The 221106-nt window shown below is 45.7% G+C and overlaps 6 protein-coding genes, 2 non-coding genes and 2 pseudogenes across 32 annotated transcripts; 5 read left to right on the forward strand and 5 right to left on the reverse strand.

Annotated features, from left to right (window-relative positions):
- Positions 1-5038: 5038 nt before the first annotated feature.
- Positions 5039-10375, forward strand: LOC134734400 (protein misato homolog 1-like). Of its 7 annotated transcripts, none has more exons than XM_063626803.1 (14): positions 5039-5183; positions 5301-5624; positions 5696-5765; positions 5873-5948; positions 6205-6253; positions 6339-6481; positions 6629-6746; positions 6828-6962; positions 7064-7216; positions 7490-7621; positions 7695-7879; positions 8115-8219; positions 8310-8419; positions 8711-10375. In XM_063626803.1, the coding sequence occupies exons 5-14, from the start codon at positions 6221-6223 to the stop codon at positions 8923-8925; spliced, it is 1329 nt and encodes a 442-aa protein (XP_063482873.1). In that variant the 5' UTR covers positions 5039-5183; positions 5301-5624; positions 5696-5765; positions 5873-5948; positions 6205-6220; the 3' UTR covers positions 8926-10375. The 7 variants fall into 7 exon arrangements, with proteins under 7 accessions (XP_063482873.1, XP_063482874.1, XP_063482875.1 ...); XM_063626804.1 differs by having other exon boundaries at positions 5301-5426; XM_063626805.1 differs by having other exon boundaries at positions 5301-5765; positions 8714-10375.
- Positions 8506-123035, reverse strand: GON4L (gon-4 like). 14 transcript variants are annotated; one of them, XM_063626706.1, is made up of 33 exons: positions 116684-116831; positions 95942-96062; positions 94469-94587; positions 88280-88471; positions 84075-84265; positions 83267-83341; positions 82412-82462; positions 77748-77798; positions 77342-77437; positions 75889-76008; positions 75193-75363; positions 65317-65509; positions 55134-55235; positions 45679-45719; positions 44047-44150; positions 37067-37265; positions 35833-35919; positions 34434-34605; positions 32398-32542; positions 30407-30557; positions 26750-26866; positions 24011-25717; positions 22383-22638; positions 21261-21445; positions 19515-19712; positions 16648-16791; positions 15937-16080; positions 15715-15834; positions 13150-13263; positions 11980-12190; positions 10746-11376; positions 10553-10655; positions 8506-9522 (listed from the first exon to the last, which is right to left on the reverse strand). In XM_063626706.1, exons 4-33 carry the CDS (start codon positions 88458-88460, stop codon positions 9373-9375), a joined length of 6210 nt encoding a protein of 2069 aa, XP_063482776.1. In that variant the 5' UTR covers positions 88461-88471; positions 94469-94587; positions 95942-96062; positions 116684-116831; the 3' UTR covers positions 8506-9372. The 14 variants fall into 14 exon arrangements, 13 of the variants coding, with proteins under 13 accessions (XP_063482776.1, XP_063482770.1, XP_063482774.1 ...); XM_063626700.1 differs by lacking the exons at positions 94469-94587; positions 95942-96062 and adding an exon at positions 123015-123035 and having other exon boundaries at positions 116684-117214; XM_063626704.1 differs by lacking the exons at positions 94469-94587; positions 95942-96062 and adding an exon at positions 120532-120668 and having other exon boundaries at positions 10746-11373; positions 84075-84262; positions 116684-117214.
- LOC134734036 (26S proteasome non-ATPase regulatory subunit 7-like) lies at positions 106886-108797 on the forward strand (annotated as a pseudogene).
- Positions 123036-123186: 151 nt separating the features above from the next.
- On the forward strand, positions 123187-148884 carry SYT11 (synaptotagmin 11). Of its 2 annotated transcripts, none has more exons than XM_063626811.1 (4): positions 123187-123474; positions 131628-132454; positions 144188-144311; positions 144886-148884. In XM_063626811.1, exons 1-4 carry the CDS (start codon positions 123441-123443, stop codon positions 145194-145196), a joined length of 1296 nt encoding a protein of 431 aa, XP_063482881.1. In that variant the 5' UTR covers positions 123187-123440; the 3' UTR covers positions 145197-148884. The 2 variants fall into 2 exon arrangements, with proteins under 2 accessions (XP_063482881.1, XP_063482882.1); XM_063626812.1 differs by having other exon boundaries at positions 144188-144308.
- Positions 148885-162812: 13928 nt separating this feature from the next.
- LOC134734946 (uncharacterized) lies at positions 162813-162918 on the forward strand (annotated as a pseudogene).
- Positions 162919-166656: 3738 nt separating this feature from the next.
- RIT1 (Ras like without CAAX 1) lies at positions 166657-184462 on the reverse strand. Its single transcript, XM_063626836.1, has 6 exons — positions 182540-184462; positions 181979-182127; positions 181772-181828; positions 172843-172916; positions 172423-172614; positions 166657-169454 (listed from the first exon to the last, which is right to left on the reverse strand). Exons 2-6 carry the CDS (start codon positions 182082-182084, stop codon positions 169224-169226), a joined length of 660 nt encoding a protein of 219 aa, XP_063482906.1. The 5' UTR covers positions 182085-182127; positions 182540-184462; the 3' UTR covers positions 166657-169223.
- Positions 184463-184658: 196 nt separating this feature from the next.
- KHDC4 (KH domain containing 4, pre-mRNA splicing factor) lies at positions 184659-207960 on the reverse strand. 5 transcript variants are annotated; one of them, XM_063626780.1, is made up of 14 exons: positions 207746-207960; positions 207045-207261; positions 202532-202660; positions 202118-202197; positions 199665-199717; positions 199236-199399; positions 198188-198399; positions 195907-195967; positions 194422-194479; positions 193936-194189; positions 189240-189413; positions 188373-188485; positions 187622-187713; positions 184659-185940 (listed from the first exon to the last, which is right to left on the reverse strand). In XM_063626780.1, exons 1-14 carry the CDS (start codon positions 207781-207783, stop codon positions 185741-185743), a joined length of 1845 nt encoding a protein of 614 aa, XP_063482850.1. In that variant the 5' UTR covers positions 207784-207960; the 3' UTR covers positions 184659-185740. The 5 variants fall into 5 exon arrangements, with proteins under 5 accessions (XP_063482850.1, XP_063482851.1, XP_063482852.1 ...); XM_063626781.1 differs by having other exon boundaries at positions 184659-187713; positions 188373-188457; positions 207746-207859; XM_063626782.1 differs by lacking the exon at positions 207746-207960 and having other exon boundaries at positions 202532-202565; positions 207045-207200.
- LOC134735017 (small nucleolar RNA SNORA42/SNORA80 family) lies at positions 192154-192290 on the reverse strand. Its single transcript, XR_010117881.1, has one exon. It is a non-coding gene; the product is annotated as a small nucleolar RNA SNORA42/SNORA80 family (small nucleolar RNA).
- On the reverse strand, positions 198516-198644 carry LOC134735023 (small Cajal body-specific RNA 4). The gene has a single exon (XR_010117887.1). It is a non-coding gene; the product is annotated as a small Cajal body-specific RNA 4 (non-coding RNA).
- On the forward strand, positions 207877-219330 carry RXFP4 (relaxin family peptide/INSL5 receptor 4). Its single transcript, XM_063626832.1, has 2 exons — positions 207877-207960; positions 215008-219330. Exon 2 carries the CDS (start codon positions 217756-217758, stop codon positions 218878-218880), a length of 1125 nt encoding a protein of 374 aa, XP_063482902.1. The 5' UTR covers positions 207877-207960; positions 215008-217755; the 3' UTR covers positions 218881-219330.
- Positions 219331-221106: the final 1776 nt, after the last annotated feature.

The raw sequence follows: 221106 nt of genomic DNA on the forward strand, positions 1-221106 counted from the left end.
AGGGTTACCCAGGTTGGAGTGTAAGGCCACACTACAGCCTCGACCTTCTGGACTCAATCCTCCCACCTCAGCTCCATGAGTGGTTAGGACTACAGGCACACACCACCACACGTGACTAATTTTGATTGTTTTTTTTTTTTTTTTTTTTTAATAAAGATGGGATCTCACTATGTTGCCCAGGCTGGTCTCAAACTCCTGGACTCAAGTGATCCACCTGTCTCAGCCTCCCAAATTTCTGGGCGTATAGGCGTGAATGACTTTGGCCAGGCTATAACCCTATCGTCTGTTTCTGGGAAGACCTAATGCACCCAAACACAATGCTACCTTCAAGAGACAAATCTAAAATTGCAAGTAAAAATTCAAAAGAGGGCCGGGTGTGGTGGTGCACGCCAGCACTTGGGAGGCCGAGGCAGGTGGATCACCTGAGGTCAGGAGTTTGAGACCAGCCTGAGTAATATAGTGAAACCCCGTCTCTACTAAATACAAAAGCATCAGCCGGGCATAGTGGCGGGCACCTGTAATCCCAGCTACTTGGGAGGCTGAGGCTGCAGTGAGCCGAGATCGCACCACTGCACTCCAGCCCGGTGACAGTGTGAGACTCCGTCTCAAAAAAAAAAGTACGGATATAAAAGATTGAGTAGCATGATTAACACTTGTCCTAATGGAAGTATTTTTAAAAATTGAATCCCCAAACAACTTTTTTTGGTAGAAGTTCTTTTACATTCACATAATATACTTTATTTTTAATAGGCTAACTACAGTTATCCTTTTCTTTAACCCAGGAAGACAGAAAAGAGAGCAACTTAAGTTGCCTAAAGCTGAACTTGGACATCACCAAACCTCTAGAAAGGCAGAAGATTATGAAATAATGCTTTAATAAACATATTATTAATTTAATAAGCATCGGTTATTCTACAAAGTAGAAAATACATCAGGTCATTATTGTTGACCCTTAAACAATAACGTTTTTGGACTGCATGGGTCCACTTATTCACGTTTTTTTTTTTTTTTTGAGACAGAGTCTCGCTCTGTCGCCCAGGCTGGAGTGCAGTGGCGCAATCTCGGCTCACTGCAAGCTCCGCCTCCCGGGTTCACGCCATTCTTCTGCCTCAGCCTCTCCGAGTAGCTGGGACTACAGGCGCCCGCCACCACGCCCGGCTAATTTTTTGTATTTTTTAGTAGAGACAGGGTTTCACTGTGGTCTCGATCTCCTGACCTCGTGATCCGCCCGCCTCGGCCTCCCAAAGTGCTGGGATTACAAGCGTGAGCCACCGCGCCCAGCCCACGTTTTTTTTTTTTAAAGGGTCTCGCTCTGTTGCCCAGGCAGGAGTGCAGTGGCATGATCTCGGCTCACTGTAACCTCTGCAACCTCGGTTCAAGCTATCCTCCTGACTCAGCCTCCCTAGTAGCTGGGCTTAAACAGGTGCACACCACCACGCCCGGCTAATTTTTGAATTTATAGCAGAGACGGGGTGTCACCATACTGGCCAGGCTGTTCTCAAACTCCTGACCTCAGGTGATCTGCTCACTTTGGCCTTCCAAAGTGCTGGGATTACAGGTGTGAGCCACGGAGCCCGGCCTCGCAGATCTTTTTCAATAGAAGTTATACGGAGTGGGCCTGCCTTTCTGGCCTCACCTTCCACCTATCAAATCCCAAAACTTCTGAATGTACTTTCTTTTGAAGCATATAAAGAACCTGTTCAAAATTGACTGACAATGGACCATAAACCAACTCAATATATTTCAAAGAATTTAAATCATACAGCCATGTACTCTGATTCTAACGCAATTTAAACTAGAAAACAGTAACAAAAAGAGAAGTAGAAACTCCTCACATGTCTGGAAATTAAAACATACTTTTCTGATGTGCCCATTGGTCAGGAAAAAAAATCAGAATGGAAATGAGAAAGTAATTCAAATTGAATGATTGTGAAATTACTAAACACAAAATTAAAAATTTTGTATGTTGACAATACTGGCTGGCAGGGCACAGTGACTCAGGCCTGTAATCCCAGCACTTTGGGAGGCTGAGGCAGGAGGATTGCTTGAGCCCAGGACTTCAAGACCAGCCTGGGCACCATGGTGAAACCTCATCTCTACCAAAAATGCAAAAATTGACCAGGCGCGTGGCTCACATCTGTAATCCCAGCACTTTGGGAGGCCAAAGCGGGCAGATCACCTGAGGTCAGGAGTTCAAGACCAGCCTGACCAACATGGCAAAATCCTGTCTCTGCTAAAAAATACAAAAATTAGTCGGGTGTGGTGGCAGGCGCCTGTAATCCCAGCTACTCAGGAGGCTGAAGCAGGGAAATTGCTTGAACCCAGGAGGCAGAGGTTGCAGTGAGCTGAGATCACGCCACTGCACTCCAGCCTGGGTGACAGAGTGAGACTCAGTCTCAAAAAAAAAAAAAAAAAAACCCAAAATTAGCTGGATTCACGATGGCGCATGCCTGTAGTCCCAGCTACTTGTGGGAGCTGAGGTGGGAGGATGGCTTGAGCCCAAGTGGTCGAAGTTGCAGTGAGCTGTTTGTACCACTGCACTCCAGCTTGAGTAACAAAGTGAGATCTTATCTCAAAAAATATAAAACATTAAATGAAAAATTAAATATTTAAAAATATTAAAATTGGCCAGGTGCGGTGGCTCACGCCTGTAATCCCAGCACTTTGGGAGGCTGAGGCTGGCAGATCACGAGTTCAGGAATTCGAGACCAGCCTGGCCAACATAGTGAAACCCTGTCTCTACTAAGAATACAAAAATTAGCCGGGTGTGGTGGCGCATGCCTGGGCGACAGGATGAGACTCCGGCTAATTTTGTATTCTTAGTAGAGAGGGGGTTTTGTCATGTTGGCCAGGCTGGTCTCGAACTCCTGACCTCAGGTGATCCACCCACGTCAGCCTCCTAAAGTGCTGGGATTACAGGCATGAGCTACTATGCCAAACCCAGATCCAATATTTTAAAAGGATAATCAACATAAATGAGTTTGGGATAATTTTAGGAATGCAAGATAAATCAGAAGATGTAATGTATTCATTAGTGCAACAAAGGAATGATAAAATAATGTAATTATCTTAGCACGGAGAAAGCTGTAAAAAGCATTCAAATCTATTTATGACCAAAATTCTTAGCAAAACAGGAATACAGAACTTCCTTAAGATGTCAGAGTACCTACAGAAACTTTTCAGCCCACATCATACTTAGAAGTGAAATGGTAGCTGTGCACAGTGCTTCACACCTGTAATCCCAACACTTTCGGAGGCCAAGGTGGGCAGATCGCTTGAGCTTAGGAGCTCAGGAGTTTGAGACCAGCCTGGGCAAGACGGTGAAACCCCATATGTACAAAAAACACAAAAATTAGCCGGGTGTTGGTGGTCCATGCCTGTAATTGCAGCTATGCAGGAGGCTTAGGTGGGAGGATCGCTTCAGCCCAAGAGGTTGAGGCTGCGGTCAGCCGAGATTGCACCACTGCACACCAGCCTGGGCAAGAGAGTGAGACCCTGTCTCAAAATAAATAAGACTAAATAAATATGGAATTACAAAAAGCTCAGAATAGACAAGAGTCTAAGATTTTATTTTTTATTTTCAGACGGAGTCGATCTGTCGCCCAGTTTGGAGTGCAGTGGTGCTATCTCAGTTCACTGCAATCTCCACCTCCCGGGTTCAAGCGGTTCTCCTGCCTCAGCCTCCGGATTAGCTGGGATTACAGGCGCCCAACACCATGTTCAGCTAATTTTTGTATTTTTAGTAGAGACGGGTTTCACTATGTTGGCCAAGTTGGTCTAAACTCTTGACCTCAAGTGGTCCGCCGACCTTGGTCTCCCAGACTGCTGGGATTACAGGCTTGAGCCACCGCGACTCGCCACTTTATTATTTATTTATTTTTTTGAGACAGGGTCTCGCTGTGTCGCCCAGATAGGAGTGCAGTGGTGCGATCATAGGTCACTGTAGCCTCGAATTCTTGGGTCCAAGCTCCTCCCACCTCAGCCTCCAGTTGGGACTACAGATGTGAGTCGCCTGGCTAACTTTTTGAAAAATTATTTTATAGGGAGTTGGGGGGGGGGTGTCTCACTATGTTGCCCAGTCTGGAATTTCTGGACTCAAGCGATCCTCCTGCCTCAGCCTCCCAAAACCTGGGAATGCAGGCATGAGGCTTAGTGCCCTGCCAATATTTGCTTTATTTTTCTAAATATACACAAGGATGTTAATCATAGCACCTAATAGCCCTAAACAATCCCAAAAGCTATTATCAGCAGAATATATTCATTCTTTACATCAGTGGTGGTGTATTCATACAATGGACTATTCCGCAGCGATGAAAAATATATATGCAAAAATATAAATTGCATAAACCATATTGAGCAAAAGGCAGACGCCAATACTCTATTTACATAAGGTGTTACATACACAGACACAGATAAATATATGTAAATGATAGAGATGATAGCTAGGCCAGTCCACAAGGTATTAGTCGTGGTCCGCGTGACTTCTGAAGAGATGAGGGGGCATGGGAGGCTTTAGGGGAGCTTCCGCTTTTTCTGGCAAGCTCTTCTTTTTGCCCGGGAAGCTATCAGCCAGTGGAGAGATCTGTGAGAAGAGATAAGACCTCAAAGGAAGTAAGAGGCAGAGCCTTCCGCGGCCCGCGCCCTGGCGGCCCCAAGTCAGCGGCGGAGACGGCGCCCACCCCGCTCCAACACGGGGCGGGAGCAACGGCGTGGCCACTGGAGCCCCGCCCCTCGCAGGCATCCACAGAGAAACCGGACTGGGCCACGTCTAGGAAGAGGCAGGAAAGCATCGGCGCATCGTTTTTCCAATGGGAAAGGATGTGTTTGCGGACCAATAGGTCGCCGACAATGACACCCACCCACGCGCCTGCCAAGCCAATCGGCTAGGAGCAGCGAGCGGCGGGGCTGGGGCGCTGCGGCCCCGTAGAGCCGCGCAGTATGGCGGGCGGGGCCCGGAGGTGCTCACAGTGCAGTTGGGATATTTTGCCGGTTTCGTGGGCGCGCACTGGTGGAACCAGCAGGTGAGGTCGGCCGGCAACTGCCCCCGAGGAGCCTTTCGGGATCTACACTCGCGACGTTCAGCTGGCGCACCTGGTCCTCTCTGCTTCCCCAGGATGCTGCGCTGGGCTGAGCGACCAATGCCAAGGAGCCCCCGGGAGAGCTGTGCCCCGACGTCTTGCATCGTAAGGAGACCTACACACTGCGACTCATCTTTATGGATCTGAAGGGTGGAGTGGTGGCAGGGTCAGCCCGTGTTTCCCTTCTGCGTGCCTAGTCCTTGCGCTGCTGTTTTCTTCAAGATCCTCCCACCTTACCGAGCTCCAGGACCTGAGATGAGGAGCTGAGCACAACATGCCAACACTCGAGGGGCCCACGACAGTTGCTCAAGAGCCATCTCGGGAATAGGCTGCTAGGCCCTGGAGACAGTGAGGACTTGAACTACAGCACTCCTGTCGGACCCCTGGATGTGGTTTTTCCCCCCGGTCCCACAGCTAATGACTAAGGGGGGAACGGAAAGATGGAATCTAGATTCTCCTAGGCCAAGGTTTTCCCCCCAACTAGTGTATATCCCAGAAAGCTTGGAAGAGCCAAGTGCTGGAGAGATGGTGACAGCAGGTTGTCAGGTGATCAGAGGAAGGTTAGCTAGAGGGGGAGCGTGCCCAGGCTTTGACCTAACATTGTTATTTCTGTACAGGTAGTTTGAGCTCCCTATACGAGGAAGGTGGACTCTACAGGGACAAACAGTTGGATGCTGCAATAGCACGGTGTGTAATTGATGTATGGATAAGGGTGGGGATCGTGTATGTACGCAGAACGCTGGATAACTCTGATCAGAGTGCAGTTTCTTTGATCAATCTCCAATCTCTTTCAGGCAGGGGAAGCTCACCACACACAAAGAGGAACTCTATCCCAAGAACCCTTATCTCCAGGACTTTCTGAGTGCAGAGGTGAGGGACTCTGCCCTGAACTTTTTAACCCAGTGCTACAACCCGAGGGCCTCCATAGGGGCAGGTAAAAGGGGATTTTAATCATTTTAAATGTCTTAGAATGATATTTTGGGAAAAAGCACTCCTTTTCCTAAGGACTGCGACTCGGTGAACAGAAAGGAGGCTATGTGGTGTGGCCAGCCAACTCAAGGAGGATGAAGCAACCTTTGCCTCTAAACTGCCTGGAACTAAATGTAGATTTTTCTCACCCCCACAGGGAGTGCTGAGTAGTGATGGTGTTTGGAGGGTCAAATCCATGGGCAAAGGTGAGACTTCTCCAGTTACTGATGGACGGGGGTCTGGGTAGAACAGAAACGTGGAGAAAGGTACATTTCCTCTGCTTGTCTTCAGGTTCCCCATCACTCACCACTGCCACAACTCCAAAACCACTTATCCCTACAGAGGCCAGCCAGCATCAGGGTCTGGTCAGACTTCCTCAGAGTCCATCTCCATGCCCGGAGCATCTGTATGATTCAGAAGTACAACCATGATGGGTATGGGGACCCCAGAGGCTGTGAGGCAAGAAACCTGGGTCCCCACCAATGCAGGATGAGGCTCTCGAGGCCATCTTCCCTGCCCTTCCCCAGGACAAGAAGTTGAGGGAAGAGATGTAAGTCTTGGATCGTGTTTACTTGTGGCAGGGAAGCAGGTCAGCTGGAGGCTTTTGGCCAAGGGGAAAGTGTCCTAAAGGAACCCAAGTACCAGGAAGAGCTGGAGGACAGGCTGCACTTCTACGTGGAGGAATGTGACTACTTGCAGGTAGCGACATGGAAACGTGCACTCCAGGGTGGAAGCTCTTCTCATCTTGCTAACTATCTTTCATCACTCACCTCCGCCCAGGGCTTCCAGATCCTGTGTGACCTGCATGATGGCTTCTCTGGGGTAGGCGCGAAGGCGGCAGAGCTGCTACAAGATGAATATTCAGGGCGGGGAATAATAACGTGGGGCCTGCTACCTGGTCCCTACCATCGTGGGGTGAGTGGAACTTAGAGAAGTAAACAGTCACACGGTGGGGAGGGAGAAATGAGAATCCCAGTGGGAGACTTCCTTAATGCAAACTACTCTTTCTTCACCAGGAGGCCCAGAGAAACATCTATCGTCTATTAAACACAGCTTTTGGTCTCGTGCACCTGACTGCTCACAGCTCTCTCGTCTGCCCCTTGTCCTTGGGTGGGAGCCTGGGCCTGCGACCTGAGCCACCTGTCAACTTCCCTTACCTGCATTATGATGTAAGTCTCGGTGCTCTTGTTCTGACTGCAGCAGGCTACAGGGCCTCCTCATACTCCCAGTCAGCCACTGTCTGTTACTGGCTCTGTTCCTGAGGCCCGAGCTTGAACTCAGCTGTGATGTGGCCTCTCAGATCACACTGTCCTATGCTTGTCCAGCCTGGGGCCAAACATACCCCTGCTTCGTCCCCTGGATCTTTCTGGTGTTAATATTCTGCCTCCACACATTCTTTTCCAGGCCTGAAGCCAAGTGCCCCTCTTGGTGTCTTCTTACAGGCCACTCTGCCCTTCCACTGCAGTGCCATCCTGGCTACAGCCCTGGACACAGTCACTGTTCCTTATCGCCTTTGTTCCTCTCCAGTTTCCATGGTTCATCTGGCTGACATGCTGAGCTTCTGTGGGAAAAAGGTATGAAGCTTTGTGAGGGGTTAGGTCAGTGCTGAGAAAATGTCCTATAACGTGTTCTCTTCCTTCTCTTTAGGTGGTGACAGCAGGAGCAATCATCCCTTTCCCCTTGGCTCCAGGCCAGTCCCTTCCTGATTCCCTGATGCAGTTTGGAGGAGCCGCCCCATGGACCCCACTGTCTGCATGTGGGGAGCCTTCTGGAACACGTTGCTTTGCCCAGTCAGTGGTGCTGAGGGGTATAGACAGAGCATGCCACACGAGGTGAGAGCTGTTAGTCCTTAGGAGTCCTTGTCAGATTTTTGTTTCATATCCTTTTCCCCCTAATTTCTCTGGGGCATTCTAATGATGTTGTTCCCTCCCCACCCCTTAAAAAGGAAAAAAAAAAAAAAGGGGCTCTGAATACCTTGATCCAGCTGATGGCCTGATAACATAAGAATTCTTAGTTTCTTATTCATGCTGCCACAGACTAATAGTGGTTTGGGCTTTGTTCTGGCAGCCAGCTTACCCTGGGGACACCTCCACCCTCCGCCCTTCATGCATGTACCACTGGGGAAGAAGTCTTGGCTCAGTATTTACAACAGCAGCAGCCTGGAGTCATGAGGTCAGTGTAACGGTTGCTCCTGCCCTTCTTGCCAACCACAACCCTCCCTTGACTTCTTACGCACTTAGTGGCTGTTCTCTGCCCCCACAGTTCTTCCCATCTGCTGCTGACTCCCTGCAGGGTGGCTCCTCCTTACCCCCACCTCTTCTCAAGCTGCAGTCCACCGGGTATGGTTCTGGATGGTTCCCCCAAGGGAGCAGGTAGGTAGGAGGTGAAGAAAACTGAGATTTCAAGTATGGGAGAGTTTTTACTATCTCCATTCCTGGATTAAAAGTGTGAAAAAGTCCACAGTTAAACATTCCTTTATTCACCCTATGGCTCCCAAGAAAAGCGTTCTTCCTTTGGAGTACTGGTGTACTAAGGGGACAATACACCAAATTTGTTGAGTTTACAATCAAGTCTACTAAGGTTGGACTTCCTTATCAGTTTGGCAGAGTCCCAGGGCAGAATAATCATCCATCTACAGGTCTCTGTTTCCTCTCCCTCCACAGCAGTGGAGAGCGTCCCAGTGTTTGGGGCACTGTGTTCCTCTTCGTCCCTGCACCAGACCCTGGAAGCCTTGGCCAGAGACCTCACCAAACTCGACTTGCGGCGCTGGGCCAGCTTCATGGATGCTGGAGTGGAGCACGATGATGTAGCAGAGCTGCTGCAGGAGCTACAAAGTCTGGCCCAGTGCTACCAGGATGGTGACAGCCTCGTGGACTAAAGTTCCCAGTGTGGGAGAAAGGAGCTAGTTTGCAATAAAAACAGCTGGATGCAGGAGCCCAGTGTCTTCGTGCAGGGGAGCTCAATGTCGCGGGACTAGCTACACCAACATATGCACTTTTTACATTTAGAAACACTGCGATTAGACCACAGAACAATAAATATGTGCCATCAGACCAAAAAAAAGTAGAGAATGGAGCTGAACTCCGCTCTCGATGCTATTTACAGAGGAGATCTGTAAAGTCTTCATAAAAGACCTTGAATGATGCCTAGGATGGCAGAGCCCCTGGGTCCTACTCCATCCTCCAGCCTTTGTCCTGGTCCTGGGCTCCTGCTCTCCAGATCTGTAAACTGGGCTCAAGGACTGTACAAGCGGAGTACAACTACCCGCCTCCGCAGTGCCAGGGCGCCTGTTGGGTTTGGTCCTGTGTAGATGATTCCCAGAGTCTCATTCATCCAGCTCCTCTTCAGACAGAAGGTCCCCATGGTCAGACAGCTGGTCTGCATTGCTGGTACTGGTTGCATCGTCCTCATCCTCAGAGCTGGCTTCACAGGCAGTGTGGAAGAGCTGCATGAGTTCTCGAAAACGGTGGGAAACCTAAGAAAGGAGGAGGGCTGTATTCACTGATCTTTTTTTTGTTTTTGAAATGGAGTCTGTCTCTGTCGCCGAGGCTGGAGTGCAGTGACACTGTGTCGGCTCACTGCAACCTCCGTCTCCTGGGTTCAAGCAATTCTCCTGCCTCAGCCTCCAGAGTAGCTGGGATTACAGGCGCCCACCACCACGCCCGGCTAGTTTTTATATTTTTAGTAGAGATGAGGTTTCACCATGTTGGCTAGGCTGGTCTCAAACTCTTGACCTCAGGTGATCCACCCACCTTGGCCTCCCAAAGTGCTGGGATTACAGGAGTGAACCACTGCGCACAGCCTCACTGATGCTTTATAACAATGTTAACATTTATGAAGCACTATATACTGATTTGAAAAGTCTTTTGTTTATTCCGCACAGCAAGGTTGGTAGAGCTACGTCATTATAGATAAGGAAACTCAAGAGGCTAAATGTTTTGCCCAAAGTCACACACCTCCTAAAAACAAAACTGGAATGGAAACTGGGGCTTCCACTGTAAAATCCTGTCCAGGTGCAGTATCTCACCTGTAATCCCAGCACTTTGGGAGGCTGAGGCAGGTGGATAACCTGAGGTCAGGAGTTCAAGACTAGCCTTACCAACATGGTGAAACCTCGTGTCTACTAAAAATAAATAAATTAGCCTGGCATGGTGGTGGGCACCTGTAATCCCAGCTACTTTGGGAGAGGCTGAGGCAGGAGGATCACTTGAACCTGGGAGGTGGAGGTTGTAGTGAGCTGAGATCGTGCCACTGCACTCCAGCCTAGGCGACAAGAGTGAAACTGCGTCTAAAATAAATAAATAAAAAAAATTAAAAAATCCTCAAAATCTAGTGTCCTTTCTCTTCTAGAACCACTACCACCCTGATGAGTCAAGCCCTTCCTTAGATCAGACCTTTACAATAACCACTTAGTGTCTTGGATGTGAAAACTCCTTCTTTGGACTTTCTCTTAGTTGGCCACCTTGACCTCTTTTTGCCAGGTCTTCACCCCAACCCCCACCTACCTCAGCAGGGGTCTTATTTCCCAGCTGCTGGGAGATGATGCTGAAGGTCTGTGGCTGTGCCCCTTGCTCCTGGCACATGGTGAGAATCACACGGTCAGCTTCCCTGTAACCCAGGTATCATGATTAACCCTAGGGAGCCACACGGATGTGGTCTATGCTCTTTTCCAAACACACGTCATCCACCCTTACCTACCTTGTCCACAGGACAACCTTTTCCCCAGTGGAGCTGACCTTGCTGTTGTTGGCACACACTGTAGCTTCTGTGGACTTTGGCTGCTGCTCCCCCTCTGGACCCTTGCCCTGTGTTCCACTGTCTTTAGCCAAACCCCCTCTAGGGGCTTTGGGAGAAGTCTCTGAGGTGTCAATTCCTGATGGAGATTCATGGACAGGGCACATCCTGTCTCTTGTCTTCACCCTAGCTCTGCTTGAGGGCAGCCATCTCTCTTGAGTGTCTGGTTTCCCGGACACATGTCTTCTCCCTGCATCTCTAGTCTTTGAGGAAACAGGACTCAGGAAAGAAGCAGGGGGTTCCACGGTACCAGGCAATTTCTCAGTTTCTGATGCATCCCAGACCAGCATCAAAGCCTCTGACTCACTCACTGCCTTTTGGCCCTCCCTCACTTTCTGAAGTCTGGGGGATGCCTTGGGGCAGGAGAGAACCTCAGGCCCAACCTGGTTTCTCTTATCAGTGTACAGTACAGCTCCAGTTTTGGGGGGAAATTGAGGAGTCTCTGGTGAATGAGGTGGTGGGCCATCCAGGAGGAGCCGTTCTGTAAGAGTCACTTCTCGAGGGGATGGCAAAGTGCCCCCCACTGCCAATCCTGCTTAGGAGGAAAATAAGGATCTCAGGGTACTGTCAGGATCAAGATGCACCTAAGCACGAGAAATTACCTGTGGCCAGGTACTGTGCAAAAATTCTAATAAAAAAGAGGGCTGGGCATGGTGGCTCACACCTATAATGTCTGCACTTTGGGAAGGCAAAGTGGTGGGACTGCTAGGAGTTTGAGACTAGCCTGGGCAATATGGTGAGACCCCATCTCTACAAGAAAATATAAATAATAAAAGAGTTGGGTGGAGGTGGGGGGTATAATGTCACTTATGCAAAGATATAAAGTCCTACTGCCAAAGCTGAGAATGGCCCAGTCTTTAGGATGTAGATTATAGTAGATTTGGAGATAGGGGGAAGGGTTTTTGGAATAAAACACAAGACAATGTTGAATTGCGTGAAATTTGTGGCATTCTTAATTCTGCAAGAGGAGTGAGGCCATACGATAGAAAAAGTCTGAACAGCAGAAGGGCTTCCTATGGGAAAGAGGTGGTATATCCATCCCTGAAAAGGCTATTTATCCAGGCTCATGGAGGTTCCTGTCTGGAGTATAGGAGAACGAGACTGAGGAACAGAAGGGCTGGGTTGGCAGATCACTCACCTGAAACAGGCATCTCTCCCTTTCTGGTGGTCCTGACAGTCCTGCTCTGGGTGGCCTCAGTGCTCTCCCGCTCCTCTGGGGCTTCCTCTTCCATCATATCCTTGCCCTGCCCAGCTTCCTTAGCACCAGGCATAGGACTAGCCTCTCGGTGGGGGCTGCTGCCCACCACCTCATGGGGCTCCTTGCTCTTGTAGGATTTGCTGTCACAGACCTGCAGGGATGGTCTTCCGATTCAAAGGTGTTCTGCCTACGTCTTTGGTTGGGGCCCACCAAAGGAAGAAGCCCTGCCTGATGCTCACCAAGTCAACCCACATGCATGTCTGCTCCAACAATTTTGTTGACAGAGTTTCAACTGGGTGCAGTGGTACATGCCTATAAACCTAGTTACTTGGGAGGCTAAGGTGTGAGGATCACTTGAGATCAAGGGTTCAAGATCAGCCTGGGCAACATAGTGAGACTCCGTCTCAAATGACAAACAAAAAGAAAAGAGACAGGGTCTCAGATGACACAGATTATCTTGCCCAGGCTGGAGTGCAGTGGCTGTTTACACAGGCATGACCATGGCTGGTACACTATAGCCTCAGACTCCTGGGCTCAAGTGATCTTCCCCCCTGAGCCTCCTGAGTGCCGTGTTGCCCAGCTACTCCTCCAAGGATTTCATTTTTTTTTTTTTTTTTAAACACGGTCTCACTCTGTCACCCAGGCTGGAGCTCAATGGTATCATCATGGCTCACTGCAACCTCTGCCTCCCTGCTCCAAGGATTTTAAATGGCCCCGAGTAGAGTATTGGATTCCACAACTCCTTCTCTCACCAAGAACTGTGTTTTTCCTGCCAACCAACTCCATTCTAGAGAACCAGGATTACTTGTAGAGACTATTTTCATGACAGAGGTTTATTTCATTTTCTAATATCTGAGGGAAATATTTTAACTGGTATTTTATTTTTCCAATTCCAAAAGCTTTACTCGCAGAATTCTCTTTAAAAAACAAAATCTATCACGTATTTCTAGCAGATTCCATTTATTTTGCATATGTACACATATGTGTGTACTGAATGTTATTTATATATGTGCCTTTTTAGGAATTCAATAATGTACAATTCTTGGTAGCAAACAATGCCCCCAGCAGCTCTGACACCCTCGGGACCAGTACCCTTGATACTTTCCTCACCTTGCTGCTACAGTGGCTACAGCTCCGCCTTTTGCTCTTCTTCAGCTTGGAATCTGGACCTCCTTCATGGCAGGAGCAGGCACAGTCCTTGGCCCCATCTGGCCACTCAGTCTCCTAGGAGATACTTGGGCTTGATTAGCTGCCACGTTTTTTTTTTTTTGTTTTGTTTTTTTTTGAGACAGAGTCTCACTCTGTGGCCCAGGCTGGGTTGCAGTGGCACGATGTCAGCTCACCGCAACCTCTGCCTCCCGGGTTCAAGGGATTCTCCTGCCTCAGCCTCCTGAGTAATTGGGATTACAGGCATGCGCCACCACGCGTGGCTAATTTTTGTGTTTTTAGTAGAGACAGGGTTTCACCACGTTGGTCAGGTGGGTCTCGAACTCCTCACCTCTTGATCTGCCCTCCCTCAGCGTCCCAAAGTGCTAGGATTACAGGCATGAGCCACTGTGCCTGGCCATATTTTTGGTACCATGAGAGGAAGCTAAAGTTGTGAGCCATATGAACACAACACAGCCCACCCTCTCCCCATGCTTTGCTTTTTTTTCAGATAGGGTCTGGCTCTGTCACCCAGCCTGGAGTGCAGTGTCACATTCATGGCTCACTGCAACCTCTGCCTCCTGGGCTCAAGTGATTTTCCCACCTCAGCCTCCCAAGTAGCTGGGACTGCGCACTACCACGCCTAATTTTTTTTTTTTTTTGAGATGGAGTCTCGCTCTTTCTCCCAGGCTGGAGTGCGGTGGCGTGATCTCAGCTTAGTGCAACCTCCGCTCCCCGGGATCAAGTGATTCCCGTGTCGCGGCCTCTCGAGTAGCTGGGATTACAGGCGCATGCCACCAAGCCCGTCTAATTTTTTTTGTATTTTCAATGAGATGGGATTTCGCCATGTTGACCAGGCTGGTTTCGAACTCCTGACCTCAAGTAATCCGCCAGCCTTGGCCTTGCAAAGTGCTGGGATTAGACGTGTAAGCCACAGCACCTAGCCTATGGCTAATTTTTGTATTTTTAGTAGAGATAGGAATTCGCGATGTTACTCTGGCTGGTCTTGAACTCCTGTCCTCAAGCAATCCACCCACCTCGACCTCCCAAAATGTTGGGATTACAGGCGTGAGCCACCACGCCCAGACCCCTTCCTCTTTTATGTATCAACTCCTCACATTGCCTGGGGAAATCAATAGCCCAAACTAGATTAAGGCCTATTATGAATCCCTGAAACAATCCCTAAATGACCTAAAGACTGACATATCCCAATTGCCCCAGATGTTTCAAGAAATATTTAAGTCAGACATAATCTGAGGCAAAGTCACTGGAGAGCTCCATCATGAGATACAATGTCTTTGTTTCTGTCTCTCTGTGCCTTCAGCTCTCCCATCTCTTCCAGTCCCCTTGAGAGAGAACTTTGTACCCATGGAAAGCCCACTCAATGATACTGTTTAATAAACCCAAGACATAAGTATTATTATCATCCCAATTTATGATGAAGAAACTGAAACAAAGAGAGGTTAAATAAGTTTCCCAAGGTCATACAGCTACTAAGAAGCAGTTTCTCCCCAGAAAAGAGAAAAAATACTTGGTCAGGAAACATGAATTAAAAAAAAAAATGTATATACTGCTTGAAGAGCAGTGACAACCCGTAGACTCCACAGCTGGCTTACCTGAGGAGTTCATACCCTAGCACGGCCACTTACTAAATATGAGACCCTGACAACAGCCTCTCTGCACTTCATTTATGTCTTCTGTAAAATGCAAACAAGAGCAATCTCTCCATAGGATTACTGTGAGAATTAAATGTGTCAATAATCCATTAAAATACTTCCCAGAATGCCTGACACTTTGTAATGCAACTAAGTATTAGCTGCTATCATTATTATTAATATGGGGAATCTTGGTTCTACTTTCTTTTTTTAACAACAAGCTCATCCTCAATTGGCTCTATTTTCTCACATGAGCAAAAATGAAAAAGTTGAATTAAGGGTAATAACTCTGAGCTAGACAGAAAAGGGGAATAAATAAATCCTTCTAACTAGGGAATCCTGGGGCCCCTGCAACAACTGCAGTTTTCCCAAAGGCTCTGCATGTCTGTATCAGCCTCATCTTTGGTTTGTTCTCTGTGATTGTCTCAGATCCTAGAGCCTTTGAACTAGAAACCTTGGGCCATAGTAAGCCAGAGAAATGTTTAGTGGGAAGATGCAAGGCTTGATTCATGAAACATAGATACTTTTCAGTAACTTGGCATACCTTATCATGATTTTAGGCCAGGCGTAGTGGCTCACACTTGTAATCCCAGCACTTTGGGAGGCCGAGGCGGGTGGATCACTTGAGGTAAGAAGTTTGAGACCAGCCTGGCCAACATAGTGAAAACCCATCTCTACTAAAAATACAAAAATTTTCTGGGCGTGGTGGCTGGCACCTGTCTGTAATTCCAGCTACTTGAGAGGCTGAGGTGGGAGAACCGCTTGAATCTGGGAGGTGGAGGTTGCAGTGAGCCAAGATTATGCCACTGTACTCTAGTTTGGGTAACAGAGCAAGATTCTGTCTCAAAAACAAACAAACAAAAAAAGAAAATACCTTATCATGATTTTGGACCCCAATCTCTTTTTTTCTCTTGTTCTTTGAGGCTGTGGGTATCTTGGGAGGCTCCTCCTCTTCTTCCACATCAGGCAGGGCCACTTCTTCAAAGCCATCAAACTGAGAAGGAGTTGGTGCTGCTGAGCACAGACACCAGGCCAATATCCCTCCCACGTGTGGCCTTCCCCCTTCATAAGGCTACAGCAGCCTCAGGTCCTATACCTCATACTCCTTTTCCTCAGTCCAATTGATCTCTTCAAAGTCACCCATCCGGCTAGCTGCTGGGCGCAAGTGGTCGAAGAAGATAGAAAACTCATCCTGTAGGTGGTCGTGGCCCTTGAGGAGCTGCCACATCTGTGTCTTGAGCTGAGGAGAGTCACAGAGGGAAAGAGGAAGTCTCCAGAGCCTCTCTAGGCTGCCCTTCCCAATCAATCCCACATACTTCCATGTTCTGCTTTCCCAGTCAACTGGGAAACACACAGAGACTCTGCCTGGTAACAAAGAATACTAAAACTTTCTCTTCCTCCTTAGCTGCCTACAGGGGAAGGGTACTAATACTAGATTTGATTCCTAATGATTCCACTCTTCACTCCACCCTACTGATCTCCAGCTAGGGCACTATTCCAAGTAGAGCAAGGAAGTAAGGCCCCTCCCAGGTCCCAGAACCTCCTTCGCTGAACATCCCTTCCAGGACATCCATGGCATTCCTGAGCCTGTGAAGGTCAGACAGGCTCCGGTTTCAGGTAGCAATCCCTCCTTATCCCAGTGCTTTACGCTTCAGGTGAGCCTGAAAAGTCCTTGCCTTTTTCATCTCCTCCAGGAAGCCCATGAGACTCCAGAGGCAAAAAGGTATGGAGTAGGTTGGGGAAAGAGACAAGGGAAAGGCCTAAGGCCCAGAAGACAACAGGAAGAAAGCAGGACAGGAAAGAATACCTCGGTGATCTCCTGGGGAAGGCAGTCTGCACAGCCTTGGAGGACCTTGATAATCTTCTGGTGGTGTGAGGGGTTCTCTGCAAAGCAAATCTCCAGCTGCCGAAGGAACTTGCGGCTCTTCTCAAAAGCCTGCTGCTCCTCAAACTACCAGAGTGGAAAGTGGGCAAAAGAGGAGTCACGATACAGCTAGAGCAGGACTTGAGGGTTCTAAGGATAAGAACTAGTGGACTAGGACACGAGAGATGACAGAACCCTGGTTTAAAATTCTAGTTGACAACTATGAGATCTAATTAAAAACTCTAACCTCCATCTACCTTGGACCACTGGTGAGTAGCCACCCAAAGCAATTAAGATGGGAGCAATGGCTTCAGAGAGGTACATATTTCAAGTTGTTTGCTGTTTTATGGATTGTGAAATCAGACACCAAAATTCATATGATACTTTAGAGTTTATACTACAAAGAATTTTCAGGCTGCACAAGGTGGCTCACAGCTATAATCCCATGTGGGGAGGCCAAGGCAGGAGGATCGCTTAAGGCCAGGAGTTCAAGACCAGCAACATAGTGAGACTATGTCTCTACAAAAAAATTTAAAAATTAGGCAGGGGTCGTGGTGTACACCTGTAGCTCGAGCTACTTGGGAGGCTGAGGCAGGAGGATCCCAGGGGGCTGTGTTGTCCAGGCTCGTCTCAAACTCCTGTCTACAGGCCAGCTGCGGTGGCTGATGCCTGTAATCCCAGCACTTCGGGAGGCCGAGGTAGGCAAATCACCTGAGGTCAAGAGTTCGAGACCAGCCTGACCAACGTGGTGAAATCCCATCTCTACTAAAAATACAAAAATTAGACAGGTGTGGTTGTGCATGCCTGTAATCCCCACTACCTGGAAGGCTGAGGCAGGGAATCACTTGAACCTGGGAGGCAGAGGTTGCAGTGAGCAGAGATCACACCACTGCACTCCAGCCTGGGTGACAGAGTGAGACTTTGCCTCAAAAAACAACAACAATAAAACAACAACAACAAAACTCCTGGCTACAAGGGATCCTCCCACCTTAGCCTCCCAAAGTGCTGGGATTACAGGTGCCAGCCACTGTGCCTGGCCATTGTCTCTCTTTTCTTTCTTTGAGACAAGGTCTTGCTCTTGTCACCCAAACTGGAGTGTAGTGGAGCAATCATGGCTCAGTGAAGCCTCAACCTCTCAGGCTCAAGTGGTCCTCCCACCTCAGCCACCCAAATAGCTGGCACCAAAGGTGTGCACCACCACACCCAGTTAGTTAATTTTTTTTATTTTATGTAAAAATGGGGTCTTGCTATGCTGTCCAGGCTGGCCTCCCAAAGTGCTGGGATAACAGGTGTGAGCCACCATACGTGGCTGACATTATCTCTTTAAAAAATTTTTTTGGCTAAGCGTGGTGGCTCACACTTGTAATCCCAGCAATTTGGGAGGCTGAGGTGGGCAGATCACCTGAGGTCTGGAGTTCGAGACCAGCCTGACCAACATGGAGAAACCCCGTCTTTACTAAAAATACAAAATTAGCCGGGCGTGGTGGCACATGCCTGTAATCCCAGCTACTCGGGAGGCTGAGGCAGGAGAATTGCTTGAACCCAGGAGGCGGAGGTTGTGGTGAGCCGAGATCATGCCACTGCACTCCAGCCTGGGCAACAAGAGTGAAACTCCATCTCAAAAAAAAAAAAAAAAAAATTTTTTTTTTTGTTCACATATACACTGATTGGATCCTCATAATAATACCAGAAGAGAAAATGGGCATCACACATTATATGCAGAACTACCCCACTGTCATTTAACCCCAATAAAACTCTTAGAATAAGGCCAGGTGTGGTGGCTCACGCTTGTAATCCCAGCACTTTGGGAGGCCGAGGCGGGTGGATCACGAGGTCAGGAGATCGAGACCATCCTGGCTAACATGGTGAAACCCCGTCTCTACTAAAAATACAAAAAATTAGCCGGGCGTAGTGGTGGGCGCCTGTAGTCCCAGCTACTCGGAGAGGCTGAGGCAGGAGAATGGCGTGAACCCGGGAGGCGGAGCTTGCAGTGAGCCGACATTGTGCCACTGCACTCCAGCCTGGGCGACAGAGCGAGACTCCGTCTCAAAAAAATAAAAAAAAAAATAAAAAAAAAAATAAAACTCTTAGAATAATCCCATTCCTCCCTTTGTTCTTATTTTTATGACAAGAAGTCCAGGACTACTGGGATATCCCTCATGTTTAGCCTCCTATTCTGCAACATTTCACATGTTACCATACCACAGTGGCCTTCCCAGACCACTGTGTATAAAACCACCCCTCTAGTTTCCTTTCCTGCTTTATTTTTCTGTAAAACATGATCACTATAAAACATTGTATACTATATATTTTACTGTTTATATTTATTTTTATAATTTATATTTTATATATGCTATATATATAATGTTTTCTGGAGTATCATCTGAACTTCCTCATGATAACGTAAGCTCCATGAGGGCAGGGATTTTAGTCTTTTGTAATTGCTATATTCCTAGCAATTGAGGTCAGGAATTGCTAGGAATTCCTGACAGTTAGGAGGCACTTAACAAATATTTGTTAAATGAATGTCTGGCTTGATACCTGTGAGAAGCAGACAGTATATGACTCACCTAAGGTCTCCTTTGGCAACTACAAGTAGAACCCTCTCATTTATCATGTAAAGAAAATGGGAGAATGGGATTGGAAAGATAATCCCCTGAAAAGACAGAGGCTCTTATCACTCTGGGCTAGGGGACGGCTGTGTGTCTGGAAGGAGTTGGGAGACTGAAACAGTCTTATTCAACCCCATTCAATCCCAGTCTCACTCTGACCCAGAAGTCCTAGTGTACGTTTTTCCCCCATTCACTTACTAATCCACAGGCCAGAGCTTGCTCAGGTAACAGGAAAGCAGCAAAGTCTTTCAACAGCTGAGGCCAGTCTTGGAGCAGAATTTGCAGGCTTTTGTAGAGATCTACAGTCGTCTGTCTCTGGGTACTTGACTCAAATTCATAGATGACTTGAAGGAAGTCTTCATACTTGCCAGGGATATGTTGTAGGGCTTCTCGCACCTACACGGGAAGACTTTCAATCATCAACACCCTTTATTTGGGACACAACAAGCAATAAGGGTACAAGGGAGAAGGCAGGGTTATGGTTAGAGAGCTCCAAGAATTATCCATCAGAGGCTGCGCCACCAAGAGATCTTAACATCTGACTGTTAATGGAAGACACAGAGCAACAGGCAAGGTAAAAATCTTTTTCTGGGAGTGAGCAAGTGAAAAACCATTTTCCTAGTTCCACAGCTCTACCCACAAAACCAAGTAATGCTTTTCTCTAGGTCACAGCACTAACCTTTCCTTACTGATTACAGCCCCATAATGAAATAGGTAACATGTGTTTGTACATGTATTTCAGCATGGGCGTAATTTGAGAGTAAATAATACGTAAGTTAGGAATGTCAGTAAAATATTAGGAGATAAGAAAAAGCTATGACTATCATTGCCAGTATTCTGCTTTCCAGAGGGATAAAGGAACCAGGTGGTTACCAACAGAAGGACATAGTTCTCCAGGACACTACCAAGAAGAGGCTGGCTTATGTGTTTTTTTTTGTTTTGTTTTGTTTTGTTTTTGAGACAGGGTCTCATTCTGTTGCCCAGGCTGGAGTGCACTGCTGCAATCATGGCTCACTGCAGCCTAAACCACCCGGGCCCAAGTGATCCTCCCACCTCAGCCTCCCGAAGTACCTAGGACCACAGGCATGCACCACCATGCTTAGCTCATTTTTTAATTTTTGTAGAGATGGAGGTCTCCTATGTTGCCCAGGCTTGTCTTGTCTTGAACTCCTGGACTCAAGGGATCCTCCTACCCCAGCCTCCCAAAGTGCTGGCATTATATGCAAGGGCCACAACACCCAGCCTGGTTCATGTCTTTTTTTTTTTTTGAGACAGAGTCTCTCCCTGTCGCCAAGGCTGGAGTGCAGTGGTGCGATCTCGGCTCACTGCAACCTCCGTCTCCCAGGTTCAAGTGATTCTTGTGCCTCAGCCTCCCCCGTAGCTAGGATTACAGGCGCCCACCACCATACTCGGCTAATTTTTGTATTTTAGTAGAGACAGGGTTTCACCATGTTGGTCAAGCTGGTCTCTAACTCCTGACCTCAGGTGATCCACCTGCCTCGGCCTCCCAAAGCGCTGGGATTATAGGTGCGAGCCACCACGCCCAGCTGGTTCATGTCTTAAGAGCAATGTATTTCCCTGAAATCCACTTGCTGGCCAGTGTACCCACTATCTTTCTTCTCAAGCCAAAGGTTCTGTAAAGGTCCTTATCAGCGCACCCAGTAAAGTCACAACCTCCCACTGATGATGGTGGTATCATCTTTCTGCCAATTTCTGGTCAACAGAAGGATGATGGCAGGGTACTAACAATAAACATACTTATGATTGAATTATATGTCTCCTTGTGGTTCTGTCACAGAGATCTTTTGCCAGAAAAGCCAAGATAGAGGAATATGAAGCCTGTCGTATAGCCTGAAAAACAGACTTTATTTTGAAAAACATTGCCCTTGAAGAAGCAGCCACATTCACAGAGACTGGCAATAACAGGAAGCAGCATTTGCCTACCCTGGTCAGATAAGCTTGGGCAAAGGCCAAGTCCTTCTGCTCCCTGAGTGGATCTCGCTCGAGAATGTCCTCATCATACAGCAACAGCAGCTTGGAGGTGTCCTTGCTGGCCCGAGCCCGACTTCCCCGCTTGTTGCGAGCTCGATGATTGTTCCGGCCTTTTCCAGCAGCTTTGATGCTCTCTCCTTGTAGCACACATGAAAAAGATTGTTTCTCTGTCCCTGCAACCCCTGCTCTTCCCATTCCACCACATGCACCACCCCAGCCAAATCCTATTCAATATTATGGAGCAATTCAAGGAAAAGGTTGTCAGGAAAATGGTATGAGAAGTAAGTCCGTCAAGTCAGCTCTATGCAGAGTCTGCAGTGTAACTGCCTTAATTGGGATGACAACAAGATAATCAGCTACTTCATATTGAGAAAGGAAGTCTAAAGAGCAAGTGTGGCTTCTGTAGCACTTTTGAGAGACTATGTCTTGATGAGGAACAAGCAGTGTTTTCTGAAATAAACATAGGTCTTAGCCCCACACAACAGATAAGGTAACAATCAGTTTAACGAAGTGAACCGCCAGGCACGGTGGCTCATGCCTGTAATCCTAGCATTCTGGAGGGCCGAGGTGGGCGGATCATAAGGTTAGGAGTTCGAGACCAGCCTGACCAACATGGTAAAACCCTGTCTCTACTAAAAAAAATACAAAAATTAGCTGGGTGTGGGGGCGGATGCCTGTAATCCCAGCTACTCAGGAGGGTGAGGCAGGAGAATCGCTTGAACTTGGGAGGCAGAGGTTGCAGTGAGCCGAGATCGCGCCATTGCACTCCAGCCTGGGCGACAGAGCAAGACTCCGTCTCAAAAAAATTAAAAAAAGGAAAAAAAAAAGAAAGAAAGTGAACGAAGCTAATATAAATCTAGCAACGGATGAGAATCACATTGAAAATTTCTGAGTATCTATTCTCCACAGATACCACATTAAACATGTTTTGGGGGAGGGGTGTTGCAGAAGAGATCCAGAGGGTTTCCTCTGGAAATCCTCCACCTGGTTTATAGGCTACCCACTCTGCACACTGTCCTCTAGACAATGAGGTTAAGTGAGAATGGTCCTTCAGTATAGCTCTGCCTAGCTCACCTGGTGGAGTTCTGCTGGTCTCCACTTCTGGAGCAGTCTCAGGTGAGGCAAAAGTAGAAGGAGCCTTCTCAGCAGGGTCCCCAACTGCTTCATCCGTCATTTCATCCTCTTTCTGCAGGCTTTCCATTCCTTCTGCTTCTTCTTCCTCCTCTTCTTCTGGCTCAGAGTTCTCCTCCTGAGAATTCTCTTCTTCAGACTCACCCTCCTGACTCATGCGCCTTTCAGATGCCAGCCAAGTCAGTTTCTCCATTGTTTCCTGTAAAACCCTCCAAAGAGTACTTATAATGGCTCTTAGTGGCTCATGAATTGCAAACAACACAAAGCTGTATCAGGATAATCTGAAGTTAAATAATGGGGAGCCCACTACAGCTGTCTGAGGGGAATTCCCTGAGTTATGAAATCCCAGCAATGGGCCAGGTACAGTGGCTCATGCCTGTAATCCTGACACTTTGGGAGGCCGAGGTGGGTGGATCACTTGAGGCCAAGAGTTCAGGACCAGCCTCGCCAACATGATAAAACTGTGTCTCTACTAAAAATATAGAAATTAGTCAGGCATGGTGGCACATGCCTGTAATCCCAGCTACTTGGGAGGCTGAGGCATGAGAATTGCTTGAACCCAGGAGGTGGAGGTTGCAGTGAGCTGAAATTATGCCACTGCACTCCAATCTGGGAGACAGAGTAAGACTCCATCTCAAAAAAAACAAAAAAACAAAAAACCATCCCAGTGATCGCTGACATTCAGCCTGACAGCAGGAGAGGGGAAGAAGTTACCTTTTACAAACTTCTGTAACCTGAAGATAGTTTCCAGGCTGGAGTGCGATGGTGCAATCTTGGCTCACTGCAACCTCTGCCTCCCCGGTTCAAGTGATTCTCCTGCCTCAACTTCCTGAGTAGCTGGGATTACAGGCATGTGCCACTATGCCCAGGTAATTTTGTATTTTTAGTAGGGATGGAGTTTCTCCATGTTGGTCAGGCTGGTTTTGAACTCCCGACCTCAGGTGATCTGCCCGCTTTGGCCTCCCAAAGTGCTGGGATTTATAGGCATGAGCCACCGCGCCCGGCTATTTGCTATTTTTTTTTTTTTTTTGAGACAGAGCCTTGCTCTGTTGCCCAGGCTGGAGAGCAATGACGTGATCTCGGCTCACTGCAACCTCTGTCTCTCGGGCTCAAGAGATTCTCCTGCCTCTGCCTCCCAAGAAGCAGGGATTACAGGTGTCCGCCACCACGCCTGGCTAATTTTTGTATTTTCAGTATAGATGGGGTTTCACCACATTGGCCAGGCCAGTCTGAAACTCCTGGCCTTGTGATCCACCCACCTCAGCCTCCTAAAGTGCCGGGACTACGGGCGTGAGCCACCAAGCCCAGCCTATTACTATTTTTTAAGGCATTTAAAGTATGGTCAGGTGATTCAATTTAATGTGTAAACGAGTTTAATATAATAAGTAAAATTTCATCCTTTCCATCTCATTTCACCTCAACTCCACAATCATGTTCCATAATGCATTCACAAATAAAATAAAAATTATTTTAGGACTATCCATTGTGCAGCAAGCAAGCACGTGGCATATCAATAAGTTAAACATATTACTGAGTCCACAAAATATTTGAGAATATTCTCCAGCTCTCACCTGGAGTTCTGGGACAGAAAGCACAGATTCCTCAGAAGCTGATGACATTTCATCTTCCTCATCTTGGGTGAGGTCATCAAAGTCCTCTTCTTCCTCTTCTTCTGGCCCATTCTTCTCTCCTCCAGTTTCTGGCCCAACTGGAGTCCCCACTGACTGATCAACACTGGATGAATCTTCTGGCTTCCCTGGGGGGCTACTAAGCCTCACTTCAGGATCCATTGAGGACAAAGCATTCTTTGATGATCCTTTGTTCACATCTGTCCCTGAGGTTCCTTCATCAGGGGGCTCTTGAGAAGATGAAGGGGTTTTAGTTGGCTGACTCCTCTCCTCTTCCTTCTGTAAGACTGTCTGTTTCGTTACTTCTCTAGCACTGCTCAACTCCTCGCTTGGGGCGCCAGTGTCCAATTCCACAGCATGTTCCACTTTGATGTCATCACAAATATCACGCTCAGGGGATCCACTGATTTCCTCTGTAGCATCTTCAGGTTCCATCTTGACAATTTCCTCTAAATCCCCAGGGGTAGGGTTGTTTAGAGACTCTTGGATGCCCTGAGGGAGCGGCTCCAGAGTTTGCCTTCCCTCCTCTGTTTTCACAACAGTCCAGCGACAGGCACTGTTCTCTGACAATCCTTCTTGGCACTCTGCATCTGCTAGTGGAGGCCCTGGGCTATGTTCCACTTTGGGGAAAACAGTAGCAGAGAGAGGAGATAGTTCCTGGGGCTCTACTTTGGGTTCTAGGCCCTGAAAGGCATTTTCCCCATTAGCCACAGCACAAGCAATGTCCACATTCACGTGGGCCTTATCTTCAGGGGTGGATGGTATAGGAAGATTCACAGAATTGCCAGAAACAATTAAGGGCGAGACAGAGGAGGCCACAAGGGGCTGGTTCAATGGACAGGGGAAGGAAGTAGGGTTAACCAAGAGGGTGGTGATGGGAATAGTTTGGGGACTCTGGGCCACAGCTGCACTGACAGGCTGGATCATGTTACAGCCACCGCCAAGGCTCACAATCTTCACAGTGGTAGCGGGAACAGTGAAAATAACAGATGCAGGGTGGTGGATAACAGGGGCAGGTTTCATACAGGGAGAGGCCTTGACTCCCCTTCTTTTTGAGGGTCTGCGTCTCACATATGGCTTTCGAAACTTAGAAGGGGCAAGGGAGGGCAGCATTACCTTGGGCACAGGGGCAGAAGACAGCAAAGTCTGGGACTCAGACAGAGGGAAGCTTGTCCTGGCCTCAGGGGGCATAGCAGGCAGTGCTGCAGGAGACTCAAAACTCTCACCTCCACTGACCCCCAGTGGAGGGACACCTGGAACTGTCTGTAAAACAGTGGCTGGCTGTATCGGGTGAGGAATCCGGAGCACCATTTTGCTTGGAGGGGCTTCTGAATGAGTTGATCGGGCTGGTGTTTTCCCAGGGTTGAAGCTGGGCTGGAGAGAGGGGCTGGGTTGGATAAGGAGGGGCTTCAGGACTGATGAACGCTTCTGTCTCCAAGCCTTCCTGGGGAAACGGGTGGCAACTGGCTTCAGTTTCAGGACTACACCCTTAGGCAATAGCAGTGGGTACCGAGTTTCACTCTCCAATTCCAAATTGTCTTTTACTAGGCTTCGATCTGAGTTGATCTCAGTGGTTCCAGTCACATTTCCTACTTCTCTAGCACCATCAGCCATGTGCCGCATTTCTTCCTGGATGGATGGCAGACTGGCCTATTGGAAACAAGAACACTCTGATCGAGCATATGTCAGAATTTGGGAAAAAGAAGCTTGGCACAGTGGCTCACGCCTGTAATCCCAGTACTTTGGGAGGCTGAAGTGGGCAGATCACTTGAGGTCAGGAGTTCAGGATGAGCCTGACCAACATGGTGAAACCACGTCTCTACTAAAAATACAAAAATTAGCTGGGTGTGGTGGCGGGCGCCTGTAATCCCAGCTACTCAGGAGGCGGAAGCAGGAGAATCACTTGTACCTGTGAGGCAGAGGTTGCGAGGAGCCGAGATCTCACCTTAGCCTGGGTGGACAGAGCAAGACTCTGTCTCAAAAACAAAACAAAACAACAACAAAAAAAGAATTTGGAGGCCGGGCGTGGTGGCTCAAGCCTGTAATCCCAGCACTTTGGGAGGCCGAGGCGGGCGGATCACAAGGTCAGGAGATCAAGACCATCCTGGCTAACATGGTGAAACCTTGTCTCTACTAAAAATACAAAAAATTAGCTGGGCGTGGTGGCGGGCGCCTGTAGTCCCAGCTGCTCGGGAGGCTGAGGCAGGAGAATGGCATGAACCTGGGAGGCGGAGCTTGCAGTGAGCCAAGATCGTGCCACTGCACTCTAGCCTGGGCGACAGTGCAAGACTCCATCTCAAAAAAAAAAAAAAAAAAAAAAAAAAAAGATTTGGGAAAAACAATAGGGCTTTCTAGGTTTTAGAGACCTTAGACAGTCTCAAGGCATCCTTCCAAGAAGGGTCTCTCTGCATATCAAATCTACAAAGACCACATTCTAATTATACACTTTAGAAACTTTTGTGAATTTCCTTCAGCAAATTATTATTTTACCTATTATTTTGAAAATGCTGTAGAATTACCCAGAGAAGGGTAGAAAAGTAAGGGAAGAAAGGTGAATGAGGAAGATTTCTGAAGTCCTAGTTCTACAACTAAAGAACTAGATGATTAAGGAAGCCCTTGATATTCTCTCAGAACTTTCAGTGACCTTCTGCCTCCCATAGACTTTGAGGAAGAGGGCTGTACCTTTAACCAGAATGGGAGCCGGTGTTCTTCTCTCTCTATAGGTGGCTTCCACTGATGTGGCTGGATCTCTTCACAGCATTTTACTAGGACTGGCAGCTGTTTGGTCTTCTTATAAAACTTAACATGAAAAAAATGCGCATGAGTTACATTCCTTCCAGAAACACTGTCCTCTGTCAGGCTGGTGGTGAATGGGGTGGGTGGTGGATCGAGACACACACACACACATACACACACACAACCACATACACAAACATCCATGAACACACATATATAAATAGCATATGCTGAATACTTGTACATTTCAAATTAAACTATTCTCTATTTAAATATTTTACAATTATTCAATACTTTCTAACTGATGATCTCCATTCTGGTTGCCAGGAAGGGGAGAGTTTAGGTCACAGAGAGAAAAGGAAGCAGATGCTCAGAGCAATCTTATGTAAGATTTGTTCTTGATCAACAGCTGCAAAGACAAGATCGTAATCTATACCTTGGACACATGAAAGCTTCCTTTTAAGCAAATGATGGTGTGAAGGGCATTAGAAGAGAAGGGAAAAAAAAAAAGAGCCTGAAAAAGTTCAATTTTAAGAGTAAATGAAGGCTGGGCGCGGTGGTTCACGCCTGTAATCCCAGCACTTTTGGAGGTGGGCAGATTACCTAAGGTCAGGAGTTCAAGACCAGACTGGCCAACATGGCAAAACCCCTATCCCTACAAAAATACAAAAATTAGCCAGGTGGCACGCACCTGTAATCCCAGCTACTCAGGGGGCTGAGGCAGGAGAATTGCTTGAACCTGGGAGGTGGAGGTTGCAGTGAGCTGAGATCAGAGATCGTGCCACTGCACTCCAGCCTGGGTGACAGAGTGAGACTCCGTCTCAAAAAAAAAAAAAAAAAAAAAAGAATAGGCCAGGCACGGTGGCTCACGCCTGTAATCCCAGCACTTTCAGAGGTCAAGGTGGGCAGATCACGAGGTCAGGAGATCGAGACCATCCTGGCTAACATGGTGAAACCCTGTCTCTACTAAAAAATACAAAAAATTAGCCAGGCGTGGTGGCTGGTGCCTGTAGTCCCAGCTACTCAGGAGGCTGAAGCAGGAGAATGGCATGAACCCGGGAGGCGGAGCTTGCAGTGAGCCGAGATCACACCACTGCACTCCAGCCTGGATGACACAGCAAGACTCCATCTCAAAAAAAAAAAAAAAAAAAAAATTGAGACAGGTCTCACTTTTTTGCCCAGGCTGGTCCTGAACTCCTGGGCTCAAGTAATTCTCCTGCCTTGGCTTCCCAAAGTGCTAGGATTATAGGCGTGAGCCACGGCCCCATTTAACTCTTGAATCATGTAACACCTGTTTCTCCCAACCTCTGATAGCATGTAAGATTTTTCCTTTGGCTCCAATGTTTTGAAAATTCATGATAATATGGCTTAGAATTTGTCTAGTTTCATCCATGGTGCTAAGGCACTTGATAAACCATATTCTGCTGCAGAAAAATCTTTTTCCTTCACGTTTGAGTTGTGTGTCATTTTCTGTGCACATCTTTGTACTTTTTGTTTGTTTCTTTGCTTCTTAGTCTTTGAGACAGAGACTCCTCTGTTGTCCAGGCTGGAGTGCAGGGGAGTGATCCACGCTTACTGAACCTCTGTCTCCCGAGTTCAAGTGAGTTTTGTGCCTCAGCCTCCCGAGTGGCTGGGATTACAGGTGAGTGGCACCATACCCGGTCAATTTTTGTATTTTTAGTAGAGACGGGGTATCACCATGTTGCCCAGGCTGGTCTTGAACTCCTGGCCTCAAGTCATCTGCCGGCCTCAAGTCATCTGCCTGCCTCAGCCTCCCAAAGCCCTGGGATTACAGGCCTGAACCACTGTGTACGGCCTCAATTTTTAAAAATTTAGAAAAAAATTAAAAAAAATGCTACTAGAATGTGTTTCACTAAAGGAAGGAAGTAAAACAAAAACAGATGTAGAATTCAGGAAATAAGAAGATCCAACACAGTAAGAGGCAAAATGAATCCCCAGGATGATGGGGAAGAAAAAGCCCAAGACATCAGTGCAGCAAGCTCAGAGAGCAACACGCTTAGAGTGGAATCGTGTCAGAGGGCTCAGGGAGCAATTCCTTCAAGATGACAGTGACGGAATATCTAGAAGGCCAGACACACTGAAAGGAGATTAAGAAAATTAAGTAAAGTAACCTTTACTGTTGACCTGGGAATAATTACATAATAAAATCAAGTCCAGCCCCATCCCCCTAAAAATGTGATTATTTACTCCAAGAGAAACAAAATGTTCAGCAGGAAAGGCAAGGTATCACAATAACATAGCTGTGAAGAGCATTTATACAGTCCTTAAAATCTTACAGTGTAAACCCTGAATACAACCTAACCAAAATTGTGACATAATTACTAGCGAGGAGATTGGAGAGCAGAAAATGTGCATGTTTGTGGTGGGAGTAAGGGAGTGAGGAGACAGGTAAATCCTCAGCTTCCCTGGCTTATGGTTAATGGTTAATAAATAAGGCCTAAATCCAATATACCAGGAAGTAGCAGTTAGAGGCTGAGACAGGAGAACTGCCTAAGGCCAAAAGTTGGAGACCAGCCTGGGCAATATAGGGACACTCCATTTCTTAAAAAAAAAAAAAAAATTTAATAGGCAAGCATGGTGGCTCATGCATATAATCCCAGCTCCTTGGGAGGCTGAGGTGGGAGGAATGCTTGAGCCCAGGAGTTCGAGGTTACAGTGAGCTATGACTGTACCACTGTACTCCAGCCTGGGTAGCAGAGTAAGACCCTTTCTCAAGAAAAAAACAAAAACAAAACAAAACAAAAGGCTGGGCATAGTGGCTTATGCCTGTAATCCCAACACTTTGGGAGGCCAAGCTGAGGCAGGCGGACTGACAGATGTCAAAACTTCAAGACCAGTCTGGGCAACAAAGTGACACAGCATCTCCACACAAAATAAAATAACAAGCTAGGCTTGGTGGAACACGCCTGTAGTCCCCGATACTTGGAAGGCTGAAGTGGAAGGATCACTTGAACCCAGGAATTTGAGGCTACAGTGACCTATGACTGTGCCAATGCACTCCAGACAGGATGATAGAGCAAGAACCCGTCTCTAAAAACACAACATAAATAAATATCTAAATAAAAAAGAAGAAACCGGGTGCGGTGGCTCATGCCTGTAATCCCAGCACTTTGGGAGGCCAAGGCGGGTGGATCACTTGAGGTCAGAGGTTCAAGACCAGCCTGGCCAACATGGTGAAACCTCGTCTCTACTAAAAATACAAAAATTAGCCAGGTGTGGTGGTGCACGCCTGTAATCCAAGCTACTTGGGACGCTGAGGCAGGAGACACTGAAGCAGGAGAATCACTTGAACCTGGGAGGTGAAGACTGCAGTGAGCCAAGATTGCGCCACTGTACTCAAGCCTGAGTGACAGAGCAAGAGTCTGTCTGACAAAAAAAAAAAAAAAAAAAAAAAAAAGCATATAAGTAGAATACTGTCAGCGGAATATTGCCCAAAAGGCAATAGGGGAATTAATCTAGTATCTAAGTGGGAGAAATTAGCTTTAGATAAAAGAAGGTTCCTCTTTTCTTTGAAAATAACAAGAGAAAAGAATGGGTACATATTGGTGAGGTGCCCAAATGGCGCATGCAGGAAATACTCACTTTAATGATGTTGTCAGGAGCTCTGTTCATGTTGAGGTTCTTGATTCTCACTGTCAGTTGGTGGGCAGTTTTGCAGGTTAGAAGGTACTTGCTGATTAGAGGATTAGGAAACTCAGTTCCTTCAAAATGCTTCAGTCCTAAAGCTAACAAACTGAGAAAGGAGAATGACACTAAATCTCACTTCACAGTCCTTCCTTCTAAAGGGCCTCCCCAGACTAACATATTTTACAATCTACTCTTTCTTATTTTTTTCTTGAGACAAAGTCTCATGCTGTCACCCAGGCTGGAGTGCAGTGGTACCATCGCAGCTCACTGCAGCCTCTACTTCCTAGGCTGAAGCAATTCTCCACTCTCAGCCTCCCAAAGTGCTGGATTACAGGCATGAGCCATGGTGTGTGGCCCAATCTACCTTTTCATTTTTTTCAGACAGGGTCTTGCTCTGTTGCCCCGGCTGGAGAGCAGGTGGCATGATTACAGCACACTGCAGCCTTGAATGCCTGGGATCAAGTGATTCCCACACTTCAGCCTCCCAAGTATCTGTGACCACAGACGTTCACCACCATACCTGGCTAATTTTTTTCTTCCATTATTTGTAGAGACCAGTTCTCACTATGTTGCCTGGGCTGATCTTAAACTCCTGGCCTCAAGTGATCCTCCTGCCTCAGCCTCTCAAAGTGCTGGTATTACAGGTGTGAGCCCACCATGCCTGGTCAATCTACTTTTTCTAAATCTTATACAAGTTGGTGACTACTCAATAGAAAATTTCAGATACTTAGTGAATACTGATTAAGTATTACGAATAAGAAGCAGGCCAAGCGCAATGGCTCACTCCTGTAATCCCAGCATTTTGGGATGCCAAGGCAGGCAGATCACTTGAGTCAGGAGCTCGAGACCAGCCTGGCCAACGTGGTGAAACCTCGTCTCTACTAAAAATAAAAAAATAGCCAGGTGTAGTGGTAGGCGCCTGTAATCCCAGCTACTTGGGCAAGAGAATCACTTGAACCCGGGGGGCGAAGGTTGCAGTGAGCTGAGATTGCACCATTGCACTCCAGCCTGGGTGACAAGAGTGAAACTCCGTTTAAAAAAAAAAAAAATTAAATACTTCACAATTACGTGGGAACATAAGAAGCTAGGCATAAATCATTAATAAACGTGAGATCATGATGAGCTGTATCATGATGAGCTGTATACTAACAATACAAAGGAAGTTCAAAGAGAATACAAAGGAAGGAGAATAATTCTAATAAAACTAATACAAAATGAATAGGTACCCTGTCAGACAACTTAAACCGGCACCAATACTACCCTCTAACAACATATATAATTGTGGTTACATATATACATATGTGCTGATAACAGTGTGGCAATACACACAAAGGGCCATAAAAATGTTCATAATCTGGTGGGTGTGGTGGCTCATGCCTGTAATCCCAGCACTTTGGGAGGCCAAGGTGGGAGGATGCCTTGAGTCCAGGAGTTTGAGAGATGCCTGGATAACACAGAGAGACCCTCATCTATACAAAAAAAAAAAAAAAAATTTAGCCATGTATGGTGGCACACACCTGTGGTCCCAGCTGCTCCGTGGAGGCTGAGGTGCAAGGATTGCTTGATTTCAGGAGTTTAAGGCTGCAGTGAGCTGTGACTGCCTAGGTGACAGAGTAAGATTCTGCCCCTAAATAAATAAATAAATAACATAAAATAAAATAAAAGCGAACCTCCTGCCTTGGCCTTTCAAAGTGCTGGGATTACAGGTGTGAGCCACCATGGTCTAAAATGCTTTAAAAATGTGTGTGACATCTTCCAAAAAGCAGTATTTGGCACTGCTAGAACAAGCACGTCCTAGAGGGCTCTGCTCATCTATACTGCTTTTCCTTTTGTCTTTTGTGCCCGTGTCTTATTATCCAAGTTTTACTTCCCCTAAACTCCTCAAAGGAACTACGTCTTCTCCTTGGGATATTCTGCTGTTTTGATCCCCCAGGGTAAACACTTACTTGTCCTCAGCCTTGGTGAAGACGATCTTATCCTGGGGATTCTTTGCCTTCAGGGAACACACTGGAAGTAACTCTGGATACATGAAAACCTTGCTTGTGGCCAGAATCCAAGCCACTTGCTTTGGCAAACAGGGAAATTCATTGGCTACAAGAAAATAAATCTCGGATAAATCAACTTCTAGGACAAAAGAGGGCTTCATAAAAGCCTGTGAATGCATTTTTGCATTTAGGTCGGAGCTATCCTTATCTAACTTGATTCCCTCCCATCTGCCCACCATCCCCCCAAAAGTTTCCACAGTCTTTCTTAAGCTAACATTATATCTAAAGGGAGTCCCATTCAATGACAATAAAAGTTGACTCTTATTCTTTCTTACGTGGAACACTTTATTCACTAAGTAAAACAAACACTTAAAAAGCACCTAGTAAAAAAAAAACAAAAAACAAAAAAAAACAAAAAAAGCACCTAGTAATATAAGGTGCTGGCAATAGTGTATGCTCAAAAATGTTTTACCTCCTTCCCCCCTTAAATACTTGAAGGATAAGAGACCTTCAACAATGCTTTCTTTCTTCCAGAATAAGATTCCAACTTCTTTAATCTCCCTCACAAATCTGGTATTCCAAATTTTACTTTTATTTGATTCTTACTTAACTTTCATTAAGTTCTCCCAGATTCCTCCTGAGGCTGGGAACAAAAGAACCATAAAAGGAATGAGACAATTCAGTCTCATTCATTTCTCTCTCCCTCTCTCAGCCTCTCACTTTCAGGCACCTCTGCATTTATAGAGACAAAACTACTATATCCCTATTTCTCCTTCCATAAGTGTTATTTTTATATCCCCAGAAGAAAGCAACAGGTCAACAGATGTGTAAGATATTATTATAATTTGGTGTTAAATCAAGTTTTCATTACCATTTCATATCATTTAATATAGCTATTAAAGTAGTTTGGGATCCGTGTCTACGATATAATACACTTAAATACAACTATATTCAACTTAACGACAAGACTCAGGGATTTAAAATAGAATCCAAAGACAAACCCAAATCCAGAACAAACCACAACTAATTTGCTAAATCAGGAAACAAATCAGAAGCAAATATTTGGCTTAAGTAAATAGCAAGTATTTTCTAAAAAAATACTAAACTAATGCAAGGTAGAATCTAAACCTGCAAATTTCTTTAAAATACTGAACATGGCAAATGTATAATCTCTAACTTATGCCTAACTTGCAAGTCAGTATTTAATTCAGAATGGAGATATCACTTACACTGCAGTCAGTATGGTAAATAAAGTTAGTTGATTTTTTTTTTTTTTTTTTTTTTAGACTGAGTCTCACTCTGTCGCTCAGGCTGGAGTGCAATGATGTGATCTTGGCTCACTGCAAACTCTGTCTCCTGGGTTCAAGTGATTCTCCTGCCTCAGCCTCCCGAGTAGCTGGGACTACAGATGCATGCCCCCACGCCTGGCTAATTTCTGTATTTTTAGTAGAGACGGGGTTTCACTGTGTTCGCCAGGATGGTCTCCATCTCCTGACATTGTGTTCCCCCTGCCGCGGCCTCCCAAAGTGCTGGGATTACAGGCATGAGCCACCGCGCCTGGCCTTAGTTGATCTTAATGAAGACAGTAAAAAGCTAAACACGAACAAACTTTACCACCTGACTTTCATCTTTACCAGGCCCCAGTTTATCTTGATCTGACTCCTAATACTTACCCCTGATATTGCTGTAGTCCAATTCTTAGCACTGAGCCTCAGATCCCTACCTCCCATATTCCTATACTGTCTACTGCCTCCACGCCTTACCCAGGCCCAGAGATTATCATGTAATTCTAGAACTTGGATAATGAGTACAAAGGAAGGATAAAAGAGAGAAGGATGAAATTACAAATGTCAAAAAAAAAAAAAAAAAAAAAGAAATTACAAATGTCCTGTGTCCTCCATTCCTAGGCAAGTATCCTAGGAAGTTATCTATGGGATAAGATTCCCACCACCTCTCACCGCAAGTAAAAACTTAAAGCTGACACATCTGTCTCCTACCAGTCTTCTTGACAGTTTTATGAGGGCTGCAGTCAATGCTGACATGTGTGCTGAAGTCTTCAATAAGCTGCACAGCTCCCATCAAGTTACAGGGTTGGAACAGGGTCTGAAACTTGGGGTTGTACTGATGGTGAAGGGCGATGGAGCTTTGAGCAAAGGTTCCCAGCTCTTTCTGGGAAAACAGGACACAAGGAAGATCTAAGATAATTCCAGACAATTCATAACAGTAGCCTTTAGAATCTAAATGAGAAGCTGACCTTCCTACTACAGGATAAAAACAGGTAAAAATCATCATGAAGTCTTTCACAATAAACTACTCTGTTAAGATTATGCATGAGTTCCCAGATATTCAGGGATTGTATTCTTGTTTTACTTTTAGACTTAGTGAGAAACACTAAGGAATATATGGTCTAGCTCCTGAACTAGAAGTAAGATTATGAAGAATGAGGACTCATTTTTTTTTTTTTTTGAGACGGAGTTTCGCTCTATTGCCCAGGCTGGAGTGTAGTGGTGCAATCTTGACTCACTGAAGTCTCCACTTCCCGGGCTCAAGCAATTCTCCAACCACCTCCCGAGTAGCTGAGATTAATTACAGGAGCCCGCTACCACGCCCGGCTATTTTTTGTATTTTAAGTAGAGACCAGATTTCACCATGTTGGTTAAGCTGTTCTCGAACTCCTGACCTCAAGTGATTCAGCCACCTCAGCCTACCAAAGTGCTGAGATTACAGGCACAAGTCACTGCACCCAGCCAAGAATTAGGACTATTACTTTTATTTTATTTATTTATTTATTTATTTATTTTGAGACCAGGTCTCACTCTGCCACCCAGGCTTGAGTGCAGCGACGCGATCTCAGCTCACTGTAACCCTCACCTCCCAGGCTCAAGCTATCTTTTCACCTCTGCCTCCCAAGTAGCTGAGACTACAGGTACGCACCACCACATCTGGTTAATTTTTGTATTTTGTAGAGACGGGCTTTCGGCATGTTGCCCCAGCTGGTCTCGAACTACTGGGATCATGCAATCTGCTTGCTTTGGCCCTCAAAGTGCTGGGATTACAGGCATAGCCACTGTGCCCAATCTCAACATCTATAAAATGAACAACGGTACCAAAAACCTAAGAAGTCAGGTTGGATCTAAAGATGAGGAGGATTCAATAAAAATATCAGAAGGACAGTATTAAGAAAATTGAATACACTCCTTGTCCTTTCATGGGAATCAGTGGCTTATGTTCTCTCATCAAACACAGTAAGCCTTAACAGAAAGCAGGCAAAGCAATCAAAAATACCCAAGAGAAAAGAATAAATATAGATTATGATCAGTGAGTAACTGTGAGAAATAACCTGCCAAGCTAATTTCATACTCTAGTCTTTAGAGTTACGGATATTTGGAAACTTACAAGAAATATCCTGGTGGTACTGGCCTCCGGATTGAGATTGGGGTTGCAGGTGGCAAGAAGGTGGATTTGGGTCAAGAGCTGAACGTGCTGGGGATGGAAAGAAAATAATGAAGTGACATGTTACCACATTGTCATTTCAGGAATCCAGAGAGATCTTTTTTTTTTTTCTTCTTGGAGACAGGATCTCTGTCTGTCACTCAGGCTGATATACAGTGATGCAATCATAGCTCCACGCCCTCTCAACTTCCTGTGCTCAAGCAATCCTCCCACCTCAGCATCCTGAGTAGCTGGGACCACAGGTGCATGGCACCGCGCCTGGCTAATTTATTTTTATTTTTTGTAGAGACAGGGTCTCACTATGTTGCTCAGGTTGCTCTCGAACTCCCTGGCTCAAGCAATCCTCTTACCTCAGCCTCCCAAAGTGCTCGGATTACAGGTGTGAGCCACCGTAACCCAGCCCCCAGAGAGACAATAACCAAGATGTTTGCAACTTTATCACATATATTGTGCTTTCTGAAAGGAGTATGAGAACAACCTAGGATCTTGGCATAAATCTCTCCGACATGTTCCCTTGAACAAAATGACAGAACCAGAGGAAGCTTAACCTCAATCCAGAGGGACTGAGGTTAGAAAAAGGAAAAACAACCCTACTTCTCACAGTGAAGGTTGTTAATTTCAGAATAGATTACTAAGGACTCTTTGAAATCTATATTTCTGAATACCATTAGTGTCCTTGTGTGCTCTCTTCCTTGAGCCATAAGGCATGAATATGATGACTTCTTGAGCTCCTAATGAGGTGAAGATACTATGGTTTTAGGAGGTGGTAAGGTAACTATCTCTGACTTTTACAAAGCTGTTAATTTCTGGCCTCAGAGTTAGGCCTTGGTATAATCCAGTATTAACGGCCAGGCGCGGTGGCTCATGCCTGTAATCCCAGCACTTTGGGAGGCCGAGGCAGGCGGACCACAAGGTCAGGGGTTCGAGACCAGCCTGGCCAATATGGTGAAACCCCGTCTCTACTAAAAATACAAAAATTAGCTGGGCATGGTGGCAGACGTCTGTAGTCCCAGCTACTTGGGAGGCTGAGGCAGGAGAATAGCTTGAGCCTAGGAGGCAGAGGTTGAAGTGAGCTGAGATCGGGCCCCTGCACTCCAGCCTGGGAGACAGACCCAGACTCTGTCTCAATAAAAAAAAAAAAAAAATCCAATATTAACATGACCAAGAAAAATCTTACCTGCTGCATCTGCTGCTGGAGTCTCTTCCTCTGTGCTGGGTCCAGAATCAGAGTCTGATGAACTTTCTCACTCTGGGGTTTAACCTTCTCTACTTCCTGCAGCTGTTTGGCTGAAGATTTCTTCATCTTCAGCTGTTCAAATAGATCCTTCACTGTCCGATGTTGTTCATTTAACAGGTTGGCCAGTGGTTCCTCAAACCTATTCCCAACAGGGAGATGACTGAATTTGAGTGTTTCCGTAGGTCCACAACACATCCAGTTCATTCCAATGATGAGCAAAGAGCCTGAACAATTTTCATTCCCTACTAACCCCCATTTCACTTTAGCCAACAGTCAAACTCTCAGCCTTTTACAAATCTTTTCCCAAAGTAGTTAGCATGCATCAAATATGACGATTCTATATTACATTCCATCCCATTCCTCTATAATTCCTCTTCTAAATAATATACAAATATAGAAAAAATCAAAATGCTAGGAACAGACAAATATCTGGATAAGAAAGCAGCCAAGGAGCTGGTGGGAACTCATCATTCTCATTTCTTTTCTCATTTACTTGTTGCCCCCATCCCAGGTTCAGCTTGTCCCATTTCCCTATCCACTCAGGCTGCACTGCCTTGCATTTTTTTTTTCAAAATTTAAATTTTTTTTGAGACGCAGTCTCGCTCTGTCACCCATGCTGGAGTGCAGTGGCACAACCTCAGCTCACCGCAACCTCCGCCTCCCGGATTCAAGCGATTCTCCTGCCTCACCCTCTCAAGTAGCTGGGACTATAGGCACGTGCCACCACGCCCAGCTAATTTTTTGCATTTTTAGTAGAGATGGGATTTCACTGTGTTATCCAGGACGGTCTCCATCTCCTGACCTCATGATCCACCCATCTCAGCTTCCCAAAGTGCTGGGATTACAGGCGTAAGCCACCATGCCTGGCCCTCAAAATTTTAATTTTAAGTTTCGGAATACATGTGCAGGACGTGGAGGTTTGTTACACAGGTAAACGTGTATCTTGGTGGTCTGCTGCAGCTATCAACCCATCACCTTGGTATTAAGCCCAGCTGCATTAGCAGTTTATCCTGATCCTTTCCCTTCCCCTGCTCCCCCAACAGGCCCCAGTGTGTGTTGTTCCCCACCCTGTGCCCATGTGTTCTCATTGTTCAGCTCCTACTTATAAGTGAGAACATGTGGTGGTGGTGTTTTTCTGTTCTTTTTTTTTTTTTTTTTGAGACGGAGTCTCGCTCTGTCACCCAGGCTGGAGTGCAGTGGCGCGATCTCCGCTCACTGCAAGCTCCGCCTCCCGGGTTCACGCCATTCTCCTGCCTCAGCCTCTCCGAGTAGCTGGGACTACAGGCGCCCGCCACCACGCCCGGCTAATTTTTTGTATTTTTAGTAGAGACGGGGTTTCACCGTGGTCTCGATCTCCTGACCTCGTGATCCGCCCGCCTCGGCCTCCTAAAGTTCTGGGATTACAAGCGTGAGCCACCGCGCCCGGCCTGTTTTTCTGTTCTTATGTTAGTTTGCTGATGGCTTCACCTCCATCCATGTCCCTGAAAGGGACATGATATCATACCTTTTTATGGCTGTATAGTATTCCATGGTGGAATACTACATTTTCTTATTTATCTATTGCTGTAATATTGGGGAGTCCTTGAAATATGATAACCTGCATGTTGGCCGGGCGCGGTGGCTCACGCCTGTAATCCCAGCACTTTGGGAGGCAGAGGTGGGCGGATCACGAGGTCAGGAGATCAAGACCATGGTGAAACCCCATCTCTACAAAAAATACAAAAAATTAGCTGGGTGCAGTAGCGGGCGCCTGTAGTCCCAGCTACTCGGGAGGTTGAGGCAGGAGAATGGGGTGAACCCGGAAGGCAGAGCTTGCAGTGAGTCAAGATCCCCCCACTGCACTCCAGCCTGGGTGACGGAGCGAGACTCCGTCTCAAAAAAAAGAAAAAAAGAAAGAAAGAAAGATAACCTGCTTGTTGTAGCTACATAAACAGATTTTTTTTTTCTTTTGAGACGGAGTCTCGCTCTGACGCCAAGCTGGAATGCAGTGGCATGATCTCGGCTCACTGCAACCTCCGCCTCCCAGGTTCAAGTGATTCTCCTGCCTCAGCCTCCTGGGTAGCTGGGACTACAGACACGCACCATCACACTCAGCTAATTTTTGTATTTTTAGTAGAAACGGGGTTTCACCATGTTGGCCAGGATGGTCTCGATCTCTTGACCTCATGATCCACCTGCCTCAGCCCCCCAAAGTGCTGGGATTACAGGCATGAGCCACCGCGCCCGGCCAACAGATCTTATCCTGACTGCATAGGGTATCAGCATGTGCTTAATCACTTAGGTATCTTATTCTCCTTTTACTTCAAACTGACATGCTAGGTTTTTGAATTTTTGCTTCAGCCCTGGAAAAAGTCTCTCAGGAGCGTAGGGGTGGGAAGTTAGGGTTGGGAACCTTAGAAGAGGAATTTATTTATTTATTTATTTATTTATTTATTTATTTATTTATTTATTTTTTGAAATGGAGTCTTGCTCTGTCGCCCAGGCTGGACTGCAGTGGCACGATCTCGGCTCACTGCAACCTCTGTCTCCCGGGTTCAAGTGATTCTCCTGCCTCAGCCTCCAGAGTAGCTGGGATTACAGGCACGCATCGCCATGGCTAGCTAATTTTTGTATTTTTTGTAGCGACAAGGTTTCACCACGTTAGCCAGGCTAGTCTCGAATCACTGACCTAAAGTGATCCACCTGCCTTGGCCTCCCAAATTGCTGGGATTACAGGCGTGAGCCACTGCACCCAGCCAGGAAGAGGAATTTAAAGGGCTAAAAGAAAATACCTTCATGGAGAGCAGTAGGGTAATATTTGAACTAACTACTCAGTTCTGTTCATGTGAACTACCATTACTTTAGTTATTTTAGTATATCCTTTTCCTGCTTCATGCTACAAGATTTTTGACTTGTTAAGAAAGCAAGCCTTGCCAGTCAGAATGACAATTATTAAAAGGTCAAGAAATAGTTGGGCACGGTGGCTCACGTCTGTAATCCCAGCAATTTGGAAGGCCAAGGCAGGTGGATCACTTGAGGTCAGTGGTTCAAGACTAGCTTGGCTAATGTGGTGAAACCCTGTCTCTACGAAAAAATACAAAAATTAGCTGGCCGTGGTGATGCGTGCCTGTAATCCCAGCTACTTGGGAGGCTGAGGCAGGAGAATCACTTGAACCCGGGAGGCAGAGGCTGCAGTGAGCCGAGATTGCGCCACTGCACTCCAGCCTGGGCGACAGAGCAAGATTCCGTTTCAAAAAAATAAAATAAAATAAATAAATAAAATAAATTCCTCTTCTAAGGTTCCTAACCCTAACTTCCCACCCCTACCCTCCTGAGAGACTGTTTCCAGGGCTGAAGCAAAAAACTGAAAAACCCAGCATGACAGTTCTGAAGTAAAAGGAGAAAAAGATACTTAAGTGATTAAGCACGTACTGATACCCTATGCAATCAGGATAAGACCCGTTGATGTAGCTACAGGCAGGTTATCATATTTCAAGTAATCTCCAATATTACAGCAATAGATAAATAAGTGTTTTCAATAATTTTAAAAAGTTATTTATCTATTGGGGATAAAAATCATGCTTTCTTTTATAGTATTTACTGTGGGTTTGGGCAGCGCAGGATAAAAACCTAAAGCCTGTGGGACTGTCTTATACAATCTTCTGAGAACTGAAAACCTGATCACCTGCACTACTACCACTGAAGGAACAGAAGACCAGAAGCATAAAAAAGAAGGTAATGGAAACATAGCCTGCATGTAGTTGTATTTATTATTATTATTATTATTATTATTATTATTATTATTATTTTTGAGATGGAGTTTTGTTCCTGTTGCCCAGGCTGGAGTGCAATGGAGCGGTCTCGGCTCACTGCAACCTCTGCCTCCCAGGTTGAAGCGATTCTCCTGCCTCAGCCTCCCAAGTAGCAGGGATTACAGGCACCTGCCAACACGTCTGACTAATTTTTTTTGCATTTTTAGTAGAGACAAGGTTTCACCATGTTGGCCAAGCTAGTCTCGAACTCCTGACCTCAAGTGATATGCCTACTTCGGCGTCCCAAAGTGCTGGGATTAAAGGCGCCAGCCGGCCGGGCACGGTGGCTCATGCTTGTAATCCCAGCACTTTGGGAGGCCAAAGCGGGCGGATCACAAGGTCAGGAGATCGAGACCACAGTGAAACCCCGTCTCTACTAAAAATACAAAAAATTAGCCGGGCATGGTGGCGGGCACCTGTAGTCCCAGCTACTCAGAGAGGCTGAGGCAGGAGAATGGCGTGAACCCAGGAGGCGGAGCCTGCAGTGAGCCGAGATTGCGCCACTGCACTCCAGCCTGGGCAACAGAGCGAGACTCCATCTAAAAAAAAATAATAATAATAAAATAAAAATAAAGGCGCTAGCCACCACGCCCAACCTATAATAATAATAATAATTATTATTATTATTTTGAGATGGAGTCTCTTTCTCTCTCCCAGGATGGAGTGCAGTGGCATGATCTTGGCTCATTGCAACTCTGCCTCCTGGGTTCAAGCGATTCTCCTGCCTCAGCCTCCTGAGTAGCTGGGATTACAGGCGAGTGCTACCATGCCTGGCTAATTTTTTTATTTTTAGTAGAGACGGGGTTTCACCATGTTGGTCAGGCTGGTCTCAAACTCCTGATCTTGTGATCCGCCTGCCTTGGCCTCCCAAAATGCTGGGATTACTGGCGTGAGCCACCGCACCCAGCCTATTATTATTTTTTGAGAGACAGTTTCACTCTGTCACCCAGGCTGGAGTACAGTGGCACAATCTCAGCTCAGTGCAACCTCCGCCTCCCGGGTTCAAGCATTTCTCCTGCTTCAGCCTCCCAAGTAGCTGGGATTACAGGCGCATGCCACCACGCCCAGCTAATTTTTGTATTTTTAGTAGAGATGGGGTTTCACCATGTTGGCCAGGCTGGTCTGGAACTCCTGACCTAAGGTGATCTGCCCGCCTTGGCCTCCCAAAATGCTGGGATTGCAGGTGTGAGTCACCACACGCAGCCTTGCACCTAGTTTTAATAAGTATTACCTGGATAACTGACAAGGGAAGCACAGATAACTCGCTTTCCCAGGGTTTTTGTTTTGTTCTTTTTTTTGTCTCTCTTCTTTATTGTGTTTTAAGATGTTTTTACTATCTATGGACTTACAGAATCCAGGATGCTTTATTTAGTCAAAGATTATAACAGGTTTGCATTTGCAACTGAAAGAGAAGCAGCAGCTGCCCAAGTACAGTCATGTGCCACATAATGTTTCAGTCAATAATGAACCACATATTCAGAGGTGGCTCCATAAGATTACTGTACCTTTTCTATGTTTACATACACATGTACTTACCATTGTGTTACAACTGCCTACAGTATTCAGCAGAATAACATGCTATACAGGTTTGTGGCCTGGGAGCAATATGTTATACCGTATAGCCTAGGTATGCAGTAGGCTAAACCATCTAGGTTTATCCAAGTGCTTTCTACGTTTACACAATGATGAAATCGTTTAATGATAACATTTCACAGAATGTATCACCATGAGATGATATATGACTGTATTCTACTGAATACCAGAAGGTAACTGAATTCTAACAAGAGTTTTAAATTATTTCTATACTTTACAAATTTTATTTATTTTATTTTATTTTTTTTGAGACAGAGTCTCTCTCTGTCAAGCAGGCTGTCATCTCGGCTCACTGCAACCTCCACTTTCCAGGTTCAAGTGATTATCCTGCCTCAGCCTCCCGAGTAGCTGGGATTACAGACACCCGCCACCATGCCTGGCTAATTTTTGTATTTTTAGTAGAGATGGGGTTTCACCATGTTGGCCAGGCTGGTCTGGACTCCTGACCTGAGATGATCCCCCCGCCTCAGCCTCCCAAAGTGTAGGGATTACAGGCATGAGCCACCACGCCCAGCCTATACTTCCCAAATTTTCAGAAGTTACAAAGAGTCGATCAGCAGAACCAAAACACATTTATAGATCAAATCCCATTATATGTTTCCAGGATGAATGGTTCCATTCTGCTATAACAGAATTTTGTTCTATGAGCTGTAACTTAAAATAATGGGTCAAATACTGACTTAGCAATCTTGAGGTTTTTGATGTAGTTGTATTGTGATACTTGTTGTAATGGAGAATTACTGGTATTTCTAGTTTTTAGACATTGGTTGGCATATCTTATCTTTTTTCACTAAATTGGAAAATCCCTAAAGGTCTAGCTTTCAGATGGATCCCAAGCTCTATACTTAGTAATGTTCTTAGGTTCAAACCCAGGACTAATTACATGGTCTGTTCTCTTTGCTTTGTTCCACTTATGGCACAAAATGCATCCTGACATCTAGCCATCCATCTAATGACTATATGCTGCTATTCGCAATGGATAACAATAGAATAAAGTGCAGATGCAAATCCACCACAAAATGAGGAAAAAATTAAAGCCTCTACTTTCTGGATGCTGTAACACAAGTGCCAACTTCAGGCAAAAAGGTCAGCACATATGTTTCAGACTCCTTACTGCAGGTGCTTCAGGGTTTGCTCCACTAATGCCTAGATGACTAACAAATTTTCAGTCACATTTAGCAGATATTAATGGCACATAAAAAGAACAAAAGGGACAGAATGGATATTACAATATGGGGTAGTTTGTGTGGCTGTCCACATAAAGTCCTACATACCTCTCCAGCATCACTCACCTGGAGAAGTGGATATGGATGCCAGCTACTGATTTTTCTCCCTTCCCTTGGCCTTGGCCTACAGCTGCCCTGCCCCATAACAAGAAGACTTCACTTGACACCTAACTCCTGACAGGGCTCTGCATCCTTACATCAGTAACAGAAGCTGGTTTGGGATGAAAAATTATTAATTGCAACTTCTGAAAACCTTTTCAAAAATAAACTTTTCCTCTATTCCAAATCTCAAGGTCTTCAACTGGCCTACCGTAGAGCTTGAGGGGTGTTAAAGTTAGGACGAGGCTCAGCCACACGCTCCTCCTCTTCTGGGCCATCATCTTCCATGTTGGAGAATCCCATCTCATCTTGGAACTGTGGGCAAAGGAAAGGGAGGGTTTTCCTGGGGAATGGGCCTCTGAATGTTGCTCCAGTATTGGGAAGGAAGAGTGAAAACTATAGATTACAAGACTTTAATAATGCTGGCACCCAAAAGAGCCAATGTCAGAACTTTCTCACTTCAGGACTCCCACAAACCCACACTTGGGATGGCTATTATGCCAAGAAAGAAGTCGTTCAACCAGTCAACTTGTAACAGTAAGGACAGAGCGTGGATAACTCAAAATTATCAATCTCTCTCTCTCTCTTTTTTTTTTTTTTTTTGAGACAGAGTCTTGCAGTCTTGCTCTATTACCCAGGCTGGAGTGCAGTGGCACAATCTGGGCTTACTGCTACCTCCGCCTCCCAGGTTCAAGCGATTTTCTTGCCTCAGCCTCTGCAGTAACTGTGACTACAGGTGCCCGCCACCATGCCTAATTTTTGTATTTTTAGTAGAGACAGGGTTTCATCATGTTGGCCAGGCTGGTCTCAAACTCCTGACCTCAGATGATCCACCTGCCGTGGCCTCCCAAAGTGCTGGGATTACAAGCGTGAGCCACCGCACCCAGCCTCAAAATGATCAATCTCTTAAAATGAAAAATCTTTTGAAACAAATTTATGAAAAAGGTAATTATTTGTGCACAAAGTAGTTTAAAACTAATTGACAATCTTTGAGGACACACCAAATGACAGTAGGGGAAGTCATCAAAAGTTTTCCAGGGGCCAGGCATGCTGGCTCACACCTATAATTCCAGCACTTTGGGAGGCCCAAGGCAGGAAAATTACTTGAGCCCAGAAGTTCCAGAACAGCCTGGGCAATGTGGTAAGACCCTGTCTCTACAAATAAAATAATTAGCTGGGTGTGTTGGTGTGTCCCAGCTACTCAGGAGGCTTAGACGGAGGACTGCTTGAGCCTAGAAGGTCAAGGCTGCTGTGAGCTGTAATTTCGCCACTGCACTCTAGCTTGGGTGATGGAGCGAGACCTCCCTCAAAAAAAAAGAAGTTTCGGCCAGGCACGGTGGCTCACGCTTGTAATCCCAGCACTTTGGGAGGCCGAGGCGGGCGCATCACGAGGTCAGGAGATCGAGACCACGGTGAAACCCCGTCTCTACTAAAAATACAAAAAATTAGCCGGGCATGGTGGCGGGCGCCTGTAGTCCCAGCTACTCGGCGAGGCTGAGGCAGGAGAATGGCGTGAACCCGGGAGGCGGAGCTTGCAGTGAGCGGAGATCGCGCCACTGCACTCCAGCCTGGGTGACAGAGCAAGACTCCGTCTCATAAAAAAAAAAAAAAAAAAAAGAAGTTTCAAGGAAAATGTAAATAAGAACAACATACATGTATATAATCAAGAGTCTAGTAGTTAGCAAAATTCTCTTGTCATTATATTCTTTCCCAGGTAGACTAAAAGGAGAATTGGTTCAGTCAGACCCCCTCTCCTAGAGGGAGCATCACAGAGATGAAATGACGCATCTTGCTGGAGAACCGACTTACAATCCCATGTTCTCACTTGAGGATCATTACTCACAGTTTCAAACAGCTCTTCCATCAGCTCATTTACTTCCTTTTCTGCAAGAAAGCCAGAGAGTATGTTGTTAGTATAAATTAGATTTTACAATAAGGAGGAATTCCATGAAGACAATGTATAATGTTTTCAACAAGGCATGACACATTCTTCATATCTATCCTTCTTTTTTTTGAGATGGGTCTCACTATGTCACTCAGGCTGGAGCACAGTGGCGCGATCTCGGCTCACTGCAACCTCCGCATCCCCTCCCTCGTCCAATCGATCCTCCCACCTCAGCTCCCCAAGTAGCTGGGACCACAGACGCATGCCACCACGCCCAGCTAATTTTTGTATATTTTGTAGAGATGAGGTTTCACCAGGCTGGTCTCGAACTCCTGAGCTGAAGCAATCAGCCCAACTCGGCCTCCCAAAATGGTGGGATTACAGGTGTGAGCCACCATGACTGGCTATCCTTCATTCACTTATTCAAAAACATTTGAGGCCAGGCGTGGTGGCTCACACCTGTCATCTCAGCACTTTAGGAGGCCAAGGCAGACGGATCACGAGGTCAGGAGATGGAGACCATCTTGGCTAACACGGTGAAACCTGTCTCTACTAAAAATACAAAAAATTAGCCGGCCGTGGTGGTGGGTGCCTGTAGTCCCAACTACTCGGGAAGCTGAGGCAGGAGAATGGTGTGAACCCATTAGGCTGAGCCTGGAGTGAGCCAAGATCACCCCACTGCATTCCAGCCTGGGGGTCAGAGTAAGACTCCCTCTCAAAAAAACAAACAAACAAAAAAAACTAATCATTTAGGCCGGCATGGTGGCTCACGCCTGTAATCCCAGCACTTTGGGAGGCCGAGGCGGGCAGATCATGAGGTCAGGAGATTGAGATCATCCTGGCTAACACAGTGAAACCCCATCTCTACTAAAAATACAAAAAATTAGCCGGCCGTGGTGATGGGAGCCTGTAGTCCCAGCTACTCAGGAGGCTGAGGCAGGAGAATGCGCCACTGCACTCCAGCCTGGGCAACAGAGCGAGACTCTGTCTCAAAAAAAAAAAAAAAAAAACAAACACATTTATTGAGCACTATGCTTCAATCCATGTTTTAGATGCTTGGGATATATGAGAGAATGAGAGAGAAACAGAGAGAGAGAGTTCTAGTCTCACGAAGCTTAAATTCTAAAAGGAAGAAGACAGGAGAAAATGTGAGCTAGATGATTTTACAACTAGATGACCTATCCAAATCCACACAGTACTGAATGGAATCCAGAGATGAGTCTCCTAGCCTGGGCAAAATGTTGAAACCATATCTCTACAAAAAAATTTAGCTGGGCTTGGTGACGCACACCTGCAGTCCCAGCTACTCAAGAGGCTGAGGTGAGAGAAATATCTTGAGTCCAGGAGGCAGAGGCTGCAGTGTGCTGAGATCATGCCACTGCATTCCAGCCTGGTACAGAACAAGATACTGTCTAAAAAGAAAAAGAGAGAGAGAAAGACAAGTTTCCAACAGGGTTTTATAGGATGCTGTCTTTGGATCTGAACTATTCAAGAACTCCATCAGTGACTTAGAAGACCCAGAGAACATACTTAACAAATCTGTAGATGATGTAAAGCTGAAAGGGACTGCCAATCCAACAGACGGAAAATTCAAAATTATATTTTCTCAAATCAACTGGATGCAACATATAGGGATAAATTTAAAGTTCTACGTTTAAGAATTTTTTTTTTTTTTAATAGAGACAGCATGTTGCTATGTTGCCCAGGCTGGTCTCAAACTCCTGGGCTCCAGCGATCCTCCCACCTTGGCCTCCCTAAGTGTTGGGATTACAGGTGTGAGCCACGGTGCCCAGTCCTACAGTTAAGAGTTTTTTTTTTTTTTTTTTTTTTTTTGAGATGGAGTTTTGCTCTGTTGCTCAGGCTGGAGTGCAGTGGCGCGATCTCGGCTCACTGCAAGCTCCACCTCCCAGGTTCATGCCATTCTCCTGCCTCAGCCTCCTGAGTAGCTGGGACTACAGGCGCCTGCCACCGTGCCTGGCTAATTTTTTATATTTTTTAGTAGGGACAGGGTTTCACCGTGGTCTCCATCTCCTGACCTCGTGATCCGCCCGCCTCAGCCTCCCCAAGTGCTGGGATTACAGGCGTGAGCTACCGCGCCCAGCAAGAGTTTTAAAGATCAGTATATTAACTGCATGAAAAGGTGACGTGGCTTAAAAATAATGTGAAAAAGACCTGAAAGTTTTGGTTGTTACAAGAATCTGAGGGAAAAAAAAAAAGTTTTGGTTGATATCAAGTTCAATAAGACACAGTTGCTCCAAAATGGGGCTCATAACCAACAACGCAAACATATCACTGAACCAGAGCAGAGTCTAACACTATGTCTGGAAGACGGTGAACAATTCTATAAAGCCCCTTCTTAGGAGGACATTAAAAAAATTAAGATCCAGCCCAGGGGCAGTGGCTTACACTTGTAATTCTTGCACTTTAGGAGGCTGAGGCGGGCAGATCACCTGAGGTCAGGAGTTTGAGACCAGTCTGACCAACATGGTGAAACCCTGTCTCTACTAAAAATACAAAAATTAGCCAGGCATGGTGGCATGCACCTGGAATCCCAGCTACTCGGGAGGCTGAAGCAGGAGACTCACTTGAACCCAGGAGGTGGAGGTTGCACTGAGCCAATATAGCACCAATGCACTCCAGCCTGGGCAACAGGGAGAGACTCCATCTCATAAATAAATAAATAAATAAATAAATAAATAAATAAATAAATTAGCCGGGCATGGTAGCACATGCCTGTAATCCCAGCTACTTGGGAGGCTGAGGCACAAGAATCTCTTAAACCCGGGAGGCGGAGGCTACGCTGACCGGAGATAGTACCACTGCACTCCAGCCTGGGAGACAGAGTGAGACTCTGTCACAAACACAAAACAAAATCAATTAAGTAATTTAATTATTTTCTATTTTTATTTTTTGAAACTGAGTCTCACTCTGTTGCCTAGGCTGGAGTGCGGTGGCACAATCTCAGCTCACTGCAACCTCCACCTTCTGGCTTCAAGCAATTCTCATGCCTCAGCCTCATAAGTAGCTGGGATTACAGGCATGCGCCACCACGCCTGGCTAATTTTTTGTAGTTTTAGTAGCGACAGTGTTTCACCATGTTGCCCAGGCTGGTCTTGAACTCCTGACCTCAAATGATCTGCCTGCCTCAGTATCCCAAAGTGCTGGGATTACAGGTGTGCGCCACCATGCCCAGCCAACAAAAAAAAATTAAAATCCAAATATTGCTGAGGATGTAGAGCAACCAGAACTCTGATGAGAATGTGAAATGGAAAGCCACTTTGGAAAATGGTCTGGCGATTTCTTATAAAACTAAACCTACCCCGTGACCCAGTGATTTGTCTCCTATATAGCTGACCCAAGATTAATGAAATATGGCTTTTCTAACTCATAAGTGGGGACAAATGAAAGAGAGAGAGAAAGGAAGCATTTCCACAAAGACTTGCACAAAAAAGTTCAGAGCAGCTTTATTCATTACCCAACATTAAAAATAGCCCAGGTGATCAACACAAAAATAGATAATCTGTAGTATATATACACAATGAAATTCTACTCAACAATAAAAGAGAACAAACTAATGACACATGCAACACAAATGAATCTTAAAAATTTGCTGAGTGAAAGAAGCATAATATCTTAAGAATATTAAGAATATTATGCTGAGTGAAAGAAGCCTTACACACAAAGCACATCCTGTATGATTCCATTTATAATTCCATTTATGTGAGGTTCTAAATCTGGCAAACTTAACCTGTGATTAAGAAAAAAAAGCCGGGTGCGGTGGCTCACACCTGTAATCCCAGCACTTTGGGAGGCCAAGGCAGGTGGATCGCAAGGTCAGGAGATCGAGACCATCCTGGCTAACACGGTGAAATCCCGTCTCTACTAAAAATACAAAAAATTAGCAAGGCGTGATGGCAGGCGCCTGTAGTCCCAGCTACTCGGGAGGCTGAGGCAAGAGAATGGCGTGAACCCGGTAGGCGGAGCTTGCAGTGAGCCGAGATCGTACCACTGCACTCCAGCCTGGGTGACAGAGCGAGACTCCGTCTCATAAAAAAAAAAAAAAAAAAAATTCATTAAATGGTACACTTGAGATGTGCGTGATATACACTGTGTGTAAAATTACCTATAAAAAGAAATCATAAACAAATATTGAGCTCTAGTTCATTATATGGGTGCTGAAGTGGTTAAAAGTGAAGTATAGGCTCATGCCTGTAATCCCACCACTTTGGGAGGCAGAGGTGGGAGGATCACGAGGTCAGGAATTCGAGACCAGCCTGGCCAAGATGGTGAAACCCCATCTCTACTAAAAATACAAAAAAAAAAAGTGACGTATAGCCAGGTGCCATTGTGCATGCTTGTAATCTCAGCTGGTCAGAAGGCTGAGGTGGGAAGATCGCTTGACCGCAAGAGTTCAAGACCAACCCATGCAACATAGACCTTGTCTGAATTAAAAAAAAAAAAAAAAAAAAAGTGAAGTATAATTTACTCTGAAATGCATTTGAAAACTAAGATGCATCCACAGACAGACAGGGAGATGGACAGCTGCATGATAAGGCAAATAAAGTCATCCCTCAGTATCTGTGGAGATTGGTTCCAGGAGCCCATGGATACCAAAATCTGAGGATGCTCAAGTCCCTTATACAAAAATGGTGTAGTATTTGCATATAATCTACACACATCCTCCTGTATACCTTATCTCTAGATTACTTATCACCTAATACAATGTAAATGCTTGTTATACCTTATTATTTTTTATTTATTTATTTGAGACAAGCTCTCACTCTGTCACCCAGGCTGGAGTGCAGTGGCAGTGGTATGATCACAGCTCACTGCAACCTTGAACTTCTGGGCTCAAGGGATCCTCCTGACTCTGTCTCCAGAGTAGCTGGGACTACAAGCACACACCACTGCACCCAGATAATTTTTTTTTTGAAACAGCGTCTCACTCTGTTGCCCTGGCTAGAGTGCAGTGGCACGATCTCGGCTCACTGCAACCTCCACCTCCCAGGTTCAAGCGATTCTCCCACCTCAGCCTCCTAAGTAGCTGGGACTACAGGGCAACATATTGAGACCCCATCTCTACAAAAAACTTAAAAATTTTCTGGGTGCAGCCGGGCACGGTGGCTCACGCTTGTAATCCCAGCACTTTGGGAGGCCAAGGTGGGTGGATCACAAGGTCAGGAGATCGAGACCATCCTGGCCAACATGGTGAAACCCTGTCTCTACTAAAAATACAAAAATTAGCTGGGTATGGTGGCACGTGACTAAAATCCCAGCTACTCGGGAGGCTGAGACAGGAGATTCACTTGAACCAGGGAGTCAGAGGTTGCAGTGAGCCGAGATGGCGCCACGGCACTTCAGCCTGGAGACAGAGTGAGACTCTATCTCAAAAAAAAAAAAAAAAAAAACTATAGAAAGTAGGTGGTGAGGCTGGGCTCGGTGGCTCACGCTTGTAATCCCAGCACTTTGGGAGGCTGAGGCGGACAGATCACCTGAGGTCAGGAGTTTGAGACGAGCCTGGCCAACACAGTGAAACCCCTTCTCTACTAAAAATACAAAAGTAGCCGGGCATGGTGGCAGGCGCCTGTAATCCCAGCTACTCAGGAGGCTGAGGCAGGAGAACTGCTTGAACCTGGGAGGCAGAGGCTGCAGTGAGCCGAGATCACACCATTGCACTCTAGCCTGGGGAACAAGAGTGAGACTTCGTCTCACAAAAAAGTAGGTGGTGAGTATATGAATGTTAGCTGTATAATTTTTCAACTTTTCTATATATATTTTTAAATTTCATAATAAGATGTAACAGGGGAAAAGTTTAAAGAAAATAAATGCTAGAATCCAGAGAAGAGTAATGTGTGTGGTGAGAGGTCTGGACACCAAGGCTTTGGAGAAGAAGAAATGTGGCAGAAGAAACTTGAAACTTTCCTATGTTTTGCACAGGAAAAAAAAAAAAAAAGCTTAAGAAACATCTTTTAATATGTACACTTGGGGATAAATTGCTTTTTTTTTTTTTTTTAAAACAAAAGACAAATAGGAGGCTGGGCGCAGTGCGGCTCATGACTGTAATCGCAGCACTTTGGGAAGCCAAGGCGAGTGGATCACCTGAGGTCAGGAGTTCAAGACCAGCCTGGCCAACCTGGTGAAACCCCGTCTCTACTAAAAATACAAAAATTAGCTGGGCGTGGTGGCAGGCATCTGTAATCCCAGCTATTCCAGAGGCTGAGGCAGGAGAATTGCTTGAACCCAGGAGGTGGAGTTTGCAGTGAGCTTAGATCGCACCATTGCACTCCATCCTGGGCGACAACAGCGAAACTCCATCTCAAAAAATAAAATAAAAAAAAAAATAACATAACATAACATAACACAACATAAAATAAAGACAAATAGGAGGAATATAAAAGGATTGATCTTCTTGCTTTGCATTCAAATTTGGGTTCAATAAGGGAAGTATCTGAATTTGCATTCAGATTTGGGTTCAATAAGGAAAGTATTAATCGAGGTGTTCAAGTTTACAATACTCTATCTGCAGAATTGCTGAGCTCCCTGTCACTGAAGGTATATAAACAGTGACTAAAAAGGCCACCTCAGAGGAGGTGTAAACAAATTCTCAAGTGGGCAGAAAACATGACCACATGGAGCTTTTCAAACTCTGTGATTCTATGCTTTTTAATTTTTTTTATTTTAGTTATCCATATAAGGATAAGTCCTTTTAAAGAGATTATAATCAAATATGACAATGAGACACAAGAGGCAGAAAAAAAAATTAAAAATTCTACTCCAGCTTTCACTATCATCACAGAACTGTATGACTAGAAAGACCGCCCTTCATTTACCCATCTCTATTTGATTGGCAAATATTGCCACCAGCTTTACAGCAATAAACAACACAAAGCTCTTGAGAAGCTCACAATCTAGGGGAGAAGACAGACATTAAATAAGCAATTATGAGGTGATCAGTATATAAAAGGACAAAAAGAGTGGTGTGGGAATGCAAAGCAAGAACATCAATCCTAATGAAGGAGGATCTCCCTGAGAAATTATATGTAAACTGAAGAAAGTAACAATCAAAAAGGGAAGGCAAATATATTCCAGGATGATAGCTGAACTTAAGATCTGCTTTTGTGCTTTAAGCAGATGTTTCTTTACTTGCATATAACACTGTTGACCATTCTGTCCTTCTTGAAAGACTCTTTTTTTGAAACGGGGTCTTGCTCTGACCCAGGCTGGAGTACAGTGTCGTGATCTCTGCTCACTACAGCCTCCACCTCCTGGGCTCAAGTGATCCTCCCACCTCAGCTTCCCAAGTAGCTGGGACTACGGGCATGCACCACGACGACTGACTAATTTTTATTTTATTTTTAAAATGTTTTTGTAGATACAATGTCTCACTATCTTGCCCAGGCTGGTCTTGAACTCCTGGGCTCATGCAATCCTTCCGCCTCAGCCTCCCAAGTGCTGGGATTATAGCCATGAGCCACTGTGCCCCAGCCAAAAGACTCTTCCTTTGATTTCTACGACACTAGATTTTCTAGGTTTTTCTTGTACCTTCCTAGATTCTCCTTTGAGTTTTCTCAAAGCCTAAATCCTCATTCTACATTTTCTCTAATTCCTGGTGCTTTCCTTTCAATGCTTCCACTATCCTTGTCATAATACATCAAAATAAATGGAAGATCTTCACAAAGGAAATGGTATTCTAATCTTAAAAGCAAAGTGAAAGGCACAATAAAGCAATAAAATAAAATGTAAGTTCTAAAGGATTATATTTACATAATTCTCTTTACACAAAGAACTGCATTAATTAGGTATATCTTGGATGTTTATAAAGCTCTCTGCATAACCTGGTCAAGAGCCAGCATCTTACCTTCTCCATGTCGTGTATATTATTCCAGTACAGGGTCATGCATACATGCAATAAAAATCAATGGCATATGAAATATATTTTTTATTTTTCCTTCTCCCCATAGGTAGAATTTCTTCAGGATGAAATGTATGTTTTCTATGCTTGACACACTAGCCAATGATATTTTTTTTTGAATCAGGGTCTCCCTCTGCCACCAAGGCTGGAGTGCAGTGGCACCATCATAGTTTGCTGAATCCTTGATCTCCTGGGCTGAAGCAATCCTCCTGCCTCAGCCTTCTGAGTAGCTAGGACTACAGGTACGTGCCAACACATTTGGCTAATTTCTTAAATTTTTAGTAGAGACAAAGTTCCTCTATGTTGCCTATGCCGGTCTCGAACCCCTGAGCTCAAGCAATCTTCCAGCCCTAGCCTCCCAAAGTGCTGGGATTACAGGTGTAAATAACTCAAGCCAAGTTATCATAATTGTTTTCCATACCTCCAGTCTTGTTCACTTTACCTAAAAAATTAATACATTCAACTGGTATTAAATCAAAGTGATCTTTCTAAAATCCAAATCAGTTCCTACTGATTTACTGCTTAAACCTTGTTTTTGCTTTTTTTTTTTCAGGCGGAGTCTTGATCTGTCGCACAGGCTGGAGTGCATTGGTGTCATCTTGGCTCACTGCAACCTCTCCCGCCTGAGTTCAAGCAATTTTTCTGCCTCAGCCTCCGGAGTAGCTGGGATTACAGGTGCCTACTACCACGCCTGGCTAATTTTTGTATTTTTAGTAGAGACAGGGTTTCACCTTCTTGGCCAGGCTGGTCTTGAACTCCTGACCTCAGGTGATCTGTCTGCCTCCACCTCCCAAAATGCTGGGATCACAGGCGTGAGCCACCGTGCCCGCCCTTAAACCTCATTTTGAGAGCTTAAAGATCCTCCATGATGTAAACACTACCTAATCTTATCTACCACTTTCTATCTTTTCACTCATACACCACCACCAAAGTACTTAACTATTTTCCAAACATACTTTTTTGATGTTTTACAATTCTGTGGTTTGCAGATGCTCTTCTATTTGCAATATTCCTCTCTGTCCTTGTTCACCAAATGTCTTATTCCTCCTTCAAAACTAAGACAAAAAGCCATTTTATTCTGCAAATTCTTTCCTAAGTTCTCCTATCCTAGTCCGTATCATACACTAGGAGATGACACTCTCTTTTAGGTCATTATTATACCTTATGTAAAATCTGTTACAGCATTTATTACTTTGTATTGTAACTTTTTCTGTTTCTATCACCCTACTAGGCTGAACTCCTACAGCACAGATGCCATGTCTTATTCATCTTGCACAATCCCTGCCAAACAGTAAGGACTGAATACATGACTGTGGGATATACAAATGAACAACTGATGGGCTTTCTGAATATATACCTAAATTTAAAGAATCAGATGGGTAAAGAAAACCTAAATGTCTTAACATGGATGAGCTGCAAACTTCACCCCCAAAAATCTACAAAGTAAACAAAGGCAGCTGCAAAGAGTCAAGAGCAGGACTTATAATAAACACAGACTCACTGGTGATTCTCACTGCCCGGTCAGTCCGGAAATCCTCTGTGTCTGGTTCATCAAGGTCTTCCAGGAAATTATATTCTGGATCATCATCATCATCTGCTTCATCTAGGAAAAAAAGTGTTTTAGATGCTCATTAACTCTGTTCTCAAACTTCTAAGAATCTGTTCCAATAAAGCACATTTATTCTTTATTTTTTTGAGACAGGGTCTCACTCTGTCGCCCAGGCTGGAGTGCAGTGGTACAACCTCAGCTCACTGCAACCTCTGCCTCCCGGGCTCAAGTGATCCTCCCACCTCAGCCTCCTGAGTAGCTGGAACCACAGGCATATGCCACCACACCCAGCTAATTTTGTGTAGTATATTCCATGAAAATAATACTTTCTGTAAAAGCTACTTGTACAATGAAGCTGACAGTGAAAAAAGGAATGGCCCAAATTCCCAACAATTAGAGAATGACTATATAATTATAATTTCTTAGTATAAGATAGTATAGGTTGAGCATTCCAAATCCAAAACTCCAAAATCTGAAACTCTGTGAGTACAAACATGACTCTCAAGGGAAATAGCCATTGGAGCATTTCAGATTTCAAATTTTCTTTTTCCTTTTTTTTGAGACAGGGTCTCACTCTGTCACCCAGGCTGGAGTGCAGTGGCATGATCATGGCTCACTGCAGCCTTGACTGCCCAGGATCAGGCAATTGTCATACCTCAGCCTCCCAAGTAGCTGGGATTAGGCACATGCCACCATGCCCAACTAATTTTTGTATTTTTAGTGGAGACAGGGTTTTGCTATGTTGCCCAGACTGGTCTTGAACTCCTGGGCTCAAGCGATCTGAATGCCTCAGCCTCCCAAAGTGCTGAGATTACAGTGTGAGCCATTGCACCCTGCCCAGATTTCAAATTTTCAAATTTGGTATGCCTATCTGTTAAGTATAATAATACATATATTCTAATATCTGAAAAAAATCTGAAATCCAAAATATCTGGTCCTGAGCATTTTGGATGAAGGGGATACTCAAAATGTACACATATAAAATGTGAATATGTAACCATTCTACAAATGTTCAACACATATATGACAAAAGTACAATACATACATAATAATCATAAGCATGAAAAATTATATCCTTACAATAAGAATCATAACTAAAAATATACAAAAATAATAAACATTTGTTAGGTTAGAATAATAGAAATATGGGTGTTTTTCTCCCTTTTAATTTTTTTTTCTTTTTTTTTTTTGACATGGAGTCTCACTCTGTCACCCAGGTTGGAGTGCAGTGGCATGATCTTGGCTTGCTGCAAACTCTGCCTCCCAGGTTCAAGCAATTCTCCTGCCTCAGCCTACCAAGTAACTGGGATTACAGATGCCCACCACCACACCCGGCTAATTTTTCTATTTTTAGTACAGACAAGGTTTCACCACGTTGGCCAGGCTGGTCTCGAACTCCTGACCTCAGGTGATCCGCCTGCATTGGCCTCCGAAAGTGCTAGGATTACAGGCGTGAACCACAGGGCCCAGCCTAATTTTCTTTAATGTTAATGCTAAACTGTCTTTTCAATTACTAAGTAAAAATTATGAAGGAGTCATTAAATTATGGAATTGTTATATATTAAGGTAATATTTTTCCCCAGATAATTTTAGATCAGTGTTGTCTAACAGAACTTTCTGTGATGATGGAAATGATCTATACATGTATTGTATTGTATCATACAGTAGCCATTAGCCACATGTGACTTGAGAAATGCAGCTAGTGTGACTGAGGAACTGATTTAAAAAAAGAAAAAAGACCAAAAAGAGAATACCTAAATTTCTTACTATCATGTATCCATTAAATAGAAGAGGTGATCTCTATGTATTATAATGGAAAAATATATAAGTTATACTGCTAAGTGAAAGAAGCAAGTTGCAGATGCAGACCAATATGTATAGTATGATTCTTTTTGTGGAAAAAAATTCTTGTTTGAGATAAATACATGCTTGACCGAATACCCACAGAGTATCTAGAAAGAAACACATAAAACTATTAACCAAGATTTCTCTGTATACCCTCCCATAATGTTTTTTTTTTTTCTTTTTTTAAGATGGAATCTCACTCTGTCGCCCAGGCTGGAGTGCAGTGGCTCGATCTTGGCTCACTGCAACCTCCACCTGCTGGGTTCAAGCAATTCTCCTGCCTCAGCATCCTGAGTAGCTGGGACTACAGATGTGCGCCACCGTGCCCAGCTAATTTTTATATTTTTAGTAGAGACGGGGTTTCACCATGTTGGTCAGGCTGGTCTCAAACTCCTGACCTCAGGTGATCCACCTGCCTCGGCCCCCAAAAAGTGCTGGGATTATAGGCGTGAGCCATAGAGCCTGGCCCCCCTTCCATAATGTTTTAACTTTTCATAATAAATGAGCATCTTTTTTTTTTTTCGACAGGGAGTTTTGCTCTTGTTGCCCAGACTGGATACCGTGCCTGGCCATAAATAAGCATCTTTCGTTATAAACAGACATATACAGCCTGGGGCCAAGCATGGTGGCTCACGCCTGTAATCCCAGAACTTTGGGAGGCCGAGGCGGGAAGATCACTTGAGGTCAGGGGTTCGAGACCAGCCTGGCCAACATGGTGAGACCCACCCCCCCGTCTCTACCAAAAATACAAAAATTAGCCAAGAGTAGTGGTGCGTGCCTGTAATTCCAGCTACTTGGGAGGCTGAGGCAGGAGAATCACTTGAACCTGGGAGACAGAGGTTGCAGTGAGCTGGGATCGTGCCACTGCACTCCAGCCTGGGTGAGAGTGAGACTCTGTCTAAAAAGAAAAAAAAAAAACAAAACATATATATATATGTCCTGGGCAACACAGTGGGAACCAATCTCTACAAATGACTTTTTAAAAATTAGCCAAGTGTCGTGGCGTGTGCCTGTAGTACCAGCTACTCAGAAGGCTGAGCTGGAAGGACTGCTTAAGCCCAGGAGTTTGAGGCTGCAGTGAGCCATGATCATGCCACTGCACTCCAGTGAGGGTGACAGAGTGAGACCCTGTCTCAAAAACAAATATATATATTTTATATAAATATAAATATATAAATATATATATATACTTATACAGACACACATTTAAAATTCACAATCACTGAAAAATGTGCTGATTAAATCCTAAACTAACTTGATAATTCTTTACTCAACATTTCTACTCAGCTTATATTAATTTGCATTGTTTACATATAACTATTTAATTATCAAATCTTTTTCATCTATTTGTGGGTTTAACTTATCAATATAAATTCTTTATTTCTTTAGGAATAGAATACTGCCTTCATAATTCATAATCTCTACAGTACTTTCTATATAAGTCTCTTCACAGCAAGTTCTTTTTTTTTTTTTTTTTTTTGAGACAGAGTCTCACTCTGTCGCCCAGGCTGGAGTACAGAGGGGCGATCTCGGCTCGCTGCAAGATCCGCCTCCCGAGTTCACACCATTCTCCTGCCTCAGCCTCCCAAGTAGCTGGGACTACAGGCACCCGCCACCACACCCGGCTAATTTTTTTTTTTTTGTATTTTTAGTAGAGACAGGGTTTCACCATGTTAGCCAGGATGATCTCGATCTCCTGACCTCATGATCTGCCTGCCTCAGCCTCCCAAAGCGCTGGGATTACAGGTGTGAAACACTGCGCCTGGCCAGCAAGTTCTTAACAAACATTGCTGAATAATGGAAGAGCCCATAATAATGAGTAGTGTGCACAGGTTTGGACTCCATCTGTCTGGATGCAAGAACTGCAATAGATAGCTTTTGCCCACACCACACAAATGGGTCAGCCAATATTATTCTCAGAGCACTCATTTAACGAAGATGCTGAAAAATCATTTAGGGGGGATACTTCTGAGTTCTGCTTAGCTTTTAGTACCCTGATTGTGGAATATGTCCTCTGAGCTTAATCACTTTTTTGACTTATTAACAATGTCAGTATTTACCCAGCTGATATACTCCTCCAGTATTGTCTTTTAACTCAACTGGTAGATCTGGAGGCCACACCCATCCTAATCATTGGCTTTGTGTGCTCTTTTAAAAATCTGTCCAAATAGGCACATACAAAAATACTGAAGTTGCTGGGCGTGGTGGCTCACGCCTGTAATCCCAGCACTTTAGGAGGCCAAGGCGGGCGGATCACCTGAGGTTAGGAGTTCAAGACCAGCCTGACCAATATGGTGAAACCCCGTCTCTACTAAAAATACAAAATTAGCCGGGTATGGTGGCATGTGCCTGTAATCCCAGCTACTAGGGAGGCAGAGGCAGGAGAACTGCTTGAACCTGAGAGGTGGAGGTGGCAGTGAGCCAAGATCGCACCATTGTACTCCAGCCTGGGTGACAAGAGTGAGACTCTGTCTCAAACAAAACAAAACAAAACAAAAAAAACCTGAAGTTTTATTTTAAGAAAAGAGGATTTTCACACCCCCCCAACCATTAGTCCAATTCCCCAATCAACCTTTAATCATGCACTCTTACCTTTCCCAGACCAGTAGTTTCCAATCCTTTAGATATATCAGAATTAGATCCCCAGATCATACTCATTAGATTCCAATTCAGTAGGTAAGAGGTGAAGCCCTGAAATCTCTATCTTTAATAAACATCACCCTATATATCCATACACTCCTCAATTCTGATTCAAGTTCTCGGAACCAAATTATGAGAAACGAAATCCTGAAAGTCAGTTCTGCCTGGCCTTTCCTTCCCAATAGCTACCATCTCAGGCCTTTGAACCAAAGTGATGAAAATGAGCACCAAAGCTGCTGCTACCGATAAAGCTAGGAGAACCTGACTTTCTTACTGTAATTATTTTGTATTAGCCTGGGTCAAAGATAAAAAGCACAGCTTATTATGAAGGCCAGGAGCAGCGGCTCACGCCTGTAGTCCCAGAACTTTGGGAAGCCGAGGTGGGCAGATCACCTGAGGTTGGGAGTTCAAGACCAGCCTGACCAACATGGAGAAACCCCATCTCTACTAAAAATACAAAATTAGCCAGGTGTGGTGGCACATGCCTGTAATCCAGCTACTTAGGAGAATGAGGCAGGAAAATCGCTTGAACCCGGGAGGCAGAGGTTGCGGTGAGCCGAGATCATGCCATTGCACTCCAGCCTGGGCAACAAGGGCAAAACTCCGTCTCAAAACAAAACAAAACAAAACAAAAAACACAGCTCATTATGAAAAGTCATATCTTTTAAAAAAATTGTTTAGGCCGGGCATGGTGGCCCGGCATGGTGGCTCACACCTGTAATCCCAGCACTTTGGGAAGCCAAGGTGGGTGGACCACTTGAGATGAGGAGTTCGAGACCAGCCTGACCAACATGGTGAAACCCTGACTCTACTAAAAATACAAAATTAGCCAGGCATAAAAATACGCCACCATGCCTGTAATCCCAGCTACTTGGGAGGCTGAGACATGAGAATCGCTTGAACCTGAGAGGCAGAGGTTGCGATGAGCCGAGATCGCACCATTGCACTCCAGCCTGGGGGACAAGAGTGAAACTCTGTCTCAAAAAAAAAAATGGTTTAGGCCGGGTGCGGTGGCTCAAGCCTGTAATCCCAGCACTTTGGGAGGCTGAGGCGAGTGGAACACAAGGTCAGGAGTTCGAGACAAGCCTGGCCAACGTGGTGAAACCCCATCTCTACTAAAAACACAAAAATTAGCTGGGCATGGTAGCACATACCTGTAGTCCCAGCTACTCTGGAGGCTGAGGCAGAAGAGTCACTTGAACCCGGGCAGAGGTTGCAGTGAGCAGGGATTGTGCCACTGCACTCCAGCTTGGGCAACAGAGCCAGACTCCGTCTCAAAAAAAAAAAATAAAAGGTTGGCCGGGCGCGGTGGCTCACGCCTGTAATCCCAGCACTTTGGGAGGCTGAGGCGGGCGGATCACGAGGTCAGGAGATCGAGACCATCCTGGCTAACACAGTGAAACCCCGTCTCTACTAAAAAATACAAAAAAATTAGCCCGGCGAGGTGGTGGGCGCCTGTAGTCCCAGCTACGCGGGAGGCTGAGGCAGGAGAATGGCGTGAACCCCGGGGGATGGAGCCTGCAGTGAGCCAAGATCGCGCCACTGCACTCCAGCCTGGGTGAAAGAGCGAGACTCCTTCTCAAAAAATAAAAAATAAAAAATAAAAGGTTTAACTTACCGTGAAACGTCTCTGATTGAGACATGTTCCTAGAATATTAAACTGGGTTCTACTCCTAGGAGTATAACAAATTGATTCTGTAACTTTGAGCAAGACAATGAATTTCTCTGAGATTTCACTGTCTACAAAGTGGTTAGAACTATCTGTCCTTGGGCAACCCACTCGGGTCCCCTTCCACGCTGTAGAAGCTTTGTTCTTTAACTCTTCACAATAAATCTTGCTGCTGCTCAAAAAAAAAAAAAAGAACTATCTGTCCTGTCCATTCCTTTTTGTGGAGATTTCTGAACCTGGTAGAAACAGGAAGTGTCAATAAACTTTAAAAGATACGTATCTCCCAAAAATCATATAAAATTTTCATGTATTTGGATATGTACATTTCTTTCTGGGGGAAGGCTGCATAGTTTTCATCAGATTGTCAAAAGGGTGAGTAATGGAAAACTCAGAAGCTTAGACTCCTATCAGAATGACTAATGGGATAATATATCAGTTGCTAATTATTAAGGAACTGATTCTATACTTTGCATGTTAATGACTCAGCTTCAAACTCCATCTTTTTCTCCTTACACAATTTTTTTCATTTTGTGGCTTGTTAGCCCCTCTACTACAGAGGGTGGGTAAAAAAAAGAAATATGCTAAGATTTAAAACAATTTGCTTCTTGTTATTTTCTCTCTCTTTTTTAAAATTTTATTTTATTTTAAAAATAGAAATGCCGGGCGCGGTGGCTCACGCCTGTAATCCCAGCACTTTGGGAGGCCAAGGCGGGTGGATCACCTGAGGTCAGGATTTCGAGACCAGTCTGACCAATATGGTGAAACCCTGTCTCTACTAAAAATACAAAAATTAGCCAGGCGAGGTGGCAGGCGCATGTAATCCCAACTACTGGGGAGGCTGAGACAGGAGAATTGCTTGAACCCAGTAGGCAGAGGTTGCAGTGAGCCGAAGTCACACCATTGCACTCCAGTCCGGGCGACAGAGAGAGACTCTGTCTGAAGAAAAAAAAAAAAATAGAAATGAGGTCTCACTGTGTTTCCCAGGCTGGTCTTGACTTCCTGGCCTCAAGCAATCCTCATGCCTTGGCTTCCCATAGTACTGGGATTACAGGCATGAGGCACCACGCCTGGACTATCTTTTGTAAATGTTTGAGAAAAGTCTTAAATTTAAATTTAGGACTAAAATTTAATTATTCTTATCCCCACATTAATGTGGAAAACTAAAAAGTAACTACACATTGAAAACTCTCACAGATGCATATCAAACTATTATCAGTAGTCCCTCTGGGGAACCACACTTGAACCTTGGTGTCAAAGGCTTTGGAAAGGACTGGTAGGAAAATGAAGTGCCAATAAATAAACTCTAAGAGATACATAAACCCAAAAAAAAAATTAAAAATTTCATGTATGTAGATATGTACATTTTACTTGGGGGGGAAGGCTTTAATTGTTTTATTTCTGTAATATTTGATTTCTTTATACCAAGCATATATTACTCTTACAGTTTTACAGTGAAAAAAGAGAAAACTCTGGAAAGAATATATCCTACAGAACCCAGCATATAGAGTATATCATGTCACTTCTACTCAGACACCTCCTCTTCTCCCTGTCACTGTTTTCAAAAATCTTTCCAAGGTCCATTTCAACTACCAGCTCTTTCATGTAGCTGTCTCTGATCATCCTAAACAAAAGTTACCCTGTCCTCTTCTAAAACCTTACAACAGCATTTACGCCACTTTGATGGCATATCTGAGTTTATTCAACAACTTCATTCATTTACAATATACTGGCTGAGCGCGATGGCTCACTCCTCTAATCTCAGCACTTTGGGAGGCAGAGGCAGGAGGATCACTTGAGTGCAGGAGTTCGAGACCAGCCAAGGCAACATGGCAAAACCCCAACTCTACAAAAAATACAAAAATTGGCTGGGCATGATGGCACAAGCCTGTATTCCCAGCTATTCGGGAGGCTGAGGTGGGAGAATTACTTGCGCCAAGGAGGTCAAGGCTGCAGTGAGCTAAGATCTCACCACTGCACTCCAGCCTGGGTGACAGAGTGAGACCCTGTCTCACACACACACAAAAAAATACAATGTATTGTGAACCTACCAATGGGCCAGGCACCCTGTCATTCATAAAGCTTTTATTCCATGACCAAATGATTATGCTCCTTTATCCCTCACAGATTCTAGCATAATGCCTTGTATAAAGAAAGTACTCAAACATTTGCCAAATGATATACAATATAACTATTAATAGTATCATAAGGTACATTCAAGACCTGTTATTTTCTTTCATTCACTTATCCTGACTTACTCCTAGCATTACCTACCCAACCATTTACTCAGTCTATTTCTTTTTTTTTTTTTTTGAGATGGAGTCTCGCTCTGTTGCCAGGCGGGAGTGCAGTGGCGCGATCTCGGCTCGCTACAATCTCCGCCTGCCAGGTTGAAGTGATTCTCCTGCCTCAGCCTCCTGAGTAGCTGGGACTACAGGTGTGTACCACCATGCCCAGCAAATTTTTGTATTTTTAGTAGAGACGGGGTTTCACCCTGTTGGCCAGAATGGTCTCAATCTCTTGACCTTGTGATCCACCTGCCTCGGCCTCCCAAAGAGCTGGGATAATAGGCGTGAGCCACCACGCCCGGCCTACTTAGTCTGTTTCCATCCAAACTTTTATTTGATCAATATTTCTTCCCCATTTCTGATAATACCATTATTTCTTTAGGGTCACTACATACTTCAACCACACTGTTCTATGAGGTGCTAACAATCACCAGACTCCATGCTGAACAGTCTCCCTATCAATCCCATGAAGTACCAAGAGACTGGGCATGAGATCAAACCAAGTCGATCTGACTTGTTCCCCTGGATTTTATAACTGGAGCTTGCAGGGGAGAGTCTTGAAGTGTAGACAAAGCAAAAAGTAATCATGGAGTGCTTATGAACAGAGTTCTAACCTTGTAGAAAAATAAATGTGAGAATGGAGCTGAGTGACAAAAGGAAGTAAAATGGAGAGGAAAGGGGGATCCTAACAGTGCCTCAGTTCCACTGCTGATTTACTGCACTTCCCAAAGTCTGGTTTCATTTCACCCCAGCAAGATAGAGTTAGGATTCTTTCACTTGCATCATGAAGACCCTAACTAACACAGTGTTCTTTTGGTAAATCATTGAACCCTAATGAAATCATATATAAAATTTTGAGTGGGCCAGGCACAGTGGCTCATGCCTGTAATCCTAGCTCTTTGGGAGGCCGAGGTGGGAGGATCACTTGAGGCAGGAGTTTAAGACCAGCCTTAGCAACATTTCTCTATAGAAATTTTTTAAAAATTAGCCAGGCAAGGTGCTGCGTGCCTGTAATCTCAGCTACTTGGGAGGCTGAGACCTGAGGAGGATCTCTTGAGCCCAGGAGTTTAAGGCTACAGTGAGCTATGATCACCCCACTGTGATCCACCCTGTTTTGGGATGGTGTCTCAAAAACAAAAGACAACAACAGAACTACGTGTGCATGTATGTTTCCAGGGATTCAAATCTTAGCATTCAACAATCTTACGATTCAAAAGATTCCTTACCCAGAAAAAGAAATGTTAAGAATTGGCCCAGGCATGGTGGCTCATGCCTATAATTCTGGCATTCAGGAGGCCAAGGTAGGCGGATTGTTTGAGGCCAGGAGTTTGGGAACAGCCTGGGCAACACAGTGAGATCTCGTTTCTACAAAAAATAAAAACTTAGTTGGGCACAGTGGCATGTGCCTGTAGTCCTAGCTACTCAGTGGGATAAGCGGTAGGATTGCTTGAGCCCAGGAGGTCAAGGTTGCAATGAACCGTGACTGCAACACTGCACTCAGCCTGGGTGACAGAGTGAGACCCTGTCTCAGAAAAAAAAAAAAAGAAAAATTAACTACTGATTTAAGATAAACTATCAGTTAAATACAAATTAAATCAATTAACCCAAACCATTCCATTCTATACCCTTCCAAATACTAAAAATTTTACAACAGATAATGGACAGTATACACAATAAATCACAAACCAAAACTTACCTTCATTCCCTACATCATCATTCATAAGTCCCCCTAGCCACATCTTCCAGTCCTCATCATCTGCTGTATTGGGGTCATACATATCTGGAGTGATGTCTGGAGCTTGGAGCTCTGCCTCTAGTTGGCCCAGGGGAACATCTTTCAGGGGCATCTTAGAACGTGTTCGAAATGCAATGAGACTGTCATCCATGGGCTGGACAATGGAGAAAGAAAAACAAGTCACTGAGTGAGTGATGTTCCCAAACCTCATCATCACTCCTTTTCTTCTCATCTTAGCTTAAGTAACAGGATCTTTCCTCTAAAAAATTTGGATTTATTATTGTTTGAGAAACTTTAAGAAACACGACATAAAAAAGAAATAAAATAAATGACATCAATTTGAAACCAACATTTTAGGAAAATTTATAACAGCTTTATTGATATGTAATTCACATACCATAAAATTTACCCTTTTAAAAATGTGTGGCCTGTCTCTGGCCGCTTTCAGTTAGCATAATGCATTCAAATCCCACCCTATTTTAATATCTATCAATACTTCTTTTTTTTTTTTTGAGACGGAGTCTTGCTTTGTTGCCCAGGCTGGAATGCAGTGGTGCCATCTCGGCTCACTGCAACCTCTGCCTCTTGGGTTCAAGTGATTCTCCTGCCTCAGCCTCCCAAGGAGCTGGGATTACAGGCACCAGCCACGACATCCAACTAATTTTTGTATTTTTACTAGAAACGGAGTTTCACCACGTTGGGCAAGCTGGTCTTGAACTCCTGACCTCAGGTGATCTGCCCGCCTCAGCCTCCCAAAGTGTTCGGATTACAGTTGTGAGCCACCATGCCTGGCTACAGCACTGGCACAATCAGAGCTGACTGCAGCTTCGAACTCCTGGGCTCAAACAATTCTCCTGCCTCAGCCTCCCAAGTAGCTGGGACTATAGGCACGCTCTACTATGCTCGGCTAATTTTTTTTTTTTTTAGATGGAGTCTTGCTCTGTCACCCATTCTGGAGTGCAGTGGTACGATCTCGGATCACTGCAACCTCTGTTTCCTGGGTTCGGGCGATCTCGGATCATAGCAAACTCTGTTTCCCAGGTTCGGGCGATTCTCCTGCCTCAGCCTCCCAAATAGCTGGGACTACAGGTGTGTGCCACCACACCTGGCAAATTTTTGTATTTTTAGTAGAAATGGGGTTTCACCATGTTGGCCAGGCTTGTCTTGAATTCCTGACCTCAGGTGATCTACCTGCTCAGCCTCCCAAAGTGTTGGGATTACAGGTGTGAGCCACTGGATCCATACTCAGCTAATTTTTTTCATTTTTTGTAGAGATTGGGGGGAGACTCCCTATGCTGCCCAGGCAAGTTTTGAACTCCTGGACTGGGCTCAAGTAATCCTCCTGCCTTGGCCTTCCTAACTGCTGGGATTAAAGGCATGGTGGTATGTGCCTGTGGTACCAGCTACTCAAGAGGCTGAGTCAGGAGAATTGCTTGGGTTTAGGAGTTCGAGGTGACAGTGAGCCATGTACCACTACACTCCAGTCACCATGCCTGGCCCTGAACTCCTTTTTATCACCCAATAATATCCCATTGTATGGATATACCACTTTTGTTTATCCATTTATCTGTTTTTTTTTTTTTTTTTTTTTTTGAGACAGAGTCTCGCTCCGTCACCCAGACTGGAGTGCAGTGGTGCAGTCTCGGCTCACTGCAAACTCCGCCTCCTGGGTTCACGCCATTCTCCTGCCTCAGCCTCTCCAAGTAGCTGGGACTACAGGTGCCCGCCAACACGCCCGGCTAATTTTTTTTGTATTTTTAGTAGAGACGGGGTTTCACCATGGTCTCGATCTCCTGACCTCGTGATCCGCCCGCCTCGGCCTCCCAAAGTGCTGGGATTACAAGCGTGAGCCACAGCGCCCGGCCTTATCCATTTATCTGTTGATGGAATTCAGGTTGTTTCCACTGTGGGGCAATTAAGAATAATACCGCTGGCTGAATGCATTGGCTCACACCTGCAATCCCAACACTGTGGGAGGCCCAGGAGGAACTGCTTGAAGTTAGAAGTTTGAGACCAGCCTGGGTAACATAGTGAGACCTCATCTCTGCCACAAACAAACAAACAAACAAACAAATTAGTTGGGTGTGGTGGCACCAATTGTAGTCCCAGCTACTTAGGAGGCTGAAAGAGAAGGATCTCTTGAGACCAGGAGATCAAGGCTGTACTGAGACATGATTGCACCATAGTAGTCCAACCTAAGCAACAGAGACATCTCAAAAAAAGAAAAAAAAAAAAAACAGGGCCAGGCACAGTGGTTCACATCTGTACATCTATAACCCAGCACCTTGACAGGCTGTGGTGATAAGATCTCTTGAGTCTAGGAGTTCAAGACCAGCTGGGCAACACAGCAAGGCCCCCATCTCTACAAAAAATAAAAAATTAGCTGGAAGTGGTGGCATATGCCTGTAGTTCCAGCTATGCAAGGGCCAACGTGGGCGGATCACTTGAACACAGGAGGTTGAGGCTGCAGTAAGCTGAGATCATATCACTGCACTCCAGCCTGGGCCAACAGAGCAATACTCTCATTTAAGATATTTATTTAAAAAAAATGAGGCTGGGCGCGATGGCTCACACCTGTAACCCCATCACTTGGGGAGGACAAAGTCGGCGGATCATGAGGTCAGAAGATCAAGACCATCCTGGCTAACAGTGAAACCCCATCTCTATAAAAAATACAAAAAATTAGCTGGGCATGGTGGCAGGCGCCTGTAGTCCCAACTACTCGGGAGGCTGAGGCAGGAGAATGGCGTGAACCTGGGAGGCAGAGCTTGCAGTGAGCTGAGATCGCACCACTGCACTCCAGTCTGGGTGACAGAGCCAGATGCCGTCTCAAAAAAAAAAAAAAAAAGAAAATCAGAAAATGTGAGACCTCCATCTTTGTACTTTTTTAAGACTGTTTTGGCTATTCTGGGCCTGTGCAATTCCACATGAATTTTAGGATTAGGTTGTTAATTTCCACAAAAATGGTAGCTAGGATTTGGATAGGGACTGCATTGAATCTATAGATCAATTTGGGAAGCTTTCCCTAGACTACATTGCATCAACCTCCTAATGGGTTTCTGTTTACCCTCTTGCTTTACTCTAGTCCATTTCCCACACGTTAACCAAAAGGAATTTTTAACATTAATCCAAAAATATCACAAAAATCTTTTCTTATTTATTTATTTTTTGAGATGGAGTCTCACTCTTTCCTAGGCTGGAGTGCAATGGCATGATCTCAGCTCACTGCAACCTCCACTCCCCACTTCAAGCGATTCTCCCGCCTCAGCCTCCTAAGTAACTGGGATTACAGGTGTGTGCCACCACATCCGGTACATTTTTTATATTTCTTGTTAGAGGTTTTACCATGTTGGCCAGGCTGGTCTCGAACTCCTGACCTCAGGTGATCCACCCGCCTCGGCCTACCAAAGTGCTGGGATTACAGGCATGAGCCACCACACCGGGCATCTGTTCTAATGTTTAAAATAAAATCAGCCGGGCGCGGTGGCTCACGCTTGTAATCCCAGCACTTTGGGAGGCCGAGGCGGGCGGATCACGAGGTCAGGAGATCGAGACCACGGTGAAACCCCGTCTCTACTAAAAATACAAAAAAATTAGCCGGGCGTGGTGGCGGGCGCCTGTAGTCCCAGCTACTCGGAGAGGCTGAGGCAGGAGAATGGCGTGAACCCGGGAGGCGGAGCTTGCAGTGAGCCGAGATCGCGCCACTGCACTCCAGCCTGGGCAACAGAGCGAGACTCCGTCTCAAAAAAAAAAAAATAAATAAATAAATAAATAAAATAAAATCTACACTCCTTATCACGGTTTCCTAAGACCTTCATGATCTAGCTCTTGCCTTGCTCTCTGACCTCATTTCTACCTCTCTTTTTCACGATCCCACTCTTCATGTAGTTTCTGTTCCTTAACCATGCCAAGGTTGTTTCTATCTTAGCGACTTAGCATGTGCTGTTTCTTCCATATAGAGCACTTTTTCTCCCCACATCTTTTACATGCCTGGCTTCCTCTCATTCAGATCTCAGTTTAAATGCCATCTCCTCAAAGAGGCCTTTTTTATTTTTGTTTTTTTGTTTTGTTTTTTGACAGTCTTGCTCTATCGCTCAGGCTAGAGTGCTGTAGCGTGATCACAGCTTACTGCAGCCTCGACCTCCTAGGCTCAGCCTCCCAAGTAGCTGAGGCTACAGGTGCGTGCCAGCATGCCCAGCTAAGTTTTGTGTTTTTTTGGTAGGGACAAGGTCTCACTATGTTACCCAGGCTTGTCTTGACCTCCTGGGCTCAAGTGATCTGCTCTCCTTGGCCTCCTAAAGTGTTGGGATTATGGGCATAAGCCACCAAACCCGACCCTGTTTTTTTTATTTTTTTAAAAAAGTTCTCATACTATTGCCCATGCTGGAGTATAGGGGTGCAGTCATGGCTCACTGTAGTCTCAAACTCCCAGGCTTAATCAATCCTCCTGCCTCAGCCACCAAGCAGCTAAGAATACAGGCATGCACCACCACACCTATATAATTTTTCTGAGTTTTTGCAGAGATGGAGTCTCACTATATTGCCTAGGCTGGTCTCAAACTCCTAGCCTCAAGCAATCTTCTAGCCTAGGACTCCCAAAGTGATGGAATTACAGCCAAGGAGGTCTTTTTTGATCAGCCTATCTAAAGTTCTCTGACAGGAAGTTTCATATTTCCTCATTTTAATTTAGTTCATAGCACTTAACCACATCTGAATTTACTTGTTTATATGTTTACAGTCTATCTCTCCTGAATAGACTGTAAGTTCCATGAAGAACAATTTTTTCTGTCTTCTACACTGTTGTTTCTCAACTTCAACCATTCAGTATGTGTTTGGTAAATAAATGGTTAGATAAAAAACTATTACTGCTCCCACTACTACATACTCAAAAGCATGGTGATTAAATGACTCAGAGCTATTCCATTCAAAATTCTATTTTTAATTATATATTTATATATAATTATATATTATATGTAATTATGTATTTATATATAATTATATATTATATGTAATTATGTATTTATATATAATTATATATTATATGTAATTATGTATTTATATATAATTATATATTATATGTAATTATGTATTTATATATAATTATATATTATATGTAATTATGTATTTATATATAATTATATATTATATGTAATTATGTATTTATATATAATTATATATGTAATTATGTATTTATATATAATTATATATGTAATTATGTATTTATATATAATTATATATGCAATTATATATTTATATATAATTATATATGCAATTATATGTTTATATATAATTATATATATGCAATTATATAATTATAAATATATATAAATAAATTATAATTATAATATATAATTATAATTACATATATATATTTTTGAAATGGAGTCTTGCTCTGTCACCCAGGCTGGAGTGCATTGGTGCCATCTCGGCTCACTGCAACCTCCGCTTCCTGGGTTCAAGCAATTTTCGTGCCTCAGCCTCCTGACTAGCTGGGATTACAGGCGCTTGCCACCATGCCCAGCTAATTTTTGTATTTTTAGTGGAGACAGGGTTTCACCATGTTGACCAGGCTAGTCTCAAACTTGACCTCGGGTGATCCACCCACCTGGGCCTCCCAAAGTGCTGGGATTACAGGTGTGAGCCACCGTACCCAGTCTTAATTATATTTTTTAATTTTAGGATTTCTTTTTAAATTATTATATCATACTTTTTTTTTTTTTTTTTTTTGAGACGGAGTCTTGCTCTGTCACCCAGGCTGGAGTGCAGTGGCGCGATCTCGGCTCACTGCAAGCTCCGCCTCCAGGGTTCACGCCATTCTCCTGCCTCAGCCTCTCTGAGTAGCTGGGACTACAGGCGCCCGCCACCACGCCCGGCTAATTTTTTGTATTTTTGGTAGAGACGGGGTTGCACCGTGGTCTCGATCTCCTGACCTCATTATCCGCCCGCCTCGGCCTCCCAAAGTGCTGGGATTACAAGCGTGAGCCACCGCGCCCGGCCTATTATATCATACTTTAAAATTTTAGGACAGACATATTTTTCACTGACCTGCAAGAATGATAGGGGAAACTTGGAACATTAAAATTTACTGGCTAAGGCCAGGCGTGGTGGCTCACGCCTGTAATCCCAGCACTTTGGGAGGCCAAGGCGGGTGGATCACGAGGTCAAGAGATCGAGACCATCCTGGCTAACATGGTGAAACCCCGTCTCTGCTAAAAAATACAAAAAATTAGCTGGGCATGGTGCGGGCGCCGGTAGCCCCAGCTACTCGGGAGGCTGAGGCAGTAGAATGACGTGAATCCGGTAGGCGGAGCTTGCAGTGAGCCGAGATCACGCCACCACACTCCAGCCTGGGCGACGGAGTGAGACTCCGTCTCAAAAAAAAAAAAAAAAAATTGGCCAGGCGCGGTGGCTCACGCCTGTAATCCCAGCACTTTAGGAGGCCGAGGCGGGCGGATCACGAGGTCAGGAGATCGAGACCACGATGAAACCCCGTCTCTACTAAAAATACAAAAAAATTAGCCGGGCGTGGCGGCGGGCGCCTGTAGTCCCAGCTACTCGGAGAGGCTGAGGCAGGAGAATGGCGTGAACCCGGGAGGCGGAGCTTGCAGTGAGCCGAGATGCGCCACTGCACTCCAGCCTGGGCGACAGAGCGAGACTCCGTCTCAAAAAAAAAAAAAAAAAAAAAAAAAATTTACTGGCTAAGGCCAGGCGCAGCGGCTCATGCCTGTAATCCCAGCACTTTAGGAGGTTGACAAGGGTGGATCACCTAAGGCCAGTTCAAAACCAGCCTGGCCAACAATAAAACCCCGTGTCTCTACTAAAAAATACAAAACATTAGCTGGCGTAGTCGTGCGTGCCTCTGGTCCCAGCTACTCAGGAGGCTGAGGCACGAGAATCGCTTGAACCCGGGAGGCAGACGTTGCAGTCAGCTGAGATCACACCACCGAACTCCAGCCTGCGTGATGGACTGTGACTCCATATCCAAAAAAAAAAAATTACTCGCTAAATGTTACAATTACAAAGTCATCATTTGACAATGACCATAGTAATGACTGTTTCAAGAAAGAATAATCAGGCCAAGTGTGGTGGCTCGCGCCTGTAATCCCAGCATTTTGGGAGGCCGAGGCGGGCAGATCACGAGGTCAGGAGATCGAGACCACTCTGGCTAACATGGTGAAACCACATCTCTACTAAAAATACAAAAAATTAGCCAGGCATGGTGCAGGCGCCTGTAGTCCCAGCTACTCAGGAGGCTGAGGCAGTAGAATGACATGAACCCGGGAGGCGGAGCTTGCAGTGAGCCGAGATTGTGCCACTGCACTCCAGCCTGGAGGACAGAGCAAGACTCCGTCTCAAAAAAAAAAAAAAAAAAAAAAAAAAAAAAAAAAAAGAAAAAATAATCAATGGATGCTAATATTAGTGTGAGAAAAATAATTTGATTAATTGGGCTGGGCGCATTGGCTCACGTCTGTAATCCCAGCACTCTGGGAGGCAAAGGTGGACAGATCACTTGAGGTCAGGACTTCAAGACCAGCCTGGCCAATGTGGTGAAACCTCATCTCTACTAAAAATACAAAAAATTAGCTGGGTATGGTGTCAGGCACCTGTAATCCCAGCTACTCAGGAGGCTGAGGCAGGAGAATCGCTTGAACCCCGGAAGTGGAGGTTGCAGTGACCCAAGATGGCACCACTGCACTCCAGCCTGGGTGACAGGCAAGACTCTGTCTCCAAAAAAAAAAACAAAGAAGGCTGGGCGCGGTGGCTGACACATGTAATCTCAGCACTTTGGGAGGCCGAGACGGGTGGATCATGAGGTCAGGAGATCGAGATCATCCTGGCTAACACAGTGAAACCCCATTTCTACTAAAAAATACAAAAATTAGCCAGGCATGGTGGCGGGCACCTGTAATCCCAGCTACTCAGGAGGCTAATGCAGGAGAATCACTTGAACCCGGGAAGCAGAGGTGCAGTGAGCCGAGGTTGCGCCACTGCACTCCAGCCTGGGCAAGAGAGTGAGACTCCATCTACGAAAAAAAAAAAAAATAAAGAAAGGAATTCGGCTTTGAAGTATATCCCCATATGATATATACTAATTAAAAATGGAAAATAATAACTTTATAATGGGAAAACCAAGCACACACCACCTTAACCAAGTGATGAAAGTTAACATGACAGGCATCATGTGCCTTCTGATATGATGCAATGAGAAACACACATCACTCTTCCAGTATTTGTAACAAAAGTGCAGAACCTTGGCCGGGCGCGGTGGCTCACGCTTGTAATCCCAGCACTTTGGGAGGCCGAGGCGGGCGGATCACGAGGTCAGGAGATCGAGACCACGGTGAAACCCCGTCTCTACTAAAACTACAAAAAATTAGCCGGGCGTGGTGGCGGGCGCCTGTAGTCCCAGCTACTCGGAGAGGCTGAGACGGGAGAATGGCGTGAACCCGGGAGGCGGAGCTTGCAGTGAGCCGAGACTGCGCCACTGCACTCCAGCCTGGGCGACAGAGCAAGACTCCGTCTCAAAAAAAAAAAAAAAAAAAAAAAAAAGTGCAGAACCTGAATCTAATTAAAAGGAAATATTAGAAAAATAAAAATTGAAGAACATTCTACAAAATAAGTGGTATATACTCCTCAAAACTGTCAAGGTTATAAAAGACAAAGACTGAGAAACTGTTCCAGATTAGAGACTAAAGAATAAGACAATTAAATAGGTATTTAATCCAGGGTTGAATGCTGAATAGGGAAAACAAATTTTTTTCCTCCAACATAAAGGGCATTATTGGGACAATAGATAAAACCAGAATAAGCACTTTAATATATTATGTAATATTACTGTATCCTGATTTTTTTTTTTTTTTTTGAGACACAGTCTCTCTCCATTGCCCAGGCTGGAGTGCAGTGGCGCAATCTCAGCTCACTGCAATCTCTGCCTCCCGTTGTATTTTTAGTCCAGATGGGGGTTTCACCATGTTGGCCCAGGCTGGTCTCGAACTCCTGACCTCAAGTGATCCACCAACTTTGGCCTCTCAAAGTGCTAGGATTACAGGCATGAGCCACCGCGCACAGCCTGTATCCTGATTTTGATTAACACACTATTATACTGTGTTAATACAAGATAATAAACTCATTTTTAGAAAATATACACAAAAGCACGTGGAGGTAAAATGGCATCATGCCTGCACCACACTCTATGATTCAGAAAACAATATATGTATACACAGAGAAATATATGTATACACAGAGAAAGAGGAAGAGAATCATCAAGCAATTGTGGTAAAAGGTTAATTTGGGGGAATTTGGGTGAAGCTTTTTCCTATGTTCTACATTTTAAAATGCTCTCTGTTACATAGTTCATTTCTTCCTTAGAAACTGCCATTCTCAGCCAGGCACGGTGGTTCACACCAGAGGCTAAGGTGGGAGGATCACTTGAGCCCAGGAGTTCGATACCAGCCTGAGCAAAAATATAGGGAGACCTCATCTCTACAAAAAACTAAAAAATTAGCTGGGTGTGGTGGCATATACCTGTCCCACCTACTCGGGAGGCTGAGGTGGGAAGATCACTTGAGTCTGGGAGGCGGAGGTTGCAGTGGGCCAAGATCACACCACTGCACTCAAGCCTGGGTGACAGGGTGACACCCTGTCTCAAAAAAAAAAACAAAAACCCAAACTGCCATTGTCACTTTGAGCAGAAAATAGCACTAGCCAAATATAAAGTATCAAAGACTCTTACGTACATATAAAATTGTAGTTATCTTTTCCTCTCCCTTCCCAGCCTGAGCAACAACTACATTACTCCACTTGACTTTCTCAGTGAAGTACAGTTTTAATATTTACCTGGAAAGAATCCATGCAGACTGGACTGGAAGCCAGCTCCTCATCTACCGCATGTAACTTCTCCATGAAAGTACTATCTCTGGTCTGTTTCGGCTTTGGAGGGGGCGGGGGCCCCATGGGCACTACCTCAGCACTGATGTGCCTGATGGCTGGTGTGGTGACTTTCTCAGCCTGATTAAAAGAGGTGACTGCATCAAAAAAGGAAGGAGGGAAGAAAGAAAGAGAAAACAAGGAAAGGAAAAAAAGAGAGGGAAAAAAAGGCAGACTTTCCATACACCATTGTCCTTTCTCTTCTCTAGTTAGAGGTACATAAAAACAAAGACACCAAGTGTATTGATCTAATTAGCTTTCATCCTGTTTCTAGAGAAGTCAACAGAATGCTACTTAGTTTACCAAAATGTGGGAAATTAATAACAATGGCTTTAGGACAATATTAAAAAGCACAGATATGAAAGAAGAGAAGGGTAGGAGAAAAGAAACTCTGCTAGTTGCACATTTTTGGCCCCTTAATGAGAACTCAGGAAAGTTCTTTGGCTATCACTGAGTTACAGCCTTCTCTGAACTGTTTACTAACTTAAGAAACTTTGAAAAAGGGTGACAGCCCAGAATCACCATGGATAAATAATCTATTTATACAGCTAAAAAATCTACTTAGACAGTTATGTCTAACATCTCTTTTGTATGATGCCGATTTACCTCTGATGATATGCCACTCTCCTCATCTGTTTCAGTCATCTCAGAAGACTGCCTCAATCTGGATTTCTTTGCCCCACGTGGAGATGAAGCAGTGCTTTCAACATCACTTTCCAATAAGCTCTACAAAATAAATCCAGTTCACCTTAATATTTATGCCCCTACCTCATTCCACAAAGTCTGAAGTATCTCAAGAGAAGGAATCATAAAATATCAGTCACTCAGCCTGGCCAACATGGTGAACACCCGTCTCTACTAAAAATACAAAAATAAGCTGGGCGTGGTGGCGTGCACCTGTAATCCCAGCTACTCGGGAGGCTGAGGCAGGAGTATCACTTGAATCCAGGAGATGGAGGTTGCAGTGACCCGAGATCACGCCACTGCACTCCAGCCTGGGTGGCAGAGCGAGGCTCTGTCTCAAAAAAATTAATAAATAAATAAATAAAATAAAATCCATCACTCAACTAGTTACAGTAACAGAAAATAAAATTTAAATAGAAACTTAAAGGCCAGGTGCAGTGTCTTATGCCTGTAATCCCAGCACTTTGGAAGGCCAAGGCAGGTGGATCACTTGAGGTCAGAAGTTCGAGACCAGCCTGGCCAACATGGTGAAACCCCATCTCTACTAAAAATACAAAAATTAGCCAGGCATGGTAGCGCACGCCTGTAATCCCAGCTACTCAGGAGGCTGAGGCAGGAGAATCGCTTGAACCCAGGAGGTGGAGATGGCAGTGAGCCAACATCACACACTGCACTCCATGGGCAACAGAGGAGACTCAAAAAAAAAATCCTAAAGGTGGGGACAGGGATCAGACCACTATCCTAATCTGCATTACAAAGTGTAAGGCCTTGGTCTAAAATCCTTTTACAGAACAATTCAAAGAACACATTAACACAGCAATGAAAGTGAACAAAGTATAGCTAAAACCAATAGCATAAATGAATCTCAAAAGCATAATGCTGAACTTTAAAAAGCTAGGAACAAAACATATAAACATGGGTCCATTTATATAAAGTTCAAAACAGTAACAATTGAACTATAGTGTGTACAGATACATATTGAGGTGATACAACTATAAAGAAAAGCAAAGAAATAATTACTAAAAGGCAGGGTGGTGGTTATTTTTAGGGGGAGGGAGGTGATTGTGACTGGGGAGGGTATACAGGGGGTGTCCTAGTAATGTTATATTTCTTGACTTTGCTATGAGTTTCATGAGGATTTGCATTATAATAACCAAAGCTATACATTTTTATTCTATGCATGTTTCTATGCTATATTTCATAATATAACAAATTTTAAAATTAAGGGAGTATAAAGGGCAGAAAAACAGCTTAAAGCACAGAAATGAGCTGAAAAAAGAACCATGTCTCAATCCTCTCTACAAGTGACATTACTAAGGAAGCAAAGTATACCCTGCTCTATTAAGACAAATATTACCAACTAACATTCACTGACCTCTTCAGCAGTTTCATCTTCTTCTTCATCATCCGGCTGGTATTCTTCATCTGAGGAATCATCTTCTTCAAGGTGGATATCCACAAACTGAGGAGGCTACATTAGTACAATTAGAAAGAAACGAAGTAATGGGAAACACAAATCATACGTATTTGGAAAATAAGGGGAAGAAGCAGGGCAGAAAAAAAAAAATCCTAAGAGCATAATGTACAGCTAAAGCAAATAACACGAGGCAGAGGTTAAAGTGAATTCCATGAGATGCAAACCTAAGAGTAATAGAATGGAAAAAAACAAAGCTGGAATTAAAACAAAGATTGATCAAGAAAAGTTAAAGAGGAAGTACTTAAGTTTCAAAACCGATGAAGTCTTTCTGGAAAAGAATAACAATTATTTCTTCCAAGTTTACCTTCATTTCATTGGCCTTCTTAATTGGTGAAATATTCCATGTTGGAATTACCTACCAACAAAGAATATAAATAATTAAGTTATCTTAACTGAAATAATTGTTTTTCATGTTTACTTCCGCTGTACCATCACTAACAGCCATATACTTAACAAGTAACTGCAGTGATCTAGAGGTGTTGATTATCCCTGAGGGTATACTCTCAATTATTTGTCAGAGTTAGAAAGAAGGAAACCAGGAAAGAATCTATTACTGTTATTAGCATTTCTGCCTTACACCTGGTAAGCCTCACTTCTTTCTATAAATGAAGAAAACAATGTCTACCTTGTTCATATCACGGCTGTGGTTTACATGGAACAACAGATGTGAAAACTATTTATAAATTATTATACTACACAAACCTAAGATATTTTGGTTACAGTAGTCTTTTAACAGCAATATATTTTTGTAATCAGTTACATGAATCCACCGTAAGTACAACTCCAAAAAGCCAGCCATGAAAAGCTTTTATGGACTATTCTGTCTATGGGGTGGCCCTGCTCTGCCTATGGGCTTTTTTTTTTTATTAAAAAAAAAAAAGCTTTTACCAGGGGATTTAGGGCAAAGTTTCATGTTGTCCACACTTATTTTTCCAATAGTACAGGAAAAAACAACACAGAAAGATATAAAGCAAATATGGCAAAATATTACCCTTGGAATTTAGATTCATTGTAACAATCTTTCAACTTTTTGAATGTCTGAAAATTTTTATAAGAGCTAGGGGTAAAGTTTTTCTTGTTTTTGTTTTGAGACAGGATCTTGCCCTGTTGCCCAGGCTAGAGCAGTAGCACAATCAGAGCTCACTGCAGCCTCAAATTCCTGAACTCAAGCGATCCTCCTGCCTCAGTCTACTGATTAGCTAGGACTACAGGCATGCCTCCTCACCAGGCCTCACTAATTTTTTAAATTTTTTGTAGAGATGGAGTCTCATTAGGTTTCCCAGGCTGGTCTCAAAATCCTGGGCTCAAACAATCCTCCCACCTCAGCTTCTCAAAGCACTGGGATTATAGGTGTGAGCCACCACATCTAGCCTAAAGAACTTTTTTAAAGTTCTTATATACTGCTGATAAAATGCCATTGAGGATGTATAATTTCTTGACCATTTAAGTGTAACCCAACCAAAATCACCTTATGAACAAAAGCCAACTGGCCATTAGGTTCTGTCTCTAAAAGGAGTCTTAGCTTCTCAAATCAAATCAGCCCTATGTTCTGACCATTTATCTAGTGCTGTGTAGGTGGGACCAATATAGGGTAAAGGGAATGATGTGATTCAGGCCCATTTCCCTTTCCTACCTACTGCCAAATCCATTAGAAAGGCAAGCCAGCATTCAGAAGTGTCCTGGAGTCAGTCTAGTAAGAATTAAGAAGGCCAAGTATAGTGGCTCATGCCTGTAATCCCCGCATGTAGGGAGATCAAGGCAGAAGGATCACTTGAGGCCAGGCGTTTGAGTTTAGCCTGGGCAACACAGCAAGACCCTATTTCTACAAAAGAATGTTTCAAAAAAACCAATTAGGTGGGCATGGTGGCACATGCCTGTAGGCCTAGCTGTCTGCGAGGCTGAGGCAGGAAGATCCCTTCAGCACAGGAGTTCAAGGCTGCAGTGAGCTATGATTAGGCCACTGTACTCTGGCCTGAGCAACAGAGCAAGTCTCTTAAAAAAAAAAAGAAAGAATTAAGAAGCAAGAGGTCTACATTTTAATACTTCCTCTCCTACGTAAACCATACAGTCTTGGATGGCCCAACTTCTCCACATCTATATTCATGGCCAATAAACATAATCCAGAGCCTAATTATCTCCTTGGATTTTTTTCCCCAAATCAAATAAAGAATTAATGTTAATTATATTCTTTTTTTTTTTTTTTTTAAGACAGAGTCTTGCTCTATCACCTAGGCTGAAGTGAAGTGGCATGATCTCCGCTCACTGCAACCTCCCCCTCCTGAGTTCAAGTGATCCTCTTGTCTCTGTAGCTGGGATTACAGGCGCCCACCACACGCCTGGCTAATTGTTGTACTTTTAGTAGAGACGGGGTTTCGCCATGTTGGCCAGGCTGGTCTCAAACTCCTGACCTCAGGTGATCCACCTGCCTCGGCCTCCCAAAGTGCTGGGATTACAGGCATGAGTCACCGCGCACAGCCATGTTAATTATATTCTATATGTCAAGTAGACTTCATAGAACTTCCTCATTGATGGCTGCTTTCATCATAGCTACCACCTATTCATTTGTGAACACATCCTAGAGAAAGATGAAATTTCAATTTATGCAACAAGGGTTAGTCAACCAGACCAAAAAAAGTGATGTGACTGCCAAAAAAAGGGTCAATTTGACCTTAGGCTACATTAGGAGAAATATGTAATCTGGAACACTGTGGAGATAATCTAACTACTAGTCAAACCACATCTGATTCAGTAGAATCTTCTTTTGGCATACTTTTAAAAGGATATGGGACAGGCACAGTGGCTCACGCCTGTAATCCTAGCACGTTGGGAGGCCAAGGTGGGCAATCACATGGGTCAATTCGAAACCAGCTTGGCCAAAATGGTGAAACCCCATCTCTACTAAAACTACAAAAATTAGATGGGTGTGGTGGTGCATGCCTCTAGTCCCAGCTACTCAGCAGGCTGAGGCATGAGAGTCGCCTGAACCTGGGAGCCAGAGGTGGCAGTGAGCTGAGATCGCACCACTGCACTCCAGCCTAGGTGACAGAGTGAGACTCCATCTCAAAACAAAAAGGCCAGGCACAGTAGCTCATGCCTGTAATCCCAGTACTTTGGGAGGCCAAGGCGGGCAGATAACTTGAGGTCAGGAGTTTGAAACCAGGCTGGCCAAACATGGTGCAACCCCATCTCTACTAAAAATAAAAAAAAATACAAAAAAATTAGCCGGGCATGGTGGCATGCACCTGTAATCCCAGCTACTCAGGAGGCTGAGGCAGGAGAATCACTTGAACTTGGGAGGCGGAGGTTGCAGTGAGCCAGAATCATGCCACTGCACTCCAGCCTGGACAATGAAGCAAGACTCCATCTCAAAAAAAAGGCGGGGGGAGAAACTGGGGAATGTATAGCCAAGAAATGAATGTTATGAAATGACACACTAGTTTTCTTCAACTGTAGGAAAAGTAATGTGGAAGAATACACCAATTTCTTCTCTTGCTTTTTTTTTGTAGACAAGGTCTCATTATGTTGCCCAGGCTGGTCTTGAACTCCTGGCTTCAAGCAATCTTCCTACCTCCACCTCCCAAAGTGCTGGGATTACAGGCATGAGCCACCACGCCCAGCCTAGACCTGTTTCTTCTATCAGTCTCCAAGGAATAAAACCAGGACAGATAAAACCTATGATACATATTTTCAGTCTGTAAGACAAATCTTCCTTACTATCAGAAATATAATGAACTCCCTCATGACTATTACCTGCCTTGTAAGCACAAACTAGTCAAGTGCTTATTAAGAAGGATATAGCATAGCTCCAAGCACCAAAGAGCTTGCTGTACCAGAATACTTCAGATGTCTTCAAGTGGTTCTCAACACTTTAGTATTCAAAAGAATTAACTGTTGTGTTTTTGCGAATGCATATTCCGAGGCCCTGCCCATGGGTCCTGATTCTCAGGTCTAGGGTGGGCCCAAAAGTATGGAAATTTTTTTTGTTTTTGTTTTTTTGAGACAGTCTCACTCCATTGCCCAGGCTGTAGTGTAGTGGTGCAATCTCCACTCACTGCAACCTCTGCCTCCCGGGTTCAAGTGATTCTTGTGCCTCAGCCTCCCAAGCAGCTGGGATTATTGGCGCACACCACCACGCCCAGCTAATTTTTGTATTTTTAGTAGAGACAGAGTTTCACTATGTTGGCCAGGCTGGTCTCGAACTCCTGACTTCAAGTGATCCACCTGCCTCGGCCTCCCAAAGTGCTGGGATTACAGGCATGAGCCACTACACCCAGCCAAAAGTATGCATTTTTAATAAGCATGACTGAGGGATCCCACACCAAAGTGATTTTTATGCAACTGGCCCCTGGAACACACTATGAAAAATACTACACACTTTGCAACATGTGTTGTAACACAAAGAGAAAAACTGGTCTCACCCATTGATTTCAACCATTCCAAATGGTTATCTATCTAGCAATTCCAAAAAGCAATGCTTCGTATCTACTAAAATAAACTATGATCATTATAGCTTATGATCATGTAGAAACAATTCTACTGTCTTTTACAAATATTTCTTTAGGCCGGGCGCGGTGGCTCACGCTTGTAATCCCAGCACTTTGGGAGGCCGAGGCGGGCGGATCACGAGGTCAGGAGATCGAGACCACAGTGAAACCCCGTCTCTACTAAAAATACAAAAAATTAGCCGGGCGTGGTGGCGGGCGCCTGTAGTCCCAGCTACTTGGAGAGGCTGAGGCAGGAGAATGGCGGGAACCCGGCAGGCGGAGCTTGCAGTGAGCCGAGATTGCGCCACTGCACTCCAGCCTGGGTGACAGAGCGAGACTCCGTCTCAAAAAAAAAAAAAAAAAAAATATTTCTTTAAAGAGGCAAATTCAGACCACAATCTTTCCTATATTTTTCCCTGTGGGTGAATTAGATCCTATTTACCAAGCTAAAAAAAACCAACCAACAAAAAAACAGAATACTTACCACTCCTTTTTCCACTACTTCCTTCAGTTTAGAGCGTGTCATTTTAGGCTCCTAAGGAGAAAAAAACAGAAAGGAAATACTCAATAAAAATCACAGCGCAGTGAGGTGGCTCGTGCCTGTAATCCTAGCATTTTAGGGGCCAAGGTGGGAGGATGGCTTGAGGCCAGGAGTTTGAGACCAGCCTGAGCAACATAGTGAGACACTCCCCTACAAAAAAATTGTTTTAAATTAGCTGGGCATAGTTGCATGCTCCTGTAGTCCCAGCTACTCAAGAGGCTGAACTGGGAGAATCGCTCAGTCCAGCTTAGGAGTTTGAGTCTAGCCTTGATGACAGAGCAAGACCCTGTCTCTAAAAAAATAATAATAATAAAATAACAAGGCCAGGTGCAGTGGCTCACACCTGTAATCCCAGCACTTTGGGAGGCTGAGGCGGGCAGATCACAAGGTCAGGAGATCGAGACCGTCCTGGCTAACGTGGTGAAACCCCGTCTCTATTAAAAATACAAAAAATTAGCCGGGCGTGGTTGCAGGCGCCTGTAGTCCCAGCTACTCAGGAGGCTGAGGCAGGACAATGGCCTGAACCCGGGAGGCGGAGCTTGCAGTGAGCCAAGATCGTGCCACTGCACTCCAGCCTGGGCGACAGAGTGAGACTCCGTCTCAAAAATAAAATAAAATAATAATAATAATAAAATAACAAAATAAGTAAAAATTACCACGTAATTCTTATGTTTTGAGATGCTAACTGTAACCCCAGCTGCCAAACTGTTTACAAACTCCTAAGTGACCTCCTACCCTTAGCCAGTTTACAGATAACTCTGTTCCAAGACATTAAAAGAGTGATAATCAACTACTCACAAACATTGGCATATCTTCCGTCTCACTTATGGCTGCTTTCATCATAGCTACCACGTGTTCATTTGTGATTACTTCCTGGAGAAAGATGAAATTTCACTTTATGCAACAAGGGTTTGTCACCTAGACAATACTCATCTCTCCATGTAACTATTAGACCTATGTACAGGACAAATGAGAACCATATACTTGAATAGCATCAGACTGGGGTAAAGCAAGGCAACTGAAAGCAAAGAAGGCAGAAGTTTTGGCCAGAACCACACAGTTTCAAACAATGTAGCAGCAAATGAACCAATCTCATTAGTTGCTACTAGAACAGGAATGGCTCACATAAAAGGAGATCCTGAGGTAAGTAACTATATGCTTAAGAGAAAGAGTAACAAAGAGCAAAGGCTCTGCAAATAGCTGTGTTGCTACATATCAAGAAAAGTATTTACATATGTACAAAGTGCAATGAACTATTAACCAGGCATCTTTTTAGACATATCGACCCACAAGAGTAAACCCACTACGAACATTATCAACACTGAATCTGCTAAACAATACAGTAAATATGAAAATCAGTGGAGGGAAACAGGAACAGTTTATCTTTCCAATTAAATTCTTCTTTAACATGTGTTCATATTTCAAACTTGTACTGAGTGCAAGGAGAAAGCTATCTTAAATATGTAAAAACGTAAAATGTTCTGTCACAGGTAACCCACAAAATCGGTAATTCACATATCAAGAGTCAAGAATTTGCTGAACATTTTTATATGCTTTCCATGAAAAAGTTCCCTTCCATTTACATAGCTGCCCCAGTCTTACTCACATGAAGGATGTTTCGGACATTGACCGCTGTTAGATTGTGCTGCTTGGCACCATCCTCCAAGGTACGGTCAAGCATGTCGTCCAGTTTCAGGTCATATGCCAAGGTCCCTTCTTGACCCCTTCCATCTCGTTTCCTCTTGGTACCCTTTTTCTTTTTTCTCCTTTTCTCACTTTCTTCATTGTCTTGTTCTTCTGCAAATAAACCAAGAGCATCACCAGAATTCCAAAATAGCTGCTCCAGGAACTTAGCCCAGAAACCCAACAGTAAAGTGGATAAATCTCAAAAGCATTATGTTAAGTGAAAGAAACCAGATGTAAAAGGACACATACGACGGTATACCCAGTATAGAACATTGTTAGCCCAGAAAGCCAACAGTAAAGCAGATAAATCTCAAAAGCATTATGCCAAGTGAAAGAAACCAGATGTAAAAGGACACATATTATATGACAGTATAACCAGTATAGAACATTTGCATAGAAGATGCAAAACTATGGAAATAGAAATCAGTGGTTGCCAATGTTTGAGGAAGGGGGATAGCAAAGGGGAATTAGGCAACTTTTGGGGTGACAGAAATGTTCCACATTGGTTGTGGTAGCAGTTAACACAACTGTATATATTTTTCTTTCTTTTGTTTTTTTGAGACGGAGTTTTCGCTCTTTGTTGCCCAGGCTGGAGTGCAATGGTGCAGTCTCGGCTCACCGCAACCTCCGCCTTCTGGGTTCAAGTAATTCTCCTGCCTCAGCCTCCTGAGTAGCTGGAATTACAGGCATGTGCCACCACGCCCGGCTAACTTTGTATTTTTAGTAGAGATAGGGTTTCTCCATGTTGGTCAGGCTGGTATTGAACTCCCGACCTCAGATGATCCGCCTGCCTCAACCTCCCAAAGTGGTGGGATTACAGGCACATGCCACCACGCCCGGCTAATTTTGTAGTTTTAGTAGAGACCGGGTTTCTCCATGTTGCTCACGCTGGTCTCGAACTCCCGACCTGAGGTGATTCACTTGCCTCAGCCTCCCAAAGCGCTGGGATTACAGCCGTGAGTCACTGCGCCTGGCCCAACTGTACGTATTTTTCAAAACTCATCAGATACATTTTATTTTATATCTCAATAAACCTAATGAAACTTACTACATTAACAAAATGAAAGAAAAAAACATGATCTTAATAGAGATAGGAAAAAGCATTTGATGAAATTCAATATATGAAAAAACTCAGAAAACATACGAAAATTATTTCCTTAACCTAAAAAATATTTCTATGAAAAGCCTATAACTATCCTCATAGATAATGAAGGAATACTGAACATTTTCCTGTTTTGTTCAGAAATAAGACACAGATGTTGACTATCACTACTACTTATAACCTACACAGTAATGAAGGTCTAGAATATGCAATAAGAAAAATTACATGTCCATTTTAAAACCATTTGCCAAAGTGAGGCTGGATGCAGTGGCTCACACCTATAATCCCAGCCCCTTGGGAGCCCAAGGCAGGTGGATCACCTGAGGTCAGGAGTTCAAGACCAGCCTGGCCAACATGGTGAAACCTCCTCTCTACTGAAAATACAAAATTAGCCGGGCATGGTGGTGTGTCCCTGTAATCCCAATTACTCAGGAGGCTGAGACAGGAGAATCACTTGAACCCAGGAGACGGAGGTTGCAGTGAGCCGAGATCACACAACTGCACTCAAGCCTGGGCGACGAAGCAAGATTCACACACACACACACACACACACACCACACAAAAACCATTTGCTAAATCAAATAAAGAAGTCTTTAGTCATGTGTCTGTGTTATGTTTCACAATAAAAAATTTAGTATTTCAAAAGAATTTTAAGGATGCCTAATCTTATGAGCTAGCATTTCCACCCAACGAAAAAGAAGTACACATGTTCAGCAAAAAATCTATAGAATGTTCACAGCAGCACCACTCAGAGCAGCCCACAACTGAAAAGTATCCAAATGCTCATCAAGAATTGAATGGGGCCAGGTGCAGTGGTTTGCACCTGTGACCCAGTACTTCAGGAGGCCAAGGCAGGCAGATCATTTGAGGTCAGGAGTTCAAGACCAGCCTGACCAACATGGTGAAACCCTGTCTCCACTAAAAAAAAAAAAAAAAAATACAAAAATTAGCCAGCCGTGGTGGCACGTGCCTGTAGTCCCAGCTACTTGGGAAGCTGAGGCAGGAGAATCGCTTGAACCCAGGAGGGAGCAGTTGCAATGAGCCGAGATTGCACCATTGCACTCCAGCCTGGGCGACAAGAGCAAAACTCCACATCAAAAAAAAAAAAAAAAAGGCTAGGCACGGTGGCTCATGCCTGTAATCCCAACACTTTGGGAGGCTGAGGCAGGCGGATCATGAGGTCAGGACTTCTGAGACCAGCCAGACCAACATGATGAAACCCATCTCTACTAAAAATACAAAAATTAGCGGGGGAGTGGTGAAGCGCACCTGTAATCCCAGCTACTCAGAAGGCTGAGGCAGGAGAATCACCTGAACCCAGGAGGTGGAGGTTGCAGTGAGCCGAGATCACACCATTGCACTCTAGTCTGGGCGACAGAGTGAGACTCTGGCTCAAAAAAAAAGACTCTGTCTCAAAAAGAAGAAGAAGAAGAAGAAGAATTGAATGGGTAACAATGGGCACAAGGAAGCAAAAAGAAAAAAACAAAACAAAGAGTTGAATGGATAAAGAAAACATAAAGCAGACTAGGTGAGGAGGCTCATGCCTGTAATTCCAGCACTTTGAGAGATCAAGGAGGGACTGCTCGAGCCCAGAAATAAAAAACCAGCTTGGGCAATATAGTGAAAACCGTCTCTAAAAAAATAATAATAATAAAATAAAAATGAAAATTAGCCAGGCATTGTGGCATGCACCTAGAGTCCCAGTTACTGGGGAGGCTGAAGTGGGAAGATCACTTGAACCTAGGAGTTCAAGGTGCAGTGAGCTATGATTGTGGCACTGAACTTCCAGCCTGGGTGACAGAGTAGTACCTATCTCTAAAAAAAAAAATTAAAGAAAAGAAAACATACATAAAATATTCAAACAACAGAATGATATACAGCAATAAAAATGAACAATCTACAAGTACATCCAAGAATATGGATGAATTTCATAAAACAATGTTGAGGCCAGGCACGGTGGCTCACGCCTGTAATCCTAGCACGTTGGGAGGCCGAGGCGGGCAGATGACCTGAGGTCAGGAGTTCGAGACCAGCCTGGCCAACATGGTGAAACCCCGTCTCTACAAAAAATACAAAAATTAGCTGGGCATGATGGCGGGTGCCTGTAATCCCAGCTACTAGGGATGCTGAGGCGGGAGAATCGCTTGAACCTGGGAGGCGGAAGTTGCAGCGACCTGAGATCAAGCCATTGCATTCCAACAGCCTGGGCAACAAAGCGAGACTCTGTCTCAAAAAAAAGAAAAAAAAATTAGCCGGCTGTGACGGCACGCACTTATAGTCCCAGCTACTTAGGGCTAAGACAAAAAGATCACTTTAACCCAGGAGGTCAAGGCCACAGTGAGCCGTGATGGCACCACTACACTCCAGTCTGAGTGACAGAGTGAGACCATGTCTTAAAAAAAAAAAAGGCAGTTATAAAATGTACACACATGATTCCATTCAAATAAAAGACAAAAAGACAAAACAACTGGCTAGGCGCAGTGGCTCACACCTGTAATCCCAGCACTTTGTGAAGCCAAGGTAGGTGGATCACCTGAAGTCAGGAGTTCGAGACCAACCTGGCCAACATAGCAAAACCGTGTCTCTACCAAAAATACAAAAATTAAGCCAGGTGTGGTGGCGGGCACCTGTAATCCCAGCTACTCCGGAGGCTGAGGCAGGAGAATCGCTTGAACCCAGGAGGCAGCGGTTGCCGTGAGCCGAGATCACGCCCCTGTACTCCAGCCTGGGCGACAAGAGCAAAACTCCGTCTCAAAAAAAAAAAAAAAACAATTGAACCAATATATGATGCTAGACATCAGGATAGTGGTTAACCTATGGGTAGAGGGCAATTGAAAGGGAAGACAAGATGGACTTCTGGGTATTGATAACATTCTCTATCTTGATCTGGGTCCTGCTTACAAGGGTGTATTAAATTTGTGAAAATATAGTGAATTCAGGATATCTTAGGACATGTGCAGTTTTCTACATACTATACTTCAATAAAGAGGTTTCATTTAATTAAAAAGAAAAAGAAAGCCTACCCATTGGAATGAAGAGTCCACCATCTTCTATCTCTTCCTCAGGTTGGTGAAACAGAGTCCTGAGTGGCTTTTCTTGAGGAGAGGCACAAACATCTGGCTGGGTTGATTTCCTGGGCTGGCTTACTGGTTTTGCAGACTGGCTGCCTGATGGCAGTGAAGGTATCTCCCCTTCAGAATTCATTTGAGGTTTCCCTGGAAGAATCACAAATATTGCTCCACACTTTGACCATTCTCAATCATACTCTGTTGTAGAATTCAGCATCTTATTATAGTCTTTTTAGGTAGACAACTTCATGAATTAAGCATATACTACACAGGAATTTTCCTCTCTTAAATCAAAGCTCAGATCCAATTTACTCATCTGTAAACTCAGGGAGTTAAACTAGGTAATTCCTAAGGTCTTTTTATTTCTAATATGCTTTCAGTTTTACATTTTTTCCTATGAAAAATCAGACTCGTAATTGTAGGGTAAATTCCTGATGACATTTTATATAGATGACCATTAACACCATATTTCATCAACTATAAATATAATTATAAAATGCCCTGACTTTGTAAATCAATTTGGCAGAGCAGAAGAGTAATTGTCACCATAAAATTGTAAATATATGGTTCTACAGTTCATTAGACAACTTTCTCACCTCAACACTTCATAAACACTCCCTTTGTGGGGGCAATAGGTGAGGATAGCATTAAAAAGACAGAGAAAAAAGGGGTGATGGTGCATGCTTGTAGTCCTAGTTACTTGGGGGGGGGCTGAGCTGGGAGGATGGCTTGAGGCCAGGATTTTGAGGTTACAGGGAGATACGATTAAACACTGCACTCCAGACTGGACAACGCAGCAAGACCCTGTCACGCAAAAAAAAAAAAAGCCAGGTGCTTACAGTCAATGACTATAATTCCAGCACTTTGGGAGGCTGAAGGCAGGAGGATCACTTGAACCCAGGAGTTTGAGACCAGTCTGAGCAACATATCGAGGCTTTGTCTCTACTAAAAATAAAAATAAAAAATTAGGCTAGGCCAGGTGGCTCACACCTGTAATCCCATTACTTTGGGAGGCCAGGGCAGGAAGATCGCTTGAGCCAGGATCCAGGAGTTCGGGACCAGCCTGGGCAACATTTGGAGATACCTTTTTCTCTACAAAAATGTAGAGCTCTAAAATTAGCTGGGTGTGGTGGGAGAATCACTTGGGCCCTGGAATTCAAGGCTGCAATGAGTTGTGATCATGCCATTGCACTCCAGCCTGGGTGTCAGGGCAAGACACTGTCATGCACTGTTACACACACGCACAAGCGTGCAAATAAATATTCATGTAGTATTAAAAGTAGGCTGGGCACAGTGGCTCACATCTGTAATCTCTGCACTTTGGAAGGCTGAGGCAGGCAGATCACTTGAGGTCAGGAGTTGGAGACCAGCCTGGCCAACATGACGAAACCTCGGCTGTAAAAAAAAAATACAAAAATAAGCCAGGCATGGTGGCAGGCACCTGTAATCCCAGTTACTTGGGAGGCTGAGGCAGGAGAATCGCTTGAACCTGGAAGGCAGAGGTTGCAGTGAGCCAAGATAGTAGTGCCACTTCACTCCAGCCTGGGCAACAGAGAGAAACTCCATCTCAAACAAAACAAACAAAAAAAGAATGCTGGGCGCAGTGGCTCACGCCTGTAATCTCAGCACTTTGGGAGGCTGAGATGGGTGGATCACGTGAGTTCAGGAGTTAGAGACCAGCTTGGCCAACATGGCAAAACCCCATCTCTACTAAAAATACAAAAAATCAGCCAGGCATGGTAGCGGGCACCTGTAATCTCAGCTACTTGGGATGCTGAGGTAGGAGAATTGCTTGAACCCAGTAGGTGGAGGTTGCAGTGTGCCGAGATCGCGCCACTGACCTCCAGCCTGGGCGACAGAGAGACTCTATCTCAAAAAAAAAAAAAGTAAACATCAGAAATCAGGCTATCAAGGAAATAGCTTGCATATATACAGAAAATCCCTGGACTATACACAAAAAATTGTTTAACAGTTACCTGGGAAGATGACTTGGGGAGCAAGAGTACAGAGTGAAAGGATGCCTAAATTTTCACTGTGTACTTTTTATATTTCTGAATTTTTTCCCTAGTTTGTGTATTACTTAGTTGAACATTTTCTTTCAAAACACATAGCCAGTCTTTATACTTGGGTCTCACTCTGTCGCCTAGCCTGGAGTGCAATGGCATTGTTATATTTTACTTCCATCACACCATCCAGCTAAATCTTCTGCTTTAATGGTGTTTATTCTAATAGAATTTTACTTGTTCTTCTGAATTTGACTTACATACCCTAATTTCCACTTATGCTTCTTCTTTCTTTGCCTCCTAAAAGTGAGTAGCATGATTTTAGCTTATAATTAGTTGATTTGTGCTGTTCTCAGCTAATTTTGATGTTATGATCAGCCAGCCATCGTGGTTCACACCTGTAGTCCTAGCACTTTGGGAGGCCAAGGTGGGCGGATTGCTTGAGCTCAGGAGTTCAAGACCATGCTGGGCAACATGGTAAAACCTCGTCTCTACTAAAACACAAAAAATCAGCCAGGCGTGGTGGCAGGTGCCTGTAATTCCAGCTATTCAGCAGGCACAAGAATCACCTGAACCGGGGAGGCAGCAGTTGCAGTGAGCCAAGGTCGCAACACTGCATTCCAGCCTGGGCGACACAGCAAGGTCACTGTCTCCAAAAAATAAACAAATAAATATAAATTAAAAAATAATAATTTTGATGTTATCAACATACAGTTCTTAGGCTGGCAGTAAATAAGTTACAGATATGCTCTGAATAAAGTTTTGCTTTCTCTCTCTTATTCTGCTCAGCTTCTCTTTCTGAGGTCTTTTAGCATTCAGCATATCTATAAAGGAAGGTGGGGTCCTAAAGGGCTCTAGGAAAGGGAATTAAATTGAAAAGCATTGTAGAGTCAGAGAGAAAAAAAGGTTGTAGAAAAAAGGAACATTTCCTCTCTATAGGGTATGAAAAATGATTTTGTGGTGCAGCTGATAATGTGTTTGCAGGGACAGTTTTTTTTTTTTTTTTTTTTTTCCAGACAGAGTCTCGCTCTGTGGGCCAGGCTGGAGTGCGGTGGCACGATCTCGGCTCACCGCAACCTCCGTCTCCCGGGCTCAAGCAATTCTCCTGCCTCAGGCTCCCGAGTAGCTGGGATTATAGGCGTGTGTCACCACGCCCAGCTAATTTTTTATTTTTAGTAGAGATGGGATTTCACCATGTTGGCCAGGCTGGTTTCGAACTCCTGACCTCAGGTAATCTATCCCTCTAGGCCTCCCAAAGTGCTGGGATTACAGGCATGAGCCACTGCACCCAGCCCCGCAGGGACAGTTTTAAAAAGTAGTTCCAATTTTTTTCTTCTGAGACGGAGTTTCATTCTTGTTGCCTAAGCTGGAGTGCAATGGCACGATCTCGGCTCACTGCCACCTCCGCCTCCCGGGTTCAAGAGATTCTCCTGGCTCAGCCTTCGAGTGGCTGGGATTACAGGCCTGCACCACCACACCCGGCTAATTTGGTATTTTTAGTAGAGATGGGGTTTCTCCATGTTGGTCAGGCTGGTCTCGAACTCCTGACCTCAGGTGATCCGCCCACCTCCACCTCCCAAAGTGCTGGGATTACAGGCACGAGCCACCGCGCTTGGCCAAGTAGTTCCAATTTTTTGTTGTTGCTGAGACAGGGTCTTGCTCTGTCCCCTAGGCTGGAGTGCAGTGGTGCGATCTCAGCTCACTGCGGCCTCAACCTCCTGGGCTCAAGTGATCCTTCCACCTCAGCATCCCAAGTAGCTGAGACTACAGGTTCCTGCCACCACGCCCAGCTAATTTTATTTTATTTTTGTAGAGATGGGGTCTCACTATGTTGCCAAGTCTGGTCTTGAACTCCTGGCCTTAAGTAATCCTCCCACCTCAGCCTCCCAATGTACAGGGATAGGTGTGAGCTAACATGCCTGACCCCAAATATTTTTTAAGTAGTAAAAATGTCAGTGGAAGAGGCTCTGCCTACCAAAGTGAACCTCTGTGTTTTGAAGGGCAATACTTGCTTAGATTTAAAAGTTCTGATATGCTTGTTTAAAAAGTAATTTGTGGGCTGGGCATGGTGGCTCATGGCTGTAATCCCAGCACTTTGGGAGGCTGAGGTGGACAGGTCACTTGAGCTCAGGAGTTTAATGCCAGCCTGGCTAATGTGGTGAAACGCTGTCTTGAAAAAAAATACAAAAATTAGCCAGGCATAGTGGTGCACACCTATAGTCCCAGCTACTTGGGAGACTAAGGTGGGAGAATCACTTGAGCCTAGGAGGTCGAGGCAGCAGTGAGCTGTAATTGCACTGCTGTACTCCAGCCTAGGTAACACAGTGGGACCCTGTCTAAAAAAAAAAAAAGTCATTTGTGGCTTCATGCCTGTAATTCCGGCGTTTTGGGAGGCCAAGGCAAGAGGATTACTTGAAGCCAAGAGTTAGAGGTTGTAGTGAGCCATTATTGTACTACTGCGCTCTAGCCTGGGCTACAGAGTAAGAATCGCTCTAAAAATAAATAAATAAATAAAGTTATTTCTAGCTGAGCCCAGTGGCTCACACCTGTAAGCCCAGCACTTTAGGAGGCTGAGGCAGCAGGATCACTTAAGGCCAGGAATTCTAGGTTGCAGTGAATTATGAGACCTCATCTGTTAAAAAAACAAACAAACAAACAAAAAACATTTCTATGCTGGGCAACTTACAGAGACCTTGTGTCTGCAAAAAGTCAACAACAACAACAAAAAAGCTGGGTGTGGTGGTGCAGGTCTGTAGTCCCAGCTTTTTTTAGCTGGATGATGTGGCTCCTGCCTATAGTCCCAGTTACTTGGTAGGATCAGTTCAGCCCAGGAGTTAGAAGCTGCAGTGAGCTATGATCGTACCACTGGACTATAGCCTGGATGACAGAGTGAGACCTCATCTCTTTAAAAAAAAAAAAAAAAAGGTTTAAGCACTAACACCTGCAGCCAAGAAACATGATTTAGGCTGGGCAATGCAAACCCAGGAGGCAGAACTTACAGTGAGCCGAAATCACACCACTGCACTCCAGCCTGTAATCCCAACACTTTGGAAGGCCGAGGTGGGTGGATCACTTGAGATCAGGAGTTCAAGACCAACCTGGCCAACATGGCGAAACCCTCTCTCTACTAAAAATACAAAAATTAGCCAGGCGCAGTGGCACATGCCTGTAATCCCAGCTACTCGGGAGGCTGAGGCAAGAGAATCACCTGAGCCCGGGAGGTGGAGGTTGCTGTGAGCTAAGATCATACCACTACACTCCAACCTGGGCAACAAAGCGAGACTCTGTCTCAAAAAAAAAAAAAAAAAAAAAAGAAAAAAAAAAGAAAAAAGAGCCGGGCGCGGTGGCTCACGCCTGTAATCCCAGCACTTTGGGAGGCCGAGGCGGGCGGATCACAAGGTCAGGAGATCGAGACCATCCTGGCTAACACGGTGAAACCCCGTCTCTACTAAAAATACAAAAAATTAGCCGGGCGAGGTGGCAGGTGCCTGTAGTCCCAGCTACGCGGGAGGCTGAGGCAGGAGAATGGCGTGAACCCCGGGGGGCGGAGCCTGCAGTGAGCCGAGATCGCGCCACTGCACTCCAGCCTGGGTGAAAGAGAGAGACTCTGCCTCAAAAAAAAAAAAAAAAAAAAAAGAAAAAAGAAACATGATTTAACAATGTATTGCCCGGCAAGGTGCACCCGGCACAGTGGCTCACGCCGTAATCTCAGCACTTCGGGAGGCCGAGGCAGGTGGATCACAAGGTCAGGAGTTCGAGACCAGCCTGACCAACATGGGGAAACCCCACCTCTACTGAAAATACAAAAATTAGCCAGGCGCAGTGGCAGGCGCCTGTAATCCCAGCTACTCGGGAGGCTGAGGCAGGAGAATTGCTTGAACCCAGGAAGTGGAGGTTGCAGTGAGCCGAGATCATGCCACTGCACTCCAGCCTGGGTGACAGAGCGAGACTCTGTCTCAAAAACAAACAAACAACAACAACAACAAAAAGGTATCAATTGTAACGAAATGTCAATACTTCAAAATAATCCAACTATCTTTCTATGTAGTATTTTCATTTTTTCTACAGTGTATATGATGCTGCTGCTTTCACAATCAGAAAACTAAAATGTTACTTAAAGTAAAACGACAAAAACACATACTAAATAGCAGGGCTACGGGTGATTTTTATTTTCTCCTTTAAAGTTTTCAATATTTTCCAAAGTAGATTTATGTGAATTGTCAATCTTTCTTTCTTCCTCTTTGTTTTGTGTTACATTATCTGATTGGCAAAAAAAAAAAAAAAAAAAAAAAAGGTTACTTGAAGAAAAATTCTGGAGAGACATTCCTAGTGTACTTTTATTGCTACTACTTGTATATATAACTAATTAAAGTGCAAAGTAGTATAATCAATTTTCAATTCTCCAGATTAATGAAGGGGAGTGATATCACAGATAATACTAAACAATAAATGTTTATTTAAATCTGGATATCTGTAAACTGATTTTTAAAATCTCTTAATTACACTTATCAGTAACTGAGTGACTATGAATCCATAGTTATTTATCCATTCCTTCTCTAGCATTTTCATTTTATAATTTCCTCCAGTTCCTTCTGACAACTTATCTTGAAAAAATATTCAATAATCTTGCTGCCTTCTCTAGCTATTTCTCACCCATTCTCCCACTGCAAAAAAAGGAAGGAAGGCTGGGCATGGTGGCTCACGCCTGTAATCCCAGCACTTTGGGAGGCTGAGGCGGGCAGATCACAAGGTCAGGAGATCAAGACCATCCTGGCTACGGGGAAACCCCATCTCTATTAAAAATAAAAAAAATTAGCCGGGCATGGTGGCGGGCGCCCGTAGTCCCAGCTACTCAGGAGGCTGAGGCAGAAGAATGGCGTGAACCCGGGAGGTGGAGCTTGCAGTGAGCCGAGATCACGCCACTGCACTCCAGCCTGGCCAACAAAGTGAGACTCCTTCTCAAAAAAAAAAGGGGGGGGGAGAAGGAAGGGGAGGGGAGGGGAGGGGAGGGAAGGGGATAAGAGGGAAGAGGAGAGTGAGGAGGAGAGGGGAGGAGAGGAGGAGGGGAGGAAGGGAGGAGGGGAGGAAGGGAGGAGGGGAGGAGGGGGATGGGGGAGAGAGGAAAGAAAGAAAGAAATCTCTGGTGTTTCATTCCTCCTCCTCTTTCTTTTTTTTTACAGACAAGGTCTTGCTCTGTCACCCAGGCTGGAATGCAGTGGTGCGATCAGAGCTCACTGCAACCTTGAACTCCTGGGCTCAAGCTATCCCCCTAGCTACTCCTTAGTAGCTAGGACTACAGGTATGCACTACCACATTTGGCTAATTTTTTAAAGTTTTCTGTAGAGATGGAACCTAGCTATGTTGCCCAGGCTGTTCCTGAACTCCTGGCCACAAGATCCTCACACCTTGGCCTTCCAAAGTGTTGGGATTACAGGTGTGAGCCACTGTTCCCAGCCCCATTTCTTCCTCTTTAACTGCTTCATATAACATCCTTTCCCCAACAAATTCCTGAATCTCCTCTCCAAGATCATCAATCTTCAAATGTAACCTTTTTCTCAGGTATTATCCTTATCCCTCCTTTGCTACTAAATTTTAAATTTACATTTTAAAGTACCTTGTTCTTAAAGCTCTCCTTCCTCTTTTCACTTTTACTACTACTTCTCCAGTTGTTCCTTCTGTTATCTTCTTCCTCAAGGCAAGGTTGTCTTCAATCCACTGCTCTTCCCCCACCATGTCTGTTTCCATGGAGAAGAACCATGACTAACACTGAACATTTCTAGTCCTTGCCTCTTATTAAACTTCAATCTCAGATTTCTATTTTTGCTTGCTGGCCCTATTGTCACCTCACATTCCATTTGAGGTAGATCAGCAGGACTTGTTTTCCAAGCACTGTTCAAAAGACCCCGCTGAACAAAACAGGAGCTAATCAAAGAAACTGACCAAAACCAGCTAAAAGCAAGATGGTGATGAAAGCCACCTCCTGTTGCCCTCCTTGTATCTGCATGCTAAAAGAACCTCCCACCAGCACCATGACAGTTTACAAATGCCATGGCAACCCCCAGATGTTACCTTTTATGGTTTACAAGGGGAGGGATTCTCAGTTCCGGGAAGTCCTCGCCCTTTTTCCAGAAAATCCATTAAAAATCCCCCCCCTTATTTTATCATATAATCAAAGTATAGCCATATATATATGGCTATATAGGTCTCATGCTTTTGAGGGTCACTGTTGACCACCCGCTAGGTGCTCTGGGATTTTCGTCATTTGGTATGGAGACCCTCATGGGCTGATGCCCGGATACTCTGGGTATTTTGGCATTTGGCACCGTTTCATTTTTTTTCCATATTGTCTTTGTATATATATAGCCAGCCAGCAATCTGCAGGTCTGCTGCTGCTGCTGCTGCTTCTCTTACAGAGCAGCCATTTCTCTTCCTGTTGCTCTAATAAACTTACTTTCAATTCACTCTGTTGGCTCATTCATGATTCCTTCCAGTGCAAAGCCAAGAACGCTCCTGGGCTGAGCCCCAATTTGGGGTTCACCTGCGTCATTCCTTGGTGACCATGAAGGGACCAATAATAAGCCAAAGGGAACAGAGGGAGATCTTTAGCCAGACCCTAAATTAAGACTGATTGGGTTGAGCACCGTGGCTCACGCCTGTAATCCTAGCACTTTGGGAGGCCAAGGCAGGTGGATTGCCTGAGCTCAGGAGTTTGATACTAGCCTGGGCAACAGAGCAAAACCCCAGCTCTACTAAAAATACAAAAAATTAGCCAGCCATGGTGGTGCACGCCTGTAGTCCCAGGTACTTGGGAAGCTGAGGCATGAGAATTGCTTGAACCCAAAGACTGACTGGCACCATTTGGCCTCCACAAAAAGATGAGTGTCCACTTTGTTCCCCTTCAATGTGTGTTTTGTTTTGGTTTTTTTTTTGAGACGACATCTTGCTCTGTCACGCAGGGTGGAGTGCAGTGGCACGATCTCGGCTCACTGCAACCTCGCCTCCCGGGTTCAAGCGATTCTCCTGCTTCAGCCTCCCGAGTAGCTGGGATGACAGGTGCCTGCCACCACGCCCAGCTACTTTTTGTATTTTTAGTAGAGACAGGGTTTCACCACATTGGCCAGGTTGGTCTTGAACTCCTGACCTCGTGATCCCCCGCCTCGGCCTCCCAGAGTGCTGGGATTATAGGCGTGAGCCACCACGCCTGGCCGATGTGGTGTTCTTTCACTGATTTACTTTCACTCTCTTCTCTCTCCCTTTACCTTTTCAAATCAATCAGGAAATGGGAATAGTGTCTCTGGGTTGTTAGTTCGTTGTCCCCCATCATCTGGATGCCCCAGACAGAAGCACACCTGGACATCCACGTTCTCTGTAATTTACTTTGTCACCTTCTCTCTCAGACCTTTTCTCTTTAGCTTCTAATGACCAGTCATTTTACTCTTCTGCTCTTAGTGCCTAAATGCACACTTATCCTGTTGTCATGTTTGTAGTCTCTGTTTTGGCAATTTGGGCAGTTGTTTCTATTCTATGTAAGGCAGGCTTTTGTTATTTTGATAGGTATTCCTTTGCGCTGACTCTGGGATGTCAGAGTCACATTGTTCTGTGGCCCCAACTGTGTTAGGTCTCATGCCTTTGGGCCTCACTGTTGGCCACCCCTAGATGCTCCCAGGTTTTCAGCATTTGGTATGGGGACCCTCACTAGCCAATGTCTAGATACTCCAGGTTTTTCAGCATTTGGTGCCGTTTCATTTTTTTCCTTACTCTGTCATTCCACCCACTTCAGCAACTTCTTCTAGCCCCTCCTAAAATCATAAATTTTCTTTTCTGCAACAGGTCTCTCCCTGTCTGTTTTTCTTTCTGCTCAAAATCAGGGTCCCAAATGAGCTGCCTTGTTCAAGCCCATTTTTCTGGAGGCCCTGAACCCCTGACCTAATGACGACTCCCTGCAATGGCAGAAAAGCAGCCGCCTGAACATTTTTTTGGTGTCTCCACTGATGGGTGAGTTCTCCACTGTCTCAGGGACTCCAAGGACACCCCCTGAACAACAACCCCTCTCTTCCCCAATTCACATTTGCTGCTCTGGGAGCCTGTTTTTCCTAGCTTCCTTTCCCTTTCCGCCTCTTCTGTCTTCTTTTATTATACTTCTACTGGTCATGTCTCTCTAGGATTGTGGGTCCCTGGGACAGTCCCAAGGTCTTGGGTCCAAGATCTCTGATCTTGAAGTTGTCATGGTAAGGTGCCCCTTCATCCGTCAGTGAGTATTCTGGCTTGCTCTCTCTCCCTCTCTTTCTCTGTCCCCCACCAGAGAAACAAAGGGAAAGGTACCCCTCATCCCCCTACTCTCCCTCCTTTCCCTCTTTTTCTTTCCTGCCCTTTTTAATCATCTCCTCCTCCTCTGAAGCTGAAGGGGAAAAAAAAGGATAAAAGAGGGTTTTAAAATCAAAACTGTTATGAAAACTACCTTACCCAAATTCTAGTCTACAGTTTCCTTGGATTACCTATTAGAAAAAACAAAGTTTAGCCATGTGAACAGGTTTCAAAATTGTCAGAAATATTTAAATCCAGCTATCTTTAGTAACGTCCAAAGGCTTTTCAAGTTCACATGAACCCTTTGGTAAATAAAACTCATTTTCAAATTATTAATAAAGACTGAGCATTGTCGCTTACACCTCCCAACATTTTGGGAGGCTAAGGTGGGAGGACTGCTTGAGCCCAGGAGTTCAGGACCAGCCTGGGCAACATAGTGAGACTCCATCTCTAAAAAAAAAAAAAAAAATTAGCCAGGTGTGATAGCACACACCTATAGACCCAGCTACTCAGGAGGCTGAAGTGGAAGATCACTTGACCCCAAGAGCTGGAAGCTGCAGTGAGCTGTGATCATGCCACTGCACTCCAGCCTGGGCAACAGAAACCTTGTCTCAAAAAATTAATTAATTAAATAATTGATGGAAATAGAAATGTCTTCAGAATTGTATAAATAAGACTAATTTAAGATTGTTGGCTCAATGAAAATAGCTGAATCTTCTCAGTTACTGGCAAAATGCCCATGTGTTTAAGTTTCTTACTTAGGGGTTCACCTAATGTTCAGAGTTCAAAAATGGTTAACCAGGAAATAACTTTGAATAATGGCCAATTTTGTCTAATATAGTTCTAGCTAAGAACAGTGGCTCTCACCTGTAATCCCAGCACTTTGGGTGGCCAAGGCAGGTGGATCACTTGAGGTCAGGAGTTTGAGACCAGCTTGGCCAACATGGCAAAACCCCATGGCTACTAAAAATACAAAAGTTAGCCAGGCGTGGTGGTGCATGCATCCCAGCTACTCGGGAGGCTGAGGCCCAAGAAGCTCTTGAATCCGGGAGGCGGAGGTTACAGTAAGCTAAGATTATGCCACTGCACTCCAACCTGGGTGACAGAGTGAGACTCTGTCTCAAAATATATATATATATATATATATATATATATAATAATAAATTAGGTAAATATAATGAGATAAATGCTTGTAAGTGAACTTTTTGTATAATTTAAAATCTTAAAATCGTTTTGGATGCTTATTGGATGCCTGGGTCATTTCCAATTAAGAAAGGAATATTATATAGGGAAACATTTTACAATAAAATAAAAAATTTTAAAAACTGTGGAATGGTTCTCATCTATCAAATGCTAATATCTGATAGTTCAGGATTTCTTGCTTCCTAGGTTTATATAAAACTTACCAAAGAAGATGTGTTTTTATTGAGAAAAAGAATAATTGTGTCTAATTCAAAAGTTATCTAAAGGTTGATTCAAATTATGGACTTGAAAAGGTTATTTATATAACCAGGTAGAAAGGAACCAGTAAGTACGGGAGAGATAGGTAAAGAAAGTTATGGAAGTTCAGAGGTATTTTTGGTAAGGAAGGTTATAAAGAAAAGAGAATAATTCTACATAAGAAAGAATCCTGCAGATCTCAGTGGGAAAAAAAAAAAAGGATCTTATATGGTAAATTATTGTTCTAGAGTAGCAGAATGACTAGTTATTTAAGAAAAGTATGGCTGGGCGCGGTGGCTCACGCTTGTAATCCCAGCACTTTGGGAGGCCGAGGAGGGCGGATCACCAGGTCAGGAGATCGAGACCACGGTGAAACCCCATCTCTACTAAAAATACAAAAAAAAATTAGCCGGGCGTGGTGGCGGGTGCCTGTAGTCCCAGCTACTCGGAGAGGCTGAGGCAGGAGAATGGCGTGAACCCAGGAGGCGGAGCTTGCAGTGAGCCGAGATCGCGCCACTGCACTCCAGCCTGGGTGACACAGCGAGACTCCGTCTCAAAAAAAAAAAAAAAAGAAAAGTAGCATAGGCCAGGCACAGTGGCTTATGCCTGTAATCCCAGCACTTTGGGAGGCCAAGGTGGGTGGATCACTTGAGGTTAGGTGTTTGAGACCAGCCTGGCCAAGATGGTGAAACCTTGTCTCTACTAAAAATACAAAAATTAGCTGGGCGTGGTGGCACACGCCTGTAATTCCAGCTACTTTTGAGGCTGAGGCAGGAGAATTGCTTGAACCCGGGAGGCGGAGGTTGCAGTGAGCCAAGATTGCACCACTGCGCACCAGTCTGGGCAACAGAATGAGACTCTGTCTCAAAAAAAAAAAAAAAGGTAGTATTAGACAAGTCAGAAAGTTCATTCAACCATATCATACATGGTCTGTGCAGGTCATAAGATTTATAAAGGAGAATTTATAAAAAGAATTGTTTATGTGATTAAGTTAGCTATAATTAAAAGTAGAATCTTTCTAAAGAATGGTCTCCTATGTTAAAGTAAGGGTTTCAAGGTACTGATTTGCTCTTAATGAAATTACAAGAAAATTTGCTTTTCAATTCTATAACTTCTTTTGAAAATTTCTCAGATTCATATCTCGTAAGTTCAATTGTTCTATCTCACTGCTTTCAGCTTTTTCTCCCCTTGAGAAAGCCTGAGACATTATTCTCTCCTTCAACCTTTTCATCAGTTCCTGTAACTTTTTCTCTTCCAGTTGTTTGTACAGTCAGATGCTGAAATATTTTAGCTTAGAGGTCTATAAAAGCAATGTTTTTCTCCAGTATAACTTGATTCAATACTCTTGGTTTTTCTTGATGTGTCTAAATTCTCAGTGTAACCAGAAAACTTTTCATGTTCACCTGCTATATTCAAAACCTTGAACATACTTTGTCTGATTAAATTCAAGTATTATTTTTCTCTTCATCAAATTTAACTTCAAGATTAGTTAAGTGGGCTTCCCATAAGGAGAGACAATTACACTGCAGAAGGATTACCACTTTGGGTAAATAAGTAACTATTGCTTACAGCAACCTGTGGTTGTGTCAATAAAATATTTTGGGCTTTTTAACATCTTTTACAAATGTCCCCAGAATCGAATCCTAGCTTGATTGTCTGGCTTGTTGCTGGGCTTTATCAAAGCTATAAAAACTAATCACTGCAAGGTTTTTATAGCCTCCTGACAGGTTGTGGACTCCAGCATCACCACTGCCAGCCCTTTAAAAAGTTCCTTATCAGGTGCTATTAACTAATCCATGTGCTTTTGAGTTACAGGGCTTTGACTCCTGGGTACAGACAGCTCATCTAGAGAAGGCACCAACTCAGCCGGGCGCGGTGGCTCACGCCTGTAATCCCAGCACTTTGGGAGGCCGAGGCGGGCGGATCACGAGGTCAGGAGATCGAGACCATCCTGGCTAATACGGTGAAACCCCGTCTCTATTAAAAATACAAAAAATTAGCCGGGCGTGTTGGCAGGCGCCTGTAGTCCCAGCTACTCGGGAGGCTGAGCCAGGAGAATGGCTTGAACCCAGGAGGTGGAGGTTGCGGTGAGCCGAGATCGCACCACTGCACTCCAGCCTGGGGGAGAGAGAAAAACTCCGTCTCAAAAAAAAAAAAAAAAAAAAGAGAGAAGGCACCAACTCTTGCCAATATCTAACACCAAACTCAAGTTAACCAAAGTCTTATCTTTAGATCTGGGCAAAAGGGGCAAAGTAAACTGCTTTAGGACAGGCGCAGTGGATCACGCCTGTAATCCCAGCACTGTGGGAGGCTGAGGTGGGCGGATCACCTGAGGTTGGGAGTTCAAGACTAGCCTGACCAACATGGAGAAACCCCGTCCCTATAAAAAATACACAAAAATTAGCTGGGCGTGGTAGTACATGCCTGTAATCCCAGCTACTCAGGAGGCTGAGGCAGGGGAATCGCTTGAACCTGGGAGGCGGAGGTTGCGGTGAGCCAAGATCACGCCATGGCACTCCAGCCTGGGCAACGAGAGTGAAACTCAGTCTCAAAAAAAAAAAAAGTAAACTGCTTTAATGAGACACAGGGACAAGCTTGTATTCATTTAATAATTTTGCCTCTATATGAATTAATAGAACTTACTCTATGCCTTGATACTAAATAATTTAAATGTTTAGGTACCTGTAAGATTCCTTTCCTGTCATTCTCAAAACTAGGGCAGGGGTTATGACTTTTTTGTTTGAAACATTGCTAATTCTTTATGTGTTGTTTTATCTACAGAATTTAAAACTATTCAATTCCTCCAGGCCCAAGGACTACTGAAGAGGTGGGCATGAGAGATTATAGGGGCTGGGTTTTGAGGGATATAATTAATTCAGACCTTCCAAATCAAGGACAGGCACACAGATACCTAAACAGCTGAACAAAATGTTTGTGTTTTGTAAACCTAATTGCTGCAAGCCAAGATTACAGTAGCTCAATGCACAGAATTTATAGATAAGTCAGTTTTATAACCTTATTTTTGGCTTCTGGTTTTAGCTCTTATATTGCTTAAAAGGGGTTTTAAGAGATAATAATGAGTGCCTGCCTACCTCCACTTCCATCTGGCCTACAATATTTAATTGGCTATAAGTCATTTGAATCTAAGTCCCTTGGCCACCCCACCAAGGGACATGATGGACCTGGGGAAGGTAGCACACCACCTCAGCATTGGTATGGAACAAAATTAAAGCTTGGCCAGCAGTATTGCCTCTGGCAGCTGGATGCAGTGGCTCACACCTGTAATCCCAGCACTTTGGGAAGCCAAGGCGGACAGATCACCTGAGGTCAGGAGTTGGAGACTAACCTGTCCAACATGGTGAAACCCCATTTCTACTAAAAATACAAAAATTAGCTGGGCGTGGTGGCAAACGCCTGTAATCTCAACTACCTGGGGGCCTGAGGCGGGAGAATCACTTGAACCTGGGAGGCAGCTGTTGCAGTGAGCTGAGATTGTGCCACTGCACTACAGCCTGAATGACAGAGCAGGACTCCGTCTCAAAAAAAAAAAAAAAAAAAAAACTTGAAAAACTAATTCAGGCCATGACAAGAAACAAGGGGTTGGACAAGCCTCACTATACCCTCCCCCCTCCCCTTTGGAACTTAAGAGGCCGGGTTCAAAAGGCACTCTAAGAATATGAAAATAAAGTATTGCCCTTTCCCACAAAGGAAAAGATAGCTTCCTGTTTAACCAGGAGACTTAGTCCTATTAAAAACTTGGGGCCGGGGTGGTGGCTCACGGCTGTAATCCCAGCACTTTGGGAGGCTGAGGTGGGTGGATTACGAGGTCAGGAGATCGAGACCTTACTGGCTAACACGGTGAAACCCCGTCTCTACTAAAAATACAAAAAATTAGCCGGGCATGGTGGCGGGCACCTGTAGTCCTAGCTACTCGGGAGGCTGAGGCAGGAGAATGGTGTGAACCCGGGAGGCGGAGCTTGCAGTGAGCCAAGATCGTGCCACTGCACTCCAGCCTGGGCGACAGAGCGAGACTCCATCTCAAAAAAAAAACAAAAAACAAAAAACTTGGAAAGGGCCGGGCCGGTGGCTCATACCCGTAATCCCAGCACTTTGGGAGGCCGAGGTGGGTGGATCACGAGGTCAGGGGATCAAGACCATCCTGGCCAACATGGTGAAACCCTGTCTCTAGTAAAATACAAAAAATTTAGCCGGGCATAGTGGCACGCGCCTGTAGTCCCAGCTACTCGGGAGGCTGAGGCAGGGGAATTGCTTGAACCTGGGAGGTGGAAGTTGCAGTGAGCCAAGATAGCACCACTGCACTCCAGCCTAGGCAACAGAGCAAGACTCCATCTCAAAAAACAAACAAACAAACAAAAAAACTTGGAAAGAAGGATCCCTTGAAGATCAATTATAATATAACCAATATGGAAGGGCACCTACTCCCCATTAGGTATTGTTGGTTTTTTTTGTTTTTTTTTTTTTTTTTTGAGACGGCGTCTCGCTCTGTCGCCCAGGCTGGAGTGCAGTGGCGCGATCTCGGCTCACTGCAAGCTCCGCCTCCCGGGTTCACGCCATTCTCCCGCCTCAGCCTCTCCGAGCAGCTGGGACTACAGGCGCCCGCCACCACACCTGGCAATTTTTTTTTGTATTTTTAGTAGCGACGGGGTTTCACCGTGGTCTCGATCTCCTGACCTCGTGATCCACCCGCCTCGGCCTCCCAAACTGCTGGGATTACAAGCGTGAGCCACCGCGCCCGGCCCCTATTAGGTATTGTTAAGCACTCCCACTGCTGTTAAACTTCGGGGAATCACTAGCTAGGTACACCTGTCCTGGATTAAACAAACCTGTTTTTTGTGAATCCCTACAGGCACAAGAGGAGGACACCATGACCTACATCTGCAAACCTCTGGAAGACTTCAAGTTGCTATTTCACAAGACAGATAAGTAGCAACCACCTCCTCCTGAGAAACACCTTACTTGTTCTTATTAAGTATAGGGACCACCCTAAAGCCCAGTGTGATACTCAGTTGTCCCTGTTCTTCTTGCTCCCTGCTCCTAATCAATCTAACTTGCTGTGGAATGGGAACAAAACTCCATAGTAAACATTTCTAGAATTATAGCATCAGGAAATAGCCTGCATGATTGCAGAATCTGTCATCAGCACCCTCAGGATAAAGAGCATCACCTTCTGGTGCACCCTGCAAACCTCACAGCCATCTCCCCAAACCTCCTAATTGGCCATCGTGTTCCTTTGGTACCTAGGCCCCTACTTGTAAAATAGCTCTCTCCCACACTTAACAGATTCACCTGACTCCTCTCCAACCCTCCTACCCCCTACTATTACCTAGACCTAGGATGTTGGGTATCTACAGCTTCAGTGTACTAATGATACTATCTTTTGCACAAATTGTTGTGACAATGACACAGAGACAGAAATTCCCCACGATGCTCTGACCCAACCCTAGTAGCCAAATTCCCAAGGCCATGGGAGGGCAAACGGGATCCCACTGGTAAACAAGGAGACTATACATGGGGCCTCCTCCAGGACCAATACATGCAAGGGAGAAACGACTGCTTAATTTGGGAAGATGGAGGTACCACCCTCTGGTGGAAAATGAGGGCTACTCAATCACCCCCATTGGAACCTGGAAAAGGTATCTCTACAGACCCAGTTTGGCAATAAAAAACAGACGGCATACCTTGCAAGGATTCAATTTGTGACCCATCTGGGCTCACCTTTAGGGGAAGAAATCCTACCCCATACCCACTCCCAACCCTGTAGGGAACCATTTATTCTTCTAGGAATAGCTTTCTATTTTGCTTATCAAAAACTTGAAACACGAGTGAACGTATTTTGGCCACCATTATCCCTTCAGGGGGTATCCATTCATAACCCCATAACACCTAGAAAAACAAGAAGTAAAAGAGCAATAGGATTAATTTTTACAGGAATTGGGGCAGCAATAGGGGTGGTGGCCCCTTGGCAGGGGCTTTGCATACCACAAGTCAACGCTAAGAAACATAACTCAGGCCCTAGAATCTCTGGCCACCAACACAAGTCAGACATTAAGAAAAATTCAGGAATCTCTGGACTCTGGCAATTGTAGCCCTGACAACAGACTAGTCTTGGATTGTTTACTGACTGAAAAAGGTAGAGTCTGCACTGTTATCAATAAGACCAGCTGCACATATATTAACAACTCTGGACAGGTTGAGGTTAACATTCAAAAGTTGTAAGAGCAAGCCACCTGGTTATATATATATAACCAGGGAACTGACCCCAGCTATATCTGGTTGACCATAAAAAACACCCTCCTGGCCAGGCACAGTGGCTCACGCCTGTAATACCAGTACTTTGGGAGGCTAAAATGGGAGGATCACTTGAGCTCAGGAGTCAAGACCAGCCCGGGCAACATAGTGAGACTGTGTCTCTATAAAAACATTTAAAAATCAGCTGGGTGTTGCTGGCACACACATGTGGTCCCAGCTACTCAGGAGGCTAAGGCAGGAGGACCACTTGAGCCTGGGAGGTTGAAGCTGCAGTGGGCCATGATCACACCACTGCATCCAGCCTGGGTGACAGAGCGAGATCCTGTCTCAAAAAACCCAAAAAATAACAACAAAAAAACACCCTCCCAAGTCTCACCTGGTTTCTACTCTTTTTAGGACCTCTAGTGGCTATCTTGTAACTATGAATCTTTGGCCCTGCCTCTTTTAGCCTCCTTGTAGTTTGTGTCTTTTAGATTGCAACAATTTCCATGTGAAGATAATGCTAGCACATGGCTTCCAACACATCCTTGTTCTGACCCCTTAGATGAGGCATCAAGAGATTTTTACTCCTCCAGTGCTAGGCAAGGCCAATGCCCATAAAACCAACAGGAAGCAGTCGCAGAAGATGGACTTCCACCCTTCTACAACCCTGTAAGATTGAAGGGGAGTATATAATCTCTGTAGGGGGAGTGTGGTAGGAGAGAAGCAGGATTTGTTTTCCAAGCACTGGCCAGAGACCCTGCTGAACAAAACAAGAACAAAACCCTGATCAAAACAGGATGCAGCAAAGAAAGCAGCCAAAACCAGTTACAACCAAGATGGCAACAACAGTGACCTTTGGTTGCTCTCACTGCTTATTATACACTAATTATAATGCATTTGCACGCTAAAAGAAAACTCCAGTGGGTCACAGGGAGCCAGGCCTGGTGGCCAGAGGCTGGACCTGGTGGTGCAGAAGGTGGTGGTCCACCCCCAGGTACTGCTCAGTGTGGTGGATCATTTCAACAGAATCAGCAAGGTTGGAAACCAGAAATGCATTCTTCATGTGCTTTTGCGGTCATAGCAAATGAAAGTACTTGATGTATCCAGCAGTTTTGCAGTCCCTTTTAATGAAGATGACAAAGATAATTGTTTTTTAGCCCACGATTATTTGGAAAACACGTACAGAATGTTTAAGAGGGTGAATGCCAGGGAAAGAATAGTTGAGTGGTACTACGTAGGGCCTAAACTACACAAGAATGACACTGCCTTCAATGAAATCATGAAAAGATACTGCTGTAACTCAGTATTGGTCACTAGTGACATGAAGCCAAAGGACTTAGGGCTGCCTACAGAAGCATATATTTCAGTAGACGTCTATGATGATGGAACTTCAGCCTTGAAAACATTTGAGCATGTGACCAGTGAAACTGGAGCAGAGGAAGCTAAGGAAATTGGAGTTAAACACTTGTTACAAGACATCAAAGACACTACAGTGGGCACTCTTTCCCAGTGTATCACAAACCAGGTCCTGGATTTGAAGGGACTGAACTCCAAGCTTCTGGGTACCAGAAGCTACCTGGAAAAAGTTGCCACAGGCAAACTGTCCACCAACCACCAATTCATCTATCAGCTGCAGGTCTTCAAGCTGCTGCCAGTCATCAGCCTATAGGAGTTTGTCAAGGCCTTTTACCTTAAGACCAATAACCAAATGGTGGCAGTGTACCATTTGGCCTCGCTGATCCATTCTGTGATCACCCTACACAACCTCAACAACAAGATTGTCAACTGGGATGTAGAGAAGAAAGACAGGAAAAAGAAACCAGCCAAGCGCGGTGGCTCACGCCTGTAATCACAACACTTTGGGAAGCTGAGGCGGGCGGATCACAAGGTCAGGAGATCGAGACCAGCCTGGCTAACACGGTGAAACCCCATCTCTACTAAAAATACAAAAAAATTAGCTGGGCGTGGTGGCGGGTGCCTGTAGTCCTAGCTACTCGGGAGGCTGAGGCAGGAGAATGGCGTGAACCCGGGAGGCAGAGCTTGCAGTGAGCTGAGATCGTGCCACTGCACACCCAAGCCTGGGTGACAGCAGAGTGAGACTCCGTCTCCAAAAAAAAAAAAAAAAAAGATAGGAAAAAGAAGAGAGCAAAAAAGAAAAGACGACAAAGAGAAAGATAAAGGAAAAAAGTGATATAAAGAGAAAAAGGAGAAAATGTAAAACATATAGATTTTTTAATTTGTAAACTAAAATCTTATAAACTAAATCAGTGTGCTACTAGGGGGTTCTTTTCCACTTTAACTGCTTGTTAAAAAGCTCTCCTGGGCCAGGCACGGTGGCTCACGCCTGTAATCCCAGTACTTTGGGAGGTCGAGGTGGGTGGATGACTTGAGGTCAGGAGTTCGAGACAGCCTGGCCAACATGGTGAAACCCCGTCTCTACTAAAAATACAAAAATTAGCTGGGCGTGGTGCACACGGCTGTAGTTCTAGCTACTCAGGAGGCTGAGGCAAAAGAATCGCTTCAACCGAGGAGGGGCCATTGAGAGTGCGCCATTGCACTACAGCCTGGGAAACGAGTGAAACTCTGCCTCAAAAAAATAAAAATAAATAAATAAAATAAAATAAAATAAAATTAACACAGGAGTTGAATTTTCCCCATCTTGAAAGACTCTTTCAGTCTGTTTCTGGTAATTTACAAAATTGCTAAATGGAATACACAAACTCCGTATGTTCTCTGCCTCATAACACCGTGAGTTCGAACCCTTCTGAACTCTGAGAATACCACAAGATTTGGACCCATAGCTCTAGCATTCTCAAGCTTGGGATCCAGGCTCCATATATTGTTTACCTTGAAAGACACAATTAAATGGATTGGTTTTAAAAAATAAAAACAGGCCAGGCGTGGTGGCTCATGCCTGTAATCCCAGCATTTTGGGAGGCTGAGGCGGGTAGATGATCACCTGAGGTCAGGAGTTCAAGACCAGCCTGGCCAACATGGCGAAAATGCATCTCAATTACAAATACAAAAAAAGCCGGGTGCGGTGACTCAAGCCTGTAATCCCAGCACTTTAAGAGGCTGAGGCGGGCAGATCACGAGGTCAGGAGTTTGAGACCAGCCTGACCAACATGGTGAAACCTTGTCTCTACTAAAAATACAAAAATTAGCCGGGCATGGTGGCGGGTACCTATAACCCCAGCTACTCAGGAGGCTGAGGCAGGAGAATCGCTTGAACCCAGGAGGTGGAGGTTGCAGTGAACCGAGATCGCGCCACTGTACTCCAGCCCGGGCAACAGAGTGAGACTCCGTCTCAAAAAAAAAAAAAAAAAAATTAGCTGGGTGTGGTGGTGCATGCCTGTAGTCCCAGGCTGGGGTAGGAGAATCTCTTGAACCCAGGAGGCGGGGGTTGCGGTGAGCCAAGATCGTGCCACTACACTCCAGCCTGGGCAACAGAGTGAGACTGTCTCAAAACAAATAATAAATAAATATATACATACATACATACAAAGAAGAAAAGTCCCACCAGTGCCATGACAGTTTACAAATGCCATGGCAACCCCTAGAAGTTACCTTACATGGTTTAAAACGGGAGGATCTCTTGGTTCTGGGAACTCCCTGCCCCTTTTCTAGAAAAATGATGAATAACCTGCCCTTATTTAGTGTAGGGTCCAGCCCCACAGGGTCGGTGGGTCTCTCCCTGTGTGCGGCGACGAGAGAGTGTAGAAATAAAGACACAAGACAAAGAGATAAAAGAAAAGGCAGCTGGGCCCGGGGGACCACTACCACCAATGCGTGGAGACCGGTAGTGGCCTCGAATGTCTGGCTGCGCTGTTATTTATTGTATACAAAGCAAAAGGGGCAGGGTAAAGAATGTGAGTCTTCTCCAATGATAGGTAAGGTCACGTGGGTCACGTGTCCACTGGACAGGGGGCCCTTCCCTGCCTGGCAGCCGAGGCAGAGAGAGAGAGAAGACAAAGAGAAAGACAGCTTACGCCATTATTTCTACATATCAGAGACTTTTAGTACTTTCACTAATTTACTACTGCTATCTAGAAGGCAGAGCCATCCACAGTGTACAGGATGGAACATGAAGGTGGACTAGGAGCATGACCACTGAAGCACAGCATCACAGGGAGACGGTTAGGCCTCTGGATAACTGCGGGAAAGCCTGACTGGTGTCAGGCCCTCCACAAGAGGTGGAGGAGCAGAGGCTTCTCTAAACTCCCCTGGGGGAAAAGGAGACTTCCTCTCCCGGTCTGCTAAGTAGCGGGTGTTGTTCCTTGACACCTTTTGCTACTGCTAGACCACGGTCCACCTGGCAATGGGCATCTTCCCAGATGCTGGCGTCACCGCTAGACCAAGGAGCCCTCTGGTGGCCCTGTCTAGGCATAACAGAAGGCTCGCACTCTTGTCTTCTGGTCACACCTCACTATGTCCCCCCTCAGCTCCTATCTCTGTATGGCCTGGTTTTTCCTAGGTTATGATTATAGAGCAGGGATTATTATAATATTGGGATAACAAGTAATTACTACCAACTAATGATTAATGATATTCATATATAATCATATCTAAAATCTATATCTGGTATGACTATTCTTGTTTTATATTTTATTATACTGGAACAGCTCATGTCCTCGGTCTCTTGCCTCGGCGCCTGGGTGGCTTGGCACCCACAATTTAGTATATAATCAAGGAATAGCTATCTATTCACAAGGGCTGCTGCTATTGCTGTGTCTATGGGGCAGCCATTTCCTGTACTCTGCTGCTCTAATAAACTTGCTTTCCTTTTTCTCTATTGGCTTGCAAATGAACCTTGCACAAAGCCAAGAACCCCCCTGGGCTGAGCCCCAATTTTGGGGTTCACCTGCATAACTCATACCCAAATCTGAACTCATATTCAAACTCTCAAATACCTTCCCCATGAAGGCATGCATCACCATCCCCTACCCCAGATATCTTACATGTCAGTCTCTGAGCAGTGTTAATCATTCCTTTGTAATGTGTCTATGGTGTACCCATTCTCCTCTACCCTTACTGCCAGCATCCTATTCTAAATCTTAAGGTTTTAAGGGGAAAGCTTCAAGGCTCTCCATAATCTAGATCTACTCTTTCTACCTGAAGCCTTAGTAGTCTCCCTCACAAACACAGCATTTCTACATGTTTGCAGAATATGCTATTCTACTTCCACTTCTTCCCTCACAATCTATCAAATCCTGTGAATCCTTCAAGCTCCAATTCCAAAAAGTGTGTTTATGGTTGTCTTCCCAATTAAGATTCTAAACTTCCTGAGGTTAGAACTATGTCTTCTGCTTCTTTTAAATGTCACAAAGATAAAGAAATTATGTTTTAAACCAAAACTCAGAACAAAGGATTTCTTTGTCATTTTCAGACCAAAAAAAAAATCTGAGAAAGTTGAACATCAAAATGTGTTTTGTAGATTACTGCAATGGTTTACTAAAACTACAGAATTATAGGTCGGGCACGGTGGCTCACGCCTGTAATCCCAGTACTTTGGGAGGCCGAGGCAGGCGGATCACCTGAAGTCAGGAGTTCGAGACCAGGCTGGCCAACCTGATGAGATCCCATCTCTACTAAGATACAAAAAATTAGCTGGGCCTGGTGATGCACACCTGTAATCCCAGCTACTCGGGAGGCTGAGGCAGGAGAATCACTTGAACCCGAGAAGCAGAGGTTGCAGTGAGCCAAAATCGTGCCACTGCCCTCCAGCCTGAACAACAGAGACTCCATCTCAAAAAAAAAAAAAAAAAAAAAAAAGAGCTGGGCGCTGTGGCTCACACTTGTAATCCCAGCACTTTGGGAGGCTAGGTGGGCGGATCATGAGGTTAGGAGTTCGAGACCAGCCTGGCCAATATGGTGAAACCCTGTCTCTATTAAAAATACTAAAATTAGCCAGATGTGGTGGTGGCCGCCTGTGATCCTAGCTCTCAGGAGGCTGAAGCAAGAGAATCACTTGAACCTGGGAGGCAGAGGTTGGAACAAGCTGAGATCACACCACTGTCCTCCAGCCTGGGCAACAGAGTAACATTCTGTCTCAAAAGAAAAAAAAACAAAATCCTCACCCCAAAGTTGGTCTCAGTCACTCAAAAGGATTTATTGAGCACCTACTAAAAGTCTACCACCAGCTTACTGGAAGGCACAGTGACTACAGAAGCCTCAGCCCCTCATCCTCCCATGTTCAGGTCTGGGGAGATCCTTCATGGCTCTTGAAAAGCTTTGAGGCCAGGTGTGGTGGCTCATGCCTGTAATCCCAGCACTTTGGGAGGCCAAGGCGGGTGTGGTCATTTGAGGTCAGAAATTCGAAACCAGCAGGGCCAGGCGCGGTGGCTCACATCTGTAATCCCAGCACTTTGGGAGGCCGAGGCAGGCAGATCACGACGTCAGGAGATCGAGACCATCCTGGCTAACATGGTGAAACCCCGTCTCTACTAAAAATACAAAAAATTAGCCAAGCGTGGTGGCAGGCGCCTGTAGTCCCAGCTACTCGGGAGGCTGAGGCAGGAAAATGGCGTGGAGGCAGGAAAATGGTGTGAGCCCAGGAGGTGAAGCTTGCAGTGAGCAGAGATTGCGCCACTGCACTCCAGCCTGGGTGACAAAGAAAGACTGAGTCTCAAAAAAAAAAAAAAAAAGTAGTTCAAAACCAGCCTGACCAACATGGTGAAACCCCGTCTCTACTAAAAATACAAAAATTAGCTGGGTGTGGTGGTGGGTGCCTGTAATCCCAGCTACTCGGGAGGCTGAGGCAGGAGAACTGCTTGAACCCACGAGGTGAAGGTTGCAGTGAGTCAAGATCATGCCACTGCACTCCAGCCTGGGCGACAGAACGAGACTCCATCTCAAAAAAAAAAAAAAAAAGAAATAAAACTTGATTCTGTCCTATGCTTTGTACGTACATCTCTCCCGACTTCCTGAATTAAGTTGTTGAACTGATTCTTATCTCCTTACTATTTTCTTTAAACCATCACAAAGGAAATGCCTTTTTTCCAGTAAAAACACCTAAATTCCAGTATCACCTTAATTTGTCCTGATCTAGTATATGCTGCTCTTACTTTAAAAAAAAAAAAAAAAAAAAAAAAGAATACAAGAGAAAAAAAGGAAAGGCATGGGGAGAATAAAGAAAAACCTTCATTTCTCCTTTCCTTATGTCTAAATAATGAGAACTCAAAAAGACTGAGACTTAAGCACTTGCCTCATTAAGTGGAAAACTATCAAAATAAGAACTTCAAAGTAATAAAAAGTATTTGTCCACATCAACTATGTGCAGGACAATGTCCTGCCTTGTTCTATTTTTTATTTATGTGATCAAAAGTCAAATCCTTGTAATTAGCAAAATGGCACAAGCTATTTACCCTTTTTTATTCTAAAAAATTGTGTAGAAGATTAGCAGTGAAACAATATATAATAAACATACAAAAACAAAACTGCTATTCCTGTCTACATTTCCAGATAAAACACAGGTGTCCCAAAAGCAATACAACAATGCAAGCTACTGTGAATGAGGTTGTAAATATAGAGCCATATGCTATGACAAGGGATGATTCCACAGGAGAGCACTTTTCCCCAAAAGAGCTTTCATCTTTGACAATGTGCTTCAGGCAGCTCATGCCAGAGAGGGCGTGACCAACACAGTATACCATCAAGATTATTGCTAAACTCCCTCATCTTGGGCACTCCATCAGTTTTCAAAACAGCACAGTCAGAAACATGAAATTCTTCAATATAAACACACACAAGACACAATAAAAAACCACATACTGAGAGTGTACCAGTAGGACAAAATAAGAACAAGTGGACTTAAAATGCGGCAAAAAGGAAAACATCTTAACAGTCAAAATGAATGAATAGGCTGGGTGCAGTGGCTCACGCCTGTAATCCTAGCACTTTGGGAGGCCGAGGTCGGTGGATCACGAGGTCAGGAGTTCGAGACTAGTGTGGCCAGCATGGTGAAACCCTGTCTCAACTAAAATACAAAAAAAAAAAAAATTAGCTGAGCGTGGCAGAGTGCGCCTGTAGTCCCAGCTACTTGGGAGGCTGAGGCAGAAGAATTGCTTGAACCTGGGAGCCAGAGGTTGCAGTGAGACAAGATCGTGCCACTGCAGTCCAGCCTGGCAACAGTGCGAGACTCCACCTCAAAAAAAAAAAAGGGCCGGGCGCGGTGGCACACGCCTGTAATCCCAGCACTTTGGGAGGCCGAGGCAGGTGGATCACAAGGTCATGAAATTGAGACTATCCTGGCTAACACGGTGAAACCCCATCTCTACTAAAAATACAAAAAATTAGCCAGGCATGGTGGCAGGCGCCTGTAGTCCCAGCTACTCAGGAGGCTGAGGCAGGAGAATGGCATGAACCCAGGAGGCGGAGCTTGCAGTGAGCCAAGACCGCGCCACTGCACTCCAGCCTGGGCGACAGAGCCAGACTCCGTCTCAAAAAAAAAAAAAAAATGACTATCACCTACCTACAGGAAAAGCTCAAATAAAACGAAAACCTTCACAATCTAGGCCGGGCGCAGTGGCTCGCGCCTGTAATCCCAGCACTTTGGGAGGCTGAGGCAGGTGGATCACCTGAGGTCAGGAGTTCAGGATGAGGCTGGCTAACCTGGTGAAACCCCATCTCCACTAAAAATACAAAAATCAGCTGAGCGTGGTGGCAGGCACCTGTAATACCAGCTACTCAGGAGGCTGAGGCAGGAGAATCACTTGAACAGGGGAGATGGAGGTTGCAGTGAGCCAAGATCACACCACTGTACTCCAGCCTGGGCGACAAAGCGAGACTCCATATCGAAAAAAAAAAATGAGTAAGAGAAGTTAGTATCTTTTCTAAAGCATAAATGTGTTCTGCTTAGCCATTTAAATGACCATCACCTACCCACAGGAAAAGTTCAAATGCCTTGGTATGAAAAACAAAACCCTTCACAACCTTAGTACAATCTACTACTCTAAAGTCATCTTGGCAGGGTGTGGTGGCTCACGCCTGTAATCCCAGCACTTTGGGAGGCCAAGGCAGGTTGATCACCTGAGGTCAGGAGTTTGAGACCAGCCTGGCCAACATGGGGAAACCTCGTCTCTAATAAAAATAAAAAAATTAGCTGGATGTGGTGGCGGGCACCTGTAATCCCAGCTACTCGCGAGGCTGAAGCAGGGGAATCACTTGAACACGGGAGGCGGAGGCTGCAGTGAGCCAAGATCACACCACTGCACTCCAGCCTGGGCAACAGAGTGAGACTCTGTCTCAAAAAAAAAAAAAAAAAAAAGAAAGAAGTCATCTCCCCCACCTCTTCCAAGCAACCATGTCACCATCCTTTTCTGCCAGCGTATCTCTGTGCACTGTTCTTGGCCTATGTGCCCATACCACTTTCTGTCAAACCGCAATTCATCTTTCAAATTGGAAGGGTCATTCACCTCAGTAGAGCCTTTCCCAGTGTCCCAGGCAGTAGTCTCCCCCTTCAAGCTGCTGCCCAATCACAAAAGACCATACACATCTCCAGACACACCAAATAAAGGATGAGAGAATGGAATGAAAGGGATACAGCGGCCGGGCGCGGTGGCTCACGCCTATAATCCCAGCACTTTGGGGGGCCAAGGCGGGCGGATCACGAGGTCAGGAGATTGAGACCATCCTGGCTAACACGGTGAAACCCCGTCTCTACTAAAAATACAAAAAAAATTCGCCGGGCATGGTGGTGGGCGCCTGTAGTCCCAGCTACTTGGGAGGCTGTGGCAGGAGAATGGCGTGAACCCGGGAGGTGGAGCTTGCAGGGAGCCGAGACCGCGCCACTGCACTCCAGCCTGGGCGACAGAGCAAGACTCCGTCTCAAAAAAGAAAGAAGAAAGGGATACATAAATGGATATAGGGAATGGGAGGGGAAAAGAAAGTCTATATCCATTCATAAAGTTCACTGCTGGCCAGGCATGGTGGCTCACACCTGTAATCCCAGCACTTTGGGAGGCCAAGGCGAATGGATCACCTGAGATCAGGAGCTCGAGACCAGCTTGACCAACATGGTAAAACCCCGTCTCTGGTAAAAAATACAAAATTAGCCAGGCGTGGTGGCGCATGCCTGTAATCCTAGATACTTGGGAGGCTGAGGCAGGAGAATCGCTTGAACCCAGGAGGTGGAGGCTGCAGTGAGTCGAGATCCCACCATTACACTCTAGCCTGGTGACATGGCAAGACTCCGTCTCAAGAAAAAAAAAAGTTCACTGCTGACCCTTAGAAACACAGCAGTTCCAGTTCCGTACCAAGTCAATATCCCTTTTCAGAAATACTACTCTGTAAAGGTACCCAGAAATAGCAATGGCAAAGTGGTTTTGACAAGAATGTAACCTAGAGACCTTTTATACCTTACCTCCTTCTTCCTTGACTTCTTCACTAGGCTCTTCTGAAAAAGGCTCCTTTAGGATAAGATGATCACGTCTGTCTTCTTGAGTAACTGGCCCAGGCCTGAGTGTAATTTTTTTCCCTCTCTTTGAGCCAGTAGCCTGGAGTTTTCCTTTACCAATGTGTATATTAAGGGGGTGAAAAGACTCCAAGGAAGGTAGGGTGATTCCCTGAGAGATGGCCACATCAACACCTTCTAGAATTGGTACATTTGTGTTCTGGGTGAGCATCCCAGAGCTCAGAGATGTATCCTCCATACCAAGCTGATTTCCTGCATCCTGCACAGATTGTACTTCGAAGCCAGCTACTCTGCCATGACTTGGATCCCAGGACACTGACACCGAACTCAAGTCCTTAACCTGGTCAGATTCTGGTTTAACAGTTGATTCTAGGTCTACGTTGTTTTCCTCCTGATTGCCTTTATGCTGTAGGGACTCTGTCACTGTAGTTCTTCTCTTCTTACAGGGCAACATTTTAAAAGTCCCACTTTTGTTCCATTCTGAAAGAATAAAAACAAGTTCTTACTGCCTTCATATTAATTAATAGTAATAACATTTACTCAATTATCTTTTCATTTATTCATGTTCGATCATAAACACAATACTTCACACCAAATGCACAATTTCCCTTTAGGTGGAAGTTGAGAGACAGTGGTTAAGTGACTGAGTTCAAATCTCAACTCTACTGATTACTACTGATGGACTACTGTTACCTAGGCCAAGTGATTTAACCTCTCAAATCTTCAGTACCCTCAACAGTAAAAAATAATTGCTCTTACTTCATAGAATTGTTACAATTAAAGAGTAAGTGATTAATAAACAATTTTTTTGTTTTGTTTTGTTTTGTTTTTGAGACAAGAGTCTCGCTCTGTCTCCCAGGCTGGAGTGCAATGGCGCAATCTCGGCTCACTGCAACCTCTGCCTCTCGGGTTTTACGCCATTCTCCTGCCTCAGCCTCCTGAACAGCTGGGACTACAGGCGTGCACCACCTATGCCTGGCTAATTTTTTTTGTATTTTTAGTAGAGATGGGGTTTCACCATGTTAGCCAGGATGGTCTCGAACTCCTGGCCTTGAGATCCACCTGCCTCGGCCTCCCAAAGTGCTGGGATTACAGGCGTGAGCCACCGCGGCCGGCAAACATTGTTATTATTACCATCAGGGTGGTAGACTAGCATGATGCTGAGAGTAAACTGTGGAGTCAGACTGTCTGGATGTTGCCCAAGTCACCCTCTCTCCAGCTTTATGACCTTGTGGAAGTTACTCAACCTGAATCTCAGTTTCTTCAGCTATAAAATGGAATATAATAGCATCTGCTTCATTAGATGGTAAATGATCAATACATGTTTGCTATTGCTGTTTTCATAAACAGGTATTTCCATTAATAGAAACAAATCAAAAGCAAAGTGTGATTGTTTAAAAGGTTAGGCTATGTTGGCTGGGCACGATGGCTCACGTCTATAATCCCAACACTTTGGGAGGCTGAGGTGGGCAGATCACCTGAGGTCAGGAGTTCAAGACCAGCCTGATCAACATGGAGAAACCCTGTCTCTACTAAAAATACAAAATTAGCTGGGCATGGTGGCACACGCCTGTGATCCCAGCTACTCCAGAGGCTGAGGCAGGACAATCACTTGAACCCGGAGGCAGAGGTTGCAGTGAGCTGAGATCGCTCACCATTGCACTCCAGCCTGGGCAACAAGAGCGAAACTCCATCTCAAAAAAAAAAAAAAAAAAAAATGGTTAGGCTATATTAACAAATTTTGTGTTGAAAAAAGGAAGATGAGAGTCCTACTATCCTCTGTGCTATGTTACTTCTTGGCTTTTTGCTTCAATTCTAGTTATCACATTTTAAGGGCATTACTGACCTAAACCAGAGGGTATCCTCTATGTTCTTTTAGTATCTGTTTGCAAACCTCTTTTACAGTACTTATCAGTTTTGTAATGGTCTCTCATCTTTCTCATCTCCTTCCTCCAAAACTACGAGCTTTTTGAGAAACAGGATTATTTCAACTCATATCCCTAATATCCAGCAGTATCTGGGTTTTTTTTTGAAACAAGGTCTTGCTCTGTCACCCAGGCTGCACTGCAGTGGCACGAACATAGTTCGCTGCAGCCTCGACCTCCTGGGCTCAAGCAATGCTCCCACCTCAGTCTCCCAAGTCATTGAGATTACGGTCCCATCCAAGCCACTGCACCAGTTCAGTATTTGGGTGTTATTGATACTCAATGTGTCACCGAATGTTGTAGATACTCAATGAATGCTCCCTGAATAATAAATGAAACAGAGGTTAAACAACTTATTCTGTGCAGCATTTGGGCCAAATGTTAAGCATTATATAAAAACTGATGGTGGCTGGGTGCAGTGGCTCACACCTGTAATCCCAACACTTTGGGAGGCCAAGGCAGGCGGATAACAAGGTCAGGAGTTCAAGACCAGCCTAGTCAATATGGTGAAACCCTGTCTCTACTAAAAAATACAAAAATTAGCTGGGCGTGGTGGTGGGCACCTGTAGTCCCAGCTTCTTGGGAGGCTGAGGCAGGAGAATTGCTTGAACCCGGGAGGTGGAGGTTGCAGTGAGCCAAGATCATGCCACTGCACTCCACCCTGGGCAACAGAGGGAGACTCTGTCGAAAAAAAAAAAAAAAAAAAAAAAAAAAAAAAGGGCATCTTATTACCCAGGAAAACTTTACTGTCATAAATAGATCCAATAATAGAATAAGCCGCCTTGTGTTGGATCACTGGCAATGTTCAAGTGAAGCCTGAATGCCCACTTATCAGAGTACTGGATGAAAGCTTGAACTAGAGAACTGGAAAATAAAAGTTCTTTGTAACTCTAAGCGTCTAAGGTTAGATTTCTCTTTCTTTCTTTCTTTTCTTTCCTTCTCTCTCTCTCTTTCTCTCTTTCTTTCCAGAGACAAGGTCTCGCTCTGTTGCCCAGACCAGAGTGCAGTGGCAAGACCCTAGTTCACTGCAGCCTCAGACTCCTGGGCTCCAATGACCCTCTGGCCTCGGCCTCCCGAGCAGCTGGGACTACAGGCACTTGCCACCACCCTCAGTGACTTTTTTTCTTTCTTTTTTTTTTTTTTTTTGTAGAGACGGGGTTTCGATTTGTTACCCAGGCTGGTCTCAAACTCCTGGCCTCAAGCGATCCTCCCGCCCCAGCCTCCCAAAGTGCTAGAATTTTAGGCGTGAGCCACCACGCTCCACCTACAGTTAGTTTTAAACCTCCCTTCTGTTTCTCCAAGACATTAGGGGAGATTCTCCATCCCCTCAATCAACTGATGTAATTAAAACTCTGTAATTAACGCTCAATAAAACATGAAGATTTCGTTGATTCCTGTGAGAGATGGTGGTGACCTGATGAGAAATAGAATGGGAGTAGCCAGGGCAGCTCTTTTATTTCACAGATGATTACTGAGATCAAAAAAAGGGAAAAAAAAGAAAAAGAAAGAAAAAGAAGGAAAGAAAGACAGCTACTTCAGCTCCAAGCACCTCAAACACAGCAGTAGCTCGACAGAGTCCGCTTTTTTGGGAACCCAAGTCGGACCAGCAGGGTGAATGAATGCCAGTGTGGAGGCAGCCCCGGCACGGCCCTCTCCTAGGAAAACATTTTCAAAAGGGGTCCTAACCGCGCTTCCACCTCGGTGCCCAGAGCTGGCTCCAGTCCCCATTCCCAACTAGACACTGGACTTCACGCCTTTAACTTCCGCCACGCACCCAGCGCCCACCCTCAGACCCGACCCTCTCATCCTGGATATCGTTCGCCCAGGTGTCCCAGCTCCCACCTGCCTCTTCCTACCCCACCACACACAAACCTGTACCCTCACCAGCCGGCCTGATTCCGCGGAAACGGATTTGGCACCACCGGAAGTCAGCCAACAACAGCGAATTGCGTGCGCGTCCCCGAGCCTCGGAGCGCCGAGCCGCAGGGCATCAAGGAGCATGCGCCTAACACTATGCGCCATCCCATTTTGGGGCAGAGTGAAGCCACAACGCTAGTGCGTCAGTTATTGGCAAAAAAATTTAAAGGCACTACTTGGCTTTCTCTGCCCATGGAGTTACCCTACTCAAAACTGAGGTTAAGATTCAGTGGTTTTAGGCCGGGCGCGGTGGCTCACGCTTGTAATCCCAGCACTTTGGGAGGCCGAGGCGGGCGGATCACGAGGTCAGGAGATCGAGACCACGGTGATCAGGAGATCGAGACCACGGTGAAACCCCGTCTCTACTAAAAAAAATACAAAAAACTAGCTGGGTGTGGTGGCGGGCGCCTGTAGTCCCAGCTACTCGGAGAGGCTGAGGCAGGAGAATGGCGTGAACCCGGGAGGCGGAGCTTGCAGTGAGCCCAGATTGCGCCACTGCACTCCAGCCTGGGTGACAGAGCGAGACTCCGTCTCAAAAAAAAAAAAAAAAATATTCAGTGGTTTAGATTAACAGCTAATTTGGAGGCCGAGCGCGGTGGCTCACGCCTGTAATCCCAGCACCTTGGGCGGATTACCTGAGGTCGGGAGTTCAAGATCAGCCTGGCTAACATGGTGAAACCCTGTCTCTACTAAATATACAAAATTAGCTGGGAGTGGTGGCTCACGCCTGTAATCCCAGCTACTCCGGAGGCTGAGGCAGGAGAATCGCTTGAACCCGGGAGACAGAGGTTGCAGTGAGCCGGGTTAGTGCCACTGCACTCACTCCAGCCTGAGCGACAGTGAGACTCTGTATCAAAAAAAAAAAAAAAAAAGATTAACAACTAATTTTTCTCACTACAAATCACCTGGAACACAGGACCAAGGGACTGAAGAAGTCATAAAATGCCAGAAAAAGAAGTCTCTAAGTTACAAATAGTGCAGGCTCGTGATTAAAACTAAGGCAGTCTTGGACTCAGGCTGTAGTAATTATTCATATATGTACAATATTCTGCATTTTACAAAATGCTCTCACATTTTCTTAGGTGACTTGGTCTGCACAATAGACTGTAAGATTATAATATCATATTCCAGTTTGCACAGGACAAATTTCTGGCTCAGCTGAGTAGATGATTTCACAACGGTACACAGACAGCTATCAAGGAGAATCAGGTATTAAGTCTCCTAACTCTAGCTAATAATGCATTGACCCAGTGCCCAGGAGGCTGCCTGGGGTGTAACAGATGTTCAATAATTCAATACATGCTTTTTGAATGAGCGAATGAATGAATGACTCCTAAAATGATGTTATTTCCACTTTTCTAGAAAAACGCAATGTCTGGAATCCACGGAGATTAAAAAAATAAAAATAAAAACAGAATGTCAAAAGGTGGAAAAATACTTTCAACCCCCTCATTTTACAGGTAAACCATCAACAAAAATTTATACATTTGAACTAATCCTGTCTGTAAACAGAATCCAACGGATGAAATTATCCACAGCCAAAATGAAGGTTGAAATTTATGCAAACATGGCAGTAGTCTGACTCTAACCTGAATCACACCAACTCTCCCAAATACCAAGGAAGACTCCAGAAGCTCGGAGTTTCATGTGTGTTGTTCTTTGACCTACAGAATACACAGATCTTTCGGTTTGGCCTCTCTCTCTCATATGAAACCCTAAGCACTTGAGGTTCATTAAAAAAAATTCGACACTGATTAACTTTGGCACTTTTCATTAGTTTTTTTTTTTTTTTTAAACAGCTTTACATACCACAATATCCGTTTGTTTTACGTGTACAATTAAATGATTTTTTTGTTTGTTTGAGACGGAGTCTTGTTCTGTTGCCCAGGCTGGAGTGCAGTGGCGCGATCTCGGTTCACTGCAACCTCCACCTCCTGGGCTCAAGCGATCCTCGTGTCTCAGCCTCCCAAGTAGCGTGCGCCACCACGCCCGGCTAATCTTTGTATTTTTAGTAGAGACGGGGGTTTCACCATGCTGGCCAGGCTGGTCTCGAACTCCGACCTCAAGTGATCTGCCCGCCTCGGCCTCCCAAAGGTTTGGGATTATAGGCATGAGCCACCGTGCCCGGCTGTTTTTTTAAATTAGTAAATGTTCAGAGTTGTGCAACCATCCCCAGGTTTGGTCTTTCATCAGAGTTTCTGACGTTTAAGACAGTTTCCATCCACTGTGAAATATAAGCCTAAAAAAAAAGTTCCCTAATAACTTTTAGCGGTCTCAGAAATGCATAATGATGGCAATCGATACCGAAATCCAGGCAGTACAGAATTTTATTTTCCCAAAATTCTGGAACTCAGGACCGAGAACATTTTGCTGCTGTATTAAAGCCCAGGAAACTGAAATCAGAGGATTTCATATAATAATCTACCTACGCTTCTTACCCTTCAGTACTTTCTCATTTTGGAACCACAGCGCGTCAGTGGGCGGGGCCTCATTCTCGGGAAAACTCGGCGGTGGGAGGAGTCCCCTCCGGGAGAGCTTCCTGAAGGGGGCGTGGTCTGACTTCCGTAATCTTTCGGACAGAGGCGGAGTCTTCTTCCGAGGACCATTCGGAAGAAGGCGGAGCCTACCTCGCATCAGGACCAGTCTGACTGCACCTGCATCCTTAGCTCAGCGCATCCCCGGAGCATCTTAAGAGCTGAGCGCAGCTGACAACTAGGGGTCGGACCGTCGCAGGAGGCGTCCGCTGGATACCTTCCCCGTTCCCTGACCTAGAGCTCTACAGCTGCTGCCTCGGTACTGACCGAGGGTTCCCAGAGTTGTCTCACCATTGCAAAAACGTTATAGCAACAGCCTCTGATTACGATATGGCTGAGATCACCAATATCCGACCTAGCTTTGGTAAGTAGACTCGGAAAAACTAAGCTTGAGGTGGTCAGAATTGTTGCAAGGCCAAGGGGGCCCAGCGGCAGGGCAGAGAATGCAGCCCAGACCAGAGCCTTCAAAATGCCAGCCCCGCTAAAATCGGGCCTGTGGTGGTGGGTAGTGGGCAGTTGACAGTGCATGAACTTGAGCTATGGGCTGCAGGGACTGGCAGGGCCCGAGCCACACCGAGGGTGGGGAAGTCCAGGATGCTAAAACCTTGTATGGTGCACAGTCAGCACTGCTGGAGGTGAGAAACACCAAGCGTGCGGAGGATGTGAACCCCTCCTTCTGGGGGAGGAGAGGTGGGGTAGGCCAAGCCCTCCCCCTTGGGGCACGCAGGGCGGTGCCCCTTCCTCCCCCTCCCATTCCTAAGGGCTGCGGGGGAGGGAAGTGACAAGGGGGATGGGGCATCAAGATGGCAGCTTGGAGACTGTGGGCCGTGTGGCTGGCAGCCAGGGGAGGCGGCGGCCTCTGGGGAAAGAGGGGTGCGGGGGTGGGGAGCAAAAAGGAAGCCACTCCTTAAGACGGTCAGCTGGATGCTGGGGCTAGGAGGAAACGTGAGCCCTGCAAGCTCCATTCCGCATCGTAATGGTGGGGTCCATCCGATGCTACCAAATGGCGCTTGGCGCTGCTGGGCTGGGGGATGACGTGATGTCTATTTCTGGGCCTCCTGGCAGCGCCGAGGCTCTCCTTCCGGGGCCTTTGTTCCCTGTTTCCCTGGGCCGCCTTTTCAAAAAGGAGGACTGACCGGCGTTGATGCTGGCAGGGGCGCGATCCAGGCCGGAGGGGGAGGGGCGAAAGAGGCCCAGCCCGGGGAAGGCCGCTTTGTGTACCGCAGAAAGCATTACGTCATTTCAGAGCGGCTGGTCCCCGACCCAGCCCTGTGGGCTCCAAGATTAGTTTTACACTCCCTGGAGCAGAAAGTGGAGTGGAAAATAGGGAAGAAGGTGGCAAAGACAAGCTTGAGAAGGAAGTTTTTTCCTCTTTGGGGACTCCTGCAGTATATGCTAAAGGAGCAAACTTCCTGTGTTATGCTTTCGTGATCAAATAAATAAAATATACTTGCCCTGCTTCTCCTTGATTCAGTTTAGATGGGGGAAGCCAGTGAGAGTTGCTGCCAAAGAACCTTCTTATTCCTTCAGGGATTCTATCCCTCAGACAATCCAGAAGGTTTGAGCATCGGGACTCCAGTTTTTAGGGTGGAGACACAATCCAGCTAGGAAATGGCTTTTCTCATTCCTGAATAAGAGGTACAGTGAAATGAGCAGAATCCAGTGTGCTCTGTCCCCTCAGAATAAGGAAGAAGAAATCAAATCAGAGGTATTCAGATAACAGATCTTCACACTCATTAACTACTTGTTCTCACTTATTCCCCAAGGCTAAATCTTGATTTTATTTTTTTCTTCCACATCACCTTCTGCATCTTTATTCTTTGAGTTCTAAGTTTCCAAAACAAAAGTCCCTTTCATGATCACATGAGCAATCCATGATTTCTTCCTGTTCTTTTTCTTCTTATTCCCTTCCAACAGATTCCTTTCTTTAATTGCAGTTCCAGAATCCTTGAAAAAAGGAGATGATGTGGAACATAATATAGTGATTTCTCTTAGAGGGACTATTATTGGAAAATAAATTACATCAGCCCGTTACATACTACACTTTATTTAATCCTAACAAATACCTGCAAGTGTATGTATTATTATATATACTTGCCAGACAAGGAAACCAAGGCTCAGAAATAAAATAACTTGGCTAAAGCCAAACAAATGACTAAAGGTAGCGCTAGCTTGTTTTTGTTTTTGAGACGGAGTTTCAATCTTGTTGCCCGGGTTGGAGTGCAATGGCATGATCTTGGCCCACCACAACCTCTGCCTCCTGGGTTCAAGCGATTATCCTGCCTCAGCCTCCCAAGTAGCTGGGATTACAGACATGTGCCACCGCACCCGGCTAATTTTGTATTTTTAGTAGAGATGGGATTTCTCCATGTTGGTCAGGCTGGTCTTGAACTCCCGACCTCAGGTGATCTGCCCACCTTGGCCTCCCAAAGTGCTGGGATTACAGGTGTGAGCCACTGCACCTGGCCAATGCTAGGATTTAAACTAATGTCTGGCTGAAGCCAAAATTTATTCTCATTCCATTGTATTATATTTGTCTACTTGACTGCGAAAGGCTATGTTTAGGAAAGGGGGTGTCAATAAAAGTAGTTCTGGTCAGAAGCTGAAGAAGCTGGCCAATAGCCCAGATGGGTCTTGCAGGTCTTTAAACCATTACAGAGGATCTCCTACATAGAGAACTACCACTTCCAACTTTTTCACGTCTCATAGAGTACTTCACTTCAATGCCACAGCACTTGGGTGATACACCAAGCCAACACTCAGTTATCCATGACCATGGAGGACAAAAGGAGCGAGAAGCACAGGTCACTGCAATTTATAGCTACTTTAAAACACTCACTTCAGCCATTAGTTTCAACTTCCATTTCCCACCAAGCTTTGGACTAAAGCAAGACAGAGAGCTCTAGGTTTTAATATATTTGATGTGTCTAGCTCATTGTCTTGGTTTCAGGGAGAGAGGCAAGAGTTAACAAATACTAAAATGAAGAAAGAATAGCAAAAAATAGGAAACAAGGCCAGGGGGAACACCTAGATAATTCAAAGATGCGTTCATCTGTTTCTCTTCTTTTCCTTCTCTATCCTCCTGGAATATGAGAATTTTTCATCTTCTCTCTTTTCTACCCTATCTCCATTTTCTAACAATAAAAGTTGATGCATTGTAAACATGTAAGCAGCAGTGGGTTCCCCCCACCCCGCCCACTGCTGCAGAGAATAAATCTATGATAGAGCCAAAAGAATTGCCCAGGTGTCTCCTAATCTAAGCCTTCAGATCTCTCTTTATTATCATTCCAAAAAATATGCCTGTCTTGGTAGTTTCCTGTGTTCCTCTTCTCATAGAGACAATGTTCAGTTTCACTAATGAGTAGCAAACAATTTGCAGGAAAGCACCTGATTGATGAATGGAGAGCCACTTCCTTAGGCTGTGCCCATTCTTAATGGCAACTGAATCCAATTAGTTGTTCAACCAAATATTTACTGAACTCCTATTAGAAGCAAGAGACTCTGAGGGATTCAAAGATCCATAGGATATTGTTCCTGCCTGCCTTCAAGTAGCTTACTACCAAGGCTGTCTCCATTTTGTGAAAACTTTCTCTAAAAGCTATTTCATTTAATACTTTGAGACTAAACACTATTATTATTCGGTATGGATATAGACATGGTCACCTTGATTTATTTTGTTAATAATGTTTTGCTCCTTATCTATATTACTTTAAAATGTACCCGGGTACAGTGGGTCATGCTTATAATTCCAGCGACTCAAGAGACTGAGGCAAGAGGATCTTGAGGCCAGAAATTCAAAACCAGACTGGGCAACGTAGCACCTTGTCTCTAAAAAAAAATTTTTTTTAATTAGCCAGGCATAGTGGCATGGGCCTGTAGTCCCAGCTATTCAGGAGTCTAGGGTAGTAAGATTGCTTGAGCCCAGGAGTTCAAGGCTGCAGTGAGCTGTGATTGCACCACTGCACTCCAGCCTGGGCCACAGAGTGAGACCATGTCTCTCAAAAAATGATAACAATAAATATGTATTTTAAATAAAATGTAACTCTTCCTTGGTTAGGCATGGTGGCTTACACCTGTAATCCCAGCAATTTGGTGGAGACTAAAGCAGGAAAATTGCTTGAGCCCAGGAGTTCAAGACCACCTGGGCAATAAAGTGAAGACTCATCTCTAAAAAAAATAAAAAAATTAGCCGGGCATGGTGGCTCACGCCTGTAATCCTAGCACTTTGGGGGGCCAAGGCTGGCAGATCACTTGAGGTCAGGAGTTCGAGACCAGCCTGGCCAACATGGTGAAACCCTGTCTCTACTAAAAGTACAAAAACTGTCCAGGCGTGGTGGCACGTGCTGGTAATCCCAGCTACTCAGGAGGCTGAGGCAGGAGATTCGCTTGAACCTGAGAGGCAAAGGTTTCAGTGAGCCGAGATTGCGCCATTGCACTCCAGTCTGGGCAAAGCAAGACTCCGTCTCAAAAAAAAAAAAAAAAAATTAGCCAGGCATGATGGCACATGCCTGTAGTCCCAGTTACTCAGGAGGCTGAGGCAAGAAGATCATTTGAACTGGGGAGGTCAAAGCTGCAGTAAGCTGTGATCATGCATGCCACTGCACTCCAGCCTGAGTGACATGGTGAAATTCCATCTCTGCAAAAAATACGAAAATTAGCCAGGTGTGGTGGCACGTGCCTGTAGTCCCAGCTACTCAGGAAGCTGAGGCAGGAGGATCACTTGAGCCCAGGTGGTGGAGGTTGCAGTGGGCCAAGCTTGTGCCACTGCACTCCAGCCTAGGCAATAAAATGAGACCCTGTCTCAAAAGAAATTAAAAAAGTAAGCTCTACCACAATGCCTGGCAGGGACATATAAATTTACACAAAAAATAGCAATTTTATCATTGTCACTGCTATACACAATATTACATGTATATTATGACCAGTGCAGATGAAATTATACCTGCCTCTCATGTAATCTGGACATTATACTCATAGTATTGTGCTCATGATGCTCATAGGCTTTCTAGAGAAGATAAACCTTTCATTCAGGTTTGGAGAGAAGAAAAAGCCATGGATTGGTTGGAGAGAATAGGAGAGGATACCTCTAATAGAAGGGAAAACAGTAGGCATTATACTAATTATAGTCCAAGCTTGTGGTCGCCTAAATTCCTAAGTCATTTTTGACTTATCAAGTGATGTTATTGATTATAAATAGGTTTTTGAGTCCAAATAGAAATTTACATTTATCCCTGATATATGTAATCATCTTGACTCAACCTATTTTTTTTTTTTTGAGATGGAGTCTCGCTCTGTCACCCGGAATGGAGTGCAGTAGCACAATCTCAGCTCACTGCAGCCTCTGCCTCCAAGGTTCAAGCTATTCTCCTGCTTCAGCCTCCCAGGTAGCTGGGATTACAGGCACCTGCCACCATGCCCGGCTAATTTTTGAATTTTTAGTAGAGACAGGGTTCCACCATGTTGGCCAGGCTGGTCTCAAACTCCTGACCTCAGGTGATCTGCCTACCTCGGCCTCCCAAAGTGCTGGGATTACACGCATGAGCCACCGCACCCGGCCTCAATCCTCTCTTTCTAATCTGCAGAGGCTGTTTTGAATTCATTGACTCTTTTGTTCACTGAATGCTTACTATGTGCCGCATAGTTCTAGGACGTGGGACTATAGCAGTGAACAAAACAAACAAAGTTGCTGTTTTATTAAGCTTGTCTAGTGATCAAAGACAGATAATAAATATATGTCAGGATAATAAGCTCCATGAAGAAAAATAAGGAAGGGTGATGGGGACATTATCTTACTTGGGGCAGACAGGAAATACTTCTCTCATCCAGTGAGGTTTGAGGCTCACAATAAGTGAAGCAGTGAGCTGCATAGATGCCTGATACAAGAATGCTTCAGGCGGGGCGCGTTGGCTCACGCCTGTAATCCCAGCACTTTGGGAGGCCGAGGTGATTGGATCACTTGTGGTTGGGAGTTCAAGACCAGCCTGACCAACATGGAGAAATCCTGTCTCTACTAAAAATACAAAAATTAGCCGGACATTGTGGCACATGCCTGTAATCCCAGCTACTTGGGAGGCTGAGGCAGGAGAATCGCTTGAACCCAGGAGGCGGAGGTTGCGGTGAGCCGTGATCGCGCCATTGTACTTCAGCCTGGGCAACAAGAGCAAAACTCTGTCTCAAAAAAAAAAAAAAAAAAAAAAGAATGTTCCAGAAAGGATCGGGGAAATGCTGGAATTATGTCTATTTCCTTTTCTTTTTTTTTTCCTCGCTCTATTGCCCAGGCTGGAGTACAGTGGCACGATCTTAACTCACTGCCACCTCCACCTCCTGGGCTCAAGTGATCCTCTTACCTTGGCCTCCCAAATAGCTGGGACTACAGGCATGTGCCACATGCCCTACTAATTTTTGTAATTTTTTTTTTTTGTAGAGATGGGGTTTTGCCATGTTGCCCAGGCTACATTTATTTCCTTAGTTCTCCCTCCCTTCCAAGTGGTCCCCTAAAAAGTAAAATGGAAAACTATAGGCCTAATCTGGACCTTTAAAGCCTAAACCCAACTTAGCCTCAATGAACTTGAGGGAGCGAAAAAACTTGAGGGTCCAATTTTTGTAGGAAAAGATAAGACTAGGGTAAGGGAAACAAAAAAAAAAAAATCTATTTCTCTCTCTCTTTTTTTTTTTCTTTTTTTTTTGAGATGGGGGTCTCGGTCTTTTGCCCAGGCTGGAGTGCAGTGGTGCAATCTCTGCTTACTACAACCTCCACCTCCCAGGTTCAAGTGATTCTCCTGCCTCAGCCTCCTGAGTAGCTGGGATTACAGGTGTGTGTCACCACACCTGGCTAATTTTTGTATTTTTTTTTTTTAGCAGAGACAGGGTTGTGCCATGTTGGCTAGGCTGGTTTTGAACCTGACCTCAGGTAATCTGCCTGCCTTGGCCTCCCAAAGTGCTGGGATAACAGGCATGAGCTGCCACACCCGGCCTGTTTCTCTTTAGTTATTTGTTCATCCAACACATAGTGCCTGCTACGTGTTTTAAGTGCTGAGGGTACCGCAGTGAACAAAACAGACATACATTTTTGTCCTCATGAGACTTATATTCTAGTGAAGATAAATAATAAATTGTAAAATAATGTGTGTGGGTGTTTATTCTTACATATTTGTGTATGTATTTTATATATTTTTTTCTTACATGTGTAGGGGTGTGTGTATCAGAGAGAGATAATGACAAGGCCTGTTGAAAAAAATTAAGCAAGGCTAGGAAGAGTGGGTGGTGAGGATGGAGAAGATTGCACTTTTTAATAGGGGAGTCAGGAAAGGCCTAAGAAGGTGACATTTGAGCAAAGATCTGACATTTTCCACTAATAGGGAAGAAAACCCCTATTTCTTCCAGCGAAGGATTTATTAAGGTAATAATAATGAAAAGAGAAAGTCCCTATTTCTTCCTATTTAGAATAATATATGTATACATAAATACATATATATACACACACACACATATATACATATACACACACATATATACATATGTGCCATATATATATATATACATATATATATATATGTATATATATATACCTATTTTTTGCCTACAATGGATGTATTCATCCTGGAGGAATACTTTTTTTTTTTTCTGAGACGAAGTCTCGCTCCATCACCCAGTCTGGAATGCAGTGACACGATCTTGGCTCACTGCAACCTCTGCCTCCCAAGTTCAAGCGATTCTCCTGCATCAGCCTCCCAACTAGCTGTGATTACAGGCACATGCCACCACACCCAGCTAACTTTTTATATTTTCAGTAGAGACGGGGTTTCACCATGTTGGTCAGGCTGGTCTTAAACTCCTGACCTCAAATGATCCACCCGCCTCAGCCTCTTAAAGTGCCGGGATTACAGGTGTGAGCCACTGCACCAAGCCTTGTATTTTATATACCTGGGAGCTAAAATTTTGGAACATATTTTAAAAGTACATAAACCCAGAATTCTTCCTTTTGGCACCCATCCATTTTTACTACCCTGAACACCCTACCAAGACCATCTAAACTCAGCTCCACACCCTTCCAGCCTACCCTGACAGCAAGTCAGTCAGTGCAGGCCCTGTTCTGGATGCTATGGAATATCCTCCTGAAACCAAACATCTTGTGTAACAGTTGAAGTGAACAGGTGCTCATGTAAAAAGGTGATCTTAGAACACGTACAGAGCAGCTTTATGTGAAGCACAAATCAATATGAGCAAACCAAGTCTATAAGTGCTAAGAGAAGGTTGAGAAAAGAACAGAGAGTCAAGTGGGGTGCTTCAGAGAAGGCTTTCTAGAGAAGCCTGGGAGGAAAAGCCGTGGAGCGGTTGGAGAGGTTGGGAGAGGGTGCCTCTAATAGAAGGGAAAAACTCTGAAGCCCAGATGAGCACATTTTGCTTTAGAGGCTAGACTGCAGATTAGCTTGGCTCTGGCAGCGGCAATGAGCAGGGGAGATCTAGACAGGAGGTAAAGTCCACCCGCCCTGACACATCTCTGGTCTCTGCCTTCAGATGTGTCACCGGTGGTGGCTGGCCTCATCGGGGCCTCTGTGCTTGTGGTGTGTGTCTCGGTGACCGTCTTTGTCTGGTCATGCTGCCACCAGCAGGCAGAGAAGAAGCACAAGAACCCACCATACAAGTTTATTCACATGCTCAAAGGCATCAGCATATACCCAGAGACCCTCAGCAACAAGAAGAAAATCATCAAAGTGCGGAGAGACAAAGATGGTCCTGGGAGGGAAGGTGGACGTAGGAACCTGTTGGTGGACGCAGCAGAGGCTGGCCTGCTAAGCCGAGACAAAGATCCCAGGGGGCCTAGCTCTGGTTCTTGTATAGACCAATTACCCATCAAAATGGACTATGGGGAAGAACTAAGGAGCCCTATTACAAGCCTGACCCCCGGGGAGAGCAAAACCACCTCTCCATCATCTCCAGAGGAGGATGTCATGCTAGGATCCCTCACCTTCTCAGTGGACTATAACTTCCCAAAAAAAGCCCTGGTGGTGACAATCCAGGAGGCCCATGGGCTGCCAGTGATGGATGACCAGACCCAGGGATCTGACCCCTACATCAAAATGACCATTCTTCCTGACAAACGGCATCGGGTGAAGACCAGAGTGTTGCGGAAGACCCTGGACCCTGTGTTTGATGAGACCTTCACCTTCTATGGCATCCCCTACAGCCAGCTGCAGGACCTGGTGCTGCACTTCCTTGTCCTCAGCTTTGACCGCTTCTCTAGGGATGATGTCATTGGCGAGGTCATGGTGCCACTGGCAGGGGTGGACCCCAGCACAGGCAAGGTACAACTGACCAGGGACATCATCAAAAGGAATATCCAGGTGAGTAGGAAGTGTGTGTTGGGGAGCAATGGTAGGTTGGGGGAGAAAATATCTCAGGGGATAAATGGAAGGGGGAGGGGAGTGGGATGGGTGGCAAAGAAGGGCTATAGAGAGGAAGGTCTTGGCTGTCAAGGATAAGCAGTGGTCAGAGTAAGACAGAGGGCCTGGCAGATTAGGTCTCCTCTAAGAAGCAACTTCCTGAGGAGAGAAGGTCCGATAGCTTTCACCATTTCACTTAGTGGTTGGCATCCTGATGCTGTCCAGCTTACTTGGAACAGGCTGGCCTACCATTTGTAGATCCTTCATTATATCAGGGATATGGGGGCTAATTTCCTCTCCAAAATGATGTGATCTTCCTCCAGTGAATTTATTTTTCACAGCTGAGAAGCTATGACAATAATTCAGTAATGTTTCCCTCATCTTCCCTTTCCCAACCCTAACCTAGGGGCATAAATGATACCATGTACGTCTTTTTTTTTTTTTTTTTTGAGACAGAGTTTCACTCTTGTTGCCCAGGCTGGAGAGCAATGGTGCAATCTCGGCTCATTGCAACCCCTACTGCCCGGGTTCAAGCGATTCTCCTGCCTCAGCCTCCCGAGTAGCTGGGATTACAAGCACCCATCACTACGCCTGGCTAATTTTTTGTATTTTTAGTAGAAATGGGGTTTCACCACGTTAGCCTGGCTGGTCTTGAACTTCTGTCCTCAGGTGATCCACCTGCCTCGGCCTCCGAAAGTACTGGGATGACAGGCATGAGCCACTGCACCCAGCTGTCATGCACATGTCTTCTTATGACCATTTTACAATGCAATTCAATGAATTGCTTCACCCTTCTAGGCCCAAACCTTTGCCATAGACACTTCCCCTCTCTCCATTTCTCCTGTCCTCCCTCTTTGTATTAGAAGAGCGATGAGGGCCCTCTATCCTGCCTTCTCTCCCCCTCTTCCCACTGGACCGACACTGGCTCTTGAGTTGTAATTTCAGGAGCACAGTAAGTGTAGCCCCACCCAACCCAATTAGTTCATTTATTTCTTCCACAACTGGGGAGGCAGTGAAATGCTGCAGTTAAACACTTGGGCTCCAGAATTGGACTGCACGACTTTACTCTCCAGCTTACCACTTGCCAGCCGTGTGACATGGGTGAGTTACTCGACCCCTCTAAGCCTCTATTTTCTCATCTGTAAAATGGAGCTGATAATATTGCCTTCCTTACAGAGAATCAAATTAGATAATATGCCTGGCATATGAGTGCCCTTGAAGAGGTTTCACTTTATTGAAGGAGAAAGACAAATATTTTTTGCAATTACTGTATAGTGAGTATGGTAGGTGCTATGAAAGAAGTTGTTGAAATTTTAAACTTAGAGTTTCATGTCTTTTTCAGGGTATAACATAAGTGGTTAAAATAGCGAGGACTTTGAAGTCAGACCTGAGTTTAAATCCAAATTCCACCAGCTAAATGACCTTGGGCAAGCTGCTTCACTTTCGCTAAGTCTCAGTTTCTTATGGGAACAGAGTAGGATGATGATTTTATATAGCTACTAGGACATAGTGAGCCTTCAATAAATTGTGACCATTACTATTGTTATTTCTATTATTAGTCAAGTTTGATACCTGGGTGGTGCATGTGGTTTGTAAATATTTATATTTCGCTTTGACACAGTGAAGGAAGACAAGGGAGGAATCGGTGAAGGAGGTTAGGAAAGAATTTCGAGGCCACTAGAAACAACTGCACATCTCCCAGAAAGAGCTCTGCCTGTGGGCAGATCATACTTATTTCTTGATACCTTTTTTACCTGCAAGCCCTCCCTGGACTCAGTGGGGAGACAGGAGGCTCAGGATTGGATAGAAGAGGCTCCTAAGTTAGCAGGTGCAGAGTGTGCAGTGAGTACCCAGGAACAAGGTTTGCCTGCTGAAGAAGGGCACTGTGCCAAGTCTGGGTGGGGGACAGCAGGGAGCACACTCTGTGTGTGTGTATTCTTGCCTTCTCTGCTCTGTCGTAGGCACCTGTCCCCCTGCAGCCAGCCCGGTCCTGCCTTTCATTGCCTGAAGGAACTGCTACTGCCACCTGGCACACTCAGATCCATGTCACAGGGGCCAGGGAAGTCCAAGAATCTTGAAGAATATTAGACACATTTGTGATTGTGATTTAGGGTAGAGGTGGCCCTCAGGACATCTGGCCCCAAGAAGGGTTTATTGAAGTTATGTTGGTCCACCTAATACAAGGGCTCCTTGGCTAGAAAATCACTCTGAAAGAGGTTCTGCTAATTATAGGAAAACTTGGTGAACGTCAGAGCATAAACAAGACACTGCCACAACATCTTGTGGTTCTCAATGCCAGGATACAATGAGACATCCCAGAGTCCAGCCCTGCAGGGGTTTTTGCATCCTCTGAGGCTGGAATCAGAAGGTGTGAACAGAAACGGAAGCGGTGGCCTGTTTCATCCCCTTCTCTCCCCTCCCCTGTCCTCCCATCTTTTTTCCTCAGGGCTCTGCCGACCCATTCTGCTGTTTCCTTATTCCCTTCACAGCAGCTCGCATCCTCCACTCCTTCCCTTGTCTACCTCTCCTTGAAGGAGGAGCCTTTCCAATACACCCTTCCCTGTGACTCCAACCTTGGTAAAGTCACCAACCAGCTGGACTCCTCCAGACAGCTATACCCTTGCAGCCCAAGGCTAGGAGTAGAACATGGCTCTGTGCCAAGCTGCAGCTGGGAAGAGACTGGCAATGAAAGGGACTGATTTGGGCTGGGAACAAAACAGCCTCAAATCAAGAGCACTGGACACAGCACAGACAATGGCATTTGCTAAACTGCCAGGGGCTCTTGGCAAGAGCCACATTTCTTTCCACTTTATTAACTCCCTTGAGGAGGGATAAGCCAGGGCTAGGATCCTGAGCAACACAAGCCCTGGAGGAGGCCTGAGATAGGACACTCAGAGCCTGTGCAGCCCCACCCCAGAGACTTCCAGCCTCCCAGCCTTCCTAAACCCATTTTCCCAACCAGCGCCCGTAGGCAGGACTAGGTTCCATCTGAGCCACAGCTGTCATCTCCCTACTCACTCATCCACTAGGTTCCCTAGAAGTGCAGGCTGCAAATGTCTATTCCAAATCCTCCCTACTATAGCAAAGTAGGATCTCCCCTTGGTGAACGTGAGCTAGAGCTGCCCTGGACCATGCCACACTGGCTGTAAAGGGCTTTTTCCTGGTCTGGATTACATAGACCAGGAAAAAGCTACCGCACTCTAGCCTGGATGACAGAATGAGACCCTGTCTCAAAATAAAATAAAATAAAATAAAATAAAATAAAATAAAATAAAATAGAAAAGATAATATGGCCAGGCACAGTGGCTCACACCTGTAATACTAGCACTTTGGAAGGCCGAGGTGGGAAGATTGCTTAAGCCCAGGAGTTTGAGGTTGCAGTGAGCTATTACCACAAACTGCACTCCAGACTGGGCAACAGATCATGTATGTGTATTGCAGGGAGGAAAGGGGGGATGGGATTGAATGTTAAGGTTTCGTTTTCCCATGGTTGTGATTTAGGGTACAGGTGGCCCTCAGGACGTCTGGCCCCAAGAAGAGTTTACTGAGGTTATGATGGTCCACCTAATACAAGGGCTCCTTGGCTAGAAAATCACTCTGAAAGAGGTTCTGCTAATTATAGGAAAACAGACTATCCCTTGCCTAAGTATTATTTCTTCTGAGTATATTCTTTAGGACCACGGTTCCTGTTCCTCTGTTCCACTGAAAGAGCAAGGAGATTGCCCTCAGAGAGCCGAGCCCCGCAGCTCCGCCAGGCATGAGAAAATCCGTTCTCCCCCTTGTCCTTCTGCTTGCCTGCCCCTCAACAGGGCCTTTGCCTCACTAGGCCAAGGGGCTGGGAAACAGAGCTTGCTCACAGCCTTCAATGGCTCTTTCAGAAGAAAGAGCCATTGACATAGCTACTTGGAATGGGAATTGGGTAGAAAGAGAAAGGGAGGGGGCTTGAGAGAACGACATTAAACTGCCTTCAATGCAGAATGGAGTGGCATTCAGGTGGTGTTGTGGCTACAGACTTGGGCATCACAAAGCGGCACTGAGTGGGGATGGGCATGCTGCCTGTGTGAGATGGCCCAAGGTGAAGGAGGGATCAGATGGAGGACAGTTGCCTGAGGAGTGATTTTAAGGGAGAAAAAAATGAAAAGGGTAACCAGAAGTTGTCTACTTTCCCAAAAAACTAGGAAAGAGGCATGGGGATTTTGATTAGGAAGATTTTCCTAGAATGGATGATTTAGGATACAGAATTTTAAATAAGTAATAGGGAAACCTAAGCTATAATCTTGTCATTAATGTTATTCTTGCAAATAAAACTGTGCTTTTAAAATCAAATGTCGACCAGGTGCGGTGTCTCAGGCCTGTAATCCCAGCACTTTGGGAGGCCGAGGCAGGCAGATCACAAGGTCAAAATATCGAGACCATGCTGGCCAACATGGTGAAACCCGGTCTCTACTAAAAATACAAAAATTAGCTGGGCGTGGTGGCAAGTGCCCGTAGTCCCAGCTACTCGGGAGGCTGAGGCAGGAGAATTGCTTGAACCCGGGAGACAGAGGTTGCAGTAAGCCAAGATCACGCCACTGCACTCCAGCCTGACGACAGAGCAAGACTCCATCTCAAAAAAAAAAAAAAAAAAATCAAATGTTGCTTTTCCCCTCACCTATCCTTCCTCTGTGTATAAAGTTAGAATCATATTTAAAGACTGCATATTTAGTATTTAGATACTCAGTATTGAAGGATGGCCCCAGAAATGGATATATCAAACCTAGCTAACATTTTATTATTATTCATGGAAACAGAGGGGAGCAGTAGCCAAAACAATGCAAAAGTCCTTTCTAGATCAGTGCCGTCTAATGATGATAGAAATGTTCTATATTTGCACCATGCAGTGTGGTAGCTACTAGCTACATGTCGCTATTGAGCACTTGAAATGTGGCTAGTGTAACTGAGGAACTATAATTTTAATTTTATTTAATTTAAATTAAAATTTAAATAGGCACATGTAGCTAGTGGCTACTGTATTGGATAGCTCAGTTCTGATTGTTTTGGAATCCATTCAGTTTTCTTTTCCATATGGGATTACTTTTCATTTGATGTGGCTAATAGTAAAAATGAGTTTATATTCACTGATTACATTCTGACTTCTGGCAAAAGGAAAAAGCCCAGAAGTATACTGGTTGGCAAGGGCAACCAGACTGTAATTCAAAACTGGCTGAGGGCATGGTGGCTCACGCCTATAATTCCAGCACTTAAGGAGGCTGAGGTGGGCGGATTGCTTCCACTCAGGAGATCAAGACCAGCCTGGCCAACATGGCGGAAACCCCAGACTTGGTGATTCACGCCGGTAATCCCAGCTACTCGGGAGGCTGAGACACCAGAATTGCTTGAACCCAGGAGGTGGGGGTTGCCGTGAGCTGAGATTGTGCCACTGCACTCCAGCCTAGGTGACAGAGCAAGACCTTGTCTTGAGGGGAGAAACAAACAAACGAAAACACACTGGCTGAGGGACCAAGCATGGTGGCTCACACCTGTATTCCCAGCACTTTGGGAGGCTGAGACAGGCAGATCACTTGAGCCCAGGAGTTTGAGACCAGCCTGGGCAACATAGAAAAACCCCATCTTTACCAAAAATACAAAAATTAGCTGAGCCTGGTAGCACATGCCTGTAGTCCCAGCTACTCAGGATGCTGAGTTGGGAGGATCACTTGAGCCCTGGAGGTCAAGGCTGCAGTGAGTCAAGATCACACCACTGCACTCCAGCCTGGGCAACAGAGTGAGACCCTATCTCAAAAATAAAAATAAGGCCGGGTGCGGTGGCTCACGCCTGTAATCCCAGCACTTTGGGAGGCCGAGGCAGGTGGATCATGAGGTCAGGAGATCAAGACCATCCTGGCTAACACGGTGAAACCCCGTCTCTACTAAAAATACAAAAAATTAGCCAGCCGTGGTGGTGGGCGCCTGTAGTCCCAGCTGCTCAGGAGGCTGAGCCAGGAGAATGGCGTGAACTGGGGAGGCGGAGGTTGCAGTGAGCCAAGATCGTGCCACTGCACTCCAGCCTGGGCGACAGAGCAAGACTCCATCTCAAAAAAAATAAATAAATAAAAATAAAAAATAAAAAATAAAAATAATAAAAATAAAATAAAACTGGCTGAGGATACTTTCCATGGATACAATCAAGAGCTGACAATAGGCCAGGCATGGTGACTCACGCCTGTAATCCCAGCACTTTGGAAGGCTGAGGCAGGAGGATCATGAGGTCGGGAGTTCGAGACCAGCCTGGCCAACACAGTGAAACCCCATCTTTACTAAAAATACAAAAATTACCAGGGCATGGTGACACGCACCTGTAGTCCCAGCTACTCGGGAGGCTGAGGCAGGAGAATTGCTTGAACCCAGGAGGTGGAGGTTGCAGTGAGCCATCGCACCACTGCACTCCAGCCTGGGCGATAGAGCGAGACTTCATCTCAAAAAAAAAAAAAAAAAAAAGAGCTGACAATACAAATGTTATGGATAAGGACAAAATGTGGGGCTTCTCTCTAGCAGAGAAAAAACATGAAAATATTTTTAAGGTTGATTCCCTTTTGTATTTCAATTTCAAATCTAAGGGGTGAGTTTAAACCTTGGTTAGATTTTTATTTTTTTCCAAGACAGTCTCACTCTGTCGCCCAGGCTGGAGTGCAGTGGCACGATTTCAGCTCACTGCAAACTCCACCTCCTGGGTTCAAGCGATTCTCCTGCCTCAGCTTCCTGAGTACCTGGGATTACAGGTGTGCACCATCATGCCCTACTAATTTTTTGTATTTTTAGTAGACGGGGTTTCACCATGTTGGCCAGGCTGGTTTTGAACTCCTGACCTCAAGTGAGCCGCCCTCCTCGGCCTCCAAAGTGTTAGCATTACAGGCGTGAGCCACCATACCCAGCCTAGTTAGTTATTTTTTATGCCCTGTGAGAGACATTTCCATATGCTCCTAGGACGAAATATAGACTCTAAATTTTTAAAATCATGTGAAATATCACAGTTTCATTCCTTGAGATGACTTAAGGCCTACAATCAAGGCACAAACTATTAGGCTTATTTCTTGTTTTTTATTGATGAGTTAATCGGCATATTTGCTGCTGCTGCTCTTTCCGGCACCAGACATACCTGAGTAGATAGTGAACTAGCCTGGGAGCTTAAGGGTAGGATTCCTCAGTATCCATCTTTTCAGCCCTAGCTTCTAGCAGAGAGTGCCTGGCACTTAGTAAGTGCCTAATAAGTCATTTTTGTGGGTGTGTGGTGTATATAAGGCTGGTGATGGGAGCATAGTCTATTTTTGCTCAATTTAAGAATTCCTGGAGTAGATGACGTTTCTTTGGGGCTTTGAAGCATACAAGGAATAAGGGTGATCATGGGGGGATGATTTTGTCCCCAATCTTTTTTTTTTTTTTTTTTTTTTTGAGACGGAGTCTCACTCCGTCTCCCAGGCTGGAGTGCAGTGGCGCGATCTCGGCTCACTGCAAGCTCCACCTCCCGGGTTCACGCCATTCTCCTGCCTCAGCCTCCCGAGTAGCTGGGACCACAGGCACCTGCCACCACGCCCGGCTAATTTTTTTGTATTTTCGGTAGAGACGGGGTTTCGCCGTGTTAGCCAGGATGGTCCCGATCTCCCGACCTCGTGATCCATCCACCTCGGCCTCCCAAAGTGCTGTGATTACAGGCGTGAGCCACCACGCCCAGCCAAAACTCACCTCCTTTTATTTTCTTTATCCCAGCCTCATCCCCACTTTCTAAAGCTAAAAACACAAGAAATAGTCCACCCTTTCCTCCCTCTTCCCTACGCTTCACAGCCAATTAACTGCCCAAGCCTAAAAACCCCTGATAGTTCTTCCTGAGACATATTTTACCTCCATGTCCATCTCCTCTGCCATAGCCCTAGTTCCAGTCCCAATCATTTCTTCTGTAGCACGTTGCTACAGAACAACGGAGTCTGCTTTTTAGAGATGGAGTCTCACTCTGTCGCCCAGGCTGCAGTGCAGTGGCGTGATCAAGGCTCACCTCAACCTCCACCTCCTTGGTTCAAGCGATTCTCCTGCCTCAGCCTCCTGCATAGCTGGGATTACAGGCACCCGCCACCACACCCAGCTAATTTTTCTATTTCTTTTTTTTTTTCTTTTCTTTTCTTTTTTTTTTTTTTTTTTTTTTTGAGACGAAGTCTTGCTCTGTTGCCCAAGCTGGAGTGCAGTGGCTGCGATCTTGGCTCACTGCAAGCTCCGCCTCCTGGGTTCACGTCATTCTCCTGCCTCAGCCTCCCAAGTAGCTGGGACTACAGGCATCCGCCACCATGCCTGGCTAATTTTTTTGTATGTTTAGTAGAGATGGGGTTTCACCGTGTTAGCCAGGATGGTCTCGATCTTCTGACCTTGTGATCCGCTCACCTCAGCCTCCCAAAGTGCTGGGATTACAGGTGTGAGCCACTGCGCCCGGCCTAATTTTTCTATTTCTAGTAGAGATGAGGTTTCATCATGTTGGACAGGCTGGTCTCGAACTCCTGACCTCAGGTGATCCACCTGCCTTGACCTCCTAAAGTGCTGGGAACATAGTCGTGAGCCACTGCGCCCAGCCACAGCAGCCTCTTTTTGACAGGGTCTCACTCTCACCAAGGCTGGAGTGCAGTGGCTCAATCACAGCTCACTGCAGCTTCAATCACCTGGGCTCAATCAGTCCTCCCAAGTAGCTGGCTCTATAGGCACACGCCACTGCGCCCAGCTAATTTTTTTTTTTTTTTTTTTTGAGACGGAGTCTTGCTCTCTCGCCCAGGCCAGAGTGCAGTGGCGCAATCTCGGCTCACTGCAAGCTCCGCCTCCTGGGTTCACACCATTCTCCTGCCTCAGCCTCCCCAGTAGCTGGGACTACAGGCGCCAGCCACCACGCCCAGCTAATTTTTTTGTATTTTTTTAGTAGATACCAGGTTTCACCGTGTTAGCCAGGATGGTCTTGATCTCCTGACCTCGTGATCCGCCCGCCTCGGCCTCCCAAAGTGCTGGGATTACAGGCGTGAGCCACTGCTCCCGGCTGTAGCAGCCTCTTAACTGAGCTTTCTGATGTTGATCTTCCTCGACTTTAGTTCATTTTCCATCTTTCTCTGAAATAATAATCATTTTAATAAAATGATGACAACTGGCCAGGCATGGTGGCTTACACCTGCAATCCCAGCAGTTTGGGAGGCCAAGGTGGGCGGATCGCTTGACCCCAGGAATTCGAGACCAGCCTGGGCAACATAGTGAGACCCTGTCTTTACCAAAAATACAAAATGTAGCCTGGCATGTTGGTGCACACCTGTAGTCCCAGCTACCTGGGATGCTGAGGTGGGAGGATCTCCTGAGCCCAGGAGGAGGTGGTTGCAGAAAGCCGAGATCTCACCACTGTCCTTCAGCCTGGGCAACAGGGTGAGACCCTGACTCAAAAAAATGATGACAGCTTTGCCACTCCTATACTCACCAACCTCCTCTTGTATGGGTGCTGCTGACTCTGCTCTTTGGTAGTGTCCCAACAGCCCTTTACTCTAGCCTTGCCCACCTTTCCAGGTTCCTGACCTACCCCTCCTATCAGCCACCCCCACTTCAGACATATTCACCTCTCAACCATTCTCTGAACACAGCTTACCTTTTCAGGCCCAACTCCTTTGTACCAGCCATTCCTGTCAATCTGCCTGACATGATCATCTCTCTGCCCATTGCTTCATGGTTTTGTACCCCCATCAACTCAGTCCAGGCATCAGCTGGTAAAGCCTTCCCTGAATCTCCATGGCTGGGTGCGGTGGCTCATGCCTGTAATCCCAGCACTTTGGGAGGCCGAGACGGGTGGATAACGAGGTCAGGAGATCAGGACCATCCTGGCTAACATGGTGAAACCCCTTCTATACTAAAAATACAAAAAAAATTAGCTGGGCGTGGTGATGGGCGCCTATAGTCCCAGCTACTTGGGAGGATGAGGCAGGAGAATGGCGTGAACCTGGGAGGCGGAGGTTGCAGTGAGCCGAGTTCTCGCCACTGCACTCCAGCCTGGGTGAAAGAGCGAGACTCCTTCTCAAAAAATAAAATAAATAAATAAATAAATAAATAATAAATTAATTAATTAAAAAAGCCTCCCCTAAATCTCCCAGCTCTAGGTGCCCAGAGCACTTAGACAGGCTTCTCATTTCTCTGACAAGTCCCGTACAGGTTTATTTACTTCTCTGACTCTTCTACTGAGTGGTAAGCTCCTTGGGAGCAACAACTGAGTCCCATCAGCTCTGGATCCTCAAAACCTGGCATGCAGTGCCTATGCAAATGTTCTTTAAAATGTTCTTGGAGGGGCCAGGCACAGTGGCTCACGCCTGTAATCCCAGCACTTTGGGAGGCCGAGGTAGACAGATCACTTGAGGTCAGGAGTTCGAGACCAGCCTGGCCAACATGGTGAAATTCTGTCTTTACTAAGAATACAAAAATTAGCTGGGCATGGTGGTGGGCACCTGTAATCCCAGCTACTCTGGAGGCTGAGACAGGAGAATCACTTGAACCCGGGAGGCAGAGGTTGCAGTGAGCTGAGATCACGCCACTGCACTCCAGCCTGGGTGACAAGAGTGAGCCTCTGTCTCAAAAAAAAAAAAAAAGTTATTGGAGGACTAGAGGTTTTTTTCAAGCTCAAAATGGAGCCTAGCATCACATTTAAAGATGGAGAAACAAAGATCAGGGTGCTGGGGAGGAAGCTGACTTGGCTGGAGAAGATACACTGGAGTGCACTTTGGGGTGGGCAGAGCAGGTGTGGATATTCACCTTGTGAAATGCAGGGACAGGTTCAGGGACTTGCCCAAGGCCATGTGGTGAGTAAGTGGCAAGGTTAAGATTCAAACCCAGTTCTCCTACCTCCCACTGTACAGTCTTCAGAACTTTTTAAAGGATAAGAACCAAATGAGAGGATGCACTTCTATAGTGAACACTGTGTGCTGGGCACCATTACAGTTTAGAAATTGTAACTTATTTAATCCTTCTGATAATGCTATGTGGTAGGTATAACCTTTCACCCACATTTTATAGGTGAGGAAACTGAAATACAGAGATGTTGAGCAACTTGTCCAAGGTCACAGATAAGAAATAGCAACTGGGCATGATGGCTCATGCCTCTAATCCCAGCATTTTGGGAGGCTGAGGTGGGAGGATCATTTGAGACCAGGAATTCAAGACCAGCCTGGGCTACATAATGAGATTCTTTGTATAGAAAAAAAAAAAATTAGCCAGGTGTGGTGGCACACACTTGTAGTCCTAGCTACTCAGGAGGCTGAGGTGGGAGGATTGCTAGAGTCCAGGAGATGGAGGCTGCAGTGAGCCAAGATCACGTCACTGAATTCCAATCTGGGCAACAGAGTGAGACCCTGTCTCAAAAAAAAAGAGAAATAGTCAGGATTTGAATCCAGGCTAATTTGGCTCCAGAGGTCATGCTCATAAATCCAAGGCTATGCGGGCTCTCCATGCAAATTATTTAATATCAGAATTATGGTTATAATGTTTCCTTTCTCCCTCCTTGTTAAATAAAATCATAACACCTTTCCAGGGGATGAGCATCTTTCCAACAAACATCATCCCTGCACTTGTCCTCCCCCAGACTCTTCCCACTGCTCTGCACACTTTTTGTGCTCTGCCCTGCACCCTCTGCCAGGATTCTCACCTGCTATTTTTTCCTCACAGAAGTGCATCAGCAGAGGGGAGCTCCAGGTGTCTCTGTCATATCAGCCTGTGGCACAGAGAATGACAGTGGTGGTCCTCAAAGCCAGACACTTGCCGAAGATGGATATCACCGGTCTCTCAGGTAGCAGCTATTTACTTCAACCTATTTCTTACTGTCTGAACCACCCCTGACTCCTTGCCGGTGGCCCAGATAGACCTCCACACTTCAAGATCCTTGCCTCTTTCACTTTTAGTCTGCTCCTCTTTCTGTAGACATTCTCTTACCAATGAGTATCTACGTCCAGTAGATTTCCCTGGCTAGGAAGATTCTTCAGTTGAACAAATGGGGTCTTTACATTTGGCAAGGTATCCTAAATAATATGCATGCCAGGTGCTAAGAGAGACTTCTCAAAAAGGCTGCAGGCATTTGTCTCTGTGCCCTTTAATATATTTCTTGGTATCATGGGATTTCTTCAGACCTAACTTGAGAAAGTTGTTCTGTTCTATTCCTGCCTGGTTTCCTTGGCCCCTCATCCAGGCAGGCAGACTCACATATAGTCAGTGTGTGTTTATTGTGCAATCACTAAAGAACACATGGGGTGGCCATCAAAGATACGAACAACAGAGCCCCCCCTTTCCCAGCATGAAATTACCATTACATAGGAAAGGACTGTGTCATAGGCCTGTCTCCCTTTTTCTTATCTCTTTGGGGGCCCCAGATCCTTATGTCAAGGTGAACGTCTACTACGGCAGAAAGCGCATTGCCAAGAAGAAAACCCATGTGAAGAAGTGCACTTTGAACCCCATCTTCAACGAATCTTTCATCTACGACATCCCTACTGACCTCCTGCCTGATATCAGCATCGAGTTCCTTGTTATCGACTTCGATCGCACCACCAAGAACGAGGTGGTGGGGAGGCTGATCCTGGGGGCACACAGTGTCACAGCCAGCGGTGCTGAACACTGGAGAGAGGTCTGCGAGAGCCCCCGCAAGCCTGTGGCCAAGTGGCACAGTCTGAGCGAGTACTAATCCTGTTCTTCTCTCCTCTAATCCCCGGGGGGCCAAGCTGGGGAGGGATGTGGAGGGGAAAGAGATGACAGAGAAGTGGACTCAAAACCTCATTTTAGTTGTAGAAGAAAATTTCTTACAAAACAAACTCCACAAAGAACACCCTATATGACCACAGCTGCAGATCAGTTCTTAGCAATGATGGTTTTTTTCTTCTTTGCAAGGCGCTAGAATCTTTTATTTTATTTTATTTTATTTTATTTGAGACGGAGTTTCGCTCTTGTTGCCCAGACTGGAGTACAATGGTGAGATATCAACTCACTGCAACCTCTGCCCTCCAGGTTCAAGCGATTCTCCTCCCTCAGCCTCTCAAGTAGCTGGGATTACAGGCGCCCACCACCATGCCCGGCTAATTTTTTGTATTTTCAGTAGAGATGGGTTTCACCATGTTGGCCAGGCTGATCTCGAATTCCAGACCTCAGGTGATCTACCCGCCTCGGCCTCCCAAAGTGCTGGGATTACAGGTGCGAGCCACCATGCCCGGCCTCTGTTTTTTGTTTTCTTTTTTAATGGGGGACAAAAGAGAGGGAAAGATCCCTACAAATCTATATATAACAATGTAACCATATACTTGCATGTCTAATACAAACTGAAGAAATTAGCCTAACTGCCAATATCAAGTTGCAGATTTTAATCCATGGAAATTGTGTTTTGTGCTGAATTGTATTTGCTGATTACCTGAAATTGGCTTCTTTTTATTGGGCTTCTCTGGAGAATTTCTCCCACTCCCCACCTCTGCAGAAGAAAATTTTGCTCTTATAAAACCTCATGTTTTCATCATTCCCATCTTTTCTTTTTATTGCCTCTTATATCTCTGCTCTTTGACCTCAACGTCTAGAGGTCTGTAGTAAGCCAAGAAACAAAGGTGGGGTGGATGAGGCAAGGTTTGCAGGAGAAAGAGGAATTGAGAAATGGGGTATTTTTGCTATCAGCTCTTCTGCTATGAAGTAGTAAAGGGCAGTCTATAATTAACTGACAGACCTAACTGAAGCACAGAGAATACATCAGACTTATGCATCCAATACATCAGAACTTGGATTTTATCAAACTTGATGACTTCTCTAAAAGGAGCTTTGGAAACTTCAAATTCAGCTATAGGATAGTACCAATGAACACATCCAGCTGATCCCAAAAGCTGTTTTCAGGTATAAGGACAAGGAGAGGAGACAAGTGATGACAAGCCATTCCCCTTTGCAGCTATCTACTGTAGTGACAGCCATTTCTTGGTTGATGGGTTGGAAGTCATCAGAGGTTTGAAGAATTACACTGGCCTTTGTTTTTGCGGAAATGCCGACCATGGAGATGCTTTAGAGTCTTCTCAAATAGCTTAGATGTTGTAATGAGGTTAGCTTTGCTTCATAAAAAAGGGGCCCTCAGAAGTTCTCCTTAAATTTTTCAATCAAAATTTAGCTCTTAAAAAAATAACAGTGTGACTGAGTGAATGAAGATAAGTTGGATTCTTTCAGAGCATTCTTTTCCTCAAAACAAGCTGCATAGTTCTTGGAATTTATGTCTTACCACACGGTGGAGGGATGGAGGAACTACAGGTTGCAATTCTTCTTCTACCATTGGGCAATAGAGGTTGAGAGAGATTCAGCATCTTTCTGGGATTAGAATTCAAGTCTCTTTACTCCTACGGCAGCTGTGTCTCCAATGTTGAGACTTTGCAGATGGCACGGACTCCATGGATAATAGGCAAACTTGTGGCCGGGCGCAGTGGCTCACGCCTATAATCCCAGTATTTTGGGAGGCCAAGGTGGAAGGATCGCTTGAGCCCAGGAGTTCAAGACCAGCCTTGGCTACATGACGAAACCCCATCTCTATCAAAAATACAAAAAATTAGCTAGGTGTGGTGCTGCACGCCTGTGGTCCCAGCTATTCAGGAGGCTGAGGTGGGAGGATCATTTGAGCCCAGAGGTAGAGGCTGCAGTGAGCCATGATCATGCCACCGCACTCTGGGCTGGGTAACAGAGTGAGATCGTGTCTCAAAAATTAATTAATTACTTAATTAAAATAAACTAGGTAAACTTGGATAGGCAGTAGATATTTTTGCCCACCTGAGAAGGCACTCAGTCAAGCTGCTGCTTAACAGCTTGATCCAGGGCATGAAAGGTTAGTTGAGACTGAAGTATTCACTTCCACACAAGAACATCACTTTTAACCTTGCTTTGGCGAAGGGAGTCGGGAAGCTGAGTCTCCATGGACTGGGGGGTGATCTTGCTTTCAGTGTTCCCTCACCTTTTGTGGATTTAAAACCATTCTGCTCCCCCTAAACCTTTTGTTTGATTTCAGCCCATGTTCTTGACAATGCAGAGCAATTCTGAGCAGTCACAAAGCCTACTCCCTGTTCTTGTCCCTGCCAACCCCCACCCCCCTATAATCTGACTCACAACTTCACCATCAGTTGGGATCATACCACTAGTCTCTGTCCTATACTCCATGAAATGTAAATACTGTATCATAAGTAGAAGAAAATAATTTTTGTTTTCTAAAAATGCATTTTGAGATAGTTTAATGTAAATCTGACAGGAGCATTCTGAAGCCCCATTAGGAAAAAATTTAAATGGTTCCTCTTCATCGCCTTAATGTCTAAAGATCAGAAATCGCTGAGCAAACCCGCTTTTGTTTCCTTCCCAGAAACAATGCAAAACATCAGATGGAGATAGTCTGGTCTTTGCCCTGCTGTGTGTGCCTCTGTAGCTCCTCCTGACAAACGTCTGGGAAAACAGCCTCACCCCACTCTCCTCTCTCTTCCCCATTTCCTTGTAGCTTTATTCCTTGCATTCTTTGGGTCTACTGAGCAGTGGGTGCTGAGGTGACAGGGGAGGAACCAGTTGTTCTGTAGCCTAGGAACTGCCTCAGTGTCTTTGCCAGAAAAAGGCAAAGAGGCGGACAGTACAGGGCTCCTCCCTCCTACCTCAGGCCTGATCCATCGTGCCCTTGACTTTGCCGTCTCAAAGTTTCTTAGCTGACTTTGGCTTTCACATTTGTTCTTTCCAGAGCTAACTGATAAGATTGGAGGAGGAATGCCTTCTCCTAAGAGTCAGTTGATAGAAAGACAAGAGAGTCACATCTTAGCTTTTGCACAAGGCATTTGTGGGAATAGGTTAGGGAATGGTCACTTCTGATTTTCCAACAGTTGCTCCTTCTCTGAAGATATCTTGATTCCTTTGGGAAGACAAGAATTTTTCTTAATAACAAGGTCCCTTTATGAGTTATTCCTTCTTCCAGTTCATCTCACTGGAGCACAGCCAAGATGGACATGTTTATGGACAGTGCTCTAGATGTGAAAACAGATAGAACTGGTTTGTGGGACGGGGCAGCTTGCTCAGGAGAGGGAATAACGCAGGTCCCTTTTCTTGGAAGGCTTGTACTACGGCCATGACAGTGACATTGCCCTCACCATGATCCCTCTCCAAAGTGGTTGTCTTTCTTTACCTTGTGTCTTCTCTTGTAAAAATGAAACTCAAAAATAAAATAAATGTGTCAAATTTTGAAAAAAAAGAAAAACTGAAAAAGCTAACATGAATTGTGTGAAATTGCATAATGCTGTAATGCTAACCTACAATATGTAATGCTATCTTGTATGTTGAATTTGCTAATGCACCACACAAGTGCAAAATAAAGACTGATTCACATTAAATAGGCACAGTGATGTCAGCCTGATTCTCTGGAAAGCTGGAGGACTCTCAGTGAGGTTAACACTCAGATTCCAAAAGGATGTTCTAGGGTATGTTTTCCAAACTGTGGTCACCAGACCACTTGATTCAGAATTATCGGAGGGCACTTGTTTAAAAATGCAGATTCCAGGCTCCCATCCTAGATACTCTCATTTGACAAGTGAGTTGGTTTGCTGTTTACTGTAGTCCTAGTTCTGGTCTTTCTGTTTTCCTCTTGAAATGTAATTTCTGAGACCATCACTACCAGAGGGAGAGATGATGGTTCTTAGTGCTGAGAATCAGTCTGCCCCTTTAATTGGAAATATTTATCCCAAAAAGTAATCTTGAGACAGGCCAATTCTGTTCCCTCATTCATTCATTTACTTTTTTTTTTTTTAGACAGTCTCGTTCTGTTGCCCAGGCTGGAGTGCAGTGGCTCAATCTTGGCTCACTGTAACCTCCGCCTCCTGGGTTCCAGCAATCTCAAGCAGCTGGGACTACAGGTGCGTGCCACCAAGTTCGGCTAATTTTTGTATCTTTAGTAGAGATGGGGGTCTCACCGTATTGGCCAGGCTGGCCTGAAACTTCTGGCCTCAAGTTATCCTTCTGCCTTGGCCTCCCAAAGTGCTGGGATTACAGGTGTCAGCCACTGCACCTGGCCTCGTTTACTATTATTATTAACTTTTTTGTTGTTGTTGAGACAGAGTCATGCTGTTCCCCAGGCTGGACTGCAGTGGCTTAATCTCGGCTCACTGTAAACTCCACCTCCTGGGTTTGGCCTCCCAAGTAGCTGAGACTACAGGTGTGTGCCACCATGCGTAGCTAATTTTTGTACTTTTTTTTTGAGATGGAGTCTTGCTCTGTCACCCAGGCTAGAGTACAGTGGCACAATCTCGGCTCACTGCAACCTCCGCCTCCTGGGTTCAAGTGATTCTTCCGCCTCAGCCTCCAGAGTAGCTGGGATTATGGGCGCCTGCCACTGGGCCTGGCTAATATTTGTATTTTTAGTAGAGACGCGGTTTCACCATCTTGGCCAGGCTGGTCTCAAACTCCTGACCTCGTGATCCACCCGCCTTGGCCTCCCAAAGTGCTGGGATAACAGGCGTGAGCCACTCCCTTGCCCGCCTAATTTTTGTATTTTTAGTAGAGATGGGGTTTTTCACCATGTTTGCCAGGCTGGTCTCCAACTCTTGACCTCAAATGATCTGCCCACCCTAGCCTCCCAAAGTGCTGGGATTACAGGCTTGAGCCACCATGCCCAGCCTATTTTAATTTTAAACACCATTTTATTGGAGCATTTTGTACATATACAACTTGGTGAGTTTGGAGATAAGTATACCCATGAAACTAAAGGTTAATCTTGTTTATTTTTCAGAAATTCTATTTTTCCTTCTACAAGCTGACAGAGTTTTGAACCCGTCTATAAGATTACTTGTGCAGTAAACTGTGTGAATTGGGAGGTAACCTATGAGGACACGAAGGCATAAGAATGATATGATAGGCCGGGCGCGGTATTTCACGCCTATAATCCCAGCACTTTGGGAGACCGAGGCAGGCAGATTGCCTGAGGTCAAGAGTTTGAAACCAGTCTGGCCAACATAGTGAAACCCCGTCTCTACTAAAAATACAAAAAAATAAGCTGGTTGTGGTGGTGTGCGCCTGTAATCCCAGCTACTCAGGAGACTGAGGCAGGGGAATTGCTTGAACCAGGGAGGTGGAGGTTGCAGTGAACTGAGATTGCGCCACTGCACTCCAGCCTGGGCTACAGAGTGAGACTCCATCTCAAAAAAAAGAAAAAAAAAGAATGATACAATAGACTTTGGGGGACGCAGGGCAAAGGGTGGGAGGGGGGTGCGGGATAAAAGACTACACATTGGGTACAGTGTACACTGCTCGGGTGATGGGTGCACCAAAATCTCAGAAATCACCACTAAAGGCCAGACGCGGTGGCTCACGCCTGTAATCCCAGCACTTTGGAAGGCCGAGGCGGGTGGGTCACAAGCTCAGGAGATCAAGACCATCCTGGCTAACACAGTGAAACCTCATCTCACTAAAAATACAAAAAATTAGCCGGGTTTAGTGGTGGGCACCTGTAGTCTCAGCTACTCAGGAGGCTGAGGCAGGAGAATGGCGTGAACCAGGGAGGCAGAGCTTTCAGTGAGCAGAGATGGCACCACTGCACTCCAGCCTGGGCGACAGAGTGAGACTCCGTCTCAAAAATAAATAAATAAATAAGAAATCACCACTAAAGAACTTATTCATGTAACCAAATACCACCTATTCCCCAAAAACCAATTTTTTTAAAAAAGAGAACAGTGCTTTTCTACAAAAAAAAAAAAGAATTAAATTGTGTGAATTAATTGCTTACATAGCCAAAAGGTCAGTAGAAAATGGTGATGCTTTTTTTGTTTTGTTTTGTTTTGTTTTTTGAGATGCAGTTTTTGCTCTTGTTGCCCAGGCTGGAGTGCAATGGCGTGATCTTGGCTCACTGCAACCTCCACCTCCCAGGTTCAAGCCATTCTCCTGCCTCAGCCTACCAAGTAGCTGGGATTACAGGCATGCACCACCACGCCCAGCTAATTTTGTATTTTTAGTAGAGATGGGGTTTCACCATGTTGACCAAGCTGGTCTTGAACTCGCGACCTCAGGTGATCCACCCGCCTCGGCCTCCCAAAGTGCTGGGATTACAGGCGTGAGCCACAGCACCCGGCCTCAAGGCCTTTCAGGAGCCATGAAGGATCTCCCTAGACCTGAGCGTGGGAGGATGTGGGGCTGAGGCTTCTGTAGTCACTGTGCCCCAGAGAGGAGAGAGCCTGAGAATGGAGCCTGCACAGAAGTACAGCTAAAACGGGGAGAGAGAAATCAGACTCCATGACATGTTTGACCTCAGATGAAGCTGTGTCTTCAGACAGAGCTGAGCCTTCTCAGTTCCAAGGTTTAATAAATAATCTTTTTTTTTTTTTTTTTTTTTGGACGGAGTCTGGCTTTGTCGCTGAGGCTGGAATGCAGTGGCGCAATCTTGACTCACTGCAAGCTCTGCCTCCCGGGTTCACCCCATTCTCCTGCCTCAGCCTTCTGAGTAGCTGGGACTACAGGCGCCCACCACCACGCCCGGCTAATTTTTTGTATTTTTAGTAGAGATGGGGTTTCACTGTGTTAGCCAGGATGGTCCTGATCTCCTGACCTTGTGATCCACCCACCTTGGCCTCCCAAAGTGCTGGGATTATAGGTGTAAGCCACCGCGCCCAGCCAAATTATCTTTTTCTTTATGCAGCTTGCACTGGGTTATGAAAGTTTAATTTCTGAGTGAAACATTAAATGGCCAAAGTTAATGTTTGATGTTTGCCTTGAATAATTTTTTTTTTTTTTTTTTTTGAGACAGAGTCTCGCTCTGTCACCCAGGCTGGAGTGCAGTGGCGCGATCTCGGCTCACTGCAACCTCCGCCTCCCGGGTTCACGCCATTCTCTGCCTCAGCCTCTCCGAGTAGCTGGGACTACAGGCGCCCGCCACCACGCCCGGCTAATTTTTTGTATTTTTAGTAGAGACGGGGTTTCACCGTGGTCTCGATCTCCTGACCTCGTGATCCGCCCGCCTTGGCCTCCCAAAGTGCTGGGATTACAAGCGTGAGCCACCGCGCCCGGCCAACCTTGAATAATTTTTTTCTTTCTTTCTTTCTTTTCTTTTTCTTTCTTTCTTTTTTTTTTTTTTTTTTTTTGACAGAGTCTTGCTCTGTTGCCCAGGCTGGAGTGCAGTGGTGCAATCTCGGCTCACCACAAAATCTACCTTCCAGGTTCAAGCGATTCTCCTGCCTCAGCCTCCTGAGTAGCTGGGACTTCAGGAGGGCGACACCATGCCCGGCTAATTTTTGTGTTTTTAGTAGAGACAGGGTTTCAACATGTTGGTCAGGCTGGTCTCGAACTCCTGACTTCGTGATCCACCTGCCTCAGCCTCCCAAAGTGCTGAGATTACAGGCGTGAGCCACTACACCTGGTCATAATTTTTTTTTTCAACTTTCATTTTAGATTCAGGGTGGACACGTGCAGGTTTTTGTTATCTGGCTTTATTGAGTGATGCTGGGATTTGGGATCCGAATGATCCTGTCACCTAGATACTTAGCATAGTACCCAGTTTTTCCTTTGTTTTAAAACAGTCTCACTCTATTGCCCAGGCTGGAATAGAGTGGCGCAATCATGGCTCACTACAGTCTCAACCTCTTGAGTTGAATTGATCCTCCTACCTCAGCCTCCCACATAACTGAGACTATGGTGCAAGCCACCATGCCTGGCTAATTTTTTTTTTTTTTCTTGAGACAGAGTCTTGCTCTGTCACCCAGGCTGGAGTGCAGTGGCACGATCTCAGCTCACTGCAAACTCTGCCTCCCAGGTTCAAGCAATTCTTGTGCCTCAACCTCCCGAGTAGCTGGGATTACAGGCACGCACCACCTCGCCTGGCTAATTTTTGTATTTTTAGTAGAGATGAGGGTCTCACCATGTTGGCCAGGCTGGTTTGAACTTCTGACCTCAGGTGACACGCCTGCCTCGGCCTCCCAAAGTGCTGGGATTACAGGCGTGAGCCACTGTGCCCAGCCACCTGGCTAATTTTAAAATTTTATTTTGTAGAGATGTGGCCCTCACTATCTTGGGAAGGCTGGTCTTTTTTTTTTTCCCGGGAGACAGAGTCTTGCTCTGTTGCCCAGGCTGGAGTGCAGTGGCATGATCTTGGCTTACAGCAACCTCCGCCTCCTGGGTTCAAGTGATTCTTGTGCCTCAGCCTCCTGAGTAGCTGGGATTGCAGGCATGCATCACCACACCCCGCTAATTTTTTTTTTTTTTTTTTTTTGAGATGGAGTTTCACACTTGTTGCCCAGGCTGGAGTGCAGTGGCACGATCTCGGCTCACCACAACCTCTGCCTCAAGGTTCACGCAATTCTCCCTGCCTCAGCCTCCCAAGTAGCTGGGATTACAGGCCTGCACCACCACGCCCAGCTAATTTTTGTATTTTTAGTAGAGATGGGGTTTCTCCATGTTGGCCAGGCTGGTCTTGAACTTCTGACCTCAGGTCATCCACATGCCTTGGCCTCCCAAAGTGTAGGCCGATAGTTTTTTTTTGTTTTTTTTTTTTTTGAGACGGAGTCTCGCCCTGTCGCCCAGGCTGGCGTGCAGTGGCGCGATCTCGGCTCACTGCAAGCTCCGCCTCCCGGGTTCACGCCATTCTCCTGCCTCAGCCTCTCCGAGTAGCTGGGACTACAGGCGCCCGCCACCACGCCCGGCTAATTTTTTTTGTATTTTTAGTAGAGACGGGGTTTCACCGTGGTCTTGATCTCCTGACCTCGTGATCCGCCCGCCTCGGCCTCCCAAAGTGCTGGGATTACAAGCGTGAGCCACCGCGCCCGGCTAGTTTTTAAACCCTCCCCCTTCTGGTAGTCCCCAGTCTCTCTTGTTGCCGTTTCTGTGTCCATAAGTACTCAATGTTTAGCTCCCTTTTACTAGTAGGAACATGCAGTATTTGGTTTTCTGTTCCTGTGCTTAGGATAATAGCCTCTCGTTCATTTATTAGTCAACAAATATTTATTTATTGTCTACTATGTGCCAGGCACTGCAGATACAATATATTGATGAACAAGAGTGCTTTTCTTGTAGAGTGTAGCAGAGGACAATATTAATCAAATAATTACACTAATAAATATATGATTACAAATTAGGAAATGCCCTAAAAGAAAAGAAACACAGGCTGGGTGCAGTGGCTCACTCCTGTAATCCCAGGACTTTGGGAGGCCAAGGCGGGCAGATCACCTGAGGTTGGGAGTTCGAGACCAGCCTGACCAGCATGGAGAAACCCTGTTTCTACTAGAAATACAAAATTAGCTGGGCGTGGTGGCACATACCTGTAATCCCAGCTACTTGGGAGGCTGAGGCAGGAGAATCGCTTGGACCTGGGAGGCAAAGGTTGCGGTGAGCCGAGATTGCGCCATTGCACTCCAGCCTGGGCAACAAGATCAAAACTCTGTCTCAAAAAAAAAAAAAAAAAAAGAAAGAAAAGAAACACAGGTAAATGCAACACTCTAGGGTAATATACTGGGGGTAATATGACCCTTGCAACTGCTCTTTGTGGATTTCTCTACATGCCTTAATATCTGGAGTGATTCACTTTTCATATTTTCTGTTCTGTGTAATTTATCCTCCCTGTGAGAGGAAGAAAGGAAGGAGAATCCATTCCTGCTCTTTTAAAGTTTCAGTGAAGGAACTACAAAATATTTTCAAATTATAAACTAATATAAGCACATTATAAGAAAACTGGAGCAGGGCGCAGTGGCTCACGCCTGTAATCCCAGCACTTCGGGAGGCTGAGGCAGGTGGATCACAAGGTCAGGAAATCGAGACTATCGTGGCCAACATGGTGAAACACTGTCTCTACTAAAAATACAAAAAATTAGCCAGGCATGGTGGCACGCACCTGTAGCTCCAGCTACTTGGGAGGCTGAGGAAGGAGAATCACTTGAACCTGGGAGGTGGAGGTTGCAGCGAGCTGAGATTGTGCCACTGCACTCCAGCCTGGGCAACAGAGCGAGACTCCGTTTAAAAAAAAAAAAAAAAGAAAACTGGAACCAGACGCAGTAGCTCACACCTGTCATCCCAGCACCTTGGGAGGCTGGGCAGGAGGACTGCTTGAGCCCAGGAGTTCAAGACCAGCCTGGGCAACAGGGAGACCTTGTCTCTACAAAAAGTCAAAAACTTAGCTAGGCACGGTGGTGTGTACCTGAAGTCCTGGCTACTTGGGAGGCTGAGGTGGGACATCCGTTGAACCCAAGAGTTCAAGGCTTCTGTAAGCCATCATAGTGCCACTGCACTCCAGCCTGGGTAACAGAGTAAGACCTTGTCTCAAGAAAAAAAGAAAAAGAAAATTGGAAAATAGAGAAAAGGAAAAAAAAAGTCAAGATTCCAAAATCTTAATAATTACTTTGTCTCTTTATTTTTTTATCTTTTGTATTTATTTACTTATTTTTATAAATAGAGACAGGGTGTTGCTCTATTGACCATGGTCTCGAACTCCTGGCCTTAAGCTATCCTCCTGCCTCAGCCTCCCAAAATACTGGGATTACAGGCATGAGCCACCATGTCTGGGCCCATTTTGTCTTCTGAGCTTATCTCCTGTGCATATTTTTCTTGGTACATCACTCAGAATCAATGTAGAAAATATGTAAAATAAAGTTCAAGTCATAGAAATAGGGGGAAATCCACTCAGAGGCAAGCATTGCTAATTTTAGCACATCTTCCAATTTGTTTTAACTATCTTATGATTGCAATCATGGTATGTATATAATTTTGTATATTACCTTTTTCTAGATGACTGTCTTAAAAAAACAACATCATCATATCACAATGATGGTAAGATTATCTTGGCACTCAGCATACTTTTGGCTACAATTAACAGGAAACCCAATTCAAGTTGGCTTAAACATTAAGAAAATGCATCAGCTCACCTAACTGGAAGTCCTAAGGTGGGGTAGCCTTCCGAGTTGACTTCTGCAAAAGGTCACTAATACTGTCAAGGACTCAGATTCTTTCTGTGGGTGCCCCCTGACATTCAATGTCAGCTTCATCCTGTGGCTTTCATCTGATGAACCACTCCCAAGGTTTCTTGCTTCCTCATTCACCTCCAGGTGGAAAGAGGAGATGGCTCAGGACCTCTCCCAGAAAAATAAGAGAGCCTTATATCCAGAATAAATTCTGAAAAGCCTCTAGCAATCCTCTCATCTGTTTTTCCTGATCCAAAATGTAACACGGTCATTTCTGAACCAAACAATGACAAGGAGGATGGAATTTTCTTTAGATCACTTAGGACTGTCCTGGAGCTGGGCATGGGAAAAAGGTGAATTCTTGAATGAAATGTCAGTTTTTCTGGAAGGAGGAATGGATGCTGGGCGGGCAGCCAACCAAGAGCACTGCAGTAGTCCACCCTACCCTAATCCTGGGTTTTGCTTTCTGCAGTTTCACTTACCAACAGCACAACACAATAAAATACCCTATTTTGAGAGAGACCACAGTCATATAACTTTTATTACAGTGTATTTTTATAATTGTTCTATTTTATTAGATTGTTGATAATCTCTTACTGAATCTAATTTATAAATTTAACTTTATTATAGATACATGTGTATAGGAAAAAGTATATATAGGGTTCGATACTATCCATGATTTCAGGCATCCTCTGGGGATCTATGAATGTATCCCTTGTGGATAACTGGGAGCTACTGTACCTTGTATTTTTTTTTATTTGTTTGTTTTTGTTTTTTTTTTTTTTTTTTTGAGATGGAGTTTTGCTCTTGCTGCCCAAGCGGGAGTGCAATGGCGTGATCTCAGCTCACTCCCAGGTCTAAGCAATTCTCCTGCCTCAGCCTCCGAGTAGCTGGGAATACAGGCATGCACCACCACGCCCAGCTAATTTCGTATTTTTATTTTTGGTAAAGAAGGGATTTCACCAGGGTCAGGCTGGTCTCGAACTCCTGACCTCGTGATCCAGCCACCTCAGCCTCCCAAAGTGCTGGGATTATAAGCGTGAGCCACCTCGCCCAGCCACTGTACCTTGTTTTCTATAGACCTCTCACTCCGAGGTGCTTTTTCCTGTGATCTCCTTATAACAAACTCCCAGAAAAGAGTTGCCCACCATCAGCTGGGCACGGTGGCTCATGCCTGTAATCCCAGAACTTTGGGAGGCTGAGGCAGGTGGATCACGAGGTCAGGAGTTCGAGGCCAGCCTGACCAACATGGTGAAACCCCGTCTCTACTAAAAATACAAAAATTAGCTGGGCGTGGTGACACACCCAGTAATCCCAGCTACTCAGGAGGCTGAGGCAGGAGGATCGCTTGAACCCGGGAGGCAGAGGTTGCAGTGAGCCAAGATCACACCATTGCATTCCAGCCTGGGCGACAACAGAGTGAGACTCCGTCTCAAAAAAAAAAAAAAAAAAAAAAAGAAAAGAAAAAAAGAAAGAGTTGCCCACCTAGTAAGGGCCTCCAGTACTGCTCTCATCCATCCCCCCATACCTTGTGGTCTGAAAAGGCAAACAGCCTAGTGCTTGGGCTTTTCTTTGAATACTTCAAGAGCAATGTAAGTTTAGACACAGGGCATCATTTTTCAGAAAGCTTAGAAAATACGATTCTTAACTAGTATAAATTTTACGAGATGATAAACTGGTGAACATCCCAATTGCCTAACACTGTCTATACTAGGGTCAATACCACCTTCTGGACACCTCTAAGAAATGCTCAAAACTCTGTTTGGCCTTCAGGAAACAAAGTCCTAAAGGAAGTCCTGAGGCTCAACAGGCCCAGGATTAGATGCGCTAACAGAAAATTTTGAATAAAAGTGTGGGAATTCATGAGCAAGTCTTGTGTCTAAGCCTGGGGAGCCGGTAATTCACCTCAAATACTACTTTTTTTTTTTTTTTTTTGAGACAGAGTCCTGCTCTGTCACCCAGGCCGGATTGCAATGGCCTGATCTCAGCTCACTGCAACCACCGCCTCCCAGGTCCAAGCAATTCTGTCTCAGCCTCCGGAGTAGCTGGGATTCCAGGCATGCACCACCACACCCAGCTAATTTTTGTATTTTTAGTAGAGGCGGGGTTTCACCATGTTGGCCAGGCTAGTCTCGAACTCCTGACCTCAGGTGATCCACCCACCTCAGCCTCCCAAAGTGTTGGGATTATAGGCATGAGCCACCATGCCCAGACGGTACATTAAATCTCAATCTAATTGAAAGGCTCTGACAGGGCCATAAGGAGAAAAACTCATTTTCTTTCTTCTTATTTACATTTTGAGACAGGGTCTTGCTCGGTTGCCCAGTCCGGAGTGCAGTGACATGGCTCACTGCAGCCTTAGCCTCCTGGGCTTGGTTAATCCTCACACCTCAGCCTCCCAGGTAGCTGAGTAGCTGGCACCACAGGCATGCACCACCACGACACACGTGCTACCACACCTGGCTAACTTAAAAAATTTTTCTGTGGAGACAGGCTGGTTGGAACTCCTGTGCTCAAGCAATCCTCTTGCCTCGGCCTCCCAAAGTGCTGGGATTACAGGCGTGAGCCACCACGCCCAGCCTATCTAGCTATCTGTCTGTCTGTCTATCTATCTATCTATCTAGCAATCAATCATCTATCTATCTATTGAGACAGGGTCTCACACTGTCACCCATGCAGGTGTGCAGCGGCACAATCATAGCTCATTGCAGCATCCACCTTCTGGGCTCAAGCAATCCTTCCACCTCAGCCTCTCAAGTAGCTGGGACTACAGGCACACTCCAGCACACACAGCTAGTTTTTAAATTTTTGTAGAGATGGGGGTCTTGCTATGTTGCCCATGCTAGTCTTGAACTTCTGGCTTCAAGTGACCGTACCACTTCAGTGTTCCAAAGTGATGAGTTTACAGGCATAAGCCACCACACCCGGATGAAACTGGACATTTTCATGATTTACATTCACTCACATCAAATCAGCTTCTTCTCAGGCTTTTTTCCAAGTTAAAATTTAGTTATTGTTTTTTTTTAATAGGACCAGAAGGAATTTTATTAATTTTTTTGGCACACAAAACAATAAACATTTTCTAAAAATACATACAAACAAAAAGATGCATATCAAACATATTAGGAAGGTTGCACATGGGAAGAAGGGGAATAGAAATGGGGGATGGGAATTAAACAAAATAAATGAGAGAGGGACTTTGTATGGATCAATGATAACTCAATCCTCTATATGACAAAGAAGAAGGAGAAGGAAGAGGAAGAAAAAGCAAGTGGGATAAAGGATCAGAAAGGGAGGAAAATAGAAAAAATTAGAGTATGACTCCAGGGTAGACCTGTTTTGTTGTCGCTGGGTTGGTTGGTTGGTTTATCTGTTGTATTTTTCATATGTTTCGCCATGTTGGCCAGGCTAGTCTCGAACTGCTAGCCTCAAGTGATCAAGCCGCCTCGGCCTCCCAGAGAGCTGGGACTACAGGCGTGAGCCACCACGTCCAGCCCGAACATTGCGTCTGGCCTCTGTGGTAGACATCCCAGAAGGGGCGGCCAGGCAGAGGCGCTCCGCACTTCCCAGATGGGGCGGCCGGGCACAGACGCTCCTCACTTCTTCCCAGACGGGGCGGCCGGGCAGAGGCGCTCCTCACTTCTTCACAGACGGGGCGGCCGAGCAGAGGCGCTCCTCAATTCCCAGACAGGGCAGCCGGGCAGAGGTTCTCCTCACATCCCAGACGATGGACGGCCGGGCAGTGGCGCTCCTCACTTCCCAGACGATGGGCGGCAGGGCAGAGACGCTCCTCACTTCTTACCAGACGGGGCAGCCGGGCAGAGGCACTCCTCACTTCCCAGACGGGGCAGCCGGGCAGAGGCGCTCCTCACTTCCCAGACGGGGCGGCCGGGCAGAAGCGCTCCTCACTTCCCAGACGGGGTGGCCGGGCAGAGGTGCTCCTCACTTCTTCCCAGACGGGGAGGCCGGGCAGTGGCGCTCCTCACTTCTTCCCAGACGGGGAGGCCGGGCAGAGGCGCTCCTCACTTCCCAGATGGGGCGGCCGGGCAGAGGCGCTCCTCACATCCCAGACAGGGTGGACGGGCAGAGGCGCTCCTCACTTCCCAGACGGGGCGGCCGGGCAGGGGCACTCCTCACTTCTTCCCAGACGGGGCGGCCGGGCAGGGGCACTCCTCACTTCTTCCCAGATGGGGCGGCGGGGCAGAGGCACTCCTCACTTCTTCCCAGACGGGGCGGCTGGGCAGAGGCGCCCCTCACTTCTTCCCAGACGGGGCAGCCGGGCAGAGGCGCCCCTCACTTCTTCACAGACGGGGCGGCCAGGCAGAGGCACTCCTCACTTCCCAGATGAGGCGGCCGGGCAGAGACGCTCCTCACTTCCTAGACAGGGTGGTGGCTGGACAGAGGCGCTCTTCACTTCCTAGACGGGGTGGCGGCGGGGCAGAGGCGGTCCTCACATCCCAGACGATGGGCGGCCAGGCAGAGATGCTCCTCACTTCCTAGACGGGGAGGCGGCTGGGCAGAGGCGCTCCTCACCTCCCAGACGGGGCGGCTGGGCAGAGGCGCTCCTCACATCCCAGACGATGGGTGGCCAGGTAGAGACGCTCCCCACCTCCCAGGTGGGGCGGCGGCCGGGCAGAGGCTGCAATCACAGCACCCTGGGAGGCCAAGGCAGGTGGCTGGGAGTCGGAGGCTGCAGCCAGCCAGGACCACGCCACCACACTCCAGCCCGGGCAACACCGAGCACCGAGTGAACGAGACTCCGCCTGCAGTCCCAGCCCCTCGGGAGGCCGAGGCCTGCAGACCACTCGAGGTCAGGAGCTGGTGACCAGCCTGGCCAACATGGCGAAACCGCGCCTCCAGCCAAAGGACAAAAACCAGGCAGGGGTGGTGTTGCGCGCCCGCAATCCCAGGCAGCCTGCAGGCCGAGGCAGGAGAATCACAGGGGCCGGAGGTAGGGAGTCTGCAGCGTGCCCACTCTACTCCAGCCCGGGCAACAGAGGGAAGAAAAGAAAGAAAGAAAGAGAGGGAGGGAGGGAGGGAGGAAGGAAGGAAGGAAGGAAGGAAGGAAGGAAGGAAGGAAGGAAGGAAGGAAGGAAGGAAGGAAAGGAAAGGAAAGGAGGGAAAGGAGGGAAGGAGGGAAGGAGGGAGGGAAGGAAGGAATTTAGTTATTGTTTACCAAGCAGTTGAAATTGCTATGTGTCCCTTACTCCTTCTCATTCTCCCACCATTCAGTCCAAATCTCTTGTCAGATTTTGCACATTAGAATTAGAGGTGCCCACTGAAAAGAACTGAGACTCTAAGAACTGTGAGCTTTTTTTTAATTCACTGTTGAATTCCCAATGCCAACACATTGCTTGGCATGCAGTGGGTACCCAAGAAAGGCAGGCAGGCAGGGAACAAAATATTGTCTAGGAAGCAGACTTAAAGCAAACATGAAAATGCTGTCTCTTCTAACTACTTATTCTGAGTTGGAGTTTCAAAAGTAGTTTGGTATAATGATCGGTTTTGGTTTTGTCTTTTTTGATGATGGTGGTAGGTGTGTGTTAGTTGCAACTAGACCCATGTATTTCTCTTCAGGAGTCTAAGGACATGAAAGTTAAGAGTGTCCAGAATGTTTTGGGTGGGAATGCACAATTTACTTCTCTGGCTGACTAGATTGATGTGCATGCCTTCCTGGGCAGCAGAGATTTTATGTTGGATTGCAGTGTATTGAGCACTTGGACCCATCCTCATAAAAGCCATACATTTCTCTGCCTCTGCCCCCTCACCTGCACACTCCTCTGCCAGGAAACTAGGGAAAGCATTTTGTGGGAGATGTTTTGGAGCTAAAGTTTTTCTTTTGGCTCAAAGCAAACTGCAATAAACTCTGGCAATAACCAGCTCCAGGAAGAGCAGGAAATGACACATGTCCCCACTGCAGCAGCTTTTGTTCAAAAAACTGAGTGACTTCATGATATGATCACGTGTGCTGTGGAATGTATGCACTGAATCAAAAGCTGCTCATCATGAGTTTTAAGCAAACATTATTAGATAAAGCTAAAACATTTCAGTAATTTTGTCTCAAGGCCAACTCATGGGTTTTTTTATTTGTTTGTTTTTGAGATGGAGTCTCGCTCTGTCGTACTAGCTGGAGTGCTGTGGTGCAATCTTGGCTCACTGCAACCTCCACCTCCCAGGTTCAAGTGATTCTCCTGCCTCAGTCTCCCGAGTAGCTGGGATTACAGGCGCATACCACCATGCCTGGCTAATTTTTTTTGTATTTTTAGTAAAGACAGGGTTTCACCATGTTGGTCAGGCTGGTCTTGAATCCCTGACCTTGTTATCTGTCCACCTTGGCCTCCCAAAGTGCTGGGATTACAGGCATGAGCCCTGTGCCTGGCATGTTTAAAAGTTGATTGGACAGCTTTGTACAGTGACAGGATTATAGCCAATGAGGCATGATTATTGCTAATTGAAAACTTTTCCCAATACCCTGGCATTGGCAATTTTTGACAATCTCTATGGAGACTGAACTTAAAAAACAAAAGTTGATTGAAAAAAAAATTTTTTTTTTTTGAGACGGAGTCTTGCTGTCGCCCAGGCTGGAGTGCAGTGGCACGATCTTGGCTCACTGCAACCTCTGCCTCCTGGGTTCAAGTGATTCTCCTGCCTCAGCCTCTCGAGTAACTGGGATTACAGGCGCATGCCACCACACCTGGCTAATTTTGTATTTTTATTTATTTATTTATTTTTTTTTTGGAGACGGAGTCTCGCTCTGTCGCCCAGGCTGGAGTGCAGTGGCGCGATCTCGGCTCACTGCAAACTCCGTCTCCCGGGTTCACGCCATTCTCCTGCCTCAGCCTCTCCGAGTAGCTGGGACTACAGGCGCCCGCCACCACGCCCGGCTAATTTTTTGTATTTTCAGTAGAGACGGGGTTTCACCATGGTCTCGATCTCCTGACCTCGGGATCCGCCCGCCTCGGCCTCCCAAAGTGCTGGGATTACAGGCGTGAGCCACCGCGCCCGGCTAATTTTGTATTTTTAGTAGAGACAGGGTTTCGCCATGTTGGCCAGGCTGGTCTTGAACTCCTGACCATAAGTGATCCATCTGCCTCAGCCTCCCAAAGTGATGGGATTACAGGCGTGAGCCACCGCGCCTGGCAAGATTTCAAATTTCTGTACGAGTTTGGAAAAGGCATAACACTACCAATGACTTATTAGGAGTCTACTAAATTTACTAATTCCTTCCTTTTTGAATTCCTATAACATTTCCAGTTTGAAGCATATGATTTATTACTTTAAGACTGATCTCTGGCTGTTTTATATGTACAAATTTTATTTTACTTTATTTTATTTTTTTGAGACGGAGTCTCGCTCTGTTGCCCAGGCTGGAGTGCAGTGGTGTGATCTCGGCTCACAGCAAGCTCTGCCTCCCAGATTCACGCCATTCTCCTGCCTCAGCCTTCCGAGTAGCTGGGACTACAGGCACCCGCCACCGCACCTGGCTAATTTTTTTGTATTTTTAGTTGAGATGGGTTTCACCGTGTTAGCCAGGATGGTCTCAATCTCCTGACCTCGTGATCCACCTACCTCGGTCTCCCAAAGTGCTGGGATTACAGGCGTGAGCCACTGCACCTGGCTATATATACAAATTTTATCTAAGCTCCAGAGCAGGGATAATATATATATATATATAGGTGTATATATATAATATACATGTAAATATATATATAATATACATGTAAATATATATATATATATAATATATATATATATATATACACTTTTTTTTTTTTAATACAGAGTCTCACTGTTGCCCAGGCTAGAGTGCAGTGACACGATCCTGGCTCACTGTAACCTCTGCCTCCTGGGTTCAAGTGATTCTTGTGCCTCAGCCTCCAGAGTAGCTGGGATTACAGGTGTGGGCCACCACGCCTAGCTAATTTTTTTGTTTTGTTTTGTATTTCAGTACAGATGGGGTCTCACCATGTTTCTCAGCCTGGTCTCGAATTCCTAAGCTCAGGCAAACTGCCCACCTCCACCTCCCAAAGTGCTAGGATTACAGGCATGAGCCACTATGCCAGACCATATTCTATATTCCTCTGAATCCCTCACAGCTCTTTAAAACAGTGCTTAATACATGGAAGAGGCTTATAAATACTTCACCTGAAATTCCATTACTTATTCTAACAGAGGTTACATTAGAAAATTGAATGCCATTAAATATGAGTAATTTAATCAAAAAACAATTTTTTTTTGAGATGGAGTCTTGCTCTGTTGCCCAGGCTGGAGTGCAATGGCGCAATCTCGGCTCACCACAACCTCTGCCTCCAGGGTTCAAGCAATTCCAATTCTCTGCCTTAGCCTCCCGAGTAGCTGGGATTACAGGCACCCACCACCATGCCCGGCTAATTTTTGTATTTTTAGTAGAAATGGGGTTTCACCATCTTGGCCAGGCTGGTCTTGAACTCCTGACCTCGTGATCCATCTGTCTTGGCCTCTCAAAGTGCTGGGATTACAGGTGTGAGCCACCATGCCCGACCAGGGGAATGATTTTTTAAATCAAGTGAAAAAAAAAAAAAAAGAGACGGAAAGAAAAATGGAATGCCACTCCTCCAGTACCTGTTTCTAGTGGACACTGACAGTTACTGACCATTCAAAAATGTTAAATAGGCAGGGTGCAGTGCTCACACCTCCAATCCCAGCACTTTGGGAGGCCGAGGCGGGCGGATCACTTGAGGCCAGGAGTTTGAGACCAGCCCAGCCAACATGGTGAAACCCTGTCTGTACTAAACATACAAAAAATTAGCCAGGCGTGGTGGTGCATGCTTGTAATCCCAGCTACTTGGGAGGCTGAGGCACAAAGATCACTTGAACCCGGGAGGCGGAGGCTGCACTGAGCTGAGATGGTGTCCCTGCACTCCAGCTTGGGTAAGAGTGAGACTCTGTTTCAAAAAAAAAATAATAATAATGAAGACATAAAAATCCACTCCTGGGCCAGGTGAGGTGGCTCAAGCCTGTAATCCCAGCACTTTGGAAGGCTGAGGCAGGATCGCTTGAGGCCAGGAGTTCGAGACCTGCCTCTACAAAATATGTAAAGATTTGGCATGGCGTGGTGGCATGTGCCCGTAGCCCCAGCTACTGAAGAGGCTGAGGCAGGAGGATCACCTTAAACCCAGGAGTTCAAGGTTACAGTGAGCCAATGATCACACCACTGCACTCCAGCCTAGCACACAGAGTTGGCCAAAGACAGGCCAGGTACAGTGACTCACACCTATAATCCCAGCACTTTGGGAGGCCGAGGTGGGTGGATCAGTTGAGGTCAGGAGTTTGAGACCAGCCTGGCCAACATGATGAAACCATCTCTAATAAAAATACAAAAATTACCTGGTCGTGGTAGTGCACACCTGTAATCCCAGCTACTCAGGAGGCTGAGATGGGAGAATCACTTGAACCTGGGGGGCAGGGGCTGCAGTGAGCCCAGATCACACCACTGCACTCCAGCCTGGGCAATAGAGTAAGACTCTGTCTCAAAACAAAAAAAATCCATTTGTTTAATGTCCAAACTAGGTCCTCTCTACCAACACTGGTGGCCATTTACAGTAATGGAGATTAAATGACCTTCAGGCAAAAAGTTATCATTCTTGGCCAGGCACGGTGGCTCACGCCTGTAATCCCAGCACTTTGGGAGGCTGAGGCAGGCGGATAACAAGGTCAGGAGATCGAGACCATCCTGGCTAACACGGTGAAACCCCATCTCTACTAAAAAATACAGAAAAATTAGCTGGGTGTGGTGGCGGGTGCCTGTAGTCCCAGCTATTCGGGAGGCTGAGGCAGGAGAATGGCGTGAACCCAGGAAGCGGAGCTTGCCGTGAGCCGAGATCGCGCCACTGCACTCCAGCCTGGGCGACAGAGCAAGAGCGAGACTCTGCCTCAAAAAAAAAAAAATTATCGTTCTTTCACTTTTCATTTAGTGTATTTACTTATAACAACTTTAAGTAACCCTTGATCAGGTAGCAAATGTGCTGTCATTTTCCATATGTGTTTTTCCTGTCTCCTCCCAAGAGGTAATCTCTTCAAATGAAGGGGGTTCCATGGCATGCTCCCTAGCACTTGACATGGGTGTTTTGTTCATGGTGGGCTCAAATTTTTTGAATTCATATTTTCCAGAATTATCACATCTCATGGTTATGTTTTTCTTAAAACAACTCTTTTGCGATGATTCCAAACTCTACCCACTGATAGGGAAGCAAAGGAAAGCCCAAGTTGTTTAAAAGTTTTGTATTGTCATACAAACTGTCTTCACATACAAGTGCATTAAAAAAATTTTCCCCCTCCTCCTCCCCAAACATCACAGTAGACCAATTCTTGCTAATATATGACAAAGTTAAAACATATGTCCCCTCTGAATTCTAAACAGCTAATTCTAGACACTAACATCTGGATCTTATAATTTACTGGTCTGGTATGGACATGAACAGTTCCAGTGCCTTGCAACTTATCCCTGAATTTTTCTCTTTTCAAAGTTCTAGGCAGTAATTTTAATGCCCTCAAATTAGATAAAGCTGATTACTTAGAGCTTATAAGTTAGCTACACTTTATGACACCAAGAATAGAGCTCTGACTTATGCATATCATACCTAGCACCACGAATAGAACTAATATTAATGGATGGACTAATACAAGGATCTAATATATGACAGTGATAGCCTTAAAAACACCAATTTGTTATTTTCCTTATATATAATCCAAATTCCTTTCTATCCTTCTGGCAATGTTTCTACTGCCTACCTTAAATAATTATATAGTGTCAATTTCTTGCTTGGGCCAGGTGGTGGTTCATGCCTGTAATCCCAGCATACTGAGAGGACTGAATCCTAGGAGTTCGAGATCAGCCTGGGCAACATAGTGAAACCTCATCTCTATTAAAAAAAAAAAAAAAAAAATATATATATATATATATATATATATATATATATATATATAGCTTAATGTTAATAACAATTCCCTAGGTCACTAGTAATAAGAAGCTATGGACTTTAAACTTAAAAGGTGCTAAACCAGTTTAAATGCAAAACATTCTCATAATAGAATTGCACTGTATTTCTTTTCTACGCTGATGCTCTTCCAAAGTGCTATAGTTCCTGTGAGATTTTTGTCCTGCACAGAATCAAATTCTAGGTCTTTCACTTTTGGATGGCTGAGTACCATAAAACATGATTTATTTGGTAACAAAAATGTTTCCAGGAGTTTAAAAAGGGACCATTACTCAGAGCTAAAAAAGTTCTAACAGTCACTTTTTTAAAAATCTAGTTTATCATTAGTTTATAAAGAAAAACACAACTCTGTCCTACTTCCTCTAATAAAAATGGAAAATATTAAGATGAGCTGTGTGCTTATAAAGAGGTGCTACACAAGTCATCTTACATTTCTAGTCGACACAAACATTGCTTCAGTGACATTTAATATTCAATACATGATGCATTACTCTTAGCATTTTTGCATTTACTCTCCACATATAACAAGGTCAGATACCAAAACAGTCCTGATCTTAAAACAGACAACTCATTACCAATATTTAAAGCTGTTTCTTCCTAGGACTACAGTTCCTAAACTATGCACAGGGAGCAAAGTGGTATTCCCTTAGGATAAACTTGGTCAAGGCTCAGTTAACCCTGAGGTGAACTTAGCAAAGTCCTTGTAAAGAAATCTTCAGATAAGTAACTGCACCTATGTGAATTTTAAAGCTTTAAGACTGACCCATTAAACAGAAATAGCAGATTTTCTCAGAGCAGTGAGTCTAGTGATTGTCCATGTCAAGGAGACACACACACAATTTTACCCACACCCGATGTCTCTTCTGTATGGAAAATGCAATCAGTGATGAAGGGCCAAAAAAACATCTTGCCAGCTGTAGCTCTTTCACAGAGCACAAAGTGGGAGGAAGCAATTAATATAAATGTGTTGGTGTGTGCATCTATGGGGAAAAAATAAACCTGTACAAGGCAATGGCTGATCCAACTATGAATTTTGATTAAACACGTTTAGTAATATAGTTATGATTCCCAAAATGTCTACCTTTGAAGGTAAAAAAAGAAAACCCTGAAATGAAGAGTAAAATAAGGTTCCCAGGAGAAACCTTCATCACATTTTATATGCTTCTGGCTGTTCTCACTTATCCCGGTGAATTTGGGCCAAATGTGTACTTCTTAGAAAAGCGAAGCTTGTACTGAGAATACTTTTCTGAACCTACCTTTTTAAGTCCCTGCAAATATATAGCCCAACTTTCCCAAATCTCACCACTCCATAGTCTGCAACAGGTGCCAGCCCCACAGGTATCTGCTGAAATTTAGCACTGATCTCATTAGCCCCAATTTCCCTACATGATTTTTGTTCAGTCTCTAGAAAGCATAGTGTGAATAGAAGAGACTGAGGTCTTTCTCTGGGATAGTCCCAGGAAATTGAAATTGAAGGATAATGTGGAGTGCAGAGCCAAAAACTTCCCTTGTGAACTTAGTCAAACACACATGGTATACATATTCTCCTGGGTATAAACAAATTTACATTAATTAATTAATAGCGCAACAGAACCCAAAACATTGGTAGATCAAATTCTAATGTGACAATTTAAAAGCAGACAGTGCTCCATTGGGTTAATAAATCATACTTAACTAACAGACAATACTTTAAATACCACATCATTAAAAACTCCTAGTAGGCATGTCCCTTTTATCAGTTAGGACAAAGAGCAAGCACCATGCTCTGTACTGCAGGTTACTGGACTGCTTTGATACAGCACTGCAGTTCACAGATAAACACTTCACATCTTCTCTTCAAGTTACTGAATCTTTCTTCTTCCGGAATGGTGATTTTAGCCTCTTCCATACACTGTTTTTGGGCTTAGATTTTTTCTCCATGGCCAGTACTGCCTCCTTTTCTTTCCTACGTATCTCCCGTACAAGGGCATGGAAAACATCATCAATATAGTAGCGGTATGCAGCAGATGTCTCAAAAAAGGGACAGCTGAATTCTCGGGCCAAGGCCAATCCTTCTTCCTTGGTGACCTTTAAAGGCAAAATGTGAGAAAAAGTAACGGTGAAAAACAATTAAATTGTCCAAAAACCTGAATGCACCACCACCTTAACACAAAGAAAGCTTCTCAACTCTGGAGGTGTTCAAGCATATAGCACTAATTTTTGTAATTTTAGCAGGCTAGATTACTTCTAAGGTTTCTTCTTCTGCCTTCAAATGATACGATTCTATTTCTAGTCTACTTTTTTTTTTGAGACGGAGTTTTGTTCTTGTTGCCCAGATTGGAGTGCAATGGCATGATCGTGGCTCACCGCAACCTCGGCCTCCCAGGTTCAAGTGATTCTCCTGCCTCAGCCTCCTGAGATTACAGGCTTGTGCCACCACACCTGGCTAATTTTGTATTTTTAGTAGAGACGGGGTTTCTCCATGTTAGTCAGGCTGGTTGTGAACTCCTGACCTCAGGCGATCTGCCCACTTCGGCCTCCCACTGGGATCATAGGCGTGGGCCACCGCGCCTGGTCTCTAGTCTATTTTTAAGATACTTTTTGGAACAGGGAATAGTTATAGATATCAAATACACAATCTTAATTTTCCCCATACTTTTTTTTTAAAGAAAGATAAATATGCTGGGCTTGGTGGCTCATACCTGTAATTCCAGAACTTTGGGAGGCTGAGGTGGGGAGGATTGCTTGAGCCCAGGAACTTGAGACCAACTGGGCAATATGGTGAGACCCTATTTTTACAAAATTTGTAAAAATTTAGCTGGGCTGGGCACGGTGGCTCACACCTGTAATCCCAACACTTTGGGAGGCTGAAGCAGGTGGATCACTTGAGGTCTGGGGTTCAAGATCAGCCTTGTCTACATGGCAAAACCCTGTCTCCACTAAAAAAAAACTAGCTGGGCATGGTGTTGGGCACCTGTAATCCCAGTTACTCATGAGGCTGAGGCAAGAGAATCGCTTAAACCTGGGAGGCGGAGGTTACAGTGAGCCAAGACCGCGGCACTGCACTCCAGGTGTCGCACTCCAGCCTGGGCGACAGAGCCAGACTCCGTCTCAAAAAAAAAAAAAAAAAATTAGTTGGATGTGGTGGTATACACCTGTGTTCTCAGCTACTCAGGAGGCTGAGGTAAGAGGATCGCTTGAGCCCAGGAGGTCAAGCCTGCAGTAAGCCATGTTTGTGCCACTGCACTCCAGCCTCAGTGACAGAGCAAGACTCTGTCTCAAGAAAAAAAAAAGTTGGGTGTGGTGGCTCACGCCTATAATCCCAGCACTTTGGGAGGCTGAAGCAGGTAGGCAGATCACCTGAGGTCAGGAGTTTGAGACCAGCCTGGCCAACATGGTGAAACCCCATCTCTACTAAAATAGAAAAATTAGCTGGATGTGGTGGCAGGCACATGTAATCCTAGCTACTCAGGAGGCTGAGGCAGGAGAATCGCTTGAACTCAGGAGTCAGAGAGGTTGCAGTGAGCCTAGATTGCGCCACTGCACTCCAGCCTGGGTAACAGAGTGAGACTCCGTCTCAAAACAACAAAATTAAAATAAAAATTAAGAAAAAAAAGAAAGCTGGGCGTGGTGGCTCACGCCTGTAATCCCAGCACTTTGGGAGGCCGAGGTGGGCAGATCATGAGGTCAGGAGTTTGAGATCAGCCTGACCAACACGGTGAAACCCCGTCTCTACTTAAAAATACAAAAATTAGGCCGGGCACGGTGGCTCATGCCTGTAATCCCAGCACTTTGGGAGGCTGAGGCGGGCGGATCATGAGGTCAGGAGACCGAGACCATCCTGGCTAACACGGTGAAACCCCATCTCACTAAAAATGCAAAAAATTAGCCAGGCATGGTGGCGGGCGCCTGTAGTCCCAGCTACTCAGGAGGCTGAGGCAGGAGAATGGCATGAACCTGGGAGGCGGAGCTTGCAATGAGCAGAGATTGCACCACGGCACTACAGCCTGGGTGACAGAGCGAGATTCCATCTCAAAAAAAAAAAAAAAAATTAGCTGGGCATGGTGGCATGCACCTGTAATCCCTGCTACTCAGGAGGCTAAGGCAGGAGACTCGCTTGAACCCAGGAGGAGGAGGTTGCAGTGAGCCGAGATTGCGCCACTGCACTCCAGCCTAGGCAACAGAGTGAGACTCCATCTCAAAAAAAAAAAAAAGAAAAAGAAACACAAAGGAAGGAAGGGAAAGAGATATATGCTTACACTAAAATATTGAAAACTATTAGGAGCCTATAATTGATACATCTAATTATGGATATGCCATAATTTCTACTTTTGGACAGTTAGACTGTTTCTCATTTTCTGCTACCATAAATAGCCTTGCAATGAACATGTTATATATAAATCCCTAAAAATTTTTTCCAATGGAGATTAACAGAGAAGCATTATGAATTTGACTACTATCAAACTACTTCCAGCCAGGTGCGGTGGCTCACACTTGTAATCCCAACACTTTGGGAGGCCAAGGCAGGAGGATCACTTGAGTCCAGGTGTTCAAGATCAGCCTGGGCAACATAGTGAGATCCTGTCTCCACAAAAAGTAAAAACAATTAGCCAGGAGTGGTGGCACACGCCTGTGGTCCTAGCTACCCTCAAAGCTGAACTGGGATGATTGCCTGAGCTGGGGAGGTAGAGGCTGCAGTGAGCTGTAGCCCCAACTTCACTGCAACCTCCACCTCCCCAGGTCAAGGGATCCTCCCACCTCAGCCTCCCGACTAGCTGGGACCACATGTGCATGCACCACTATGCCCAGCTATGTTTTTTTCTATTTTTTGTAGAGATGGGGTTTCGCCATGTTGCTCAGGCTGGTCTCAAACTCCTGACCTTAAGCAACCTGCCCACCTTGGCCCCACAAAGTGCTGGTGTGAGCCACCTCACCCAGCCTGATTTTCTATTTTAAGGCAAAAAAATCTGTAAGCCAAGCTAAGAATCTGTGAGCCAAGAAACAAAAATGACTAATTGTATAAGATTATAGACAGTATTTTCTTCTCTATCCTCACCTGTCTTAGCTGTTTGAGGTCTGACTTGTTTCCCACAAGAACCACGGGTGTATCATCAGTACGTCGGACTCGATAAATAAGCTGTTTAAACTCACGAACTTCATGGAAACTTCGACGATCCGTGATAGAGTAACAGATGATAAACCCTTCTCCTGCCCTCATATACTGGTCCCGCATGGCTGTAAACTCTGCCTAGAGGGAAAAAAGGGTCATTATGTATTGACGGAATCTAGCGCAACTACACACACAATTAGCTATTTCTTTCAGATTAAAGAAAATGCATGTCGATTACCTGCTATCCTGAGTCAGAGTGCATGAAAAATTAAGAGAGATAAACTAGTGATCTCCTCTGCGTAGGCCTTCCCCTCCCCTTTGCTAGAGTAAAAAAGCCTTTACTCATAACATTCTGGGATTTAATACCTGTCCAGCTGTATCCAAAATGTCCAGATTGGCAGGCTCATCATCAATACGGATCCTGATCTTATAAGCATCTTCTACAGGAGGGAAGAAAGGTGTACTATAAAGTCATAAATGCAGGAAGAAATGCCTATTTAAAACTCGTCTTACAGAGTAGTACATTGTATCCAAATTCATTAAATGCCCACATTTTCTCAGGAAGCATGCTAAATCCACTGAGATACATAAACTAAGTCTTCAACTGAAGTTTTTTTTGCCACATAGGTGATGATGTAGTTTATTCATAGCTGAAGATTTCACCTACAATTCTAAGCTAAAAAAGGATTCTGAGAAGATGTCTTTCTTAAAAAAATTAGGCCAGCTGGGCACAGCGGTGACTGCCTATAATCCCAGCTACTTGGGAGACTGAGACAGGAGTATTGTTTGAGCCCAGGAGTTCAAGACCAGCCTGGGCAACACAGCAAGAGATCATCTTTTTTTTCTCTTGAGACAGGGTCTCACTGTCACCCAGGCTGGAGTGCAGTGGTGCGACCTCGGTTCACTGTAGCCTTGACTTCTCAGGCTCCAGTGATTCTCCCACCTCGGCCTCCCAAGTAGCTGGAACTACAGGCGTGCGACCACCATGTCTGGCTAATTTTTTGTATTTTTGGTAGACATAGGGTTTTGCAATGTTGTCCAGGCTAGTCTTGAACTCCTGGGTTGAAACAATCCTCCTTCCTTGGCCTCCCAAAGTGCTGGTATTACAGGTGTGGGCCATTGCACCCAGCCGAGACCCCATCTCTTAGGGGAAAAAAAAAATTAGGCCTGAAAAGTAACTTTACCATTTATTAAATAGTTATTATCTACCAGACATTATACTAAGTAACTTTATATATATTAATTCTTCAATAATCACAATAATCCAATGAAGTAGGCATTATTACCTCCATTTTACAGCTAAAGAAAATTCAACTCGAAAATACTAATGTCGCCTTCCTTCCTTCCTTCCTTCCCTCCCTCCTTTCTTTCTTTCTTTCTTTCTTTCCCTCTCTGGCCCACACTACAATCTACTCGGCTTGCTGCTGCCCGCGCCGCGGACTGCCTGGGACTGCCGGCGCGCGCCACCGCTGCCTGCCTTTTCTCCTTTGGATGCAGGCACGCGTTCGCCATCTTGGCCACACTGCTCGCCAGCTCCTGACGCCGAGTGCTCTGCCCGCCTCAGCCTCCCGAGGTACTGGGACTACAGACGGAGTCTCGCTCACCCAGTGCTCGGTGTTGCCCGGGCTGGAGTGCGGTGGCGTGGTCTGGCCTCGCGGCAGCCTCTACCCCCCAGCCGCCTGCCTTGGCCTGCCAGGGTGCTGGGATTGCAGCCCCTGCCCGGCCGCCGCCCCATCTGGAAGGTGGGGAGCGCCTCCGCCCGGCCGCCCCGTCTGGGAGGTGAGGAGCGCCTCTGCCCGGCCACCCACCGTCTGGGAAGTGAGGAGCGCCTCTGCCCGGCCACCCACCGTCTGGGAAGTGAGGAGCGCCTCTGCCCGGCCACCCACCGTCTGGGAAGTGAGGAGCGCCTCTGCCCGGCCACCCACCGTCTGGGAAGTGAGGAGCGCCTCTGCCCGGCCACCCACCGTCTGGGAAGTGAGGAGCGCCTCTGCCCGGCCACCCACCGTCTGGGAAGTGAGGAGCGCCTCTGCCCGGCCACCCACCGTCTGGCAAGTGAGGAGCGCCTCTGCCCGGCCTCCCATCGTCTGGGAGGTGAGGAGCGCCTCTGCCCGGCCGCCCCGTCCGGGAGGAAGTGAGGAGCGCCTCTGCCCGGCCGCCCCGTCCGGGAGGAAGTGAGGAGCGCCTCTGCCCGGCCGCCCCATCCGGGAAGAAGTGAGGAGCGCCTCTGCCCGGCCGCCCCGTCCGGGAAGAAGTGAGGAGCACCTCTGCCCGGCTGCCCCCGTCCGGGAAGAAGTGAGGAGCGCCTCTGCCCGGCCGCCCCGTCTGGGAAGTGAGGAGCGCCTCTGCCCGGCCGCCCCGTCTGGCAAGAAATGAGGAGCGCCTCTGCCCGGGCGCCCCGTCCGGGAAGAAGTGAGGAGCGCCTCTGCCCGGCCGCCCCATCCGGGAAGAAGTGAGGAGCGCCTCTGCCCGGCCACCCACCGTCTGGGAAGTGAGGAGCCTCTGCCCGGCCGCCCCGTCTGGGAAATGAGGAGCGCCTCTGCCCGGCCGCCCCGTCTGGGAAGTGAGGAGTGCCTCTGCCCGGCCGCCCCGTCTGGGAAGTGAGCAGCGCCTCTGCCCGGCCGCCCCATCCGGGAAGAAATGAGGAGCGCCTCTGCCCGGGCGCCCCGTCCGGGAAGAAGTGAGGAGCGCCTCTGCCCGGCCGCCCCGTCCGGGAAGAAGTGAGGAGCGCCTCTGCCCGGCCGCCCCGTCTGGGAAGTGAGGAGCGCCTCTGCCCGGCCACCCATCGTCTGGGAGGTGAGGAGCGCCTCTGCCCGGCCTCCCATCGTCTGGGAGGTGAGGAGCGCCTCTGCCCGGCCTCCCATCATCTGGGAGGTGAGGAGCGCCTCTGCCCGGCTGCCCCGTCCGGGAGGAAGTGAGGAGTGCCTCTGCCCGGCCGCCCCGTCCGGGAAGAAGTGAGGAGCGCCTCTGCCCGGCCGCCCTGTCTGGGAAGTGAGGAGCGCCTCTGCCCGGCCGCCCCGTCCGGGAAGAAGTGAGGAGCGCCTCTGCCCGGCCGCCCCGTCTGGGAAATGAGGAGCGCCTCTGCCCGGCCGCCCCGTCCGGGAAGAAGTGAGGAGCGCCTCTGCCCGGCCGCCCCGTCTGGGAAGTGAGGAGCGCCTCTGCCCGGCCACCCATCGTCTGGGAAGTGAGGAGCGCCTCTGCCCGGCCACCCATCGTCTGGGAAGTGAGGAGCGCCTCTGCCCGGCCGCCCCGTCTGGGAAGTGAGGAGCGCCTCTGCCCGGCCACCCACCGTCTGGGAAGTGAGGAGCGCCTGTGCCCGGCTGCCCCGTCCAGGAGGAAGTGAGGAGCGCCTCTGCCCGGCCGCCCCGTCCGGGAAGAAGTGAGGAGCGCCTCTGCCCGGGCGCCCCGTCCGGGAAGAAGTGAGGAGCGCCTCTGCCCGGCCGCCCCGTCTGGGAAGTGAGGAGCGCCTCTGCCCGGCCACCCCGTGTCTGGGTAGAAGTGAGGAGCTCCTCTGCCTGGCCGCCCCGTCCGGGAAGAAATGAGGAGCGCCTCTGCCCGGCCGCCCCATCCGGGAAGAAGTGAGGAGCGCCTCTGCCCGGCCACCCATCGTCTGGGAAGTGAGGAGCGCCTCTGCCCGGCCACCCACCGTCTGGGAAGTGAGGAGCGCCTCTGCCCGGCCGCCCCGTCCGGGAAGAAGTGAGGACCGCCTCTGCCCGGCTGCCCCGTCCGGGAAGAAGTGAGGAGCGCCTCTGCCCGGCCGCCCCGTCCGGGAAGAAGTGAGGAGCGCCTCTGCCCGGCCGCCCCGTCGGGAAGAAGTGAGGAGCGCCTCTGCCCGGCCGCCCCGTCCGGGAAGAAGTGAGGAGCGCCTCTGCCCGGCCGCCCCGTCTGGGAGGTGAGGAGCGCCTCTGCCCGGCCACCCATCGTCTGGGAGGTGAGGAGCGCCTCTGCCCGGCCACCCATCGTCTGGGAGGTGAGGAGCGCCTCTGCCCGGCCACCCATCGTCTGGAAAGTGAGGAGCGCCTCTGCCCGGCTGCCCCATCTGGGAAGTGAGGAGTGCCTCTGCCCGGCCACCCATCGTCTGGGAGGTGAGGAGCGCCTCTGCCCGGCCGCCCATCGTCTGGGAAGTGAGGAGCGCCTCTGCCCGGCCACCCATCGTCTGGGAAGTGGGGAGCGCCTCTGCCCGACCACCCATCGTCTGGGAAGTGAGGAGCGCCTCTGCCTGGCCACCTATCGTCTGGGAAGAAGTGAGGAGCGTCTCTGCCTGGCCGCCCCGTCTGGGAAGTGAGGAGCCCCTCTGCCCGGCCGCCCTGTGTCTGGGTAGAAGTGAGGAGCTCCTCTGCCTGGCCGCTCCGTCTGGGAGGTCTACCACGGAGGCCAGAAGCAATGTGGGGGCTGGACGTGGTGGCTCACGCCTGTGGTCCCGGCACTCTGGGGGGCGAGGCGGGTTGATCACTTTGGGCTAGGAGTTCGAGACCAGTCTGGCCAACTTGGCGAAACATGAAGAATACAACAGACAAACCAACCAACCAACTCAATGACAACAAAACAGGTCTACCCTGGAGTCATACTCTAATTTTCTCTATTTTCCTCCCTTTCTGATCCTTTATCCCACTTTCTTTTTCTTCCTCTTCCTTCTCCCTCTTCTTTGTCAAATAGAGGATTTATTATCACTGATCCATATAAAGTCCCTCTCTCATTTATTTTAACTCCCACCCCCATTTCTATTCCCCGACTTCCCATGTGCAACCTTCCTAATATGTTTGATACGCATCTTTTTGTTTGTATGTATTTTTAGAAAATGTTTATTGTTTTTGTATGCAAAAAAAATTAATAAAAAAAAAAGAAAAAAAAAAAAAGAAAAAAAAAAAAAAAGAAAATACTAATGTCTTCTCTAAATTACAGTTAATTAGTGACAGAATGAGGATTAAAACCCAAGATTGCTGAACTGAAAAGCATTATTAACCATGTGTTATACTTCCTCCTCATTACTACAAAAAAGAAAAAAATACATAATTCGCTATTTTCTTTTTTTTTTTTTTTTTGAGACAGGGTCTCACTCTATCACCCAGACTGGAGTGCAGTGGCATGATCTCGGCTCACCACAACTTCTGCCTCCCAGGCTCAAGGGATTCTCCTGCCTCAGCCTCCTGAGTAGCTGGGATTACAGGCACATGCCACTACTGCCCGGCTAATTTTTGTATTTTTAGTATAGGCGGGATTTCACCATGTTGGCCAGGCTGGTCTTGAACGCCTGACCTCAAATGATCCACCTGCCTCAGCCTCCCAAAGTGTTGGGATTACAGGCGTGAGCCACCGCACCTGGTCTAATTGGCTATTTTCTAAATAATCCACAGTTTCGCAATTTCTCTTTTCTGAAAGCAAATTTCTTTATGCACATTACTATAGTAACCTTGGAAAATATAGAAAACTAAAAAGAGAAAAAAAACCACTCAATATTTCATTCACTTAACAACTGCTGCTTACATCTCGATGTATTTCCTTTTAACATTTTTTCTTGAATTCCTGCTTCTGACTCTTCCTCAAAGATGAAGAGCTCATTAAATCAATGCTTCTCAATTATTCATTAGGATTAGTGAGTTGTGAAATCTACTTAATGAGCCGGGACCAGCATTAAAATAAACAAGCAGAAACCTAAATAAAAATAGAAAATACCAGGCCGGGTGCAGTGGTTCACGCTTGTAATCCCAGCACTTTGGGAGGCTGAGGCGGGTGGATCACCTGAGGTCAGGAGTTCAAGACCAGCCTGGCCAATGTGGTGAAACCCCACCTCTACTAAAAATACAAAAATTATCTGGATGTGGTCACAGGTGCCTGTAATCCCAGCTACTTGGGAGGCTGAGGCAGGAGAATCGCTTGAACTGGGAGGCGGAGGTTGTAGTGAGCCAAGATTGTGCCACTGGACTCCAGCCTGGGCAACAAGAGAGAAATTCTCCATCTCAGGAAAAAAAAAAAAAGGAAAGAAAATACCAGAGTAGGTGAGGTACAGTGGCTCTCACGCCTGTAATCTCAGTGCTTTGGGAGGTCCAGGTGGGAGGATCACTTGAGCTCAGGAGTTTGAGACCAGCCTGGGCAACAGAGCGGGACCTCATCTCTACTAAAAAACCAAAAATATTAGCTGGGCTTAGTGGCCTACGCCTGCAGTCCCAGGTATTTGGTAGGGTGAGGCAGGAGGAGCACTTGAACCCAGGAGGTCCAGGCTGCAGTGAGCCAAGATCACAACACTGCACTCCAGCCTGGGCAACAGAGTTAGACCCTGTCTCAAAAAAAAAAAGAAAAAAGAAAATATCAGAGTGCATCAGATGTAGTGAGGTAAAGTTTCATAATATTTTAGCTACACATACACATGTGCTTGTGTATATAATTTATATATACATATGCACACATTCATATGCTTTTTTTTTTTTTGAGGCAAAGTCTCACTCTGTCACTCAGGCCGGAGTGCAGTGGTACAATCTCGGCTCACTGCAACCTCTGCCTCCTGGGTTCAAGGAATTCTCCCACTTCAGCTTCCTGAGTAGCTGGGATTACAGACATGCAGCAGTAACATGCCCAGCTAATTTTTGTATTTTCAGTAGAGATGGGGTTTTACCATGTTGGCCAGGCTGGTCTTGAACTCCTGACCTCAGGTGCCTTGGCCTCCTGAAGTGCTTCGATTATAGGATTACAGGCTCAGGATTACAGGTGTAAGCCTCCGCACCCGGCCTTGTGTGCTTTTTTATCTCTACCAGTTACAATGTAAAGTTTTTCTGAGTTTACAGCCAGAGCTTGAAACCAAATGCACTAAATTATAAACTCAAGAACAGAAACCTCATCTTTTTGATCACCACTGTACCCTGAGCAGGGCTTGGCACATAATAGAAACTCAGGAGACATAGTATTTGCTGTTGAATCAGATAATATTGCCAGGAGAGTAGTTAACTGGAGGAAAATTGATTAAAACAGATAACTCTTACAGGAGACAAGTATTTGAGGTTTACTTTAAAGAAAGGAAAAGATGCGGCCGGGTGCGGTGGCTCACGCCTGTAATTCCAACACTTTGGGAGGCCGAGGCAGGCGGATCACGAGGTCAGGAGATCGAGACCATCCTGGCTAACACAGTGAAACTCTGTCTCTACTAAAACTACAAAAAATTAGCCGGGCATGGTGGTGGGCGCCTGTAGTCCCAGCTACTCAGGAGGCTGAGGCAGGAGAATGGCGTGAACCTGGGAGGTGGGGCTTGCAGTGAGCTGAGATTGCGCCACTGCACTCCAGCCTGGGTGACAGAGTGAGACTCTGTCTCAAAAAAAAAAAGAAAAGAAAAGATGCTTCTGGAGTTCTCAAGTAAATATGCGTAAGCCCCAAATTCATTTTATTCCTAGAACTCCCACCATAATTTGAATCTCTGAACAATGTTTTTTTTTTTTTTAATTTTTTTGAGACAAAGTCTTGCTCTTATCCCCCAAGGCTGGAGTGTGATGGCGCTATCTCGGCTCACTGCAACCTCCGCCTCCCAGGTTCAAGCAATTCTCCTGCCTCAGCCCCCGCAGTAGCTGGGATTACAGGCACCCACCAACACGCCTGGCTAGTTTTGGTATTTTTAGTAGAGATGGGGTTTCACCATGTTGGCCAGGCTGGTCTCCAACTCCTGACCTCAGGTGATCCACCCGCCTCGACCTCCCAAAGTGCTGGGATTATAGGCATGAGCCACCGCGCCTGGTCTGAATCTCTGAACAATGTTCTAAATTTGATACAGTACATGAAAAAGTCAAGACTTTTTCTATTTTTCCTATCCCTGGAATCATCTGCTGTATGAAATGACCATACCAAAGCTGGGCCACCACAAAACATGACTGGCTTTGTGGGAAACAGAGCAGCAGAGGCCTGACCCAATGGAAACCCTTCCTAGAGAACTAGGATCATGGCAGAGAGTGTCACATACTGAAAATAACAAGGTCAGGTGCAGTGGATCATGCCTGTAATCCTAGCACTTTGGGAGTCCAAGGTGGGCAGATGATGAGGTCAGGAGATCGAGACCATCCTGGCTAACACGGTGAAATCCCATCTCTACTAAAAATACAAAAAAAAAAATTAACTGGGCGTGGTGGTGGGCGCTTGTAGTCCCAGATACTCGGGAGGCTGAGGCAGAAGAACAGCATGAACCTGGGAGGTGGAGCTTGTAGTGAGCCAAGATCGTGCCACTGCACTCCAGCCTGGGCAACAGGGTGAGACACCGTCTCCAAAAAAAAAAAAAAAGAAAATAACAGTACAGCTGACTTTCTGTGCCCTCTCCCATTCCCACATCCATTTTTCTTTAATATTAGGATATAAATCCATAGATTCAAACCTGCTTCCTTATGGTTTAGGAATGACAGTAATGTTCTTAGTCTTTGTAGAGACTAGCAATTAAAAAATCAGAAAGTCAAAGCAAATAAAATGACTTTTTTACTCTACTAGCTTTCTGCAACAAGAGTTAAGGACCGTAAAAGACATCGGAGGGCTGGGTGCGGTGGCTCACGCCTGTAATCCCAGTACTTTGGGAGGCCGGGTCATGGATTACTTGAGGTCAGGAGTTTGAGACCAGCCTGGCCAACATAGTGAAATCCCATCTCTACTAAAAATACAAAAATTAGCCGGGTGTGGTGGCAGACGCCTGTAATCCCAGCTACTCAGGAGGCTGAGGCAGGAGAATTGCTTGAACCCAGGAGGTGGAGGTTGCAGTGACCGGAGATCGCACCATTGCACTCCAGCCTGGGAGACAGTGCGAGACTCCATCTCAAAAAAAAAAAAGAAAGACATGGGAAAAGACATTACTATGTAATGAACTTAAGGTATAAGGAAGTAAATGAAGAGCTCCAAGTGCAAGATGTCCAGGCTTGGCATGTCTGGGTTGTAAGAGTTCAGCAGCCTAGCTCTACTTGTTTTTCTGCTTCCTTTTGTGGAAGTTCAAACCAGCTGACTCACAATTACAGAGCGAGTCTCAAGTCATACCCTTAGAGAAGTGACAGCAAGAAAAGGCTTCGTTAAGTGGCCTGTATACAACCATAAAAAAATACAACAAAGAGAGTTGTCCCATTAATGTTCAGTAAGAGACAAAGACTAAAGATGGCTCATGACATAAAGTCTGAAAAAAAAAAAAAGAAATCTTCAGTTGCTTAACAATTGCTGATACCCTTGTTTCTAAATAAATCTGAATTAGACTCCAAAAAAGGCTCAAAATATAAATAGTTAGAAACCACTGATATTCATTAAGATATTTTTATGGGGTATATTTGGAAACATAAGTGATGATCTGGCTTACCAATGGTGGGATCATGATCTTCTGGGAATCGGTGGCTGATGAACTGCATGGTCATGGCTTCAAAAGAAGAAATAAAAGTCAAATCCTCACAAAGGTGACCCACAGAGAGAATTTTAAGTATTAACATTGCAAGATAGCAAATATCCCATCTGGTCATTTAAGTACTTTTTCATCCATGCTTCCTGTCAAATGGAAAATGTTACCTACCACTCTTCCCTACACCACCAGCACCCAGCATCACTAGTTTGTACTCCCGTGAGAGCCCAGCGGGGCTGCTACAGCAGCTACCAACTGGGCGAGTTCCAGAATCCATTGTCCTCTTGGGGCCTTCCTGGGCTGCCCCGAGGAAAAGCCACCTAGAAAAGGAGGAGGAAATGCTTAATCCAGGATGGAGACACCACGGCGACAGCCCTCAAGCCAGTGCCTTACCTTTCCATACATACTCTGGCCTGTCCCTCTTGCTCACCACTGCACCCTTTCTGGTGGTCCTAAGAAACCCCCCACATCTTCACCCTCCCTCCTAGACAGTTTAATCACATGACACATCACAGGTTTTACTTTTTCCAAAGAGAAAAATAAAAAAATACAAATAAATTTAGGTCCCGGCACAGTAAGGACAAGGAGAAAGTTTTGGGAAGAAACGGATGCGGCCCCTTAGGCCGCAAGGGTCCTCTCACGTCTGCGGTACCCGGGGGTTCCGCCCCCTCCCCATTCTCCTCCGAACCCCCTCCCCACCCCCAGCTGCTCCTCCGCCGCCAGACTCCCCACCTCTCTGCCTCACAAGCCGACGCCCTGCTGCTCCTACTGGTCAGTGGGGACTGGAACACCACAGCCGGTCGGGTCACGCACTTCGTCTTCCTTCACTTGCAGAGGCTCCGGCACTGACCTGTGACCCCTCCCGCAGCTGGGTAAGATGGCGCCACCGGCGCCCTAGTCGCGGAAGGAGGGGCGGGGCCACTCAGTGACGCCCACAGCCTGCCCCGCCCTCTTCCCTCCCCTCCCAGGTCCCCAAAACCCAGTTCCGGGACTCACCGCTGAAGGCCTTCTGGTCACCTACCCAACGTAGGGTGTATGCACTCACAGATTAGGGTATTTAATCACGAGTAGAAAGTAAATTATTTACACAAAAGGGAAGGGAGTACGTGATAAGAGATATGCAGGGACACTTAACAACTTACTGAGGGTTGTTTGCTGCTTGTGGGAAAAAAAAAAAAACCGAAACTAATTTGACCCAATGTAATGAGAGGAAGGGAGGACAGGGGCACCCCCCAAATCCTCCTAAAACACAGGATTTCAGTCAAGTCTACCGCGGATGACTGCTTCACAGGAGAAAAATGACTTTCCTAAAGGAGCGGCCACAATGACTTTGGCTATTGAAACCTAGATTCATTCTCAGAAACCAGATGTTCACAACAGTCCCTAATCAGAGTTCTGTACGTATTTTCAACACGTATAAGACACACAAAAACTTGTTTTAAATAAATGTACCACACTCTGGCAGGAAAGAGAGCTTTGAGTTAACAGCGGCCTTGAGTTAAACACAGAACTGAAGCGAAGCCACTATAACCACATTCCCCTCAATTTAGGTAGCACAAGTGCTAGAAGAAACTGACACTGGAAAATTGTTTCTCATGCAGCTCTGCCTACCACTGTTCTTTTTAAATGTCTTTCTGGGCCGGGGGCGGTGGCTCACTTCTGTAGTCCCAGCACTTTGGGAGGCTGAGGCGGGTGAGTCACGAGGTCAAGAAACAAGAGACCATCCTGGCCAACATGTAAAACCGTCTCTATTAAAAATACAAAAGAATTAGCTGGGTGTGGTGGCATGCGCCTGTAAGTCCCAGCTACTCGGGAGGCTGAGGCAGGAGAATCACTTGAACCTGGGAGGTGGAGGTTGCAGTTAGCTGGCTGAGACGGTGCCACTGCACTCCAGCCTGGCAATAGACCAAAACTCCGTCTCAAAATAAAAAAAAAGTCTTTCTGGCCAGGCGTGCTGGCTCACGCCTGTAATCCCAGCACTTTGAGAGGCTGAAGTGGGCGGATCACTTGAGGATCAAGAGTTCAAGACCAGCCTGGCCAAAACGGTGAAACCCTGTCTCTACTAAAAATACAAAAATTAGTTGGGCGTGGTGGTAGGTGCCTGTAATCCCTGCTACTCAGGAGGCTGAGGCTAGAGAATCACTTGAACGCAGGAGGTGGAGGTTGCAGTGAGCCAAGATTGCACCATTCCACTCCAGCCTGGGTGACAGAGACTCCATCTCAAAAAAAATAAAATGTCTTTCCAAGAATAACTATTTCCTTTAAAACCTGCTTCATTCATGAAGTCCTTTTAATACCCTGTTAAATAAAGGAGAGCTAAAATATGAAAATGGAAAATATCCAGCATAATAATCCTTAACTTTTTTTTTTTTTTTTTGAGACAGAGTCTCGCTCTTTCGTCCAGGCCGGACTGCGGTGGCGCTATCTCGGGTCACTGCAAGCTCCGCCTCCCGGGTTCATGCCATTCTCCTGCCTCAGCCTCCCGGGTAGCTGGGACTACAGGAACCCGCCACCGCGCCCGGATAGTTTTTTGTATTTTTAGTAGAGACGGGGTTTCACCATGTTAGCCAGGATGGTCTCGATCTCCTGACCTCGTGATCCGCCCGCCTCGGCCTCCCAAAATGCTGGGATTACAGGCGTGAGCCACTGCGCCCGGCCATCCTTAACATTTTCATGTGAACTTTAAGGGTACATATTGCAGTTACATAACTCTTGGAACTATATGCAAACCTTGGGGTCTGTATATGTATTTTTCTGGTAATGTTAGAGTTGCATTATGCTATGAGTAAAAAAAGTTTATGAATTTTAGTGTATGGATGGGTTGTGGAAGAAAACAGAGAAACCACAAGCAGAATATTTATACATTTATTTATAATGAAATTATGGTCTAAATATTTACAACATATAGGAAACCAGAGGATAAGTTTATACAAAGCCAGCCTGCAAAGTATTCAAATGTGCAAAAATGACAGTTCAATATCTCAAACTATTCCTGGTTCAGCAGACTAGCTCCTTCACTTTCACACATCAATATTTGATACAAAAAAGTTGTTTTGGCAAAACCTGTAATGCCAAGAAAAAGGACAAGTTGCAATTTCAGTCATTAAGTCCAAAATCCTATAGCCAGCAGTCAGATCTCTCTATTTTAGCTGCAACCAGTTCTGGGAGAGAGAGACCACTGTATTTCATTTCTGTGATGAGTTCTGACCAGTTTTAGTCAAGAAGTTTTCTGTGACCCAGCTGACGACAGGATCTTAGAAGGGCAATAAAAACAGTAATGGCTATGAGACCAATGTGCCTGAAGGTGCCAGCTTTGGATCACCCCAATTAAAAAACACAATGAAAAAATAACTTCATTTTTCTATCCAGGATCCAGCTATATCCAACAGTTTTAAATGAGACAGCATTTTCCAAAACAGAAATAATCCAAAACAAAAGAGGGATGCAGATCTGTCAGAATGAAATACTGAAAAGGATGGTCTTAAAATCATTTCCCCACTAATAAATAGTAAGGCTCTGTTTGTAACCAGTTATATATCAAAATTGACCAAACAGTAATAAAATACAAATAAAACTTTCTTTATGTCAGAATGGGGGCTATTCATTTGGAAAAGGCTGGACCAGGTCAAATGTGTATCGGAACGACCCTGTTAGGATGCTTTGTTGGACAAGCACATTTCACCAACTGTTAAAAAGCTTCTGAGATAAATTTGTGATTCTAATTAAATTTTAACAGATTCTATGCCACCGCAGAAATAAAGATTTTTGTTCTTGTTGTTAAGGAACCCCTTTAAGAAAGGGGGGCACTGAATCTCTAACTTCTGCAAAGGTCCAAGATGGTTCCCAGCACAGGCCCCAGAGTCTTGTTAAATCAAATGCATGCATTATTGCTAAGAAAAGTCACTGAGGGTCAAAACTCTGTTCCACTGTTTCCTAGGGAGCCATCCAGAATGGCATCTGTTGTTTAGCTCGTGGTTGTGATGAAGGATATTGGTATCCCAAACTCCAGCCCTGTGGAAAACTACTTGCATTTTTATGACCTCCATGTTCCTCCTCTTCATCAGATGAATCTGCGGCATAAGCCACCAAGCCAAATCCTTTCTCTGTAGTTTTCATCTTCTTGGCTGGATAATCTAGAATAGAGGAAAACAACCCCAACCCCATCCCCACCAAGGGAAAAAAAAAAAAAAATACCATAAATTCGTTAATTAAAAAAAAAGATGTTAATTTTAAGTGGTTAGTTGGACACGATTTTGAGGTCACAGGGTCAATGGTCACCCAAAAACGTTGAAGATCACACGAAAAACAGCACCAGCATCAGCAAATGTGAATCCACCAGAACCATGTAAGAAAACAGAGAAAGAAAAAAGAAACACAAAAAAAAGAAAAAAAAGAAAAAAAGGAAAGTTAGCAAGTGAGTCTCTTGAGGGCTGATAAAGACCTTTTTAAAGAGTTAAAAGAAAAGAAGAAAAGAAAAAACGTATTTTCTTCTGTTCATTTTTATGAGTACAGGCAAAGAACAAAATATCCCATGTACCTCTACAGGATTTAGAGTTCTGGAATGCTAAAAAGCAACATTTTCCTAATAGCCACAAACTGACCATTACTGACCAATAGAGCTATAAGGGGAGGTGTGGCTCAGCTCCCAATATAAAGCAAAATCAACCTTTATTAAGTCCGTATCAGATGACCTCCTGGTATTCACACAATATAGGCAACAGGATTTTGAAATGACCTACTACTCATTAGTATTCACTGATGCTATGTATAAAATAAGTCGACTAACTCTTTTCTAGATACACGTTGGTTGGAAACAAAAGGTTGTCTGTATAAAAATTTTTTAAAACTATTTTTTTCTCTCTGTCTCGACACACGTTAGTTGGAAATGAAAGGTTGTCTGTATACAATGTTTTTTAAACTATTTTCTCTCGACAAACATTGGTTGGAAAGGAAAGGTTGTCTCTATACAATTTTTTTAAACTATTTTCTCTCTCTCTCGATACACGTTTGTTGGAAATAAAAGGTTGTCTGTATACAATTTTTTAGAAACTATTGTCTTTCTCTTTCTTTTTTTTGAGACAGTGTCTCACTCTATTGCCCAGGCCGGAATGCAGTGGTGTGATCTCGGCTCACTGCAACCTCCACCTCCCAAGTTCAAGCGATTCTCCTGCCTCAGCCTTCCACGTCGCTGGGAATAGAGGCATACACCACCATGCCCAGCTTAATTTTTCTATTTTTAGTAGAGATGGGGTTTCACCGTGTTAGCCACGCTGGTCTCAAACTCCTGACCTCAGGTTATCCGCCAACCTTGGCCTCCCAAAGTGCTGGGATTACAGGCGTGAGCCACCGTGCCCAGCCCAAAAGTATTTTCACTGGCCAATAGATTATAGAGGTTGGATTAAACACCTGAATGAACATCAGGTTAGAAAACTAATAGCTTTATTTATGTATTCATTTATTTATGAGATGGAGTCTTGCTCTATTGCCCAGGCTGGAGGGCAGTGGTCTGATCTTGGCTCACTGCAACCTCCGCCTCCCAGGGTGAAGTGATTCTCCTGCCTCAACCCCCTGAGTAGCTGGGATTACAGGCACCCACCACCATGCCCGCTAGTTTTTGTATTTTTAGTAGAGATGGGATTTCACTATGTTGGCCAAGCTGGTCTTGAACTCCTGACCTTAGGTGATCCGCCCACCTCGGCCTCCCAAAGTGCTGGGATTACAGGCGTGAGCTACCGCGCCCAGCTGAGAAAACTAATAGCTTTAGACCAGTCTTAGTTAGTCACTCCCCTGTTCCCCCAGCTATACCACACTCACCATGGCTCCCTGTTAAGGTCCCAGACCCATTCCTTTCATCGGACTCTGTTTTTATTCCAGTCACTGGAAAGGCTGGTGGAGGCATCAACTGCCTATTGAAAAACAAAATGAAACTTTCTTTCAGACAATTTAAATTTTCTTAACTTATTCGGTGGATTAGAAGTGCAATTAAGTCTGCACACAATCCTTCAAATTCATTTTAACCATTAATTTCAACCCCTTCCACCTTCCCCCAGCCCCTTTATAAAAGTATAAGGCCTGTCTACACAGCAACTGCCATGACAAAAATCGAATGAACTGTTATAGAAAGATATCAGCTCCTTCCCTATGGAGCTTAATATACTAATATAAGAAAGGAAAATTCAAGCACTGTGTGGCAGGCTGAACTCCCACATTCATGTACTTCCATCCATGATATTCTAATGACTCTAAAGTAGCAAAAATAGCTGAATTATATAACATTTCTGTTACTGTCTACCCTTAGGAAAATGGCCAAGATGCAGACAATGGAAGTCAAGAAAGATGTCTGAACAAGTAATTATTCAAAGCCGAGTATAACTGCTTCTAAGTCTGTAAAAGGCCTATCATTATATTTTACTTCATTGCATCAATTACAACAAACAGAAGCATATTTGATTCGAAGATTTCATTTCAGTTTCAGAATACTTAAGCCCATAGCAATGATCATTACTCTCACTAATGGTGCAAACAAATAACATCCGAATACATTTGCATAATTATTCCAACTTACCTGTCCCTCTCTCTCTCTTTGCCTGAGGAACTTGCTGGCTTCGATCCTGCACCTTCAATCTCATTCTGACTGGAGAAGCCTGTACCTAAATTAGTCATATGAATGGGTCCATGCTATGAGCAGAAAAATACAGTGGCATTAGCAAATCTACAACTGCTGTATTGACTTTAGCTCCTTAACGTAACTGTCAAGTGCCTCATCTTTCTGATAAGTTGTAGTAAGTTAAACTACTACAAAGCTCTCTGGGATTTGCTGTGTAACTGTAGTCAAAAGTAGGGATTTTTTTTCTCTATAGGACTTGGACAGGGGTGTTATAATTCATTATGCTATCTATGGCCTGTTTTTAACTGACTGCCCATAGCTCCGCTAGTTTCTATAAACCTAGCTAGAAACTATAAAAAAATGCTTTGGTTTAAAGAATGATTCAAGGATTCTGGCAAAATGGAAAGGTACTTCTGATAAAATTGCACCAAAACTACAAATTAAGAATCTTTTTAACTTTAGTGGCTAACTTTACAATTACACGTACAGAATCACTCCTTTTCTAGCAGTCTTGAGGGGTGGGGAGACTAGAGGGAGATACCACTCTCTTTTTTAGGTAGAGGGTAAAAGAGAGAGCACCAGTGAAAGCCAAGATTTTAAATACAAACCACATACTGGTAGATCAAGAGCTTTGAGTGAGATGTATAAGAAAGTAAGAACTCTCAGAGGCTTTCAAGACTGTTGAATAGGATAAAAAACCTAACCAAAATGAATTCCAGAAAGCAGAAATCCTAGTACTGGGAGAATGATGTGAATTTATCTTTTTTAAAGGGAGAATATAGTAGAAGAATAAGATGAAGATAGGAAAACGGTATTTTATTTAACCTGGTATCCAAGCAGTCCAGATTCCCGTTCATCTGGTAGCTCCTCTGTGAATCGTCTCTTCTGTGCCTGGGGCTGACTTGGGAGTGGGGGCTGGGTCTGGGGCTGGGGCTGGGGGCCAGCAGGCAAGGCAGTTTTGACAGGAGCAGCAGGAATAAAAGGACCACCCATCGGACTCTGGGACCAAAACAAACCAAGGAAGAAAAAAAGTGTGAGAATGCCCAAGGAATAAGTAAACAATTATTACAATATACTTTAAGGATCAATAAATATCATATGAATTTTGCATCTTCAGGTCCTTAGTTTCCTTCATGTATAATTTGGTAACAGTATCACCTAACCTTCTCACCTCCATCCTAGGGAAACATGAAATTGACAACCTATATACGGTGCTTTGAACTTTTAAGAAAACTCTGTTATGCATTTGGGCTACTAGGGGCAAATGTGACCATTAACAGAACTCCAACCACTGACAGTCAACGTGATTAGCTTTCTGTAATAAGCTTTCTGTTATTTATAAATGCTGCTAATGCTTGTGGAAGAAGCAATTTCATCTTCCACTCCCTTAGTTATTAGTAAGTTACTATGTCAAGATTAAGTCTAACGTTTGAAGATGTTGTTCCAAAAAGGAATAAGGGGTATCAGAAGACAGTATATATTACATAAGAATAGGCAGGTCTGAAGAGAAAACTCTATACAGTCATGCGTTGCTTAGCAATGGTAATACATGTTTTGTTTTGTTTTTGAGACAGAGTCTCAGTCTTGCTCTGTCTTCCAGGCTGGAGTGCAATGGTGCCAACTTGGCTCACTACAACCTCTGCCTACCAGGTTCAAGCAATTCTCTTGCCCCAGCCTGCCGAGGGACTACAGGCACGTGCCACCATGCACAACAAATTTTTTTTTGTACTTGTGATCCATCTGTCTCAGTTTCCCAAAGTGCTGGGATTACAGGTGTGAGCCACTACGCCGAGTGGGAATATGTTTTGAGAAATGCACTGCAAGGCTATTTTGTCATTGAACAAATGTGTACTTATACAAACTTAGATGAAAATAGCCTACTACGGCCGGGCGCGGTGGCTCACGCCTGTAATCCCAGCACTTTGGAAGGCCGAGGCGGGCGGATCACGAGGTCAGGAGATCGAGACCATCCTGGCTAACACAGTGAAACCCTGTCTCTACTAAAAACACAAAAAAATTAGCCAGGCGCGGTGGCGGGCGCCTGTAGTCCCAGCTATTCGGGAGGCTGAGGCAGGAGAATGGCGTGAACCCGGGAGGCGGAGCTTGCAGTGAGCAGACATCGAGCCACTGCACTCCAGCCTGGGTGACAGAGCCAGACTCCATCTCCAAAAAAAAAAAAAAAAAAAAAAAAAAAAAAAAAAAAAGAAAATAGCCTACTACACACCTAGGCTATGATATGGCCTACTTCTTCTAGGCTACAATCCTGCATAGCATGTTACTGTACTGAATGCTGTAACACAATGGCAAGTATTTGTGTATCTAAATGTAGAAAAGGTACAGTAAAAATATGCTACTATAATTTTACAGGACAAGTATCATACGTGCAGTCTATCACTGACTAAAACGTTGTAAGGTGGCTGACTGTATTAATAACACAGCCAACATTTATTGACAGATTGGATCATCTTACTTAATCCTTGCAAACCTCTGAGATTTTTATCACTGTGCCCATTTTACATCTAAGGAAAACCAAACCCTAGACAGGTCAAGTTACATCCCAATATCACACAGCTCAAAAATGGGAAAGCAACATCAACCTGTCAATCTAATTCTAACTCCCAGTTTTTTTTTTCTTTTTTTTTTGAGTTTTGCTTGTTACCCAGGCTGAAGTGCAGTGATGCGATCTCGGCTCACTGCAACCTGACTCCTGGGTTCAAGCAATTCTCCTGCCTCCAAGCAATTCTCCTGCCTCAGCCTCCCAAGTAGCTGGGATTACAGGTGCCCACCACCATGCCCAGCTAATTTTTGTATTTTTAGTAGAGACAGGGTTTCACCATGTTGACCAGGCTGGTCTTGAACTCCAGACCTCAAGTGATCCACCCACCCTGACCTCCCAAAGTGCTGGGATTACAGGTACATGAGCCACCGCAGCCGCCTTAACTCCCTGCTTTTAACCACTCTGCTGTATTGCTTCCCAATTACAAAGGACTGACCCTCAAAAGTAGAGACCTACAGAGCTGTCTAAATATAAACATTAAAATAATTTTGGCCGGGCACGGTGGCTTATGCCTGTAATCCTTGCACCATAATCCTAGCATTTTGGAAGTCCGAGGCCACGGATCACCTGAGGTCAGGAGTTCATGACCAGCCTGGCCAAAATGGCGAAACCCCATCTCTACTAAAAATACAAAAATTAGCTGGGTGTGGTGGCATGTGCCTGTAATCCTAGCTACTCGGGAGGCTGAGGCAGGATAATCACTTGAACCCAGGAGGCGGAGGTTGCAGTGAGCCAAGATCACACCACTGCACACCAGCCTAGGCGTCAGAGTGAGATTCTGTCTCAAAATAAAATAAATAAGGCCAGGCATGGTGGCTCACGCCTGTAATCCCAGCACTTTGGGAGTCTGAGGCGGGCGGATCACAAGGTCAGGAGATTGAGACCATCCTGGCTAACAAGGTGAAACCCCGTCTCTACTAAAAATACGAAACAATTAGCCAGGCATGGTGGCAGGCGCTTGTAGTCCCAGCTACTCGGGAGGCTGAGGCAGGAGAATCCCAAGAACCTGGGAGGCGGAGTTTGCAGTGAGCTGAGATGGCGCCACTGCACTCTAGCCTGGGCGACAGAACGAGATTCCGTCTCAAAAAATAATATTAAAAATAAATAAATAAAAATAAAATAAATAAAATAAATTTGACTAGGGACCACCAATAAAACTTAGTTCATAGCTTTTTTGTTATACACTGTGCAACCCCCTTCAGTGCTCACAGCCCACAGGTAAAGGGGCTGGGCAATGGTTCGAGGCTGCCATTTACTCTGGCATGGGTACACTATGAGAGGCCCACAGAGAAGGACCCACCATAAATCCATTACCATGCTCTCATTAAGTCTCTCCCCTGCCTCCAAGACCAGTATATAATCCATCCAGATTATTATCGAGACATCTACTCTTTTCCTAAAATTCTACTTTCATGATTTAAGAAATTGTGGCCAGGTGTGGTGGCTCACACCTGTAATCCCAGAACTTCAGGAGGCAGAGGCAGTTGGATCATGAGGTCAGGAGATCGAGGGCATCCTGGTTAACACAGTGAAACCCCGTCTCTACTAAAAATACAAAAAAATTAGCCAGGCGTGGTGGCAGGTGCCTGTAGTCCCAGCTACTCGGGAGGCTGAGGCAGGAGAATGGCGTGAACCTGGGAGGCGGAGCTTGCAGTGAGCCGAGATGCGCCACTGCACTCCAGCCTGGGCAACAGAGCGAGACTCCATCTCAAAAAAAAAAAAAAAAATTTAAGTATACATTTCTTAAGTTATAAAAGAAACATACCAGCATTTATAATCCTTACGTTTGAAAAGTTTATATATCTCAGGCCGGGCGCGGTGGCTCACGCTCGTAATCCCAGCACTTTGGGAGGCCGAGGCGGGCGGATCACGAGGTCAGGAGATCGAGACCATGGTGAAACCCCGTCTCTACTAAAAATACAAAAAATTAGCCGGGCGTGGTGGCGGGCGCCTGTAGTCCCAGCTACTCGGAGAGGCTGAGGCAGGAGAATGGCGTGAACCCGGGAGGCGGAGCTTGCAGTGAGCCGAGATTGCGCCACTGCACTCCAGCCTGGGCAACAGAGCGAGACTCCGTCTCAAAAAAAAAAAAAAAAAAAAAAAAAAAAGAAAAGTTTATATATCTCTTACATAATGTTGCTTTTTAAAATTTTTTTTGAGACACAGTCTCACTCTGTCACTGAGGCTGGAGTGCACTGGCACCATCTTGGTTCACTGCATCCGCGACCTCCTAGGCTCAAGGCACCCTTCCACCTCAGCCTCTTAAGTAGCTGAAATACAGGTATGTGCCACCATGTCCAGCTAATTTTTTTGTAGAGATGGAGTCTCACTATGTTGCCTAGGCTGGTCTCAAACTGCGCTAAAGCAATCCTCCTGCCTCAGCCTCCCCAAATGCTGAGATTATGTTTCCTTCTAAGATATGAAATGCTAACTCAGTTCCAATCACTGAGAGGTGTGGTGAAGGTAGCCCCATTCTCCTTGAGGACTTTGTTAACACTGCAAAAGCAAGGTTAGGCAAACAATGGCCAAGGGTATGGCAAACTATGACTGTGGCCTGCCACCTGTTTTGTAAATAAAGTTCTACTGGAGTACAACAGCTATGCTTATTCACTGAGGTATTATCCATGGGCTGCTTCTGCACTACAACCACCGAGTGTGATAGTTGTGACAGAGAATGTATGGCCCTTAAAGCCTAAAATATTTGCCATCTGACCCTTTATAGCAAGTGTGTCCACCATCCCCACTTTAAACAGCTATTTGGTGTGCAAGACTTGTGAAAATATAAACTTTAGGATAACATACACACTAATCCAAAATATTCAAGTAGGTTGGTGGTAGGAACACAGAAGACAGTAGGAAAAAGACATTCCACATCACATGATTTATTTCTGGAATACCACTACTTCCCCTCTTTCCCCAGTTTTTCCTAAATTCAGTAATATCTTGTTGCATATCCTGACACCCTACCTGTCCAGTGCTAGCTGGAGGCTGCACTTGTGTTATCGGGTATTGTGTTGGCACAGGTGGGACTCCAGTAGGTAATGCCGGCAAGACTCCAGGTGCTAATGAAACAGCTGGTGGCACTATGCTTGGTACTCCGTAGGGAGGTTGAACTGGCTGCTGAGGAGGGGGAACAACAGGGTAACCAGACTGATAGCCATTGGATGGATAATATGGTGGTTGAGGAGGGACACTACTTATAGCAGAGGGTTGTGTATAGCCTGAGGGGGAAGAAAAAAAGTGTTTAATCAGCTGCAGCAGAATGAGACAATTTAGCTGAATATTAAACTTAATATCTAGGGAAGAAAAATACTGAGGCATGAATGGCTTTCCAAATTACCCTAAATTAAAAGGAACATTAATAGTGCTCTGGCACAGTCTAGCCTCAAGTATCATACTTACACATAACTATCACTACCAAAATATTTTTTAAACACTTCAAGATGTACACACCTGGTAAAGGTACAGCAGTATTAATCTGATTCACAAATCTAGAGTATTCAGCATGAACCTGAAAGAGAGGGGGAAACAAATTAACATGGGACAGCCAAAGCTGTGCATTTACAAGGGTCTGATTACATAATTCTAGGACCAAAGCCATTAGGAATTAAAATATATCTACCAATGTCCCAATCAAATTTAAACTTGTTTAACCTACATTTTTTCTTTTTTGAGACAGTCTCGCTCTGTCACCCAGGCTGGAGTGCAGTGGGGCGATCTCGTATCACTGCAACCCTTTTTTTTTTTTTTTTTTTTTTGGGACAGTCTCACTCTGTCACCCAGGCTACAATGCAATGGCGTGATCTCAGCTCACTGCATCCTTCACCTTCAAGATTTAAGCGATTCTCCTGCCTCAGCCTCCCAAGTAGCTGGGACTACAGGCACGTGCCACCGCATCCAGCTAGTTTTTGTATTTGTAGTAGAGATGGGGGTTTCACTACGTTGGCCAGGCTGATCTCGAACTCCTGACCTCATTATCCGCTCGCCTTGGCCTCCCAAAGTGCTGGGATTACAGGCATGAGCCACTGCGTCCAACCCACCTCAACATTTTAATAAGGCAGATCTATAAATTATTAAGCCAATTTTGGGAATTAGGAGCATAAATAATCCTGAATCCCCTAAACCATACTCAATTCTGGGGTACAAAATCATTTAGAAAGCCACAGAAATTAAGTAACTAGGAAATTTCCAAGTTGTTAGTATAACTGGTGAGACCTCATTCATTCACATTTACTGGGTGACTTTTCCTCAAGGAGCTCACATTTAGTAAGGGTTTAGTATTTTCCTCATACTTCCTTCCTATATATTATTAAGTCCATAACCTCAAGTACCAACAAAGATGGGAAACAGTCAAGAAAATTATCTGGTACAAGGGTTGGTAAATCAGGTGATATGTACAAAAATAAAAAAACAAACAAACAAGAAAACCAACCATGAGCTACCCAATAAGGCACCAGAGAACACAAGGTTGAACATATTCAGTCCAAAACCTGATTTCCTCTAAGTGCTATAAAGACAGTCCTAAGGTTTAACTTTTGGTTGTTTACAGAATAAAAAGAATGCATAATCAAATGAGCAATCATCCCCCAAACATGTCTAACTGGTTTTAAATTATTATAGCTCTACCCTTACTTCACACTGGAGTTATGCTAATACAAGTCAAAGAAAACCAACACAATGACCAGGTGCTAGGAGAGAGGAGAGGCATGGGATGATTTCTCTCTCAAAGACTCCAGAAGGAACCAATTCTGCCAGCACCTTGATTTCGGACTCTGCTTCCTGGACTGTGATAGAATAAATTTGTGTTATTTTAAGCCACCCAACTGCCATAACTTGTTATAGCAGTACTAGGAAACTAAACAGGTGAAAGAAACAGCTAAGACATACTCCAAAATGGCAATTGCTCTTCTGAATGAGTATCAGACAAATACAACTCACTGTTTGCAAAAGATTCTCACAAAGCTTCTTGGCGGCAGCCAGGCCTTCTGGTTTGGGGTGACTGCAAAGAAATAACCAGGAATTCAAAGGAGAGAAAAATAAATAAAAGATGCAGAATTCTGCTTTCATTTGTCATGCTATTTTACAAATCTACATTAATACATTCACTGTAGCTCAAATCTAGGCCTCTGAAAATCACAAAACAGAAACACAAAACATAAGTCTTTTAAGATAAAACTACTATCATTACCACAAATATTTTATTAGTCTTCCTCTGAGTAATGGTACTTCTTGATATAAAAATGTTTAAAGTTCATAAAATTACTATAAAATGTATTGACATAGGTTTAAATGAAAATTATTTCAGACTTATCACAGCTCACTTTAAGATTCACTTTTTTTTTGGCCGGTCATGGTGGTTCACGCCTGTAATCCCAGCACTTTGGGTGGCCGAGACAGGCGGATCACGAGGTCAGGAGATCGAGACCATCCTGGCTAACACGGTGAAACCCCGTCTCTACTAAAAATACAAAAAATTAGCCAGGCACGTTGGCGTGTGCCTATAGTCCCAGCTACTTGGGACGCTGAGGCAGGAGGCGACAGTCTTGCTCTGTCGCCCAGGCTGGAATGCAGTGGCGCGATCTCAGCTCACTGCAAGCTCCGCCTCCCGGGTTCCCGTCATTCTCCTGCCTCAGCCCTCGAGCTGCTGGCACTACAGGCGCCCGCCACCATGCCTGGCTAATTTTTTTTGTTTTATTTTTAGTAGAGACGGGATTTCACTGTATTAGCCAGGATAGTCTCAATCTCCTGACCTTGTGATCCGCCCACCTCGGCCCTGAAAGTGCTGGGATTACAGGCCAAGATTCACTTTTGTACAGACTTGTACAAAACCAAAGGACCTGAATACTAAAGAGACAATTCCGTCTCCTAATTCAATAATTTCTTTTTTTATTTTGAGATGGAGTCTTGCTCTGTTGCCCAGGCTGGAGTGCAATGGCACAGTGTCAGCTCACTGCAACCTCCACCTCCGGAGTTCAAGCAATTCTACCTCAGCCTGCTGAGTAGCTGGGATTATAGGTGCCTGCCACCACACCTGGCTAATTTTTGTACTTTTAGTAGACATAGGGTTTCACCATGTTGGCCAGGGTAGTCTCGAACTCTTGACCTCAAGTGGTCCGCCTGCCTCGACCTCCCAAAGTGCTGGGATTACAGGTGTGAGCCACCGCACGTGGCTTTTTTTTAAGACAGGGTCTCACTCAGTCTGGAGTGCAGTGTTGCAAACACAGCTACCTGCAGCCTTCATCTCTTGGGCTCAAGCCATCCTCCTGCCTCAGCCTACTGAGCAGCTGGGATTACAGGTGTACACCATCACACCTGGCTAATTTTTTTTTTTGAGATGGAGTCTCACTCTGCCGCCCAGGCTGGAGTACAGTGGTGCAATCTTGGCTCACTGCAAGCTCCAACTCCCAGGTTCACGCCATTCTCTTGCCTCAGCCTCCTGCGTAGCTGGGACTACAGGTGCCTGCCACCACACCCGGCTAATTTTTTTTGTTTTGTTTTTAGTAGAGACGGGGTTTCACCTCGTTAGCCAGGATGGTCTCAATCTCTTGACCTCGTGATCCACCCGCCTTGGCCTCCCAAAGTGCTGGGATTACAGGTGTGAGCCACCGGGCCCGCCTAATTTTTAAAATTTTGTAGAGATGGGGTTTCACTATGTTGCCCAGGCTGGCCTCAAACTCCTGGGCTCAAGTGGTCCTATGCCTTGGCCTCCCAAAGCGTTGGGATTACAGGCATGAGCCACCGTGCCCCAATTCTACAATTTCTTTTTTTTTTTTGAGACCGAGTCTCGCTCTTTCACCCAGGCTGGAGTGCAGTGGCGCGATCTCGGCTCACCGCAGGCTCCGCCCCTGGGGTTCACGCCATTCTCCTGCCTCAGCCTCCCACGTAGCTGGGACTACAGGCGCCCGCCACCTCGCCCGGCTAATTTTTTGTATTTTTAGTAGAGACGGGGTTTCACCATGTTAGCCAGGATGGTCTCAATCTCCTGACCTCGTGATCCGCCCGCCTCGGCCTCCCAAAGTGCTGGGATTACAGGCGTGAGCCACAGCACCCAGCCTCTACAATTTCTTTAACTAATTATAAAGTAATTGCTCCTAGCATTTACCTAAATCCCTCGTTACTATTAATTATACCCAGTTTTCTCTTGCTCCTTCTGAATCACTCCTGACCGTACCAACAAGTTGACAAGAATTCACATGTCCCCTGCCCTATCCATCCATACCTGATGTAAATATACATAGGTTCAAAAGCTTCTCGGCCAGATGCTGGCTCAATGCAGCCTGAACCTTTGCCCCGCAGGAAGACTTTGGCACCTGTTTCAATCTGAATGTGCTGCAAATAGGAGCAGCCTGGACCTTCCACCTTCTCCTTGACATTAAAAGTGGGTACAGCATGTTCTAGACCCACAAATAATTTATCTTGAACATAATGCATCTGTAGGAAGAACAGAATACTTCAGATTAAACAGAGAATATATAATTAAATCCTCAACCTTTGAAATAAGTCAATAAGAAATTATAGCAAAGACAGTCTCCTGTAAAACTGGGGTAGAGTGTTGGGTAGTACAGTCAGCCCTGTGGTACTCTTCAGTGAAGGCTGCTCTCTCCAACCCTTTTTTCTAGGAGGAATGTATCAGCAAAGTCTTGCTTCATCAGACTCAGCCTTCTTAGTCCTCCAGTTGTCATCAAGTTTACAAATACAAATTAAAACCACTAACTTCAAAATGTACAACATGTATACCTTCTGCTCTATCAATCTCCTTTCTAGAATATATCAATATGAAGAGATGTGTGATCAGGTGTTCATTATACCATGGAGAGCTGGATAACACACTAACAGAATACCTATGGCAGGTAACTTTCGGGATTGGAATTTGGAATTTCATGTTTTTTTTTCTTTATATGTATTACTTGGAACTTTTTTTTTTTTTTTTTTTTTTTTTGAGATAGAGTCTTGCCCTGTGGCGCAGGCTGGAGTGCAGTGGCGTGGTCTCAGCTCACTGCAACCTCCACCTCCCGGGTTCAAGCAATTCTCCTGCCTCAGCCTCCCAAGTAACGGGGTTACAGGCGCCTGCCACCATGCCCAGGTAATGTTTGTGATGGGGTTTCACCACGTTGGTGAGGCTGGTCTCAAATTCCTGACCTCAAATGATCCACCCACCTCGGCCTCCCAAAGTGCTGGGATTAGAGGGATGAGCCACTGTGCCTGGCCGGCACATATCATTTTTATAGAAATGATAACGCTATTAATGATCCCTCCCCAAAACATACCCCTGACTGGAAGGGAGGCTTCTGGCTAACAGCTGGAGACAACTGAGCGATGGGTGCTGGCTGGTGATAGACAGTTACTGTTGCACCATTAAAAGTTGGACTTGTTCCTGTGGCAGCTTTTACCACTCCATTGGTGATAATTTCTTTGATCCGGTTTACAGCTCCTTGGAAAAACACAGACAATAAAACTGAACGGAATGAACTGACTAGTGCCCAGGCAGGCCAGTGTTCAATTATTCACACGTAAATCTGCTTTATACGTTACCCAAATATGCGGCTCTCAATCCCTCTAAACTCCCATACAAATTCGTGCATAGTTCATGAACAAGGGTTAGAACAGCCATCAGGGACACTTTGCCAACTTGCTATACAGAGCCCTGTACTTTGCTCTTCACAAAAAGTGCTACGTGAGCCAAAAACATTACTTACTGTCCACTAATTCCCGTGTCTGGCCCTGAACATGAAGATATAATGGACGATCCCTATAAAGAGAAACAAAAAACGATGATCTCAATGTGGTCAAAACCAAAAAAGGAGTCAAATGGGTCACCAGATCTAATTTATGTTTCAAGTTTCCAAATAACCAAAAGGGACTATATACATTAGAAGTGTTTTTGCTAGCTAATGTCTCAGAACATGCTTTAACAGCTGGAGAACAAATAAACTTCTTGATCTTAGAAGTCAACTGGCACACAGATTTCAGATCAAATCTGTTCTTATGGATTCACTACCGTTATTTTCCAGTCTATTGAGATAACCCAATATTTAAGAACAGAATTCCTTTTTGCTTGTTGTCTAATAAGTTATAAACAAATGTGGTCTCGTCTATCCAAATCAATGGGGCAAGCGGGTGCTGTGGCTCATGTCTGTAATCCCAGCACTTTGGGAGGCTGAGGTGGGCGGATCACATGAGGCCAAGAGTTTGAGACCTGCCTGGCCAACATGGCAAAACCCCATCTCTATTGAAATTACAAAAATTAGCCGGGTATGGTGGCACGCCTGTAGTCCCACCTACTCAGGAGGCTGAGGCACAACAATCACTTGAACCCAGGAGGTGGAGGTTGCAATGACCCAAGATCATGCCATTGCACTCCAGCCAGGGCAACAGAGAGAGACTCTGTCTCTAAAAAGAAAACACACACACACACACACACACAAATTAATGGGGAAAGACTGATCATGCATATAGAGAAACCTCTTAAGGCCCACATCAACTGATAATTTAGATTCTAAATGTGAAGAGGACTTAAATTATAATAAAGTGATCAATAACCATATACAGTTAATAAAAAGTAGCAAGTAAAAATAACTTTTTAAAGACAAAGTTCAAAACAGCAACCAACACATAGAGAAAGTTTAAATATATTCTTGGGGCTGGGCACAGTGGCTCATGCCTGTAATCCCAGCACTTTGGGAGGCCGAGGAGGGGGGACCACCCGAGGTTAGGAGTTCGAGACCAGCCTGGCCAACATCGTGAAACCCCATCTCTACTAAAAATACAAAATTTAGCCAGATGTGGTGGCGCATGCTTGTAATCCCAGCTACTCGGAAGGGTAAGGCCAGAGAATTGCTTGAACCCAGGAGGCAGAGGTTGCAGTGAGCCGAGATGGCGCCACTGCACTCCAGCCTGGACAACAAGAGTGAAAACTCCATCTCTAATAAATAAATAATAAATAAGTAAATAAATAAATTCTTGGCTTGGGGTAGGAATTAAATTTTGCCATCTTATTTTGTGTAGTTTAAGCTAATGTTAAAAATGTTAGGCCGGGCGCGGTGGCTCACGCTTGTAATCCCAGCACTTTGGGAGGCTGAGGCGGGCGGATCACGAGGTCAGGAGATCGAGACCACGGTGAAACCACGTCTCTACTAAAAATACAAAAAAAATTAGCCGGGCGTGGTGGTGGGCACCTGTAGTCCCAGCTACTCGGAGAGGCTGAGGCGGGAGAATGGCGTGAACCCGAGAGGCGGAGCTTGCAGTGAGCCGAGACTGCGCCACTGCACTCCAGCCTGGGCGACAGAGCGAGACTCCGTCTCAAAAAAAAAAAAAAAAAAAAATGTTGCATTTCCTAAGTACCTATCAACTGACAGTGAAGAGAAACTCAAACACTGAATGATGGAAGGAATGAAATGAAACTGATTAAGTCTTTACCTGAATAATCACAACCTATAACCATCATAAAGACAAAAAAAAAAAAAAAAAAGAGCACATTTGTGAGGGGAGCTATTTCCACAGAAAAAAGTTAAGAAGTATATATGTGGCTAGGCATGGTGGCTCATGCCTGTAATCTCAGCACTTTGGGAGGCCGAGGCAGACGGACCACGAGGTCAGGAGATAGAGACCATCCTGGCTAACACGGTGAAGCCCCATCTCTACTAAAAATACAAAAAATTAGCCGGACGTGGTGGCAGGCGCCTGTAGTCCCAGCTACTCGGGAGGCTGAGGCAGGAGAATGGCATGAACCCGGGAGGCAGAGTTTGAAGCGAGCCGCGATGATGCCACTGCACTACAGCCTGGGCGACAGAGCAAGGCTCCATCTCAAAAAAAAAAAAAAAAAGTATACACATTATTTCGCAGATCACATGGGACAGAAAGAAGAAAAAAAGTATATACATTAAATGTTAGTGATTAGTATCTTCTTTTACACTTTCCTATAATTTGTTTCCGCCAATAAAAACATTAAATGTGAAATAAAAGTCCAAAAACAGCTCCCAAAATCTTGTATCTGTTTGATATCCAGAATTCTGTTATAGAATGTGCACACACATACCCCTTAAACCTCGAATCAAATATTGTGTACACGTATTACCTAAGGATGAAAAACATGAGGCTAACATGAGTCATACACCCAACCCCTCCATAAACAAGATAAGAGAATACACACCCTGGTCCCACTTTGGCTTTTTCCTCAGTTGTCATGAACCTCCCTCGAGTTGATACTGCAGCCCCACTAAGTCGGCTGATCTAAAAAAGGAAATGTTCAATTAAAAATGTGGCAGTTGGTTGATTTCAATGGCAGACAGACTTTCTTCCCATTCATTCATTCAATCAAGTAAAGAAGGAATTAATTCTCTCCTGTATCTGAAATTTTGATTCCATGGTTTCTTACTCAAACCAACCCAGAGAACTCATTTATATCCATTTCATTATCTTCCTCTGAAGTAAAATTAAACCCAATCCTGACTTTAGAGACTATGACCCAAACCCACTAATAAATACCTGACGCCTGTCTATTTAGAGGTCTTCTTTATCTGAATCCACTCACCACCTTCTCCAAAGAGTCTCAATGCCTCCTCACCTCATCTTGAGTCTGTCCTCGAGTCAGCAAGTTCCTACATGTGAGAGGCACATCATTAATTTCTACTTCAGCTACCACCAGGTCATCCTTGCTTTTATTGCTAGTTAGGCCTTTGCCAGGAGCCTGAAGCTAGAAAAAAGAGAAATTAGATTAAAAAGTTTTTATGATGAGATAAAGTCTTCTATTTTTTTTATTTTATTTATTTACTTTTTTATTTTTTTATTTTTTTGAGATGGAGTCTGTCGCCCAGGATGGAGTGCAGTGGCGTGATCTCAGCTCACTGCAACCTCCGCCTCCTGGGTTCAAGCAATTCTCCTGCCTCAGCCTACTGAGTAGCTGGGATTACAGGTGCGCACCACCATGCCTGGCTAATTTTTGTACTTAGAGATGGGGTTTTGCCATATTGGTCAGGCTGGTCTCAAACTCCTGACCTCGTAATCTGCTCGCCTTAGCCTGCCAAAGTGCTGGGATTACAGGCGTGAGCCACCGTGCCTGGTCTATTTTTTTTGAGATGAAGTCTCACTCTGTCACCCAGGCTGGAATGCAGTGGTGCAATCCTAGCTCACCACAATCTCCGCCTCCCAATTTCAAATGATTCTCCTGCCTCAGCCTCCTGAGTAGCTGGGATTACAGGCATGAGCCACCAAGCCCAGCTAATTTTCGGATTTTTAGTAGAGATGGGGTTTCACCGTGTTGGCCAGGCTGGTCTGGAACTCCTGACCTCAGGTGATCCACCCACCTTGGCCTCCCAAAGTGCTGGGATTACAGGCGTGAGCCACTGTGCCCAGCTGAGATAAAGCCTTTTAGTCATCCAATGTACAACTATCCTTTCCCAAGTCCCACACCTCCCTACCCTTCCCTTCATCTGCCTGTAAACACAGTTGGTCATTCTTCATAAACGAATTAACAAGCAAACAAAAACCTCACTAAAATGACACTAAATAAAGTCAATAATAAAGTCAATCTGCTTGAAGGCCACAATCAAGATTTCTCTGTGACCTTGGCCCTATGTGCATGTTTATGACCACCTAATTACAGAAGCTCCAGGGACTAGAAGCTACAACCTTCAAAAAGAAAATTAAAGGGCCAAGTTATGATACTCTATAGCTCAGTTAGTTGGCTGTACATGCAGTAAAACATAATAGAAGGTAGAGGAGCAATGCATACAACACATATACCTCATGCATACAATAGGAGTTGTCTTTGTGCCACTCCTATAATCCTAACATAAAATCCAACTAATTCCATCCTTGTAAAGCTCTCAAAAACCTGTAAATTGTATCTAACTAATCATTCCTCACTCTATTACAGAAGAACAAAGAAGAATGAAAAGCCAGTAAGATGGTAAAACCTGATCCGGTTTCTTTCAATTTAAACTACAAGGAGTTCGTGACCAGCCTGGTCAACATGGTGAAACCCCGTCTCTAGTAAATATACAAAATTAGCCAGGTGTGGTGGTTCGTGCCTGTAATCCCAGCTACTCCGGAGGCTCAGGCAGGAGAATCGCTTGAAGCCGGGAGGCAGAGGTTGCAATGAGTGGAGATCACGCCGTCGCACTCCAGCCTGGGCAACAAGAGCGAAACTCTGTCTCAAAAATAAATAAATAAATTACAAAAAAAAGGCTGGGACCGGTGACTCCCATCTGTAATCCTAGCACTTTAGGAGGCTGAGGGTGGATCACTTGAGCCCAAGAGTTTCAGACCAGCCTGGGTAACATGGCAAAACCACATCTCTACAAAAAATACAAAACATTAGCTGGGCACGGTGGCATGAGACTGTAGTTCCAGTTACTCAGGAGGCTGAGGCAGCAGTAAGCAGTGATTGTGCCACTGAACTCCAGCCCGGCGACAGAGCAAGAATATCACAAAAAAAAAAAAAAAAAAAAAAAAAAGACAGAAAGACAGACAGACAGACAGACAGATAGAAAGAACCAATGAACGAATGAACCAAACAGGCTCATGCCTGTAATCCCAGCACTTTGGGAGGTTGAAGCAGGCTGGGCAACATGGCAAACCCATCTCTTCAAAGAAATAAAAAAAAATTAGGCTGGGCGCGGTGGCTCACGCCTGTAATCCCAGCACTTTGGGAGGCTGAGGCAGGTGGATCACAAGGTCTGGAGTTCAAGACCAGCCTGGCCAAGATGGTGAAACCCTGTCTCTACTAAAAAATACAAAAATTAGCCAGGCGTGATGGCAGCCTCCTGTAATCCCAGCTACTCGGGAGGCTGAGGCAGGAGAATCACTTGAACCTGGGAGGTGGAGGTTGCAGTGAGCCGAGATGGTGCCACTGCACTCCAGCCTAGGTGACAGAGCGAGCTCCATCTCAAAAAAAAAAAAAAAAAATTAGCCAGGCATGGTGGCATGAGTCTGTAGTCGCAGCTACTTGGGAGGCTGAGCCTGGGAGGAAGAGACTGCGCCACTGCACAGTCACTGCCTGGGCAATCAAGCCAGACCCTGGAACCACAGGCGTGCACCACACCTAGCTAATTGTTTTTGTATTTTCTGTAAAGACAGGGTTTCACCATGTTGCCCAGGCTGGTCTTGAACTCCTAGCCTCAAGTGATCCACCCACCCGCCTTAACCTCCTGAGTAGCTGGGACTACAGGGGCCTATCTCCCCAACCTATGTCTAGAAAATCTGCTCAAGAAAGTAAGATACTGTTGTTTACTTTGTGCATTAAATACATTTTTTAAATGTGGAGGCAAAACTAAATACAAACTCAACAATATCACCTTACCTTTATTTAACCCCTTATGGTATTCATTTACATTATCATCTCAATGAATCCTTATGGTCACCTTTAATAGTACTTATCAATGTTGTCTAAGAGAACTTTTGGTGACAAGGGTTCTAGTCTATCAGTCCAATATGGTAGCCATTGGCCACGTGTCTCTTGAGCACTTGACAGGTGGCTAATGTGACTAAAGGTCTAAATTTTAAATTGTATTTTGGTTTTGCTTTGCTTTTTGCTTAAACAAAAGGAATTTATTTCTCACAGTTATGGAGCCTGAGAGTATTTAATTATTTTTATTATTTAGACAAGGTCTCACTCTGTTGCTCAGGCTGGAGTGCAACGGCAAAATCACAGCTCAATGCAGCCTCAAGCTCCTAGGCTCAGGTGATCTTTCCACCTCAGCCTTCCAAGAATCCAAGAAGAATTACAGAGCAGTTGGGACTACAGGTGTGAGCCACCACACCCAGCCCCTTAATTTTAATTAAATTGCCACATGAGGCTAGTGACTACTGCACTACACAATGCAGGTATATATTACCAACGAGAAATCTGAGTTTTGTTATGCCAAAGCCATGTAACCAGTAACTGTGGATTCTGGGTTTCAAACTGTGGATTCTGGGTTTTTAGGTTTTATGATTCCAAATCCAGTGTTTGTATCCTGCTGAGGTCAACTACCTAAAGATTATTATTTTAAGGAAAAAAAAAAGCTTAAACGATTAACATCAGTATTAAGAATCTTAATATACAAGGAGCATTGCATCTTTGTCAAGATGCTTTTAATTTTTCCTCATAAACCTTAGAAATGGATGACTGACTCACACAATCTTTGCAAACAATAGGCTGCGCATGGTGGCTCATACCTGTAATCCCAGCACTTTGGGAGGCAGAGATGAGCCTGGTCAACATGGTGAAACCCTGTCTACTAAAAATACAAAAAAAAACTAGCCGGGCATGGTGGCATGCACCTGTAATCCCAGCTACTTGGGAGGCTGAGGCAGCAGAATCACTTGAACCCAGGAAACAGAGGTTGTAGTGAGCCGAGATCACCCCACTACTGCACTTCAGGCTGGTTGACACAGTGAGACTGTCGAAATAAATAAATAAAACCCTACAGGTTCTAATTAGAGATGACACTATGGGGCTCACTTGATTTACCTGAACTCTTTTGACTTCAGGGAAAAAGCACATATATTAAAAACATGTTATGTTCCTTTAAATGACTATGGAAATAGAGCTTAAGTTGAACTAGGTGAACAAGGACAAGATAAGGTATTTGGTCCATAAATATAATCAGCCCAATCAAAAATGCCTCGTAAATATGTATTTGTAACAAAATGTCTTCTGGAACATTCCAAAACTAAATGATCTCTCAACTACTACATCCATTTATCCTTTACTAACACAAATTATTATGCGATTACAGGATTACAAACGACTTTTTTTTTTTTTTTTTGAGACAGAGTCTCATTGGGTCACCCAGGCTAGAGTGCAGTGGCACAATCTCGGCTCACTGCAACCCCTGCCTCCCGAGTTCAAGCAGTTCTCCTGCCTCAGCCTCCTGAGTAGCTGATTACAGGCACGCGCCACCATGCCCGACTAATTTTTGTATTTTCAGTAGAGACGGGGTTTCACCATGTTGGTCAGGCTGGTCTCAAACTCCTGACCTCGTGATCCACCCGCCTCGGCCTCCTAAAGTGCTGGGATTATAGGTGTAAGCTACCGCGCCCGGCAAAACAACTATTAAATTCGCAATTAGTGGAGACCTTTCAACTTCAAATACCTTCTCAGAAGCATTCTGAGTTGGTTTCAGCTTCCCTTTTGCCATGAGCATGGCATTAATCTTGGCAGCCACAGCAGCAGCAGCATCCAAGGCTCCTGAAGGAGCCGCTGTGGTGCCCCCAGGACTTCCCCCACTGCTGGTGACCTCCCCACCTGGGGCCGCTGGCGGGAGGAAGAGAAGTGGGGCTGGAGCTGGTTGGTCCCATTTGCTGCGGCGCCTACATGGAGAAAAAGGAAAACATTAGGCCCCAAAGCTTTCATGTATGTTCTTTCCTTACTACGCCTTAGCATCCCATTTTCCCTCTATTATATTCCATTTACATCTCCGAATCACCTTTCATATCGAAAACTCCCCTCTCCTTAAACAATTATTGTTATATTTAACAAACCCCCACTTTCAAACCTTCCCCAAAATCTTTCGTTTCTACTGTCACCTATATCGAAAGACTCCACTCTATCCTACACGCTCTCGTTTACGCCTTCCCCTTGGCTCGCCCTTCCAAAAATCCCCGTTTGCCTCCTCCCTCGGATCCCCACCGGCCCGTTAAGGGCCCCAGGCCTGCTCAAGATCCTTCTCCCCAAACGTCTAGCCCTTTACTTCCCACTTAAGAGCCCCTCCACCCTATACGCAGCTTCTCAGGGTCGCTCCGCCTCTCCTGCGCCCCAGTGCTCGCTCCAATGCCCTCGCCCCTGAAGCCGTACCCGCCAGCTCCAGGATGTGTCGCGCTCCCCGCGGACATGGCGACCGGTTCTACTCAACCACCCGCCAACTACCCGACTACCACCTTCTCGTCACTTCCGCCCCCAACGCTCTTGCGCACAGCCTCTTCCGGTCGTGAGGCCAAGCGGTTCCGGTGAAAATGTCGATTCCGATTGGACTCTCGATGATTTAAAGGCATCTGGCGTTTCTGAGGCAGGTAGGGTGTGATCTTCCGGGTTGCGCCTTACCCTTAAGAAAGATGGCTGCTATGCCCACTATAAATGCGGAATCGGGGCTAGCCGAATCCATCTTTATCGTGGGCATGTTGTTAGACTAGAAGACAATATGTATGAGTCAGGAGATTAAACAGGTTTCTCCTCTAAGTCCGCTACGTTTGTATTGAGTCCTAGTTTCTGTCTGGGGAGACAGCCATCCCGCGGCTTTTGCCCGTTTCACTTTTCTGTTACTTAGGAAAAGGAAAAGGATTCGTTGCAAAGATCATTTGAAGAATTTCTGTTTGTTCGCTTCATTTCTATGCACCAAGCAGGGAATATAAAAATAAAAAGATGAATAAGCCGCAGGCCCTGCCATTCTGGTACTCTCAATGTGGCAAGGCAGGTACGCAGGCAAATATGTATGATAGAGTTGTATATTAAGCAAAGGTCGAAGAAGATAAGCTGCTCATCTTGCTGGAGCGTTTAAGAATGGGACGCTAAAAAGCCGGTTGAGTGCTGGAGAGGCGATCAAGCGTAGGTTATGGAGCACCCTGTTCTGGGATCTGTGTACTTAACGGTTGAGCTGGCTGGAGTGGGAGGCCAGAAGATGAAAGGCCTTGAATGCTATGCTGAGGAGTTTGAGTTGATTCTGTAGGCTAAAGGTTTCTTTCTTTTTTTTTTTTTTAAGACAGTTTCGCTCCGTCACCCAGGCTGGAGTGCAATGACGCGATCTCCGCTAACTGCACTCTCCGCCTCCCGGATTCAAGCGATTCTCTTGCCTTAGCTTCCTAAGTAGCTGGGATTACAGGTGCCCGCCACCATGCCCAGCTAATTTTTTGTTGTTGTTGTTGTTTTGTATTTTTAGTAGAGACAGAGTTTGGCCATGTTGGCCAGCCTGGTCTCAAACTCCTGACCTCAGGTGATCCACCCGCCTCGGCCTCCCAAAGTGGTAGGATTACAGGCGTGAGCCACCGCGCCCTGCCGAGGCTAAAGGTTTCTAAACTTTAGGATGTCTTGGAGCTTCAATGAGTCTCCAGATCCTCCCACCTCAGCCTCTGAAGTAGCTAGGACTACAAGCACGCGCCACCACACCCGGCTTTTTTTTTTTTTTTTTTAAGAGACCGGGGTGGCAGGGGGTGCGGGGGTGGGGGGTGTCTTACTGTTTTGCCTAGGCTGGCCACAAACTCCTGGGCTCAACCGATCCTACCACCTCGGCCTCCCCAAAGTGCCCCTTTTCCTCTTCTCCCAAAAACACAATGCTGTTGGGATTCTGATTGAAATTACATTGTTTATTATATTTGTCATTTTAAAAAATTTGAGATGTAACTCCTGTGCCATAAATTTACCCTTTTTAAAAAGAGTAAATTTAAGTGCACAATTCAGTGTTTTTTAGTGTGTCCACAAGATTGTGCCACAGTCATCATTATCTAATTCCAGATTATTTTCATCACCCCAAAAAGAAACCCCTCACCTATTAACAGTCACTTCACATTTCTCTCGCCCCGCCAGACATGGGCTACCACTAGTCTACTGTTTCTCTGGATTTACCTATTTTACACATTTTATATAAATGGAATTATACAATGTGTGACTTTTTGTATCTGGCTTCTTTCACTTACAGTGTTTTCAAAGTTTATTCATGTTGTAGCATATGTCAGAACTTTATTTTTTTAAATCACTGAATAAACTTCATTCTTTTTTTATCACTGAATTTCTTTTCCATTGGATGTATAGACCACAATTTATCCATTCATCCATTGATTAACATTTGAGTTGTTTCCGCCTCTTGGCTATTCTAAGTAGTGCTGCTGTGAACATTCACAAGTATTTAAGTATCTGTTTTTAATTCTTTAGGGTTTACATGTAGAAGCAGAATTGCTAGGTCATATGGACATCTTGTTTAACTTTTGTGGAACTGCCAAACCTACTGGCTACACTATCTTACATGCCCACCAGCAATGTACCAGGGTTCCTGTTACTCCACATCATCCCCAACCCTTGATATTTTCAATATTTTTTTTAAATCTTTTTTCTTTTTACTTTCCTTAGTCTTGCCAGTGTCGTATCTTTTTTTTTTTTTTTTTGCCTTTTTAAAGAACCTAGCTTTTAGTTTTATTCATCAATTCCATATTAATTTTTTTTTTGAGATGAAGTTTCACTCTTGTTGCCCAGACTGGAGTGCAGTGGCCTGATCTTGTCTCACTGCAACCTCCACCTCCCGGGTTCAAGTGATTCTCCTGCCTCAGCCTCCTGAGTAGCTGGGATTACAGGCACGCACCACCACACCCAACTAATTATTTGTATTTTTAGTAGAGATGGGGTTTCACCATGTTGGCCAGGCTGGTCTCGAACTCCTGACTTCAGATGATTTGTCGGCCTTGGCCTCCCAAAGTGCTGGGATTACAGGCATGAGCCACCACACCCAGCCTTCCTTTTGGGAAGATTTATATTGGTTTCCCCCCTTACTTTTTTTTTGAGACAGAGTCTCGCTCTGTCGCCCAGGCTGGAGTGCAGTGTTGTGATCTCGGTTCACTGCAAGCTCCACCTCCTGGGTTCACGCCATTCTCCTGCCTCAGCCTCCCAAGTAGCTGGGACCACAGGTGCCCACCACCACGCCCAGCTAATTTTTTGTATTTTTAGTAGAGACGGGGTTTCACTGTGTTAGCCAGGATGGTCTCGATCTCCTGACTTCGTGATCCACCTGCCTCAGCCTCCCAAAGTGCTGGGAATACAGGCATGAGCCACTGCGCCCGGCCCCCCTCATTTTCTTAAGTTAAATGTTTAGTTCGTTTATTTATAATTTTTTTTTTTTTTGAAATGGAGTTTCACTCTTGTTGCCCAGGATTGAGTGCAATGGTCCTATCTTAGCTCTCTGCAACCTTCACCTCCCAGGTTCAAGTGATTCTCCTGCCTCAGCTTCCTGAGTAGCTGGGATTACAGGTGACTGCCACCATGCCTGGCTAGTTTCTGTATTGTTTTTTTTTTTTTTTTTTGAGACGGAGTCTCGCTCTGTCGCCCAGGCTGGAGTGCAGTGGCGCAATCTTGGCTCACTGCAAGCTCCACCTCCCGGGTTCATGCCATTCTCCTGCCTCAGCCTCTCCAAGTAGCTGGGACTACAGGCGTCTGCCACCACGCCCAGCTAATTTTTTTTGTATTTTTAGTAGAGACGTGGTTTCACCGTGGTCTCGATCTCCTGACCTCGTGAGCCGCCCGCCTCGGCCTCCCAAAGTGCTGGGATTACAAGCGTGAGCCACCGCGCCCGGCCATTTCTGTATTATTAGTACAGACAGAGTTTCACTATGTTGACCAGGGTGGTCTTGAACTTCTGACCTCAAGTGATCCTCCTGCCTCGGCCTCCCAAAGTGTTGGGATTCCAGGTGTGAGCCCTGTGCCCAGCCTTATAATTCTCATAAAAGTCTTAATTTCACCAATAACATTTCTCTTTTGATGGCCAAGTGAGGTGACTCATGCCTATAATCCCAGCACTTTGGGATCCCGAGGCTGGTGGATCACTTGAAGCCAGGGCAACATAGTGAGACTCCATCCCCCCAAAAAATAAAAATTAGCCAGTGTGGTGGCACATCTGTAGTCTCAGCTACTCAGAAGGCTGAGGTGGGAGAATCACTTGAATCGAGAAGGTTGAGGCTACGGTGAGACATGATCACACCACTGCACTCCAGCCTGGGTGACAAAGAAACATAAAATAATAAAACATTTCTTATTGATACAACCGAATCTGATTTTCTAAACTCAATTCAATAGCACTTTGTTCTACTGTTAATTGAAAAAGTCTCTCTAAAGTGAGATACGTTAGGCTGAGGTCATTTTTCCTTTCTGTTGGGTACATGGTCAAAAAATTGACATATGAATCAATTATTCTTTCCGACCTAGTGGTCATTTAGGTATGATTAGGTCATTTACTACCAACTCTAAGGCAGTGACACCTTGGAGAGCACATAAAATCCATAGAGCTAGGCCCCATAACCTCTCTGTCAGTCTCCTCTCCTTGCTACTCCCCCTGCGTTTCAGTGGCACTTTCTAGCTAAGATTCAGTCCCCTTTTCTCCAGATGGTGGTGCTGCATTCCCATACCTGTCTCCAGAGTATCTCCCTCAAACTCATTTAGCTTGGAAAATGCCAAACTGGGTCATGCTCTTTTGGCCTAATATTCTTTCCCACAGCAGTAGGAGTTGTGATGGGAAAAAAAGAAAAGATGGAGGGTGGGCTTTCTCAATGTCTCCAGTATTCACATCACCCCTAGGGGTGCTACCTCCAGCATTTATTGAATAATTTTTCCAAACAAGGAGATTTCCTGTGAGGGATTCTGATGTCACCTCCAAAAATAGTTTTAGAAATATTTTTCCACTTTCTTACAAGGGGAAATCTATCAAAAAAAATAATGGAACAGCTATTCAAAAAGAATAATGGAGCAGCTATTCAAAAAGAATGAGAGTATATAGCCCCATTTCTAGCCCCTATGAGGCCTGGCTATACTTTGTGCCATGTGTTTGGATTGCCATGAGGTTACCCAATTTTTTTTGTTTGTTTTTTGCGGTTTTTTTTTTTTTTGTTTTTTGTTTTTTTTTTTTTTTGAGACGGGGTCTCAGTCTTGTCACCCAGGCTGGAGTGCGGTGGCATGATCACAGCTCACTCCAGCTTTGACCTCCGAGTCTCAGGTGATCCTCCCACATCAGCCTCCCAAGTAGCTGGAACCACAGGCATGTACCACCATGCCTGGCTAATTTTTTATCTTTTATAGAGATGGGGTTTTGTCATGTTGCCCAGACTGGTCTTGAACTACTGGGCTCAAGCAATCCATTCGCCTCAGCCTCCCAAAGTGTCACCATGCCCAGCTGATTTTTTTTTTTTTTTTTTTTGAGACGGAGTCTCACTGTGTCGCCTAGGCTGGAGTGCAGTGGCACGATCTCGGCTCACTGCAAGCTCCACCTCCCGGGTTCATGCCATTCTCCTGCCTCAGCCTCCTGAGTAGCTGGGACTACAGGCACCCGCCACCACACCTGGCTAATTTTTGTATTTCTTTTTTAGAGATGGAGTTTCACCGTGTTAGCCAGGATGGTCTCGATCTCCTGACACGCCTGTAATCCCAGCACTTTGGGAGGCCAAGGCAGGAGGATCAACTGAGGTCAGGAGTTCAAGACCAGCCTGGCCAACATGGTGAAACCGTCTCCACTAAAAAATACAAAAATTAGCTGGGTATGGTGGCAGGTGCCTGTAATCCCAGCTACTCGGGAGGCTGAGGCAGGAGAATGGCGTGAACCCGGGAGGCATAGTTTGCAGTGAGCGGAGATTGCACCACTGCACTCCAGCCTGGGCGACAGAGCGAGACTCCGTCTCAAAAAAAAAAAAAACTGTGTTGAATCTACAGATCAATTGACATTTCAAGAATATTTTTGATGCTGGGCATGGTGGCTTATGGCTGTAATCCCAGCACTTTGGGAGGCTGAGGTGAGAGGGTTGCTTGAGCCCAGGAGTTCAAGACAATCCTGGGCAACATGGGGACACCCCATGTCTACTAAAAATACAAAAATTAGCCCATGTGGTAGCACATTCCCGTGGCTGAGGTAGGAGGATCACCTGAGCCTGGGGAGGTCAGGCATTGAGCCAAGATTTTGCCACTGCACTCCAGCCTGGTTGACAGAGTGAGATCCCTTCTCAACCAAAAAAAAAAAGAAAAAAAATTTTTTTTTTTTTGAGATGGAGTCTCGCTCTGTCACCCAGGCTGGAGTGCAGTGGCGCTATCTCGGCTCTGTGCAAGCTCCGCCTCCCGGGATCATGCCATTCTCCTGCCTCAGCCTCTCCAGTAGCTGGGACTACAGGCGCCTGCCACCACGCACGGCTAATTTTTTGTATTTTTAGTAGAGACAGGGTTTCACTGTGTTAGCCAGGATGGTCTCTATCTCCTGACCTCGTGATCCACCTGCTTTGGCCTCCCAAAGTGCTGGGATTACAGGCGTGAGCCACTGCGCCTGGCCAAAAAAAAAATGTTTTTAAAGTCTTCCAACCCATGAACACAGTATGCCATTTATTTGGGCCTTCTTCTTTTTTTTTTTTTTTTTTTTTTTTGAGACAGAGTCTCCCTCTGTCGCCCAGGCTGGAGTGCAGTGGCGTGATCTCGGCTCACTGCAAGCTCCGCCTCCCGGGTTCATGCCATTCTCCTGCCTCAGCCTCCTGAATAGCTGGGACTACAGGCACCCGCCACCATGCCCGGCTAATTTTGTTTTTGTATTTTTAGTAGAGACGTGGTTTCACCGTGTTAGCCAGGATGGTCTCGAACTCTTGACCTCGTGATCCGCCCGTCCCGGCCTCCCAAAGTGCTGGGATTACAGGCGTGAGCCACCGCACCTGGCCTATTTGGGTCTTCTTTAATTTGCCTCTGCAATGCTTTGTCATTTAGTTTACTGGGATTGCACATCTTTGTTATATTTTTCTTTTCTTTTTTTTTTTTTTTTAGTGCTCTGCCAGTTTTACTTTGGAAAATAAATGAGATGTATAATTCTCACTACTTTTGCCATTCCTCTGTAAATCTAAAACTATTCCAAAACATAAAGTTAGAAGGTGGTGGGGGGAGAGAGAGACTGATTTAGAACCTGCCCCTGAGCATTGGAGCTGCCCATACCCCTTACAAATACTGGAGATTTTTCCCCAGTGAACCTTGGCAGACATATGACAGAGTAGAGATGGTGGCTGCTTGGGTTGATGTGAGCTTAGGGATTTGGATTAGGGGTAGGTTTCCTATTCCTACCATTTGTAGTACCCCCAAGGGTTTAGTCTCTGTCCCCTCTACTACAAATGCAAATGCAAACTCCCTCCTCTCTGTGCTCTGTAGAGTGATAACTCAGTCCCTTCTGCCTCCTCTCCAATTCCTTTTCGGAGACACCATAGCCTGGGCTGTGAAGGGCAGGGACAGGGATGTGGGGCTGGAGAGATATGCAGGCTGAGGGAGGTGTGGCTATTCAGGTGACTGAGGGGAGGGCTTGGCCCCTAGAAGTCCTTTTTATCGAAGGCAGACACCATAATCTACCACTACAGGTCCTTGGACTCTGAGATGGAAGACGGCACTGGTGGCCGACTGAGTGCACTGCCTATGAGTTAGAAAACAAACAGACAAGAAAATGGCACTGGCAAAGTCTGGCTCTACAGGGTAATATGAAGGTAGGGGACAGCACGAGCATTTTTGCTGAATCTAGTTCCTCCTCATCTCCCAGCAGTTGTGAGTGAAGAATCATCTCGAAAGGTGTTGTCACTGTCCCTCCGTCCACATCCTGGCACTGTTTCCCTCAGGTTCGTGATGTAGTGGAAAAGACTCCTATTCCAGGAGTCAAGAGACTTTTATCTCAAACCCTGACTCTACCATCACCTCCCTGGTAGTCTTGGGCAAATCACTGTCATTCTACATAAAATAAGAAGTTGAACGAGATGGTCTGAAAGATCCCTTCCATCTAAAAAATTTATTATTTTCTATGAAGAGCGTGACTATATTTGTTGTTTTTGTCTTCCAGCATCAAGCACAGTGCCTGGCACACAGTAAAGGTTCAGGGAATGCTGTGATTAGTGAATGAATGAATGAACGAAATGCTAGACAAATGAAGTTCTTAGACAAGGCCAGTTGGTGGCATCACCTCTCTACATAACCACAAGGGAGTGTTGCTAGTCTCAGACTAAGGGAAAGCCTTAGGACTAGAAATGATAAAAAGGTAAAGAAATGATTGGAGGACCAGATGTTTGAAATGAATAGCAGAACCCTGGAATTCTGGCCCACTTTTTCTTTAAGCCAATAAAGAAAATAAGTCCAAAGCATTAAGCAGTTTTTGTTGCTGTTGTTGTTGTTTATTTATTTATTTTGGGGGGGAGACGGAGTCTCACTCTGCCGCCCAGGCTGGAGTGCAGTGGCGTGATCTCAGCTCACCAAAATCTCCACCTCCCGGGTTCAAGTGATTCTCCTGCCTCAGCCTCCCGAGTAGCTGTGATTACAGGCGCTCACTACCATGCCCCACTAATTTTGTATTTTTAGTAGAGACTGGCTTTCTCCATGTTGGTCAGGCTGGTCTTGAACTCCTGACCTCAGGTGATTCGCTCACCTCGGCCTCCCAAAGTGCTGGAATTACAGGAGTGAGCCACCTCGTCCGGCCAAGCAGTTATCTTAATTGCCAGATTAGCAAGGTGATTCTGGGTGGGCAGAGGAGTAGACATTGCCCCAAGAGACAGTGATGACACAGTCACACAGGAGCAGCCACGAGGCCAGAAGGTAGCCTGTGGGGCTCACCTGACCTCGGGCTGGGCACTCCCCTTCTGCCACCCCCTTTATACTCATCCCTGGTTCGAAAGCCCCAACATGTTGGCACCCAGCCTGGATCACTCTCACCTCTGGGTTTTTCCTATGTGTTCACAAAGCCCACTGCTGATTTATTGTCGCAAGGGGCCCCTCCCTTCCCCCAGCACTCCAAAGGAACCGAACATCGAACGTTATCTTAATTAGCCGGCAGAGGGAAAGAAGGGGCTGAATATATTGGAATCCTTGAGAAAGCCTTACTCTTTTACCTACCCACCTCCTGCCTTCTCTTTGTCCCCATCTCAGCTCCTTCTGCAGTAGGTAGAGATGTAGGCAATGAAAGGGGAGGGCCCAACGAAGCATTTTTTTTTTCCAGTTATGATTGAGATCATGGGGAGACAGGATGAGGTGTGGTGAGGGTGTATCTCGAGATCCTTAGCTCTGACATGGGGTTTGCAGGAGAGAGTAGGGGGACCACTGAGCTCTGTCCACAGACTAGAGCAGGAAAGGGGGGAAGGGCGGCGATAGAGGTTAGCAGGAATATTTAATTATCAGGAGCAGGAACAGAACTGAGGGCATGCCCAGGTCCACGCAGGCCCTCATAGGCCCAGTGTTCCCAGTGGGGAGGAAACAGGAAGCTGTGACTTCCTCTCTCTTTTACCTCCCTGCTCTTAGCCTCAAGGTCACTGCTGCTGAGATGAATTCCAACCTGTTTTAGTTGGCACTGCTCCCTGGGTATGGTAATAGCTTCTCAGTACCCTTCTGCCACAAACACCCCAAACTACTCCTTTGAAATAATATTCATACAAATTGTGATTTCACATGTATTCTCTCATTTCATCATGCCACTCCTGTGAAGCAGACTTATCTGAAAATTTTAAGCAAGAAAACAGGCTTAGGGGAGTAAAGTAACTCTCCCAGTCACACGGCTAGTGAGTAGGTCTGGGACTCCGCAGCCTCTGCTCTTTCCTCTCTTAGACACCCATGCTGATTCCCTGCCTCTATACCACCTCCCAGGCCCCTTCCTTTGGGCCCCAAGGGAACACTTTCTGCAGAGGAGGGAGGCATCTGCACACTGTTAGGAACAGAGGCGGCTCTAGTTTGGTTCCTGTCGTCTCTGGGACAGGGAACCTCCAGCTCTCTCCCTGGGGTGGAGGCTTGGGGCTGCCCCCCATAGTGAGGTAACCTTCCCTTCTACCCTCCCTTCTCCCCTCCCTCTCTGCCATTTAGAGCCCCTCTTACAGGCGGGCACATGCGCATATACCCTGGCATTCAGGCTCTGCCTCGCCCTGCCCCACCCACCACCAATCTTGACCAACAGGAAGGTGGTGGGTTGTCCTTTCCACACCCCTCCCTCTGAGGTATGGGCGTGGGCCAGGGCTCACCAGAGGCCCCAGAGAAGCACTTAATTCTAGAGCCTCCTTCCTAGAGCCTTCAGTGGCCTCTGCCAGTCTGGCAGACACTTGCAGACCTCCCTTCTCAGCACCACCAATCTCTGATGCCCTGCGATGCCCACACTCAATACTTCTGCCTCTCCACCCGCATTCTTCTGGGCCAATGCCTCCGGAGGCAGTGTGCTGAGTGCTGATGATGCTCCGATGCCTGTCAAATTCCTAGCCCTGAGGCTCATGGTTGCCCTGGCCTATGGGCTTGTGGGGGCCATTGGCTTGCTGGGAAATTTGGCGGTGCTGTGGGTACTGAGTAACTGTGCCCGGAGAGCCCCTGGCCCACCTTCAGACACCTTCGTCTTCAACCTGGCTCTGGCGGACCTGGGACTGGCACTCACTCTCCCCTTTTGGGCAGCCGAGTCGGCACTGGACTTTCACTGGCCCTTCGGAGGTGCCCTCTGCAAGATGGTTCTGACGGCCACTGTCCTCAACGTCTATGCCAGCATCTTCCTCATCACAGCGCTGAGCGTTGCTCGCTACTGGGTGGTGGCCATGGCTGCGGGGCCAGGCACCCACCTCTCACTCTTCTGGGCCCGAATAGCCACCCTGGCAGTGTGGGTGGCAGCTGCCCTGGTGACGGTGCCCACAGCTGTCTTCGGGGTGGAGGGTGAGGTGTGTGGTGTGCGCCTTTGCCTGCTGCGTTTCCCCAGCAGGTACTGGCTGGGGGCCTACCAGCTGCAGAGGGTGGTGCTGGCTTTCATGGTGCCCTTAGGCGTCATCACCACCAGTTACCTGCTGCTGCTGGCCTTCCTGCAGCGGCGGCAACGGCGGCGGCAGGACAGCAGGGTCGTGGCCCGCTCTGTCCGCATCCTGGTGGCTTCCTTCTTCCTCTGCTGGTTTCCCAACCATGTGGTCACTCTCTGGGGTGTCCTGGTGAAGTTTGACCTGGTGCCCTGGAACAGTACTTTCTATACTATCCAGACGTATGTGTTCCCTGTCACTACTTGCTTGGCACACAGCAATAGCTGCCTCAACCCTGTGCTGTACTGTCTCCTGAGGCGGGAGCCCCGGCAGGCTCTGGCAGAAACCTTCAGGGATCTGCGGTCAAGGCTGTGGCCCCAGGGCGGAGGCTGGGTGCAACAGGTGGCCCTAAAGCAGGTAGGCAGGCGGTGGGTCACAAGCAACCCCCGGGAGAGCCGCCCTTCTACCCTGCTCACCAACCTGGACAGAGGGACACCCGGGTGAAGGGCGCAAGCTGAACACGCTCCTCTGAGATCCACCAAGTGTAGGATCCTCGAGTCCTGGGGAGAAGCTGCCCTCTCTGCCAGGCTGCAGCGCCCTCAGGGAAAAGTCTGATCTTTGATCCCCAACTCTGGGTGTGGTGAATGGGGGAGGCGGGGGCCCAGATCAGCGCTGGATGTGACAAAGCTTAAGTCTTTATTTGGAGATGGGAAAGAAGAGGATCTGAGAATAAACCTCTGGATTATCCACAAATTGTCTTGACCTTTTATCCCAGTTCCACCTCCAGTTCAGTATGGAACAAAAGGATTCGTTGCTCCATTTCTGCCTTCTGCAAGAATACCTAGGAAAACTTCCCTAACGGTTCTAGACTAATGAATCAGAGGTCAGTGCCCATCTCCCTCTATACCCACCCCCCACCTCAAAACAGGGTATCCCTTGTCTTTCTCCGGTATCAAGGCCAAAAATGCCTGCTTCCCGTCCCCACCTTACCATCTCAGTGGTGACCACAAAACTTGCTGCCTGCAGAGGCCTCAGCTGCAAAAGCTGTAGTTCCCCTGAAGGGATGCCAGGTGTGGGGTATTGCTGGAATTTCCAGCGCCTGCCAGGCCCTAGGTGTAAATCCCTGGTGCTGACGGGAGTGCCTGTGTGTCTCCCTTTAAATCAGGATTTGAAAGAATTGAAGATAATGACAAGTCAAAGACATGGGTGGGGTGAAGGGAGGTGAGAGGTTAAAGAGGGGAGGGGACTGGGAGAACAGGCTGCAGATAGAGCCAGAAAAGCGGAGACCTCAGAAAGTGGTGCTAGTCCTCCTCCTTGCCCCAAATGCAAAGCCCAGAGTATCAATTTGAGTGTCAGAGCACCTGGATTCACAGCTTTACCTCCAGCAAATTACTTTAGCTCTTTGTACCTCACTGTTCTCAACTGTAAAATGGGCTCCTAAAGATTTAACAGTGAAATATACTGTTAGCTATTATTCTTTTTTTTTTTTTTTGAGACAGAGTCTTGCTCTGTCGTCCAGGCTGGAGTGCAGTGGTGTGATCTCAGCTCACTGCAACCTCTGCTTCCCGGGTTCAAGCGATTCCCCTGCCTCAGCCTTCCGAGTAGCTGGGACTACAGGCTCCCGCTACCACGCCTGGCCAATTTTTTGTATTTTTTAATAGAGACAGTGTTTCACCATATTGGCCAGGCTGGTCTCGAACTCCTGACCTCTAGTGATCCGTCCACCTCGGCCTCCCAAAGTGCGGATTACAAGCGTGAGCCACCACACCCGGTCGAGCTATTATTCTTACACCCTGTGTAAAATGGAGACAGAGAGATGGGAGGAAATAAGCACGCAGCTGGGAGATGGGGATGGGGAACCATGTCTCAACTGGAATGGTTGTATATGCTCTGAAGTGTGGTATAATGAAAGTCTCACATAAAGAACTCAGAGGTTGGCCCCTAAGCCCCTCTTGAAGGTGTGTTCTCCAGGACAGGGGCTCCTCTTTGGTTCCTGTATTGAGATGCATCAATGATAAAGGTTAGCCATCAGAAGGATTTTCTGGGAGGCAGCCCCTAGAAAGGAAGGAGGCAGAGGGAAGATGAGGTACAGCTCCCACTTCCACTGCCCCACGCACCGCCCCCCTAGGCTCTCTGGCATGACTTGTAACCTACGAGGACACAGGATGCTCAGGCTCCTGGGGCAACAGCTGGGAGCAGTGCCGCCTTATTAAGTGCAGAGCGCCCTGTGAAGGGGGAGGCCACAGTGCCTCCAGGTGCCCCCTGTCCCAGTTCCTTTAATTGCTGGGCAGAGGAGGCTCCAAAGAGGCACCCAATTCACAACAGATTAAGCAATGTGAAAGGAACTTAATTAGCCTCTTGTTTAATTTCCTCTTTTTGATGATGTTTAAACTAGTTCCAAAACTCCAGGTCTATTCCTAGCCCATGCAGGGAATGGAAAATCCCTCCCCACCTAAGCACCCATCTTCCCACCCCAGCAGCTCCCTCTGACAGCTTTGCTGGGCTCCGGATATTGGCTCCTCTGGGGGCATCTCTGCTTTATGGGCCCCAGAGGTAAATATTGACAAAGTGTACACAGGTCCAAGTTAGAGATGAATGCATGCACAAAGACCTACTCTTGTGGGGGAGTGGAAGAAGGAGGGTGCAGCGGAGGATGGAGAAGGGAGGGCTGGGCAGAGCAGGCAGCCTGGAGCTCCCCTTGGAACGGAGGGAAGGCAAGGTTTTGGTGAG

The sequence above is a fragment of the Symphalangus syndactylus genome, chromosome 12 (assembly GCF_028878055.3).
Source record: "Symphalangus syndactylus isolate Jambi chromosome 12, NHGRI_mSymSyn1-v2.1_pri, whole genome shotgun sequence".
Classification (NCBI taxonomy): Eukaryota; Metazoa; Chordata; class Mammalia; order Primates; family Hylobatidae; genus Symphalangus; species Symphalangus syndactylus.

Bases quoted from the DNA above. Each gene is read 5' to 3' on its own strand.
- LOC134734400 (XM_063626803.1), top strand. From the start codon at position 6,221: ATGGTGTTTGGAGGGTCAAATCCATGGGCAAAG. The intron at 6,963-7,063 runs GTGAGTGGAACT...TTTCTTCACCAG, and splicing joins CTGGTCCCTACCATCGTGGG to GAGGCCCAGAGAAACATCTA. The intron at 8,420-8,710 runs GTAGGTAGGAGG...CTCCCTCCACAG, and splicing joins TGGTTCCCCCAAGGGAGCAG to CAGTGGAGAGCGTCCCAGTG.
- GON4L (XM_063626700.1), bottom strand. From the start codon at position 117,188: ATGTTGCCCTGTAAGAAGAGAAGAACTACAGTGACAGAGTCCCTACAG. The intron at 88,472-116,683 runs GTAAGGTATAAA...TGATTCTTCCAG, and splicing joins AGAAGTCAAGGAAGAAGGAG to GGAAACCTCAAATGAATTCT. The intron at 11,377-11,979 runs GTGAGTGATCTG...TTTCCTCCTAAG, and splicing joins GGGAGAGATGCCTGTTTCAG to CAGGATTGGCAGTGGGGGGC.
- SYT11 (XM_063626811.1), top strand. From the start codon at position 123,441: ATGGCTGAGATCACCAATATCCGACCTAGCTTTG. The intron at 132,455-144,187 runs GTGAGTAGGAAG...TTTTCCTCACAG, and splicing joins TCATCAAAAGGAATATCCAG to AAGTGCATCAGCAGAGGGGA. The intron at 144,312-144,885 runs GCAGCTATTTAC...TGGGGGCCCCAG, and splicing joins TATCACCGGTCTCTCAGGTA to ATCCTTATGTCAAGGTGAAC.
- RIT1 (XM_063626836.1), bottom strand. From the start codon at position 182,084: ATGGATTCTGGAACTCGCCCAGTTGGTAGCTGCTGTAGCAGCCCCGCT. The intron at 172,615-172,842 runs GTATTAAATCCC...TTTTCCCTCTAG, and splicing joins TTTTGGATACAGCTGGACAG to GCAGAGTTTACAGCCATGCG. The intron at 169,455-172,422 runs GTGAGGATAGAG...TTGCCTTTAAAG, and splicing joins ACCTCAAACAGCTAAGACAG to GTCACCAAGGAAGAAGGATT.
- KHDC4 (XM_063626780.1), bottom strand. From the start codon at position 207,783: ATGTCCGCGGGGAGCGCGACACATCCTGGAGCTGGCGG. The intron at 195,968-198,187 runs GTATGGATGGAT...ATTTCTTTGCAG, and splicing joins CCTATGTATATTTACATCAG to TCACCCCAAACCAGAAGGCC. The intron at 189,414-193,935 runs GTAGGGTGTCAG...TTTTGGTCCCAG, and splicing joins CTCCAGCTAGCACTGGACAG to AGTCCGATGGGTGGTCCTTT.
- RXFP4 (XM_063626832.1), top strand. From the start codon at position 217,756: ATGCCCACACTCAATACTTCTGCCTCTCCACCCGCATTCTTCTGGGCC.